The sequence below is a fragment of the Diceros bicornis genome, chromosome 15, assembly GCF_020826845.1.
Source record: "Diceros bicornis minor isolate mBicDic1 chromosome 15, mDicBic1.mat.cur, whole genome shotgun sequence".
Taxonomy (NCBI): domain Eukaryota; kingdom Metazoa; phylum Chordata; class Mammalia; order Perissodactyla; family Rhinocerotidae; genus Diceros; species Diceros bicornis.
Window position 1 is genome coordinate 65,648,481 of NC_080754.1, and position 286,038 is coordinate 65,934,518.

At 43.3% G+C, this 286,038-nt stretch overlaps 1 protein-coding gene across 8 annotated transcripts; it reads left to right on the top strand.

Annotated features, from left to right (window-relative positions):
* Window positions 1-50,454: 50,454 nt before the first annotated feature.
* Window positions 50,455-178,778, top strand: SCHIP1 (schwannomin interacting protein 1). 8 transcript variants are annotated; one of them, XM_058556470.1, is made up of 9 exons: window positions 51,161-51,301; window positions 51,559-52,260; window positions 150,258-150,376; window positions 169,004-169,121; window positions 170,104-170,301; window positions 171,232-171,355; window positions 173,739-173,832; window positions 174,297-174,387; window positions 178,140-178,778. In XM_058556470.1, exons 1-8 carry the CDS (start codon window positions 51,293-51,295, stop codon window positions 174,343-174,345), a joined length of 1,413 nt encoding a protein of 470 aa, XP_058412453.1. In that variant the 5' UTR covers window positions 51,161-51,292; the 3' UTR covers window positions 174,346-174,387; window positions 178,140-178,778. The 8 variants fall into 8 exon arrangements, with proteins under 8 accessions (XP_058412456.1, XP_058412455.1, XP_058412453.1 ...); XM_058556471.1 differs by lacking the exon at window positions 178,140-178,778 and adding an exon at window positions 175,046-178,133; XM_058556473.1 differs by lacking the exons at window positions 51,161-51,301; window positions 174,297-174,387 and adding an exon at window positions 50,455-50,494.
* The last annotated feature ends 107,260 nt before the right edge of the window (window positions 178,779-286,038 follow it).

A 286,038-nucleotide genomic window follows, 5' to 3' on the forward strand; every position in this document is an offset into this window, starting at 1 on the left:
CTTATCTGCCTGGCTGCCGTAGGAGCGGAAGCCTGTGACGCTTGTCCTGTACCAAATAATCACAAATGAGGTGGTTTTCTGAGAAACCAATGACTTTCACAGCACTTACAAGCTGTCTTGATACTTCTTTGTATCTAAGGACAAGATTCTAAATAAAATGATTTTAATAAATACAAAAACCCACGCAGCATCGTTAATAAGGCTGCAGGAGACTCTAGGGCAGCAAGGAATGATCTTGAGGTTTCTTTGTTTAAGATTAAAACGTACTAAACATAAACAACCCACAGTCGATTGGACCAGCTTACTCGACAGAAGAGCAATTCCTGAGTTGGTGTTTGCTCACAAGCGCAACCAACACGTTTACACTGTTTTTGAAATCTTTTCAACAAATAACCTATAAGTGTTGTACATGGGTAAGGAAAAAAATATTTGCTGTTAAGCAGAGAACATCTGTAAAGTAATTGCCTATACAGTCATACCCTAACTTCAAATGCATGGTACAGAGCTCTCTATATCTGAAAAAGTCATCTACCAAGAGAAAGAAGCTAAGCTGAATTCTGGAAGGAGCAAAAGTGCACTCTGAAAATAAATTGTCCAGATTCCTCCTAGCAGGTGAATTTAGAACCCGATGTTAGTTTCTGATTGAAATTTTCAGAAAATAAGTACAGCATTTGAAACTGAAAATGCAGGGGCCAGCCTGGTGGCGTGGTGGTTGAGTTCGCACACTCCGCTTCAGCAGCCCGGGGTTTGTGAGTTCGGATCCCAGGTTCGGACCTACACACCGCTCATCAAGCCATGCTGTGGTGGGGTCCCGCATACAAAATAGAGGAAGATTGGCACAGATGTTAGCTCAGGGCCAATCTTCTTCACCAAAAAACAAAAAAAGAAAGACAGAAACTGAAAATGCAATTGCACTCCTGCACTTAATTTTCTAAAGTTTAACTACACACTTTATACATTTCAAAACTTTAAAAATATGTTTTCCAGTTCAATGAAAAGATTATTTGCAAAACAAAAGTATAGCAAGAGATTGTGATAACCTTTTGAAACAAGTACATATGATCTCTGACTTATGATGGTTCGACTTAATGATTTTTCCACTTTACCGCTAGCGATATGCAGTGCGATACTCTCTCATGACGCTGGGCGGCAGCAGCGAGACGCAGCTCCCAGTCAGACCCGCGATCACAGGGGTCCACAGCTGATATACTTCCAACAATTCTGCACCCACATAATCATTCTGTTTTCACTTTCAGTACAGTATTCAATCAGTTTCATGAGATAGTCAAAACTTTATTATAAAATAGGCTCTGTGTTAGATGACTCTGCCCACCTGTCGGCTAATGGAAATGTTCTGAGCATACGGTAGGCGAGGCTGAGCTGTGGTGTTTGGTAGGTTATGTGTATTAAATGCATTTTCGACTTATGATATTTTCAACTTACAATGGGTTTATTGGGATGTAACCCGTTGTAAGTCGAAGAAGATCTATAGGCTTATCTGTTAAAGACAATCGATAGAATTTTTCTCGCATTTCCCTTTATGGAAGTGGCAATTCTTCCTTCAACAGCTGCCAGTGTAACTGGCAGAGCACACGCATTCCTCGTATCTGCTTGCTGCTCTCTGAGTGCTGAAGTGCAGAGGAGGAGGCCGTTGTTTGGGACCCGGAGCTGAATTCACGGCTCTGATCTGATTTCAGCCAAGTGACTAGAATCTAGCGTAGTGCCTTTCTGCTTGGACTAGAACAGGGAAGGAGGGTCAGCCATAAAGAATCCAATGACTCAAGAACTTGAGCTACAGTAGCAAGTGGAGTTCCAGGATGCTTATAGGCTGAATGAATAAAACCTTTATTCCTTTAACCATTTGCATTGAAGAAAATTGGTTTTCAAAATTTTCTTCCATAAATGTTCTCTTTCCAAAATCATTCCCCACTTACTAACCTAAGAACACATAGCAGAGGGAAAAGTTAAAGCTTGACAGTAAGTGATATTTGCCAACAACCTGGGATGAATTACCCCCACGCGTTGTAGCTGGCCTACCATAGAGATATGGGTAAACTATGTCGCGAAAAACTGCAAGACTGAACTGGATGTCTCACAGCAGGACCTACCACAATATTTACAAAAATTGGATCCCCAAGCAACTTCACTACTAGAGCCAACCCCTGACACTTCTCTGCTTTCCAGCACCCTGAAACATTTCTGAGGCATCGGTGTCTCTCAGTATAATACAGTACATCCACACCAGCACGCGTCTGAATGGCATCCACTTACACAGGCAAGCTTCTGTTCTAGGGAAGAGAGGAACATGGGAATTCAGAGAACTTGAGTTCTTTCCTGTGTATTGAACTGTGTTTGGACAAAAGCCATTCTCTTTGGCCTAAATCCCTGCCATCTGTCATCCTCCAAACACACTCTGGCTGCTCTCGCCTCTGTGTTTTGCATGTTCTAGAGTCCATCCCACATTTCCTCACTTCTTAAGCTCCCACTCATTCCCACAGGCAAAGCCCAAGCCTTACCTTCTCTGGGAAGTCCTCCCTGACTCCCTCCCTCACGGCCCTCTTCGTCTGCATCAAATAACCTAAAATACACTTTAAAGTTACCATCGTCGCCTCTCTCTCTCTGTCCTCTACACTGTGAGTGCACGTGCCATGTCTTTCCCATGTTTGGTGCCAAAAGTTGAGCCTGGGCTCAGAAAACATGTCAAAGGAATAACAGAATGAATGAATATCTCCAGACTAAGATCCCGCTGGAGCATGGCTCATTACAATAGAGATTCTCTTGTTTATTACAAACCAGTGTGTTGATTCCTGGGATTCCAGGCGCCTCTTCTTTAAACGAGGAAACTGGAAAAGGAAACTTTCCGGCACTACCAGTAACTTCAGAAGTATTTCTTGAAAGGATTAACATTTTTTTAACAAAAGGCTACTTTTCATATTAGGCAATTTTATTGGAAATTAAAATGGTAATTTCCTTTACAGAAAATAAGCTCTTTCTTTAACACTTTTTAGTGTTAAGACTTCCATTTAAAAGTATTTGGATCCTGTTCTCGAGGCCGAAAGAATCAATGGCATGAGAACAGATGGGGCTTAGCAGCAATACAATTGTAGCAAGATAATATCTTTAAAAATTAATTTTGTGCTTCTCTTTTCCCAACTTCCTTTTATGTGACCCTATAGTCTCGAGGAGAGTAGGATGATTAGACTGAGAATAAAAGAGAAAAATGGTACACGTTCAGCTGTGTGACTCTGAAGCAGACTTCTGAGAATCAAAGGGACATCTTGAGGGAGCCCAGAGATCATGCCAGAAATAGAAAGAGACTAGACAAAGGGCCAAGCCAGCAGGCCCCACCCCTCCAAGGAGGACCAGCAGATGTGGAGAGGGAGCAGCACCTGGGGTCAGGGAAGGGAAGAAAAAGGACCTGACCTGAGGTACCTGTGGTGTACCACAAGGAAGAGGCATAATGGAGGTGAGGGTGGTCAACAGCAGAAGACTGCCAAGCACCACTGGAGTTCAGTGCCAGGGGAGCCGAGATCGCTAATCGACACTCAGAAGAGCATGTGAGAGGTTTAGGCAGAGAAGCTGCTCTGCTATTGCTTCTGTCAACAGGTGTCCTTGTGCCACCTTGGTTTGTCCAGCCCAAGAATATTCACTTGTCCCCCAGGACTTTTTTGAATTCTACCCCTACTGCCCATGTAAATAACCCCATTTCTCAATTATCCAGGATATCTGTTCCTTAAACAGAGTGAATGAGAACCTTGGTTTCCAATGAGGCAAGAGGATAGAGTGGCATGAAAGAGAGAGGCCAGCATAGGTCCTAGGGAGACAACGGATAGTGACCAAGTAATTACCTCCATTATATATATTCTAAATGGAAGTTGGGATTTTCTTCAAACTCTATATGAATCAGAAGTGAGATTAGGTTAGCATAATCTTAGCCTACGATCTAATAAATCTGGTCAGAACATATCTAAAGTTCAGATCTTTATCCTGAGTACCGAACATGAGGAGCATACATTCAGAAGAAAGTGTTTGTCAGATCAAAGAACTGTGTTAGATCAAGGAATTCAGTCTCAATTATTATTGGATTCTTTCACCCTCCTTAATCTTCAGGCCATCACAGTCATTACTGATTAATTCATTGTCCAAGATAGCTTCACCCCTTGAAAGCAGGCAACTCACTGGCCAAGGTCTCTGTCCATTTCCTTATCTGGAGCATTCTCTCCTCTCTGGTGATGGAGGTTCTCCTTCCTCTTCTTCTTCTTCTCCTTCCCCTTCTCCTTCTCCTTTTTCTCTTCTTCCTCCTCCTCTTCCTTTTCTTCCTCCCCCCACCATGAGGCATGGTGGAGGGGGTGCGCACATGGGGATAAATACTCTTACATCACTCTCCTCCCACCTCCTCCATCTTCTGCCAGTGCCTCCCATGGCTGACCTCACTTGGAAGCCAGAGAACAAGGGAGCCTGGGGATGCGGTCCTCAAAGGCCTGCCTTCTCAGGTACAAAGTGAGAAGAGGGCAGATAATGGATTCAAGTGGGGGGACGTGGTGGTAAATGCAGCGTAGTAGCCTGTAATGAACATTTATGCCGTCAGAAGATATTAGCTATTCTTGAAACAAAGAAAGAGTAGAAATGGAGAAAAGATGAGTGGTTGCCAGGGGTTAAAGTGGGGGTGGAGTTGGGAGGGAGGGAGTGTGGCTATAAAGGGGCAATAGGAGGGATTTTTGTGATGATGGAGATGTTCTGTATCTTGACTGTCTAAGTGTCAATATCCTAGATGTGATGTTGTACCAGAGTTTTATAAGATATTACCATTGAGGGAAACTGTGTAAAAGGTACAAAGCTCTCTCGTATTATTCTTACAACAGCGTGTGAATTATAATTATCTCAAAATAAAATGTTTAATTAAAAAAGAAAAACAGGTTAGCTTAAGATCAGATGCTGGATATTTCTTGCCCTATATCATCAAAAGAGGTGAAATTATTTGCTTTTCAAAAAGACTGAGTCCTCTATTTGGTTTACACAGAAATCTGTAGCTCCTGGAATTCTTAGTAATAATCCCTGAACAAATTGGTGTTTTGCTAAAAGTTCCTCATGCTTCAACTTGACCACATCTTTGGAATGTTTGTTAGACTGAAAAATCCCAAGCACATCTATGAACAGCTTAGGTCTGTTAAGACATTGGCAGAAACACATGAAGTAAGACAGAAGCACATGAAGTCAGATAGAACTGAGAAATAGGTGTCTATTAGGCATAAAAAAAAGGAATAGAGCAGGAGAAGTGAAAGCAGTTTATTTAAGTATTTATTTATTCTCCATCATATTACAAGAAGAATTTTAAATGGGTTTCAAACATAACAAGATAGGACTTTTTTTAATATGTGAAGAAATCTGGGTGAAGAGAAAACCAGACTTGTAACAATGGGACACCTTCAGGAGTTAGGTTAGTGCACAACGTACAAGCATGAGGTCACGTGCACTACGAGGGGTCAACCTCTCTGAGGCCTTCGGCCCTGCCTTTCTGACAGCCAATGCAAAAGCAAAATGTGATCTATTACATGATTATAAGATAAAATTTGACTTGAAAGAAATGTCTTTGCTGTGTCCTCATAGAGGTAACATAGTTACTCAACAACATCCTTAGGGTTAATAAAACAGTTAGTTTCATAGTTCAGTAAAAACAGTTCTATCAGGGACCTAAATAATGCAGCTTTCTGGTTTTGATTGGAGGTATTTTGGAGTATATTCAAAACGGAAGAAGTACATCCTTCAAAAAATTAAAAACTGGGGCCAGCCCCGTGGCCAAGTGGTTAAAAGTTCGGCGCACTCTGCTTCAGTAGCCCTGGTTTGCAGGTTTGGACCGTAGGCATGGACCTACACCACTCATCAGCCGTGCTGTGGCAGCGGCCCACATACAAACTAGAGGAAGATTGGCACAGATGTTAGCTCAGGGCAAACTTCCTCAGCAAAAACAAAATCAAAAAATGTTTTTCAACCAAGCTTTATGTAAGTGTTTGTGAGGTGGAAAACTCAAATCCCTACTGGGTCAAGGAAGGTAAAGTAACTAAGAAAAGTGGGATGTCTGTTAAAAACAAACATACAGGTTCTTCTCCAGTGCACATGGAACATTCTCAAAGATAGACCATACGTTGGGAAACATGGCAAGCCTCAATAAATTTAAGAAGATTGAAATCATATCAAGCATCTTTCCCAGCCATAATGCTATGAAACTAGAAATCAACTACAAGAAAAAAGCTGGGAAAGTGACAAACACATGGAGACTAAACAACATGCTACTGCACAACCAATGGATCATTGAGGAAATTAAAGAAGAAATCAAAAAATATCTAGAGACAAATGAAAATGAAAATACACCATACCAGCTCATATGGGATGCAGCAAAAGTGGTCCTGAGAGGGAAATTCATAGCAATACAGGCTCACATTAACAAACAAGAAAAGTCTCAAATAAGAAATCTTAAACTACACCTAACAAAACTAGAAAAAGAAGAACAAACAAAGCCCAAAGTCAGCAGAAGGAGGGAAATAATAAAAATTAGAGCAGAAATAAATGAAATTAAAACCAAAAAAACAATAGGAAAGATCAATGACACTAATTGCTGGTTCTTTGAGAAGATAAACAAAATTGACAAACCCTTAGCCAGACTCACTAAGAGAAAAAGATAGAAGGCTGAAATAAATAAAATTAGAAATGAAAGAGAAATTACAATCGATACCACAGAAATACAAAATATTATAAGTGAATACTATGAAAAACTATATGCCAACAAATCAAACAATCTAGAAGAAATGGATAAATTCTTAGACTCATACAACCTCTCAAAACTGAACCAAGAAGAAATAGAGAATCTGAATAGACCAATCACAAGTAAAGAGGTTGAAACAGTAATCAAAAACATCCAAAAAAATAAAAGTCCAGGACCAGATGGCTTCTCTGGAAAATTCTATCAAACATTCAAAGACTATTTAGTACCTATCCTTCTCAACTATTCCAAAATATTGAAGAAGATGGAACACTTCCTAACACATTTTACAAGGCCAACATCACCCTGATCCCAAAGCCAGACAAGGACAACACAAAGAAGGAAAATTACAGGCCAATATCACTGATGAACATAGATGCAAAAATCCTCAACAAAATATTCGCAAAGCAAATAGATCAAAAGGATCATACCCCATGATCAAGTGGGATTTATATCAGGGATGCAAGGAAGGTTCAATATTTGCAAATCAATCAGTGTGATACACCACATTAAGAAAATGAGGAATAAAAACCACATGATCATCTCAATAGATGCAGAGAAGGCATTTGACAAGATCCAACATCCGTTTATGCCAAAAACTCTCAATAAAACGAGTATAGAAGGAAAGTACCTCGATTTAATAAAGGCCATATAAGACAAATCCACAGCCAACATCATACTCAATGGGGAAAAATGGAAAGCTATCCCTCTGAGAACAGGTGCAAGACAAGGGTGCCCACTCTTGCCACTCTTATTCAACATAATACTGGAGGTTTTGACCAGAGCAATTAAGCAAGAAAAAGAAATAAAAGGGATCCAAATTGGCAAGGAAAAAGTGAAACTCTCGCTGTTTGCAGATGACGATTTTATATAGAGAAAACTCTAAAGAATCCATTGTAAAGCTATTAGGAATAATCAACAACTACAGCAAAGTTGCAGGGTACAAAATCAACTTACAAAAATCAGTTGCATGCCTATACTCTAACAACGAACTAACAGAAAGAGAACTCAAGAAGACAATCCCATTTACAATCACAACAAAAAGATAAAATATCTAGGAACAAGTTTAACCAAGGAGGTGAAAGACCTATATGATGAAAACTATAAGACATTATTGAACGAAATCGACAATGACATAAAGAAATAGAAATCCCTGCACATGGATTAAAAGAATAAAGATAGTTAAAATGTCCATACTACCTAAAGCAATCTACAGATTCAATGCAATCTCAATCAGAATCCCAAGGACATTCTTCACAGAAATAGAAAAAAGAGGTGAAGGGGCACATGTATATGATGATTGACAAGTAATAATATATAACTGAAATTTCACAATGTTATAAACTATTATGACCTCAATAAAATTAAGACACGCACACACACTATAAACACAATAAAACGTGGATCTGACAAATGGCCCCAACTGGGGAGCATGGTAAGCTGTGTTAGGTCCATGCAACCTAGAGCCAGCAGCCCTTCACCAGCCTCCTGTTACTGTACCTAAAATTGGGCCTGATGCTACCAGATCTCTTATTTTTCTGTGTATTAGTCAGAATTCCATTACAGAAAACAGAAACCACACTAACTATTTTAAGCACGAAGGGCAAAGGGCTTCCAACAGGGAATTAGGTGCGTACAGTGGGTTAAGGCTGGGTCTCAGGACTGACCACCAGAAGAACAATGAAGAAGCCCCCCACTCCCACTCCCCCACCACCCACAAAGGAAGCTGCCAACTCTGCCTCAGTCAGGACGACGGGAAATGAGGATGTTTCCTCTGAATTCTAGGAGCAATCTAGAGATTAGGAAGCTACTGATATGCTATTACTGTTGGCTCCAGAGCTATACTTCACCTGTTAGGTCCATACTGGCAACAAAAATAACAACAGCAGCTTAAAGATGCTGCTGACCTCACCTGTTGACCCCCACACAGTGCTGACAGGAATACTACTACAGAAAAACCCAGAGCATCCTTGACGGTGCCTGCCGCCAGGAGCAGCCGAGACCTCTGCCTTCAAATCTCATTGGAATGCTTCCAATTGGTCATTTCTGGATGCCCAGCTTAGAGAAGTCATTTTTAACTGCCCAGCCTCTGGGGGTGTGGGGGAAGGAGGGCGTGTGGAATGTACACAGACTAATAATCAATTTTACCCATCATATTGTATTTTTACGCCAAAATCACCCAAGCCTCTTAATGCTGGTAACTAAATCCATTTTTTTTTTTTTTAATTAATGGGCAGGCCAATAAGGTGGAGTCAATAAAATACAGTGTGAACAGATTCAGCTTCACGGCAAGTGACTGGAGAGGAGTTTTCGGTCCACCTCAGCACATAGAGGAAGAGCCGAGGGAACCCTGCCCCTCCCTCCAGCCTCCATATGAAGAACAATTTGTACAGTGCTGCGCCACATTCAAAGCACTTAAAATTGTATTAGTTATTATAAATGTAGTAAGTGCTTGATGAAACAATATTCCAGCAAGAGATGTGTCCATACAGTAAAAGTTCGTGTCCATACAGTAAAATAAATCAGACCTCACTGCCTTTAAAGTTGAATCTTCTGGAAGCACTCTTTGTTTCAGTGGGTCTACCAAGAGATAGCTAGAGTCGAAGTGTTTGACGGGATTGGCCTCCTGGGAGAACACTGGATACGATACCTGTCGTGGGGGTTAATTGGGCTGGTGAGCCTGTTGACGGAGGAGTAGGCTAACTATCAGAGGCAGAGAGGTCAAATTCAGCCCAGAACACATGTAATTTCCTATAACATATTTGACAGCCAAGCGAACAAATACAATTTCCTATAGCAGACACGTTTTACGACCTTTACGGTCATCTCAGACTTCGTGATTAACGGTCATATTTATTGCTAATATTTGACTGTCTTAGAAAATGTCTTCCTCTTCCTAGTAAACATTAAAAGAGAGGAGCTACAATTTATTATATTCTAAAACACTGTAGGCAAATATTTAAATTTAAATAAGACCTTTGTTCCCCTAGCTTGTCTTTCAACAATGTTCCTTATTTATTGTGCTCCTGTTTTCACCAGAAGGCAAATATTCTTTTTCTCATCTTATAGAGAAGAGTAATAATCAGCGCTTCTCAAAGGACTTGGGTCAACAAGACATTTTCTTCTCAAGGTATCTCATCAAATCCATAGATCCAGTGATCTATGATTTGTTTACATTTAGCCGAGGTCAAATCAGGGGTTTAGCCTCCTAATTTTTATTTCTATAACTGCCTGATGTATGCATTTGAAACATTTGTAATATATATATAGTGAGTGTGTGTGTATACATACACACATGTACATAAACATATACATAGAGAGAGGACCAGTGTGTATGTGCGTGTGTGTGCATGCATTTGTATGCACGTTGTTCTTTCAGGCACTTTCCCATAATGTATCTCAGGTAATTGTCACAGTCACCTTATGTGGAAAGTAGGTCACCTGTTGTTATCACCACAGAGGCTCAAAGAGGTTTAGTGGCTTCATTAAGATAGCTCAACTAGTGAACCATCAGACCAGATTTGGGTCCTCTATTTCTGAGTCCAATTCTCTCTTCCCTATACTATGTCTTCATATGGAAATCATAAAATATAAGTGAAGAGTTAGAGTTCATATTTGTTCTCCTGGAGGAAAGCGGGGAGCAGAAAGAGTAGATGACAGCCTGTCGATGTCCAGTCTCCGGGAACTGGGTAATATTCTGCGGCCACTTCTCTGAGTCGTTGACCTCAGTTCATCCAGAATTTAGGTTCTAATTTGTTTCTCTTCAGTTCTCTTAGAGATTGGAGAACTACCCCTGAAACTTAGTGCTGTTTTCTTATTAAAATACTTTTAGGAGGGGGCCGGCCAGCGGCGCAAGCGGTTAAGTGCGTGCGCTCCGCTGCGGCAGCCTGGGGTTCACAGGTTCAGATCCCTGGCGCGCACCAACGCACTGCTTGTCAGGCCATGCTGTGACGGCATCCCATATAAAGTGGAGGAAGATGGGCACGGATGTTAGCCCAGGGCCTGTCTTCCTCAGCAAAAAGAGGAGGATTGGCAGATGTTAGCACAGGGCCGATCTTCCTCAAAATAAATAAATAAATAAAATAAAATACTTTTATATGTTAACTAATTAATTTAGAAAAAATGGTTTCATAAAGATAAGAAATTAGAAATAATCAGTAGTCCCACCATCCAAATATTTCTACCACCAAAGTTGTGGTATATGTCCTAGGTGGCTTAAGCAGCAAACAATTATTTCTCACAGTTCTGGAGGCTGGGAAGTCCAAGATCAAGGTTCCAGTAGATTCAGTGTCTGGTGAGGGCCGTCTTCCTGGTTTACAAGTGTCTCCCTTCTTGCTGTCTCCTCACGGAGCGGAGAGAGAGAGACAGCTCTCTGGTTTCTTCCTCTTTTTATAAGGACACAAATGCCATCGTGGGGCTCCACCCTCAACGATCTCATCTAAACCTGATTACCTCCCACAGGCGTAGCCTCCGAATACCATCACATCAGGGCTTCAACATATGTATTGGGGGTGGGGGGTGAAGGGGACACAAACATTCAGGCCCTGTACCTGAATTCAGTCCATAGCACTTTCTTTCTTTATAAAGGCAAACATTTTTAAAATGAGATTATAGTGTTTATTCTCTTTTGCAATATGTTTTTTTCTCCTGAAATAGAAACATATCACAAGTATATTTCCAATATCATTAAATAGTCTTTTACAAGAACATTTTTAATGATTTTCTCACTGCATGGTGTCAGAGTTTACTTCACATTCTGGGTTGGGCTTTTAAGTTATTTCTATTCTTCATCATTCTAGATGTGCTACACTTATTTCATTTCCTGTCTTTATGCAGCATGGAGCACCTAACCCTAATGCCTGGTAGAGCCCTTGGAAGAAGTAACCCTGTGCATCCTACGACTCTTCTCTTCCCAAACAATAGTTTATTGGATGAAGCCCGTCAATCTATTGGCACTCAGCAAGCAATCAGCCTAAGCAATCAAGAATTTTATTTATTTATTAATTTTTATTTATTTTATTTTTTCCCCCAAAGCCCCAGTAGATAGTTGTATGTCATAGTTGCACAGCCTTCTAGTTGCTGTATGTGGGACGCGGCCTCATCGTGGCAGGAGAAGCGGTGTGTTGGTGCGCGCCTGGGATCCGAACCCAGGCCGCCAGCAGCGGAGTGCACGCACTTAACCGCTAAGCCGTGGGGCCGGCCCAGCAATCAAGAATTTTAACTGAGAGACCCAGAAAATGCAGCAGAAGGGAGGCATTTCAAACGAAAGGTGTCTTGCAACCTAATACTTGCAACCAAAAGAATCTTGACTAAAAAACTGTGGTAAAACTTGAGGTTGACTCTCTCTCTCTCTTTTTTTTAGTTAATCTATTCATGATTATTTCTCAGACTAATTCTTAGAAGTGGGATTGCTAGCTCAACTTTAGATGTTTTTTTTGAAGACTTTTGATGCATATTGTCAAATCGGTCTCTAGAAATGTTGAACCAGTTTACTCTCTTCCCATCCACCACTAAAGGTTAATTTATTTTTCCAATTTCATTTCCAAAATGGCATCTCACTGTTCAAGTTGCACATCTATGATTTCCAAGTGAGCTTTACCATTTTCTGTGGGTATTGGCCATTTGTATTTCTTCTTTTGTGAATTGCCTGTTCATATCATTTGCCCATCTTTGTTGAAATAATCATATTTTTCTTATTGATTTAAAATAACTCTTCATTTGTTACAGATTTTAATCTTGATCAGGATATTTTTTATTGTAGGCTAGTGGGAGTTAGAAGGAAAGGCAGGGAGAGATGGGCAAAGGGTTTGGGTGAAAGTCTGCAGCCAAAAGAGGATCAGGTCAGGGGACGTTCCACCTCTTGAGTCTCCATCCTCTTCCCAAACGTGTCTTTAGTGTGGGGTACCAGTGCTGCTGGGCATTCAGAGAGACTGTCAAAGGAGTATATAGCCATAAATATTTTTAAGGAAATTAATTTCCAGATCTTCAAATTTTATATAACTTGTTCCTAAAATTGACAGCCTGAGAAATCCTTTCCTACCTCCCTTTTCCAACAGTGTTTCTCTCGTTTTACAAAATATCGCTCTGGTGATTTGCACTGGGGGGTGCATATATCTCAGTGGGAATTGAGTGACGTTGCTATAACAGCCTTCACTCGCATCCCTATGAACAAGATTTCTCAGTGTTTATATTAAGAGATGCATTTTCAAGAATTAAAAATTGTTTTTAATTGTTTTAACGATCTATCAAAAGTTGTAATTTATCCATGTTGTTTTGATTAGTTATGCCATATATTAATCAGGATAGTGTAAGCTGCCTTACAGTAACCAGTAAACCTAAAACTCAATGGCTTAACACAACGCAAGTTTATTGTTCACTCACATCACCGTCTGGTGCAGACAAGGAGGCTCTCCTTGGGGACTCTCCACCAAGGGGGACCTAGATAACTCTGCTTCCCTCTTGCATTTCTGCCATCTCAGAGTTCGCAGCTTCCAAGTGGGGAGATAAGGGAGAGAAAAAAAAGAGAGAGAGAGGCATGGGGAAGGGGAGGGGATAGAACTCAACCCACTCTTAACTAGGACAGGAAATAATACATCATTTCTGCTCACACTGCCAATGGGAAACTGAGAAATGTAAACTTCCCATACCTCCAGGAAGAGAAAAGGGTGTGGTGAATACAGCATTGTCTCTGCCACAGGTACTCCCAGTAACAATTGTAATGATGACTCAATACAGATGGATTTTTTTCTAACAGCTAGAGTCTTATGGCTACAGATTAAAAAAAAAAAAAATTCAGGAACCAGCGGGGTGGCATAGAGGTTAAGTTCGAGTGCTCTGCTTTGGCACCAGCCCGGGGTTCCCCTGGCCCAGATCTTGAGCATGGACCTACAGACCACTCATCAAGTCACGCTGTGGCAGTGTCCCATATACAAAATAGAGGAAGACTGGCACAGCTGTTAGCTCAGGGACAATCATCCTCACCAAAAAAAAAAAAAAAAAAAAAAAAAATTTTCATATAGAGATGTATAATAAGGTAAATAATTAAATAGTCTTAAGCACAAAAATATGTCTTATTAGGATAAAATTCTGTAAAGGAATGGAAATAAGAATACAAGGGGAAAACGAAAAGATATAAAATTTGCAACTCTTACCTAGTGGATGACGGCAGGTATGAAATGGCTATAGTCTTTACATTCCATTGGATATATTATAACAAGCTGGGTAACAGTATCACTTTAAAAAGCCAATATTTACAACAGACTATAAAGTACATCCTTTGCTACTGTTCAAGCTTTCGATGAAATTTTCTTACTTTACAACATAAAACTGAAGGAGGGTGCGTGGTTTTTCAAAACTCCTTCACAGGAGATAGTGAACAAAAATGTTGAAGCCTAGGTCCTACAACATCTTTAGAGAAACATCCACCCAATTTGATTTCATTGTTAAAAAACTAACAGGAAAGAAAGAAAAATAAATTGTTAGTGGGACTGCCTCTGCTGAACTTAATTTGCAGCTGCCATGGGCTGCAAACCACGGTTGCTAGGACACCAACTTCCCAGGAAGTCCGGGGATAGAGGGTTCTGTGTCCGCAAACATATTTCTTGGCAGAGTTTACACGTCAGGATAACAACCAGAGCCTCAGTCGGCACGCCCTGCTTAGCTTTGCAGTCAAGCTACCTTAGGATTTAAGTCTTTTGCCCTGAAGTCGGTGAATTCTTATTGTCTTGCTCATCAGCTGGTCATATTGAACCACTCTCCCAGCTAAATAAACATCCTACCACTTTCCAGAAGAATCTAAAGCAGACTGGCTTTTTGACTGCTGAAGATGGCAGTTTTAGACAGGGGTCTAGCTCTCCTTCCTGAAAAGGCCCATTGACCTTTATTGCAAGTGAAACAGCTTATGGGAACAGTAAATGGCCCACCTTACCATACAATAAAATAGAGCTCCCTACAGCCTCTTCTGCCTCAGCTCTGGTGAGGCCTGTAATAGCATTCCTCATAAAAGCCTCCACACCATTTCCCAAGTGCAAACCTTCCCAGAAGAACAGCTAGGAGGTTTCCGAAGTTGCTTGAAGAAAAGGTTGTCTAAGGATAATGCCCACTGTTTAGCAGATGTTTCTTGATCGTAATTGAGATCCCTTTATTTTTGCATCTGCCCCTTTGTGACTGGTGTAAGTGACACTGGCAGTATGCTGGACACATAGAAGAGGAGGCTTACATCAAAGGCCATTGAGGATGCTGTCTGGTTTGGAGATTAAAAATGAATTCTACTCTCTCTGAACCAATGAGGTTAAAAGCCATGAAAAAGAAACATTTGTCAGGTTTCAAAAAATAACTAACCTAACAATTCTATAATACTTATTGAGCACCAGCCATTGGTAAGGTGGAGTGCTGCAAGAGCTAGGAAGAAAGATGTGATCAGCTTCAAAGCCAAGAATTCAGGAAGTCCTTTCCTGAGCAGCACCCAGTCAGCCCCTCACATATCCTATTTGAACTTCATCATGGAACTTACCACTACCTGACATTCTTTCCTTTATTGTTCTGTCTCTGCAAAGAACGGAAGCTCCATGAATGCTGAGATTCTGCCCATTCCGTCCACTCCTGTTTTGAACAGAACCCAGCATGTTATAGACTTTCAACAACTTTTGTCAAAGAACGTGTAAATTTCCACCTTCAGAAGGAGCATGGACTCACAAAGGCAGAAAACAAAACCCCAAATATCAATAATATTCACGTATTTATTCAGCAAAAAGAGCTCAAACAGGGCCGGCCCCGTGGCTTCGTGGTTGGGTGCACGTGCTCCCCTGCTGGTGACCCGGGTTCGGGTCCCGGGTGCGCACCGACACGCCGCTTCTCTGGCCATGCTGGGGCCGCGTCCCACACACTGCGACTGGAGGGATGTGCAACTGTGGCATGCAGCTGTCTGCTGGGGCTTTGGGGAAAAAAAAAAAGGAGGAGGATTGGCATGGATGTTAGCTCAGGGCTGATCTTCCTCACAAAAAAAAAAAGAGCTCAAACAAAGGAAAAAGTGGCTTGAGGAACTGAAGAATCTTGTATTATAGAAAGAATCAAGTTTCCTAGAGGAAGTCATTAGATTGGGCTTCGATTTCCTGGGCTAGTACGGGGCTGGTGGACGTGGCAAACTGTGCAGTACACACAGGAAATATTGGGTCCGTGCTTATAACTTTATATGAAACAAAGGGCTGCTAGCAAAGCTTTCATGATAGTCAACAAATGAAGAAGCCTTGGTTCAGTACCTCTCCTATACTTTGCCTGTACCATGCACCAGTCAGTTCTTCCTCCAAACAGGTGCCCAGGTAATTCTCAGCTCTGCCCTCTCAGCCCAGGTCACACCCAAGACATCACCAAATTTAAGAATCCAGTATTGAAAAGGAAGGCAATCTATAACCTAAGAGTAATTTAAAGAGGCCTCTGCCTGGTGTTAGCTCCCAAGGGCACATTTAAAATATGTGATCGAGACAGAGTTGGACTGTGCTGAGATTGTCTCGCCATCACCTCAGGAACAGACCACATGCTTGTGGGTGGATGGATGAGCACTTCCTAGAAGGGAATGGATCTCTCCACTATCATCTAGAAGTTATCAAGGACTCTGGAAGTGGGCTTTACACTTAGGTCCGAGATTATCTTTCTTCTCTGTCTGGGAGGGTGTCAGTATTGTCCACACTCCCAAAGGCAGAGGTTCTCTTGACACCTGGAGGCAGATGGGTATTGGGGAAGGTAGCCATCCCCACAGAGGACCCTAAAGCCAGTTGGGGATGTGCTGCACTGTCTCTCTTCCATTCACTTCCAACTTCCACTAATGTCTTGTGTTTTATCTTGGCATCAGCTATCTTGTGAGATGAAAGGGAGAATCTGTCTCACATTGGCTGAGAGTTCCCTCTCCCTCTCATTCCAGCTCATCCCCCTGAGGCCAGCCTGGGGTTAGCAGCAGTGGTCACCAGCAGACAGCTGGGCTCAGAAGCATCTTGTAAAGTTGCTTACAGTGGTGACGGCAGGGAAAAGAACACAGGAGCCCTGCTGCCTACGTGTGCTTGAGACGGCCTCTGAGAGCACCTGGAAGCCTGGAGAGACATCTGAGGGACAGTTAGAGGGAGAATTACCCCTGGCAATCGGGCCAGGGGGGTGTTCGAACTACCAAGTTTAGTCATTGAAAATGAACTTGTTCCAGGGCCGGCCCCATGACTTAGCGGTTAAGTGCGCGTGCTCCGCTGCTGGCGGCCCGGGTTCAGATCCCGGGCGCGCACCAACACACCGCTTCTCCGGCCATGCTGAGGCCGCGTGCCACATACAGCAACTAGAAGGATGTGCATCTATGACATACAACTATCTACTGGGGCTTTGGGGGAAAAAAAATAAATAAATAAAATTTTTTTTAAAAAAAGAAAATGAACTTGTTCCAGATAAACTCATCGTAAAACTGAAATTTTATATATAAATTATTTTTATAGTGCTAAGAAATTATCCATTTACTCCAATTTTTTCTAAGGTAACATCTTGATTAATAGTGAGGTTTCCCATTAAAGTGAGGAGAAGACAACATCGTTAACAAATTTAACTAATATTGTTTAAGTACTATTCAATTAGATAAGAGGAAAAACATTTATAAAAAATTGAAAAGGATGAGCCAAAATAACAATTTACAGATGATACAATCACATAGTTAAAAGAGAACCACATGATGGGGGCCAACCCGGTGGCGTAGCAATTAAGTATGTGCACTCCGCTGCTGCAGTCTGGTGTTCCCGGGTTCGGATCCCAGGCGTGCACCGACGCACCACTTGTCAAGCCATGCTGTGGTGACGTCCCATATAAAGTAGAGGAAGATGGGCGTGAATGTTAGCCCAGGGCCAGTCTTCCTCAGCAAAAAGAGGAGGATTGGCATCGGATGTTAGCTCAGGGCTAATCTTCCTCACACACAAAAAAAGAGAGAGCCACATGGAAAACTCTTGGAAATGACGAGATTATCAATCCAGTAGGAAAACTGGTTATAAAAGACAACCACCAATAACTTTTCTATATAAGAACAAGTTAGAAAATGTAATGAAAAAAATCCCATTTAAAGAGTACTCAGAATAGTAAATATCTTGCAATAAAAATAACAATAAGCATACAGGACATATTATGACAGAGTCTTGAAAGAATAAAATGGCATTCCCTATGTTTAGATTAAAAGTTAAATATTATAAAGATGTCAACTTTCTTTAAATTAAAGTATTAGTTGAATGTAACACCAATAAAAATGCAAACAAGATTTTTTTGGTTATTGTTGAAATCACATGGCAAATAAAGATATTTATTACACAATTATTATTTTTTTAATGTTTTATGACTCAACTATTACATTAGGTAGTACTTTTATTTTTTTTTTGCTGGGAAAGATTCATCTTGAGCTAACATCTGTTGCCAATCTTCCTCTTTTTTTCTTCTCCTCCCCAAATCCCCAGTACATAGTTGTATATCCAAGTTGTAAGTCCTTCTAGTTCTTCTACGTGAGCTGCTGCCACAGCATGGCTACTGACAGACAAGTGGTGTGGCTCTGTGCCCAGGAACCAAACCAGGCTGCCGAAGCAGAGTGCCCCAAACTTTAACCACTAGGCCATCAGGGCTGGCTCTCATTACACAATTATTATAGTTGCAATAGCCTGCACACAATCTGGATGCAGGCAATCAGAGGGTGGGTAAATGATGGTCTGCCCCCAGAGGGCACCATTCTGATATCCTGCTATTTAAAAAAATAAGGGGGACCTGAAGGCCTGGATGTGCAATAATCTCTAAGACATATTGTGAAATGAAAACAATCAAGGTGCAGAAATAAATATGCACACATACATATGTATACACACACACAAATGACATTATATCTACATATGTGTGTGAGTACATATATTATGATGTCATTTGTGTAAATACACACACTTACACACACATCCCCCCAAGAAACTTTGCCACTGGCAATGAGGAATGAAGAATAGGGTAAAAAAGATTTATCTTTTTACCATATATCTTTTTTACACCATTTGGTGTTTTTATTATGTGTGTGTCTTAGCTTTTCAAGAGAAAAAAAATGGTTGTTTTCAAACAACAAAAAGGAATAAAAAGCATACACCTAAAAAAAAAGTACTTGTTCAATTTAACAGTATCTATTAAAATGTAAATAGGCATTTCCACCTGCACTAGCAGAAGTTGACTAGTAGAAGCTAGTCTAGTAGAAGGTTCCTCTACAGTACCTACTATTTAGAGTGTGAATAAATATTTATAATAACAAAAAATTGGAAACAAATATCCATCAGCAGGGAGATTAATAAATCTTGGTACAGCTAAATACTATGCCGTTAAAAGGAATGCAATAAGTCCGTATTTAACATGAAAAGATGTTCATTATAATGTTTTAAATGAAAAATCAAATTGTAGAACAATGTATGTAGCACTATTTCCTGTTTTTGTATAAGCCTAGAAAATGTGTAGAGGGTGACACGTCAACAGTGGATGCCCGAGCAAGATGTCGTTTTCTCCATCCTCTGAGCCAGGCCTGCTTCTCCCCCTGTGCTTCCAAGCTGCCTCCTGAGGGCGTTGGAGGTTTCTGATGTAGGCTGTGAACACTTGCAGGCTGGGTCCCTGGCTCCAACCTGGCCTTTAGCAACACTTCCTCGGGGTGCAGAGCTCTCTTACAGCCACTAGTAGCACTCTTCCTCTCTGCAGCCCCATCTATGCCTTGGCTCCCTGGGGAATCTCGCATAAGGCAGGAAGGAATGGACTGATGTGTTCCTGAGGCTCCACCACAGCCCCTAACACACCCTCCAGGGACCTCGAGGGGAACTTTCCCTTTTCACTTCGTATACTTTTAACAATCAGCATCTATGTGTTTTTTTTGAAAAACAATTCATAAAAGTATAAAATAAATGTCAATGTGCAAAAAAAAGAAACTATGACATACCTAAGAATAAACTTAACCTTCAACTTGAGCATAAAAACAACACGTGTAAATGATATATCTTTACTGATGCTTCCACCATGATGTGCCAGGGATTTTTGACCACAGAGGGATTACTAACCACTCCACTAAATCTGAGGTTTAGTTTATTTTGTTTGGTTGGTTTTTGTTATACTTATTTTTTGTTTTCCAAAGTGGGTAAATACTGTTACATGATATGTATTTAGTTAAAAAGAATATTAAATAAATTAGATCAATCTATATCTTTATTAGATAAGTTTTAGTTTACACTGTTAACATTTTATCAGAAAAAAACTATTACATTCTTTTAAATATTTTATTGTTTATTCAGATCTTAATATACTTATTCATTCATCTGAAATCATGTGTTCTCCTCTCCCTTCTCCCATGAGAGAAAATCTCTGAAATAATTTTAGAAAAGAAAATATGATTATTGGGTCAAAGGCTATAAAAATATTAATGCCTCCTCATGCAAGTTTTTAGTTTGCTTTTTATAGCTTAACTTCTTCCATTTTGCAATACCTAATAAGGTATAAATGCATTAATTTAATACAACCCTCAACAGCTTTCAGCATTACACACAATTTTTTAATTGCTAATTTACACCAAAGTTTTCCCTTTTATTCACAGAATAAGCTCATCTTGTGAGACATATCTGTCCATTGACTGATAAACATTTCAGATTTAGAATCCCCTGCTGGAAGTCTTCCCACATAAGGAAAAATTTTGTGAGACCCCTTTCCTCCACATCACTGTCACACAATGCTTTATTCTTACCAGACCCGCAAATCATAAGCTACTAGGTGAAAATGGACATTGTAAGATATCACTTTGATGTACAGTCATTCAGGGGCGAATGAATGGTAGTGCAGGTGTGCACTGTGTGACACATGCAGGCCCAGCCCCTTTACGCGAGTCACCCCACTGGCCAAGAGCCCCCTTGGGATAATGGCCCCATCGAGGGAACCTCTTGACACTCATCAATCCAGGCCTATGGCATCATTTAGGGGATTGCAGCAGGAGGGACAAGCTGAGAGCAATAAGAAGGCCAGGGTTGAAGCGTTTGCAGCAAGGATTAATTTTTTATTAATTTTTAAATAAAAACAGTAAATAACATTTAAGATGATTTTAGATGAAATCATACCATAGTCAGTCCAACACTATTATATAACTATTTTCAGTTTTGCATGTTGCTTTCCATTTCTTATAGATATACATAGATATTTAGCTAGTTGTGGTCATAGATATTTTATATTCTGCATCTCTCAGTCCGCTTTATATCATAAGCATGTTTCCATGTTTGTACATAGCTTTCATAATTATTATTATTTTGTGTGTGTGTGTGAGGAAGATCAGCCCTGAGCTAACATCCATGCTAATCCTCCTCTTTTTGCTGAGGAAGACCAGCTCTGAGCTAACATCTATTGCCAATCCTCCTCCTTTTTTTTTTTTTTTCCTCCCAAAGCCCCAGTAGATAGTTGTATGTCATAGTTGCACATCCTTCTAGTTGCTGTATGTGGGACGCGGCCTCAGCATGGCCGGAGAAGCGGTGCATTGGTGCGTGCCGGGATCCGAACCCGGGCTGCCAGTAGCAGAGCGCGTGCACTTAACCGCTAAGCCACGGGGCTGGCCCCATAATTATTATTGTTAATGGCTGCATGAAAGCCATTTCGTTAATCTGTCTATCCTCAGAGCCTATTATAACGCTCAGTAAGTCCTGATGAGAGCCTGGAATGATGCTAAGACTGTAAGTGCTGGTGCCAAAACACCTCAATTCAAATGCAAGTTTCTTAGCCTCTGTGCCTTAGTTTTCTATCCTATAAACTGGGGATGATGACAATTCCTACCACACAGGTTTGTTGTGATTAAATGAGTTAATTTGTGTGAAGTTCTTAGAACAGTGCCTGGAATGTGATGAGCAATCAGTGAGTGTGAGCTATTATTATTGATGTATAAATGCCTTTGGGCCTTTTAAGTCATTTCTTGGTTTTGCTATTAGAGAAAGCAGTGCAATGACCATCTCTATTTATACAATGTTTTGCTTCTGTTTAAATATTTCCTTAGATTAAATTCCTAGGAATCAGAGAGTTTATCACAATGATTACCTCTTAAAGAAATTCCTTTAACCTTTGCCCTTGAAGAAAATGTGATAGGATGGATAGTTGATATGAAAGAGATGATAAAGCAAAGAAATCATGAATTTATTTGACAACAACAATAATTTAGTAAAAACCCATTTTATTCATAAAACTATGTAGACATTATATAAAAACCCTGGGTTCCATTCAATTGATTTAATCCAACGAGTATTGCTGAGTCTACCATATGCTTGCTCCATTAAGCAGTGTATGGAAAAATATAAAGTGGTCTTTGTCCTTAAAGTGGTCTTTGTGAAAACCTATGTAAGAAGGTAAGATGTGAAGGTAGTATGAGATTATATAGTTGGGTGCCAAATTACATTGTTAAAAAGATCCCAAATCTATGGTACAGATACTAAGTATAAGGCATAGTCAGCTAGGCAATAAAGAGACAATATCCAGTCAGCAGTGAAGAAAAAAAGCGTGTGACCACCCAAGTGAAAACCAAATTAAGCTCTACTTTTTTCTTAGAATCTAACATTTTATAATTGCTTTTAATCCACCCCAAACCAACAGGCCAGACTTGTATTTGAATATCATCAGCAGAAAATGTTTCCTCTTGCTAAAACATGTTCTCATATCTGCCAGTTGAGAGACAAAAGCAGCCCTCTATCTTTGTTCTTTTTCTCAGGATTGCTTTGGCTATTCAGGATCTTTTGTTGTTCCGTATAAATTTCAGGATGCTTTGCTCTATTTCCCTGAAGAATGTCATTGGCATTTTGATTGGGATTGCATTGAATCAAAGCTGGAGGCACCACAATCCCTGACTTCAAAATATACTACAAAGCTATAGTAATCAAAACAGCATGGTACTGGCACAAAAACAGACACACAGATCAATGCAATAGAATTGAAAGCCCAGAAATAAACCCATACATCCATGGGCAGTTAGTTTTCGACAAAGGAGCTAAGAACATACAGTGGAGAAAGGAAAGTCTCTTCAATAAATGGTGTTGGGAAAACTGGACAGCCACATGCAAAAGAATGAAAGTAGGGGCCGGCCCGGTGGCGCAAGTGGTTGGGTGCGCGTGCTCCGCTGCGGCGGCCCGGGGTTCGCTGGTTCGGATCCCGGGCACACACCGACGCACTGCTTTGGCAAGCCATGCTGTGGCGGCGTCCCATATAAAGTGGAGGAGGATGGGCACGGATGTTAGCGCAGGGCCGTCTTCCTCGGCAAAAAAAGAGGAGGATTGGCGGATGTTAGCACAGGGCTGATCTCCTCACAAAAAAAAAAAAAAAAAAAGAATGAAAGTAGACCATTATCTTATACCATACACAAAAATTAACTCAAAATGAATCAAAGCCCTAAAAGTGAGACCTGAAACCATAAAACTCCCAGAAGAAAATATAGGCAGTATGCTCTTTGACATCACTCTTAGCAGTGTCTTTTCAAATATCATGTCTACTCAGGTAAGTGAAAGACATGAAAAAATAAACCAATGGTAATACTTCAGACTAAAAACCTTCTCCAAGGCAAAGGAAACCATGAACAAAATGAAAAGACAACTCACCAACTGGGAGAAAATACTTGCATATCACATATCTGACAAAGGGTTAACTTCCAAAATATATAAAGAACTCATATAACTCAACAACAAAGAAACAAAGAAGCCGATCAAAAAATGGGCAGAGGATATGAACAGACATTTTTCCAAAGAAGATATACAGATGGCCAACAGGCACATGAAAAGATGTTGAACATCACTAATTATTAAGGAAATGCAAGTCAAAACTACAATGACATATCTATCACCTTACACCCATCAGAATGGCTATAATTAACAAGACATAAATAACAAATATTGGAGAGGATGTGGAGAAAAGGGAACCCTCATATACTGCTGGTGGGAATGCAAACTGGTGGAGCCACTATGGAAAACAGTATGGAGATTTCTCAAAAAATTAAAAATAGAAATACCATATGGTCCAGCTTTCCCACTACTGGGTATTTAGCCAAAGAACATGAAATCAACAATACAAAGAGATTTATGCACCCCTATGTTCATTGCAGTATTATTCACAATAGCCAAGACGTGGAAGTAACCCAAGTGCCCATGAACTGATGAATGGATAAAGAAGATGTGGTGTATATATTATGCAATGGAATACTATTCAGCCATAAAAAAGACAATCGTGCCATTTGTGACAACATGGATGGACCTTGAGGGTATTATGTTAAGCAAAATAAGCTAGACAGAGAAAGACAAACACTGTATGATTTCACTAGTATGTGGAAGATAAACACATGGACAAAGAGAACAGATTAGTGGTTACCAGAGGGGAAGGGGGTGGGGGGATGGCGTAAGAGATAAAGGGGCACACATGTATGGTGACAAATAAAAGCTAGACTATTGGGGGTGAGCAAGATGCAGCCTATACAGAAACTGATAAATAACAATGTACACCTGAAATTACACAATGTTATAAACGAATATGACCTCAATAAAATACTTAAAAAGAAAAAAAGCAGCCCTGTAACTTCCGCAGTGGGCTTCAGCAGAAGGAGCCCAAGAGGGGCGCTCAGGAGTAGAAAGGGACTTGGTAGAGAATTGTGTGTGTTTATCTGTTTAGGAAGGGTCTCTGCCAGCCAAAATAACATCCTCTCCATGTCACTCGTTTTCAGGGTGCGCTGTTAATGTGTCTTAATCAGAATCTCACACCATGAGTGTCACCACCCTTCAGTCTGCTCCCTTTTGCCTCTCTGTCGGGAGGAAGGGGTCACAGTGCCAGGAGAAAGGGGTCACAGTGCCAGGAGGATGGGGTCACAGGGTTGGGAGGAAGGGTTACAGTGCCCAGAGGAAGGGGTCACAGGGTTGGGAGGAAGGGGTTACAGTGCTGGGAGGATGGGGTCGCAGGGTTGGGAGGAAGGGGTTACAGTGTCCAGAGGAAGGGGTCACAGGGTTGGGAGGAAGGGGTCACGGTTCTGGGAGGAAGGGGTTACTGGGTTGGGAGGAAGGGGTCACAGCGCCCAGAGGAAGGGGTCAGAGTGCCCAGAGGAAGGGGTCAGAGTGCCCAGAGGAAGGGGTCACAGTGCCGAGAGGAAGGGGTCACGGGGTTGGGAGGAAAGGGTCACAGTACTGGGAGGATGGGGTCACAGTGCCACTCCTTTGAGATAAGCAGGATCACCGGCTTCCAGGACACCAAACCTGACCTAGAAGCAGAGCCCTTTCATGTAATTGAGGAAGACGACCCAGTCACCATAAATCCTTTCTGTACGGGGACAAGCCCATATAAAGTGTTTTATGGCCTTTGAAAATGGCCTGGCAAACACAATTCTTGTGCCTTATCCAGTAGTTATTAAGCTGCCTACTGTGCACAGATCCTCGCAAACTGATAGGCTCCAGGTTCCCGCAGAGGGCTTAAGCCTCTGCAACGTCAAGAGAAGGAGCTGCTTTGCCCAAACAGGTCCCAAGCAGACAAGTGAAGTCGTCTTCCTTATATGGTGAAAAGCGCCCTGTCCCTTTAAGGCAAGAGACTGGGCTGCAGACAGTAGCTGGGAAGTTTGCAGGCAGCCCCATCCTGTGTCTGATCCTTGCAGCTGTGCAGGTGAGTTCCCGAACCTTCTCTCCCAGTTTGCCCTCTACCGTTGCTCTGGTGGCCTGGTGGGTTGGAAATGCCCGTATAGACGGCTGCAGAATTTCAAGGTCAGTGGAGACGGTGTTGTTTGGACAAGTTTGAGTGACGGAAAAAACAAGGTTATTAGGGAGATGTACAGTAATACAGCCAGTGAGGATGCTTCTAACTTCCAGGCAGGAAGGGCATACAGAAGGCCCTGAGGCATTCCAGGACTGGGCGGGCGAAGAGGGACAGGCCCTAGGGAAGAACTCCAGTAAGTTGAGACTCCCAAGCTGTAGAACCTGGTGAACTGCAAGTTGAAACCAAACGTAGCTGGGAGGAAATAAGGCTTCTGCAAGTGCTCAGGGCTTTGCAGGAGCTGGAGCTACAGGGCTGACTGCAGAGGAGAGTACACGGAACGTCTGCACGTTTGCAACGTCCCCTGGCTTGCAGCCTTAACCCTTGGCGCAGCCCGGCTGGTTAGCAGGTGGGGTTTGACTGCACAGAGCAGGGGACCGGGGTGGGGGGGGTGGCGGGGGTGGGGGCTGCGTGGAGACGAAGTAAATGAAGAAGACTATGATTGTGGAAACACATCTCTGGTATCCCCACAGTACCACTGCAGAGAAGACAGATTTTCTAAGCTCGGAGATTCTGTGTCATCCACAAGCAAAAGGCTGGAAGAAGTCTCATTTTAGCTGATTATTGCTCTGTCATTTGCTAATTCAGTTTCATGATTTCTTTTCCCCTGTGGCTGGAGCCTCCTAAGATATTAATTTGAAATTAACTAATAGCACTTTTTAACAGCTAAAGATGTGCTAGCGGAAGTGTGTGCCTATGAAAGGCTGAGATGTGCACAGTTGGGGTTGGGATTTTACTGATAGGATAGAAAGAGGTGGGCATGGCGTAGGAGGGGGAACACTTGATGGCCATTTTACAATGTATCCAAAGCCCGTTAACTGAGCCCATTCATCAGCTACAGCCAAAAAGGAAGTCCACTCAGTAACTTATAAAGAGAGGCCAGGGCCGTGGCTTAGCAGTTAAGTGCGCGCGCTCCTCTACTGGCGGCCCCGGTTCGGACCCCCGGCGCGCACCGATGCACTGCTTCTCGGGCCATACTGAGGCCACGTCCCACATACAGCAACTAGAAGGATGGGCAACTATGACATACAACTATCTGCTGGGGCTTTGGGGAAAAAAAGGAGGAGGATTGGCAATAGATGTTAGCTCAGAGCTAGTCTTCCTCAGCAAAAAGAGGGGGATTAGCATGGATGTTAGCTCAGGGTTGATCTCCCTCACAAAAAAAAAGAGAGGCCAAATTACAGGCTTGAGGTTGTCTTCCCCCTGGTTGAGTCTGGGGCTATCCATCATTCAGAGGCCAGTGGTTTCTGTCCGGTTGTTGTGGCGAGGAGGGAACACAGAGGCTGGATTAAAATTCCTTACATACTTCATGCCTTCAAAAAATATTCATTCATCTGAGTAGTCACTGAAGAATTCTTTTTATTATTAACTAACAAGTGCTCTGTCCACTTGTTTTCTCAAGAGAGAATGTTCACGAGGAAAGGTTTTGTTTTATCAACAGGGATCTGTGAGTGCAAGTGTCCTGTCTTCTCACTTCTGATGGGTGAGCAAAGTGGTGACTACTGCTTGCTGAAAAGAAAGACCTGTTCTTGACTCTAACAGTCACAGAGGATCCCACTGGGCTTTTCCCATTCAGAAATGCTGACATCCTGAGTAAAATGTTCACTTTTGAGTTCACAGTTTGGAATGGAGCAGAGTGCATGGGTCTAAGTTTGCTCCGTTTTGTTTCCAGCTAAATCCAGAACGCAGTGTCAAATATACCGATGGCCACTGTGAGCAATGCCGAGAAAAACAAAATCCCACCCCACTGTGGGAACTCTCTAAAAGTGACCTATTGTGATCTTTTATAAGCTAAATCAAGGGATTTAAAAGGAAAGATGAACATTTCCCACAGTGACCCTCAGTCGCATGTTGACTGCACAACTTTTCTCAAGCTGTTTTTCTGTGTCTCAGTTTCCTCACCATTAAAATTGTGCATTGTTGGGAAGGACTTTCCAATGAAGTGGAAGGATCAGCTGGACCAAGAATTAAGCAGATCTGGGTTAAATTTCCAGTTCATTTATTCCATAACCTTAGGCAAGTTACACAGCTGGTCTGAACCTTGGTTTCCTCGTTGTAAAGAGAGTGAATAACTAACAATGTCATTAGAATTAGAGGAACCCAGGAGAGCCTCCATAAATGTTATTTTTCATTTCTTTCTTTTTCTGTGACTCAGGAAACTATATTGTTCCTTGGGGGAGAGAAATGGTTTTGATAACGGAAACCAGTTCTGAAGCACAACTTTAGAACCACCGTTAGTTTACCCCCTTCGCCCCACCCTCCTTCAAAAAAAGGATGCCCCTGGGGCCGGCACAGTGGCATAGCGGTAAAGTTGACGCAGTTCCGCTTTGTGGGCCCAGGGTTCTCGGGTTCGGATCCTGGGTGCGGACCCACTCACTGCTCATCAAGCCATGCTGAGGCAGCGTCTCACATAGAAGAGCTACAACTCCACAACTATGATACACAACTGTGCACTGGGGCTTTGGGGAGAAAAAAGTAAAAGAGGAAGATTGGCAATGGATGTTAGTGCAGGGTCAATCTTCCTAAAAAAAAAAAAAAAAAAAAGGATACCCTACTCCCTGGGAAGCCCATTCTCCATAATTAACCAGGTTCATTGTACTGAAGTTCTTCTTAAAGCAAACCCACTTCCACTTATTTTGTGATCAGAGACATGAAGAATAGTTGGTTGTTTTCCTTTCATGTAAAAATATTCCATATGCTTGAAGAATAATAGTAAGCCCTTAGAATCTCAATGAAGGTGGTCTATTCCATAAGTAAGTTTGAAAAGCGTTTTTAAAGAACATTTTTTTGTTATTATAAGGCACCTCTTACAAGTGCTTCAGTAATAACCAAGTGCTACTTTTCTGTAAAATCTGCTCACATTCTCACAGCTGTCTTTAAGACACGATTAGTGTTACTTCCCGAGTTTTCATCATTCACTTCAGGTCGTTTTAAGAGCAGATTTGCCTTACTTGCAACAGGGCTGTGTATGACACTTTCAAAGTGAAAACGTTCTTTCCATCAGCTTAGAAAGGTGTTGATCAATTTCAGCAGCAGAAACGTTCCACTGAGGCACAAATCACAGCACACACAGCAGCCGGGAATGGAGAGCCACCGTTTGTAACTGCAGTGAGGGCGGATCCGCCCACAGCCCGTCTTCCAGTGGTGGACTGACACCGCTGTGTCAGCAGCCCGGTGTTGAGCATCCACACTTGGCCATTCAGAGTGGCCTTGGGACTGCGGGCTAGTTCCCTGATGTGTCCGAGCCGCAGTTCTGTGGTTTGCATCCTGGGAATGATAACTATACCTGCGCTCCAGGCTGTGGGAAAAGCAGGGCAGTTGGCCGAGTACGCACTCAGTAATTGTGTTGGATCTGAATGCCTGATGGTCTCTAACAAGATCCTTGTACTTTAATAATAAGATACTGGCCTTAGATCTTGTCTACACCCTTTAGAACAACCTCAAGTTGGAGTATGTGTCTGAGGATGTGTAAATTAAATGTTTAATAGAAACTTAAGTTTCTAATTAGGTGGAACCAAAGAGCAGCACGTGCTAGAGCAGAGATCTGCTGTGGGGTCAACTTCGGAAACAGGCTTAAAATCTGCTGGGTCGCAGAGGGCTGCAGAGCGACTGTGTTCTTTAAAAATGTTTTTTAACTTTTGACCCCACGGAAAGTACTTCAGCGTCCGGTACACTAGCAGAAAGAGCTGGAAGGGCAGAAAGCAAGGGGTCTAGACTGAACAGGTGGAATAGAGAAATCATGGTGGAGTCGAACCTCCTGACTCCCCCACCTCCCTGCCCACCGCTGTTTACCTGGAGCTTGTCAAATGCAATTCATTCGTGAGTCAGCAAGCTGAAGAAGCTTGAGGAGCGTCCAGAGCAGCTTCTCGCCTTCAGTCAAAGCTGCACTTGAAAGAATCAAGAGCAATGGCCACCTGCCTCTGCACAGGGAAGTGCCTGTGAAGTTCCGTCTGTGGTCCATCCACACTGGGGCGCGTTTGGGAAGTCACCCCTCCACCTAACCTTTGATACCAGCCCGTTTTCTTTTAGTGTGCTCTGGTGCTGTCCTCCACATCGTAGCCAACTGCTGTCCTGCCTGTATGGCCACAGTCTCCATGAGGGCAGCGCTCCTTGTTCCTCTCTGACTAACCACCAGGGAAGCAGACACCTTCCCCCTCCCCACCACTTTCTAGTGCAGTGGTTCCCAGACCAGAGCGAGTGTGCATCAGGATTCCTTGGAAGTTTTGCGAACACACGCAATGCTGGGACCTATCTCCAGAATTTCTGATCTGTAGGTCTGGACTGGGGCCTGAATAGCTGCAGTTTGTAACAAGTTCACAAGGTGGCCTGGGAACCACACTTTGGGAACCACTCCTCCAGCCCAATACTAAATCTACTCTAGTGTTTCCAGTAACCTGCACCCCCTCCCGCCTTCCACGATAACACCGCCTCCATTCTCGGGGTGAAACAGGGCCTTCTCCTCGCCAGTTATACGCTACTGTTTATTGAATTCTGATCATAATACACACTGTGCTAACCAGTCTCCATGCATTATCGGTAATTTCCCCAACAACCTGACAAGTTTGGTACCATGAAACAAACAGAAAGAGGGTGAGTCACCAGGATCTCAGAGGTTACAAGGGGCAGATATGGTGTCCAACTCAAATTCACCTGCAAAAACCTGCTCTTTCCACTATGCCAGGGCTGACAAGTAGGTTTTAACTTATATGTCAACTCCGATTCCTTGGTAGCAGCTGCCTGGAGCCCAGGAGGAAGGGGCTCCGCAGGGGATTTCTGGAATTGGTGAGATGCACCTGCCCGCAGTGTGCGTGTGGAGAGCAGCCCCGTGGCTGCCCTGTAGTTGCCATCCCCACACTATGCCCTGTTCGTGGATCAATTTTGTTATCTACTAGAAGCACGTGAGGGATGGGTATTCAAATTTGTTCCATAGAGAACAATAAAACTTATTTCCTTTTCCCTCTCCTTCCCTGCAGGATGAATCTATGTGTTTGAGCCTAGATTTGAGAAGGTATAATAACTGTAAAGTAAAATGAAATGCACCTGCCATATAGATAGTAGTACCCGCCGTGGACATTTGGCCTTAAAGTGGTGGGGACAAGAGAATTGTGTTAATTATAGTTTTCATGTGTTATACATCTTTCAGTGTGACCCAGCTGACGGATCGCCTTATACTAAATAATCCACTGTGACTTAATAAGGAGGTAATGATATTTCTAGTGTTGTTCCTCTCCCTGTCACTAATATTTGGTGTGGGATTTATTTTTAATGTTTCAGTGCTTTATCTGAAAAATGAGTTTGATAATGCTTTTCTGCTTCCTAACGTTTATTATATATATGATTAAATAACATATAACTTTATGGCATCTATTATTTGATCAACAAATGTTTATAAATGTATCCCAGGCGCTGGGGAGAAAGCAGCAAGAAAAACAGTCTGCTCTCCCAGAGCTTACATTCTCTAGAGGAGAGGAGACACAAACAGTAACCAGATCCAGAAGAAAGTTGTGTGTAGGGGTGTGTGCATAGTGACAGAGAGTGACCGTGTGTGTGTGTGTGTGTGTGTGTGTGTGTGTGTGTGTTGCTATTTTAGATGAGGTGGTCAGGGAAGGCCTCTCTGAAGAGGTGACATTTAAGCTAAGACTTGGATGTGGAAAAGGAGCCAAACATGGGTAGTCTGGATTTGGAGCAGTCCAGGCAGGGAAAACAGCCCGTGGGAAGATCCTGAGGTTGAAAGTGGGCAGGGACCAGGTCAAAGGGGCTAGTAGGGGTTTTCAGCTGGAGGTGAAGCGACAACCCCCCACCCCGTCCCCTGCCTAGAGGGTGTTTGAAGATGTGCAGGTGGTGATTTGGAGGCAAAACGCTGGGGTTAAGGACAGAGCACTGCTGGCCTTTAGTGGGCAGGACCAGGGGCGCCAAAGTCTTGCGTTGCCTTGGATGGACTCCAGAGCAGACGTGTTCTGCTCCTCGGACCCTGCAGATACTGTTTCTACTGAGAAATCCTAGGATCCCCTGGGCCAGGGTCAGAAGTTTGAATTTTATCTGAAGCAGTGAGAAGATCTTGGAGAGTTGTGAGCTCTAAAAGCTGATCTTGGAAAGATCACTTTGGCTCCTGAGTGGAGAGTGACTGGTCAAGGGACGAAGGTGGAAGCAGGGAATTCAGTGGACAGCTGTTTGGGAGTGCGGCATGGAGACGACGGTGGCCTGGCGGGGATAACAGTGACCGTCTGAGAAGTGTTGTCACCTTAGAGAAGAAGACTGCTAGATAAATGTAAAGTGCTGTTTCCCTTTACAGTCTCATGCTAGTTTTTGTTCTCGAGAGATTTTTCAGTTTCAGAACCCACTGGTTTCCTCTATCTTCATTTCAGAGCAGCTTTGCAGCGCCGAGTTACAGACGACCTTGTTCCTTCAAACGCAAGTCCTGGCCCTCTTGCTCTAGAACCTTGCAGATCGTGTGCATTTCAAGTTGTTCACAGCTCAGGAAGGCAATCTATTTGATTTGGGCTTATAAAAGAGATAAAATTACAGGTGCTCCTTGAATAACAATATGTGATTTCTCTCTCTGAAGGGTCAATAGGAATTAACTTACATACATCATTTTACAAAACCGGTGCCTAATCACGTGAACAACAGGGACCAAGTCTATGTTTCTTCTGCTGAAAGAGGAACATTAAGTGCACATTAGACCCCCTGACGAGATGGCAGCCCTCTCAGCTCGAATTTCCCGGAGCCTTAGAGTGCTGCAAATAGTTTTCAGGTGCACCAGCTCCTCCCCCACAAAGGCAATTAAGCTTTCAAAAACTTAGAGCATCCCCCTCACTGTTTTCTTCTCCCTCCTCATAGCTGTCTCTTCTTACTGTACCCCCACTGCAAGTGGCCCCCAGCCTGCCCTCGGAGTATCCCTGCAAATGCAGAGGTCTACAAAGTGACAACATGGGAAGCCATTAGTCTCTCTGCAGAATAACCCAGTTCTCACATATGGGGGCGAGGAGCATCCTGGCCCCCAGGCTAAGCTGAAGGGGGTGGAGGAGAAGAGAGAGGAGGCAGCTGGCCTCAGGCCATCCCCACAATGGAAGGGCTCCACTGAGTGTGGAAGTCGGGAGGTGGGTATTCCCACCAGCATCTTGCGTCCTGAGAGCAACACTGGGGACTGGACATGGGGCAGGCAGAACAGCCCACGTCAGCCTCCAGCTAGAGCTGGTGGAGCCAGGCACCCACCGACTCACAGCCTGCCTCCAATTTCAGGATGGAACTGAAGAAGAGAAATAGGAAATGGATAAGAACATCCCCCAAAACCAAATTAAATTCTTTAAACTCGTCACCCAATCTATATAAGTCAAGCTCCCAGGAATTAAAAAAGCGAGTGGTCTCACTCAACTGTAAAAACCAAGGAAGAGGAAGCTCTGCCTGCATCCTGGGCCCAGGTGTGATCCTGCAGGAAGCCAGCCCCTTCACTGCCTAGCTGCACGAGGGGCAACCAGAGTCTGCACTGGAAATGAAGGGCAAATGTTCTGCATTAACAAATCCTGTCCCAGCTTCCAATACCATGTGAATTTGGCCCAGGTCACCTCCTTGGGCTTCAGAAATAGAGCTGATCAAGAGTTCTCTCAGACTCGGATACGCTCCGAGGCTGTGACTCGTGATTCAGCTCAGGACCCTCGCTGCTCCCCTCGAGTCTCCCGCAAACCAGACCACGGCGATTCCTGATTTCCTCTTGCTCTCGCAGACCTGGAGCACTGCCGCTTTTCTCTCCCTTTGCTTCTCTTTCCCTGTACTAGCTCCTACGCTCTCCCCCAAGGTGAGTTTTCCTCCTCGAATCTCCAGTGTTGCGTGCTGAACTGACACTCACTAGATTCAGTGAGTTTGTGGGTGAATGAATGGACAGGGAGGATACAAAAGTAGAGAAGAGTGAGCCCAAGCCAATTCAAAGCTCAAGAGCCAGCTTTTGCTTAAAACCTTATGTTCTGCCCGTGAGATCCTGGACTTCTTAGAATTAAAAAGAGAGAGAGAGAGGAGGGGATTTTAGATATTATAGCAATAATTTTCAGACACCACAGCTTCTAATGTCCTATGTCTCCAGTGAGATGTACCAGTTTCACCGGATTTTAGAAATATGAGAATTTTACCTAGCCTTTATGGAGTGTCTTACATTTGTCGAGAGCTAGTATAAAATTGCTGAGTAGAAATTTCTAGATCCCTTACTCTATGACTTCATGCCTCTTTAAGCTGTTCCCAGAAAAAAACCCAAATCAGAAAATTTAAAACTGCATCTTGTCTTCATAAGCTTTGACCCTTTCACTTATTTAGAATTTGTGACCACCATGGCCTCATCATTAGAATTGGTCAAGGATGTCGGGAATATCATATGGGATGAAACCCCTGGCCTGTCTAGCCAAGTTGCCAAACTGGGAAAGCCTTGCTGGTGTGGTGCTGTGCAGAGGAGGGAGCTGGGACTCACAGCAGAGGTGGCCCGGAATGTGACAGACCCAAGCCTCATCCAGTTCCAGGAGTTTGGGTGTCAGGGGACTGACATAGGGTACATTGTCAAAACTATTGGGCAGTGGCCAGATGTGTGATGAGTTTCAGCCTAATCACGGAGGATCATGCACGAGTGATTCCAGCCTCAGGAAAGGAGTCAAAAGAAAAGGGATATGCTGTTGATGGTGCCTTTTCCTGGCACCAGGCCCTCTGCTGAGTGGATGCTACTGCTGGAGCCCCCTCAGGGCTAGGCAGGAAGACACTACCCCCAAGTGTGGAATTGCTAGTGGTGTCCCCAAGGGACACGGAGTGAGAGCTTCTTCCAAGATATTGTCCACAGGGCAGAGGAATGAATATCTCCAGCTTCCTCGTGGTGATGTGCTGTGTATGGTTCCTCCACCCATTTTTCTAAGCCCTGTTTGCAACTTGAGTAGCCAATGTCATGAACTCAATTATTTGTACTTTTCCTGTCCTCTGTGTAAAGAAGCAAGTCCCTTTGCCTCTTATTAGGGCTGTCCTGGGACCAGGGGAAGAGTCCACTGTGAGACCATGATACAATTATAGGTTTAACAACAGTAATAAACTTTATTCAAACCAAAGAGAGTACGGTTTGGGTGAGCTCCATGGGGTCTTACCTAAGGGTCACTCAAGGGGAAGGCCCTGGGAGGTGGGGGAGACTGTTGATCACAAGGGCTGTTGGGCAGGTCATGTCAGGAATTAGATTTGCTGTGACTCTGAGGGCTATTATCTAGGGCACACTTGCCTGAGGGGCTAGTGTCAGTTTAAAGCCCACAGGCTTCTAGGCCAGATAAAGTGGGTGCCAGGGCAGCAATACCATGGAGTAGCTGAGCTCAACTCTCAACAGCACCTTATGGAAAACTACAAGGAAAGGCAAGGGGTTGAGCTAAATTTTAGGATACGGGTGGGGGATGGGAGGGAGAGGCAGAGAGAACTGTGATCAGGGAGGGACACCCAAGGCTTCAAAGATACCAGAATAATCTGACTTAAAACGGAGAGGTGGGGAATGCTGGTACGCATTTTATCCTTCTTCTTTAATCTGTGCATATGTGCTTTTAGATCTAGCTTTGTATGTATGTGTTTGTAAATAAAAAGATAAATTTAACTCCCTCCGAAAAATAAAGACCCAGTATCTGAAAGAAACTAATCAAGAACTAAAAAAAGTTACCAAAATAAGGCCAGTAAGACCTAAAGTGAAAATTTAAAACAAAAACCGTAAAACCAATACAGACCCCCACCCCCAGCCCATCTGTCTGCCTTCACTGGTAAAAATTTTTGCTGACTGGAAAATACTTTGTGGAAGTGAGAGCATTAGAACTTATCTATGAATTACATTTGAGAGAAAATACGTTTTCCCCGCTTCCCACCCTGCTCACCAGGGCAAGACTGATTTAGGACACTTTCTTTTCCGAAGTTGAAAGGTTAGAAGTCGCACCCACTCTCTAGAAGCTGGTGCCCCCACACGTGGCGGCCGTGGAACGGGAGCTGCTGCCCATCTGAGTGTGTCCAGTGGGGCTGCCTCGTGGCGGCGAGTGCCTCGGCCTGCCCTCTGCCTGCCTCTCCCTATGTTGACCTGCATCCCAGGCTCTCCATTGTGCTCTGTGCGCCGGCTCAGTATTTCTTATTTTGCTGCAGTCTTTACATGCCTCAAATACCTTGTTTTTTCCTGAGCCCTTGCTTAGCCAAGTTCCCTGTATTTGGGTCCTTTGATCTTTCTGTTAAAATCAGTCTCTTTCGCTAATTATTTTCTGCTCCACTTCTTTGAAACCCTTCCAGTTGTCTCCATTTCTCAAGGAGCCAGGTGTTTAACAGAGAACCTGGACGAGGTTCAGGCAGTATCCGGTAGAGGCAGCTGCTTGCCCCCAGGTCACTTGTTGACTCCTCTTTAAGCAGCAAAGACAGTTGACTGAAGGCACGTGACAATCCAGGGCCCAAACGTGCCCTGCAGTGGGAGTGCTCAGTGAGTAGTTACGGAATGAGGGAATCAATCAGGATCTCTTTTAAACGGGCAAGACTATATTCCAACATACACGCTTTAAAAAAATATATATGTACATTTTTTGTGTGTGTGTGAGGAAGATCAGCCCTGAGCTAACATCCCTGCCAATCTTCCTCTTTTTGCTGAGGAAGACCGGCTCTGAGCTAACATCTATTGCCAATCCTCCTCTTTTTTTTTTTCCCCAAAGCCCCAGTAGATAGCTGCATGTCATAGTTGCACATCCTTCTAGTTGCTCTACATGGGACGCCGCCTTAGCGTGGCCGGAGAAGCCGTGTGTGGGTGCACAGCCGGGATCCGAACCCGGGCCACCAGTAGCGGAGCGCGCGCACTTAACCGCTAAGCCACGGGGCAGGCCCCTATATGCACATTTTTAATACTAAAACAAACACCCGTTTACACATCAACCAGGTTATAAATGAGAACATGGAGAGTCGATTAGGGTCTCCCTCTTCGTGTCTCCCCAATTCCATTCCTTTCTTTTCTCCCCAAACAATTCCCCTGAATTTTATGTCTATTATTCATTTTTTTCTTTATATTTTTCCATCTATATTTTTGCAATATGTATGCTTAAATAATATATTTTTTAATTTTGCCTGTTTTTGTATTTTCTATAAATGAAACCATAGTGTATATATACTTCTATGACTTGGTGTTTTTATGGAGGTAAAATTTGTATACAGCATTACATAAGTTTCAGGTAAAACATTATAGTTCAACATCTGTATACACTACAAAATAATCATCTCCAAAAGTCTAGTTACCATCCATTGCCCTACAATTGACCCCTTTCAGCCTTTTCACCCGCCCCTTCCCCTTTGGTAACCACCGATCTGTTCTCTGTATCTATGAGTTTGTTTTTGTTTTGTTTGTTCACGTTTTGTTTTTTTTAGATTCCACATATGAGTGAAATCAAACAGTATTTGACTTTCTCCATCTGACTTATTTCACTTAGCATAATACTCTCTGGGTCCATCCATGTTGTCACAAATGGCAAGATTTCATCCTTTCTTATAACTGAGTAATAGTCCACTGTGTGTATATACCACATCTTCTTGATCCATGCTTCCCTTGATGGGCACTTGGGTTGCTTCCAAGTCTTGGCTATTGTGAATAATGCTGAGATGAACATAGGGATGCATATATCTTTTTGAATTATTGATTTCATGTTCTTTGGATAAATACCCAGTAGTGGAATAGCTGGATCTAATGGTATTTCTATTTTTAATTTTTTGAGAAATCTCCATACTGTTTTCCATAGTGGCTGTACCAGTTTGCAGTCCCACCGGAAGTGTATGACGGTTCCCTTTTCTCCACATCCTCTCCAACAACTGTTAACTCTTGTCTTCTTGATGATAGCCATTCTAACAGGTGTGAGGTGATATCTCATTGTGGTTTTTATTTGCATTTCCCTAATAATTACTGATGTTGATACCTTTTCATGTGCCTATTGGCCGTCTGTATATCTTCTTTGGAAAAATGTCTATTAAGATCATCTACCCATTTTTTAATTGGGTTGTTTGTTTTTTTGTTGTTGAGTTATATTAGTTCTTTATATAATTTAGAGATTAACCCCGTGTCAGATATATGATTTACAAATAGCTTCTCCCATTCTATTCTAACTTACACTTAATTTGTTTCCCCAGCCCACCCTCAGCCCAGGTCTCTTTCTGCTTCAGGTTTTTCTTTCCAGTCTAATAGTTATTTCAAGGCTTATTTCTTTGATGTTGTAGTTTACACATTTTAAAATTACATTTCCTTTTGTTTCTTGATCATATATTTAACCTCATTAGTTTAATTCATGCCATACAATTTTGCTAGTAACCTTGTTTACCAGATTAGCCTTATTTATAAATTATTCTATTTTACTGCTTTCTCCAAATAACACCATTATTTCATGTGCTGCTAAGAACAACAGATATGTTGCCAATTATAATTGCAAGATGCCATTGATTCTAAGACACATCCCTATTTCAGAGGTGTTAAAATTATTTATAAAAGTTTGTCAAAATTGATGAAACACAGTATATGTTCACTTCACCTCTATTTTAGCAAATAGTACTTATATTCCATTTATCATAATGATATAAAGCTTCTTTTCTGAATGAATTTAATTTAAAAATGAGTGGATTTAAAGAAAAATATTACATAAATAGGAGTAGAGGTAGAATATATTGCAAAATCCTGGAGGTGGTCGCCAAGTGACTTGGCCTAACTGCCCCTTGGCCCCAACTGCCAGCTCAGGCCACCCCCACTGCCCTCCAGCCCTGTGTCCAGATCCCACCTGAGGTAGAGCCTGGCTCCTGCACTGAGCATGGGAGAGGAGTCTGGGCAATTATGCCCATGCTCAGGTTGAAGAATGCAGCTATCATTCTCGGAAGTCATCTTATGAGGGCGGAAAGAAATTCCTAGGAAACAGACTCATTATAGGTATTGGAATAATCTGGACTTGCTTCTATTTAAACAACAGCATACTCAGAGGTTTCTATTTTGTTTTGTTTTTAACCCATTACCCAAGAGGTAAGGAGGGAAAAAGAGCATCTCGGTCTCTGTTGCTGGGTAATTTATTTACTAATAATGGCTAACCAAACACTAAACACTTAGTTTCCGTGATTATCAAACCAAAGAATGGTCTGCTTTGTTTTTCATAATAGATTTACCGATTGAAAATAAATATGAATAGGGGCGGCCCCGTGGCTTAGCGGTTAAGTGCGCGCGCTCCGCTACTGGTGGCCCGGGTTTGGATCCTGGGCGCCCACCAATGCACCGCTTCTCCAGCCATGCTGAGCCCACATCCCACATACAGCAACTAGAATGATGTGCAACTATGACATACAACTATCTACTGGGGCTTTGGGGGAAAAAAAGGAGGAGGATTGGCAATAGATGTTAGCTCAGAGCCGGTCTTTGCCAGCAAAAAAAAAAAAGGAGGATTAGCAGGGATCTGAGCTCAGGGCTGATCTTCCTCACACACACACACAAAAACAAACAAACAAACAAAAAGAAAATAAATATGACTAACTTGAGGCACAATGTATTTCATTGAGAAAGTGCAGAAGTGGCTAAATTCCTCCTTCCAGAATAGGGAAAGTGAAGAGAGAATCATTTTAGATGGACTTGGGACAAACCATTGAGTTTCCTTTGGGAGAACGCTGACCTTTGCACACCATGTCCCTGGTGTTGCGGTGAATCTGGGTTCATCACTCTCTCTGCTCCCTCCCTGCGCTGCTCCCGTCCTTGGGCTGCATGGCGTGCTGGGCACAACATCCCCTGTGAGCCACGCAGAACCCTCTGATTTACTCGGTGCTTACTCTTGAAGGTTAGTGTGAATCACTAACCAGAATGCAATAAGAAGGGGGTCACAAGTCATATAGGCTCTACTGATTGCAAGGAGCCTGTTTTTGCAAACTTAATTTTGAAGATTTTAATGTAGGTATAATTGAGAAGATAAATTGAACACATATGCATATCCTAATAAAGGTATTTTTTGGAGTCAGCAAATATTCACATCATATTAAGCATCAATGAACCTATTACAGTATGATAAAATGGGAAGGTCTTAGATTATTTATAGGCTATTATTTATAGTTTATTAGTATAATTTTAAAAATATGATCAGTAACAATTAGCAAAATTGATAATATTGGAGATGCAGCTGTTTCCACTTGCTAGTACTAATAATACCAGCAATAATTCTATATAGTAATGTCAATTGAAAGATAAATCTCTTCCAAGTTCTTTGTTTATCCTTTTGGGTGTTTTGTTTATCAGATCATTGCTGCATATTTTATAAGAACTATTTCCTGGTATTCATAAAAGTTATTCACATCATACACTAAATTTTGAAATTTATTCACAGATTAGAATAAAACTAGAAGAGTAACCCAGTCCTAGAAGAGTACTAGAAGAGTACCCGTTCTCCAAGCAGATGTAGTGGTCAGAAAGCAAATGCATTTAGGAAGCAGACTCACTGGGACATGGTGTTTTGGGTCAGATTCCCTAAAAGCAGAGCCTGAGAGAGGGATTTGTGTGCAGGTGAGGCACTGAGGGCTGAACCTGTAGGGAAGAGAGACGAGCAGCGTAGGGAGGAGGAAATGCCACGTAGGATGTGGATCAGCTGGTGTTTGCTTGGCCTGAGGAGGGTGGAGGGAGAAACTGTGCCACAGAGGGCGGCTGAGAGCCTTCATAAGCAATACTCACAGCAGCTGAGGGTGGGTGCAGCGGCCGGGAACAGGGATCTGCTTGGAGCACTAACAGCACTAAGTCCATTTGGTGATGGGGGGCGGGGGGGGACACAGGGATGGCTCTCAGGTTTGTGGCATGAACAAGTGAACAGATTCTTGTATATAACAACGACACTCCCCTCATAATACCAAAAATCTAAGATTATAGAAGAAATACAAAAAAATTCTTCATTTTACAAATAAATAAATTTTCCTTTAGCTTCTATTCTCTAGGTAACAATACCAACTTCTTGATATATTTGCATAGGATCGATTTTCCAAAAAAGTATGAACTTAAAAAAAATTGTTGCTCTTTTAGACTTTTTCCATTTATTCTGCTTCCTGTTAAAAATAGATCCAAACTGGTTCTAGTACTCTAATAACTGAAGATTGGCCCAGCTACAGGCTCAACAGTAGTTGAGCTTTTAACGAGAAAGTGATTATCCACGACTCTTGTGCATTCGTCCTCTAGTCCAGGGCTCAGCAAACCATGGTCCACAGGCCAAATCTGGCCTGTGCCTGTTTTGTACCACCTGAGAGCTACGAGTTTTTACATTTTTAAAGGGTTGCTTAAAAAAAAAATGTGCAACAGAAACTATATGACCCACAAAGCCGAAAATATTTACTATGTAGCCCTTCACAGAAAAAGTTTGCTGTCCCTGCTTCAGTCCATTATGACTCCAAACTTGTTTTCAGAGGTGTCCTGACAATCTATATTTTGAAAGAAAATCTGATATTCAAAAACTTCAAATTAGTAAGTGATTTATGGAACCACAAAATTATTTGTTTCATACACAGCTTCATCAGAATTCATATAAATAAATTCTAGCTCATCTGAACAATTATTTTTAATGGAATTCTTCAGCAAATTCAGAATCATTCATCTTAAGTAAAATAAATATGCATAATTTATTCTCTGTTTCATAAAAACATTACCACCTATTTTGTGATTATTGTAAAGAAACTGAAAAAAAAAATAGATAGGACAAAGGTAAAAAAATCACCAGCAATCTTACTATCGATAGTTAACCACTGTTAACATTTATTCAGCTCCGTCTTTTTCTAGGCATACAACCATTTAATTTTCTAAGATGTGCATCACATAGTATACCCTCTTTTATTCATTTAATGTTATAATTTTCAAAAGCTTCTTATTTGACTGCATTTATGCCACAGAATGAATGTCACAATTTATTTAAACATCTTCCTATTTTTTGACATTTAAGTTGAAGCTAATTTTTCACTAATGTAAATGCCACAATGAGCATCTTTTTGCATAAATCTAGATCCTCATTTCTGTGACCTTAGGCTAGATTTGTTTTTCCTTTATTGTGAAATTCTTGTTGTACATCATTGTTTGTCAGTCACCATATAAGTGCCTCCCTCCACCCCTTGTCCTTAGGCTAGATTTTTAAAAGAATAACTATTGTCTCCTGGCCCCGTTCTGTTCCTTGTTTTCCTTACAAGCACATTCTTCTCCTAGATGTATAAATGATGGAGTTCCTCAGGCTAGAAACATGGCCTTCTCTTCTCTCTCTCTGTGTCTCCAGCTGATGTGACCTATACCCAAGATTTCAAATACCATCCCTGTGCTGTGGCTCCCATATTTACATCTCCAGCCCCAGATCTCTCTCCTAAGCTCCAGACTTGCATATCCAAACACCTACTTGTCATCTCCACTTTCATGTCTTATACTATCTCAAATAGAACATGTCTAAAAAGGATTCGTATCTTCCCTCCTTCTGCTCCCCTACCAGAACCCCCTCCTCCTTATTGCCCCTTTCAGTAAAGAGACATCACCTTTCCACTAAGTTGCTTATGATATGAGCCTGGAAACCATCAGTGACATCTCTGTCCCCGTTTTGACCCCCATCTATTCAGTCACCAGGTCTGGCTGATTCTGCCATCTAAATAGATCTTTAATATTGATATTTCTCTCCATCTCCCCAACCCCCACCTAAGGCATATCTGTGTCTTTCCTGGACAACTATATTTGCTTCCTTTTTTTTTTTTTTTGTGAGGAAGATCAGCCCTGTGCTAACATCTGCCAATCCTCCTCTTTTTTTTTTTTTTTTTCGCTGAGGAAGACTGGCCCTGGGCTAACATCCATGCCCATCTTCCTCTACTTTATATGGGATGCCACCACAGCATGGCTTGCCAAGCGGTGCATCGGTGCGCGCCCGGGATCCAAACCGGGGAACCCCAGGCCACTGCAGCAGAGCGCATGCACTTAACTGCTTGCGCCACTGGGCTGGCCCCCTATATTTGCTTCCTAATTTGTCTTTCTGCATCCATTCTTTCCCTGCTCTGTCCTGCTACCCCCTTTGCCATTTTCCACCACGGAGAAAGTTTCTAAAAATGTCAACCTGCTTTTATAACTTTTAAGTGGCTGTTAGGATAAAGACTGTGATGTTATCCCCTCCTCATCCTTCCACATTCATCTTGCCACTGTTGTGGAAGAGGGAGAATCCCCTTCCGCCCTTTCCTTTAAGGTTCTTATAGCTGGCCAAATAATTAAAAGACAGTTTAGCAGGAGAAAATAATACCAAGTTTAATAACATGTATACATGGGACAAACCAGGGAAACTGAGTTTCTCAACGACGTGGCAGAGATTTTCATCTTAAATACTATCTTCAGCTAAAGACAAAGGAGGATGTTGGGGGTGGGGGTAGTGGTTTGGGATTTTAGAGGGGAAGAAGAAAATTCACATGGAGAGGGAAATGTAAAGGTTTGTCAGACAATTCTTTGTAGGGCCACCTATAGAGAATGTGGCCGGAGAGACAGAAATCACAGTAATCAAGGGCATGTAGATTTAAATCCTCTCCTTCTGTACTGATAAGAGTTTCTACAGATAAGGCCATCCCCCCCTTCCTAGTACACAGAGGGAGATACCTTTACAAATGTAAATATTTGGTAAACAGAACTTTGAAAAGAATGGGCTTAGGGATGACCCTGCCAGTCTGTCCATACCCAGTGCTAAATTCCTTTAGGCAGTTAGTGGGGGAGGTCAAATGTCCATCAGAGAAAATAATCAAGGTAAAGAGACACATTTCAGGGTGGCCAATTTTGATCTCCCACACCACTTTTCGTCTTACTCTCTTGCTCCAACCTAGTGGTTTCCTTTCAGCTACTCAACTATGCTAAGCTTCTTCCAGCCTCAAAACCTTTGCTCAAGATGTTCCCTCAGCCTGTAACAGCCTTTCCTCCCTCTTGAGCTGACCATCCCTTTTCCTGACCTCTCCCCCAACACTCACACCACTTACATGCTCTCTCAGCATCATATAAGTCTACTTTTGGGGTACTTTTTACAAATTGGAATCTGAATTGTTGTGTATTTTTTTCCCTGAAATGTCTGTTTCTCCACAAGACTGAAGACCCATTTGGGGCACATCATGCTCTTTGCTTTCACCACTTGTCTCTTTCATATGTCTTCCAGGGCCTGGCATGGAGTGGGTGCTCAATGAATATTTGTTGAATTAGTAACAGCTCATGGAGTATAATCTTTGTAAAGACATTTAAAACATATTATCACATAATATTCCAGAAATTTCATATCAACCAATTTATAACCTCTAGCAGTGTATGAGTGTTCCTTTGCTCACACCCTTCCTGACACTGAGTTTAAAATAATTTTTAAATATTTTTACAGCCAAAATGTTACCTCATTATTATTGAAATACCATTTCTTTAATTACTAGTGAAGTTGGACATTTTTCACAAATTGATAGCCTCTGATGTATTGTCTGTAGTTTTTAAATTCATGACATACTGCTTTTATTGAACCATTGTTGTTGGGATATTTGGGGATTTTATTTAGATTGTCTTCCTACCTATAGAACAACGCCACCAAAACTACTTAATGTCATCTGAAGGTTTGGGCAGATCTAGGAAATACTATTTTGTCAACCTGAAACCAGGACACTTGGCTTGACAAATACTACAGAGCTTATAGAAACTAGGTGAGTGCATGTTTGCACAATACTCCCCCAGGTTTATACTTGCTCATTGATGATTGCTCCTTACCTTGGGCGACCACATATTTTATCGTGTAAACGGGGACATTTTTGAGAGCAAAGGAGGGCACCAGGACAACAGGTATAAAGCAGGACTGTCCTATACAGGCCAAGATGTATGGTCTCCCTAACTCATTTTCATGCAGACTTACAACTCTGGTTACCTAGAGCTGGGAGTAGAGGTCCACGTGGTAATCCAAGAATAAATCAGGAATAAACCTGCTTTTTGTTCTAAATTTTAATATGGATGCCTTTGCACTGGGCTGTTCAGTGACTTAGTGACCCACCCTGGAATTCCTTGTCACCCATGCTGCTTCCTTCACTCATCTACCTCACCTGACTGCCCCATGGAGGCATCTGACAATTTCATGCAACCTTTCTGCCATGATGAGGCCAGTGGCCCAAAGAGCTGCAGGGACCACCTTGCCCATAAAGGCAGAGCTAATCAGAGGCAGAGCCAAGGCTTTTGGAAGAGTCCACCCCATTCCACCAGGCCACCTCCGTCCTCACTCTCAGAGGCATTCCTCCTACCTGCATCGCGCTGACAATGCCAGCAGCTATTTTCTGATTTGATAATGCTTCCAAAGTTATGTCAAGATGTGACTAGAACAGCTTTCACTTCCCAGAGCATCCTGCGAGGGTGTTCCTTTTTGACAAGCGTTACACATCAAAGTACGAGGGCTTTTATGTAATTCATACCCTTCAATGAAGGTCAAAAAATAAATTCAGAGTTGTTTACAGACTTGCATTTTCAAGAATTGCTAGGAACTTAAGGAAAGTAGAACATGATGACAGAAAACTTCTGAAAAAGAAAGCCTGGGAGAGTTTAGATAAGCTGAATTTTTATTTGCCAGTGCCATCCAGTCTGAGGTGTGACTTTATTAGGAAAAGAGCAGCAGCCTTCCTCTTCCAGTCTCCTCAACAGAACAGATTTCCTCACAGTGGAATTCCCAGTAAGCCTCTGTGTACTGTTGTGCACTGCCCACCTCCAGGGGGCGCCACTGACATGGCCATCTAGGGGAACGGTGCCAAATGGCCCCTGCTGCAGGGACCTGGGGCGCAGTTCACGCCCTCTGGGCACTGCACAGGGCACAGTCTGTGCAGCCACATGCTAAGGCCCTGACTGATGCCCTCTATGTGACTTTTCTCTGAGAAAGATGCTGTCCCTTTGCTGCAGGTAGACGTGCTTTAGACACCAATGCCTACAGACTCTTCAGGGTAATCTTCAGGGCAAACATGCACTCACCTAGTTTCTGTAAGCTCTGTAGGATTTGTCAAGCCAAGTGTCCTGGTTTCAGGTTGAGAAACTAGGTCATTGGCACTATCTTTAAGGGCTGGCTGAGTTTTGCCTGGATTTTGCCATTTCATTTTTATTGAAGAAAACATAGGAAATAAATGCAATCTCATGGTTTTCTAGAGAATCAAAATATTTAAGATGTAAATGTTTTTTAAAGGGATTTTTTTCATTAAAGTATAGCTCTATAAATGAAAGAAAAAATTATTTTAGGTATATATAGGATCCAGCTGCAAAATATGTACACATGCAGATTAATAAGTAAAGGTCAACCCATTGGCTCTACAGAAATAAAGGAAAAATACCAGGCATTCAACCTGCCTAATGGTGATAGGCCTTGCTTTTGAATTAGTGGAAGAACCAACTTTCATCTCCCAATAAGGAAAGAGATAAAACCATTCAGAGACAATTTTATACTATATTTCCCATAGTTTCTAGGATGAAATCCAAAGAGTCTTTAAGCTAGAAGAAGCTTTTAGTTCATTCACTTATTTATTCATTCAATTCATTCTTACTATTTTCTTAACACCGTTATCATGCCGTCCAGCCCCTTCCTGGAGAAACTGAGGTCACAAAGTTGGTTAGAGACAGGGCTGGACACAAAGCCAGATGTTCTATATCCAGGACACTTTGCCCACAGTGCTGTTAAATATTCCCATGTAGTTACATTCAGGTGAAAGAGGAGATGAAATAGGAGAGCATCTGTGTACTACACGTGACCTGCATGTAATTCACGTAATAAAGATGAAAGACAAACCCCCTTTGCCAGCCATTTCTTTATTCCTCTAAACGTCACCACTTAGAGAAAGTTCAGCATTAGGGCTAATAATTTCAGAATTAATTTGGGAATTTTGCAAATAAATCTTTTCCCCACTTATTCATAGTCCTTATAATTTAAATATTTCAATCAGATCTTTTCTCAAATGTTGCCTTTTCAGATAAAAATCCTATAAATAGCCTTGACTTCTAAGAAACATGATCTCGTCTTACTTTTTGATTACTATTCCAGACAGTTTCCTATCCACGACAAGATGAACACTCCGGTCTCATGGTGGCTACCTTCCTAAAGGATGTGTTTTGGGGGGAATTCAAGGCATGTAGTCCATAACTAGGTAAACTTCATTTCCTGAGGTGACTCTACTCTTCCTTTGCACAATTAAACCTCCCAACTTGCTGAATATTGCTGAGCGTGGTGACGGCTGAGGTGAGCACATGTGAGCAGAGAAGCACAGCTGCTCTTGCCGGATGCTTTCCTTTCTGTGTGGACAGAAATACTGCCCGAGGAGCCTCTGCAGGCCAGGGGACTGAGAACCCACTTGAGGTTGCTGCCAGGAGACCCTTTCTGACATTTTTGTTTTGTAAAATCATCTATATGCATTAGGACCAAGGGGTATTGAGCTTTTAGCTGAGTGACCAAGAGCAAGGATTCTGAAGCCAAACTACCTGGGTTCAAATCCTGGCTCTGCCACCTAGCTTTCCAGCTTTCTGACACTAGGCAAGTTACTTAACTTCACTGTCTTCAGCTTCCTCACCTATAAATGGGGATACTAGTTTTTTCACAGGACTTTTGAGGATTAAATGAACTAAATATTATTATTAATAATTCTAGCAACAAATATCAATGAAACTCCTATTCCATTCCAGTTACCGTGAACCAGATAGAAATGGCTCCTCCCTTCATGAAATTTAGAGTATTTTTTCACACTAGGAGCCCTCACCCATTTAAGGGTTGTGAAGTCAATGGTGAAGTGTGATCAGATATTTTGTTTCATAATTTTATTTATTTATTTATTTTTTCCCCCAAAGCCCCAGTAGATAGTTGTTATGTCATAGCTGCACATCCTTCTGGTTGCTGTACGTGGGACGCGGCCTCAGCATGGCTGGAGAAGCGGTGCGTCGGTGCGCGCCCGGGATCCGAACCCGGGCTGCCAGCAGCGGAGTGCGCGCACTTAACCGCTAAGCCACGGGGCCAGCCCAGATATTTTGTTTCAAATAAATTAGGATAGGATTTGACAAAATAAGAGTTTTATGAAACTTTTTAATATTTTTATACGTGTGTGTGGCCTGGGTCTCGATATAAAATGAATTTCTTGAGTGTAGTAGAGAAGATGAGCAATTCTTTTTTTTTTTTTTTTTGTGAGGAAGATCAGCCCTGAGCTAACATCCATGCTAATCCTCCTCTTTTTGCTGAGGAAGACCGGCTCTGAGCTAACATCTATTGCCAATCCTCCTCCCTTTTTTTTTTTTTTTCCTCCCAAAGCCCCAGTAGATAGTTATATGTCATAGTTGCACATCCTTCTGGTTGCTGCATGTGGGACGTGGCCTCAGCATGGCTGGAGAAGCGGTGCGTCGGTGCGCGCCTGGGATCCCAACCCGGGCTGCCAGTAGCAGAGCGCCCACACTTTACTGCCAAGCCATGGGGCCGGCCCAAGATGAGCAATTCAACAGCAACCTCGATAAGGTGTGTGTGGCAAGTACAGTGAGTGTCATGGGAACATAAGAAAGTCACCTGATCCCCTTCTGGCAGGTATAGAGAATCTGGGAAGCCTTCCAGGAGGAAGTGACATTTAAGCTGAGAATTACAGGATGAGTAGAAATTTGCCAAAAGAAGCTGGGGGAGGCTGGGCAGGAAGCAGTTCCTTCAAGAGCAATGAGGAGCCCTGGGGGTTCTAATGAAGCCAGGAGAGACTTGCTCAGATTTGCATTTTAAAAAGGCACTCTGGATGGATGCAGAGAACAGGCAGAGACAGCAGGGAGACTGTTTAGTAATCTCAGGACACAGTGGTCTAGACTGAACAGTGGGCATTCCAGATTGACAGGGGAAGGTGTCGGTCTGGGATGACACCCATTCCCGTCACATCTCTGGTGTCTCATGGTGTCTCATTTACAAAGGTTGCAGGCACAAATCTGAGTCTGTAAGGCCCATGCCTCTAACCTGGAGCCACGGTCCTGTAGACAGGATGACAGGACCTTTCAATCATTTTGCAAATCATCTCTCCATCCTGCTGGACATATCTGCAGACTGTTGCCAGCCTAGGAGTTGGCAGGGCTTCCTGTTCTAAAGTGGGATGGTTCTTGGCAGGAGATGGAAGGCTGGAAACAGAATGGAAACCAGGCTAGCCGGGCACCTTGCATGGAGAGAAAAGAAAAAGGAAACCTGGTATTTTCCCATGTGATCCAGAATATCGGGTCAGAAAATAATTTAAAAGGATGGATAATTCAAAGATGTTTCTATTTGGCTTTGAAAGGCCATGTATTTTTGGCAGTGGATTTACCTTGCCAAATGTTTTTCTAAGGCTTTTGCGTTCCCTGAACACAGACCATCTGGGCAGCAGGGGGACGAGCCGGGTGGGTGGCTGAGGAAGGAGGTCCTTATGATTAAAAATGGGACTGAGACCACCATTCTCTCTCACCACCCCAGGTGACCAGTACTTACCTGTCTACCCGTTTCCTGCCACAGGGCAGGCCTTTTCTGACCTAAGCCTGGCCAAGTCACGCAGGAACTGGAAAGCTGCTGTCTAGCTCCCAGCACACAATGCTTCCTACCCACATGTCTGAACACTCACAGGCCACCACCACCTCACAGAGGGGCAGCCAGCTGACCCAGGACTTCTCAGCAACCTCAAAATCAAACCATATTTGGAACACAAGGCAGGCTGCAGATGTTACCGTAAAAGACATTTTAAGTTATAATCAGTCCTGTTTTACAGAAGAGCTGTCAAGAGGCCAGACCAGGCCCCTTTTCCTGCTATTCATAAGATTGCTGCTTCAGAGAAGTTAAAAGATTAGCTTATCTTCCCTGGCTCAGGCCACCGAGGAGAGGAAAGAGTTGTACTTCACTGAAATCACTTAAACAAAGGGTCTTTGCACCAAGTCCCAATCAGGACCCAGAAGAAATGTCAGCTTGGCAGCCACTCCCTACCAAAGAATCCCAAGCATTCCAAGGGTGCCAGGCCAGGCTGGCCTGCTCCAGGCTAGAATTCACAGGGAATAATTAGTAACAGGTCCAAATCTAGAAATTCAGAGAAACTGGTTTTCCCCAATCTGTTGTAAAATTAAGTGTTGTTTTTCTTTTTTTAATTTTTTCCAGCTTTATTGAGTTATAATTGACATATAAAATTGTAAGATATTTAAAATGTACAACGTGATGATGTGATATACATGTACATTGTGAGAGGATTACCCCATGGAGTTAGCACCTCCATCACCTCACAGATTTATCTTTTGTGTGAGAGCATTTAAGCTCTAAGTGCTGTTTTTTCGTAATCACAAGAGAAAAGGGCATTTCCTAGTTCCCCAGTTCCTACAGGTCAGCATGGTTCGTTCCCAGGAAATTCTTAATCCTGAAAAGGTGCTCTGTGACCCATCTACAGTTTTCAAGTGTTGGTTTCTTTAATTTCCTGGAACATTGTTCCTAATGAGATGAGCTGCCAAACTCAGATAGCGCGCGTGTTAGTGTGTTTTGAAAAACCCAGCATAGGTTTCTTCGACTCAGTTTCCTGAAACATTTAAGGAAGCAAAGCCAGCGACTGTGCCAGGGGCATGTCACCTGATATCCACCTCTTCCCTTCCTTTAATGTCTCCTTGATTGGAAACGGCCAAGGGGGACTTTAGAGGCTCGTCCAAATGTTTAGAACAGATTCTCCACCACCAGGCCAGGTATCAGTCCCACCTCACACTAACCCCTCATTCCCCATACGCCTCTCCGAGGTCATCCAGAGCGTGCAGCCGGGAGGGGGGAAGGGAACGTGAGCTAAAGCAACAGGTCCACCCACAGCCTGAACTTGGAGGGGGACGGCGAGGCCACTGGAGCCGGGCGGTGGAGGGCGAGGAAGCGGCGAAGCGGAAGGTGGAAGGGAAATGATGGTGCATGACCACTGAGCACACGTCCCGCAGCCTCCACATGGGCTTGTGTATGTGCGCGTGGCGGGCAGGGGCTCTTCCCGGGTCACTCCGGGACTTCCGCGCGGGTTAGGAGGCGCCGAGCCCGCGCTTGGGGGTGCCGGGAGGCTTAGGCGGGGGAACGAGACCCGCACAGAGGGCTGGAGGCGCGCCCAGGAAATACGAGTGTGGCTGGGCGGAGAATTCACCACCCTCCCAGGGCGCCGCCCCTGCTGATGGACCGGGTCTGCGCCCGGCGCCGCGCTCGCCCTTCCCTCAGGCCTTCTCCCGGCCCTCCGGCCCCCGCCCCGGCCCGCAGCGACGGAAAGCGGGCGAGCGGACTGCGCCGCGCCCGGCAGCCTCTGGGCATGCTCGGTGGCGGGACCAGCTCCGCCGCGGGGAGGGCGCGGCCTCCTCCCCCAGGGCGGCGGCGCCTGCAGAGACGCCGCCGCGCCCCCGCCCCGCGCTCCTCGGGGGGCGGCGGGCGCCCTGCCCGGCCGGAGCCGAGAGCCTTCCGGCGAGCCGAGGAGGGCGGGCTGGGGCGGCGCGGAGGGGCGGCGAGCGCTCGGAGCTGCCGGCGGTGCCTTAGAAAGTAAAGCTCGGCGCGCGAGGGTAGTCGGCTCCCCTCCGGTGGGGCGGGGGGTGGTCTCGGTGCCCGGAGCGAGGTGCGAAATTAGTAGCCGCCCACCCTCCTGTCGGTCCCCGCCCCCAGGGAATTATAATTCTCCGGAGAAGTGTCTGGTTCCCGGGGAATCGTTGGGGCGGGGTGCAGGGGCGCGCCCGGCGCAAAATGGTTACAACAAAGTCCACGCGCCTCCGGGGCCCCTCGTATGGAAAGTGTGCGTGCTGGTGCCTGCGCCCCCTCCCGCCCCCTTTGCTAATTTGAGGCTTAGTTACCGGGAGGAAGTCTGGTTGTGGTAGGGAGGGGGCGGGATAAGGGCTGCCTCGGGCTGGTGCCGGCTCCGCTCCCAGGCCTCCTTGCGGGGCGCATCCCAGGCCAGGCGGGCGCGGGCCACCCGGCCGGGGCATTCGCGGGGGGCGGGCGGGCGGCCGGACAGGTTCGGCCCGGCGGCTCACTCTCTGCTTCCTCCCCCAGGATTACCGAGAGGATGGGATGGATCTAGGCAGTGACGCCGGCAGCAGCAGCAGCAGCAGCCGCGCCAGTTCGCAGTCCAACTCCACCAAAGTGACCCCTTGCTCCGAGTGCAAATCCTCGTCGTCGCCGGGGGGCAGCCTGGACTTGGTGTCTGCCCTGGAGGACTATGAGGAGCCCTTCCCGGTCTACCAGAAGAAGGTGATTGATGAGTGGGCGCCGGAGGAGGACGAGGAGGAGGAGGAGGAGGAGGAGGACGAGCCTGATGAGCGAGGGTATCGGGATGACCGCTGTCCGGCCCGGGAGCTGGGGGACGTGAGCGCCAGGACCCGCAGCGGCGGCGGCAGGGGCAGGAGCGCCACTACCGCCATGCTGCCCCCGGTGCCCAACGGCAACCTCCACCCGCATGACCCCCAGGACCTCAGGCACAATGGCAACGTGGTGGTGGTGGCCGGCCGGCCGAGCAGTTCCCGGGGCCCCCGCCGGGCGATCCCGAAGCCCCAGCCGGCAGGGGGCCGGCGCGGCGGCCCGGGCCCGGCAGCGGGGGCCGTCTGCCTTCAGCCCACCGACGGCGGTACGTGCGTCCCGGAGGAGCCCCCGGTGCCCCCTATGGACTGGGAGGCGCTAGAGAAGCATCTGGCTGGACTGCAGTTCCGGGAGCAGGAGGTGCGCAACCAGGGCCAGGCAAGGACCAACTCCACCTCCGTAAGTTGGCTGGGGTGCGTGCCCACGCGCGCACAGACGCGTTCACACCCCGCGCGCCCGCCGCCTGCGGCCCCATTCATCGTCTCCCGAGGGTGGGGGCTGGGCCCGAGAGCCTGCCTCCTTCTACCCTGGGGGACGGTTGCTCAGTCTGTGAGCTGTCTGGGTTTGCAGGATGGGCGGAGAGGAGGGAGGGGCAGCCAGAGGGCAGTGGAAAGTCGGGTTAGTGAAACCGGCGACTCATTTTAATGGAATTACTTATGGAGACGAGGTCGTGAGTCACTTGCCTGAAAATAAATCCCAGGAGATTTTGGCACCGAAGCCACCGCCTGCAGATGATATTTCAAGTCGTAATAGTTGTGGCTTTGTCAACCGTGGTGGGTCTCCCTTCGTTGCCACTAATGTCTCGCCCATACATAGGCTGTGCCTGTGCACGCGCACACATCCGCCTGCCTGCACCTCCGGTATGGCAGCAGGGTTTGTTTCGTCTCGCGTTTTCGCGGATGCTCCTGGATTGGAATGAGTTGACCGCCCTCCTCTACGACTTACTTCCCCTCTGGAATCCGACCTGCTGTTGACCTGGAGGAACGGGGTGCACTGACGGGCTAGGCTGGGGGAGGGGTTCTTGCCTCTGTCGCCTGACTCACTCCCTCGGCGGTGAATCCCTCCGGGTTCTGATGAGGAGCCGCTTGCAGCTCCTTACCGGAGGCTGCTGCCTCAGCTCAGGAAATCCGAGAGGGAGGGTGCTGGAGTGGAAAAGAGAGAGGGAAGGAAGGAGGGCCTCAAAGTCTCTGATGTCTCAACATCTTTTCTGCTCCTGTGAGGAGAGCGGATAAATGACTTAAAAGAAAAGCATCGTGAATGTAGCTCCTCTGTTTATCACTGTTTTGAGATAAAGCAACAGTTGTAATTTGAAACATTAATGATATCCCTAAACGGGGCTGAAGGGCACAGTCTAAACGGGCTGGTCTCCGTGGGGCGGTGTGGGAAATGCTTGCTTGCAGGTGTAATTTTTTCGGCTCCAGGGTCCCGCGGCTACTGGAAATTGGGTGCATGCACTTCTGACTTAAGGGGTGAGAACGGTAACTGCGTTTCACAGAGAAATTGGCACGATTTCTATCAGAGAGAGCTCTTGGCTGACACAGCCCACTCGTTAGTGTCCTTTGAGAAACTACCTATTAAATTAACACACTTGTTTTAATCCCAGCTGTTTACCATGGCCACTAGCAGACGTGAAATCTTTCCATTACAGCCAATACTATCTCTTGTACCTTGCAGTAGAAAACATCCTTTACCCCTTAGTACTTGAGAAACATACCAGATTAAGTTCCCTGGACTTAAAGAATGACTTGAAGATAAACAAGTTTGCTATTGCATGACATTTATACATTCCAGGAAAATATAATAATTGGGTATACAAGCAAAGTTAGGATTTGATAGTGACAATGAGCTTCATTATTCAAAAGTTATTTAACACAATGTTGTTGAGCACCCGTGTGTTATGTGGGAAATGCAAGGTATGCTTCCCAGTGCTGTGATTACTTCCGTCCAGGTGGGACTGGAGTTATGGTGAGGGGAGGAGGGGTGCAGACCAAGTACCCTGAGGGATCTAAAATGTAATAGTATACTGGCAGCCCCACACACACACCTTCTCTTCTTGTCAGTGTGAAGACTCTGTGGACCTTTCCTTCTTGGGCAATCTTTGAAACCAAAGGTGTCTCCTCACCTAGTAAACAATTTCCATGTTTGGGTTCCTCTCCCCCTTGCCCCCAGCCCTCCTGGAAATGTCCCCTCTGGGCATTTCCTCCATAAGTCACACAGAAATTTGGGTCTCATTGCTTTAAAGCAAGGATGTGTACAGAAAAAAGGGAGAGGGGAAGGTGGCCTTTGAGGCTATTTAATATGGAACTTTTCCGTGTTTTGGTTCCTCTTTGAACAAAATTAGTAGCCAGTGTTGGTTTAGAATACTGTTTTTCAAACTATAAGTTACCCATGAAATCACTTTGGCATTAAAAAAAATGAAATAAAATAGAGTGTACTACAGTGCATTTCAGATAGTTACAGTAAACTTGGATTTTTAAAACTTTTGTTTCATTTTTATGTATGCACTAGGTCACAGTGTAAGATTTATTTCGCACTGTGGGTCACTGTCATAAAAGTTTGGAAAACACTGACTTCAGTCCTGCTTACTCCTGCCTGGAATAAGTGGGAGAGTTTATAACCATGAGGACAGAAATTTGAGAGTAACAAAGGAGTTGTGTAGAAGAGAAAGGCTGTCTTGAAGGAGTAGTTCAAATCAAATGATATTTTTGCTACTCTTGAAAAAAAAGTTGTGTGTAAATACATTTAAATGGAATGAATACATACTACTGCCAGGAGGGGTATAAAATGAAAAAGAGGACCTGTGGAGAGAACCCATCTTACTCCTCTCTCAGGGCTTTTGCCCCTGCTGTGACCAGGCTTGGAATCAAGTGGCTGGTTCCTTCTGGTCATTGCAGACTCTCCTCCACTCGCACCTCCTCAGAGAGGCCGCCCTGCCGTGCTCCCTAAGCAAGGTCAGGTGCCCCTCCTGTCCCCAGGCGCTCCATGTGTTTTTAGTGCTCATCACTGCCTGAGGGTCTCTTGTTCAGTTCTCCTCCACTTTTAGTCTCTCCGGAATCTAAGTGGAGTGCAGGGCTTGCTGTCGTCATTGCTGTGACCTGGAGCCTGCGACAGTGCCTGGGAGGGAGTGGTTTATGAGACCCACACGCCCCAGACCTAAGCCAGCCCTCTCATTTTACCGTTGAGGAAGCTGATGCCCAGAGAAGTTAAGTGATTTGCCTCAAGTTCCAGTGAGAAATCTATAAAAGGGGTTTTGTCCTTTCTTCTGACACCAGACTAGGTTTTTTTCCTCCTTTAAATGCTTAAAATACGTTGAAAAACAAAGAAGAGGAAGAACTCCCACCTCCCTGAGAAAACGTAAAGGGTTTCCTGATGACTGGTCCTCTCCTTACTTCCTTAGTATTAAGGACAGAAGTAAACTGAGAAATGATCAAAATCCCATTACTTACGAGTCTCTTCTCACAGACTGGGTTTGATTTGGTTTTAATGGAATAACGTGAGTTCTGCCGAGCAAAACAGTGATGGACTTAAGGCCTCCTGGCTCCCTGACCAGTGCGCCTCTTCCTCTGCAGTGATGCTGTCAAGGAAGGACTGAGGTCTCAAAAATGAGTTGACAGTCAGCCGTCCCTAATCCAGAGAAGATTTAGAGGCAAATTTAAAAACACACAACATTTAGATGGGATTTAAAACCTAAGGCTCTCCTTTTCTTTGTGAAGGGTTTAAGCAGCTAATGTGTCCCTTGGTGCCAGTGGAGGGGGATGAGTATGGATGCTGCCAGGAACCACTGTTGGTGTCAGCGCAAGGAGGTGCCTGGGGAGTCCTGAAGGTCACTATGGTGACCTGACTTCCCTGTGTCTTCTCAGAGCTGCTGCTCCACAGCAGACCTGCATCCTGGTCCACGCTGCACCTTGACGTGGAGCCTCAATGCGAGGCTCCTCTATGCCACTGCCTTATCCCCAGTGGCTCATTGCGCCTGCCACCAATCTCTGACACCTGCGGGGAGGGGGAGAGTTCAACCCAGCAGCCAAATCTGCTCCTAGAAGTGCCCCCTCCAGGTGGCCAGCCCCTCACTGGTCTGGTATCCAGGTGTTGCTCACAGTCCTGTTGCTCCAGGGCCACACCCAGCTAAGGAGTAAAGGACAGTCCTGGGCATTGGTGCCTTTGATGTCAGAGTCAGGACCAGGGTGGCATGTGGGGGCATTTGCTCCCATATGTCGTATTCCTCCTGAATTCTCATCCCCCTGTGTGATCTGACTGCTGCACCAGCTTGGACAGTCTTTTCAGCTCAGGCCCAAGCAGTCAGCTCTCTCTTCTCCAGCTTCTGCAGGACCTTCGTGCGTCACAGTGTCACTCTTTTGCCTACAAAAGGGGCTCCCTCGCACTCCCCTGGGGCTCACGCAGTGGTGTAGTAGTTGGGTTCACGCACTCCACTTCAGTGGCCCAGGGTTCGCAGGTTCGAATCCTGGGTGCAGACCTTCACACCACTCATCAAGCCATGCTGTTGCAGCATCTCACATATAAAATGGAGGACGATGGGCACAGATGTTAGCTCAGGGCCAATCTTCCTCAGCAAAAAGAGGAGGATTGGCAACAGATTTTAGCTCAGGGCTAATCTTCCTCACCAAAAAAAAAAGCGGGGGGCAGCGACTCCCCCACATGACCAAGTAGGTGGGGTGCCCACTGCCCTGATGTACTTCCCTGCCTAAATGGAGTATAGTTTCACCTCTTTTTCTCAATGTTGTTTTTTTTTTTTTTTTGGAGGAAGATTGGCCCTGAGCTAACATCTGTTGCCAATCTCCCTCTTTTTCTTTTTTCTCCCCAAAGCCTCAGTACATAGTAGTGTATCATAGTTGTAGGTCCTGCCAGTTCTTCTGTGTGGGACGTCTGCCTCAGCATGGCTTGATGAGTGGTGAGTAGGTCCCCGCCCAGGATCTGAACTGGCGAACCCCGGGCCCCGGAAGTGGAACTCTCAAACTTAACCGCTGCCCCACCAGGCAGCCCCTCGATGTTCTTTCCACGAGGTTTTCTCCCCTTCACGTCTGTGGTCCTCCCTGTTTAGCCTGTTCTGTCTCTGGAAACTCACTCCTTTTTTTTTTTCCCCACTTCTCCCTCCTTTTGATTCTTTTTTTAAAAAAATAGCTCTATTGAGGTAGAATTGACATGCAGTCAACTGCACATATTAAAGTGTACAGTCTGATGAGTTGTGACACACGTGTACACCTGTGAAACCATGGCCAAAATCAAGATAGTGAACATATTTATTGCCCTGAAAAGTATCCTCGTGCCCCTTTGAAATGCCCTCCATCTTGTCCCTTGGCAACCACTGGTCTGATTTCTGTCACTATAGGTTAGCTTGCATTTCCTAAAACTAATGTAAGTGGAATCATATATACTCAATTTTTGTCTGGCTTCTTTCACTAAGTATATAATTACTTTGTAATTCGTCCATGTTATTGTGTATATCAACAGCTCACTCCTTTTTATTGCTGGGAAGTGTTCTGTTTTATGGATATAACCTGTTCCCCTGTTGATGGACCTTTGGGTTGTTTCTAGTTTTTGTCTATTACAAATAAAAGTGCAGTGAACATTCATGTATAAGTCTTTGTGGGGACATATTCTTTCATTTCTCTCGGGTAAATACCTAGCGCTGGAATGGCTGGATCTTATTGTAGGTGTGTGTAACTGTTTTCCAAAGAAGTTACATCATTTTACGTTGCCATGGCCATGATTCTTAGTGCACTCATATAACCGTGGCTTCCTCTCCCACCGGTTGCTCTCTTCCGTCTGTGTCCTTGGGGACTTGCAGGATGTCTCTCTTCAGGTGACCGGGGTGACTGCTCCCCTCTTTCTTAAGAGAAAACAACGAGAAAGCATCGGGATCACATCTTACATCCAACCAAAGTCATTACACTCGTTGTTCAGAAAAGGAAAGGACGCATTTTTAAATCAGAGAGGAGCTCTAGTTGTAGACCTGATGTGTTTTAATTGCAGTTTTATTATTTTTTAGTGCCTGCGACAGGTGCATTTTCCTTTTTTAATGAGAAGATAAGAATAATTTTAATTGACATGTTAATTGAAAGCAGATTCTCCTGAATGAAGTTATTTCCAAAGTACTTGAAAATAATTTGTCTTTTTGTTTGTGCTATTAACTAGTAGCAAACTTTATATTACCTACGTTTCTTCCTAGAATGGTACTAATTATTTTCAGTGTATTTTTCTGTAAGAATTACAGCCCAGTCACTCCTGCTCTGTCAGTGACACTGCTCAAGTAGCTTGAATGCCTGAGTGGTTTGCTTCCTTAGTTGCTTGGGCTATGTTTAAATTGCATGAATTCCCATTTTTATAGACTGAATTAAAAGGTCTTTATTATTTCTACAAAATATAATAAAGTCTATAAGTTTAATAAGCTATGTGATCAGCAGCCCAGGACACAGAGGTGAACACATTCTGTGTGGTATGCAGTTATTGCTTATTCCTGTTAGTTAGAGAGCTCTACATGACAGTGTTAAAATCTTTTTTTTTTTTTTTATGCCATATCCAGAAACAACCAGGGCTAGATGTATTCTGGCTTCAACCTTTTACCTTGAAATGTTTGGTGCCACCATTGCCTGCTTTTCTAGTTTATGCTGATTTTTGTTTAAGAGCTGCAAACGCTGCTCTGTCCATTAGCATGTACACAAGACTTTAAAGAAATATGGTTGGGTTTAAAAAAAAAATTAGATTGCAGGTAAACCACAAGCTCTGAGGTTGTGTGTGCATTTAAACTACCATCAGATCGTTTATCCTATTGCTGAACAGCCTTTTGAAAATGTTGTAGCTGGATTAAAGGAAATTTTTCCCTAGCAATTGGTGTGCACATCGTGGTCTTTTAAAACATCCTGAGGGAAATCTTCAGAGTGCGTATCTGGAAAACAGGTGCGATATTCTCATCACACATTCCTTGGGCTCTTGGCACATGACATAATCGCCATCATGTCGCCTTCCCCCATCCCTCTCTGGCTCTCCCCGCACTTTCAGCTCCAGATCCTTCACCTGGCCAGATTCCGAATTACTTCTCTCTCGGGAAGGGCCAGTGTGAGCGCTTTGCTCAGCAGCGGGTCCAGATGCTGTGTCCGCCGACCCGCCCAACACCTGCTTCTCTGGGCCCGCTCTGATATAGGCCCCTGCAGAAGCCGCGCGCATCTCAGCGCCGTGCAGCCTCCCTCCTGAACTTCTTACTCCACTGTGCTCAGGTTTAAAGGCTTTGAAGTTTTGAGTGTTTTCATGTTCGTTACCACATTTGGTCCTCATGACACGTGAAAATTGGGCAAGGCAGTTATTATTCTCAGTTTAGAGATGAGAAGACTGAGGCCCAGCAAGGGTCAGGGATCTGCCCAATGTCTCACCCAAAAGAACTCAGACAGACCTGTCGGGTTCTGACTCTGGCTCCAGGCTCTCTCAGTGACATTTTCTTGTATTCTTGGTTATGTTTTTGTGGGTATGTCTCTTTTCTACCCAATTATTTTAGATCCCTTCTCCCCCTCAAACATATTCATAACACAGGCTCAGGCATTTCCTGAGAAATAGACATTTGATGAGTGCTTGTTATCTGGTTGGTTAATGTGTTTTGTACGCCCTTTCTGTTTAGTTTTTAAATTTACTCAAAGCTGCTACACTGTGAACTTTCTTGTTAGTGCTGATAATAGTAATTCCAGGTCCTTTCTTGAAAGCTTATCTAAACTCTGTGACATTATATTTGCATTTTAAAGTAGAAATTTTTTACTGCTGTCCTTTGCCCCTGAAGACATGGATGGTTTTATTTTCTTTTAAAATTCAGTCCTAAGTATTTTATTATTTATTTATTTTTTAAATAATTTTATTTATTTATTTTTCCCCCAAAGCCCCAGTAGATAGTTGTATGTCATAGATGCACATCCTTCTAGTTGCTGTATGTGGGATGCGGCCTCAGCATGGCCGGAGAAGCGGTGCATCGGTGTGCGCCTGGGATCTGAACCCGGGCCAGCAGCAGCGGAGCGCGCGCACTTAACGGCTAAGCCAGGGGGCCAGCCTAGTCCTAAGTATTTTAACAAAAAGGGCTTTTGTAAATACTTTTCTTTAGCTGCTTTGTGCTCCTTGAGCTGTTAGGACAGATGACGCTTTATACTGTCAGTGACTGAGAGGTTATTTTGCACACAACTTCTGTAGAAATTCAAGTGTCAGTTATGAAATTGAGCATTTTTAATAGAAAAGTAATAGGATTTTAAAGATAGAAAGGATCTGAGAGGTCATCTCATCAAATCCTTACCATTTTCAAAGGAGGAAATAGGTCTATGGAGATTAAACATCTTCACCCAACTTTCTCAGCCCAGGCCTGAGCCAGCCTCAAGTCACCTGCCTCCCAATTCCCACTTGTAATGAATGCTGCCCCCCTTCAGCTCATGCTACCTTTTTATAATTTTATTTATTTTTTCCCCCAAAGCCCCAGTAGATAGTTGTATGTCATAGCTGTACTTCCTTCTAGTTGCTGTATGTGGGACGCGGCCTCAGCATGGCCGGAGAAGCAGGGCGTTGGTGCGCGCCCGGGATCCGAACCCGGGCCGCCAGCAGCAGAGCGCGCGCACTTAACCGCTAAGCCACAGGGCAGGCCCTCATGCTACCTTTTTTTAAAGAGTGTTTTCAAAACTTGAGTTGGAGGACAGATCCAGTCTCATCATTTAAGATCTTGAAGACTGGAAGGAGAGTCTAATTTTTATCACTTGATAGAAAAGATTCATTTTATTGTTTGTTTCTCTTTTTCTTTTTTTAAACTCATGGTGTCTGACAGTTAATAAAATTGCTTTCAGGACCAGCCCCGTGGTGCTTCAGCGGCCCCAGGTTCCCAGGCTTGGATCACAGGCCCAGATACCGGGTGTGGACCTGCACACTGCTCATCAAGCCATGCTGTGGCAGTGCCCCACATACAAAAAACAGAGGAAGATGGACACAGATGTTAGTCTAGGGCCACTCTTCCTCAGCAAAAAGAGGAAAGATTGGCAACAGATGTTAGTGCTGGGCCAATCTTCCTCACCAAAAAAATAAATAAATAAAAAAAATTGCTTTCTTCCATTCAGACTTCAGCTCATCACTGTGTGTATTTCTACCAGCAGAACAGTGCTCGCCTGGGTTGACAAAGCTTTTCTGTCATGGCTCCTTTCCCATGTGTAAACACCTTTTCCTGGCTGTCCGCCATCGTTTCCAGCACTGGGCAGCACCTGCACGGTCCTCTCCTCTTGTGGGGCCACGCAATGACTGCCACTGGAGAACTTTGCAAGGAGCCACCTGAGTTCTAGGAGGCAGATGAGCGAGCTTTCATTTACAAAGTGCATCATCCGTGGACGGTCAGGGCCATGAGGCGGTGCCTGGGTTCAGAAAGATGGAGGAGAGAGGATCTCTGTGTGGCTCACCCACAAGTGGAAACAAATTTAGTTCCATCTAGACAGAGTTTTTTTTTTTTTCTCCTGAGGAAGATCAGCACTGAGCTAACATCCGTTCTAATCCTCCTCTTTTTGCTGAGGAAGACTGGCTCTGAGCTAACATCTATTGCCAATCCTCCTCCTTCCCCCCCCCCGCCCCAAAGCCCCAGTAGATAGTTGTATGTCATAGTTGCACATCCTTCTAGTTGCTGTATGTGGGACGCAGCCTCAGCATGGCCGGAGAAGCGGTGTGTCGGTGCACACCCGGGATCCAAACCTGGGCCGCCAGCAACGGAGTGCGCGCACTTAACTGCTGAGCCACGGGGCCGGCCCTAGACAGAGTTTTAAGTGAATATTTTATTATAAATCCAAAAAAGGGGAAAATAACAAAACCAAGAAAAGACTAGAAAGAAAGGTAGCCCATAAAATAGTCTCCTTTAGGACATCTGGCTTTGTTAGGATGGATGAGAACAAGGAGTAGAAAAATGGGGAGAGGGAGATGTGTTTGGGTTTTTCTGTTCCCCGTGTGATGTTTCTGAGTTTCCAGTTAAATCTGTGGAGCTGAGCTGTCACTCATTCTTGTCAGGTCCAGGACACTTGTAGGGACCCCTCTCCTTCACTCACCAGGTCTCATCAGATGTGCGAGAGCCCTTCCTGTTTCAGAGGCTCTTGGTTGTGTTGTTTTGTTTTTGGCTACTACTTCACTTTTGTGAATAATTTTGTTATTTTCCTTTTATATTTGTTAAATAATTATGTCAAGCATGGTCTATCCCCAATCTTTATCTCTTGTCTTTCTCTATTTCCATTCATGTATATACTTAACCTATTTTATTCTCTCCACCTGGTCTGTTTTTTGATACTTGTGTCATTGTAGGTTATTCCCCTTTTTCCTACTTTCATGGCATTTTCTCCATATTCAAAAGATGATGGCGTAGACTAGTAAATGCCCAGGTGACAGGAATGAACTTGACCAATGTTTGATCAGTCCCACGTTGATGGTTTTTTAAAAGTACTTGTAAAATATTTTTTGGTTACATCTAACTGCCATGAGGTTGTATTAAAGCAAAGCTTACTGGAAGCAAAAGAGTTAGCAGTTTTCTTCAGTCTAGTTTTGTACATCAGATTTGCTAATAACTGCCACTTGTATCTGTACCTTTACTGATACCCCTGCAACTCTACCCAAATATTTTATATTTATTTGTAATTGAATAATGTTTTTTGGCATAGCCATCATCAGCACTATTTTGTTCATCTTTTTCTTATTTTTCCTTCCATTTCTCAAAGTTCTCCTTAGTATTTATGGTTCATGAAAGTGACTGTGACTCTTTCTTCCCTGGGTGTTAGCATAGTATACCAAAAAAAAAAAGCTTCAATTTTTCTGGATTACAAGAAGCCATGCATTAGTCAGCAGCTGATTTCTGCAAATTCATCAGTTCAAGAGGGTTTTATTGCCCATGTCCTAATAGAGATGGTTGATCCTTTAGAACTCTTCGTTGTAGGAATAAATGTCTTAGTTATTCATGGAGTTGTTTTTTTACAAAACACTACACAACACTTCTATCAGGAAAGTGTGTGGGTTGGGCTTTTCCAGGTGATGGTCCATTTGCCAGGTGGATGAGGCTTGTTTTCAGGGTGCTGGGGGAAGGGCAGAGAACAGAGCACGGTCTCCAGCCTCACGGCCAGGACTCCAGCCAGCGACTGTCTGTGAGCACCTCCCTGGGCACATACCAGCTGAGCCAGTCGTGGTGTTCCCTCAGCAGTGCACACCCATTCCTTCGTCCTCTAGGCTTCCCCTGCTGTGGGCCTCAGGCTGCCTCTGTTTCCCCTTTCGCTCCCGTGCAGGTTGCCTCTCTGTGTAGAGAACAAATTCAAAGGCCATAAGACAGTGGCTCACCTAGTACTGGGCACCTGTGGTGGCCGGGCCCCTAGCTAAGCCCCTCACGGACTGTTTGGCGATGGAGACGTGAGGACAGGCACTGTCGCTGCCAGCCAGCTGTGGCCAGGGTCCGCTTGCTCACAAATAGGTTGTAGGCATGCCCGGAACAAAACAACAGGTAAGTCACTGCAGCTACTAAACTGATATAACTTGATTCTACATCCTTCTTGGTTTGCCATGTATGGAAAGAATTTTGCTGTCTAAAAAAGTTTAAAGGGAATGAGATAATTTCCTCATAATTCCTAAGATCTCCAGCAGTGTTGTAAATTTAGATTTGAGGTTAGAGCATTAAAAAATAAAAACAGAACCACAGAAGCTGCTGTGTTATGAAATGCTGGGGCCTTTTTAATGTCAAGTCCAGTAACATCATAGCTTGTGCCCTCTCTTCCCCACCCAAAGAAACAGTAGTGTTAAACTTATTTCCCAAGTAGGAAGGGCTTGGACCTCTGGGAACCTGGCGCAGTGTCTTCTTAGAAAAGAGCTAAAGGCTAATCTCTGCTCCTATAAAAATAACATGTTTTCAAATAGTTTTAAAACTAACTCAGCTTTCTGTTTTTCTCCTCCTGGCACCAGTAGCTAAAAATTATGCCACTTATGAAAATTGCAGACGATTTTTTTTTCTTTGTGCAATCTTACATAATTTTTGGTTCATTTTGACCTGGTCTGATATTTTATCATGAGCAATGACATCTAAAGTGCTCTGTCCTTTTTCTTTCCACTGTAAAATTGGTTCTGTAAGGAGGAGTAAGAGAGAGGACCACTGGGATTTTATTTTTGAACTTAAATTATGTAACCAGTGATCTCCTGTTAGAGTTGTTGTCCAGCCTGCAATGGCCCCACAGTCTGACCCAAATAGCCCTTAAAGTAAAATCTCATTCTAGAAGAACAACTTTAGGCAACAGTAATTTTAAAACTTTCTGAATATCTGCTCTACTATGGTGTGGTGATTTAAATATTAGATTTATTTTTCCTGTGTTTCATACGGAAATGCTCAACAAAGCAAATATACAATTGTTGTCCTAACACTTGAGTAAGACCCCTACCGAAATTCTAGTGCACTGGAAGCCGTGTTAGAACTCTCTTCTACTAGTAAACAGTCGCACTGAGGATTAGCATGTCAGAGCTGGAAGGGACTCCACCGCGAGGGCAGCACACCAGACGCTTGTGGAGGGTGACTGGTGCGAAGTCAGCAGATTTCAGACAGACAGGTTTGGGGGTTCATTCACTTTTCTTTTGAAGAATAGGCAACATTGTTCACTTAGCTTTAAAAAAAAAAAAAATTTTCATTTTGGAATAACTAGATTTACAGAGAAGTTACAAAGATAGTCAAGAAAGTTCCCAGCATCCTTCACTAGCTTCCCCAATGTTAACATCGTCATGACTGTGGTACGTTTGTCAAAACTAGGAAATGAACATTGGTGCAATATTATCACCTAAACTACAGCCTTAACTTGAATTCACATTAGCTTTTAAAATTAAAAGGTTGCATTGAAACTATTCAACAAAGGCAATAAATAATATCTCTCTGTAGGCTGTGGCTTGAGGACAGAGCGGAGAGTTAGGTCCCTCCGTGCTCTCCCTTACCTCTCCACAAAATCATCCCAAGCGAACATGACACCTAAGCAAAAATTCCATTTGTAAATGCATTTTGAAGACCAGGTTGCCTTCCCTCATTCGCTCCCACCTGGAAACTCCGCAGCTGCCCCTTTGGGGAAGGCGTCTGTAGTGAAGGGGCAGAAGCCGGGCAGGCGGAGAGAGACACCCGCGCACCCAGGCCCGTGGAGGGCGCGGCTCGTCTAACCAGCAGGGCGCGGTGGGACTACGCAGTGAGCTCCTCGGTGGGAATCGCCCTGCGTGCTTGCCCAGCCTCTGCGTTCGCGTGCGCTGTGGACAGCCGCAAGTCGGCACCGTCCTCGGGAATGTTATCTGGCTCGCCATTGTCCAAATCTTTTGTTTATTTGTTAAGTAGAGAGCAGCTTTTTGCTTTGGGAGTTTACTTCTTTACTTGGTGGAATTGTGAAGGCTCTGTGAGTGTGTGGTATGAAAGTGCCGGCAGAAGGGAGTAAGTTACAGTTGACTAGAGGGAGGTGTAAGTGACAAGGGAACAAATGCCACTCAAGATGTAAAATGAGTGCTAAGTCCTGAGGAACACATTTGGGAGATTTCACAGATTAGAAATGGTGAGGAAAGAGATTGAGACTCTTGTAGAAATGGAAAAGGAAAGAAAATTGGCATATCACAATGTTCAATATTTGCTGACTGATTGATCTGAATTTTCAAAACTAAACTACTAAAGGGCACCAGGCATGGTTTTGTCAGCAATAGAAGGATGTCCTGGTGACTCAGTGAATTCTCTTAAGGAGGGCTTCCTGATCACTCATTCTCGGCCTTTGGATGGTCTGGTTTGGTTGACGAGATCAGTGATTTCCTCTGAAGTCTTGTTAAAGTTTCCCACAATTCTTTTACTAATTACATGTTCTATGTATTGTGGATTATGATACTACTATCTAGACGTTTCTTTCAGCTAAACCCATACAATCAGATGGAAAATAGTGTTCTCTAGACCAAAATATTTTGGATAGCTGCTTCAATTTATATATTCTCTTGAAATTCACTAGATGCTGTGCTCACCGTGGGACATGTGGGCATCACCGACCTCTATATTCTTAGGTTCTTCTTCCTCTGGTGGCTGTTCATGGGTTTGCGCCCAGCATGAGTTACGCTTCCTGATAGCCAGGTTCCTTTAGAGAATTGCCTCTTCCCTCTGGGTGTGACTTTGGTGGGAGGGTAATTGCAAGTGAATGACTCACGATCTGGGAACCTCAGACCTGGTTCTCCCTCCCCTGGCTCTGCGCGGACCCGGAAGAGCTCCTCAGGGACTGACCCTGGAGGGCTGGCTGCAGGGCTCCCAGGAGCAGTTGGAGGCTTATAGTGATGGCTGCACCAGAACCCTTCCCATGAAGGGACATGGCCTGGCTGCTGTTTCCCCACCCTTCCCGCCTCCCTTGGTTTCTCATGTTTCCAGTTGCTGCTTCAGTGTCCATCTCCTGTTGATTCTGTGAGTTTAAGCCCCGGTGTTGGCTTTATTGCTTTCAAATCAGAAACCCTAACTGATAACAGCAGGCAGTCTCTTCACATATGACTCAAGTTCACACATGACAGTTGTCTGCCCCGTATCACTAGATAGAAGTCTGTAGGGTTTTTGAGTCTTTCACAGAATCATTGAATATCAACAGTGGAATGGACCTCAGAGCTCATCTGGCCCAACCCCCTTCAGAGTATAGGTGAGGGAATAACCACACAAAGTAAAGGAGACTTTCAAGGTGTCACCCACGAAACATGCCATATTGATATCCTTCACGGAGACCTCACGGCTCATCTGCCCAGGACATCTTGTCCATACACCCTCACTCTACTCCCCTGCCGTGTGACCTCTGGTACCCATTTATGGGGTGACTGGCCAGAACTAAGGGTGGCATCGGTGGCCTTGGAAAGGATCAAAGTTAACTGGACCACACAGGGATTCAACCTATGGCTGATGGCATCACTAACAACATTCAAACACTGAGCTGCAATGTTAGCTTTTAGCTAGAGTCGTGGGTGTCACCCCAGTGCCCTCTGATGCCAGTCCAGACGTGTCCTCATGATGCAGCTCAGACTGTGTGTGAGGAAATGTTTATGGGCAGGCTCTGGAATCAGGCAGACCTGGCCCAGAAGTAGTAGCAGCCTCCTTATGATTGGGGGATAAAAACAACTAGTATTGTGGTATAAACCTGGTGTTTTTAATATGAATTAAAGATTGCCTTCTAAACATTGCTTATTTTGTAGAAACCACTTTTATGTAGTCTAAGTGTGGCAAGTCTCTCAGCTTTGAAAGGGTAAACTTTCTGAATTCATTTTGGAGCAAAAGCTATGTGTTAAAATTGCTTATATGAAGCTTTTCAGCAAAGCATAGTCCACAAAATGATGTCTGCCAAGAATTTCCTTAATACGTGTCATTATTTTTTCTTCATAGCTTTATTCAGTCAGTCAATATACGTTGAATGCCCACCACGTGTTATTTAGCACAGAGGAGAAGGATGAGCAGATGCTCACGTGGCGCTGTGCTGTCGGGGCCTCCTGCCCTCTCGGAGTTTGCGTTCGAGTCGGGGGGGGGGGGGGGGGGGGGGGGGGGGGCTGACGTAGGTTGTAGCACACAAATGAGGCGGGGCTGCTCGAGGGCTGCGGGTGCCTAGAGACTGGAGAGACAGGCGCTAAACCTGTTGTAATGATAATAAGAATAGCTGTCACTTATTGACTTCCGACGGAGCAGGCCCTTTGCTGGCCGCTTTTCATTTATTGTGCCCACTGCTCATGGTGGGCGAAGTGGCTGCTGTCACTCCTGTTTCACCGACAAGGACACTGAAGCTTACACTGAGACCACAGAGATAGTCTGGGTCTCTGGCTCCGAGGGCCGAGTGCCGTCACTCTCAGCTAGAAACTGCTACACAAAGTACGTGGAGTTAGCCTTTCTGACTTTCATCACACAATAACTGCTTATCTTTGCTAATGGCTACAGCCACATCTGAATATCTGTAATCTCTTGATATATAATATTTGCTTATACATAACCATGTGCTTCTTTTTGAGAATTTTTTGTAAATGGAAATTTTAATTAATGAGTTAATTAAAAATTCATCCAAACATAAATGTGTGGCTTTGTTTTTTTTTTTTTTTTTGTGAGGAGATCGGCCCTGTGCTAGCATCTGCCAATCCTCCTCTCTTTTTGCTGAGGAAGATGGGCCCTGGTCTAACATCCCTGTCCATCTTCCTCCACTTTATATGGGATGCCGGCACAGCATGGCTTGCCAAGCGGTGCGTGGGTGCGCCCCCGGGGATCCGAACAAGTGAACCCCAGCGAACCCCAGGCTGCCGCAGTGTGCACTTAACTGCTTGCGCCACCAGGCTGGCCCATGTGGCTTTGTTTCTTTTCTCTGCTTTGAAGGTCCCCCTTACCGCCCTTGTGCTTTTTTCTAATTATCAGATCTGTCCAGTCCATTAAGGCTCAAAAACTCACCCTACATATTCGCTTGACACAGTTGTCATGATCTTCTGGTTGAGTGGAGGCTCACGGGGTAAAACGGTACCTTCTTGCCTTCTATCACCCAATTCCGAGGAAGCTGCTCCTCGTCCGTTGTTTTCTGTATAGAATGGGCCTGTGGGACCCTGAGGTTCCGGGAGCCCTGAATGGACGGGGCATGCATCAAGAGCCCTTGAACTCTGGTGTGCAACACACCCGGAGAGCTTTCCCCCCAGAAGTCCATGGACCACATTCAGCAGTGGCTTCATCTGTGGCAGTATGTCTAGCAAAAGGGACTGTCACCCACAGGACCAAGAAGAGGGCAAGGTTGGGTAGGTGGAGCAGAGGGGCTCATGCTGCTGTCTGATTTTTTTGCCCATTCATGGACGTACTCACTTAACAGTCATTTTACTCAGCCCTGCGGTCTGCTGGACACTAAGGAGATGATGGCTGTGATCTCTGCTATAGTGGCGTATTGATTTTGGTGAAAGAGACGGACATTCAACAGCTTCCCCAGTCAGTTATTTAATATGCGAGGTCAGTGCTATGGAGGAGAGGTCCAGGAGGCTTGGAGCCTCTGACTCGGCTCCCTGCAGAGGCCGCTGCCTGTGGACTGCTGAGTGGAGACCTGGAGAGGAGGGAGCCCGGTGCAAGGGGGGATGGCAAGAGCTGCGGAAGGGCCATGGGGCAGGAAGGAGTTTGGACAGGTTTGTGGAAATCAGCCAGGAGAAGCCTGACCAAAAGTACTGTCTTTCCTAGCAAATACACCCCAGGTATCTGAGTCTGTACCTCATTTATGGTGCTTTCCACCGCCACTCCTAAAAGCCATCTTTTAACAAGGAAATCACCTTGCAATTTTCCTGTAGTAAATTTTTAAGAATTTTTTTATGCTGCAAAGAGTTTAATGATAGGCACAACACTTGAAATGCCATTTCCTTGTACCCAGAGAATTGGGGTGCTGTGGGGAATGGAGCCTTTTAGAGAATTAGTGAGAAGAAGCTATTTGGATTCAGTAGCGAATTAATGTTAGACTTCTCAGGCTCCAGGAACTTCTTGAGTATTTTGGTTTAAAGGAGTTGGCATATTCGTGGGGTTTTCTGATCAGGTTTACTGGATGCTGTGGGCTGGGAATATGTTAAAACATAGGTCTCAGCCTTTTTCCTAATGAGCTATTCTTGATTCACCTGAAGCTTTAGGCACACTAACCCAGGATGGGGCAGAGATGTTGAAATGCCAGATGCTGACAGGATTGGGGGCAGAAAGTCAGGCATTCTAAGGCCAGCCAGGTGAGCAGTCCATTCTGGGACCTCCTTTCAGAATCCCCCAGTGCCATGCTGGCTGGTCTGGGAGGTTAGAGAAGCCCTCCTCTCCCCATCCACCCGACTTGTGATGATGGCTTAGGAGCTGAAGGGTTCTTAGTGTGTCAGAGCAGGACCGATGAATTGTATGAGCTGAGGTAAAGCTTCATCCTCTCTTCTTCCCACCCACAGTGGAAAGCTTTTGAATGTCAAGTGTGGTTTGCAACTTTGAAGTGAAAATGTTTCCTGCCACATGTCGTCCAGTTGAGCGAATCCACGCTATTCATCTGGTCCTTGATTAGTGGAAGGAAAGAAAGAGAACTGTGTGCCTTTGCACTAAGCATTTTAAATACTTACTACTCTGACTCACTTTCCAGCGTCCCCCTCACCACAGCTTTCCCTTCATCTTGAGCCTGTAAGTGATACCTGAGCCCTCCCTATGGAGCACTGCAGGTCTCGTTCAAATGGCAAAAACGTCCCCAGCTCAGGCCCGGTCACTCCACAGGACACATGACATGTTTTTGTCAGGGTGGAGCCTAAGGCCATCCTGGAATGTGGGTGTCTGCCCTCAGTCTCCATCGCTCTGTGCCTTTAACTGACAGCTTCTGTTCTTTTAGGTATACTGTAGAATAAAGGGCAGTGAAAGGCTTCATAGCATCATGCTGGATCTGAGAAAATTACTTACACATCTCCATCAAAAATAAAACTGAAGGCTTTAATATTAAGTAGAAGTCAAAAACCCAATCTGAATTTTCTCCTTACTATGGCTGCTTTGCCTTGTAACCTAGAGACTGAATGAGGGCTAGAGGTTATGAACTAGACAGGTATTGTGTGATTTTTCTCTCAACACCCTTCTCCGTTAAAAAAAAAGGGGGGGTTTTAGGGTGAACCCAAAGGTCCATAAAATACTTAAAAAAAATCACAATTATGTATTATTAGGTTTATACACCTACCAACGGCAATATACTTAAAACGCCATATCAGAACAGTTGTGCAACTTCTCAATTTGATAGCTTCCCTAAAAAGTGTAACCAGGCTTCCATAAATGTAATGAAAGTTTTTTTCATATTAAAGGCATGTTATTGGGAGATGGAATGTTTCCTTCTCCCTAGGTAACCACACAGTGATTAATATTGACTAAGAGCCGGGAGTTGACAGCCAGTGGCTTCACCCTGGTAAATGCTGGTGTATGAGCCCCCACATCAATACAGAGCCATCCCGCAGAGCCCTGGGTTTCGTGGGGAAGTGGGGAGCGGGCAAGTTGAGAGTTATGCACGAGGTGTCAAATTTGAGTGCTATAATAGAAGGATGTATTTTGAGACAAGTAATTCCTTAAAAAGCAACCCAACTCTGTCAAAAGAAGAATATATTTTCCTAATCAATCTGAATAATAAAGAGGATGTTAGAGGTTTTATCAAAGCATCCACGGTAGCCACTGAATGCCGCTGCTTACAGAAACAAAGGAGCTGTCTGTCACTAGGACAGCTTATTCCTTCACAGACAATGGTTACTTGGTTTAGTATGAAACAAAGTGGTTGAAATCATCAGATTTATTTCTGTGATACTCATTTGATTGGGAAATTTCAGTACATCTTCTGTATTTTTGTTGTATGTGTATTTTCTTTTTTGCTGTTGTTTTAAACAGTCAACATTTAAAATACACAGTTTTTTCTCTCCCTCTATGGGGGAAAAATGACATGTTTTGCTTAGTTTCTGAAAGAAAATAGTTCTCATTCCATTTTTTCCTGTTATAAGGTTCATTATATATCCAATTATTTTTATTCTAAGACTTATAAACTGCAGCAAATACTTGGAATTTGTTTCCAAGTGGCTCCCGTCAGGGTCGAATGGAGGATTTGAGCCTCTGCCCAACCTTGAATCCTCTTTCTCGGGTTGGGTTGTCGCCTAAACACGAGAAGTTGCCGAGGCCCGTTTCGCTAGTTTGCAGCCCTCCACCCACACCCGTTCCGCACCGTTGGCTCGGGCCTGGGGGCCGCCTCCCTGCCGCGTCTGCCCCTCTGGGGCTCGTGGAGCTGAACGGACTCAGTGAGATAACGAATCCCTTTCCTCAAGTTCTGCTTTTTTAGGTGAAGGGAGAGCACTGATTCTTAGTGGTTTTCCCCGCCAAGAAAACGCCTGTGTGGTTTAACTCGGCTTTCAAAGATTCAACCTGAGGACCCAGCGCGTGTCGCAGGGCGGCTGTCAGCCCGACTCCTCTCTCTGTTGCTCGGACCCGCCCCCCCCACTCCTGCCCCCACTCCGCGCCCAGGCCGCCCTCCCCGACCACCCCACCCCGCCCCCCCCGTGCGCCCAGGCCCGCCCTCCGCGCCCGCCCACTCCGCGCCCGAGCCCGCCCTCCGCGCCCCCCCCACTCCGCGCCCGGGCCCGCCCTCCGCGACCACCCCACTCCGCCCCCCCACTCCGCCCCCCCCACTGCGCGCCCGGGCCCGTCCTCCGCGCCCCCCCCACTCCGTGCCCGGCCCGCCCTCCCCAGCCCCTACTCCGCGCCGGGCGCGCCCTCCCCGACCCCCCCACTCCGCGCCCGGGCCCGCCCTCCGCTTGGCCCGCGCAGAAACCTGGCGCGGGTGCAGTGGCACTGGCCCGGGGCTCCAGTGGGGGAATGGAGAAGGTTGGCGGAGGAATGAATGTTTACCTTTTCCCGTTTTCTTGTGGCAGATAGAATTAGCATCCCAGAGGTTTCAAACAGTCTAATCAAGGTGACTTTTGTTTTGTGAGGAAGATGGGCCCTGAGCTAACATCTTTCAATCCTCCTCTTGTTGTTGAAGAAGACCAGCCCTGGGCTAACATCGTGCCCATCTTCCTCCACTTTATATGGAAAGTCACCACAGCGTGGCTTGACAAGCAGTGTGTCAGAGCGCGCCTGGCATCGACCCCGCAAACCCCTGGTCGCCGCAGCGGAGTGCTCGCACTTAACCGCATGCGCCACCCGCTGGCCCCTCAAGGTGACTTCTGACCCGTGTTCAGAACAGTCCTGTTGGCCTGGAGACCGTGCCCTGGCTTTGTTCTTAGGCAGCTGCCCCAGCGAGTGTCCAGTGTGGGAGTGGAGGGCGTGGCCTTGGCCCTGAGTCCTGTTCCCGTCACTCCGGAAAGCACAGGCTTTAGTAATATATTGGGGCAGACACTAAAATAGTCAATATTTGAGACTAAGTCTTCAATTTCACTCTTTCCGGGAAAACAATGTACTGATAAGAATCTACTCTAAAAGCGTGCTCTGGGTACAAGGCGTGACAGAAATGGCGAGAGAAGTCGCTGTGCTCATGGCGCTTAAAAAAGTGGGTCCTGTGGAGAGAAAAGTCTTAGGATGGCCTGCTGAGTGCTGAGCATGCCTTCACTTGTAAGAAATTAAACTCAGACTGAACACAGTTCCCGGATGTGATTTCCTGATGGCTCATCTCTACTCTCTGGAAGGTTCCTGAGGAGAGGTTTATTGCTCACAGGAACTTAGTGGAGGTGTCCTTGGGGTTGACTGTTTTCAAGAGCCCCCTCTGAGGGCCAGATTATTTACTTCCCTTTTTCACGGAGTTTAGCACTGTTCATACATTCATCAAAAATATAGAGAGCGCCTACTGTGTGCTGGGCACTCAGCATACAGTAGGAAAAAACACAGAATCCTGGTCCTAATGTGGACACATGCATTAAACCTGTGAACCCCCTGTGTTAGGGTTTTCTGCAGAAACAAAACCAATAGCTTGGGTGTGTGTGGGGGGGGCGGAGAGAGAGACATTTATTTTAAGGGATTGGCTCTTGTCAGGGCTAACTAGTCTGAAATCCTCAGGGCAGGCTGGCAGGCTGAAAATTCTGGCAAATTGATGCTGCAGTCTTGAGTCCAAGGGCCCGAGGGAGGCAGAGGTGTTCCTCTTCAGAGGACCTCAGTCTTTTCTCTTAAAGCTTTGAATTGATTGGATGAAACTGACCTACAGTGTGGAGGGTCGTCTGCTTTACTCAAAGTCTGGGAATTTCAGTGTTAATCATATCTAAAGGAAATAGCTTCACAGCAACATCTAGACTGGCATTTGACCAAACAACTTGGCACCATGGCCTAGCCAAGTTGCCACATAAAATTAACCACCCATGCCCCACCCACTCCCAAATAATGATGTCATTTCACTTTCATGGCTCCTAAACTAGCAGGCATCAGAATCCCCTGGGGCCTCCACCTCCTCAAGTCAGGAGGTCTGGGGTTGGGCCCAAGAATTTGCAGTTCTGACAAGTCCCAGGTGATGCTGATGCTGCTGATCCAGGGACCAGACTCTGAGAACCGCTGGTGTATGTAATCCAGGGTCTGCTCTTAGCCTCATGCCTCAGAAACTGATTATGTGATCTTGAGAAAGGTAGTTTTATTTCTCAGGGATGGACCAAATAAACCAAGATTACCAAACTGATGTGTAAAATATCAATGTAAATTTATTGACTTATAGTAAGAACTAAAACCACCACCAAAGTGAGCAGAATGATCATATCAGCCCCTCCCAGGGTGGCCACATGGACTGCTGAGCAGTCATGGGAAGGAGCTGGGGAATGAGAGCTGAGGAGCGGGGACAATTGACTGAGCACCCACCCCCACCACAAAGATGGTTGTGTTCTCAGGGTCCACTGGCCAAAGCCTCTCTCCCTGGGTTTTGTACGTGGATTAAGACAGGGCCATTATTTGGGGAATGGATGATTTAGGTGGAAAGCTTCAGTTTTTACTGTTCTGAAAGAATACTTCTCCCTGCACTGCAGAGTTTACTCAGCAGTGGGGCTCAAAGTCCACAGAGGTTGGAAGTACGTGTAGTGAATCATTAAAATTTTAGTTTTTATAGTAACTTTTCATTAGAGGTAACATATACAGTTTTTATCAAAGAGGAACTTGAGCAGCGTTAGAATTTGTTAATGTGGGCCCTTTATATGTTGGGTTTCCTTTCTTGGTTGCAATTTGAGTGAAGTTACAATCTCCCCTTCAAAGATTATTTCCATCTTTCTTTGCACATTAAGGGGACTTGACTTTGAAAAAACATCTTTACATTTCATATTTTCAATGTGTTCCATGTCAGTTTAGAAGCCATTTTTCCATGAACTGTGGCTTTCTGCTTCCATCGTGCTATTTTTAGATTTACATTAAGAATGGGATTCCTTTCTTAACACAGACCTTTGCATCAAATTGTGTTGTAAAAAAGTTATGTTTATGTTATTTATTTTAGTGTTCTTTTTTTAGAATCCTGCAGTTGCATTCCTCAGCATGAAAAGTTTGGCCTTTTGAATAAAGATAGACCCTTAAAACTGGTTCTGAGAAATCAAAATGTGGGCTGAGTCTGCATAACCCCTCACACCTGGCTTGCCTCGAACTTCTTGTGAAAGACAATTGAATAAATAGCCATAGCAGGGGGAGAGGTGGCCCAGGACTGCCCCTGGGTTACTGTCCGTGGGCCTCGGTGCAGACAGGAAGTAGACCCACCCCAGTCTCAGCAATGCGGCACAAGGCAGGTCCATTCTCACGGTTGCCGTCCAGTCCCATTGTCAAGTCAGTCCAGGGTCCAGTCAGCAAACAGAACCCTCCTAGGAATTTCAGGGAGCAGATTTAATACAGGGAATCAATTACACAGTGAAGGAAGGCTGAAAGAGCAAAGTAGACACCAAGGTAACCCAGAGATGAGTAACTGCAAGAAGCAGCCACCACCCCTAGGCTTGAGGTAACAGAAGGGAAGAGATGATGCTACCGAAATCTTCCTAGGAGGTGCCTCATGTGGCTGGGGCATAGCCCGGGGAGGTGGGGAACATGGCCGAGCTTGGGGAGCATCCTTGGGGGGCATGTGGCAACCACAGTCAGATCACAGAGGGTTGCCCTAGGACTGGTGCTCTCTGCTGCTGCTGGAGGAATGCCCCATAGGAGCTAGTCCTCACAAAGCACATCCCTCCTCTCCTCCCACTGGCCAGTTTCCCGCTGGTGCCTCCCATGGGCAGGATCTAGCAGGGAGCCAGGTGGCACTGGAGGCTGAGAAATAGGGTTTGCAGAGTCGCTGCCTCAGCATCCCAGAGCAAAGGCCGTGGCATTCTTTGCTTCCTTTTCTTCCTGTGCTGGTCTTGACCTATCAGTTTTATTCACTTATTTGCATAAAAAACTTAGTATCTCAAGTGAGGGTAGTGTTAGTGATAAAGGGATCTCTTATTTGATCTATTTAGATTATCCTGCAGGTTGTTCCCTAGTTATTATTAGGAAATACTTTTATATTAATGAAGGAAACAAAACTGTCAGCTTATTTTTACTATTGCATGTAAATTTCCCCAAAAATAGAACGCTGTGTCGTATTCTCATCTCACATTTGAGATTTTATTTGAAGTTATGTTCACATTTGGGTATAAAAGAGCATCCTCATAATAACCATTCTTATCTTTGTGTCTATCTTGTGTCTAGAAAAAAATGACTTATCTTTTCCTAAAGATTAGAATTCCATGGGCATCTCTTTTTGCTACAGTTCCTTTGTTTGTTCATTTCTAGGATGATGGAGTTGGTGATTTTACTGTCCTCCTTGTATGTGGATTGTAGTCTGCTCAGTTCAACAAGGCTTTGTTAAGGGTCCGTCTAGTGCTGTGGCTCTGGGAATAGGACAGACTTGGCTTTGAGGTCCGGCTCGACCACTTAAGGTTCTCACCCGGCTAAGCTCAGTTTCTTCACCTGTGATATGAGGATCCCGGCTAAGCTCAGTTTCTTCACCTGTGATATGAGGATAAACACGGTGTCGCAGGGTTGTTAAAGGATCATATGTGTGAAGCACTTGACATTGCATCTGGGCCATAGTAAGTGCTCCATAAATGGTAACATATTGTTATTATTTTGATATTCATAGTTTTGGTCAGCCTTTTAGACATTATTAAATTTAATAGTAAAGTGTTCATTGCTTAGATATTTGTGTTTCATTTGCACAATTAATCAGCATTTTAGTTGTCATTGGCCTAGAAGGGGATTTATCTTTTGAAATTGTTTAGGATTTATACAATTCCTTTTCGTACCTCCAGAAAGGATGTGAGGTGGCTGGCTGTTCATTTATAGGTTGTTTGTTTTTTTCTGAGGCGGATTGGCCCTGACCTAACATCTGTGCCAGCCTTCCTCTATTTTGTCTGCGGGTCGCCGCCACAGCTTGGCTGCCAACAAGTGGTGTGGGTCTGCGCCCAGGAATCGAACCTGGGCCGCCAGAGTGGAGCATGCTGAACCTAACCACTAGACCACGGGGCTGGCCCCTATAAGGTTTTAATAAGAGAATTAAAAATAAATGTCTCAAGTGCTTTAACCATTTTTCAGGCCTTTGGTCTTCAGACTTACAGGTTGACAGTTCATTAATCAGGTAGAGACGTGTTCTGTTCCAGTGACTGGAGTACTGTGTGGAAATTTTAGAAGAAACTTGGATTCTACCTTTAACCGTGTCAGAGATTTGCCCCTAACCATAGGCAAACCATTTGATTCTCTTTGCTTATTTTCATTCCGTGTTTGCCATCTCCTTGATTCACAATAGCATTTATTTACGTTGGATGAAAAGGGTTGTACAAACTGTATGTTACCCTACTGTTGTTGGTGTGAGGCAGGGTTCTTAGCCTCTCTTTGTATCGTAAATCCCTGGCAGACTTGAACATGTTCAGATCCAAGGCATTACTCTTGCACCCTGAGATCCTAATTCAGGTGGGACCCTAGCAATAGCACACGTGTGTGTGTGTGTGTGTGTGGTGTATCTATATCTATCTATACCTGTCTGTCCCCCTATCTATCTATCTGTCTATCCATCCAAGCTCCTAACATGCAACCTGGGCTGAAAAACCCTGGCGTAAAGGATAAAGCCAACCTGTGTGCTTGGTTCTTTGTCTGACATTGTGTCTGTGGGCCATTTCATTGCTTGTTGATATGGGCAGAGGTACTAGTTTCCTATGGCTGTGTAACAAATTACCACAAACTTGGTGGCTTAAAACAATACATATTTATCATCTTTTTCAGACTTCTGGAGGCCAGAAGTCTGAAGTGGTCTCACTGGGCTAAAATCAAGTTGTTGGCAGAGCCGATTCCCTCTGGAGGCTCCAGAGGAGAATCTGTTTCCTGCCTTTTCCAGCGTCTAGAGGCTGCCTGCACTCCTTCAGTCGTGGCCCACATTCTTCCCTCTGCTTTTGTCGTTACATCTCCTTCTCTGACTCTACATGCCTCCCTCTTCCAAGGACTTTTATAATTACGTTGGGCCCAGCTGGATAATCCGGGATACTCTCCCCATCTCAAGATCCTTAACTTCATCACATCTGCAAAGCCCCTTTTGGCCTGTAGGGAAACATAATGACAGGTTCTGGGGATTAGGACATGGACATATTTGGGAGACGCTATTATTCTCCTACCACAGCAGGAAAAAATTCAGATCCCCCGTTTTTCTCGTTTGAGTGCAGAAACCTCTGAGTTAGCCACAGCTTCTCTTTTTACAGTTTCTGATGGGCAAGAGAGGAACATTTTGCAGAGGCTAGAATGAATGATACCATGTTCAGAAATTTGATTTTATTGACTTTTTAAAAGGCTACCAATTGTTAAATTTTCAGATGCCTTAGGAACTTGTTTCAGAAATAGATTGTATCACATTTGAATCTCATCAGCTCTGAAATGGTGCATTGCTCAAGTTTCCCTCAGGTGGGGTACTGTTCTGCTCCTAAAACAGTGATTCTCAACAGGGTGTGACTTATTCTTGAATTTACTCTTCCAACAAGCATTTACTGAGCACCAGGTGTGTGTGCGTCCCCTAGACGCAGGAAGGCTGGGTTCCTGACCTCAAGGTCAAGGTCAAAGAACTCACCCCCCCCCCCAGTGGTCCCCATTTGTATTTCAATATAATTTATTTCTTTGTAATCCTATTTTTTACTATAGGCATGTAAAAACATCATTCTGAGAAGCCGTCCACAGGCTTCACCAGAGTGCCAAAGGGGTGGGTCCTCATGGTATAAAAATGATTAAGAACTCCTATGAGAGGCCAGCAAACAGGATTCTAATAGAATGGTAGGTCTCACCAAAAAGAGGGTCACAACATGCAGGAAGCTGCTCCAGGGAGGAGGAAGCTCCTGGCAGTGGTTTCAACTCCAGCTGTTTTGTGGAATGATGGGCAGAAGGTGAGTGGTGCCCCTTAAAAATACCAGTGCCTACGACCCGCTGACAATTCTGATTTGGTTCTTCCTGGGAGAACTCTAACATCTATCTTAGAAGAATTGATGTTGAGTTCAGTCTTGTAGAAGTGAAGTAGAATAGGAAGACCTAAGAAAGGATGGCAGAGGTCAGGGCTCAGTAGAGGAGCTGTGAACAGTTCCATAAAGCTGGAACGTAGACGTGGCAATAAGTCCGTGAGCTCATCCCACTCCCGCCCCAGCTCTTCTGCCAGGCACTGTCTGCTGAAGACTCTGTGACCTTTGAGCAGGTTAGAACCAAACTTAAACACTTGGCAACTCAACAAACTTCTGCTCCTTCCTTCACCAGCTCATTTCCTAGTAGGGAAGATAGGTTTCCAGGAGTTAAGAATGTGGGCATGAGGCAGACTTCTTGGGGGCTGATCCCAGCCCCTCCCCTTACTAGCTGTGAATCCTTGGAGATTTACTTACTCTCTTTGCCTCAGTTTCCTCACTAACAATAGTACTTCCTAGGATAGTACCAACAGCTGAATGGGGTAGGCTTCATACTTTTATTGGTTCTATTTACAGATGAGACTTAGAGATATTGAGTAACTTGTCCAAGATATCACACCTGGTGTTATGGCCTGAATGTTTGTGTCCTCTCAAAATGCATATGTTGAAGCCTTAAGCTCTAATACAATGGTATTAGGAAGTGGGCCCTTTGGGAGGTAATTAGGTTTAGATGAGCTCATGAAGTTAGATCCCTAATGATGAGATTAGTGCCCTAAAACAAGAGGAAGAGAGACCAGAGGTCCTCTCTCCACCATGTGAGGATACAGTGAGAAGGCGGCAGTCTGCAAGCCAAGTAGAAGGCCCTTGCTCAGTACCAAATCTGCCGACACCTTGATCTTGGCCTTGCCAACCTCTAGATTGTGAGAAATAAGTGTCTGTTGTTTAAGTCACCCATTCCATGGTAGTTTGTTACAGTAGCCCAGATGGACTAAGACAGCTGGTAAGGAGACGGAGCTGAGATTGGAAACCATACCTTTGATTCCCAAACAGGGATGCCTAACGTGCAGACCATCTCAGTACTGAGTAATATATGTGATAAAAGTGTGCCCCGGGCACAATGGTGGTCCACTGGAAGGATTCACTTCATTTGAGTAGGTCAGAGGAAGAGAATCTCGAGCTGGGTCTTGAAAAATAATTAATCCTCCTGGATCTGCCAGGAGGATGTGGAAGAAGGCATTCTAGGCAGAGGGAACAGCACATGTAAAATTATGGAGACATGGGAGGGAGACCACAGTGGGGACCATATGGCCATGGAGTAGGATGTATGGAGGAAGCCAGCAGTAAGGGGAGGCTGTGGAGGAGTGTTCCTCCAGGGTTGTGCTGCATCAACATGTATATTAGAAGCATTGGATATGTAGATTCCCGGCCTCTCCCAGGCATGATGAATCAAAATCACTGAGGCTAGAGCCTGGCAATCTGCTTGTTAAATGAAAAAACCGTATGAATGTACGAGGACTCAAGTTTGGTGAGAGGACGTAGGCAAAAGATAGAGCATAGAGGGACCTGTGTGTCATCTGAGGTGTCTGGACTTGGGCAGAGCCCCTGCAGGTTACATGTGGGTTACAGAAAGACCGTTCTGGACCCAGCATAAAAGGCGGAAGAACGAGTGTGCAGGGGGCGGCATCTGGTGGTGGTGAGAGTGCATTCTAGCAGGGGGTCATGGTCCTGAGTGAAAGCACTCCAGAACTGAGAGAGGGTGGCAGTAGGAGAGAGGAGGGTGGAAATACAAGCCGTATAAAGCATGCTGAATCGTCAGAACCTGGTGAGAGGTAGTCTGGGGTTGCGGGGGAAGCGGGGGCATCAGAGAGGAGTCTGGGTTGTTGGTTGGCACGAAGTGCACCACTTCTTGCAGAGGAGACCTGCCAGGGTGGAGTGGTCGTGCACCAGCTCCTCCCAGGTTCCCCAGAGGAAAGCAGAGAGGTAAACATAGCAGGACTGGGTGACTACATCCAGAGGTGACAGGGAGAGAGCCATGTGGATAGTCACAGTCCCCCCCCTCCGTGACACTTGTTAGGTAATGATAGCAACAGTAAAAGGAGATTTGCAGTTTTGATTCGGGACATAAGTTGTGAGGCAAAGAGTTGAGAGTCTTTGTACTAACGCAAAGTACTGATCCTTGAAAACACTTTGGTGACAAAGAAGCCTTCCATTGACCATGGAGAAATGAAGTGATAACCACTCCGAGAGTGTACCAAAGCCATGAAATTGTGAAAGGGAGATAAAAACTAAAACCATGCACTCTGTGCCAGGGAGGGAAATGACTGGACCTTTCTGGACCAGCACCACAGTGTTTTTCTTCCAGATGATGTCATTTAGTTAGAACAAGGACTTAAATGGCCAGCTACTGAATTATGCATTTTTCCATGACTAATTGGCTTTTCCTGTTGTGTTTGGTCTTTGGCTTTCTGCTGCTCAGGAGATCCACATCTGTTTCTTCAACCTCAAACCCTTCAAAAATATTAACATGAAAGACAGTTTTAAAATTTCCTCTAAATTGGTGGAAGGCAATGGTACCACTCATTTCTGCAGCATGGTATTGATAAGCTGGTATGTATTGTATGCTTTTGAACCTGAATATCTATTTGCCTCTGTTCGTAATGGTATCAAGCAGGTCATTCTAAAATTTGATTTTATTAGGTGTCCTTAAATTTCTCTTGGTTAAAATGTGGAACTCCTACAGCCACTTATTTCCTGTCTTTCCTTTAGATTCTTCCTCTGAGGGATTTTTCTCTTTCTTCTCTTCTACTGTTACCTTGAAAGGAATTAAGCATTATATCAACTTTGTGAAGTTTCTTATTGTAGGCAACACATTTGTACGATACAAATTACTATTGAAATGTTGTTAGACTAATTCTGTACTGCATTTTTCTAACTATTAGAAAGTGTCATTTATATTAGTATTATGCAAACTAGAAAGTTGGTGTTGCATAGTGGGTAAGAGCAGGTTTTGGAGCCAGCTGGGCTGGATTCTAATCCCTTCTGTCCCTTCTAGCTGTCTGATCTTGAGCAAATTACTTGACCTCTCTGTGCCTTGACTACTACATCTGTAAAATGGGGTATTAATAGTACCTAACTTCACAGGTACTATTAATACTCTTGTATTTGTACAACTTCACAGGTACTATTAATATTCTTGTATTTGTAAACTTTTAACTACTTGTTAGAAGTTTAAATTGTGATGTGTATACCTGACATGTAGTTAAAGTTAGTTATTTTTCTTTATCATCATCATCACCCTACTTCATTTTCATAACAGCTAAGCAAGGCTTATTTTTCCAGAGGCCTAGTGCAGTTTTCTGTACCTGGTTGGCTCTTAACAAATTAATGAATCTGAACTATTGAATTAGAACGATCATCACAGAAAGTGATTTTAAAATCCTTTCCTTGATTTCTTAAGCCTTTGTTTTAATGATAGTTACAAAGCTCCTGGAATTTTCCATTTGGTCATCTTCCACATGTGGCCTCACACGTGCACAGAGAGGAGTTGGGTAACAGAGGGAGATGCTGGGCGGGGCAACGTATTTGACCTACGTTCCTTTCCTCTGGTGTTCAGGAGGCTTTGATCGTATTGTGTGCAGTCTCGAGAAACCACCCGGAGCCCGTGTCCTCAGGTGTTCTTTCTTCCCGAGGTGACAGGCGCAAGCTCCATCCGGCCACTTGGCACAGTGTGCAGCCGGGCTGCTCTCGTGGAAAGGGCCGGCTTAGTGCTCCGCACGGCACAGTGCAGAGAAGGCAGGCTCTGGGGTCCCCTGACTCGAATTTGGATCCTAACCCTAAGCAAATTATTTCACCTCTCTGAGCCTCAGCTTTCTCAGCTATGGGGTCGTGTAACAGAGAGTTACAGAGAGCATGGCGCAAAACATATTTATCCAGTAAGTCTCACGGCCTCCTTTGTACCAGGCCCTTCTTGAGCCAGGTGCCAGGGACACAGGTGACCAAGGTGGCAAGACAGACAAGCCTGACTGTTAACTGGCTAGCAGACAGTCCATCCGGTCGTTGCAGAGGAGCACAGGGATGAGGGAATAAAGGGCCAGGCTGGGACACATGGAGGACTGAAGCTGAAGCCTGGTAGATGACTTAGGAGGCTGCCCCTTGGCTGGTGGGAGACAGGGGGAGGGCTGTGCAGGAGAGTGTTGGCACACAGAGGAGTTCAATAAGACTGGTCAGGGCGGGAGGGATGGGTTGGGGCCTCATTTAAAAATTTGGGCTTTATCCTAAGCATGATGAGAAACCTATTGCAGGGTTTTAAGTGGAGAAGTGATACGATAGACTTGGATTCTAAAAAGAGAACTCAAGGTAGAGATTGGATTGGAGGGGGAGCTACACGAAGGCCTGGGCTCTGATTCAGCAGGGGGCAGTTGAAGTCTTCCAGGTGAGAGGTGATGGAGGCCTGGTTGTGGGCAGAGGAGGCTTCCAGAAAGATGCAGTGGTGCTCTCGTTCACTCACTTGGCCCACACACATTAACTGAGCATCTGTGATGTGCTGTGTGCTGTTCTAACTGCCGAGGGCATAGACGGGCACACACACACTGTCCACCTCATGGAGCTACGTTGTGCATGTAACACAAATGGATATCAGTGGAACACGGACAACACTGACTGGATGACCGAGTTGATGCTCTCCTCCCTGATGTCACTGTTAGGAGGAGAGGTCAAGTACCACTGAGCAGGTGTTTCTCAGGCCAACCTCCCGATGCACAGGGCTCTCTGGGCGTATCTCTGACCACGACAACGGCGTGCCTGAGTCAGCAGCCAGCTGTCTGATCTCCTCCAGGAGCCTTCTTGCCTCCTCCACTGACAGAGACAGGAAAGGGACAGACTCACAGCTACTGGCAGCCAGGGTCACAAGCTCAAACGCCTACAGGGGCAGAAGAGCATTGTGAGCTTTCTCTTACACAGATGGTATCTGGTGCAAGAGGGTGAACTTGGCAGTGAGACCGCTGGGTCTGAGGAACACCACCCTCCCTAGTAATTGCTGCTGTGTGGCTCTGTGGTAGTGATTTTCCACATGTGGTCTTCAACTCGGGGGCCTGAGGGTCCCAGTGACAGAAGGAGACTCATCCAGATCCTTCTTTTGTTGCTATAGGCCCATGACATGCAGCTGCAGGTCCTTCATTTTTACAGGGCAGAGGTGTGTGTGCAAACTCGGATACCTTAAATTCATATACGCAAATTCACATCCTTACATGCAGGCCAGGCAGGTTTCTAAGGAAGGGAAGCCCCTGACAAGCGTAGGGAGAGAGTGGACCTAATCTAAGGGGACCTAGACAGCGCTGTGCGTGACCAGCTGTCTGTGACTGCTGCAATGCAGGGCACGGGATTTTTATGTGAAAATCCTCATGTTTAAGTGTTAGCAGCTAAGTCCATTGTTTTAAAGGTGCAGTGTGTACTCGTGTGTGGGCTGTATTCTTCCTTCACCTTTGCCAGCACTGCCCTGCGGAGACCGCTCCTTGTAGCATTTGCTCTCCTTCCTTCACTCGCCACTCAGTCCTTTAGGCCTCACTGTGTCCAGTAGGGGTGACTCAAAATTGGCCAAAATGTTCTTGCATTTACAGAAAAGTTATATATAAAATAAGTGTGTATATATACAAGGACTTTATATGAGGAAGAATTTTCAGTCGGGGGCAGTAGCAGTTACTATAATTAAGATATGATTGTAAATGTTGTTTCTCTAAGGGAGAGAAATTTCTGAATTCCAGTCAACTTACAAACACATGTTATGGAACACAAACATTTATTTATAAATGAAAGAAAGAAAGTACATGCAGATGTATTAAGTGTATATTTACACACAATACATTGAGTATATACTTTTCTTAGGATTTGTCAGGTACTTTTTCATACATCAAATGATGGGACTATTTAAAGTGAAAAAGAAAGAAAATCAGTGTATTCTGCATGTATATTTTATTATCACTTTTTGTTGTTGTTTTTGTGAGGAAGATCAGCCCTGAGCTAACATCCATGCTAAGCCTCCTTTTTGTTTTTTTTTTTTTGCTGAGGAAGACCAGCTCTGAGCTAACATTTATTGCCAATCCTCCTCCTATTTTCTCCCCAAAGCCCCAGTAGATAGTTGTATGTCGTAGTTGCACATCCTTCTGGTTGCTGTACATGGGACGTGGCCTCAGCATGGCCGGAGAAGCGGTGCGTCGGTGCGCGCCCGGGATCCGAACCCGGGCTGCCAGTAGCGGAGCGCGTGCACTTAACCGCTAAGCCGCTGGGCTGGCCCTGTTATCACTTTTATGGTAAGCAGTTACATAAGCAGGTACCTCTAGTCTGGCATTATATAGCTTTAGATTACTTTTTAAATTAAATACAACTATTAGGAAGGAATATATTTTTTGTACCTCCTTTTATGATTGAAATCTTTTGCTTTCTAAGAATTAGGATATTTTCTTCTAAAAGAAGTAATCTATTTGATCAATACTACTACTACTATATTTGTATGTTCCTTATAATTTTGTAAATTTCTTTTATATATAGTAGCCTTATAATCACTTTCTCATTTTTATTTACATCCTTAAAAACATCTCTAGGATGTAGAAAAAAAACAAATTTTAATGAAATAATGGAAATAAAGAACTTGGTGTAGTGCCTGACGCTTGATAATTATGCAACATGCCAACAGTTGTTAATAATGTCACTGTTGCTGGCGTAAGCCTGGCTGATAGTTAAAGACACTGAGTCTTAGGTAACTGAAGCCCACTGTGGTTATAAAGCTAGTAAGTTTCAGAGACTAAAACTTATTAAGATACCATTCTATTGACCTAAACTCCATAGGCTTTCATTTATAACAATAAAAAACAAAAACACAGAAAAAAAAGAGCCTTTTGTTTATTAGAGCGCCTCTTTATGTGCTGGGTGCCATTGCACATATTAGTCACTGATTTTTTTGCAAGTACTATAAGAGGTTTCCTTTATAGATTAAGAAACTGGAACCAGTAAGGGGTTAAGTCACTTACCAAGGTCACACTGCAAGTAAGTGGCAAAGCCAAAAAGTGCTCCTAGCAAGTGGCAAAGCCAAGGCCTCTGATCTTCAAGACTACGCTGTTTCTTACTACATTGTATCTAATTGATGCTTGCAAGTAATAAATATTTTCTTTTTAACTGATAGTAAGCATTTGAGAGGTTTGTGTTACTAAGAAAATAGTCTTCATTTCATAAAACTGCCAGCTAAAATAGGAGAAAGCACTCATCCTGAATAGATAGGGTTTTCTGTAAAATCAACAAAAAGGTTTTGTTCTTGATTTTTAAAAAAAGTCTCTATTTCTTTCCATATCTGGGAGGTGACCTTTCTGATGTCACACCGTGGGTAGAATTCATTCTGCAGGATATGAGTGGGATTTGGGGAGTGTGATGGGAATGACTGATGAATCCATACCCCATTTGTTAGTGGCTTGTCACATTAAAAACAGTGCAGTTCTGATGTTGCAGATGAATGGAGAACACATAAACGATGGATGTAGGAAAGTAGCAGTTCGGATTAGGTTTAGCTGTGAGTGACCCAGAAACCCCAAATGCCAGTGCCTTAAACAAGGTAGAATTTTATTTCTCATGCATGTAAAAGAAGTGTGGAAGTCAGGAATCGAAGGCAGTTTCAAGACACTGAAGATTTTTTTCTGTTTTGCTGCTCCATCATCCTCAAGACATGGCTTTCTGCCTCATGCTCCAGGCTAGCTGCTTAAACACCTACTATCACATTGTAATCCAGCTGGTAGGAAGGAGGAAGGGCACATCTCTCTTTCTTTGAGGACGCTTTCCAGAAGTCACGTATGACACCTTTGCCTAGATCCGGTGAGCCAGCATGTGGCCACATTGTTGTGAGCACACACACCTGGTTGTAAGGTAGGGCCAGAAAATGTAGTGTTACCCCGGGATGTTGGGGGGCTAGGCATTCTATCAATAAGGAAGAGGGAGAGAACAGATATGGAGGGATTGGTAAAATCTGCCACAGAAAGAATGGAAAGGAGATAACTGTGTAACAGAGAAAGATTGCCTCCTGTCCAGCCTCTGTTCTAGGATTCCTTATGTATCCTTTGCCTAGGACAGGAATCCTGGAACAGATGTACAGATATGGGTCCTCAACTTTTACTCTGAGTATGTGCCTTTGAGTGAATGATGGAAATCTGTAGGAGCCTGTCTTAAAAAAAAGCAAAGATGACAAACCGTTATTTATTTATTTATTTTTATAATGGGGTCAGGGTGTCTTTATTCCTGTTTGTTTTTGCTTAGGAAGATTCAACTTGAGTTAACCAATCTGTTGCCAATCTTCCTCTTTTTGTATGTGAACCGTCACAGCATGGCCACTGACAGACGAGTGGTATAGGTCCACGCCCAGGGAACTGAACCTGGGCCACTAAAGCAGAGGGCACAGAACTTAACCACTAGGCCATCAGAGCTGGCCCTACAAACCTTTATTTTTTTCAGTAGCTCCTTTGCACACTGCTTCACTACAAATAAAACCTACCTGAGGAATTACATCATGAATGAATCACTACCTCCAAACCTGCGCTTGCTTTCAGAAGCTTGCGACTTCCATTTGAAGCTCTGAGCTCCCTGACATAGACACAGACTCTGCACAAGGGATATAGATTTCGAAGTTCTTGCGACACATCATCTTGTCATCACACATACATCCAGGGAATCTTGTCATGGGTGGGAAGTAAATATCTACTTCGGGAAGAAGGTTTAGGGAGCTGGCTTGCTTTTTTGCTTTTCTGTCGGAGTGCTCTTTTCTCTCAAGGAATCTTGAAATAAAAATCCTAACCACTATTTTTGGAATGCCAACCCCATTACATATGTTATTATGTTTAAACTTCAGAACAGCTCTGAAAGGTAGGCTTTATTCATTCTCATTTCACAGACGGAGAAGCTCAGAGACAAAGTCACGAAACTAGTAAGGGGAGTGGCTGAGATTTGAACTTGAGTTTGATGGACTCCAAAATCCATACCCTTTATCACCATAGCCTCTCATCTTTAAAAAATACAAGAAGGTATAAGGCCCTCTTCAATGCTTCTTTTTGTATAATAGCCTAAGGAAAGTAGAGAGGTGGAGTCAGCTTTTCCTGGTCCTGGATTGTATGAGGCTCCCTCGACTCGACTATTGCGTTGGTTCTTTTCTGAATCCGTGGACCACAGGTAAAACCTCATTACAGGAAACGATGGGAAGGCACTGTTTCGAGCTGTGAGGATGTGGACTGCTGAGGCCACGCCGTGAGGGAGGTCGCAGCACAGAGCTGGAGCCCTGTTCTCTCCTCAGCTTGTTGCTTTTCAAAGATCTGCTTTCACCACTCTGCTCTTTTTTTTGGTCACCTTCATCTTATTGCTGTCCCTCCACACCTGGTGGTTGCCAGATGACTGTCTGTGTCTCTAAGACTTTGTGTTTCTTTGTCCTCATCCAGGGACAGAGAGAGAGAGAGAGAGAAAGAGAGAGAGAGAGAGAGATGGATGGTCCCTCAAAGGTGCTCTCTCAGAAGAGCAAGGAAACCACTTTCCCGGTCATCCCCAGTGAATTTCTCTTCAGTCTCTGTTGGCCCTGAACCAATGTGTGGAGCCAGGGGTGGGATAATGCGAGTCAGCTTAGGCTGAGCCACAAATCCCCTCCCACGTCAACTTCCCCCAAGCACCTGGGCTTTGCAAGAGTGGCTGAGGTTCCCCAAAGAGAGGTTAGGGTTGTTCCTGAGAGACTGGGCGCAGGGCTGAGGAGAGCATCCACAGTATCTGTGAGACACTCCCTGTTGTGCGAGTCAGCCCCTCCCCGCTCCCAGCAGCGCCCCAAGGACTGGGCTCTTAGCTTCGCTCAGGCCTCCTGGGAGGCTGCTGACCCTAGTGTCTGGAGTAGAGCACTGGATGGATATTTGGGTTAACCATAGAGACAGGATCGCAATAGCTGTGCCACCCCTCACACACAATGAGGTTGTGAGCAAAACCAAACTTCTAGAAGTGCTTCAATGAGTAGTGAGTTTAATTAGAACCCTTCCACAGACCCTTCGAGACCAGTCTACCGTCCCTGCCTGACCTGGCAGGCAGCACCCTCAGAGCACCCTCTGTGACCCTTGTCACACCTGTATATAGTCCTCCAAAGTGGGCCTTCCTCCCTAGACAAGGCCGTGCTCTCTGAGGGTGGGGCCTGGTGCAAAGCCCCCAGTCCGAGCACCTCCACACGCAGTGAATCCTTCTGTGAGTGCATGAGGAACCCACATGCTGCTCAGCTCTCCTGTCCCCTTCCCTAGCCACCACCTTCATTTATAAATGTCAGATATGTCAGCCTAATTGTAATTACAATAAAAAAAAAAACCTAAGCAACCAATTGTGGTTGGAATATGTGCATATAAATATGCACATATTCCAACAACCCAAAATACACGTTTTGTGATGTGGAATGGCCACTACCTGGTAGGATGGTGGAGAAGGCACTCGTTGTGTGGGGCTTTTTATTAGAACCAAATCAGCAAGTACTGCTGCTGTGAGCTTGACTTGAAGCTATGTTAGAAGGGGTCCTCCTTTGGTCTGTACATTTAGGGTAACAGGACTTTTCCTGTGTTCCATGCTTTGGGGTAGGAGTGAAGAGGAAACGCAGAAACATATAATTAAAATATAGGATGACTCGCAAGAAAATAGACGATAAGGTTTTTGTTTTGTTTTGCTTTTAATTGACTTCTAATTCAAGTGTGAATGTGGCCGCTCTCAGGATAAGAGAAATTTTGCACAAACCCATGCGTAGAAGTGAATTACCATTCTCTGTAGAGGGCACTGAAGGACAGATAGGATTTCTCAATCTGAGGTCTGGGGGAGGGTTCTAGGAAGTGGTGGCAGCCACAGGTGTCAAGTCCCCACAGCTGTTAGTTTTGGCAGGCCAGACTGCTGCTCGCTGAGGAGAGCTGTGCTGCTCTGCCTGGCCCTCTCCTGACCCGAAGGCTGTGAGACCTTCTCCACGAGAGGGGCACACACCATCTTGCTCTTTCTCTTTTCACAGGGGAAAAAGAATGGGCAGGTAAGTAACATAGTGATCAGGTGGGTCATGGGATAGGAAGAAAGTTAAATCACTGATAAAAAGTGACTGGAAAGCCCAAATTGTATCATTTATGCCCTAAAGTATTATATCAGTTTTGCTAGCCTGCTCTTCTCTCTTAATTAAGTAAAGGAAATGCTGTTTATTGTCAAGACTATCATCATTAGTTCAATTTTGCTATTTTGTAGAGAATGAAGATAGATACTAAATATTCTAGCTTTCAGTTGACAAATTTCACAATTCTGCTTTGGATTCATTCTTCTTTGAGATGCGTTGTGTTCTTACGGAAATATAGATTTTATTCAATCAGTGTTTAACTGAGACTTTTAAAAAGCTACTAAAGTTGCAAACATGTCCCAATCAGCCCATCTGAACAGTCTCTTATATTCAGCTGTATTTGTGCTTCAGGTGGAGAGTGACGGAAGAGGCTCCGTGCTGGCCTCCCTGAGTGACGGGCAGGTGATGTGGCCCGGGGTGTGTGCCCGCACACCCGCCTGCACACCTGCCTCCACAAGCACTTGACACAGGCTCCTCAGTTATCACACGTCCCAAGTACGTAAATTTTGTTGGTGTGTTTTCCTCAGTGCTCTCTCTCATCCTATAAAAGACAACTATTATGAAGATTATAACACTTTGGGTACAAAAACAAAAGCATTTTTAATATTATGTTCTCCACAGGTTAACTTTTCTCTTCAGTATGTCTTTGTTGTTTTTTTTGCTCCTCCCCCACCCCCGTTATAATTTGTGTACGTGTGTGTGTGTGTGTGTGTTGAACAGACGATATATAGTTAGGAATTCTCTTGAGAAAAATTCTCAGCTTGAGAAATGTGGGAAACCATGGCTGGAGGACTCTGAGGCAGCTGTTTCATTTTGGCAAGGAAAACAATAGGACCTCTTTGTTGGGTGTGCGAGGCCGCACTGTGCCCCTCCACAGTGAGGCTGGTGGAGGGAAGCTCACGCACAGGCATGCGCTTCACACCTGCTGTCTCGTTAAGGCCCCTAACAACTCCCTAAAGCAAGTATTGTTATTCTCCTTGCACAGGGGAGGAAACTGAGGCTTAGATAAGTTATGAGATTCGCCCAAGGCACAGTTAACAAAGGGCGTGGCCAAGTTTCGAATTCAGACATTTCTAAACTCAGGGCCCCTGTTCTTTCTACTATACCAAACAGCTCAGCACTCGTTTTTGTCTTAGAAATAAAAATACAAACAACAATGAACATTTGTTCTGCTTACTGTTTCTCAACAGAGTCACAGACAGTTTCTCTGGAGCCCTTATGTTTTCACTGGGCATTTGTTTTTGTTCTCATTTTGATAAGAAACCATTACTAATAAGCACACCCTGCTTCATCTGGATTGTCACTTTATAACTGAGGACGACTCTGTTAAGTAAGCAGTGCTGTTTCTATTTGTGTTCGCATTGACACCAAGAAGTATTTCTCCAACCCGGAGATTGCTAGCTGCTCTACCCAATATCCGCTCTTCTTCTCTTCTGACGGGACCCAGATCTGACTGGAGGTGGCAATATTCCTACATTTCCCAGACCCCCTTCAAGTTAAGAAGGGTCATGTGACATGGTTGTAGCCAATGATATGTGAGAGAGTTATTGGGTGGGGCTCCCCAGAAAGATCCTTAAAGGCGGCTGATTTGCAGGCTAATAGCTTTTGCACTCTGTTCTTTTTCCTTTTCTAGCCTGGAAGGAAGTTGAGTTATGACCATGAGGGCAAGAACACATGCTAGGGACCGCTGAAGACGGAAAGAGTCTGGGTCTCTAATGACTACAAAAAAAATCCTGGACTCAGCTATCTATAGACAGATACCTCATTACATGGGAATAATATGCTCCCTAATTTTTTAAATAACTTTATTGAGATATAATTTACATACCATAAAATTCACGTTTGTTTTTTTTTTTTTAAATCCCCTTGACTTGACTACACCCCAGAACAATTAAATCATGATCTTTTTTTTTTTTTTTCAGGGAAGGAGTCACCCTGAGCTAACATCTGTTGCCAATCTTCCTCTTTTTATTTTTTCTTCTCCCCAAAGCCCCAGTGCATGGTTGTATATCCTAGTTCTAAGTCCTAGTTCTTCTATGTGAGCTGCCACCACAGCACAGCTACTGACAGACAGGTAGTGTGGTTCTGCAACTGGGAAACAAACCCAGGCCGCTGAAGCAGTGAGAGCTCCGAACTTTAACCACTAGGACATCAGGGCTGGCTCAGAATTCACCTGTTTTAAGCATACAATTCATTGGTTTTTGATAAACTTATAGAGTTGTGCTAACATCACCACAATCCCAATTTAGAAAATTCCATCACCGTCAAAAGATCCTGCCTGCCCAATGACCATCAATTCCCAGTCCCGCTCCCAATTCTGTCCCTTTAAATGTGCCTTTTCTGGACATCTCATATAAATGGGATCACACAATACATAATCTGTTGCATCTGGCTTCTTTCACTTAGCTTATTGTTTTGGAGGTTCATCCACATTGTAGCATATTTCAATAGTTCCTTCCTATTGTTGAATAGTATTCTACCTTACAGCTATCCCACGTTTGTTTTTCCATTCACCAGTTGATGGACATGAATTCTACCCTGTCGATATTATGAATGATGCTGCTATGAACACACACATGTCTTTGTGAGACACATGTTTTCATTTCTCTTGGATAGGTACTTAGGAATGGAATAGCAGGGTCATATGGTAAATTTATGTTTAATTTTTTTTTTTTTATTGATGTTTTAATGGTTTCTAACATTGTGAAATTTTGGGTTGTACATTTTTGTTTGTCCATCACCCCATATATGACTCCCTTCACCCCTTGTGCCCACCCCCCACCCCCACTGCCCGGGTAACCACAGTCCAGTTTTCTCTGTCCATGTGTTGGTTTATATTCCACATGAGTGAGATCATACAGTGTTTGTCTTTCTCTTTCTGGCTTATTTCACTTAACATAATACGCTCCAGGCCCATCCATGTTGTTGCAAATGGGACGATTTTGTCTTTTTTTATGGCTGAGTAGTATTCCATTGTATATATATACCACATTTTCTTAATCCAATCGTCAGTCGAGGGACACTTAGGTTGCTTCCACTTCTTGGCTATGGTGAATAATGCTGCAATGAACATAGGGGTGCATAAGCCTCTTTGGATTGTTGATTTCAGGTGCGTTGGATAGATTCCCAGTAGTGGGATGGCTGGATCATAGGGCATCTCTATTTTTAATTCTTTGAGGAATCTCCATACCGCCCTCCATAGAGGCTGCACCAACTTGCACTCCCACCAGCTGTGTATGAGGGTTCCTGTTTCTCCACATCCTCTCCAACATTTGTTGTTTTCTGTCTTGGTGATTACAGCCATTCTAACGGGCGTGAGGTGGTGTCTCAGTGTTGCTTTGATTTGCATTTCCCTGATGATCAGTGATGTTGAGCATCTTTTCATGTGCCTATTGGCCATCTGTATATCTTCCTTGGAGAAGTGTCTGTTCATTTCCTCTGCCCATTTTTTGATCGGGTTGTTTGTTTTTTTGTTGTTCAATTGTGTGAGTTCTTTATATATTATGGAGATCAACCCCTTGTCAGATGTATGTTTTGCAAATATTCTCTCCCAGCTGGTTGGTTGTTTGTTCATCTTGATTCTGATTTCATTTGTCTTATAAAAGCTCTTTAATCTGATAAAGTCCCACTTGTTTATTTTTTCTTTAGTTTCCCTAGTCTGGTTAGGCATGTCATCCGAAAAGATTCCTTTAAACCCAATGTCAAATAGTGTGTTGCCTATATTTTCTTCTATGAGTTTTATAGTTTCAGGTCTCACCTTCAGGTCTTTGATCCATTTTGAGTTAATTTTTGTGAATGGCGATAGCACATGGTCCACTTTCATTCTTTTGCATGTGGCTGTCCAGTTTTCCCAACACCATTTATTGAAGAGACTTTCCTTTCTCCATTGCATGTCCTTAGCACCTTTGTCGAAAATTAGCTGTCCGTATATGTGTGGTTTTATTTCTGGGCTTTCAATTCTGTTCCATTGATCTGTGTGTCTGTTTTTGTACCAGTACCATGCTGTTTTGATTACTATTGCTTTGTAGTATGTTTTGAAGTCAGGAATTGTGATGCCTCCTGCTTTGTTCTTTTTCTTTAGGATTTCTTTAGCTATTCGGGGTCTTTTGTTGCCCCATATAAATTTTAGTATTCTTTTTTCTATTTCTGTGAAGAATGTCATTGGGATTCTGATTGGGATTGCATTGAATCTGTAGATTGCTTTAGGTAATATAGACATTTTAACTATGTTTATTCTTCCAATCCATGTGCATGGGATAGCTTTCCATTTCTTTATGTCATCGTGGATTTCCCTCAGTAATGTCTTGTAGTTCTCATTGTATAGGTCCTTCACCTCCTTGGTAAGATTTATTCCTAGGTATTTTATTCTTTTTGATGCAATTGTAAATGGTATTATCTTTTTGAGCTCTCTTTCTGTTAGTTCATTATTAGCATATAGAAATGCAACTGATTTTTGTAGATTGATTTTGTACCCTGCAACTTTGCTGTAGTTGTTGATTGTTTCTAACAGTTTTCCAACAGATTCTTTAGGGTTTTCTATATATACAATCATGTCATCTGCAAATAGTGAGAGTTTCACTTCTTCGTTACCTATTTGGATTCCTTTTATTCCTTTTTCTTGCCTAATTGCTCTGGCCAAAACCTCCAGTACTATGTTGAACAGGAGTAGTGAGAGTGGGCAGCCCTGCCTCGTTCCTGTTCTCAGAGGAATGGCTTTCAGTCTTTCCCCGTTGAGTATGATGTTAGCTGTGGGTTTGTCATATATGGCCTTTATTATGTTGAGGTACTTTCCTTCTATTCCCATTTTACTGAGAGTTTTTTTTTTTTTTTTTTTTTTTTTTGTGAGGAGATCAGCCCTGAGCTAACATCCGCCAATCCTCCTCTTTTTTTGCTGAGGAAGACGGCCCTGGGCCAACATCGGCGCCCATCTTCCTCCACTTTATATGGGACGCCGCCACAGCATGGCTTACCAAGCAGTACTTCGGTGCGCGCCCGGGATCCGAACCAGCGAACCCCGGGCCGCCGCAGCGGAGCGCGCGCACCCAACCGCTTGCGCCACCGGGCCGGCCCCTTTACTGAGAGTTTTTATCGTAAATGGATGTTGTATCTTGTCAAATGCCTTCTCTGCGTCTATTGAGACGATCATGTGGTTTTTATTCTTTGTTTTGTTGATGTGATGTATCACGTTGATTGATTTGCGGATGTTGAACCATCCCTGCGTCTCTGGTATAAATCCCACTTGATCATGGTGTATGATCTTTTTAATATATTGTTGTATTCGGTTTGCCAATATTTTGTTGAGGATTTTTGCATCAATGTTCATCAGCGATATTGGCCTGTAATTTTCTTTCTTTGTATTGTCTTTGTCTGGTTTTGGTATCAGGGTGATGTTGGCCTCATAGAATGATTCAGGAAGTGTTCCATCTTTCTCTATTTTTTGGAATAGTTTGAGGAGGATGGGTATTAAATCTTCTTTGAATGTTTGGTAAAATTCACTGGAGAAGCCATCTGGTCCTGGACTTTTATTTTTTGGGAGGTTTTTGATTACTATTTCAATCTCTTTACTTGTTATTGGTCTATTCAGATTCTCCATTTCTTCTTGGTTCAATTTTGGGAGGTTGTATAAGTCTAAGAATTTATCCATTTCTTCTAGATTGTCCAATTTGTTGGCATATAATTTCTCATAGTATTCTCTTATAATCCTCTGTATTTCCATGGTATCCGTTGTAATTTCTCCTCTTTCATTTCTAATTTTATTTACTTGAGCCTTTTCTCTTTTTTTCTTAGTAAGCCTGGCTAAGGGTTTGTCTATTTTGTTTATCTTCTCGAAGAACCAACTCTTTGTTTCATTAATCCTTTCTACTGTTTTTTTGGTCTCAATATCATTTATTTCTGCTCTGATTTTTATTATTTCCCTTCTTCTACTGATTTTGGGCTTGGTTTGTTCTTCTTTTTCCAGTTCCTTTAGGTGCATTGTTAGATTGTTTATTTGAGATTTTTCTTGTTTGTTGAGATAGGCCAGTATTGCTATAAACTTCCCTCTTAGAACCGCTTTTGCTGTATCCCATAAATTCTGGCATGTCGTATTTTCATTTTCATTTGTCTCCAGGTATTTTTTGATTTCTTCTTTGATTTCTTCATTGACCCAGTCGTTGTTCAGTAGGATTTTGTTTAATCTCCACGTATTTGTGGCTTTTCTGATTTTCTTCCTATAGTTGATTTCTAGTTTCATACCGTCGTGGTCAGAAAAGATGCTTGGTATTATTTCAATCTTCTTAACTTTATGGAGACTTGTTTTGTGGCCTAATATGTGGTCAATCCTGGAGAATGTTCCATGTGCATTTGAAAAGAACGTGTATTCTTCGGTTTTTGGATGGAATGCTCTGTATATATCTACTAGGTCCATGTGTTCTAGTGTGTCATTTAAGGCCAATGTTTCCTTATTGATCTTCTGTTTGGATGATCTATCCGTGGGTGTAAGTGGAGTGTTAAAGTCCCCTACTATTATAGTGTTACTGTCTATTTCTCTTTTTATGTCTGTTAATAATTGCTTTACGTATTTAGGTGCACCTACATTGGGTGGGTAGATATTTACAAGTGTTATATCCTCTTGTTGGATTGTTCCCTTGATCATTATGTAATGCCCTTCTTTGTCTCTTTTTACAGTTTTTGTTTTAAAGTCTATTTTGTCTGATATGAGTACTGCTACCCCAGCTTTCTTTTCCTTGCCATTTGCGTGGAGTATCTTTTTCCATCCCTTCACTTTCAGTTTGTGAGTGTCTTTAGGTCTGAAGTGTGTCTCTTGTGTGCAGCATATATATGGGTCTTGTTTTTTTATCCAATCAGCCACCCTATGCCTTTTAATTGGAGCATTTAGTCCATTGACGTTTAAAGTGGCTATTGATAAGTATGTACTTGCTGCCATTTTTTAACTTTTTTTTTTCCTCACTGTTCCTTTCTTCTTCTATACAGAATTGATGGTCTCTTTAGTTTGACCTCTGTCTGAAAGCTCTACTCTTTAACTCCCCTCCTCCCTCCTTTTATGTTTTTGATATCATATCTAAGCTCTTTTTTGTGCATTTGTATCCATTACCCTCTTATCATGGAAATAGATAATTTTTCCTATTTGTGGTCTTCTCTTTTCCCCTTAAATCAGTCCCTTTAACATTTCTTGTAGCACTGGTTTCTTGGTGACAAACTCCTTTAATTTTTGCTTGTCTAGGAAATTTTTGATCTCTCCTTCCATTTTGAATGATAACCTTGCTGGGTAGAGTATTCTTGGCTCTAAGTTTTTTCCTTTTAGCACTTTAAATATATCGTGCCACTCTCTTCTAGCCTGTAAGTTTTCTGCTGAGAAGTCAGCTGATAGCCTTATGGGGTTTCCTTTGTATGTAACTTGACTTTCTCTTGTGGCTTTTAGGATTCTCTCTTTATCTTTAATTCTGGACATTTTGATTATGATGTGTCTTGGTGTGGGCCTCTGTGGGTTTATCTTGTTTGGGGCTCTCTGTGCTTCCTGTACATGGATGTCTGTTTCCTTCCTTAGGTTAGGGAAGTTTTCATCTATTACTTCTTGAAATAGATTCCCTGCCCCTTTGTCTCGCTCTTCTCCTTCCGGGACACCTATAACACGGATGTTAGTGTGCTTGATGTTGTCCCAGAGGTGCCTTAGACTGTCCTCACTCTTTTTAATTCTTTTCTCTTTTACCTGTTCACCTTGGGTAATTTCCTCTAGTCTTTCGTCCAGCTCGCAGATCCGTTCTTCTGTATTCTCTACGCTGCTTTTGAGTCCTTCTAGTGAATTTTTCATTTCCAATATTGTATTCTTCATTTCTGATTGGTTCTTTTTTATATCTTCCATTTCTTTGTTGACACTCTCACTGAGTTCATCTATTCTTCTCCCCAGATCAGTGAGCATCCTTAACACTCTTGGTTTGAACTCTCTATCGGGTAGGTTGCTCATTTCTGTCTCACTTAGTTCCTTTTCTGGGGTTTTGTCCTGTTCCCTTACTTGGAATGTATTCCTTTGCCTCCTCATTTTGCCTCTTTCCCTGTGCTCGTGTCTATGTATTAGGTAGGTCAGCTACGTCTCCTGCTCTTGGATAGGTGACCTTATGTAAGTGATGCCTTAGGGGGCCTGCAGTGTGCTTCCCTCAGTTCTCAATGTTCCAGGGGTGACCCCTATGTGGGCTACATGTGTCCTGTTGTGGCCTGTTTGCTCTCCCTGTAGGCGCCCAGGGAGGCCGAGTTATGCTCCTGGCCAGCTGTTGTAATGCTCAGCTGCTTGTAGTTGTTGTGGGCCCTTCAGTCTCTTTATCAGGTGTGGGGAGCCCCAGCACAGTTGGCTGCAAGTTCTAATACCACATTTGTGTTGCAGTATTTCTTTTAAGTGAGTAGGCCCCCAGCGTGGCAGGTTGTTAGGCTCAGGGCCTTACAATTGCTATAAGCCTCCAGCCTTTAGGTCTCTTGTCAGCTCTCTGAGGATTGTAGCTGTGTGGGGCTGGCCTCAGGCACGAGAGCACCCAATTGTTTCAGGCTTTGGAAGGTGGGGCAAACCCTCTATGTGGGTCTTTGAGAAGCACAAGTCTTCTTTAGCTGACAAGCCCCGCCGCCCACAGGTCCACACACAGTCAACACAGTCCTGCCCCATGTGCATGCCCCGACCCCCCAAAGCGGACCCAGTCTCTCCACGGCAGGAGCCCCACACACTCCACCACCGCCCCACACTATCCACCCCCTCCTTGTGCACGCCCCGCCCCACCGAAGTCGCCTCAGTTGCCAGGCTGCAGAGAACCCAGTCACCAATCTATGCAGGCCCACAAGTTGCCCGAGGGCCTGCTGTTGGGTGGGGCCAATCTCCAGGGTGGGCTGCCTGCCCTGGCCGAGCTGGACCAAATCGGTGCTCTAGTGGGTGGGGCAGACCCCGGGCCAGTAGGCCCCAGGGAGAACTCCAACGTCATCTGTGTCAGCAAGCCCACATCAGGCCACAACAATGGCCGCCGCCAATGTCCCAGTCCCTGGAGAGGTCTCACCTCTCACCGAGATGCACTCAGGGCCTATTAGATGAGTCTCTTTTCACCAAAGCACTGTGCACCTTTCTTTCTGCTGATTTTAGGTTGCTTTCTGAAATGGGTGAGTTTGTGTGTGGGCCCTTTAAGAGCCAGTTTTAATTTCTTTGTGAACCAGCTTGTCTGGGGGTACTCCCCAATGTTTTAATAGCAGGCAAAGTCAGATATTATGCCACTCGTCTCGATTGTGCTGGGTTCACAAAATGCCCACAGTGGGGGTGCTCCCCCGCTCGGGGCCTCCTCCTCCAGGGAGGGCTGCGGACCTTTGGGCTGCTCCCGGGCGGCCGTGAAGCTGGCGGCTTGTGAAGGTGGCCTTTTTCCTCTCCAGAAGGGAGTTGCTGCCTCTTCTACCTCAATTAGGATTGTGCTTTGTTGCAGGAGTTCCTCTTATCCAGTTTTCAGTTCTGTCTCAGGGGTAAGTTTTCCACGCCTAGTTTTAAATTGGCTGTGTCCGCGGGAGGAGGTGAGTCTAGAGTCTGCCTATGCCGCCATCTTGACTTCGTCTCCACACTGTCTTGATTAATGTAACTTTTATAGTAAGTTTTGAAATTGGGTAGTGCAAGTTCTCCAGCTTTGCTCTTTTTCTAGATTGTTTTGGTTTTTTGGGGTCTTTTACGTTTCCATATATATTTTAGGATCAGATTGTCAATTTCTGGTAAAAGCCTATTGGAATTTTGGTAGGAATTATGTTGAATCTATAGATCAGTTTGAGGAGAGTTGCCATCTTGGTAATGTTGAGTCTTCCAACCCATGAATATAGACTATCTCTCCATTTATTTAGGTCTTCTTTAATTTCTCTCAGCAATATTTTGTAGTTTTCAGTGTATAAGTCTCATACTTTTTTTGTTCCTTAATTTTTAAGATCACTGTTTTATAGACTTCTGCTAAATTGAAATCCTGATGTTCTAATTAGCAAATAAAATAGAAAATTAAAGGAATAGAAGTGGACTTAACATACATAAATGATATTTTTATGTGAAGGCCAGATAATGTCACGGTGCATTATAGAAAGGATCAGTGTGGAAAGTGGAGGCAAGTGTTGAGACAATGAAATTATTGCACAGCACGCCAAAACAGGCATGTCTGGCCCAAATGACTCTGTCGTACGGTTAGTACCATACGTACAAAAGCCAGTAAAGCAGCAGCGTCTACCACAATAACTCAGTATTGGTACATTGCAATTAATTGTATATCATTTTTGTTTATATTTATTTGTAAATTTGTTTATATTTAATAAGTGTTATAGCATGAAGAATTTATACCTAGTTTTACATTTATTGGCCCAATATTTTTTCCCTTTAATGAGTGTCTGGTACTCAACATGGGAGATCACTGGTTTTAGTTTGTTTACAAAGCATTTTCAGTTCACCATATTATTGTTCTCACAGCAACCCTGGCGCTTGGATAAAATAAGGATTTTTATTATTCCAGCATTATAAATGATGAAACTAAGATTCACAAAAATTAAGTGAAGTGTGTAATTTTATATATATGTCAGTGGCAATTCTGGGATTTAAAATTAAGATTGCAGGCTCCAAATTCCTTACCCTTTTTGCTACATATATTATTGATTACTGATCACTTCTTAATCCTTGCTAAGGATGCAAGAGAAATATAAAACTTTTGAGGGGCTTTGCAATCTAGGTAGGGAGATAAAAGCCATGAAACATGCTGAAAGTAACGTCAGTATAATAGAACCCACAGCCCAGACTCTCAGTTCTCTTGGCATCTACAGAAAGCAGACTATATGAACCTGAGTAACTGAGTAGGAAGCATGACCTGAACGATGCAGAGGACACTGTCAGGCAGCCCAGATCCAAGACACCCCCCACCCCCTTCAGAAGTGAAGCACCCGTCCCCCAGCTGCTGGGAATGTTGGCAGCTGACAGTTCTCATCTGAGACGTTCTTTGGGGCTTGCCCCTGGCCGAGGAGAGCTGCCTTACCCGAGGTCGTGCCCCTTCCTAGGGCAGCCCCTATTCAGTGTTAGTTGGTGCTAGGACATATAGGCGTGGCCTCTTTCTCCCAGCTTGGGTCAACTCAGAAGGGCCAGCCCAGCTCCGGACAATCAGTGAGGCCTTGGCTGCAGCTGCATCACGATTCAGCTTCTCTCTCTGCCCCATCTTCCTTCCTGTATTCCCTCCCTGTATTCCCTCCCGGGGTTGGTCCCCAGAGCACTCCTCAGCAAAGCTCCTGCAGGTGATCTCCACCTGAGTCTGCTTCCTGGGGGACCAAACTGCAGCGAATGGTCTCTCAGGGATAGGCAGCAGAATCAGCATGCGCAAAGGCCTAGAGGCCGGAATTCCTCTCAGGGGGCGGCAGAGAGTAAACGGAATACAGTACTCCCCCTTACCACGGTGTTCAAGTCAGCCTTATTGTGCTTCATGATGGCCCCGAAGCTCAAGAGTAGTGGCGCTGGCGTTTCGGATGTGCCAAAGAGAAGCCGTAAAGTGCTTCCTTTAAGTGAAAAGGTGCAAGTTCTCCACTTAATAAGGAAAGAAAAAAATCGTATGCTGAAGTTATTGTTAGTTATCGTTGTTAGTTTCTTACTGTGTCTAATTTATAAGTTAAACTTTATCATAGGTATGTATGTATAGGGAAAACAAAGTATACTTACATAGTGTTCGGTACCATCCTTGGCTTCAGGCCACCACTGGGGATCTTGGAACATATCCCGTGCAAATAAGGGGGGATGACTGTAGAGTGTTTAAAGAGCCTAGAAGAAAGGGGCTGATGGTGGAGGACTTGGAAAGACAGAATGAGACGTCAATCTCAACAGAGAACACCCCAGGAAGCCTTAGCTGACCCTCCTGCTGTGCATGTTGCCCAGTGAGAATATTGGAGCTGACCGTGACATTTCCCTTTGTAAGGTGAGTGTGTAACCTAGACATCAGCCCTGACCTCTGACACTGATGGCCCATTCATCCCTGACCCTGTGCATCAGGCCCTGAAGCCTGAAAGGAGAGATGGGAATTGAAGATCTCCCTGCCAATTTTCTACCTGGGTGATTCTAGAGCTTCTGTTCCTCATTTGGAAAGTGGGTATGTTTTGAGGATTGAAATGTTCCTAATTTCAGGGGCATTGGTGTCATGTGACAGGAGGCTTCCATGGCCAAAATAACTCTGGATGATACTAGGCTAAACTTGGTTAAATGAATTTCTTTTTTTTTTAATCGCGAAATTTTTGTTGTACATTATTGTTTATCAGTCACCATGTAAGTGCATCCCTCCACCCCTTGTGCCCACCCACCACCACCCTAGCCCCTGGTAACCACCAAACAGTTCTATCTGTCCGTGTGCCGGTTTATCTTCCACATATGAGTGAAGTCATGTGGTGTTTGTCTTTCTCTTTCTGGCTTATTTGACTTAACATAATACCCTTTGGGTCCGTAAATGGATTTCCTTTTTTTTTTTTGTGAGGAAGATCGGCCCTGAGCTAACATCTGCCAATCCTCCTCTTTTTGCTGAGGAAGACTGGCTCTGGGCTAACATCCATGCTCATCTTCCTCTACTTTATATGGGACGCCGCCACAGCATGGCTTGACAAGCAGTGCGTTGGTGCGCGCCCGGGATCCGAACCGGCGAACCCCAGGCCGCTGCAGCGGAGCGCGCGCACTTAACTGCTTGCGCCACAGGGCTGGCCCCAATAAATGGATTTCTTTACTGTGGGATTTCTCAGTCTTTAATATACTGCTATGCCTTGTCATCTCAAGGAAGGGATGTAATCCAGATTGTCTTACCTTAACTCATCAGGAAGACCTTTGCCCACTCCCAGCACCTTCCAGGGAGCATCTCATAGGCTTGTGTCCTGCTGAAGTCATATTGGGAAACCCTGGCCCATCGCATAGTAGGCAGTTAGTAAATGTTAGCCTGGATTCTATTGATCACCATGGCCTGCCCTGCCTTGACCTTAAACCAAGTTAGGAATTTCCCAGAAATATGTTAAGACTTCTCAGTGACTGGTACTCAAGATCACTGTAGTCTTGCTTATGTAAATTTGGATGGTATAATTCACTTCAGGGATACCTCCAAATCATGACGTGTATCTTTTAAAGAATGATATTGTCCCAGGCCTTTAGACTGGGAGGAACATGGGTTCCCACTGCATGCACTTTCCATTGGACTGGTAGCAGCCACCATGTTGTGCTGAAGCATGTGGTGGCTGCCTTGTGGAGAGAGAGCAGTGTGTTGAGAAGGATGCTGAAGGTGTGTCTGGGCTGTGTGAGCAACGGTGCTCTGATGGGTTAGTGATGTCGTCCATTAACACAGCATTTCCTTTATTTTAGACCATAGTTAAATTTAACTATATATTGCTTTAATTTTTTTTTTGTTTTTTTTTGTTTGTTTGTTTTTTGGAGAAGATTGGCCCTGCACTAACATCTGTTGCCAATCTCTCTGTTTTTTTTTCTTTTTTTTATCCCCAAAGCCCCAGTACATAGTTGTGTATCATAGTTGTAGAGCTGTAGCTCCGCTACATGGGACATTGCCCCAGCATGGCCGGATGAGCCGTGAGCAGGTCTGCACCCAGGATCTGAACCAGCGAACCTGGGCCGTCAAAGAGGAATGTGTGCACTTAACCGGTCCACCACCGGGCCGGCCCTGCTTTACTTTTTGAAGACAGTGGGAGAATAAGTAAATTATATAAACCATCTCAAGTGCAATGTGTTCAAAACTAACTCAGCATCATCTTCTCCTCTAACTTGAGTCTCTGCCAGTACCCTTCATCTCAGATAATGGCAGTGGCCTCCACCAACGCACATGTGATTCCTCCCTTGTCTTCATTTCGTATAACCAATCAGCCACCAAATCTTGTCACTTTTACCTTCTAAATGTCTCAAATCATTCCCTTCCCCATGGCATCAAACACTTCAGTTCTATAAATGCTATTAACTCGCACCCCAACCACTACAGCTCTCCTACCAGGTCTCCCTGCCTCCAGCCCTGCACCCTTTAAACCCCTCCCCCATCTACCTGCCTGCCTATTCGGGTGAGTCTCCTTCTCAAATCCTGTGATGACTTCCTCAGAGTCAAGCTAACCTCCTGCATTTTCAGTAGAGGCCTCCCATCTCTGGCTCTTGTTGGTCTCTGGTCTCATTTCTTGCTGCTCTCTGAGGCTCCAGCAGAGCTCATCTGCTGAACCACCTGAGTCACGCGATTTCTGGCTCCCACATCTTGGCTTGTGCTGTGCCATCGCCTGAAATGTGTTCTCCACCCTGTTCACGCTGTCCCATTCCTGCCCAGTTAACCCTGCTCCTCTCTGAAACTCCGCTCAGCCACCACCTACTCCAGAAACTCCTTCCTGACCATGCCCCCCATACTGGGCAGGTGCCCTCGCCAAGGGTATGTGTGATGTAGACTTAGTATAAATCTGCCATGTGTGTCTGTCTGCACCTGGAGAACGGGGGTCTGTCTTATTTCATCTCCATGCCTTGCACCTATTAACATGCCTACTTTATCTTCAGCACTCAGTAAGTAGGTGAAGCAATTAAATCTCTATAATAAATACAGCTAAGCTAACACCAGCCCGTGGACATCAAGAATATAACTCATACTCAGGGAAGACATTTTCTTTGTGGATTGAGACCCATTGGCCCACATGGCTCGTGAGGTCTGACAGGGAAGCCGGCGGGGGTAGGGGGGCAGGTCACCAGTGAGAGCAGCCCTGAGCCCGTATAAGAACCTTTACTGTCGCTACAGCGCCGTGGACGCTGGCATGCGTCTGCTGTCCAGGGAAAGGAAGTCACTCTGAGAAGTGCCTAGCCGAGTTTATTTGTTCCTACTTTTGTGTGTGGCCATTCTGAGTGTTTGCCCTTATCTGTACCTCTGGTCTGATTTTTTAAAAACGCCTACAATTTGGCTTGTTTTCCTCATGGATGACTATAAAAAGAACACCTTCTTACTGCTGATTAGATCAGAGTTAAGTTAACCCATGTGACCCTAAGGTGAATTACCAAGTGGGTTATTACTTCTTTCCAACTGAAGCTTTTTTATGACAATAGAGGAGGAATTGAGTGTGCCTGTCACCTTATGGTTAAGTTCCTCATTGTACTTCTGTCCCTGGGTTTTTACTGTGTGCAGGACTTCTGCCAGTAACAGCCCTGAAGCCTTGGTTTGAATGGCCTCGGGAGTACGGTGTCCTGGACTCTCTCTAGTGCCGTTGTTGTTTTGATTGTCCTTTCACACACATTCACCCTCACACTGTGCTGCAGTCCAGGAACCCTAACTTAAAATAAACGTGTCCTCCCCTTTCACTCATTTGGATGGTGAGACCTTCAGCAGCTAGTCAACTGAGGCCTAGACACACACCTGAAAGTCAGAGAACCCCTTAATCGTAATCAGCCAAAGAGTGTTTACCAAGTCCATGCATAGACAGTCAGTGGGAAAGGAGTGTGTGTAAAGGAGTGCGCTGCAGTCGAGTGGAAACTTGACTCATCCTCAAATGGCGCTACGTAAAGAAAGCACATTACACCAAGGGCACCTTCCGTGCGCTCATCACACGGCCCCCAGTCGGATTGCTGTGTCTACTGCTGAAGTTCTAGGGGTAAAAAGCAGTTGAAAAGCTGTAAACAATAGCTGGGAATACTTTTAAGTGGGGACGATAACACTCTGAGATTCAAAACCAAAGTGGAAAAGAGGGTGCAAATAGTGTAGCATGTCTGATCACTTATAAGCCTCCTGAACGTGCTGTCATCAGCTCCCATCCCTTCTCCCCTCTGGTTTCCTAGTCCCCTCAGGTTCATCTCCTCTTCCCCAGGAAGGGGCAGTGTGGAGCTGTGGGCAGAGCACCTCTGGAGTCTGCAGGGCCTTTGTGTGTCTGCAGGGCAGCCTGGGGCAGGGGAATCACTGCCCTCAGCCTCCTCGGTGCCAGGAGCTCTGCCACACACTTTGCGCTCGTGATCTGGCGCAGCCCTCCTGCACACGCTGTGAGGAGGTACTGAGGCTCAGAGGGGCCAGTGGCCTGCCCAGGGTCACAGAGCACGGGTCAGGGTGGCCCGCCTAGAGGCCCTGCCGCAGTCTGTGGAAACAGCACAGGTCCTTTTTCTTTCTGGCAACTTAGGACTTTTTTATGTTAACAAAATTGTATGTTCCAGGTTCTTAATTTAAAAATGAAAAAAGTTTAGCTGTGTGGTCCTTACATTCTGTCTTAGTTATCTATTGCTTTGTAACAATTTACTATAAAACTTAGTTTACAACGACAAACATCTATTATCTTTCAGTTTCTGACGGCAGGGATCGGGAAGCTGCTGGGCGGACAGAGCTGGCTCAGGGCCGCTTGTGAGGCTGCAGTCAGAATGTCCACCCGTATTTCCAGGTTTGCATGCAGGCTGCACTGCTTACCAGGGCCACACACCTGGCAACGTGGAGAACTCTGCTGCTGGCCGTTCCGGCTCTGGCCAGACTCCAGGTGGACATTCTATAACAAGGCTTCTGTGGCCCCAGGAGGGCAACCCTAAGGTTAATTCTACATTGAAAGCGATTTTCTCCGAGTGAGAGAGCAGACCAGTTTTAGAATCAAGGTTTTTCACCTTTCCTCCCTGCACCTACCTTAAACAGATACAGAACTTCTGCTACTTACTGACTTCTGCCACATCAAGACTAAACACTTGATGCTTTCTTCCTGTGAGAGGAAATGACTAAAATTACTAAAAGTTACAGACAAGTTATTCTTAAAGAAAAATATATATGCATATATATTTTCAAATGAGCTTATCAGTACAGAATATTTTTAAATCTTTAGCCTTCATTCTGTCTGAAATTAAATGAATTTTACCCTAAAGGGGTGGAGGTGGTTACTGGAGCAGAGTAATTGAAGCCTGAGGAAAAGAAGGGGAAGGTGTGCCTCTGTCTGACAGTTCACTCAGGAGGTGTTTACTGGGGTGACTGCTGCGTGTTGGGCACTTTCTGGATCTAGAGACAGCTGTAAACACAATGAAGTTCCGCTGTTGTAGCGCTGATCTGGTCCCGGAGGTAAACAGTAAGCAAACAAGAACATCTGTGGCGTGTAGATGTGGTGAGTGCCATGGAGGAAACTAAAGCAGAGGTGGGGGCAGGAGAGGCGTCAGGTGGGGATCACAGCTGTGGACAGGGCGTCAGGGAAGGCCTCACTGCTGAGGCAGCGTTTGAAGAGAGATCTGGAGAAAGTCTGGGAGCAACTCACCGGCTCTCTGGGGCCAGAGTTCCAAGCAGAGCAGAGAGCACAAAGGCCCTGAGGTGAGAGAGTGCTTAGCCCCATCAAGAACTGATGAGGAGGGCTTTGTGGCAGGGACTGAGTGAGAAAGGGAAGAACAGGTCGGTTGGTGCTGAGAGGCAGATGATAGAGGTCTCTGCGGGTTCATAGCAGGGCTTTAGCTTCTTCTCTGAGTGGGATGGAAGCTATGGGAGGGTTTTGAGCAGAGTTAACTGAGCAGTTGATGTCATCAGATTATCTTTTGTAAGAATTACTCTGGCTGTTTTGTTGAGGATAGACCAAGGTGGGGGAGGTTGGAAGGACAGAAGCAGGCTGGGTAGAAGACCTTTGTAATAATCCAGGTGAGAGATGATGGTGGTTCAGAGTGGAATGGGAGCAGTGGAGGTGGTAAGAAGTGGGCAGACTCTGGATATGTTTGAAGGTTCAGCCAAAGAGGATTTGCTGGCAGTTGTGGGACGTGAGAAGCTGGAAAGACTCAAGGATGGCCCCCAGATTTTAGGCTTGATCACCTAGAAGTATGGAGCTATCATTTACTGAAGGGGGAAGAGTGTGAGTGGCAGAGTTTGCAGGAGTTGTATTGGGAGAGATCAGGAGTTCATTTTAGGCCTGATGAATTTAAGACACTTATTAAACATGCAAGTAGAAATGGTAAGTAGGCTGTCAGATAAAGGAGTCTGGAGTCCAGGTGAGAGATATAAGTTTTGGAGTCACCAGCCAAGAGACTGGATGACATGTCCAAGAGAGTGAGTTCAAATAGAGAAGAAACTGAAGGACTGGGCCTTGGGTATTCTAGTGCAGCGCCGTCTGACAGAACTTTCTGCAGTGATGGAAATATTCTCTGTCTGCACTGTCCAGTATGATTGCCACTAGACACGTGTGGCTATGGAGCACTTAAAACATGACTAGTGCAACTGAGAAACTGAATTTTTTCTTATATTTACTTTCAATTTAAATAGCCACATGTAGCTAGTGGCTACCATATTGGACAGCACAACTCCAGTGGGTAAAAGTGGGAGAAATGAGGAGGGATCAGCAGAGGACAGGCCTTTAATGCAAGGAAGAGCACAGGAGAGAATGTCGTCTGCGAAGCCGACTGTGTTGAATATTGCTCGTAGATCTAGTATGAGGAAGACTGGGAACTGATGTTGGGATTTAGGAAGGTTGGCTGTTTCAGTGGCATGGTGGAGACAAACGCCTGACTGGAGGGTGTTCAAAAGAGAATAAAGGGGAGAGAGAAAGTGTAGACAGTAAGTCTGAACAGCTCTTTCAGGGATTGTGGTGGTTATCTAGAGAGTGTGGGAGTGGATGAACTGGGGAAGTACGGAGGAGACCAGGCAACACCAGCACCAGGGCGCACCTGGGGTGAGTGGTCACGATTTAAAGTGAGAGCAGTTAGTATGTGTGTGTGTGTTCTCTGAGCCTGGGAACAGGCACAGTGTAGCAAAGAGCTGAATTTATCCACAGTTGGGATTTAACCAAGCAAGGAAGACGTGAGAGGAGCAAGTGAGGCGGAGGAGGGAGTTGGTGGTTGTCATGAGGGGCCATGGAATCTAAGATGCAGAACCAGGAGGACATAATGGGGGTAAGGGACAGTAGAAAGGTGGACAGTACGTGGGATGTGGGGCCTAGTGCAGTGGAAGAATTCTTGAAATCAGGGTACTGGAGAGAGTTAGCTGGAATGACAAGGTGAGGTTGTTGGAGAATGGGAGGCTTGAAAATGAAATTTTGGAAGGCGTGAAGTTATTGGTGATGGCAAGGTCAGGATATGACCGTGGGAGGGTGTATAACTGAGATAGAATGGAAGAAGAATGAAGTTAAGGAATTTACAGGCCAAGATATTGGAGGAATCGTCCAGCAGACCTGGAAATTTCCAGGCATTATAACAGAACTCACCATGGAGAGTGACTCTCGAAGGTATGACGCATAGTAACCTGGGGAGGAATAGGTGACTGCAACCAGGAGGGCTAACTAGGGGGTGCTAACTAGGGGTGGTGTCAGGAGTCTGATGGTAGGAGAGTCAGAGCAGAGTGTTAGGGAGGAGGAACAATTGTCTGGAAACAAGAGAGTAGCAAGGAAGACACCTACCCATCCAATAGGCCCTTTGGCAAGAGAGAGGTGGGAGAGAAAACAGCCATCACTTGAAAGAGCTGTAGGGGAGTCTGTGCCTACAGGTTCCTGTTGGAGCAGGAGGAGGAAGGGACTATTCCAAGGAGAGGGCCCTCTGGAAGGGCAGTGGGGGACGGGGGAGGAGGAGGAGATGGCGCCTGTGAGGGGTTGTTCAGAGCCATCTAGGAAGGCCTGCAGGTGGATGAGGGATGACCTGGGAGTTGAGGGGGCAGCAAGAGGGGTGAAGAGCCTCTGGACGTAAGGCTGGATGGTCTCCAAGACCAATAGTGGAGGGGAGGCTGCTAGTGTTGGAGGCAGGGGAAGAGTTCTCGCCCAGAGCACACGGATCTCTGGGTTCTGTGGGCTGATAGCAGTGGGGGGTAGGTGGTCTTAAGTGGAGGATGTGGATCAGGAAAGAAATCTCATCTAGAATTACAGAATGCCTCCAGGTGTCCTGTAGTGTCTGCATCGCTTAACCTGTGCTTTCTAAGCCTGAAGCAGCGAAGCTTCGCCTCATCTCTGACCCAGTTAGATTCTGCTTCTGTGCTGTAGAGTCAGGCCTGCGCTGGAGCGAAGAACAGCGACAGCGCCAGGCCAGCTCGGGGCCCGGCAGTGGTGCGTGGTAGGCAGTGGTGTGTGGTAGGCGGTTGGTGAAGGTCCTTTTCCTCCTCTCCTCCTCAGCAACCTCTTAAATTTCGTTTCCTCTCATACTGAGGGGAGTTATGTCTTTCATTGGTATTCGCATGCCAAAAGTCAAAGATACTTTTTTTTTTTTCAAAACTGAAACTAATTCTCAAACTAAATGACTGTATCTCTGGTTCCTTTCTCCTCCCCCATCTGCCACCCAGGACCGGCTTTATCGATGTGTATCCTCGCTCAGGGCCCCGGGCTTCAAAGGGCCCAGCTCTTGGCTTAATGCTCTGCTTTTGCCATCCTGAAATTCTTGATTTTTGAACAAAAGGTCCCCATTTTCATTTTCACAAGGCCCTGCAAAGCATGTAGCTGGACCTGTGCCTACTCCAACCCCTAAAAAAACAAATCATGAGTAGAACGTGACCTTGGCAGAGTCAGGTCATTTGATTCATCCTCCCATCCACGTGTCAACAGTTCAGCAATGGAGGATATTCTGAAAATAATGAAAAACACCTTAACTGTATCATTTGTAAATAAGAAAATAATTGAGTGACTCTAAAACTTGATGAACTCCCAATTTTCAGTCATTTTTTTGTCAACATGAAGAACTAGCATCACTTTCAGGAGGATTCTTCATTTATTGTCATTACCCCCATGTCTTAATAAGTTGAAAATCTGAAAGTTATTCTTAACTCCAAGTGAAGCATGACTGAATTCTTATCGTTCATGGAAACAGAGCATTGAGTCCTTCCATAAGAGCATTTCTTACCTGGATGTGGGAGCACACTCGTTGTCTTCACAGGAGATGTCCATTTACTGTAGTGCCTATATCCAAGAGCAGTAGCCTTGGGCTGAGGAAAGAGAGAGAAAGAGAACACGGGCAGGGCAGGGATGCATTCTAGACTGAACTGTCATTCATCCGGGGCTAGTCAGCATACCTGCCTCATTCCACTCACTGCCTGGGAGAGCAGAGGCCCTGCACAGATGTGGCCCTCACACCCTGATCACAGTGCCTGGTGCTCAAGGAAGAGTCCACCTGGGCCTTCTGGATTCAGCAGTGCCAGACCTGTACTCTATGCACTGGACCCGGATTCAGGGTTAATTTATCACAAACACAAGGCAAGCAAGTACCTGGAATACTGAAACTTCTGTAGTTCTTTTGTTGTGGAAATCACATCGATAATGATGCTCTCATATGGAATAGCAAATAGTTTCTGCAGAAAGAGAGCATTTGGATGAGAGAGACTCAGGCCACATCCAGCATTTCTTCAAACGTTAGAATACTTTCTGGAAAGCCACAACCTAAATTTTAGGTTATTGCTGGTTTTTAGCTGTTGGTTTGTTTGTTTGTTTGTTTGTTTATTTATTTATTTTGCTGAGGAAGATTGGCCCTGGGCTAACATCCATGCCCATCTTCCTCTACTTTATACGGGACACTGCCACAGCATGGCTTGATAAGCGTACTTAGGTCTGTGCCTGGGATCCAAACCTGTGAACCCTAGGCCACTGAAGCAGAGCTCTCAAACTTAACTGCTATGCCACTGGGCTGGCCCCTTTTTAGTTGTTATTTTTGTTTGTTTTCCTCTAAGAAAGCAAACACGCTAATTTTTTCTTTTTTTGCCTTTTTTTCCTCCAGCCTGCACCTCCGTGGTAGGCAGGCAAATATAGAAGTACAGTCTCTCACAAACCCCGTTCACCTTCCTACTGGTCATTTTGCATCCCATTGTTTTGAATAGAAAACTAGTTGGGGCACTTTATCATTCCTTAAATATAAGACTTCTGACCATCTACACTATTACATTTTTCGGTGCACAAGTGGAGAATATCAAATTATTTGCTCATTTTGCCAGGCTGTCCCCTGGAACCAAAAATATATCATACAAGATGGCAAATAGAGAAGTGAAAAAAACACAAGGCTGGTTTTTTTCCTTCTTACTAATTTTGAATTATGTTGGGGCAGTAGTCTACTGGATGCAGGTTAGTGGGAACCTACATGGGGAGCTGTGGAGGATGGTTTTATCCTCAGGCCCAGCTGGCACACTCAGTCCTGCCCTGAGGCAAATCTGCAGGTGAGGGCTCCTTTGAGACTGCCAAAGCCACAGTTCACAGCAGGGAGGGAAATGCAGCCAAAAGGCCTCCCCGGGCTCAGCTCATAGGGTGGCAGTCAGCCACTTAGCTGTCCAGGTGAGGCCTTACCCACTGTCTCGAGATGGGAACGCGGCCACTTGAGCAGCTCTGCCACAGTGGGGAGCTAGACTAACGGCAGCTGGCTGCAGGCAGGCCCTGATGGGAGGGGATATTTATTCATTCAAATATGTGAACACCTACTGTGTGCCCGGCAATGTGTGCTAGATGTAGAATGTACAATGGTAGGCGTGATGGACACAGCCCCTGCCCTCTCATGGAGCGTACAGTCTAGTGGAGCAAGGCAACAGTACAAGCCCCACGACTTAATAGCTACAAATTGTGGTAAATGCTAAGAAAGAAAACGTGGTGTGTTAAGTGAATTTGAGGCAGGGCCTTATTTAGACTGGGGGTTAAGGAAAGGCCTCCAACTTTAAGCAAGAGAAGTTACTGGAGTGGAAGGGGAGGGGTGTGCAGGGTGAAACATAGCTCGTGCAAAGGCCCTGAGGCAGGGACAAGCTGGCTTTTCCAGGAAACTGAAACACCAGTGTGCCCAGAGCTAAGTGAGCAAGATTGTGAGAGGTGCAAAGGAAATCTGGAGGGTAGATCAGCGCCCATAGCAGCCTCAGGGATTTAGGATTTCATCCTAAACGTTGTGGGAAATCACCAAAGAGTTTTAAGCCAAGATGTGACATAATCTGACTTACGTTTTTAGAACATGTTTACCCTTTAATTCACAAAAGGTAAGGCTGCAAGCACTTAATTTTTTATAACACTATGGGAACTAAATCAAGAAGCATGAAACTATCAAATTAGGGCAGCCGGGTGAGTGAATGGATCTAACTTTCTTTTAAAATGATGTTTTATAGGGGCCGGCCTGGTGGTGTACTGGTTGGGTTCGTGCACTCTGCTTTGGTGGCCCGGGGTTCGTGGGTTCGGATCCTGGGCGCAGACCTTACACACTGCTCATCAGCCATGTTGTGGTGGCGTCCCACATACAAAAAGAGGAAGCTTGGCAGCAGATGTTAGCTCAGGGCCAAGCTTCTTCACCAAAAAAAAAAAAAAAAAAAGAATGATGTTTTATAAACTTACAGCGTCTAAAATTAGAGTTAAAGGTCTGATCGCCTCAGTTGTAGTGACAGCTCTGCTGAAGAAATCACTTCTGTCCTTTGGAAAATGCATTTGAATTTAAAAACCTCAAAACAAAACACAAGTAGCTTAAACCATCAGTGTGAATTTCCACTGCTGTCTGCAAAGCAGCTGTGTGCCTCTCCAGTGGGCCCTGCCGCAGTTACGTGGAAGTCAGGCAGTGAGAGAAAGACGAAGCACTGGTGTCTGGGCATAATGGATCGTGTTTATTTTCCTAGTTTTGTGTTTTAGTTCTGCTTTGATTGAATGTCAGGAAAGAAAACAAGCCAACTCTTCCGTCCCATAGGGTCAGCTCAGATGAGGGAGAGGAGAGGTTGGGAGTGAGGTAGACAGGAGTTCTGCAAGGCACTGGTCCTGGAAAGGACTGCTGATTTCTCTCTCGGCTTTCTTAGTACATAATGAAAAAGCCCAAGCATGTACAATAAGTGAACATTTTGTTGGCCCAGCTTATGTGTCTGAAAGAGGCTCTGTTTGCTATTCACAAAGGAGAACTGGGTTAAGTTAGAGAGTTTCAGGCGAGTCGGGGTTGGTGTGAGGATTAACTTGACTGCTGTGAGTAATCCATGATGGATTTTAAGCCTCCTCTCTGAGAACAAGCTCACCCACTGTCCACTGTTCAGAGTAGCATGATTTCTTAACCAGTACCTTAATATTCTGAAAAAATTTATTTCTAAAAGATGAGAAACTTTCCTAATTCAACAGCTAAGATAAAGTAAGTTAATGAAATCATTAAATGATATTCTGGCATTTTTATTATACCACAGAAAACTTTTTAGACCAGTGTTTGTTCTGCCACCATTTAGCAACTAACATCATTTGAACACCTCTTTTGCGGGGTGAGAATGGGAAAGATTATAAAACCATTCCATGTTGCTGCTAACCGGCCCTGGAGAGCTGGTCAGAGAACGCACCTGAGGAAGCTCTTCAGTAGTACTACTCGCTATCTAATAGCATTTCAACACTACTTTTGTATTGGGGGGGAAAAAAAGAGTTAAGGACCACTAAAAAATTTTAATAGTTCTTTAGAGATTATGTTAATAGAGTTTAATCATAAATTATGCCTCTGTCCTGTGTTCAGCGATGAACTAGGAAAATACATCAGTTGATGAACAGGTAGTTTTCAGAAAAGATATGCTACATAAATTGTTTCCCTTTTTTATCATTATTTTGCTTTACTCTGTGAAATAAATCTTTTGAAAATAGCAGCTCTCTCATAATAAACTAAAATTTCATAATAAACTAATGATCTAGTGTGGCTACTTTCTGAAATATTTTTTCCACAGTCAATATAAAAAGAAAAAAAAAAAAATCAGTGCCTTGACCTTCATTACATTTATATAAGATCTTGAATTGAAATCTGATAGTTTTTTGCTCATATATATGCCAATATATAATGTGATATTAATTTTGTTTTGTTGTTGATGTGGGTGATTTGGAAACCTCATCATATAAAATAAACTTGATTTTAAAAGACAGTCATCTGGCAGCCCAAAGGGGGGGCAGGGAGATGATAGTTTATGAGTTACCCCATTTTATGGATTAGAGAATAGAGGCTCTTAGGTGGAAAGTAGCCCAAGAGAGAAGACACCAGTAGGAGGCCAGGTGGAGCCAGAACCACCAAAGAGGCCTAGATGGTGACCTAGGAGGTATAAGCACTGGTGTAACCCTTATACTCTTATTAATGTAACTGAAGACTATGTATTTATATTATAATTGGTATTAAAATATCATTAAAATGGCAATAAGACAATGGATCCCACTTTTAACAGTATCTTTGTTTTCTAATCCTATTCATAGTTTGAAATGGTTGAAAAACACAGTTGTCCACTAGAGGTCACCTGTCTTCAAGATGAGGGTCAATCCCTTCCCTAATACTCTGTTAACCTGGCATTAAATCAGCCACCACCACCTCGGAGGAATGAACAAGCTTTTTTATCGCTGGGGATTCCATGTATTACTCTAGCTAAATACACTTATATCGGTAGGTAAGGCTGTCTGGGCTACTGAAAACCTGGAAGGATGAAAGGGTAGTGTGCCCCCTTCTTAGTTCTGACATAGTTCTGACATGGCCCTTCTTGACACGCCAACTTATTTTTATTTGGAAAATCTTGTGATAGCTCTGGCAGGTTTATACTACCTTTCACTTTTTCTGCCACTGCTTTCTCTGACTCCAAAGGCTGGGAAATGGAGACTAAAAGAAATGGTCCTTACACATTGACATAAATTTGGGATGAAACCACGGTAGACTTCACCCAAATTTATCTATGAGTCCGTTATTATTTTTCTACAGTGTGCGAATTTCAGTCAGGGTTGGCCAGAAAATACTCTGGGGAAGGGCTAGTGCCAATAAACAAGCACTTTGGCAGATCCTATTGAAATATAAACCATCTCATTATTCTAGAGGGAGAGGGGGGCTGCCGCTACGGCACTGCCTGATGCATTAGGTTTCAAATTGTGTCTGTGGAAACCCAGGGTTGCAGGAGGTATTTTTAGAGGCTCATCTGCATCTGTTATGTGAACTACTAAACACCTCATCCCCAGTCCCCCAAAAAATCAAATTGGGAATTAAAGAGTTCTGAGATGTGAAAATAATTCAGAATATAGATACAAATGGGATTGTCTGTGAGACTTGGGGCTTTTGGAGAACGTTGTCCTATAAAGCTGTGGTGAGAAGAGGATAACATTTCAGCCCAAACTGTAGTGATTCATTCGCTCATATCTATGCTCATCTCTCTCCACCCCTTTTTTTGACATCAGCATATTAATTTATCCTGCCAAGTTAAGAAGTCTTTTACAGTGCTCAAACTTGAACTTGTAAATGTGTCATTGACCACAAAGGCCGTAGCTTTGTGCTGGTCTTGCTGAAATTCCTGCCTGTGCGTGTCCAGGTGGGAGACACGGTCTGAGTTGCCCAGGGGCCCAGCGAGGTTCAATGCCGGGCTCGGGTCAGGTACACCTGTTTGGCACATTCTCTCATCCAGCCTAAGAGGTGGAGTGTGCAGTGACAAGTGAGTGCCCAATACGGCAGACAAGAAGGGCTAGGTCTAGGTTGATGGCCTGGCATAAGTTTGGGTACTCTGTCTTTTCTTGTTTATAATAAGAAATGTGAGCAATGGCTATATATTGTTAGTAAATCAATTTTGAAATAAATTTCTTATTGCTTTGCTTTCAAGCTTCTAGATACGTTTAATGAAGACTATCTGGAGATTGCAGCATAAGCTCTTAAAAAGCACTGTTACCATTTCTACCTACTTCTCTGGGTGAGACAGGATTCTCCTGATGTGGCACAACCAAACAAAATAAATGAAAAGACAGATGTCAGACTGTAACTGACATCAATCCTATTTTCAAATGTTGGCATGTAACAAAACTGCCTCATGTTCTCACTGAAGGATATGATATTGTATTTAGTTCAAATATTGTAAATTTGAACTAAAAATAATTTTATGTTGATTAAAAACACTTTTGATCGTTTTGCATATTGGTTTTCATTTTAAAAGCAAGTTCTAATACTTAAAAAAAAAAAGAAAAAGTGATAACCATTGATTCACACTAATAATTTGCTCAGGAAACTATTTTTTAATACCTGAAATAATAAACAGAAGCGTAACCAGGCTCAGAATCGTCAAAACTTGTGAGTAAATTAATTTACATAGTTTGTAAGACTCTCAGCTAAGTTTCTTACTTATAGTTATAAGGATGAAAAATTATACCCTATCTCATTTTTATCCTTCTCTCCCTTCCCATTTCTGGGCCTCAGAGCATGTGGAAAGAAGTTGTGGGAATATCCTGATACCAAGCATCGTCTCTGTCACTCGGGAAATGACCTTGATGCAATGGGAGCCTCCAAGTCCCCTCCCCAGCACCCTGTCCCCAGAAGTCACAGGACAAATTAAGATCCTCAAACCACAGTTCATTGAATCAATTTAAAACACATGTCAAGAAGCAAGAGAAAGAGAAGGAATGAGCTGACATACTTAGGATATGGTGTAGGTCTGCACCACCTGAATCTTAGCTGATGCAGTATTGTTATGTGCAGCCTTGCTGCCACACCTACCTTCCCTGTTGCTGATATGGTTACGCACCAGAGTTGGGGTTGGAGAAAGAAGGCCCAATTAGACAGAAGGTGTCTGCCAATGACTCGCAGCTTGCTTTATCAGAGACACAGTGGCATGTCCCTACGCTTCCTCTGTGTCTTGCCCCCGGCCTGATGAGCAGCTATGGGTTGTATTTGCATTTCTGGAGCACCAGAATGGGTGTCACCAATGGGCAGTGTATAATCTAACAAATATTGAGAGCCTCAAGTTATTTAGTGTGGCATGAATATTAGGTGCTTCCCTAGTCTTTCTGTTTCTTTCTATATTCCACACACATGCGTGATTCAGGTCTAACACGTCTAGGTTACTAACTTATTTATCGATACTTACATCTCATGAATTCTGCCTCTGTCTACTTGCTTACTCATTGTCTAAATCTGACACATCCTACACATCTCACATATTCATTATCTGTACTTAACACATCTTAAAGTTTCATCCATCCCATTTGTTTTTCTTGTTCTTCTATAGCATTAATGGAATATTCTCAAGTAATACAGTAACACTCCCTACAAAATCCCTTGGAAAAGCTTTCCCTCATATTGGTCCAGCCTCTTTGATCCCACTCTAGCCAGCCTCCTTGTCTTTGGGGTCTTAACCACCTGCTGCTCCTTCAAGGATCCAGTTGAGGATACCCGCCCCACTGTGCTCCTGCATCTCTCCCCTTCTCCACCACGACCTCCTCCTTACTCGGCGGTGCTTCATAAATGACTCACCATAGCTTCAGTGCCACGGCAAGTGAACACCCATTGAGTGCTCCTGATCTGACTCTTCCCGGACCTGGTCCTTCAGTGATTGTCCACCCAGCGTTGTCGGTCTCTCCCTTCCTGCCGGCTCCTTCCCTGCTGCCCACAGACATGTATGGATCTCCCCTATCTTAAACATCAGCCACAACCACAGCCTCTCTAATTCTATTTTGCACCCAAGCTACCACCCTAATGCTGGAATTGATCCACAAACGTCTTGACAGATTGCTCCCTACTCAGTCCCTCAACTTCTTAACCACTTACAACCTGGCTTCCACCCCTAACACACTACTACTGAAATTATTCTCTCAAGGGAAACTGACGACTTCATAATAGTCAAAACGAATGGCTTTTGGTTGTGTCTCCCTTTCAGCCTGTTAGTCTTTTCTGCTTCCCTGCAGCGTTTGGAGCCACTGAGCTCCCCCAGCCTCCCCTCTCTCCGTGACCCCTTGCCACCTTGGTTTTCAGCTTCCTCTCACCTTGTCGACCCTGTGCCCTTTGCCTCCTCTTGCCCTCTAAAGGCAGGCTTTCACCTAAGGTGATGGTATTAGTTTTCTATTGCTGTTATTAAAAATTACCCCAAACGTTGTGACTTAAGTCAATACAAATTTATTATCTTAGAATTCTGGAGGTCAGAAGTCCAAAGCGAGTCTCCCTGGGCTGAAATCAAGGTGTCAGCAAGCTCTAGGGGAGAATCCATTTCTTGCCTTTTCCATCCTCTAGAGGCGCCCACGTTCCTTGGCTTGTGCTCCCTTTCTCTGTCTTCAAAGCCAACAGCATTGGGCCGAGTCTTTCTTACCCTGCCTTCTCTCTGGTTCTTCCTTTTCTGCCTCCTCCTTTTACCTTATAAGGACCCTGGTGATTACACTGGGCCCACCTGGATAACCACCGAACCTCCAGGTCATCTGATTAGCAACCTCAATTTCCTTTTCTTGGGTGGGGATTAGGATGTACATATTTTGGGGACTCATCATTGTGTTTCCCACAGGGATGTCTTTGTTTCTCATTAGTTCTTGCTCTACAGTCTCTCCCTTAATCTAATCCATTTCTACAGCTTCAACTGTGCTCTCTCTGCCAAAGACCCCAAAGTCCTTCTGTTGGCCTGACTTCTCTCTTGAGCCCCAGTTGCCTCCTGCAGAACTTTATGGTGAAAATTAAAAGACCTTATTACTGCAGCCCCATCCCTCAGAGTCAGCTCTTGCTGCTGCCGTCCCTGTTTCTGTCCACAGCACCAGTTTTACTCTAGCAGTGGTCTCAGAGCCTCACGTTGCCCTGTCTTGTTCACTCCCTATGTTGATCACTGGCCAGGTGCCTTCAGTTCATTTTGCAGTGTTTCATGGAACACATCCCTCATTCACTATAACCTCCATCCTTCAGGGCTCTTTAATTCCCTGGACTGTTGTTATAGCCTTTAATTAGGAGATGGGAAAAAAATCCATTCCTTTCCTGAGCACTTAAGAGCTGTTTTACACATTATTCTCATTTCATCCTATCATCAACCCAGTAAACAAAGAATTAACATCCTTAGTTTATAGATGAGGAAACTGAGGCTAAGAGCAATGAGGTAACTTCCTGAAGGTCATAATCATTTATTCAAAAATAATTATTGAGGGGCTGACCCTGTGGCCGAATGGTTAAAGTTCTGCGTGCTCTGCTAAGGCAACCTGGGTTCTCGGGTTCAGATCCCGGGCTCGGACCTACACAAGGCTCATCAAACCATGCTGTGGTGGCATCCCACGTACAAAATAGAGGAAGATTGGCACAGGTGTTAGCTCAAGCGTAATCTTCCTCAAGCCAAAAAAGAGGAGGATTGGCATTGGATGTTAGCTCCAAGCAAACCTTCCTCAGCAAAAAAAAAAAAAAAATTATTGAAAGCTTATTAGATGCCAGGTACTATTTCAGATGCTGGGGATAAAAGCACTGGATACACCAACCAAGATCGAAGTTCTAAGGAAACTTACATTAATCTAGAAGTAGAACAGACAGACATTCAAGTCGTGAACAACCACATGAACAAGATGATCGCAGCCTCGGCTCACCTAGCTGTGAGTTCTCTTCTCTCCTGAATTCCTAGTGAGTGAACAACAGTCTCTCTGGAGGCACTTCACTCATTCGTCCTCGTAGACAGTCATTTGTGTCTTGCCCTGTTTCTCTTACCAGGCTCCTGGAGGGCAGAAACACTTCTTGTGGAGCATCACAGGGATCTGTCTCAACTACAAGGTGTGAGACTCATGGTAGAGGGTGGGGAACGCACTCTGTAAGCTATGAAGACCTTGTCTAAAGTTTGTTGTCTCAGGTCATGCCCGTCATGCTCTTCTTTGGGCGGGTCATTTCAAGGACCTGGTTTTCCCTGCTGTGAACAGGATTAATTTTCGTCACAATTTCTTTTCTTCCTTTTACATGCCCTGTAAAGAAGCACAACTTAAAGCTACATAAAATGTCTACCTGCTTTCCCCAAATTCCTAAGGAAAAGCTTAAAAGGTATTCCTGAGGATGATGATTCCCTTGCTCATCTTCCCCACCACCAATAACTTCGTTTTTTCCTAACATTTCATCATGGACATTTTCAGACTGAAAAGTTGTTAGGTAAACCCATTTGTGCACCACCCAGACCCGACGATTAATGCTTTACTAAACTCGCTCTGTCACAGCTTCCCATCCACTCGTCCCTCTATCCATCCATCAGTTCATCTCATTCATTTGACGCATTTCAAAGGGGCAGACATCAGTCAGCCTCCCCCTAAATACTTCACCCTGCATTGCATTAACTAGAGCTTGAAATTTGTTAACCAGATCTTTTTTATTCTTTTGAGGTAAATTTTACACACAATGAAATGCATGAATTTTAAATATTATTCAGTGAGTTTCGACAAATGTGTACCTGCGTAAGCCAAACCCATATCAAGTCATACAGCTTGTGCCAGAAAGTTCCCTACGCCCCTTCCAGGTCAGTCCCTGACCCCAGTCATTCATTTTTGAAGCTGTGCTCAGATGACCTGTGGATGTGACTTTTTACCTCCATATTTATTGTCCAAAAACCCCCTCATTCTGTTGCTATTAATTGCTACAATTGAAAAAATGCTTTTCTGGATTTAAAGATACAGTAGTTTGCTTGGTGCCAGAAATAGGAACAATAGCTTAATCAGGAAACACTCTAATTTTTCTTCCTTTAAAACATACCTTGGATCGGGTTTAGGTAGAACCAGACTGCAGCCTCACTCTTACTTTATGATAGATTTTGATTTCAAAGATGTCCTACATTGGCTCAAAGGGGGTTTATTTCTCCAAGAATTTCTCCAAGGGGGCCCTCACTGCGCATTGTTTTATATGAACACACTTGCAGGGTCTGAATCTAGAAAATCATGCAGGTTTTTTTTTTTCTTTTTGTTGTTGTTGGAGGATTTATGTTCTTTGGCATGTCATAACTCTTAGGCCTTGGTTTCCATATCTGGAAAATAACAGGGTATCTCTTGAGGTCTCACCTAAATCTGAAACCCAATAATTTTTATGGGAAGGGAAGTTGTGAAGACCTATGAAGAAAAAATCTCTGCTACACATACCATACTTAAACAGTTCATCAATATTTTTTAGTCCAAAAATAACAAATGTTACTGTAGTTTGGTAAATTATTCTAGCTTAAATGTTCTTGGAACAGCTGGTTTCTGTTTAAACTTTTTTGGACTAGCAAATCATAATTGTAACACAAAGTCCTCTCCAATGAATGATTATAAAGGGAACCTTGCTTGATATATTCCTTTTCTTTTAATGTTGTTTATACCACTTGAGAGGGTTTTTTGACAGGGTTTGGGATACAACTGTCAGAAATCTGTTCTCCCCAGAGCCACTTCTGAGTCACTTCCACTATTTATGGAACAGCAACTGTGAAGACTGGGATCATGTTTAGGCTTTTTTTTTTTTCTTTTAACAACACATGATAAATGTCTTTAGGAGTTTATGTAATACCCCAGAGCCTTCAGCTTTCAGAAGAGAACAGAGCCAAGAAAGCAGCTTTTTAGGCCTTGTACAGCTTGAAAGCATGTTCCTGAGTCTTAAGGTCATAGATTGTCAAAGGACTAACTTGAGAGAAGTTTTGATGGCCTTGGAAGTTAAAGCTGCTCTGTTTTCAAGTTGATGTGCCTTCTGTATCAGGCATAGGATTCCCATGTCATCGTATTTGCTGCCTTGCTGGAGGAACTTTACTTTGGCTTGCTTTTCCTTGCACATACTTAGGATTCTAGAGCCTTCACCTGGGTGATTGTATGGCGAGGCGCTCCACACAGAAGTCTCTGCCTCCGTCCTGAGTGGACTACTCAGCAGGGCGGCGTGGAGTTTGGGGTGGGGGTGTGTTGCGTACTGTTGCCTTTCCCCGGAAAGCTTCTCTTCCTTCTTCTTCTTCCCGTGAGAAGACTCACGCTCCAGCTCGGGCTTCTGCTTCATTCATCAGGCTTTCCTCGTGCCGCCTGCAGTGCGCAGGCCTGAAAAGCCCTGCGCATGCCCCGTGGCCCGACACTCGCCTCTCGTCCAGGGAGCAGGGCCGGGGGCTCCTGCAGGGGCGTCGCCGCCGGAGTGCTTTTCCTGCGCGCCGCGTGACCCCGGTGCCGGCAGGGAGCCCGTGCGCTCATCAGTTGGGCCTTCTTGCCACCTCTCATCCCCCCCCCCCCGGTTAGGAAGGCTGAGGCCGTGCATGGAAGTATGTCACTGGGGTAGAACTGAGGTCGCCAACTTCTCTCCTGTTTGAATCTCTAATAGCGAAAATTAAGAATATTTGTAAAAACAGGTTTTTCTCTTTTCAAGCAACGGAGACATTGTTATAAAATTAAAAATATATCACCAACTATTCCTAACACACTCTCTCCGTTCCTTGAGATAGAGCTTGATATGAAAACTTGTCAAACATGTTGATTTCATTCCTCAGGCAAAAAGTACTTGTTTTTCTCTATCAGCAGCATAATGAAGACTGGACAGTTAGTTATTACTAAGAGTTTTTGAGAAGATAAGATAGATTGATTAAAATAGCTTAAAAATAATATCCCTATTGAATTTTTTTTAATTTGATGGTTTAAATTCAGTCAAGATTTTACTGAGTACCATTTATGTGCTCAGGGTGATTTATTAAGAAACAGCAAAACGAATTGCCTGTGGCAACTGAGGAAACAGATAAGGAAATTTTATTTATTGTGTTTATTTTCTTAAATTTTCTGTCATTAAATTAGCTTCAAGAATTTACAGACCTAGTTTTTCCTTTTTATATATCCTAAAATCCTACAATGGCCCAGAAGCATTTCAGAAATTGGCTCCTTTTTTTCCCGGAAACATGTATGGTCCAACTTGTGTTTCCTTTGATTACTATCTGCAAGTTCAGAATTCTTTCCATTACTGTCTTTTAGGTAGAATGGTCTGTTTCTAGGATCATATGTGTTATATTGGGGGTGTCTATATATTTAAGTCACAGCATTGGATAATTATATATATTAAGGAATTATGTATATATTTTATATATAACGATTATTATATATGTAAGGATTTATATATAAGGATTTATATATGAGGCTTATATAAAGCCTTTCTTTCAAAAAAACTTGCGATTTAATTTCATTTTCATGAAATGAATGAATTATACTGCCTTTACTACTTTAATAAGCTTTCTCACTAAAAAAATATAGGAATAATTATTTCATCTTATTGCTATTTGACTTACAAGCAGCAGAGCCAAAAATAAGTGGGGAATCAAAGGATTTTTAAAGAACGAAGACCCTCATTTTAGTTACAAAGTTGACAAACACTTCAGAAACAACACAGAAAGCATCCTTTCAGTGTCAATATTCAGAATGGATTGTTTTCCCTTTCGCATGTTCAAAGTTCGCAATGATGCTTCAGGCGCCTTTTGATAAGTACCAAGCCAGGAGCATCTGTGGGCGGGAAGGATGATGCCGGAGGTTAGCAGTGTTCCGCTGCAACGTTGATTTGTGTCTGTGTCTCTCTCCCTCTCCCTCGCTGGCCTGTTTCCCTTTAATGAGGACTAGAATGTTTCCACATCAGTTAACTGCCCTCATAAAGCACCAGAAGGTCACACCAGCCCCAGCCTGATCCTTTTCTTTGTGCCTATAATATAATTGGCGGATTGTGCCAGTGATGCGCGCGCCCCCTCCCCCAGCCTGGCCCTAGCTCCATGTTTGCGGCCTCGCCGCTGGTTTCCGAGGGGAGCAGCCGGCGCTGCGCGCTTCCCGGCACAGGCAGCGCCACTGCGCAGGGTGAGCAGCCGAACAGCATCCATTTTCGTCAGCAGGGAGCCCCTGCCTTCCCAGGGCGTTCTCTCTGCCAGTGCACTCCCCCTCCGCAGCCTCGCTGAGCAGTCCTGCTTTGGGGTGTGCGCCCTAGGATGCACTGAGATGGTACATCAGGAGAACTGTTCGTATCAGGTAAGATGTAAAGCCTGATTGTGCGGCCGGCACCCGTTGGGCGGGGAGGCCTTCCTCTTCAGAGCAGCAGGTTGCCTCTTTCCGGATTGTCAAGGGATTTTGCCATCCTCCACTCCGGGCCTTCATCGCATACAGTATCTGAATTGTAATTGGGTTTTCTGGGGAGTAATGGGGCAGAAAACACTGCTCCCTTGGCCTGTGAAGCATATGTGAAATCCACGGAGGTGATCTGTGCTGTGCACGTTCTGTATGTCTGTGCACGTAAGAGGAACTGCTTTGAACTGTAATTGAATTTAAGGGGCTTCAGAGAGGGAAAATCTAGTCGGAATTTCACATAGGCAACATTGAAAAATATGATTTCTGCTTCTTGCAGAGGATGTGAGTTGCTTCACCTGTAGTTTTTAGGATTTTCTTTAACGAAATTATGTAACTAGGAAGTAATCATTGATCTGAGAAATTTTCAGAAATCAGCCAGCATGCACTTGGTGTGTAAAGTTGCACTTGTTTGCCTTTCTGAACTTATTTTTGCTCGTGTGTTGTTTTAAATAAGAATTAAGGCACCAACATGCATAAAAAACAACAAATAGAAAAATTTTTAGTAATACATATGTATCTGTGTGCTAACGTGCTGCCTGGAGTTTTGAATTAGACGCTTAGACGATTCAAAAGACCAGTTCTAGAGTATTAATAACTCCTTCCTGCGACTTGGACTGCGGAGGCAGCATTGAGAGTATCCTTGTAAATAGACAGCGAGAGTGTTCTCAGAGGAATTGCTCTTTGCAACAGCAAGCATGGCTAGTCCAAGTCCTGGATAGTTAATGTTGGGGTGTTAGTCAGTTGATCGAGTTGAGAAGCTCGGAAACCAATTCTCGAACTTAACAATGCCCCTTCCTTGTGTGAGGTAGGTTACCTGAGACCAGCAGGTGTTTCTCATAAGGTCAGATTTCACAGTGGTTAATGTATGCAGGCAAAATAATACATTTCACAAGACTCAAGGCAGTGGTTTCTCAACTAAATAAACTGTGCCTGTATCGTATATTTTTGCACTTTTTTCTCTGCTTAATAATTGGAATTTTGTATCGTAGACTTGTTTTGTGGTATTTTCATTTTATAGTACACTTAGGTCCATACATCCTAAATATCGAGATTTGTGCTTCACGGGAATTCTTCCCATGAGAAAGGGGTCAGGATACTGAGGAAACAACCAAAACCTCACTGCCACCTAATACAGAGTTTGGGAGTGGAGAGTGTGTGACAGCCACGGAGAGCCCGACCACTTATCGCTCCAGGGGTCACATGACTGCGATAATTAAAATCATGTTTCTGCTCTCTTTTCAGAGAAACTATGTGATTTAATTTTTTTTTTTATTGATGTTTTAATGGTTTCTAACATTGTGAAATTTTGGGTTGTACATTTTTGTTTGTCCATGTGATTTAATTTTTGAAAGCCATGCTCCTATAAAATTATTCCCTGTGTCCTTTCATTAAGTGGAACATAAAGTCACTGTTTTTATGGGTCAAACCTTGGCCAACTGTCAGCAGTTTCATCTGGAGAGGATTTTGTTAGCCTACTGCTTCTTCCAAAGGAAAACAAATTGATTGTATTTTATATGAACTGCAAGATATAACACTGTCATTGTGTGTTTAATAGTTTTGAAGTAGTTGTTGCTTATTTTCATAATAAAATTTAGAGTATTAGGCATATAATAGTAGTCAGTCGATTCTGCGTTTCCATGGGGTTTTGTAGTACAACTACCTTCAGGTATGTGTTCTTTTGAAACGCTTCCTCTTGATTCATAACTCAGCCAGAAAAAAACATTGAGCTTGAAGCCAAGTCGCAATCCTACTTAGCAACCTCAGTGTTAGACCCCACCTGGCACCACGTGTGCCTGCACTCAGAGCGGCTTCTCCAAGTCTTTGGCTTGGTGTCACAGTCACTGGTGGTGCCTACACTCTGATGTTCTTTAGAAACCTCCCATTTTTCAGATGAGGACTCATCTATTTATTTAGTTTTAAGGATGGTTATGCAGTGGTTAAAGCAAATTCCTCAGTTAGCATTTTTAGTGAGTTGATACAACTTATTTGTAGGACTGATTCCTTTCTTCCCATAAATGTATCTCAAGGTTTCTTAATGGAGAACCCATGAGTGGGGGCTTCAGGGGCCTTTCCCCCCCAAATTAGATGCACATTTCGGTGCCTGTGTTTGGAGGTATATTATTATTACTACTGTTATCATCATCATCATCATCATCATCATCATCATCATCATCACAGCAGTAATGGCCTCCTAGCTGGTCTCCTAGCTCCTGGCTGTGCCCCCGCTTCTGTAGTCTATTTTCAACACAGTATCCAGAATGATCTTTTAAAATCTAAGCCAGAGCAAGTCACCCTGTGACTCTCCTCCTCAGTGAAAGCCCACGTGCTCCCAGGCCCGCTGGGCCCCACACCGTCCTGCCTCTGCCTCTGCCTCTTGCGCTCCTCTCCTCCATCCCCCTTCCCTTTACTGCCCACCCACGGGCTGGCCTGGCCTGCCCTTGCTGTGCCTTCTGCCTGGCCTGTGCTTCCTCCAGAACCCCTGGTCGGGTTGCCAGATTTAGCAAATAATCTGCAGTATTTAGGACATGCTTATACTAAACAACTGTTCACTGTTTACCTGAAATTCCGATTCAGCTGGGCGTCTGTGTTCTGTCGGTAGCCCCATGGCCTACTCCCTCACTTTCTTTAGGTCTTTGTTCGAGTGTGACCTTCTTAGGGAGGCCTTCTCTGGACTTACTGTGTCCACCTCCAAGTCTGTAATTCTACCCCAGTGTTTCTATTATACTTCTCCAGTTTATTTTTGTACCTGGCATTGGTCACTGTCTCAGAGTACATATTTTACTTATTTGTTTATTTGCTGTCTCTCTCACTCCCTGTGAGCTCCATGAGGGCAGGGATTTTTATATTTGTATCCATGTTTTCCCAGTGCTTAGAACAAGCCCTCAAGAAATATGGATGAATATGCCCACTCTGGGTAAAATTGACTAAGAGAAAAGGAATCGTAAACATACCCCAGCATCATGGTTTCCTATGTTTTGATAGCCACTGTGGTGACTTTTATTCTTACCCTCCCAGCCAGTAACCTGCACTGTTCTCATTGTCTGTGGGTCAGATTATCACTTGTTTCTTGTTATAACTTTTCTCATCTGTGAAATGGGATTTTTCCTAGTTAACATCCTGGCATGAGAGTTGGCAGGTCCCTGCCAGAGGCCATCTGTCTACATAAACCAGTCAGTTACCGTGAACTAAGAGCCACCTCCTGACACACATCAGGGACTCCGTGAGACGGTAGAGCAGCCCAGGGAAGCCATGCGTCACTTCATTTCCCAAGTGTTTGTTGCTAACGTATAGAAGTATAATTGATTCCTGTATATTGCTTTTCCAAATAGAGAACTGTTTTGAAAAAGAGAGTTTCACCGCTACTGAGAGCTTGAAAACCTGCTTGAGGTGTTGGGATGCTCTGTGCTTTGAACAGCTTAATCCAAGGAGGGAGGGTCAGAGAGAAACTGGCAGGCAGAGTTGTTTGTGGTGGTTTTGTTTTTAAAGCTTCTGTTGTCATCCTCCTTGTGTGCTTTTCTCTTTACATTCGTTATTGAGGCAGCGTCGTCTTGCTCAGTCGCAGCCGTGTTAGAAGGCAGAATTATCGACCTGCATTTTCCAGTCTTGGGAGGAAGCCAATCTCTTCAGGAAAGAACCTTGCCCACAGCTTCAGGTCTGGCAGTCTTCAAGAGGCCAAATTCTTCTAAATGGTCTCTGATAGAAAGCTTTGAAATATTGTTAACTTGAAAGCATAGTTTAGGTCAAAGGGTCCATTTTGCTTAAAAGCTCCCGAATATTTTCTCCTCTTTCCCTTCAGTTGGTTTTGGGGATTAGTGTGTGTATAAAAACAATGACATGCTTTCATCCCTTTCTTTCCATCGCCTGAATTCCCTTATGACCACCTCAGATATTGATCACACCCTCACATTCTTAGCTACTGTGGGAATGGAGACTTGAAAGAAAAAAAGTAAAATGGAGTGTGAATGACTCGCATCTGTTTCCTCCCTCAGGAGCGTAAAGAGACTCTTCTTCAACACACACCTGGTCTTGAGGAAACACGGTAGAAGTCTGTAATGCTTCCCCTTCTTACTCAGCCTAAATTCCAAACCCTCTGCTTGGCATTCAAGGCCTAGCCATGATCTGAACCCTGGGCAGAAACACTCCTCCCTCCAAACCCCCTGCTCCTGCCCCACGTTGCCGTCAGTGCTCTCTCTGCGGTGGGGCCTCAGCCTGGACAGGCCTCCTCGCACACTGCCTGCTTCGACCTGTTGCAGGCTGGTGCTGCTTTCAAGGCCCAAATGCCCCCTCCTTCAGGAAACTTGCCCCTCTCATCCCCCAGTCAGAATTTCTCCTTCTCAGTGTACTGTGTTTTTACTTCTGTTAGAGCCCATTTATAGTTAGTGACTTGTAACTCTGTCTCCCCATTAGACAACAGGCTTCTTGAAGACAAAGGCCTTCTCTTCATTTCCTGCCCTACTCATGGAGTATGTGCTCGATAAATGTTTGTTGGAATAAATTGTATTTTCTGTAATTGGTGCTGTTCTGAGGCCCCAGGATTAGAATTTCCCATCATAGCCCTAGAGAGAAGCTCAGATCTGTGCACTGCAGCCGGGAGTGCTGAAGCAGACCCGGGACTCCCGGCACCGGGCTTGCGAGCCTCTTCAAATATCCTATGTGCCAAAATGGAGGATGTGCTGCCAGGAACAAAATGAATGAGGTGGACGTTCCCGCCTTCCCAGAACGTGCCTTTGTCCTGCTTCTTCACCCAGAGACTGTCCCAAGTGGGCCTCATGGTCTGTCCCCAAGCACAATACCTGTGGTCCGTTGAGGCAAGTACTCATCCCCAAGTTGCCTTTCTTTTTTTTTTCTGAGGAAGATCAGCCCTGAGCTAACATCCGTGCTAATCCTTCTCTTTTTGCTGAGGAAGACCGGCTCTGAGCTAACATCTATTGCCAATCCCCCTCCCCTTTTTTTCCCCCAAAGCCCCAGTAGATAGTTGTCTGTCATAGTTGCACATCCCTCTAGTTGCTGTATGTGGGACGCGGCCTCAGCATGGCTGGAGAAGTGGTGCGTCGGTGCGCGCCCGGGATCCGAACCCGGGCCACCAGTGGCGGAGCGCGTGCACTTAACTGCTAACCCACTGGCCGGTGCCCCAAGCTGCCTTTCTTAATATATTGAATTTTGCAAAGTTTTAATAAATCTTTTTACCATATAAAGGGATAATTTTGCTGTCTCCTGAAACAGCAAATTTTTCTTGGGTAGAATGTTTCAGCCCAATTGAAGTGTCCTATACAGCACATAAAATAAAAGATGCCCTATATTGGTCCCAAATGATAAAACCAGGAAGTATGGCAATTGAAGTAGTACCTCAAGATGTTTTAAAAATTGTTGCTGGAGAAAGTAAACGCCTTCATGCCCAGATTCTAGTGGGATATTTAATGGTTAACAAAAGGAAGGAAATATATTCTATCCCTGTTGACACCAGGCCAAGTGAGGGCTCCTTTCCCAATCCCTTCTTCCTGTGAATGAGAAAACAAGGTATCAAATTTGAGTTCATTTAAGATTCTGCCCAATTTAAGCCTGGTTTCATCTATAGCAGGGAAAAATATGTTGACCTAATGGAAAAGGGAATTTTGAAGCATTTTAGTGCACTGTTTGATACAGGCATTTAAATATAAGTTCAGTGAAACAATTGTCTATCTTATTCTATAGACGTTTTTGATTGGGAAATTTTTTTCCCGTAGTTAATAGAGTTGAAGAATTCTTTGTCTTCCTACTTTTGAAGTTCAAGTATAGCTGTGTTTTGCCTTTGAAATACAGTGTGTTTTTCTGAGGAGGTGTTAACATATCTACCACCTTAAAAATTAAGAAATAATTCTAGATGTAAATTCATCTGTACTTGTTTTTACCGAAGATATCTGAAAATCTAATTTATATGTTTTACCACAAAAGGAGCACAGTGATAAGTGCCCAAATGGAAAAAAAAAAATCATTTCAATGAGGCTTCATTATGGATAGACCTGATCTGAAATGGCAATTCAGTACAAGCACATCACTCCTATTTAAAGTAGCACTTGGGGTCCCAGACATCATGATTTAGATGTCAAGTGCTTTTAAGAAATAAATGTGTAGCACACATTTTAAGCCACACATCTAGTATTTTCTCTTGGAGAGGGGTTGATGGGGAAGGGAAGGAAGTGGAAACATCTCTGTCATGCACATCAGTGCATCCATGATTTTTGGAGAGTAGAGACCCCACATTCACACACACAGTCTGGGAAACTGATCACAATTTCACATGCAGAAGCTCAACATTAATAGAGCCCTATCCCAGTAAAGCCATAGCCTGTTATTTATTTATATCCTCCATACCCAGGGAAAATTGACATCTTGGAGTATTCCCCTGTGCACTGTATAGAAGCATCAGAAACTACCAAGCTTCCTGAAACAGAAAGTACTTTGACAAAACTGCTTGAAGTCAGAAGAGAACAACCACCAGAAAGGCCTAGTGACAGCGTGTTGACGGTCATTAACGGGGAGAGAATGCTGAGAACACAGATGCGTCATGAGGGCACTAACACGGGCCCCACTGGGATGCTGGGCCAGGCGGTCAGCGTGACTGCGGTTGAGTTTCTTATACTGGGGTTTTCAGTTGGGCAGAAGGATCCAGCCTCTGGTCCTCAGTCTGTTTGACGTGGGTACATGTTTGCACTCTCCCGACACTGCCGTCTCCCCCACCCCACACTCCCAATGCCATTATTTTAATTTTTTTAACCTACACTGAAAAAAGTCCATTTAAAAATCACCTGCATATTTTCATGGTTTATGTAGCTAACAGAATACCTTAATTGAAAAGCAAACCAAATTTAGATGAACTTTGCACAGAAGAAAAAAAAGCTTATTTGAAAAGAGATGATAAAATCAGGTGTCAGTTTGTAAAGCCCACGGAATTTGGATGTCAAGGCTGAAGGGAACGCAGTGGGAGGCTGAAGGGTTAATCAGGACGAAATGGTGTTTCCATCCGTGAACAGGAAGATCTTCTGACAATGCATAAGTGATTTCCTAGTAATGTGGGCAGTGTTGTCAGAGTCAATAATTTCCACCAGTGCCCGAGAATGATCATTTAAAAGCATTGACTCACGTGACCCCTGTGCCTTGCAGTTCAGATCATGACTTAACAAGAAACTGAAGCTCTCTGTTCTAGTCCTTGAATTTCAGGACGGGGGTAAGAAGAGGCCCTTTGAACCTCGGGGACTGTAAGTGGCTCTGTGCACATTTTCTGAGGGAAAGCATTAATATCTGGGCCCATGTTATGCTAGCACTGCTCATTTCAGAGAGGGCAGCAGTAGAGTAGGGAAGCAGAGAGAATTCTCCGTAGGAAGGAATGAGTGGCTGTTATCCCCTTGTTTGCATAGCTGCTGCAAAACCACCAAACATGTTCAGCTCACATCTTCTGAGGTTGCGTTTTGTTTTGTTTTTTCCCTTCCTGTATTCATTTAGACTTCTTGGAAGTGAAATTAATTACAGTGTTGGTCCCAAGTATCTAAAGTCAGGGTCTTGCCACCAAATAGAAGGATAATGGTTTATAATGAATTATTTTTAAGATCTAGAGCTGTGCTTCTAAAATTTGAGGTGCATTAAAAAAAGTCCTAGAGCTCTTTTTAAAATTTCTGATTCAGTAGGTCTGTAGCGGGAGCGGAGAGTTTGCGTTTCCAGTAAACTCCACATGATGTGGATGCTCTGATCAGAGGACACCCTTTGAGTAGCAAAGCTCTAGAAAACATTCAGTCTACATGTTAGGAAAATATTGGATATTTTAAGCTGGTACAAGCTATCCAGATAGCAGTGATACAGCTCCTCTGGACAGGGTCTGGGCTATGAGCTTGCTAAGCACTTCTTTAGGGACGGTGCAGAGTAGATTCACCACCGCTGGGGACCACTCTACAAGCTCTCGCATCTGTGTTTCAGGAGGAGATGTTCTATCACTTGTTTCTATATTGTGCTTATTAGAGAATCACTAATGACAAGAAATGGCGTAGGCGGTAGAGGAGGAGAATGGCCGTTAGTACTCTGAGTACTAATCCTTGTTGCTGTTGTTTGGCTGGGAAATTTCCATCTTGGATTTTGAGGTGCCCTTATCCAAAAGATAATATGTTATTAATGTATGTGCACGTGTGTGCATTCTATGAATACACTCAATATACTCTTTATGTATGTTAATTTGAATATGCATATACATATACATAGTTAATCAGAAAAGTTCAGTCATTTTAACTTTATGTTTAAGCCCACCCTGTTAAAATTAAAGGATGTTAGTAATTAGGCTTATAGTTTTATGTGTCTTTCTGAGTCTTGTAATCACTAAATTTTTATAATTTCATCCATGTTAGCTCTTGATTATAGATAGCTAAGTGGACTGGGGTGCTCAGCTAGGTAAGAGACTGGAATTTGTGGTAGCCCCTCCTCCTTCAACCCTAGTAGACCCCTTTTTATCTTTTGAACATATGTGGTTTCCACAGAAGATTTCGGTTGAAAAGCACTAGTTAATGTTTCCTTCTGTGGACAGTATTTGGAGGAAACATTTTAGACAACACATACATTTCCCCTCTGTTCGTGTTTTTATTCAGCAGCTCTGCATTGCCCACTCACCGTGTGTAAGGCAGTGTCTAGCTGCCGTGGGGAAAACAGGATGTGTAAACACAATCCCTGCCCCCCAGAGATGCTTGAAACCATAACGGCTGTTGGAAAGAAGCCACAGTGGTGCTAAAAACACCATGGTAAACTAGAAAGGAAAATTCTCTGTACAGTGTGGTAGGTCATGGCCGTCAGGGAAGGAGCTTTATCTCCCGTCGTGAGGTCTGATTGTCAGGGGATGGCTGCGATGGTGCTGGGTGTTCCAGATGTGATTCATAATGCGTGTCACTGTGTGGTACTGTTACATGATGCTGCCAGAATTCTCTGTGCAGTAAACCTTAATTTGTAAAAGCTATGCTTGATTATCTTATTGTGTGCAATTGTTTCTTACAGAGGCAGCCAGGGGGAGGTGGTCTAGCATGCCTGTTTAGAATATGGGCCACAGAAGTAGAGGGCCCAGGTTCAAATTCTGGCCTGACCGATGACAAGCTGCCACGCCATGGACAAGTTACTTAACCTCATTGAGCTCTCACTCAGCTGTAAGATGCAGTTGATCATAGATAGTATGTACTCCAGAGGGTCAGTGTGAGGATTAAAGACATGTGTCAGAGGCACACGTGAAGTGCCTGGCACATAGCAACCCCTCAGTAAAGGGTAGCTATTGGTACCGTGTATGACATGTATGTTCATACATGTCACGTAATAAGATGCGTGCTTCCTTCATTTTAACTAACCTCCTTTGGCAGGATTTAATACATGCTTCACACCTTCACGGTAGAGCCTACTTCATCTTTTTTTTTTTTTAATTTATTTATTTCCCTCAAAGCCCCAGTAGATAGTTGTATGTCGCAGCTGCACATCCTTCCAGTTGCTGCACGTGGGACACGGCCTCAGCATAGCCAGAGAAGCGGGGCGTCGGTGCGCGCCCGGGATCTGAAGCCCGGGATCTGAAGCCGGGGCCGCCAGCAGCGGAGCGCGTGCACTTAACCGCTAAGTCACGGGCCGGCCCCAGCCTACTTCATCTTAACCCCAAAGCCTTAGCCTGGGAGAATTCTCAGGTGTTGGGAACACCCACCCTGGGGGCAGCACAGGTGGCCAGCATTGCCTCACAGCCCTGGGAGGTGTTCAGGGCTCCTTGCATGCAGATCATGGTACCCTCGTCTAGAGTGGGGGTCCTGGGGTCTGCAGGAGAGTAAGACAAGGAAGATCTCTACTGGGGAGAAGCCCTGCCTCCGAGGCTCACGAGGTACACCTTGTCAGCGGACCGTCTGGCACATGTGCAGGTCATTTTCCTGGGAACCGAGGTGGGTGAGGGTTTGGGGTGGATTCGGATTTGGGGCAGGAGCTGCAGAGGAAAGTGTTTGCTTTATAGAAGTAGGGCTACAACAAACTACGTTGAGAGACGTTTATGCCACCAGTCTTTCACAAATTGAATTTTTAAAAAAATTTGTGGACAGGAATAGTTAGACAACCGAAGGTGAGCATGTCAGCAGAGGTTCTGATGCCAAACAGCTGTCTTGAATGGCATTTTTTTTTCAGAGTTCTCGGGTAGTTGGTTTCTGTATTTTGTTCAGAGACTTTAGTTATAATCAGTGAGAGAAATGGACTATAGTGAGCTTGTACTATTTTGCTGGCACTGGAACCTCCTTTTTAAATATTTTTTGTAGGGTTGTTTGTCTTTTTATTGTTATGTAGTAAGAGCTTTTATATATGCTGATACAAGTCCTTTGGTCAGAAATGTGTATTGTGACTATTTTCTACCGAACTGTGCCTTGCCTTTTCATTTTCTTTTCTTTCTTTTTTTTTGAATTGTACAGAATTATTTATTGTCTCAAATGCCTCACGGTAGCCAGATCCCAGAATCCTCAGGTTTGATAGATGTGGAAATAACTTTGATATATGTGGTGGTGTTTTTTTTTTTCTTTTATGCTGGTTATATTTAGAGAGTATGGCATTTTTTGTTTTATTTTATTGAAATCATATTGGCTTATAACATTCTGTAGTTTCAGGTGTACATTATTATATATCAGTTTCTGTATAAGACTGCATTGTGCTCACCACCAATAGTCTAGTTTTTATCCATCACCATACAAATGTGCCCCTTTACTCCTTTTGCCCTCCCTCCACCCCCTTCCCCTCTGGTAACCACTAATCTGTTCTCCTTATCTATGTGTTTGTTTATCCTCCACATATGAGTGAAATCATACCGTGTTTGTCTTTCTCTGGTCTGGCTTATTTCACTCAACATAATACCCTCAAGGTCCATCCATGTTGTTGCAAATGGCACGGTTCTTGTCTTTTTTACGGCTGAGTAGTATTCCATTGTATATAGATACACCACATCTTCTTTATCCATTCATCAGTTGATGGGCACTTGGGTTGCTTCCAGGTCTTGGCTATTGTGAATAATCCTGCAGTGAACATAGGGGTGCATAAATCTCTTTGAATTGTTGATTTCATGTTCTTTGGATAAATACCCAGGAGTGGAATAGCTGGATCATATGGTGTTTCTATTTTTGATTTTTTGAGAAATCTGCATACTGTTTTCCATAGTGGCTGCACGAGTTTGCTTTCCCACCAGCAGTGTATGAGGGTTCACTTTTCTCCACATCCTCTCCAACACTTGTTATTTCCTGTCTTGCATTCTGACAGGTGTGAGGTGATATCTCATTGTAGTTTTGATTTGCATTTCCCTAATAATTAGTGATGTTAAACATCTTTTCATGTGTGTGTTGGCCACTTGTATATCTTCTTTGGAAAAATGTCTGTTCATACTCTTTGCCTATGTTTTGATTGGGTTGTTCATTTTTTTGTTGTTAAATTGTTTGAGTTCTTTATATATTTTGGAAATTAAACCTTTGTTGAATATGTGATTTGCAAACATTTTCTGTCAGTTGGTGGGTTATCTTTTCGTTTTGTTAATGGTTTCCTTTGCTCTGCAGAAGCTTTTTAATTGAATGGCATTTTTGCTTTAGAACTCTGTTCTTGATAGCGTTGAGATTGGTCGAGGATTCATATTGGAAAATGTACTGACTAGTACCTATGCTGCCTTCTGTCTCAGCATAGCAGAGTGTAAGATGGTGTTGCCAAATGGAGGCTTGGCCTTGGAATTCTTCTTTGGCCCATTTCTCCTGCAAACAGTAACTATTGTTTTTTAAGTAAATAGTAGGTGTATTTTTTAGTTTATGGCTGTAGTAATTCAGTAATGACAAGTATGTGTTTGTATGTGCTCTTCTGTTTGCTTCTTGCACCAAACATCCTCCAGCTGTGGGCCTTTTCCTTCTCTGTATGTAAAGCCAGTAAACAAAACCAAAGCCATGGGAAAAGGGTAAAAAGAGCAGCAGAAAGGAACACTCTCTTTTGTGAACAAGCCTGCCACTGGCTGAATTTTAAAGAAAAGTTGATGGATCTTTTTCTCTTGCCTATATTAATGGAACAAAGCACTGATCCTGGGGCAGAAAGGGGTCCTTCTCTATCTTGGAAATAAATTGCATCCTCGTGCTCAGGCTTCTACCAGAAGATGAGACCTCTACGTCTGATTCTAAGAAACGATAGGTTATAGGAAAAAGAGGAAAGAAAAGCAAACGTCTGTCTCACAGGTTTGCCTTTAAATTGTCCTGTTTTCATTTCATCGTGGGATACCAACTTGTAACTTACTGGTGAAGTCTGCTAGGCTGGGTGTCTGCATCTATTTTTATCCCACACGATACCCTGGTTCAGAACAAGGCTGCTAGTCGCCTCGCAGAGCTCCTGTGCACACTTAGGCCTGAAGCGGGGAGTTGGGGAGTTGAAGCAGCTTTTCCTTGAGAGGAATCCAGGCGGGATCATTCAGGGGAAGGTGACAGCAGACGGGAAAGGCTGGACTCTCAACAAGCCGACTGTCAGGGCAGAGTGAGCCTCGGAGAATAGCAACTGCCCTGTGCCGGAATGCAGAACTGACCAGGGAGGCTGGGCAGGGCGGTGTCTCTGGGACAGAGCGGGGCAAGGACACGCACAGCCGGGCACAGCCTCTCAGCTGACTCTCCATGTCAGCATGAGCAGTTACCACTGGGCAGTTGGCACATCAGCCTATCAGAATTCATGGGAGGTGATTTCTTAGGTGAAATTCTAAAGAGTTAAAGGATGAATTTGGACAGCGGTGGAATGGATGACATCATGAGTCAAGAATCCCCACTGGATGTGGAGGGGAATTCTAAAAAGGTAAGAGGGAGAGCTCTTTTGTTTGTAAACAATCGGACCATTTTTCTAAGTGGAGAAAGATCACCCTTGAGGAGTGGCCAAATTCCACACTCAGTGGCCATTGCCGTCAATATATTCAGGAAAGCTAGAAGCGCAGAATTAAATGCATTAGCTAGGAGAGCTCTTCTTTCTGCTTTTCCCAGCTTGTGTTCATTAATATATTATAGCAGTAACTGGAATACACATGTTGATATTCAAAGTTGAAAAAGTTTTATTGTGCATTTAGTTGCTAGGCAGGCTTTTTATATAAAGGAATAATTTCTTAAATTATTGACATTGTTGACACTTCACCTGCAATAAATAATTACTAGGATGTTTAACCTAAGTTTGACTTTTTTAACAATGAAAAATATAAAATTTTACTAAGAGAAGTGTGGGGTTTTAAAAAATTGATAATTCTTTGCTTGCCTTTTCTTTTGAAAGTCAGTAAATATATTTTTAGCATGTTTTCTATGGTAATTGTCTGGTAATAACAGGCCCAGGTAAAAATAGCTTTAGTTATATGAGTCAGGTCATGAAACTAAACTACAAGTATATGCTTTTCTGTCCACAGAAGGCTAAACACACACTGTGTCCTCCCCTTATTATCCTCCCTGAGTCAAGTGTAGGTCACAACACAGCACGGTATGAAGAACAGGCCCTTCCGTCACGGACCTGGAGAGCAAGACCTCTTTCCCCTCAGAGGCAAATATCAGTTAACACGGTCTCCTGAAAAAGTAAAACTTGCTGCTAAAATGGGGCTGGCCCCGTGGTGTAGAGGTTAAGTTCAGCACGTTGCACTTCAGCGGCCTGGGTTCATGGGTTCAGATCCTGGGCACGGACCTACACTGCTCGTCAGCCATGCTGTGGCAGGCATCTCATGTACAAAATAGAGGAAGACTGGCACAGATGTTAGCTCAGGGCTAATCTTCCTCACCGAAAAAAAGAAACACAAAAAAAACTCGCTGCTAAATTTTTAATTTGATCAAATATGTCACTAACTTTTTTTTTTCCCCAGAGTGAGATATAGAAAGAAGCTTCTATCTTGATAGATCCTTAAGTATAATGATATACTATATGGCCCTTTATATCTTATATACATTACTGTATGTATGGGTCTGTTTTCAGTATGTACTTTATTTCTTAGAGCGTTCACTGTAGTTGATGTTCTTTCTCCGGAAGCTGAAACTTAAATATGTAAAAGAGGTTTAAATGACTGGTCATGTGGCCCTGTGTGGTTTTTGTCCCTCGTGATCCCCGAGAAGGGAACAAGTGCCCAAGGTGCTAAGTGCACAGAATCCTGAAACCCTGACACTCCTCAGCTGTCCCCTCCGCCAGAAGCCGGTGTGCAGACCAGGCTGGGCACACCCAGCTGTCAGAGTCTCTTACCCAGCCCAGCAGGACTAGTGCACGGTTCTCCTGCCACCTCCACTTTCAGGGCCAAAAGACTGTCATGGTTTTCTTTGTGAGACGCAGAAGTGTAGGTCAGTCTGCACTTAGGGAAAATGAAAGACATACTGTTGCTAATGCGATAACAATAGTGTTAAGGACCACTGTAGTTTTATCCCGCGCGGAAACTGAGAGAGACCCAACGCCTGGAGGGAGTGAGTGCTGATGCGCTGCGCTGTGGAATCTGTGCTCTCACTAAGGCAGGAGAAGGCCACACGTGGTCTCGAGAAATCGTATCCGAGAGGTTGCTACAAAAGACCACCAGATGAAACTTCTGGATATGCGGGATGGCCAGAGATCAGTCTGTATCGCTCTGGACCCTGAACATGAGCATTGTTCTCTGGTTATTTCAGCTTGTAACTTCCTTTCTCAGGCAGAGTGCTTTCAAATTTATGCATGTCATGTTTATGAAGGTGTTGATTAATAGTGTACTATGAAGGTACAACATTGATAATTGTATCACGAACTTCTAGTGAACCTGGGCAACATATGCTTTCTTTAAAATATAAACAATAGGAAAACAGTTAACTAGTATAAAAATCACTTTTCCCAATTAGAATCTTCCTTTTCTAAGTTTTTTTCTCTAATAATTTTGCTGTGTGATTAAGTAGAAAATTAGATGCCATTAAGCAGTGGTCTGCAGGGTTTTTTGACCTGGTATCCATCAGTAAAATGTCTTTGAGCCTGTGTCTCTAACATACATATATTTTCTTCATAAATTATACAATAAACCACTGTAAAAATGTATAATGCATGTATAAAACATATACACAAATAGATATTTTAAAAAACAACTTGTTTAAGTATAAATAAAAATAAAAATTTTAATAATTTCTTCTCTCACCTCCTGTCACTTTGAGGTTAGTTGTCAAACATAATTGGAAAATTGGTATACCCCTGGTTAGGTACAATAGAGTTTCCTATACCGATTGCACTTATAAGTACCACATGCGTATAGGGATGATTTTGCAAGGTTGTTTTCGCGTCAGACAAACAGCCTTCAGGAGAAAGGTCACTTGCTGATGACTAAAATTAGATTCCATCGAGGCAAAGGAAGGAAAGGAGTAAGCATCTGTTTCTTTTCCTTGGGGAAGGCCCTGATGGTAAGAAAGATATTCTATTAAGGACCTCTGGTTAATTCAGTAGTAGTAGTAAAACTATCAACAGAAAGCAGATCTTAATATTTAGGAAGGAAAGCCTGCACCCTGGCAGAATCCGAGGTGTGTATGTTGAGGCCATTATTGCCCTGCCTTTCTGAGCAACCTCTGACCTCTGGTAAAGACCCCACAGCTGAGGTGCTTCGGGATCACCGTGGCCGGCGACATGCGGGTCAGGGTCCTAATTCCTTCGGCCATCACTCACCAAGAGCCCTCCTGTGTGCCTGGCATTGTGCTTGGGGCCAGGATCACAGAAGGGAGACTGGGCTTTCCTGCAGGGAGCTTACAGTCCAAAGCAGGAGGCACAGCAATCAGCTGACGTGGAATTGCTGCTGCCTGGAAGAACGTTCACATTGCCTGTGCGCACCTAGGAAGTGTAGAGCCTGTACTGTCTCAGGGCCAGGGAAAGATCCAGATTACACCAATGGAGAGAGAGAAAGGAAAGCAAGAAAATGGAACAGAGAAGACAGCAGAAGACTGGCTCCCACTTTGTCCCAGAGCAGAGCAAACACAGGGAAGCAGGTCTTGCCTTCTTTTCCCAGGCTGCTCTTTGCAGAATAAGGAGCTGGGGACAGGCTGTGTGTGGTTGGAGGGCAGGAGGGCCGGCTCGCCGAGCTTTGTTGCTCCGAGGTGCTGTCTTTAGCACTCTGCATCCAATTAGGGTGAAAGATTAGGGAGGAGCCCGTGAAAAAACTAAAAACCTGGACGGAACAATATTTAAAGTGAAGCCACAGCTGCGCCTCATGTTTCTTTTAAAAGGTGAATGGAAACGACTGCTTGAGATAAACTGCAGTAAACAGGAAGACAGAATGCCAGCTGCCGTTCCAGACAAGAGCCCTGCCCTCCCCACACAATTACTGAGGAAGAGTGGCGGTGACCTCCATTAACCCTCCGTCTTCCTATCTGTGCGGGCTGAATACAGCTGAAGAACTATTCAGTTCCTGAGCCCTGGAGCCTAGCCCCATCTCCTCATCCGGGGACAGTCTCTTCTGCTTTCTGGGCCGGGGGCTCCTTTTCTTTCAAGGGAGGAGTTGGCCTGGTTGGTCTTAGACATTATAAATCTGAAGGCTCGTGGTGCCTAGTTCCAGGTTCTCTCCATCGTTTCACCCTGTGGCACACCTCGGTGAGCCAGCGTGCTCAGGAATGGCTCGTTTCAGGTAACCACAGTCTCCAGTTGTGTGGTTTGTGAATCATATCTCAATTTAAAAAAATAATCCAACCATGTGTGATTATTTTTTTAAATTGAGATATGATTCACACCATAAAATTCACCATTTTAAAGTGTACACTTTGATGGTTTTTAGTGTATTCATAAGATTGCGCAAACCAGTACTATATAACTCCAGAACATTTTCATCACCCCCAAAAGAAACCCTGCGGCCATTAGCAATTACTCCCCATTCCCCTCTTCCCCCTCAGCCATTAATCTACTTTTTATCTTTATGGATTTGCCTGTTCTGGACATTTCTGGTCTCTTTTATCCTTTTCTACACTCTTCTCACCAGCTTACTCCACCCCTCCCTTGAGCATTAGCAATAGCTGCCATTTAATAAGTTCCTCTCAGGGTTGGGCACTGTGCCAAGTACTTTCTCTGTAGTATTTCATTTAATCCTTAAAAGAACCTAAAAGATAAGTAGTAGTATCTTTTTTCAAAAAAATAAACTGAGGCTTAAAGAGTTTCAATAACCTACAGTAGGAAGTGTCAGAATCAGGATGTTAACTTGGGTCTTCTTGACCCCAGACCTCCTGCACTCCTGCCTCCTTTCTGGTCACGTGCCCATGTCTGGCTCTCTCGGTTCCTGAGTCCACCCTGACTCGGGAGACTGAGTCCACCAGCCTCCTGGTGGTGGCTTGGGGTTTGGCTGTTTCATAACATGCAGGAGGTGTTTTGGGCTGTTGTGTTCTGGCACTGATACTGAATGACTGTGATGGTTTTACAGACTTCTAAAATGGTACCTGTTAAAAATAGAGTCCCCAGATAACATTGCCCTGTGTTAAAAGGTACACTAGTCCTCCTCATCCAAGGTTTCAGCTACTGCGGTCAACCCCAGTCTGAAAATATAGTAGAATAAGATATTTTGAGAGAGAGGGAGACCACATTCACATAACTTTTGTTACAGTATATTGTTATTTGTTCTGTTTTACTAGTTTTTGTTGTTAATCTCTTCCCGTGCCTAATTTATAAATTAAACTTTATCATAGGTATGTACGTGTAGGAAAAAACGTAGTATATATAGAGTTCAGTACTACTTCCCCGAGGATAAGGGGGGACTAACTATGGTCTCTCTAGGCGACCATTTGAGAACCAGAGAGAGCTCAGGATGCTCCTCCCAGCAGTTTGTGTTTTGGATACACTGCTCACAGGGGAGGAAAACTTGAGTTTTGAACTGTATCCCTTTAGGATTTAATGTTGGAACGCTTCCACTGCAGCAGGCGTCTTTGTGGACTGCCTCTTGGGCTCCTGCTCCTTCATCAAAGGCCCCATTCCGCCAGTAAGTGGCTACTGCATTTCAGCACCTAACAAAGGTGTTGGTTAAATACCTTTGCTCCCGTCCTTAAAGATTAGCATATTCAAGTGTTAGGGACTCTGCACAACAGCCCTTCTGCCTGCCTACTTCTGTTCATATCGCCTCCCTGTAGCATGAGGAGAAGGAATGCAGACGATAGGCAAAACCATCCTCAGGGCTAACTAATTGTAAACAAACATCTCCATCCTCTGAGCTGGCATCCCAACGCTTTTGATGTTGGCCAGTTCTCAAAACAGGTGTCAGAAGGCCCTGGACCCTAGAGTCCTTCCCCTTGGCTGCCCATCCTGGACTGTAGGTTTCCAAGGCCGGCTCTCCCATGAGTACTGATGCTGAGCAAGCTGAACACAGGTCTCAACATTGCCTAACAGCCCAGCTGACACCTCGTCCAGAGGACTTGTTTAGGCAGATCGATGCAAGGATGCAAAAATAAGAGATTTCAATAGCATTTCAGGAAACCTTTCTGGACAGTTTAGTGTAAGTGTCTGAAATGGCGAATGTCGAAAATACAAACTGAAAAGAAAATGTCCAGACTTTGTATCCATTCAGTGATAACAGTGGAAAGATACCAGGTTATTTAACTTATATTTCTACTAATAATTGAAAGGCTCTTCCCAGGGGATAAAATAAGATGCAAGAACTTGAAATAACTTCCATGGTGCCAGTATTTATGCACTGGCATTGAAAAGCATACCATTTATTTTCTTATAGAATATTGTTTTCATATTTTGATCTTGTAGTTGTTTCAGTGACAAAATAATTAGAAAGTAACGTCAGTACATTTGGGTTTTCTATTTGATTTTTGTTGTTTTAAAGAACATTAATAAAATTTGCCTAATGAACAAACAAGTTCTGTGCTTCTGGTTCCTGGTATTTGAGAGCCTCAGCCTCCCCACACTGGCCTGTTGCCCCCAGATGTTGGAGTAAAGCTGTGTTTCTTCCAAGCTGAGGAGAGAAGTGAGAGTGACTCCCATCTTGCTAAAGGAAGAGTGCTTCTCTGTAGGGTGCTCCCGGATCCCAGCTGCACTCCCTGGTGGATGCGGCTAACGGCCGTCATGCCGGATATCACTAGGCAGTAGATTGCATTGAAGCAAGGGGATCATTAATTGCTTCAAAACAGGCATCCTGGCAAGGCCTTGGCAGAAGCCAGATGGCTACAAATGAAATCCACCTGGATCCAGGGCCTGGCCATTCCACATGGAACAGATTTGTGCTCAGTTAAAGAGGAACCAACTCTGGGTTTCATCTAGCTACTTGATCTGTTAAATTGTTTAAAGCCATGGCTCCCAGAGTGTCTGAGCCAGCCGCATCAGCATCATCTGGGTGCATTGTTCAAAATGCACTTTCTCACCCCCACCCCAGACCTTCTGAATCAAAAAAATAGTCTGTTTAAAAGCCCTCCAGGTGATTCTCAAGCATACTCAAGTTTGAGAACCCCTGGTTTAAAGAAACTTGTGACGAAGAGAGGGCCACTTCATGTGTGGGTGTCCACCTATGCAGTTCTCCACTTTGCACACTGGTGTCACAGCAACCTCCTGGCATCCTGAGTCCCTTTATGGGCCTTGGGGGACCAGTGTTTTCATCAGCTTCTGGAATAATGCAGCCCCAGTCCTCAGGAAGATTTTCCTCAGCAACACCTTTCTTTTCTCTTTCCCATTGGTGGAAAGTGTTTACTTCATTGCTGTCACAGGCATCTCCTGCTGCCTGTGTATATAGCACCAATGTAGAAGAGGGAGAAAGAGTGTTCAAGCCCTTGAGGCTTCTTAAACTTAGAGAGGACCTTGTGTGAGGCATCTAACCCCTCACAGCTCCTGGGGCTTGTTAGAAATGCAGAATCTCAGGCCCTGCCCCTGAAGGAGAGTCTGGGTCTTAGCAAGATCCCCAGGTGATTCATATGCGCCCTGAAGTGTGAGCAGCACTGACCAGGGAACAATTCAGCAGTGCAGACAGGAGGCTGCTGGAAGTGGTACCTTCCAGGGTTCGTAGTGAATTGAGTACTGAGACAGCATTCTGAAACAAGCACGTCCACTCGTCGCAGGTTCTGTCAGTACCATGTGAACAGGTGAAGTAAGAAGCAAACGGAGCTGGAGAGGCCAGAAGGTCAACCCAGGGAAGAGACAGAGGACAGGAAATCGGAGGGTCCGGTGTGCTTTCCCCACTCGCCTTTCCCACAGCTGAACCGTGTCCAGGCCTGCTTGTTGCTGCTCCCAGCCTACACTTGCGTGTATCCCCACGGCCCCATTGGGCCACTCCCAGCAGTAGGGTCCTCTGAGTCTCTAGGCCGAGCGTCTTTCAGTATCTTCCTCCTTTGGGGAGCTGAAGGAACCCCTTCCTCTTGGCCAGACAGGCCCTTTCCGGCTCCGTGGGTTTCGTTGTCTGTGCAGGAGTCAGAAGGAAGCAGCTGTTTGCAGTGCCCTGAGCACCAGCTGGCTCTAGGTTTAGTTTTACGATGTTATTTCCCAAAGTGTTCCTGAGAACCCTAGTGGCCCCACAGCTGCCCCCACAAAAATACAGTTTGTTAATTAAATAAATTTTAGAAATGCAGAAGATACCCAATCTTCAGCTTATAAATTTATGTGCAAATTGCTATGTGAAAGACTAGAGGGCTCCTGCTTCAGACACCAGAGGTACCGAGATGCTACTAGCAAGCAGAACTGGGCAGAGGGACGAAGGCAGGACCTGAGGGGTCTCAGGAAGGTAATTGATGTGCAGGATGGAGACCCGTCACAGCCTGAAGAAAGTGTGGAAAGGACTTTGGGAGGTACTGGGTTTGGAGATGGACAGTATCTCCCCAAACAAAATATTCTGCTTTTTATGTCATTTACCCACTACCCCTGTTTGATCTTGTCAAGTTTCGGGCCTTGCAGCAGAGCAGTGGCGCCGTGCGGAGGCTGAGCCTTGGTGTGTGGTGTCTGAGCGTGCCCTGTGGGCTGTGTCCTGAGGTGGCAGCTCGCATCGCCCTCGGAAGCCACTGTGAGCCTTGTCTGCCCGGGCGCCGGGTGGCCATAGGGAATTCAGCGGCAGGAGAGGACAGTGGGGAGTTTCTAAGTGCAGGTTGACTTGCATCCTGGTCCTGCCTCCTTTTCTGTCTCACAGTGGTGAGCACTGCTCCTCAGTTGTCCTTCTGCTTTTTGCTAGCATTGTCAATTTTAGATGTTTTACAAGGGTCTTTCCCAAGACCGTTTTAGGAGTGGACGAGGCTCCCCTTACCTTAAACGCAGCCAAACAGTGTAGCTTTGAGTCAGCCTATCTCTTTTCCTATTCCTCACCCTGGGGCATCTTTGGCCTTTGGGGAGTTGGAAGACATAATTGCCCTGCAGGTATAATTCCTTAGAGAACAAAAGAACTTTGAAACCACACACACACACACACACACTCTTACACATGTGGGCCACCAAAAGGAAATTAGTTTCCAATTGTTGAATTTTAAGAGAAAAACTGTTTTACTAGTTAGTTGAATCATAGTTACTTGAAACATTAGAAATCGCATTTGTTCCAAAATGAAGATTGAGCAGTGGTGTCGAGGAAAGCGGCTCTGAGGAGAAGGTATTTGCATTGCAAATATTTGTGGTTATGATTGGGCCTTGGAATGTGTGCTTTGCAGTCAAGAGTTTTCTCCTTTTCTGAGAAAGCATCACATCTGTATCAGGGAAGACAATCCATCAGTCTTTAAGTCTCACCCTGTGTTCCCAACATGGCGTCCACCATTATTCCCCTAGGCACCTCACTGGTCAGTGTGGAGGAGCAGAAAGACGGACTTGAATCCTGGCTAACAGTAGAGTAACCTTCCTTCACCCTCTGCTTCCTCACCTTCAAAGCAGTAATTGTTGGAGGATTAACCATAATAGATACCATTTATGGCAGATTTACGTTACCATGGGCCAGGTACTGCTGCTAAGGAATTTACGTAAATCTCTCATTTAATCCTCCAGTATCAAGTGAGATCCATTACCTTTGGACTGGGAAGGGCTTCCCAAGCACAAAGCCATCAAGGACAGGACAGAAGAAGCAGGCTATTGACTTAAGTACATAACACTTAGGTTTAAAACTCAAAAGGACTAAATACCTTTAATATAAAACTTTCAAAACTCTCAGACCTTTATAGAAAAGTAAGCAAAGCTAGGAGTAATTCAGAGAAAAGCAAGTACAGTAACTAAAAAACATTTAAATATTTAATCTTACTGGTAATCAAAGAAATTAAAAAGAATACCACTTTTTGCATATCAAATTGTTACCAGATACATACCCAGGTTTTTTAACCTCTTCATGCTCAGTTTCAAAATTAAAAACAACAGCATTTTTTTTTTTTTCAGTGAAAATCCTCAGTTTTAGCCAGGATATAGTGAGAGCTGTGCTCTGACGTGGCTGGTGGGCATGTAAATTGGAAAAGCTTTTCCCTGGAGCAATGTGACAAAATGTGTCAAGAGCCTCCACAAATGTTCACCCACAGCTGATTTGGTGATTCTGCTTCCAGGAATGTTCACACTCAGCTGATCTGGTGATTCCACTTCCAGGAATGTTCACACTCAGCTGATCTGGTGATTCCACTTCCAGGAATGTTCACACTCAGCTGATCTGGTGATTCCACTTCCAGGAATGTTCACACTCAGCTGATCTGGTGATTCTGCTTCCAGGAATATTCACACTCAGCTCCACAAATGTTCACACTCAGCTGATCTGGTGATTCCACTTCCAGGAATGTTCACACTCAGCTGATCTGGTGATTCCGCTTCCAGGAATGTTCACACTCAGCTGATCTGGTGATTCCGCTTCCAGGAATGTTCACACTCAGCTCCACAAATGTTCACACTCAGCTGATCTGGTGATTCCACTTCCAGGAATGTTCACACTCAGCTGATCTGGTGATTCCGCTTCCAGGAATGTTCACACTCAGCTCCACAACTGTTCACACTCAGCTCCACAAATGTTCACACTCAGCTGATCTGGTGATTCCACTTCCTGAGGAAATCGTCAGACAAGGTGGGCATGGGTTATGTCAAAATGCTAATCTCTAGGTTATTTTTAATTGGATACAACCCAAATGGCTAACAATAGAAGGTAACTCCATAGGATAGAATAATATGCAGCCATTAAAAATTGTGTTTTTAAGGAATATTAAATATGATGGAAATTGTCAAAATAAATAATATCTCAATTTTATAAAGAGGAAAAATATACATAAGATAAAAAAACTAGAAAGAAATACACCAAAAGTACCAAAATGTTACAATGATCTGTGTCTAAGTGGTGGGATTATGGGTGCTGTTTATATTTTTTATACTTGATTTGTTCAATGGGATCCAGAAAGAGAGAGAGAAGGGGAGAAGATTGTGTGTTATAAAACAGCTCTCTTTAAGCTCTTAATAAAGTATTCGGGTATAAAGATTGTAATTAATGTAAATAGAGATATTTTTCAGGCCTTCCCCCATATCTGTCGCTCTAGCAGACCCAGTAAATCAAGAGAGAGAGATGTGGAATCAAGGGTGTGTTCACACCTCACATTCAGGGTAGGTGTTTTCTTTAAATAAAGCCTCTTCCAGACCCAGGCTAATGTGGAACACCAGCATGTTGTTGAACACTGGTTATTAACATTCACGTTATTACCTGCTGATTGTATGTTTGGATATTCAGTTCCACTCGACAGTTTTCTGACTACAGAGGAGATTGGGTGAGAATCTCTTTTGTCTATTACATGGATTGAGAAATAGCTTCACTGACTACACTAAATCTGCACAGCAGATTTTGGGATTTTGCAATGAGTTTGTTATAAAGATGTCAAGTGATGGCCTTCTGTTTTGGCAGGACAATCGCCAAGTACCGGCCCTGCATATTTGGAAGGGTGGGTTGCTTTAATTAAGGCCCCCAGCAGCACAGTTGCAAGTGGTTAGTGAAATTAAAAGCATTCTTGCTCCCTTTACAACCTTATGGGCACCCTCTCAGGGCTCAGTGCTGTGCTAGCCCAGGAAACAATAGGAAATCAGCATGTGTCTGGATAAAACCAGTCTTTCACTTTGTGGCTGTGTTGCACAGACACCCACACACACTGTAGCTCCTCGTATGACACAGTTCCATCAGTATATGCCAAAATGGAAGGATATCTGTGTAGACAGATATAATTGCTAAGTGTGGAAGTTGAAGGATGCTTATGGTGTCCAAGGATTAAAAAATGTTAGAGAAAAGAAGAGAGATGAGCTTTCCTTGAACTAGAAGTTCTCAATCCTACTGAAACTAAACATCTGGTGCTAGAGCCTGGGGATGTGTACTTTACATTTGATCTTAGCCAAAAGACTGAGAAGCAGTGGGAATGTGTATTTCATAGACTCTCCAGGAAATTCTGATGCAGCCTGTTGAAGCTGGCAATTGGGAACCACTGTCTTAGCAGAACTGTGCTGTCATATATTTTAATCTGCACTGTCCAGTATGGTATCCACTAGCCACCTGTGGCTGTGGAGCTCTTGAAATGCAGCTAGTGTGACCGAGGAACTGAAGTTTTAATTTAAATTAGTTAATTGTTAATTCAAATGTAATTAGCCACATGTGGCTTATACCACCATGTGAGACAGAGCAGCCTTAACCTGCAGTCTGCTGCCCTTCACTTGAGGGGAAATGAAGCCATGTTTCAGCCCGCTCTTCCCACAGGTTGTACATTTTACCACACTGACACAGTGATGCTCAGATGATGGCTCAGAGATTTCACATGTAACTTCTGGGGACTGGTGATGTGCTCCAGAACCTTCTACCGGGAGAATCAAGGGGCCATCATGGCTTCCATAGCCACATCCAGTCATGTGAGCTGGGTTTTGTAATATAATTTGCTCAGCATAGTCTTCTACCCCCTGCTCAGAATGTAAAATGGTGCTTCTCACAGCCTTCATCATCCCACAAAACAGAACACCGAAACCTCATTCTCACCCCAGGATTTCTCACCCATTATGTTTGTTTTTTGTAGTTGTTTTATTTTTAACTAAGGAAATCATTTGTAATCTTCTCTCCTGTTGTTTAAAGGCTTTAAAAGTTCAGCATGGTGAGTTTTTATGGGACTTTTATGAAAAGCCAAGTGTTGTAAACATATCCAAATTATCACAGTAGTGTAGTTTACCAAGTTCTTTTCCTGTGCACACCGACCTGACTGCCCTTCAGAATATGAAACAGATGGGCCAATTCGAGTTCTCCAGCTACTCCAGACACGATGTGAAGGTTTCTCACATTCTCAGCCTGGTAAGACCAGGATAACTCTTGAACAGAAGCAATAGTCCCCATCAAGACCACAGGCTAGGTACAGGCAGGGGCTGGGTCTGTCCGTCCTTGGCTGTGCTCCGGCACGCTAGTGCGACACCTGCCATCTCACAGAGGCTTGGTGCCTGTTGGTTGAATGAATTAATGTTCTTGCCGTAGAGAAAGTGGGCTGAAGGGACAATGTAAGGAAGAGACGATAAGATCCAGGGAAGGGCCACATGTGAGTTAAAAGCGATTTGATTTAGGACAAAGTGCTTGCCTCCACAGCTTGACTCGGTCATATCTGGCAGGTAAGAAGAAGAAAGATGACAGCGCCACATAATCTGGATCTGTCTTGGTGAAGACTGCTGGGTACCATGATGGTGATTTCCTAGACCAGTGATCACAAAAGGCTCTGAAGAGTTGAAAGTGCCCGCAGAGGCGGAACCAGGAGAGACCAGTTTAATTTCAGCTTTTAATAATTCAAGTGGTCTTGTGCTGTGGCTATTTACTTTTCATCTAATGTTACAACTCTAAGAAACTTAGCAGTTAGACTGCTTATGGTTGCGATGTATCTGCCCACTTATCGGCATTTTTTTTTTTTTCCTGAAATTTTAGGCACAGAAAAATGAGCGAGAATCTATCCGACAGAAGTTGGCACTTGGAAGCTTCTTTGATGATGGCCCAGGAATTTATACCAGCTGTAGCAAAAGTGGGAAGCCAAGCCTTTCCTCTCGGTGAGTGTTCTTTTAGTTGATTTTCTGATATGTGCCTAATGGTTTTTGTCATCTGACTATATGTCTAATAAAAGATATCCTTTAAATTCTCGGGTATTTTTTTTTCCCCATAATACTACCACCTTTATTTGAGTTCTAGACAGACCGCTCCCCACCTGTTTGTTGGGTTTGTTTTTCAGTTTTTGTCCAAAAAACCAAAAACTTTTAGTTTTTGGCCCATTTGCCCAGCCACTTAAGGTCAGATTTCTGTATTTCATTTTTTTTTTGGACACAATTCTGATTTTGCACTGTAATGGAGGAATCAAGCCACACTCTTAAGCCAGCAGATGCTTAGAGAAGTGTGGCAGACCACCAGATTTCCCATTAAGCAGTCCCAAAGTATCCAGCATCACCCCTGACACATGGGACTGCGGTGAATCCCAGTAACTGAGAAATACAAGCCCCGCTTTGATCTTTCAGTGTTGATTACAGTGCTTAACCTGACCTCCAGGTGTTTTTTCTTTATCTTAATTTATTTCAGGATTTCATTGGTCATTTGTATAGCTTCTAATTCCAATTAAAATTATAATTTACCTAGAAAACAAGGCTGTAGACCAGAGCTTCTCAAATGTTAATGTGCATATGAGTCACCTGGGGATTTTGTTAAAATGCTGATTCTGATTCAGTAGGTCTAGGTGGGACTCAAGATTCTGCATCGAACAAGCTCCCAGCTGATGTCCATGCTGCCAGTCCACAAGTCACACTTTGATTAGTGAGGGTATAGACAATCTGCAAAGTTAACTCCTCATAGTACAGGTATTCTGAGTGATTAAAGCACGTAGAACGTTGTTTTAATAAAGGTGTAGTAACTGGAGACTTGGCAGTGCTCTCCTGATGCCTCCCCAAATGTCTGTTTCTTCTTAGAATGTCTGTGTCTTCCTTTGGGCTCTCTAAGAGCAAATATTCCCTGTATAAATATTAGATATTTTGACCATGTTGAGCCAGGTGTGGGAGACACATGATAGCATTCGTGCATTCATTCAACCAACAGATTTCCACTCTCTCCTTCATGGGAGCCTGGAATTAGACACTTTACCATCTGTTTAAATCTATTCTATCCAGCTTTCAGTAAGCCTTGTACTTTAGTCTGATCCTTCGAGATTCATCTAAATCAGCAAAAATCAGAAAGTGCACACACGCTCATGTATATGCATATTTAGGAGTCACTGCAGGTGGGTTAGTCCATCAAGGCAGCAGCTGTAGTTTGGCTGTACATGTTACAGCATCTCTGCCCCAGCCGGGTGCCAGCCCAGTCTCTTAGGTCCCCTTGCTCTTCTCCTGTGTCTGTCCAGAGCCGGAAGGTCAACCTTGCCCTTAGCTGTGGAAGCAGCTCTTTGCCCTCCCAGTGGGATGTGGCAGAAGAGCTCTGGCCCAGGGACGTGGAGACCTGAAGATGAGTCCTAGTCAGCTTCTGATTTTGAGACTTTGAACAGTTTACTTAGTTTTACCATGCCTCAGTTTCCTCATTTCTGTAAAATGAGGAGATTGGACCATATAGTCTTACAAATCTCTGCTACTTCTCTTGAATATTCCCCAAAGGGCCAAAAAGTTTTCTTCTAGAAACCCCATCTCTGTGCTCAGCAGTGTCATATCTATCTGGTCCGAATGGGAGGTTTTTGTTTTAAAATCAAAGTTTTATTTATATATATGTATGTCTGTCTGTATGTATGGCTTTGAAAGTAAAATAGAATTAATAATAACTACAAGGTGTATAATGACAACACAAAATAAAAGTAACAGTCCCCTGTCCCATCACACTCTATCCTTGTCCCACTCTCCAGGAACAATAACTTTTAACTCCTTGGCTATTTCTTCTAGTATTTACCTACATATCTCTAAGTAAAATGCTTATCTTCTTAGCTTTTACTTTTAAATAACTATCTATTGATAACCAACTATAGAGAATTGGGATTTAACTCTCTTATAGCCTTCCCAGACATATGTATTTAATCCTCCCCATTCTCCCTTTATAATTATTTCACAATTTGGGGTCAAATACCTGTTCAATCTTTGCAGTATTAAGATCTTATATTATTCACACTGAATCATGTAGTCAACTATGATTACTTGGGAAGTGTCATTGTTTCTCCTGAAATTAAAATGGCCCCATTTTCCCTTTTGCCAGTCTATGGTTTTGACTGCTGTACTCTGTTCCACTGTGTGAATACATCACAGTTCATTCAGCCACTCTTCTGATGATAGGCATTGGGTTGTTCCAAAGCTTCTGCTCTGGTAAACAATGCTGCTTATAATTATAAACATTCTCGTACATGCCTTCTGCTGTCCATGTGCACGGGTTTCTCTTTGGTGTACATCTAGGAGTGGAATTATTAGGAAAAACATAAATGTTCACATTTAGAACATAATGCCAAACTGTTTTCCAAAATGATTCCAACAAGTTACCAGAGTTTCAGAGATCCTTGTGGATCCATAGCCTTTCTAACACTTGATATTGCCGATTTCTTTTACATTTTTGTTAATTGAATGGGTATTAAATGGTATTTCATTGTGTTTATTAGACATCTTTGTTTTCCCTTCTATGAAACGTCTATTTGGGTCTTATGTCTAGATTTTTAGTGGATTCTTTGTTGGTTTGTGTGTGTGTGTGTGTGTGTGTGTGTGTGTGAGGAAGATTGGCCCTGAACTAATATCTGTTGCCAATCTTCCTCTTTTTTGCTTGAGGAAGATTGGCCCTGAGCTAACATTTGTGCCCATCCTCCTCTATTTTGTATATGGGACGCCGCCACAGCATGGCTGGATGAGCAGTGCGCAGGTCTGCGCCCGGGATCCGAACCTGCGAACTCTGGGCCGCCGAAGCAGAGGGCATGAACTTAACCACTACGCGACCGGGCCAGCCCCCCTTTTTGCTTTTTTTATTGATTTATTCAAGTTCTTTAGTCATGATGCTAATCCTTAATATGTTGGATGTATTGCAAATACCTTCTCCCAGGTTGTAACTTGCCTTTTCACTTCCTCGATGTATCTTTTATGACCAGAGGTTCTTAATTTTAATATAGTGATTTTTATCTAACTTTTCTTTTATAGTCAGTGCTTTCTGTGTCTTGTATACAAAAAATCTTCTTCTAAGCCAAGTTCCAAAAGACAGTAACCTAGATTTCCTACCAAGAATTGAAAGTGCTGGCTTTTTTTAAAAGTCTATAATCAATCAGGATTTGGTTTCTTGATTAGAGTATGGAGGAGAAGTCCAATTTCATCTTTTTCCATACACCTGACCATTTCTCCATCATATTTATTAAACAATCCTTCTTTTAGTCAGTGATCTGGCAGACCACTTCTGTATATACTGTACACTAATGGGAATACATTCTTTTCATTGGTTAGTGTTTCTATCCCTGAACTAATACTATTCAGTCTTAATTACTATAGCTTCAAAGTAAGCCCTGCTATGGTCAGGCAAGTCCCTCTCTTTACTCTTTTTTTACAGAAGTGCACTGCCTTTTCTTGCTTTTTTATTCTTCCATATAAATTTTAAATCATCTAATCATGTTCAGCAAAATACTCTCTTGGGATTTTGACTGGAATTTCATTGAATCTATAGATCCATTTAGGGGAGAATTACATTTTCACAATATTAAATCTTTCTATCAATGAACATGGCCTGTCTCTCTTTTATTTAGATCTTATTGAATATTTCTTAATAGGGTTTTATAATTTTCCATTTAAAGATACTATATATCTTCTGTTATATTTATTTCTAGATATTTGATATTCTGATATTATCTTAAATTCTCTTTGATAATGCTTTCTCATTGTTTGCTGCTGGTGAACAGAATTGCGACTTACTTTGTATACTTTTCTTATATCTAGCCACTTTGTTATTATTGCACCTATTATTTCTCTACTCTTCTATTATTTCTAATAAAGTTTTCTATAGATTCTTGGGGATTTTTAAACAATATTATCTAAAAAATAGCGGCTTTAATTATTGCTTTCCAGTCCTCATGTCTCTGGTTTCTTTCTTTCCTTTATTGCACTGGGTAGGCACCCTAATATATTGAGGATTAAAAACAGTAGTAGTTGGAATCCTTAGCTCATTTCTCATATTAAATGGAATGCTTCTTATGTTTCCCCGTATAAGATGATGTTAATTTTATGTTTTCTTTATGAGATTAGTGCTATTCCCTCATACTCATAATTTTTACTCATAAAAAAAAGAATTTTTATCATGAATGGGCATTTAACTATATCACATGCTTTTTCTGCTTCTGTTGAGATGATTATATGATTTACTTTATTAATCTATTAATTAAAGAATTACATTTACAGATTTTTGAAATATTGAACAATTCTTGCCTACCTAGTATAAACCCAAATTGGTTTGGGGTATTATTTTTTTCAGACACTATGGGATTTTATTTATAATATATTGTTTAGGATTGTTACATTTATATTCATGATTGACATGGGTCTGTTGTATTCTTTTCTTGTAACATTTTTCTCTGGTTTTAGTATCAAGGTTATGCTGGCTTAAAAATGAGTTGGCTACTATTCTCTGTTTCATATTGTCTGAGAAAAGTCTCCATAATATTGGAATAATTATCTGAGCCTGGTGTTTACTTTGTGAGTTTGCTTTAACTGCTTCCATTTCTTAAATGGCCGTAAGATTGTACACACTTTTTGTTTCTTCTTGAGTGAATTCTGATGAGTTATATTTTTCTAAGAATTTGTCCATTTTGTTTGTTTTCCAAATTTTTGGCATGATACTTTCTGATTTCACCAAGAGTATTAAGTTGGTTAAAATGTTTTCTTCTGATTTCTACATTGTCTGTTATCTTTTTCTGAGTTTATTTTTTTCTTTGTTTTGACCTCTGTCCGTTAATAATTAAGTGTAAAACACTAAAAGCTATTTGTAAACTCTCAGATTGGGGCTTGGTGATGTCTCCTAGAGAGAATTTCCCTGACCACCCACTTAAAAAGTCAGCACCCAATGTACCTGTCACCCTCCCTCCTCTTACCCTGATTTGTTTTTCTTTGTGGTCCTTATCACTACCTGACATTGTGTTATATATGTTTGAGTCCATTCTTTGTCTTTCTTTAGCACTAAAATATAAACTCCAGGAGAGCAGGTCTTTGTCTATTCTGTTCACCACCATAACTGTTGATTAAAATAGTGCCTAATACGTAGTCAGTCACCAAATATTTGTTGAGTTGATGAATGGTGAACTTCATTTTAGAATAGTCAGATAAAAACACAACTATTTCATTAGGGTACATCCAGTTAAAAGTATCTAAAGCTCTTTTCTCTTGGACTGTAAGTTGCTGTGGAGAAGAACTCCCAGTTTCATCCTGAGGCGTTTTAAGCCTGGCTGCCAGTGTTTTAGACTCGAGCAGGGGGATGGTTGAAGCTCAGCGTGTAGGATTTCACTTAATTCCCTTGATTGCATTAAGGCGCTTCATTGGCACCTCAGCTGTGCCTGAGTGTGCCCCAGTCTGGAGCGCCTCTGAGTCAGCCCCTCATAGTAAACTTCCTCGTTCTGCCAGGCCACAAGTGGACAGGGCAAGTTAGAGGGTCTAGGTAGTCCTTTCAGTTGTTCAGCCTTTCTTTGTATGCAGTCCTACCCCACTCCCTGCCTTCAGATGTACCTGAGCTCTTCCAGGATTCTGCAGTGAAAATGTGTGTGCTTCCTCCAGCAGCCTCCTCCTGTAGTCACCTAGCAGATTGAAGTAGTTAAGCAAATGCCTCTCATCCGTCTGCATTTTATCTTCCAAAATTATTCCACACTTTTTTTTTGTGCCATTGTCTCCCTTGCCATTTTCTTTATCCATGTAGATTTATATTTTCTTTCTTCCTTTAATATTATTTTAGTAGGATTTCAGAAGAGAGAGTAGATAAAAATACCTGTGTTCAATATGCCATGTTTAACTAGAAGTCTCATGAAAGTTTTCATTATTTTTAGCAGCAGAAATATCTTCTCAAATAAAATCCTGTGCAGAAACCCTGTATGTCAAACAAAGCAGTCCTCCTCTGGTTCAGGAAGACTGAAGGAGAGGGAGAGACTGGGGTACGCCTGTCCAGAAAATGCCGCCTCCATAGTTTCCCTTCAGTGCCACTCTATATCCTCCATCTTCCTTCCCCTGCAAGCCCCCGAAGCCCACTTGAAACTCTTCTGGCAGAGCAGAATTTGAAAATCACTGAATCATCTACCCCCTTGGAGACATAGTGATCTAAACACATAGGTATTTCACAATAGCTCTTAACAAGCTACACTTGTTGACTCCCCATAAGGAAGATGATTTATACCCTGTTCTTTCAGATGTTTCTGTCTCCACATTCTGGGATGAGATCATCCTCTGTGAGAATACCATGACTTTTTGGATCTCTCATAGGATGATAATGAGACTTAATGTTTCTAAGAAATATCACTTCATCTCTGTAAACTTGAATTTATCCCTTCAAAGACTGACTGTTCTTCCCCTCATCAGTAATAGTAAGGAGAGCAGCCTTAGGAAATGTTCAGTCGAAATTGTGTGACCCATATTACCCATGCCTATGAGAATTAATTTTTTTCTAATATATTACAATCCCTGAAATTCTTCATTGAGCTAGAAATACCTTCCCTCTTACTTACAAAAGTACTGGAGGGACGTTAGAACTTTGAGGTCGCCAATATGGTGTTCCAAAATGCATCTGAGCACGTGTGTTGAATTAGTGAAATAATCAGAACCAAGTGAATCTCACATGCATGTACTACTCTAAAGAGCTCAGTGCTCAATTTTAAATGGGGCTGAGGACTAATTTTAAGTGGCCAAGCAATGGATTCTGAAGTGCCGAGCTTGCTTTTAAGGCAGGGCCTACCCAGGTGAGTGGGATCTTTGGCAAAATAATGGAGTTCTATTTACGTATTTTAAAGGATGTGCATTTGCCTGCAAAAACGAACTTCACACGCCTTGTGTAAGAAGAGATGAAGTAGACGAGGGTCTTCCGAGAAGACGTGTCTAGGCTGCTCCTGCGAGTGTCAGTCCTTCTCAGTTGTCTGGGTTTCAGCCCCATTTTTCTGATTGGTGCTGTCTCCTAATGCACTTTTAAGAGTGACAGGCTGTGAAATGTGAGCTGGACTTACAGTAATCCCATAAAAACATTTCCTGCCTGATACTGCAGCAAAAGAATTCTTGATATTGCTTCATAACTCAGCTAATTAAATTTGACTTATACTGAAATGTGGCAAATATAGGAAGTGCCTTTCTTTTTTCAAAATTTGCTAATTCACACATAATCAGCCTTTTCAAACTGAGACTGTATGAACTTTGTGATTTTTTTCTATTAAAAATGCTTTGGCAAAAAGCTTTTAAAAGCCTAAAAGGAAAAGAGAAAAATGAATTACCTATTTTTGAAATAAGATTTCTAAGAAATATTAGGTTTACTCATATTCTTGAAAAAATAAATATTCCTTTTCTTTTATTAGTATAATACTTTCATATAAAATATTTTTATGACGAAATTAATCTTAAATCAGCATTATATTTCAGATTCTGAGTTTATATAGTTTAGTGCTATTAAAGGAATGGCTTGTCTGCTATGAGAACACAAGACAGAGTGGTTGTTAGTGATGGACATCTACGAAATCTTTCATTTGTCAAACATTGCAACCTGAGCTGACGTTGTGGAGGAAACTTTCTCTGCTTTCTCCGTTCTCCTTTTCTCTGAGTAATCACAAAATAAATTTGACTGTCACCTCCCTTCTTACCTTACCCCAAGATAGATTTTATTTACTTACGTGTAAATACAGTCTAATACAGTCTTTTTCATAAAGTATGCAATGGGGATGGTGTAAGCTAGAATAGACTATACCCTTCTCTCCAAACATTGTGAATATTGTGAAAAACAGAAATTCCCCAGAGAGCTTTTGAGCAGCTGGTTTGAATAATTATCACTGTTGACTTACCTCAACCACTCCAACATCCCCAAATCAAAATTCATTTCTTCTTGTTCTTATAGTTTTATTGGTGAATGGCTGAGACGAGACCAATAGTAGATACCACCCCCTCCTTTTGTGTTTGGGCTGGGGGTGGGGGGAGGCACCAGGGAGCTGGATCAGCTGGACAGATGACAGGGATCTAGACAGCCTTTGTAGAGACTGGATTCACAGGAGCTTTGATTGTGAGGAACTGAGACTCTGTGTATATAATCTGCCACGGAATCACAGGTCAGACCAGCAACATTCTGCCAGGAAAGTGAATCATCCTTTTGTCTCTAACAGTAATAATTTTTGCATAATTTCCTGGAAGAAGTAGCAGAGTGGTCATATATACCCAGCATGGGTGAGTAAAGAAGTTATCCTGTTTCAATGCAATGAATTTGCTTTCTGTGGCATGTTTCTTGAAGTAATAGGTGCATACCATGGCAACCTATTTATAACACACAACATTTTTTAAACTTCCTGTTAATCTCATACATGTGTGCTAATAATTTGCTTAGAAACCCCTTCATATAAGTAATTCCAAGGTATGTATCATTGCAAATGATGGTTTACAAATTTTTTTTAATGTTATTTGAAAAGTCATTGGGTAATCTACAGAAAACCTATCATTTTTTATGCTCTCCTCCAAGGATTATCTCTAGTATTCTAAAATATTACACAATTTTAAAAGTGAAGCAAGGTTTGTAGTAGATCTTTTGAGGAGTAATAAGCTTAAAATGGCAAAACAAATTTAATTATGTAAGCAATTCTTCTCTTTCACAAACCTGAAAGAAAAGCAAATTGGTATTTGTGAAATTTTCTTTGTCTAATAAATAGCCTCACTTTACAATAATGCCAATGACCCCAGTTTAATTAGGTGCAATTAATTTTGTGGAAGCAAAATTTGACATCTTGCTAGAGGCATAACCAGCTGTACCCTGTCTTATGAAATTTTTTTATCACCAATGAGAATTCAATTGTTAGAGCTATTACAAAAGGGTGGGAGGCAGAGAAGAAAAGGCCACAGAGCTACATTTTATATTTAAAAATGCCTCCAATGGACAGCTGAATGTTTAATTAAAAGCTTCTAGGAGTGATTTTTCGTTGGTGCATCATCTCTGACAAATTATCATGACTTTATTACTGCAATTTGCCCTCCGTCTGGACAGTGGTCCCACACATGTGTCTGGACACACAATAGTTTATATGAAGACTGGGCTCCTTTGAGAGTTTACAAAAGCATTTGCTGCTGCTAGAAAACGCTCTCACTGACTGTGGGTGAGCTGTGTCATCTGGTGGTTTAACATAATCCTTTTGTTCAATCTTCTAAAATTTTCTGTGCCCCTCAGATTATTCTCATTCAGATTATCACATGCGTTAAAAACCCACGGAAGATGTTTTGAAAAATCACTGCCAATTAAATGGTGACACATGTTTTCTTAACCCTTAGAATTTTTATTTTAGTTATTGAAAGAATTCTTTTAGACTTATTTGATTATACTCTTATCACGTGTCTTTTGTGCATACAACAAGAGAAGAAAAAGTGAAATACACTGGTTAAGATAGTGCTCAACTCTTCACATTCAGCATCCACCTTTCCTTTACCCACTCTCCATCGGAGCTGTCAATCTTTGCTTTTCCCCACAGTGTCTCCCTTTGTGCCATCAGGAGGTTCATCACCTTCCAAGCCACTGTCCCCTGTTCTGCAACTTTTGATGTTGGAGCTTTGTTGTTCTTATCAGAAGGCATGAACGGTGGACTACCAGAGGCCACCTCTTCCTCAGTGTCCTTACCTGGTTTGTTGGCTGATAAGGTTACAGCTCAGTAGAGCAGTCACGCCAGCAGCTGCCTGGATGGCTGAGATTGAGAGACATCTGACTTTAAAGATGGCAAAATGTGAACAACACGCTTCATAGAATCAATGCAATTCAGCAGATCTACTGCATTCTTTTTAATGACTGCTTTGAATTCAAATGACCACAAATTAAATGATGAAAAAGAATGTCTTTGAGATAAAGCTTCCTATGGAACCAAGCCTAAATGGCAGGCCCAACATTTTTTTAAACATGAAGATAAAAAGTGGTGAAAGCGGTGATTCAGTGTTCAAGAGAGGAAAAGAGTTTACAATTAAGATTTTCACCAAACCCAGTCATACCCCTCAAAAACATACACAGGCACTGACTCCAACTGCCGTGTCTTTACCCCAGCCACATGAACATTATCACAGGTCTGGAAGGGGACAAGCATTTCTTCAGCTCCAGTGGCTGAAACTCCTCAGCAGGTCAGGCAAATACAAGTTTAAACTCTGTCTGGGCTGAGCAGAATAAATAGGCAGGCTGACTTTAAATACAAAGGGGGCTGGGGGGGGGGGGGCGGCCCAGTGGCGCAATTGGTTAAGTGCTCGCGCTCCGCTGCGGTGGCCCGGGGTTCGCTGGTTCGGATCCCAGCGCACACTGACGCACTGCTTGTCAGGCCATGCTGTGGCGGCGTACCATATAAAGTACAGGAAGATGGGCATGGATGTTAGCCCAGGGCCCGTCTTCCTCAGCAAAATAAGAGGAGGATTGGCAGATGTTAGCTCAGGGCCGATCTCCTCACCAAAAAAAAAAAATACAAACAGGGGGCCTGCCAGTGGTGTAGTGGTTAAGTTCACAGTGCTCCGCTTTGGTGGCCCGGGGTTCTTGGGTTTGGATCCCGGGTGCGGACCTGCGCACCGATTATCAAGCCATGCTGTGGCGGCATCCCATATAAAATAGAGGAAGATGCGCACAGATGTTAGCCCATGGCCAGTCTTCCTCAGCAAAAAGAAGAGGATTTGGCCTCGGATGTTAGCTCAGGGCTGATGTTCCTCACAAAATAAAGAAGAAAAAAATACAGTTAAATGTATATCAGTTACTTTCAGAGTCTCTAATCAAACGTAGATCCAAGGAGGGATTGAGACTGGGCCAGAAAGGGATGTCAACAGTTGACAGAGTCCATGCACAGAAATGTTCACGTATAAGAAAACGTGTTTCTTGCTGCCCCCCAAGAGGATATCCTGCTCCCAGCACCCTGCCAAAAACGAAAGCCTGGCCTGACTCATGTGAGTCATGGTCCCTGCATAGACATCATCTGAGTCAGACCCACAGCATCCTCTTCCAGCTGTCAAACATTTAATCCTACTCACCTTTTCTCCAACACGCAAGAGCTAATCAACTCACCCATTGTCTCGCCTCTTCTTTTTTTAATTCCTGCTAAATGCCCACACATGGCAACTCAGAAGCAGTCAAGAGAGAAAAACTCAGTCAACTGAATTTCTTCCACCAAAAAATATCTAGGTATATTTCCTGCCATTTTTTCTATGCATATATCTCCACATTTTTGTTTACAAAGTTGGAATCATACTATACCTACTGTTTTATAGCCTGTCTTTTTTCACTCAACCATACCTCAGGAACATTTGCCCATATTCATAACTGTTCTTCTATCGTATGTATTTTTACTACTGCATAATGGCCCACCGTATATTTCACCATGATATACTTAATCAATCTCTCCTTGTTAGATGTTGGAATTGTTTCCAGTTTTTGTTTTCTTTTTATTTTGCTTTCTTTTTTCATCTTCTCTTTTTTTCTTCCATTCATGAATTTATTCTATCCTTCGTAAAGTGCCCTGGCCTCTCAAGACAGACTCTCCTAGAGTAGAATACCAGTGTTGTGACCTTGTATAACTGAACCTCTGAGCCCTAGTTTTCTCACATGTAAAATAGGGGTGACAATACTTACTTTATGTGTATCTGAGAATTAGAGGTAATTTATATAAAGTGTCTAGCACATGGTAGATGCTCCAAAATGGTAACTCTTTTTATTTCTAGATTGCTTAGAAATCATTTGGCTTTAGTTAAGATGAAAGTAGACCACATTAGGTGCCTAGGAGAGATGGCTATTTTATTCCATCATTATTCCAGTATCAAAAGAGGCCTCATTCTGGTCTTCAGTTCACGCTAGAAAATATTGCTGGTGAAAATACATTTTTCCAACATTAAGATCCCATAATTCCAAATTTAATTACACGTAAGTGGTCATTAGTGAAGGAGCTGCACACTGACGTGGAATGAGAACCAGCAGCTGTCTGAGGAATGCGAGTATTTATAGCTCTCTGGAGAATCGGGTGAGGATACAGGGGCTGATGCTTCAAAAAGAACTCTGGTGAACGCTAGTTCCCCTTTTCTGTTGTTTGGTCAGTGAGAAGATTCTGTGATCTTGAGGTGCCGGCTGCCTACCAGCCATCAGGTGAACATGTACAGATGGAAGGTACAGAACTAGCCTTAGAAGAGGGAGCAGAAAGACAGTATGTGCAGGATTAGGAGAAGGAAACCCAGAGAGGGCCACGCACATCCCAGCCTGCTTTAGGGCTGCCTTCCTCTGCTTCAGCAGAGGAAGCCAAATGCCTGAGTCCTGTAAGATGTGGGGTCAGGACAGGACATAAAGAGACATGAAGTCACCCTTTCCCCCAGTCCTCTTTGGCACAGAGTTTGAAACTACCCTTAACTTCTCTGGGCATGGAGCTGCTGGAGGGCTCGCTTTCCCATCCCTCTCCTGCATTTATGTCCCCCACCCCAATTCACCAAGACCTCCTTTCTTCTACAGTTCCCTGCTCAGTGACTCTTCTTTGTTAGCACCTTACTTACTAATTAACGTTCAGGTAGTAAGAGCATTTCTTTTCTTGTATATAAGATAGGGAGCGTCTACTAAGTGTTTTTTGAGTTCTCTTCCAATGCTCTATATATTCCACATTTCTATTTGTACATTGTGATATAACGATCCAAGCATGTGGTACCTATTAGAAGACCTGGATTCTGTTCCTGGTTCAGTTACTGATACCGAACCAAGTGGGCTCGCCTCCTGGTGAGTTAAATAAGACTACTCTACACCAGTGGAAGTTGTCCCACAAAGTAAAGTGTATGTGCAGCAAATAGGAGGCCATGAGGAGTCATTTCCAAAGTCATGGTGTCCGCCCAACAAACGGAAGCAGGAACTTTTATTTCAGTTGGGGAATGAATGTTCAAAAGGGAGAGGCGGGTATTCGCTTGCACAGGCTCAGTTGGAGAACATGCTTCCCCATAATGAGGTCTAAGCTCCTCCTGGAGAGATCTTTGCATTAAAAATAAGGCAAAGGTTCTGGGCATAGCTCTTGTGGTGAGGCTTGGTCAGTTTCAGGATGGCTGGAGGTTACATCTCCTTAACGTACAAAAGGAAAAGAAACAACTTGGAAAAACAGTTAATTGCTTCCAAACCCACCCTGGAGTTTCTCGAGCCACCTAGTCGGTGACATTACCACTCTGCATCCATTTAACATAGCGTCATGAACTATAAATGCCTTTAGGGGCCAGCAAGAAACAGAACTGAGTCAAGTAGCCCAGCTAAAAGGCATAGGTGGGACTAGCAGCAAACTAGAAAGGGTGTGCCCACAGGGGACAGAGCTCCTCAGCACTAGCCCACTGGGACCAAGAGGTGTGCAGAGATGCTATTGCCTGAGCACTAAATGAATGGATGAATGAGCAGTTCAACTTCCCTTTTGTCTCTAATAGAGTTATAAAAATCATTTATCATACTTTGTGTGTGATGATAAATGTTGGACCAGCAATATTCGCACCCTGTTATATGAATACCACTGTTTTTTAAAAAGTCAAATTACCTTCCCATGCATTACACACACCCCTTAGCAAAAGAAAGTTAGCACAGTCCCCTAAAGGAAAATAAATAGTGTATTTTCACAGTGACGAATATTAGGACTCAGAAACTTTGCCTTTCCTTTTTTTTTAAATACATGTATTTCGGTAACTCTCGGGGTAATGTCAGTGTGGACCCAGCGCCGGGGCAGGGTCTGGGGGATGGGAAGGGCATCTTACAGTTTATCTGGAGGAGTAGCACCTCGTTCTAACCCTCCTTCGCACACTCTCTAGAGACACTGCACACATGTGGTTCAACTAGAACTCAACCTAACCTCAACTGTTTCTGACATTCTTTCTTCACAACAAATCCTTAGAAAAATGAATGTGTTTACAGCTACCCTTGGGTAATTACAACCCACATTTTATATTCCATCCCCTTCGAAATTCTTATGAAACAGAAAAAGATATGGTATAAGAATATGGGTGATTACTCATTATATATAAAGCCTTTGAATAATGCATCAAAGATCCATTAAAATAAGTGGAAATAATATATTTTAACAGCCCAGCCACAGACTAGTTGGGGATATTTAGTCACGAGTGGCACAGCTGGGCCAGTGCCTCTCACAGCCACACTGGTTGTGGACAGGTCCCGAGCAACGCATGTTTGAAATCCATAGGCATATGCAAGTTCCTTCTCACTCTGTTTCTTAAGCAAACCATACAATTGCCTTGAAATTGTAAGCAACTACAGGAGGTATATGCCCTTTAAAATTATATTGCCATCACAGGCAGGACCTAATAAATACAAACCTGAGGTTAAGTGTAGTATGGGGGAAGGACCACTGGATTCCAGAACCAGAAGTCCAGCCTGTGGTCTCTTGCTTTGTGACCTTGTAGCAGTTATGTGTTGCCACAGTGAAGATGTGCAATAAAAAACCACCCACATCAGTGGCATACAACTGTTGAGGAGCCTGAGGTCAGCTGAGCACGTCTGCTCGTCAGAGCTGGGCTCAGGTGGGCTTACTGGTGTCTGCAGTCGGCTTCAGGTTGGTGAGGCACCTCTGCTAATCTTGGCTGAGCTCTGTCCTATGTCTGCAGCTTCATTGGGAACAACTGCTGATTGAGCTCTGCTAGGAAGTCACTCGTCTGCCAGCAGGCTAGCCTGGACTTATTCTGAGGGCAGTGGCAGGGTTCCCTCCGGGGAGACTCCGAACTGGAACACGTCACTCCTCTGCATTCTATTGGCCAAGACAGGAGGCCAGCCCAGGGGTGACCGTGATGGAAGAATCTACAAGGTCATATTACAGAGGGGGCAGATATAGGGAGGGGAAGAGCTGGGACCATTTTTACAATCAGGCTGTCACAGGGCTGGTGCAGGTTATTGGACTCCTCGGAGTTACCATCACCTTGCCCATAATCCACAGGTGGTGGTGCAGCCCAAGGAGAGAATGTAAGTGAACGTAGTTTTAACTACAATTCAGTGCAGTAGTTAAGTGAAGTTAACTAAGGGGTGGTGCAGGGGGTAAAACCAAAGAATCTTAAACCTGTATATGTAGATGCTGGTGATCCGAGCTGGTGCTGGGAGGTTCCCATTTAGAAAATCAGAAAACACCAAATAGTTCTGGGGTTCAGCGCTGTGCTCAGACCAGCCCAGTCCCAGGGAGCGCAACTCCAGGCCGAGGACAAAGGCCCAATTCACAATGGCTACTGCCCCACTGGAAGTCCCAGCGAACTTCAGAACCATGGCGTTGTTTATCTCAGGGAATAAACTGGTCTTGTCCTGGTATTTTGAAAAGAGGGTTATCTTTATACCGAATCATATTACCACTGGGCTAGGTTTTCGAGATGCGGTCTTAGTGGTTAAGGACTTCGCACCCCGGCCACCCTCTCAGCCCCGTGCCTGCGGTAGTGCCCCGGGGCCGGCGGCTGGCGGTCCGCACGAGCGTTTTCCCGGGCGCGGTCGCCCGAAAGCACCTCCGCCCCTGCGGACGCCCGGGAGGCACACGAGGCCGTCCCGTCCTCGCTTCCGAGCGCGCTCCCTCCAGGACGCCGTCTGTGCAGGCCCCGGGCCCCTGAGGCAGCCGGGGGCCGCGGGCTGAGGGCAGGAGGCTTCCGGGAGAAGCGGGGCGACCCTGCAGAACCGGGACCGACGGGCAGGCGGCGGCCCGCCGCCTCTGTGCTCGGCCACGTGCGCTCGAGACGCCGGAGACCTGGCGTCCGATACCTTCAAGCCTGTCGCTCATTAACGAGACGAGGGTCGTGCTTTGTTTTCCCCTCAGACTGCTGGAGCGACCCGGCAGGCGGGTGCCGACACCCTTGGGAGCGCGCCCGCCGCCCGCCGCGGGAGGCCGGAGGGCGCCCCGACCCCGGGCGGGGGCCCCGGCACCAGGTGGCCCACCCCGCCGGGCGCTGCCTGCGAGCTGCGGTTGAGTCTCCCCAGAGCCGCCTGCTTCTTAAACCCCGCTTACAGGCTAAAGGCAACAAATCCTGCTTGAAGCCGGAGTCCGTTTTAAGACGTCTTGACTGAAATCCCCTCTGAGCCGTTGGCGGTTGGGCACATCGTTCCCTTCCCGGCAGTGGCGTTCCTGTGATCGCTCGCTCAGCTTCCCACGGGGAGAGTGGGGTGCTAAGGCGATTTTCTGAATTTCTACCTGAGCTGTTTTTTCATTTCACTCCGACTACTAAATCCTTCTTTTCTTTTTTTTCCTTTTTCTTTGCCTTTCCTGAGTTAGAAACGCTGTATGGGATGGTTGAGCCTTAGCACAAAGATCAGTTAGGGGCAGAAAACAAAATTGACCATCCGACTTTCTTCAGAATGAAAATATATTATCTTTGGACGTTTTAAACCTTATTTTGTAATGGTATCATGGGTTAGTTTATATTTTTATAATGTGTATATCTAGTGACCACTTTTCAAGGCTTTAGCTATTCAATGTGTAGAAAATGCTACACAGTCCTACATTTGAATTAGGTTTAATTTAAAATAGTTTTTACTTTAAAATATGTTTTTAATTTGCAGTTTAATTTCCCACTATCTTCCAATCTATAGAGCTTGAATTTTATTATTAAAAATGGGTTGATTTGCGTTTTTTTCTTTTTACCAACTACAGGTAATAAATTTTAAAACTTAGGGTTTTAAAGGGTAACCTGAACATGTTAGATTTCTGCAGGAAAAAAGTCCAATGGAAGAAAGTTAAAAGGAGACTGATTCTGGCTCACAGACGTCCAGGCTCCTGACAGTTAAAGACAGCTGGAGGACGCGCTCAGAGAGCTGCCTGTGCATCAGGGCTCTGCTGGGACCAGAGGAGGCACTGATGTCGGGGCTTTAGAGGTCCCTTTATGAAGTCACCTCCACCTTTGAAATTCTGCATTCCTTTGTCTTGGGCCCTCTGAAAGTAGAGAGAGGAGGATAATGAACACATGCAAAGCACCTGCCCTGTGCCCAGCTCTGAGCTAACTCTTTTCTTCTTTCCTACAAAACACTGAATTATTCAGCCCATTTTACAGTTGAGGAAATGAGGGTCACAGAGGTTAGGTAATGTGCCTTGGGAAAGAAGTGAGGATTCAGAACCTAAGTCCGACTGGCTCCAAGCACCTGAGCTGATCTGGCAGAACCTGCTGCCTTCTGTGTCCAGCTCTGGGCCTGGCTCCCCCGCCTGCGTGTGAGGGCAGTGTGGGGGCAGAACTGGGCCTCTGAGTGGGGGAAGGCTGCGTCTCCTGACCGGGAAATAAGCTGGGGCTTTCCGTAATTTTGGAAGTTAACAATAGGTGGCAGTACATACACGTAACAGTGCCGGTGTCTGCGTTATGTTAGTAGATTTTTTTTCTGGGCTCTGTATCATTTTCAAAGAAGCGCTTTATATGAGTCATCTGAGCAGTTTGTACAAAGCTTCTCTACCCACTGGAACAAACGAAAATCAAGTACAACCGTCAGCTATCAGCTGAGTTGCTCTCTGCATTTCTCCCTGTGCCGGCGGTAATGCGTGAGCCGTTCTGCCCCTGCTGTCCTCAACCTGGCTTAGCCCCGCCTCCTGTGATTGCTTGCTGCTTCTCGGCTTCCTTTGCCCTTTCTTTCTCTGAGCTCACACACAGACTGGGGCTGCTAGGGATGCCAAGAAAAGTACTTCTTTAAAAGCTCTGTCACCAAGTAGTGCTGAAATGTGTTCACCCTCAAAAGAAGTTTAGGACAAAGAGTGGGATCCGCTGTGTTGCCTCGTGTAGAGCAGATACACAGCCGGGTGGCCGTTTGTGACCATGTTTCCAGCAGCATCACCCGTGGAGCTCCAAGATGCACCACAAACACAGTGAGCCCCCAAGAAGTCTCCACCTGTGCGCAAGGCCGCTGTAGGACCTCACTCTGTCCTAAGGTTTTGCCTTTCTGACTGGGTTTGGGGGTTTCCTTAAGTTTCTTTAGGGTGAGCCTGTGGTATATTTTTTTCTTAATGACATAAATGAGCTCCTTTGGTTGGCTTTTGGCAACTGCCTTAAATAAAGTATTCGTGCAGACAACCGTATTCTATCTGTTTCTTCAGAGAGCTGTGGCCTTGGGAGGCTGGGTCTAGTGAGCGTCTTTGGATTTTCCCCATGGGACAGAACACTAGATGACACCAGACAGCTTTATTTGGCCGAAGCCCCATTCATCTTCATCGACAGGAATGTAAACTCAACGACTCAGCACATTTTTATTGTGCACTAACTTTGGTATTGTACTGGGTGCTATAATATGTGGCCTTAAATTATTTTTCACTAAACTTGAAATTGGTATGGAAAAATCTAGTACAATATTAGTAAAAGTAATCATTTTATCATCTATCAAGTTTTCAACTTATCAAGTTCTCATTATTATCCTGTAGTAAAAGTTATCATTTATGAGTTTGGAGTAATATTAGTCACTCATTTCTCTGGTTGAAGAACACATAAAACAACTTTCTGTTAGCCAAACCGGTCGGTTGTATTGGGTGTGGCCAGATAGTGTGCAGCTGAGTGAGCTGGTGTCCTGTCTGCTTCTCCCAGCCTGCAGAGTGGGATGAACCTGCAGATCTGCTTTGTCAATGACAGCGGCAGTGACAAGGACAGTGATGCTGATGACAGTAAGACCGAGACCAGCTTGGACACCCCCTTGTCTCCCATGGTGAGTCTAGAAGCTGCCACTGACGCTTAGCATGTGTATTTTCCTGGTCGTTTAGCTTCTTTTCTGTTGTTAGTCAGGAACAGACATTGCAGAAATTAAAAAAGAAATGTCTCTTGACATTCCTTGACATGGCATGCTCCTAAAATTTGACAGTGATTGAAAAATCAAAACTGTGATACAATTAGGAGACATAAGCTCTGTGAAAGTTAGCAACTACTTTCATATTAAACCGTAAGAAAAATCACATATGCCCTAAAAAATTGTAAAGGCAAATATGCTATACACCAATCCTTCCCCATTGGGCTTAGAGATATACGCACAGATTAGCAGTAGGACACATTTTAAAAGGCAGGGGATGGGGGTAGGGCAGAGGTTGGAAGACTAGCACATAGAGATGTTGCTCAGAGGAACCAGCAAGATCATGTGTGTAAAGCATTCCTTACTCGTTCCTTGCACATGTGTTACAAAGGATGGCTTAATGGTCATGGGTGCTTGTTGCTGGAATTCTTTCCTCTTTGTGAGGTCTGTCGAGCACCTTTCTTACCAAAGACCAACCAAGGGGAAGCCGTGCTGATAGGGAGTGCAGTGCGATGTGAGGGCACCATTGGATGCCTGAGACCCTGTCCACTTCAGGGAGCCAGTACTGCCTTAGCTCGGGGTTAAATATTTTGCTGTGTCTGATCACTTCAGGAAAGTTTTGAGACCAAGAATCAAAAAAATGTTTCAAGTTTGTCATAAATATATTCTTCCTGTTATTAATTATACTACTCTTTATGTTAAAATCAGAGTCTATTATTGACACTGAAGAAATAAACTACCTTTTTTAATATTACTTGAGATTTGTACAGATGAAATCAAGCCGCGAGTCGCATTGATGGGGACTCATGGCCACCGGGAGAGAGGGCTCGGGGAATGCTGTAGCCCATCTCCAAAGAGGGTGCCTGGCATGGAAAGCTCAGGGCTGCTCTTTTTCCTTTCGCAGAGCAAACAGAGTTCTTCCTATTCCGATAGAGACACTACTGAAGAGGAATCTGAATCCTTGGATGACATGGATTTCCTCACAAGGCAAAAGAAATTGCAAGCCGAAGCCAAAATGGCCCTCGCCATGGCCAAACCAATGGCCAGAATGCAAGTGGAAGTGGAGAAACAGAACAGGAAAAAGTCTCCCGTCGCTGATCTCGTAAGCAGCAGACGCTGAAATGCACACGAGTTTGGTGGCTGCAAATGGTTGACGCTGTCCAGTCCTTTCCCAGAATTATGCAAACTTGGGTTTCTACAAGGCAGTTTGTAAAAAGTACTGTCATTGAGAAATATTTGTTTGTTTCTTTTTCCTTCCTACCATATCGCTGAAAGATACATAAGCAACAGGTTTCACAAAAGTCAACTTTGCTCCTGATTCATATCTACTATGTTTCTTAGGGGCAATATTAGCCGTCATAGGAATATTTTAATTCCTTTAAAGCAGTCACATTTTAAGAACCTATTGGTTGTGACAAACCCACTATTGCTTTGCTCTCTTTCCCACCTTTTCAAAGAAGAAAATATAGCATGGTGAATAAGAGCCCTGGGCCTTGGAGTTTAGGTCTACCTGTGCCGTTGACCTGCTGCAGGGCTCTGGGCAAGTTACTTAAGTCCCACTCTTCTCATCTGTAGAATGGGAATGATAATAACACCTGTGTCAGAGCACAGCTATGAGAAGCCAGTGAACAAAGGCTTCAGAGCACAGGGCCCTGTGCTTGTAGTACGGTATGAATCAATAAATAGCTGATATTAGTAATTTAATCCATGTCATTGATATTACCTGAGCTCCCTGGGAATTCGTTTGTGGATATTATATTGACTCACGGTTGTCACAGCCTGCGTTAAAGACCTATCCTGAAAGCTTCTGATTTGAGTACTGTAGCATTTTGATGCCAGGAGCGTTTTAGACAATGTGGTGTGTGTACGTAGGGCCTCGCGTGGGGAACATCAGACTGGGAAAGCTTTTAAGCACAGAACCTGAGCTGAAGTGGGCGAGTGAGGGTAGGTCTGCTAGGAGAGCACGGGCTCTTCTGTTCAGTGTCCTCGCTGCTCCACTCAAACCTCCATTTCCTCTCTTGTGTATCTTCAGCTGCCACACATGCCTCACATAAGCGAATGCTTGATGAAAAGAAATTTGAAGCCCACTGACCTGCGAGACATGACTATTGGGCAGCTACAAGTGATAGTCAATGATCTCCATTCCCAGATAGAAAGTAAGTGCAAGATATGCTTCAGGATGGGATACTCCATGTAAACCAGGACGGGATAGCGCTGCTTCCTGGATTCAGTTCCTTTGTGCATCTCACTGGGTTCCTTCTGTGTGCTTGCAAGGAAAGGAAGGGAATCACAAGGCTCTTTTCTCGCTTTTGTTTTTTTACTGTAAAATGTTCAGTAAGAATTTTTCAAGGTTCACAGAGACTATAGGAGTTTTTTATTCCTCTTACATCCCCAGCTCCTAGCACAGTGCCTGGCATGTATTTGGATCACAACGTCTGTTTCTATAACACAATTTAGTAGTTACAAGTGATTTATTATATGATTATACCCTCAACTTGATTTGTATGTACGTTCATTTTAGGTCATCAAATCAAATTCGACTTATTTTGTGGAACTCCAGGTGGTGAAAGTATATATGACCACTGTGTGAAAATTACAGGGTGACAGAGTATGGGCCTTTTTTCCCCAGAATAAAGAAGAACCTCCAACAGAAGTGTGTGGGGCGGAGGGGGTGAGTGAGTGGCACTCATTCGAGGTGATTGGTTGTCAAGAAGGGCAGGTGCTTGGCCTGAGGAGAGAGAGCATGTGCCCGCTTGGGCAGTGTGGTCAGTCCAGATGAACCCACGAGCCTTCCAGCCTCTGGAACACATGACTGTATATAATCCTGCGGACCGAGAGATGAAAAGCCACCTCAGAGACACGCCAACCAAATGCACTCAGTCAAACCAACTGTGAAAAAGCATTTAGGAGCCAAGCAGGGAACTTTGAGTACTGACTGAATGTTTTATTCAAGATTTATTTATTTATTCAGGTACGATAAAGGTATCGCGGTTATGTTAATTTAAAAAAAAAAAGAGCCCTGGCTTTAGACCTACCTACTGAAGCATTTACAGATGAAATAATACGATATCTGGAATTTGCTTTAAAATAATCCAGTAGGGGAAGGGAGACAGGCAGGATTGGCCGTGAGTTGCTAATTGTTGAGGCTGGTTGGATGCATGGGGCACGGGGATTCATTAAGCGATTCTCTTTGCTTTTGTATCACTTTGAAAATTTCCATAATAAAAAGTTTAAAACTTGATATGGGAACAAAATTCCTATGCACTATACGGGCACTCTCCTGAGTGCTAGTACAGAAAACTACCCAAAGAACACGTGGGGAAACAGAATTGGATGTATTCTGTGTCAAGTTCATACATTCAATATTGTTTTAAAATCAAAAGAAAGGGTTTAACGTTTTAATTAGGAAACCAGAGATTCACAGGATTTTTTTTTTAATTCTACTACATTTTAATTTTAGTTGAGAATAAATTACTAGGAGTGTTATTTTTTCAAGAACTTCAAAGGCTTTCTGATATTTTACCACTGAAACATCTTAGACTTTTAAATAAAATTGCCATCTAGTCCTTTTCTGAAGTAGATGAAGTTTTAGACCTCTTTGTATGATTTTTTTTCTCCCTTTTTTAATTGGAAACTAGTCTGATCTAAAGGCAGATAAACACATCATTTGAAGTCGGGATCTCTAAAAGCATTTCCAAGGAGGACCTCTCTGAATACCTCCTTCCGTCCTTTGTTTCCCGGCCTGGAGCTCTTGCTAAATGAGTGCTCTCCCCCAGGTGTTCATGTGTTCGGCCCTGGAAGCTTTAATTCTCAGCTGATCTGAGGGGAAAAAAGCAAGAGAGCCCCCTGCTTGTCCATGTGTTTTGGGGGCAGAAGCCAAACCAACCCGATGCACTGGTGTCAGGAGGATTGGAAGTGTTTCCATCTGTCGTATTCCCGTCTGAATCCTGAGGAGTATTTCCTCGGCACCCGTTTTCCAGAGGTTTCAGAGGTTTCTTCAGGTGTTACACATCTGGCCTCCCAGTGTCTTCGGATATGACTTGTTCCTAGAACAGCCTGCACACGTGGGGTGCCCTGGGCCACAGGAAGCCTGTGACGTCTTCTTCTCCAGCGGGGCGTCTGATTTAGTGCTATCAGGTGCGAGGGCCCCCAACTCTCAGTGTGGCAGGAGCATCCTCTAGATGAACAGTGGAAAACTTAATATGCCCCAGACTTTTTTGTTCACATTTCCTCAAAACAAAATCCCGCTTTTTCTAACAAGCTATTTTCCCAGCAGCTAACAATTTCTTTTCCCACTGTACCGTGAATATAGTTGGAAATACCTTGTACTTTACTTTTTTCTTCCAAGACTTCTGTAATTTTGCAAACTATTCATATTCTGAAATTGATGTCTTCTCCTGGGCTTATGAGAAGCTCACATAAGCTGTTTATATATGTGTATGTATCTGTGGTACATGTATAATGGTCTATAAATAGTTACACTTCCTGACTTAAGTGCAATTTTACCTATTTTTAAATGCTCTCTTTTCTTTGTCCCAGGCTTGAATGAAGAGTTGGTCCAGCTGCTTCTCATTAGAGATGAGCTGCACACAGAGCAAGATGCCATGCTGGTGGACATCGAAGACTTGACCAGGTCAGTGATGCCTCACCCTTTCCAAAGAAAGAGAGGAGCCCGGGATGCCTGAAGTTTAAGAACTGAGGCAAGAGCAAGCCCTAGAGAACTTCTTCCCTTACTTCCACGAATAACTCACCTAATCTCTGCTGATGTCAGCTGTGTAGATGGAGGGGAAGTGGCCAAACCTGCTCCTTTCCAAATGCCTTCTTTTTCACAACCATCCTCCCCTTGTGATGGATTGTCAGTGCGTTAGAACTTCTTACACCCCCACCTAAGCAGGTCAGCAGTTATGGCCTAGAAGGACTTTATCCTGAAGGACTGTCCCCCAAGGAGTTGGCCCTGAGCCATTCCATGCTGGAGTGTTTCCAGCACATGAGCAGTCACGTGGTGGGTGCCACAAAGTGGCACTTGCTGTTATGTGACCCGACTCTTGATCGCATCTGCCATGCCCAGAAGGCAGAGACACTGGCATCTTTCCACAGCACCAGTGCCACCAGATTGTTCTCACCATGGGGACACTCCAGGACTTGAGTTTCTAGCTGGGCCCGGCTCCAAGCACCTCTCTGTAAAGAGGTAAAGAATGCTTTCTTCCCTGGGGGATGAGGAAACTGGGCTAATGCTGGTTGAGAACTTGCATTTCTTAGTAGTTTTCCTTGTAGAAAAGCCTATCACCCTAATATATAAAGCACATGACAAACTGTGAGCATTCCTGTGATCTCTTAATTACTGGGGCACCTTTCCTGAGACAGTTCATATGAAGTCTTTAAACCGGGAGGCAGCAATTACTATTCATCCCAGAAATGGTACTCAGAGAGTAGAAGGCTCCCCAAGGAAAGAAGGAACACTGCTTGTCACAATAACATGAGGAATTAACCAATGATCCAGAACGTCCGAGAGAAGCTGGAGAACATAGGTAGTGACAGTGCTCTCAGCACCCGCTGGAGAACTGCTCTCAATGTGTGGTGCTGCATAAAAGAGTTTTCTCAATGCCATGTTATAAAAATAGTTTGGGTAGCAAAATAAATGCTGCAGAACTCGGTTTAGGTTTTTTGTTTAAGACCTGTGGGCAGCACTCTGTTCCGTATGCTTTAGATATTATATTGCCTTGCCTCTAACACAAAACAAAAACAAGAAAACAAAAAACCAGAAGGCCTTCTAATACCTTCGTAGCATATTTGCCTGCATCTGAAATATCACAATGACACTGAAATAATATCATTGCCATCTACAGACGGATTCAGGCACTACACCAACACCTGTAAGACACGTCCTTTCTTGTTAGTCGAAGAAGTTTGCATATAAGTATTAAGATTATGGGAAATCAGTAGTGAAATATACAACTAGGACCTGCATCTTTTGAAAACTATATAGTCCTGTGTCACTTAACAACAGGGACGCATTCTGAGAAACACGTCATCAGGCGAGTTCGTGAGTGTGCTTACACAAACCTAGATGGCACAGCCTCCTGCGCAGCCAGGCTGTGTGGTGCTAACCTGTGGGAGCACCGTCGTGTACGCGGTCCGTCCTTCACCAGAATGTCGTTATGATGCCCAGGACTGTAAACTCATTTGTAAACCCTTGGCTGGCCTGTGATTGCAGAGACTTTCCTCTGCCCTTCAGGCAGCATTGGCATTCCTCGGTGCAAGGAGGACATTGAGAGGCTCCTCTCTAACTTTGAAGTGTTAAGCTGTTACTTAGGTTTGCAGTGTATTGTTTTATACCTTTCAGATGTGATCATGGGCAACAGGGTAGGCAGAACCATGGGGTTAAAAGGAGAGGAGTCACTAATTTAAAGGTGTTGGGGGAACCCTTTAAATTGTACGTGGTGGGGGGAAGTTTCTATGTGCATTCCTGGCTGCAGAAATGTAACTTTGCCCATGGTAGGATCCGAGGATACTTAAGCATCCCTAAAGGTAGCAGTCCCAGAGTTTGCAGCCAGATCCCAGAAGGCTGAGAGCATGGCTCTGGGCCTGCTGAAAGTCCTGTTCACCTATTCCCTTTATCTGTCCACCTTCTACCGTTCCAGGAGTGGGTTCAGATCAGTAGTTCTCAGTTTTGGCTGCACATTGGAACCACCTGGGGTTCCAACTATAGATGCCTGGGTCTCACCCCCAGAGATTCTGATTTCATTATTCTGTGGAGTGGCCTGGGCATAAAACTCTGCAGATGATTCCAATGCACAGCCAAATTTGAGGACCGATGGTCTAGACAAGGCCTCTTTGGAGACGTGCTCCCTGATGCCCAAGACTCGGGGAGGATCTCTTCTCTGTGTTCCTGGCAGCACGGCATTCTCACATGTGGAGCCTAGTCCTACTGTGCCATATGTGTCTACTGTTTCTCCCCACCTGACTGTACACCCCTAAACACAGAGGTGACACCATTCCCAGTCACTGCTATGTCCCCAGAGCGTACGACAGGGCCTGCCAGATACGTGGTAGGTCCTCACTAGTGATTGTCCATGAAAAGGAGTCCTGTGGGGCTTGAGTGAAACAAATCGTAATAAGGATTGTCGTATAAATACTTGATAAGAACTTTTTAGTATTATGGACTGAAACTCTTTCCCTCCTTTGTTTAAAATTGTAATGAAATTCGCCCTTTTATGTGTGTCTCAAAATAACACCCAACATTCAATATTTTCTGAAGCTAGTTCCTGTCTGTTCTTTTTTTCCCTCAGAAGAACCCCTTACTGTAGGTGTGCATGCACGTGCACACACACACACATACACACAGATACGTATTTAAACCCTGCTTTAAGAACTATAATTTAGCTACGGTGGAATCTTAGCTCACTGTGCGTCAAAATACTTCTTGAGCTGAATTTGTTAAATGAGGCCTGTGAGCTCCTTTATGAAAATGACCAAGGTTCGTTTATACACATAAAGAGGGCCATAAGATGGTCTGCATAATTTTTTTAAGAATAGAGGGCTGATGATATCTTTTCCCTGAGTTCCTTTATTGTTAAATGAATATCACCAATTATTTGTGGGCTGCTGAATGTGGCGAGGACACTGTTGTCACTTCCCTATTTCTAAAAGCGTTTGTGGTTTGTCTCCCCCATGCCGTGGATGTGAGACACTCTACACAGAGCTGGTGAGTTCCTCTTGACGTCACTGACTACCCTAGTCTGAGCAGCACACAAAAACTGCCCCTGAGCCTTTGATTACAGCTGGACATCCACCCCCGCCCTTAGATGCTTTTCTCTTGCCAAATTTATACTTTCCTAAACTCCTTCAAAACATCAGTCTTCTGCGGCCCTCAGACCTCACAGCCTTCAGGAGATGTTCCCTCAGTGCTGTTCAAGAGAGGTGGGCAGCTTGCCACTCCCCCCGCTCCATCTGGACCAGCCAGCAGCTGGGGTGGCTGAACTGTGGGCTCACGGGCCGTAATAGGGCTTGCTGAAGAAGGAGACTCACCCTGCTCTCACTGCCATGACCATGCCCTTAGGACTAATGGAGGGGGGAAAAGGTATGCAAACACGGGGAGCCGGCCTGGTGGCGTAGTGGTTAAGTTTGCACACTCTGCTTTGGCGGCTCGGGGTTCGCGGGTTCGGATCCCGGGCGCAGACCTGCACACCGCTCATCAAGCCACCACAGCACGGCTTGATGATATACAAAACAGAGGAAGACTGGCACAGATGTTAGCTCAGGGCGAATCTTCCTCACCAAAAAAAAAAAAAAAGTACGCAAACATGGAAAATCTTTACATCCACTAAGGCCTAGCATTTGTTAGGGAGACTGGATTGGATTACTGGCTTCAGATTCCTTGCAGGAGCCTTGTTAATACTTAGATTTGTGTCTGTGTGCCTGTGTTTGGATAAAGTCGTCATGCAGTTACTTTCTATCATAACACCTTGTTTTGACTTGTTGCTTAACACTTATTTTCTCTCTGCTATCCCCTTGGTTGCTCTTTGTTCCTTTCTTGCCTCTCTCCACTGAAATATATGCTCCATGAGAACAAAGACCTTATTGCACACCACAAAGTGCCCAGGACCAGGAGCAGTGCCTGGCACACAGAATGCACATAGTAAACATTTGTTGAGTAAACTATCCAGCCACTTCACTCTTTTCATTTTTAAACACAGCACTGTTCTTCTCAAAGGTAGTGACATCTACCAGCCGCAGGTTAACCCAGTGGCTTATTAAATACAAGGAATCATAGATAGAATATAAAATAGAAGAGGGCACATCCCTTTGAATTAAGTACTGTGTCTTCATTTCACTGTGAGTAACTCAGACCCTCAGTTTGGAGGAGGTTTTAGCTGTTGATTCGAAAGCAGTTTGGATCTTTCTTCTTAGCACTGAATAATTGTATTATTAATTTTACAGACATGCCGAAAGTCAGCAGAAGCACATGGCAGAGAAAATGCCTGCAAAGTGAACAGAAGCCATCCACCCAGAGGACAAGCTAGAATTTATTTTGCTTCTGTGGTTGTAAAAATGCTGTTGAAGGTGGCGCAGAAACAAACAAATATCAGTGTTAGTCATTGATCATGTCTCAAGCTTAATGTCCAGTGATCGGCCTTTGCTGCTTAATTTATTTTAATTTTTTTTACTGTGCCACTAAATATCAGGCATTTCAATAAAATATTGTTACAAAAAATGTACAGTACTTACACCATCACAAATCGTGGTTAATCAAAGAAGGTAGTTTTAACTTTATTTGTATTTGTTTAGAGATTTTAAGTTGGAACAGTATTTGACCATTGATTCCTTTCATTCTTCACTGTGGTTTTAAAGAACTGTAACTGACGGTGCTATCCAAGTCACACATACATGCCTGCCTTGTAGTGAAGTTGTAGCTCTCCGTAATATGTATATTTTAATCAGTTTTCAACATTTTGTGAATGTTGACTACCTGAAGTTCATTTTTAGATGTGCTGTTAACATTCTGTTGGATTCAGAAAGTTCCTTGAAAGTTTTATGTATAAATATGTAAAATAAAAATTAAAACTTTGTTTCATATGATATGTCTTTTTGCTCACTAGCAAGCCCTACACCAGCTATGTTTCTCCCCTCTTCACTCTTCCACAACTGAATTCCCCACCAGGAAGCTTCTGTCAGTGAAAACAGAAAATGCTCCAGAGGATAAGCAAGGCAGCGAATGCCAGGAAGGTAGTGAAGGGTGTGTGAGTGTGAATGAGGTTGTGTGAGTGAGGGTGTGAACAAGAGTATGTGAGGATGCGTGTGTGTGTGTGTGTGTGTGTGTGTGTGTGAGGGTGTGTGAAGGGTTATGTGAGGGAGTGTGTGAATGAGAGTGTGTATGAAGGGGTGTGAATGAGTGAGGGGGTGTGAATGAGGGTTGTGAGGGGGTGTGTGAATGAGTTGTGTGAGGGTGTGTGAATGAGTGTATGTGAGAGGCTGAATGAGAGTGTGTGAGGGAGTATGTGAATGAGGGGATAAGGGAATGTGAATGAAAGTGTGTAAGGGGGTGTGTGAATGAGTGTATGTGAGGGGGTGTGAATGAGGGTTGTGAGGGGGTGTATGAGGATTGTGTGAGGGTGTGTGAATGAGTGGGAGGGTGTGAGAGTGTGAGGCGGTGTGTGAATGAGGGTGCGGGAATGTAAATGAAAGTGTGTGAATGAGAGTGTGGGAGGGTGTGTGAATGGAGTGTGTGTGTGTGTGTGTGTGTGTGTGTGTCTGTGGGTGAGTGATCCCAAGACGACAACATCAGCAGCATCAGAGCTAGCACTTCTGTTATTGCTTAAAGGTATCAATCTGGAATTTTAGCACTTTACTATTTAATAGCAACCAGTCTTGTTAGCGCCTATTACTGTATCAAAACTCCATTGACCAAATTTGCCACATGAACAAATGATGCTTGCATTTATGCTTTTCCTAAGACCAGTTGTTGCCATTTTTCAAATTTTAACCACTTCTGTTGGGCTCATGAAGAAAAATGCCAAGTCTAAAGTGGATTACAGATTGCTCCCCAATAAGTACAGAGTTTCAGAAAATCGATTTAATTAGCTAATGCCCGTGCAGGTCTTAGAGAACCGTAAACTAAAGCTGAAATGAGTAATCAACATGCCAGAATCACCACAGACCACCTGGTTTCACTTTAAGGTCCATGATGTAATCTGAAGATAAAAGCTTAGACAACTGTTTACATTTTCCTTTCCTAAAAATTCCAGATAGAAATTTTAAGTAATTAAGAGTTGCCAGTTTTCATAGTCTTCTTGGCAAAATATATCATCTTAAATTGCAACACTAATCATTTTTATGGGCCTCAATCATTTTCATTTGGGATAGAAAAATAACGTAGCCATAAAGATATTTTGGTTTTTGTGAGTTGGCTATTGAGCAGGACAGGTTGCTCACCACTGAGCTAAAGGGTGGGGCCCACACTCCTCTCTGCACCTGAGCCCGGAAGTCCTGCGCCTGCCATCTGATCTCCTGGGTGACCGCCAGGCCTGAGAATCCAGGCACATCTGCTGGACCTTTGCTGCTGCAACTGGGGGAACGATTGGTCAGTAAGCCAGTGGTTCTCGTCTTTAGCTGCACAGTGGAATCACCTGGGAACTCTAGAAAACACTGGGGCTGGGTCCCACCCCCACAGAGAGAGATTTAATTGGCTGGGGTGTGGGGTGGGCATCGGGAGTTTTTAAAGGCCACTTGGTGATGCTCATGTTGAGAAACACTGCCTTAAACTTCGTGCTTCTTTAGCTTTTCTTTAACCATTTTTTTAGCATCTAGTTTTTTCTAATTAAAATATATTGCTATTAATTTGGAACTTTGGGAGAGAGCCGACCTAGGAAGAGTGCTAGGGAAAATGCCTGTGCCCAAGGAGGAGCAGTATGTGGACTAAACCTCCTCTGGGGACATCCGCCACCTGGAGTCCTGACGCCAAAACAGCCCACCAAGAAAGGCTACCTTAAGTTTTTAAATCCTTGCCAGAATTGCCAATTCCAATAAGAATTTAGAAATGAGTTTTCTCTTTGTCTTAAGCAATGCAATCTCTCTGGTTAGAAATGTGTTCTGAAGAAATCCATGGCCTCTGAACTCTTCAGTTGTTTGAAGCCCATGATCATAACTAAAGAACCCCTAACAGAAGAAGGAGGAACGTGAGATTACACCCATGAGATTACACCCACAAGGGCCCCTCAGAACACCTCTGGGGTCAAATCCGGCTAAAAGTAGAGCCGTTCTTCCCACCACCCGAGACCCTCAAAGGAGATGACACTCCGTGTACCGATCCCCCTCTCACACTTCTCTGCCCTGTGGACAGATCACCAAGTGACTCACCTCCAAGGGGATTCTTTCAAGACTCTTTCCAGTCCTTTTGCTTGGGTTTTTCAGCAAGGACTGGGATTATTCCCAACAGAGTTCTTATCTGCACTGGATCACCCATATATAGACTGGTGCCCTTACTAGTCAACCAGGCTTAGTTAGAATGCTAGACTACTTGACCAAAAGACCAGGGCCGCCTCTCTTGTCGATTGTAAGAGAGTATATCGACCCCTTCAGAGGGGTAAGGAAAGCGTGTGCTCTGGGCCAGAAGAGATGGCACAAATGCTGACCCCACCATCTTCCTCGTGCTTTGACCTTGAGCAAGTTTCTAAAGCTCCATTTTATCACCTGTAAATAAGATCTCCTGGGATTATTCTAAAGATTGAATAAAATAATCTCCATGAAAGCACCTGGCACCTTGTACATACTGAATAAATTACTGTTAAAAGGAGAAGTAAATGATCAGGGTTTGGGTGGAGGAGGCATTCTGTATTTTACCAGTTTCTGAGATTTAACATATCCTTGTGAGTTTTTTCTTGTTTATTAATCATTAATTTACAAAACAGTTGCCTAAGGGAAAAATTAACTTCAATCTTCAAGCCCCTCCTCCCTCTTCTAAATATCAATGTTAAAGCTTGGAATGTATTCTTACACACCTTTCTCCATGATTATACAAACAGACACACACATATAGGGTTTGTCACATAAAACACAGTGCTTTGCAACCTGCTTTGCCCCTGGACATCCTTCCAGGTCAGTACACACAGATCTGAGTCATTCCTTTGAACAGTTATATGGTAATCCCCAGTATGGTGGAACGTACTTTATTCAGCCATTCCCTTTCATGATAGACATTAAGGCTCTTTCCAGATTTGTGCCACTAAAAACAGACACAATAAACATGCTTGTACTCAGCTCGACTTGCACTTTTATTCTGTGATTACTTCATTTTTTTCTTTAACCATGACGGTGTTATGTTTAGATACTTCAGAGTACAGAGAGCTAATTAAGGTGGGGAAGACCAGGCATGGGGACTGCAGAGATGGTCCACTCCTTGCAACAAAATTGGACCAACCGCCCCGTGTCTGACAAACACCAACTCATTTTCATCTTTAGAGAGCATAGGTGTCACTTCCTTGACACGACTGTTTCTTTCTCTCTCTCCATCTCACACACAAACACACACACACCCTTAGCCTCCAAGGACTATCTGCCTCTGAATACAGATTTTTCTCTATTTCCTGTTTGAAGTTAGAGGCAAATCTCAGCCACCTTCGTAACTAGAGCCCTCAGCACAGAACGAGCAGAGAGTCTTCTGAGGAGAAACTCTGATCACTGGGACCTGCCCTTTTGACACTTCCATTAACTGGTGGTACTGTTCACTCTTAACTGATATCTGACGCCTCTCCTCTCAGCTGAGGGATGAGCCTCTTGGCCTGCTTTCACTCAGGTGTAATCTCACTTCTCAAGCTTGATTCCCCATGACTAGTTGACTCTTCCTTAAATTCGTCACCTAGCCAAATTTTTGATCTATGATCCAGGGAATTTCCTTTCACAGAATGTCATCTCTTCTGTCTCTAATAAACAGCCATATGGCAGATATAGCTAGCCATCTGCTAAAATTCATGCTCCCCACCATGTTCATAGTTATAGAGTTGTCCCTGGGACATGGCTAAACAGACAGGGACTGCTGCATTTCCCACCCACCACCGCCTTACATCTCCACATGACCCATGACTGATTTTCACCAATGGGGTGTGAGTGGGTGTGATGTGTCTTAATTCCAGCCAAAGCTTTGAAGAAGGGGTTTGTCTTCTGCATGCTTTCTCTTTCTCCTTGCACCAGCTGCAATCACAAGCACCTAGAGGATGGCAAAGCCACAATATGGAAGGAGCCTTGGTCCCTGAGTCCACTGCACAAGGAGAGCTGCCTGCTGTAACCTCAGACAGTGACAGGAGTGAGAAATAAACTATGATTATGTTTGAGCCATTATACTGCATTGAATCTCTTTGTTACAACAGCTAGCATTACTGTAAATAATGCAAGTCCTTAACAAGGACAGCCATAGTCCTTTAGTAAAGAGCCAGAACACAAACCCAGGTCTCTGAAGACAATCTCTGTGTTCTTTTTTTTTTTTTGTGAGGAAGATCAGCCCTGTGCTAACATCTGCCAATCCTCCTCTTTTTTTTTTTTTTTTTTTTGCTGAGGAAGACTGGCCCTGGGCTAACATCCTTGCCTTATCTTCCTCCACTTTATATGGGACACCGCCACAGCATGGCTTACCAAGCGGTGCATTGGTGCACGCCCGGGATCCAAACCAGCGAACTCTGGGCCGCCGCAGCGGAGCACACGCACTTAACCGCTTGTGCCACCCGGCCGGCCCCAAACTCTGTGTTCTTAACCACCCTGCCACACTGCTTCTAGAGGCCTCGCCTCTTTTCCTGTAGAAAATCTCGAGACCACTGACTCACCCTTTTTCAGTTCGTGGACCTCTTCAGTTTAGTTTAAATCTTGTCCCCCATTCTATCTTTTCCTTTAGCCATTGAGGCAGAAACCAGAGAGGGTCAAAATGAGATTTGTCATGAACAAAAAATTCATGCCAGAAACAAGAATATGAATTTTATGATGATGCCAGAAACATAATTATTTATCAAGTGACTACAGGAGACTTCTCTGTTGTCCATCTGGAAGAGCCTCGGGTTTCTACAATCCTCAAGACCACACTTTGGTTATTACCACCCCAGCTGAATTCTGATGCTTAGAAAACATAATTACCTTTTGCAATGACATTCATTTATTTTTTCTAAATAAGATATAACACATTCATTATGAGATAGGTTGATGGGTAACGAGTTTTTCAGGATATTTAATTGAGGCTTACAGTCAGTTGTCAGTATAAATTAATATTATATTAAACAATTTATGAATTAACGGTCTGGCTGTGCAAAATGAAAGTGTTCTCCTAATTTCTAAGTGAGAACCCAAAAGGCCTTTCGTTTAGTAGCTTTGGTAGAGAAAGATTCACCAGGACTAATTTCTTACACCAGGTTGTAAGAAATTCTTTCCCATAGCATCCTTCTCTTCATACATTTCTCTGTTCTAGAACAATGCTCCGTCTATGGTTGTAACGCGGCTCTTGTTTTAAAAACTGTTGAATCCACGTCTCTGCCCCGCTGTACAAGAGCATAGGGCAGAAAAGCGATACTCATGGGAAAGGCAATTTTATTTTCACCCTCCAGATGAGGCATTCAAACTTTCTTAGTGATTATTTACTACCAGAGTCTCTTTTCTTTTATATTCAATCAATACCTTGTTGTTTGCTTTTTGGCTTTGCAGGAAACAGTGGCGTGTATCCTGACTCTGGTAAAGCAAAGACAGGCTGGAAGTGAGTTCTTTAATTTTCTGCTTCATAAAGTTACTTCCTTCCAGACGTCTGTTAGTTCTCAGTAGGAATCGTAGTCTGTAATGATGCGTTGTCTCACCTTGTGAGGGGGCTTTTTGGGTCACAGAGCCTCCTCACATGTTAGAAAAGGCATGTGAGAGACAGCCTGGAGCCCATACTTCACCTCAGGAGCAGTTTAGATGGAGAGTTCAAGGTGAAAATGGTGTTGCCTGTTACAGGCAATGGGGAGCAAGGACTTCACAAATTTATCACAAGCGTCTGTTTCCTCTTTCCAGTGATGTGAAGGACTCTTGTCCTTGCTGCTTAAGAAGGTTGATTTTAAGATGTGTCATTGTCTCAGATGCAAATCAGATTGAGTTGCACCAGGCAACCCTGTCAGGCTAAGTACTTTTTAAGGGAAATAATAAGTGCCTTAGGAAGAAGAATTAGATGTGGGGGTGTTTTGCGTGGGAGTCATGAATCCGTCTCCCTGCAGTTCTGGCTAAACCAAGAGTAGGAGTGAAAGAGAGCACGGGCCTTGGTGGAGTTCCCGGCCCGTCTCACCACACTGCAGGTGGGGGTGCTGGGTCTCTCAGGAGACAGCAGCTTTCACTTCCCGGGCCGGAGGCCCAGAGCAGGAGAGGTGAAGGAACGTGAGGCCTGAGGAGGATGGAAGTGCTGTCCAACAGGAGGCCCAGGGAACCAGGACAGCATCTGTGGGCCCAGGCGCCTCCACTGCAGGCCTGGCAGTGGCCACACCCACCAATGCGTTTGGTGCCTAGAACCCATTTGCCAAGCAGTCGCCTGGTGGGTGTTGCCTCTATGAGAGTTCCGGCATGAGAACCACCCAGCGTGCCTTTCAGGACCTGCAGTTTCCTATGAGGACACTCTTCAGTCACCATGGTGGGACCAGTGAGGCTCAGAGCCAGGCCCACGTCCAGGAGTACTGAGGCCTAGAGGGCACTTGTCAAAGGCAGCCTTGAAGAAGCTGAATAATTGAAGTTTCATGAATTTTAAAGACAATATGTAAACAATTAAAAATCTCTTTTGAGTTTCCCCTACTTCCCAAGGTGATCTTGGGGTACCTCCCCCAAACACTTAGGCAAGAATCACTTAGGAAATATAAATTAATGGGGTTTGGAGGGAAGGGGCAAATCTAACAATGAAAAATAAAACATAAAAGTTTTGAACTGTACCCTTTTTGGCCACACTTGAAATTTATTGTCCATTTGCCTTGTACAAGAAAGTGTCCTAGATAAATCATCATGGTTTTGAAATCTAAATTGCATTACAAGCCTTCTTTTCTCTCCCTCTCTCTCATTTCTTTTATAATCAGCCCAATCCCCTGATTTGCATAGCTGGTGTGCCAACATAGTACTAAGAATGCCCTCCCCGATCTGCTGAAATGCCCACTTCCTCTTTTTAAAAGTACACACATGTGTATCACTTCCTAAATGACACTCCTTGTCAAGAATTTGGGGCCATAAAATCATCCGAGAGTTGGGTTTTAGCTGAGGCAGTTAGGTGCTCCTCTAAAGCATCACAGCTGCCCGGACTGCAGGTCTTAGGCCTCTCTGTCACCAGCTGGGGCCAAACACGCTCACTCAGCCTCAGAATTCTGAGTTTCAAAGAAAGCAGGAAGTTCACATACAAATGATTCTCATTTTAGGTGCTTGCATGGATTTTCCTTCACTACAATTAATTGGGCAAGCAGCATTGCTTTCACATCACACCAGAAAATGAAAGCTACTTAAAATTTCAGGGCTACTTAAAATTTCTGAGACTTCTAAGTACTTGTGGTCATTCCCAACTCAGAGTTACCCAGGCCTCTTGGCTCAAGATGAAAGCATGTTCACTGGGAATTCCTGTGGCTTCAGTTTCCAGGCCAGTCTCACGAACCATCCAAAACCATGGGCCAGTCTCACCACACTGCAAGTGGGGGTGCTGGGTCTTTAGGAAAACGGTAGCTTTCCCTTCCAGGCCCTGAAGCCAAAACCAAGAGAAGGGTGAATGTGAGGACTTGCCCAGAAGAAGACTGGAGGAGAAGGGAAAGAGGTATTTGATAAAACTAGTATCAGAGGCAGCCAGGAAGGAGAAAAGAAGACACTGAAGTATACTAATATGTAGGTTGAGACATGTAGGGGGAAGGAATTGGACCACTGGTTATGTACATCTCTTCCAGAGGTCACAGATGCAATGAAATTAGGGACCAGACTGGTAATACAAATGACTGGAACAAGTTGGGTGTAAGACGTCAAGGAAGGCTGGGAGCACTGCCCTGCCTGGAGTCCCAGCTAAGTAAATGCCAACTACTCATGGGTTCATTAGGTGAGTGTGCATGTGATCCCAGCAGAGCCAGTCAGAAGCTTCTCTGGAGTTGGTATATGGTTACTAGAATTGCTAACCTGAGAAAATAAGGGCCTGGAAACTGTCTCATCTACTCTGTGGAGAAAGAGTTTGTGTGAGAAGGGAGGTGGAACAGCAGAGCCAAGGTGGTGGGGAGAAGGAGGAAGCCCTGCTGTCATCGATGATACCTTGGATTTACTCTGAGGCCAGATCCTCCCCGGACATTCTGTCACAGCAACCAGTCTTATCCCATTTTGCTTATAGCAGCTTAAGTGGGGTTTCTGTCAGGACTGAAGGGGCCCTGATGACTCTTGTCGCTCATCCGTGGCCCCGTCCCTATCACCTCAGTCCACCCCCCAGAGCTAAGTGGTCTTGTAATGTTCCTAACAAACACCTGATCTGAACATGTCCCTGCTCAGTGTCCTAAAAGCCTGTCGCCCACACGATAAAATATAAACTCTCTGCGTGATGTTCGAGGCCTGCCAATGATCTGTCTCTTCCTTCTTGGGCAGTCTGTCTCCAGCCATGCTCAGATTTTGCGCCAGTGACATTTGACCTCCTTGTTGATCCTCAGTTCTCCCTGGCCTCCAAGCCTTTCTCCAATTCTTTATTCCCGAGATGCCCTCCCCCTGCTTTGAGCTCAAATGCCATCTCCTCTGGTAAGTTTCCTTTGCTTCCTTAGCCAGAATTTGCTGTTTATTCTCCTCTGCTCCCAGAGTGTCTTCATTTGGGTAATTGTATAGCATGTCATTGTTTTTGCCTTTCTGCAACCAGAGCATCAGCTCCCTGAGAACAGAAGAGGGCATCTATCTGGTTTCTTCATGCTCGGCCAGCAAATGCACTTAATGGGCACTGAATCAATATTTGTTGAATGAATGAATGATGGAAGGTTCAATACCGTCTCATAGAGAACCTGCTCCCAGCTTTTCTTTTCATACGCAGTTCTTTACCACCTAGTTTCCCCACAGGTTCTTAAACCTATGCAACAACTTAAAACTCCATGTCTTTTCAAGACCTCAGGTGTCTTGAAAGTCCTCATCTGTGATTTAATCTTCTCAGAAGGCTTCTGAGGCAAAAGCCAGTTCTGAAGCCCATTAGGCCTGCTGGACATCACAGCCAGATGCACGTTATGCACCGGGGTGAGAGGCTCAAGGCCTAACTTCCTTTCATTGTTTACAAAAGTACAAGCATCTTTCAGAGGAAAGGAATTGAATATAAGATATGTCAGGTGATCTACCCAGCTGGAGGGGCCCATGTGGTGTGGACTGACTGTCCTCAGTTACCTAAACAGGTGGTAACAGTGACAGTACTCAGAACCTCAGTCAGTATTCTCTGGGCTCCCACCGCCATTTGGGAAGGAAGTTTAGGCTTGTCGGCTTTCCTGGTGTGTAGTGTGTGGTTTCTCTTACTGACCATCAGAGTAGAGCCCTGAAAGAAAGTTGGGTCCCTTCTTGCTAACTCCATGATGCAGAGACGCAGACACTAGCCCCATGTCGTTAGATAGCTTTCGTGCCATTCCAATGGCTGAATCAATGCGGGGGAAATGGGAGGCCACGATAAAGTAATAAGAATACCTTTCGTTTACACTTTCTGGGGAACTAACCAGTATCCTGTTAGCCTGAAAAAGTTATTGAAACTTCCCAGAGGTGTCCAACTTACCCCCAGGAAATAATCTAGACCTTTTCACGTTACTTCATTATCTCATATGATCTCAGAACTTTACTAAGCATAAGAGAAAGCAAGCAGGTGTGCTTTTTATTTTGCAGAAAGAGAAATGGACACAGAGGGATTAAGAAGGGCATTTCCCATTGAAAGCCCAGAAATAAAACCACACATATACGGACAGCTAATTTTCGACAAAGGTGCTAAGGACATGCAATGGAGAAAGGAAAGTCTCTTCAATAAATGGTGTTGGGAAAACTGGACATCCACATGCAAAAGAATGAAAGTGGACCATGTGCTATCGCCATTCACAAAAATTAACTCAAAATGGATCAAAGACCTGAAGGTGAGACCTGAAACTATAAAACTCATAGAAGAAAATATAGGCAACACACTATTTGACATTGGGTTTAAAGGAATCTTTTCGGATGACATGCCTACCCAGACTAGGGAAACTAAAGAAAAAATAAACAAGTGGGACTTTATCAGACTAAAGAGCTTTTATAAGACAAATGAAATCAGAATCAAGATGAACAAACAACCAACCAGCTGGGAGAGAATATTTGCAAAACATACATCTGACAAGGGGTTGATCTCCATAATATATAAAGAACTCACACAATTGAACAACAAAAAAACAAACAACCCGATCAAAAAATGGGCAGAGGAAATGAACAGACACTTCTCCAAGGAAGATATACAGATGGCCAATAGGCACATGAAAAGATGCTCAACATCACTAATCATCAGGGAAATGCAAATCAAAACAACACTAAGATACCACCTCACGCCCGTTAGAATGGCTATAATCACCAAGACAAAAAACAACAAATGTTGGAGAGGATGTGGAGAAACAGGAACCCTCATACACAGCTGGTGGGAATGCAAATTGGTGCAGCCTCTATGGAAAACGGTATGGAGATTCCTCAAAGAATTAAAAATAGAGATGCCCTATGATCCAGCCATCCCACTACTGGGAATCTATCCAACGCACCTGAAATCAACAATCCAAAGAGGCTTATGCACCCCTATGTTCATTGCAGCATTATTCACCATAGCCAAGAAGTGGAAGCAACCTAAGTGTCCCTCGACTGACGATTGGATTAAGAAAATGTGGTATATATATACAATGGAATACTACTCAGCCATAAAAAAAGACAAAATCGTCCCATCTGCAACAACATGGATGGGCCTGGAGCGTATTATGTTAAGTGAAATAAGCCAGAAAGAGAAAGACAAACACTGTATGATCTCACTCATATGTGGAATATAAACCAACACATGGACAGAGAAAACTGGACTGTGGTTACCTGGGAAGGGGGGGTGGGGGGTGGGCACAAGGGGTGAAGGGAGTCATATATGGGGTGATGGACAAACAAAAATGTACAACCCAAAATTTCACAATGTTAGAAACCATTAAAATATCAATAAAAATCAAAAAAAAAAAGAAGGGCATTTCCCAAGGTTTGAGAGTGACCAGGCGGCCAAGGGGACAAGGCCACACCTGGGTTATTAGCCTGGGGGTCTTCAACCTATGCTGCTTGCATAGCCCCCAGAAAAATGTGTAAAACTAGGTACTCCTCATACATTTCTAAATTGACTTCAAAATTTGTCCATCATATGTTTAAAGATTTGCAAAGAATATCATTTCCAGAACTTTCTAAATGTAAACATTTAAAAATACATCTGATATATCCAAGAGAATGTATCCTCTAAATGTATCCAATGGATACATTTAAATGGAATTTAAATACAAAGCAATTTGACTATCGTATCCATTTAAACAAAAATAAATGAGCAAATGCTTCTTTAACTGTTAGAAATTTTATATGATTTATTTATTCTTGAACTTATACTTCCATTCCACTTCCCCTCAGAATTTAGAACTAATATAATTTTATCTTATTTTTAGAAATGTTTTATTGATCACCCTATCAAACTTCTTTACACAAAAATATGTGCATAGATATCAATTTAAATTTTTTAAAGTTTCCTGTGACCATAAGGTTCTAAGTAATAAAATTCTTCTATATTGTTACTGTTACAATTACTATTATTAATCAGTTGATTTAAACAACATAAATATATTATAAACTTTGATGAACAATTATAGAATAAAAAGGAAAATTGTATTGGAAATGCACCTTTTATTGAGAGGAGGGTTTTTTTTCCAATTCATTCATGTGTCTGTCGATGAGTGTCACTTATTCACAGAATGAGACAGTTTTCCATCATTTCTATTTCCATTAGTTGTATTTATAGATGTAAAACTTGAGAAAATTTGTTCATAGATAAGTAAATGGGAATGGCAGGAGTCTTATTACAGCAATGTCAATCAATTCTTTGAGTTCCCTTTGAGTTATATGCCAAAAACCACATTGTGATCTATTATCAAAAATTATTTTTAGTGATCTGTCAGATGACAACTCCATTAGGTTCTACTTGAATTTTGTTGACAGCAAAGAACTGGAAACTACTTGACTTGCAAAAATTTATTAGCCAGACATTAGAGCCATTTACTGTCTCAAGCCTCTCCCTATACCTCCAAGGTTTCTTCTCAGGTGCTTTTTACCTGGGAGAATGCATCTCAGTAATACTAGAGAAAAAAAGCCAGTCATTTGTTCAGTAAAAGAAGAGCATTGTAAGAGGAAGATGGGAAAGAAGCCAGCAAGACCCCTTTCTCAGTGTGCTCTCAGGCCGATCAACTTTGAGAAACGCTTTGAATGGAAGTTGAGGATCTTGAAATTGATTCCCCAAAACCTACCCACGCCCTCCATCCCTTGCAAAGTCTTTGTGAACTCTTTTGGGATGAGCATGCTACAGTTTGAAGACCATTGTATGAGCTCATTCACCACCGCTTCTAAATATATCCTTCAAACTGGCGCCCCATCATCACACCTTGTACATCAATCACCAACAATGTGTTGGGCATTATTCTGAGTACTGGAGATACGACAATGAATAAAAGAGACAAAACTTCTGCCCGCCACCCTAGTGGAGGAAATAGACAATAAATTATCGGAATTTGACTCTATTTTACACTGAGCCAACTGAGGACATGACAGAGTCAGAAATAGAGAGCTCGGGCCATTCTGACCCTGGAACATGGCTGTCTTGTCTCCCCTGCAGCTGCAAGGGCAGGGTGCTGTGGCCTTCGTCCTAAATGCCCCGGCACAAGCAAAGTGCCAGGCTCATAATGGGCTCTCCACACATATTGGTCTAATTAATTGGGTGAAGCTGCAAGTCAAAGAAATTTTATTCATCTTTCTAATGTGTCTGCTACAATTGTCGTTTAAATAAGGACTACTGTTGAAACTGGCAGAGTTAGCCATTGATGATTACATAGCTAGGAACTAAAGTTTTTTTCCTTTTTGCAATTACTGATTGTAGCTTTTAGCCGTTCCCCCGCCCACTGTTGACTGTGATGCTTAGGCAATATGCTATCTGACTCCCACTACGTTCCTATAAATAACATCTCCCTGGAAGCCTGGGTCACCATAGTAATGGGTGTTTGAGCTGTGTTTCAGGAATTAGAACCCCTTGTCCACTACAGGCCAGTTGAGACCACCAACCCATCAACTGGGCCCACGCAGATGTCCGATAAGCGACCTTTGGACGTCAAAAGGCTAAAAACTCCACCCTCGGGTGACGCCAACGCCGCCATTTTGTCAACATGCGTCCTATGAAGAGGCATGAAGTCTGACTACGCTTGCGCAGATCATCAATTACCTCACCTCTCCTCACCTCCAATCATCTATCTCCACACTTCAGACTGCCCTGCCCCCTACCCCATAAGTATCCCTGAGTCCCTATTTTCAGGGAGGCGGATTTGAGACTCATTCTCCAGTTTCCACACTTGGCTGTCTTGTGATTAAACCCTCTCTCTCTGCAATCTCATCATCTCAGTGTTTGGCTTTCTGGGCCGTGGGCAAAAACGAACCTGGTTCAGTAAGAGTAAAGTCATTCATAAAATCATAGCATTTTTAAGAACCAGAAGGAGACTTAGTGACCAACTGACCTCCTTTTTCCCTTTTCTTAAAGAAGAAAAATGAAGCCTTGAAAGGTGAAGTGACTTGTCAAGGTCACGAATCTAATCCGTGACAGATCTTGTGTTTGTGGTCTGTGAAAAATCTCTAGATACCTTCAATCCAGGCAAATTCTGCATCCATTGTCTTTATAGTAGTCTCGGTTTGATAGCTGTCACTGAGAAATGTCCCTGCCCCATACCCATGTAACCTCCCAACAAAGCCTCAGCATCTACATAAAAAGTGAAATAAAAAAATGTTTCTTTCTCCTTCTATGTATGAATTCCCTTGGAATTCACAGGAAATGTGTATCATGACGGAAACAACTGGTGGGTCATTTAGAGTGGCTACCTCTACAACCCAAAATGTGATTTCTTCTTTTCAGCTCGCAGAGTATGAATGGAATTTTTAATGAATGGGAGTCTTCCATGGTTTCATTTAATGTGAATTTAACATCTGTAATGGAGCCGAGGGGCCAAATTTCCCACAAAGCGTTAGCAGGACTATTGGTCAAGAAGATTCCTTAGGCAGAGAAGTAACAGTCAAGTGGAAATGCAGTTGCTTCTGTTCTGAGGTCTCTGGGGTAAATCCTTGGAGTGGCTGCTGCCCCTCCAGAGGGAAGTCCCTGGTGGCCAAATAAAGAGGTTCCAAGTAAAAGAAAGAAAGAGTTGTTTAATTACACTGGCACAGATGGGAACCAAACGAGTAAATAAAGAAAGAGCCTCTGAGAGGAGAATTTGTTGGTTTGGTTTCTGAGTCTGTCCCCAGTGGTTTCACTTTGCATTTCTGTGGCATTTGGTTGAGGTAATGTGCTGTGAGAAGTTTCTGCTCATATCTTTTGAATAAGAAACCCTGGAAACCACACGCAGGGGTAGGGACCAAAGGAACCCAGAAAGAAGAGCTCCCTTCACAGCTGTGCTTCAGTCTCCACGGATGACTCCCGATTGGGAGCTCTGTCCCTGAGCTCTCTTCTGCATTCTAAGCTGGATTTCTCACTCCATTCTGGAAGTCTTGATTCGAAAGTTCCAAAGACATCTCAAATCTATTCTCATTATCTTTATCCCGGAAACTGCTCCTTCTTCTGTTTTCTCTTGTTTAGCAAACAGTCCCACCATTTATCCAGGTACCCAAGTCTGAAACTTCTCCTATCATCTTGACTCCTTCTCCTACACCACTTCAAATTTAATCATCACCATTATCAAAATAAATTTCACACCTTTCTCCTCCTCAGCAGGCCTAGTGCCAATGCTTTAGTGGAATCATCGATCCTCACGAGGGCTAATATAAAAACCTCCTACTGAGAGTCCCAACCTCCACTCAGGTCCCCTCCAGTTCATCCTCCACACTGTTCCTCATGATCTTTCAAAACAGCAATTCCAATTACCTGCCTTTCCACTCCTTAAAGTCCTTCGTGGCTCCGGCAACAGAGGCGTATATGAAATATGATGAAACAAGGAGGAAAGCTCTGAGTCTGGACATATGAGTAGGAATTCTGGCACTGCTACTGATCTTGGCGAGGTCACCTGGCCTGTCTGAGCCTCCATTTACGTATCTATAAAATAAGATATCTGAACTAGGACAATGGCTTTAAAACTAGGACAATGGACTTTTAGTCCAGGACCAACAGTAAGAAATACATTTAAACCACAACACACAAACACACACACACACACATACACACACATGCAGAGGCACACAGCATATACAAAAATGCACACACAAAAAGCACATACGTGCACATGCAGACCACACACACGTACAGGCACACATATAAACACACACTAGACACAGATGCATATTTGTACACACAAATCATATTGAAAAACACAAAGTTTCCCAATATGATACATAGCCTTTCTATGTGTAATGTACTTTGCTACTTTCTATTTTAGTCTGTATTTTTAATTCTTAATTTTGTGTGTGTGTGTGAGGAAGATTAGCCCTGAGCTAACATCCGTTGCCAGTCCTCCTCTTTTTGCTGAGGAAGACTGGCCCTGGGCTAACATCTGTGCCCCTCTTCCTCCACTTTATATGGGACGCCTCTACAGCGTGGCTTGACAGGCAGTGCGTCGGTCCAGGCCTGGGATCCGGACCCTCGAACCCTGGGCCACTGAAGTGGAGTGCGTGCACTTAACCATTACATCACTGGGCCAGCCCCTAATTTTTAATTTTTTTTTTTGTGAATGATTGGCTCTGAGCTAACATCTGTTGCCAATCCTCTTCTTTTTTTTTTTTTTTTTTTTTTGCTGAGGAAGATTAGACCTGAGCTAACATCTATGCCCATCTTCCTCTATTTTGTATATGGGACACTGCCACACATGGCTTGATGAGCGGTGCACAGGTCCACGCCTGAGGTTCGAACCTGCGAACCCCGGGCCACCCAAGCAGAGCACATGAACTTAACCACTAGGCCACCAGGCTGGCCCCATACATTTCTGATGAATGAAATAATGCTAGATGTGAGCCACAAAATTGATTTCAGGGCTCACTGGGAGGCTGCGACCTGCTGTTGATAAATACTGAGCTACGTGATTTCTAAGTTTCCTTCTAACTCTGGAGATTTAGATAGGCCATGGTGGAAAAGAGAAGAGCTTCCAGAATATAGCAAGAATGGCCAGGAAGAATCCCATGTAACTAACAATATAGAAACACTCACTCACTTCTATATTATACGGCAGCCCCGTATCCTTGTCAACAGTGCACTACTCTGCTACTTGCAAATATGGAAACCAAAGACACCAGTTAAAAATTAACCACAGACCTCACTTAAAATTGTGCAACTGGGGCCAGCCCCGTGGCGTAGTGGTTAGGTGAGCGCCCTCCACTGCTGGCGGCCGGGGTTCGGATCCTGGGTGCGCACCGACGCACCGCTTGTCAGGCCATGCTGTGGTGAAGTCCCACATAAAGTGGAGGAAGATCGGCATGGATGTTAGCTCAGGGCCAGTCTTCCTCAGCAAAAAGAAGAGTATTGGCATGGATGTCAGCTCAGGGCTGATCTTCTTCACACACACACAAAAAATTGTGTAACTGGCTTCATTATAGTATCCACAATTCCATGTCTCTTTAGGCAGCCAGTCCCTTTTAAAACACAAAAAAAAGTGTGGGGAACAGCTTTTTTTTTCACTTAATAATATGTCTTGCTGATCATTCTATATCAGTATATTCAGATACACCTTCTTAATGGCTGCATAAAATTCCTTTTTACAGATAGAGCTTTATTTAACTAATTCCTTATTATTGGTCATTTCTATTGTATTACAAACATCCTAGAAGTGAAATTCCTGGGACTAAGAATACACGTGGTTTTCATTTAATAGACTTTGCCAAGTTACCTTCCACGGAAATGCTCCCCATCTACTGAGCATTTGTGAGTGCCTCTCATCGCAGACCCTCACCCACATTCGCTTGAGAATCAGTCACAAGGACTCGAACCACAGCTTTGGCATGAAGTGTGTGACTTTGAACAAGTGAGCTTCACTTTTCCTGACTTTTGGCAATACCCACATGGTTGTTATGAGGATTAAATGTGATAATAAATGCAGTAGATATTTTATAATTTAACACGTATGGTTGGCAGCATCTCATTTTTTACCAGCTCCAACGCAGCGCTGAGACTGTATATATAATACATAACATATACATTATATATGTGTAATTATTCACTCTTTAACTTGCTATCGTAATAGTGTAAGCCCCGTGAGGGCAGTCAGATTTAAATAGTACACCTCCTGGCCTCTGTCGGCACACGATGTCCTAGAGCACACAACTCTTTCTTTAAATATATAGTTTTCATATGAGTCTTGTTTATTGATGGTCTTAGAAATTTAAAGCCTTCTAAGCTGTTATGCAGGGCATAAAGGACTGAAGAAATCATTGTAGATGACCAATATCTATTACCAAAAATAATTATTGTTCTGACAGAAGCTGGTTTGGGAATGTCATAATATATCACAGAAAAAAATTCAAAACAACATATCTTACAGCCATTTATTAGAACTTGAATGTTTTCAACAGCTTTATTGATGTATAATTTACATACCCTAAACTCCACTTTTTGAATGTAAAATCAGTGCTTTTTGATAAACTTACAGAGTTGGGTAAACATCATCACAATCCAGTTTTAGAACATTCTGTCAATCCAGGAGGATTCCTGCATGCCTGTCAGTGTCTCCTCTGCAAGTACACCACATCAGTTAGCTAGGGATGTGTGGAGAATTTTTCAAGTCCCTCTGTGGTTGTCCATTTCTAGGATGTCCCTATTAAATTTCTGCCTTGTCAGCCATTATGTTGCTTTCCCCAACCTGGACTGCAGCCTCAGGTGAGTCAGCATTGGTCCTCCCTATTCACTTGCCGCCAAGATCATTGCTATGACTGACAATACGACTGGGGGTGGGTTTTCCACCTTCTGCTGACACTCAATTGCACTTCCTCCAGCAGAGAAGCTGCGGGTTTTCTCAGCTTGTCCCATCCTGCTAGAACCTTTGCAGTGACTGGGCTGGGACAGAGATGGGAGCAGTCCCAGGAAGCATGCCATAGACTCCCACTATTATTACTGAAATATAGCAGTTTTTCACAAAGAAAAATGCTTCTTAGTTTGTTGTTTGCCTTTGGTCAACTTCCAGAGTCCTGAAATGGAGATAGTTGACAATGTTGTCTAGTTTTATTATTATTTTTCAGGGAGATGACTTGCTGACTTGCTCATTCTGCCCTATTGGAAGTCGGGAACTTGGGTTTCAAGATGAGCAGCTCTCCTCTATTCAACTTCTCAGTGTTCCAGCAGCTTTGATCCTTGGCTGTCGGGGACATTCTCCTCCAAGTGATGATACCTTTGGAAGGAGAGCCAGGACCCAATGTCACCATGCCAGACTTGTCCATCAGGAGGTGGCCAGACATCACTCAGCATACACAGTTTGCCTTGGTTCTTCAGGGGCAACTTGATGGGCAAAATTGTAACCACACAAAATTGAGGTTCTCTGCCCAATGCCCATCAACAAGCCAATTAATTATGGCACCAGACTTTGGGGGAGGAATCAGCTTTTATTCTGTGAGATCAATCTGCAGGGAGACAGGGGGCATGTGCCCTCAATCTGTCTCCCCGATTCAGGATTTGGGGCGAAATTTAAGAGATTAAGGTGAACAGGCTGGTGTGCAGAAATGCTGGTGGGACAGATGTTGGTTGGTGGGTTTCAAGCATTTATGGTAAGGTTTTAAACATTTATGACAGGATTCTAGACATTTATGACGGGGTTCTAAACATTTTTGATGAGGTGGGGAAGGAACTTTAACACTAGATCTTCCTGAACGAGGGACCCTTCACTTCTGATAAGAGTCTGACTTGCAAGTTCCGGTCGTGCCCGGGTCCTTGGGTTCCGTGGGGAGGAGGCTCTTTGGTTTCAGGTCACAACTTCTTTTGCACATGCCCTGGCCACGAGACTTTGCAGTTTTTCTCTAAGATAAGAGATGGGGTCAGTTGAACTGGTCCTGGAGGGCCTGCAGTTACTAAATGAGCCCAATAGGGCAAGAGAAGCAGCAGTAAAAAATATGTGTTAAGTACTCACAGAGTAAATAAAACCTTCTCTTATGGCTTAAAAGCTGAGAACTGAACCCTTCCCCAGCCCAGGAAAATCCAGAGATAAGGACCATCGCACAAATGACAACCTTGTACAGGAGTGTGCACAATTAGAATTCTGGGAGAGAGCTGTGGGGCTGAAAGAAATTATTGTCTTGAGATGGACATATTTTGTTCTAAGCAGTGTAGCAAATTCAGTGCTCCTCTTATATCCGGAGAGAGGGACCCTTTACTGATACACCAAGAAGGCAGGACAGCACAACAGCTTGATGTGCAGGGTCTGGAGCCAAACCTCCTCTTTCCACTTGCCCATTTACATGCTCTGTGACCTTGGACAATTTTCCATAAGTTCCTTTTGCCTCACAGGCCACAACTGTAAAGTGAAGAAGAAGACGATATCAACAATACCAGCCTCAGAGGGTTGGTACATGTGGAAAGTCTTAGAATCATGCCTGACTCATCACATGAGCTCAAGAGATATTAGTTCTTATTAATAATAACATCCCTTTTTCTAGGGTTTCCCCGTGTACCCTTCAGGAGAGGCTGCTGGCCATGACATCCCCTTACCAGCCCCGGGATAGAGCAGGGGGGTGACAGCAGGAGCTTAAGAACCGCACTGCTCTCAGGTGCAGAACTGTGCCCAACAAAATTACCAAATCCACTCAGGATGACCCATTGGCTACCATGCTCCTCACACGTGTTTGGGAGCTCCTTGGGACCATCCCACCTCCATTCCTGAGCCATTATGCCCCCACTGTACCTGGGCCACACGCCTCCATTCCCCAAGCAGGGCATCCAAGAGTCAAAGGTCCTCCACCTGGACTCCCCCAACTCTTCCCTTCAGCTCCTGTAGCCAGTCCCAGGCAGCCAGTGCTGCCCAGGCCAGCCTGCCAGCTCAGCCTGGCTTCAGGCAGTGGCCAACAGTCCCTAAGGCGACACTTGGGAGCCCCATAACCCTGCCAAGACAGCAGATATCTGCCTTTCTGATCATCTGAAATAATCAGCTTGATAAAGACAAATTCAGTGAAAAATATATATGCCATATTCTTGGTTTTGTCAAAACTACAATTATTCCAAAATTTGACTTCAGTTCTTGCTTAGTGCTACATGAGACACGACAGAGTATTTTAAATGATTCTTATCTGTTGGAAATATAAGCCTACCCCATTTGGAGGGCTCAGTATTAAGCACACTAAAAGTCCTTATCACATTGAATTCCCGTTTTCATGCTATATAACATACACTCAGATCTATACCATACAGGTTTAAATGATACAGTCAAGGTTAAGACAACCAAACCAAACCAAACCAAAATAAAACGAAACAAAGCACTAAGAAGGCAGCGTGTGTGCGCTTCACAGTGTGGCCAGTGAGCACGGACCGCCTGAGTGGGAAAACTGGCTCCTCCCCAGGCAGCCGTGGGGGCTCCGGCAAGCTCAGGACCCCGCTGCGCCTGCTCCCTCACCTGCAGAACAGGGGCGATCACAGCACCTGCCTCACGGGGTCGAATGCTTGTTAAGACCTGCCTGTGGAGCATCCTGCGCCACTGTGAGAGGAAGAGGGGGACTTTATTCCCCTGCTACTTACTCAAGTTTTTAAATAGCTGTTGGTTTATTCAGTCTTCTATTTCTCTTCAAACTTATTTCCATATTTGTATTTTTCAAATTTATAATGTTGTTCTCTTAGAGTATTAAATTTTCCTACTGCATCTGCAGTTATGTCTCCCCCTCCTTCCTGATGCTGTCCTAATTCCTGGCTTCTCACTTTTTTCCTGGTTGGTATAACCAGGAGTTAGCTTATTGTCTTTTCAAAGAACTGGCTTTTAGTTTTATTGATCATCATTAATTTCTACTTTTGTATTTATGTTTTTCCTGCTTTCTTTGACTTTAATTGAGTCAAATGCTTCCTGAGTTAACTCATTTATTTTTCTTAACAAGTTTTAATATATGAGATATCCCAAATACTCAAAAAAGCACAAAAGAAAACAAAAAACACCAAAAACATATATATGTAATAAACACCTATGTAACTATCACCCCTCAAGGACGTAATGTGTGTAGCACACTTAGAACAGGGCCTGACACATTGTCGATGTTTATAAAGGTTAACTATTGTCCCATGTATTCTTATTCTTATTATATTATTTATGGGGCAGATAAATCAGCATTCCCTGATCGCTGTCTGTGAAACTCAAAGAGACCACAAAAACTTACCACTAAATGGACTTAGCTTTTAAGACAAAAGACTCACATTATTATTAATTTTTCCATCCATATATTTGTTTCCAGTTTTTTGGGTTTTTTTAATTGCGGTAACATTAGTTTATATCATTATATAAATTTCAGGTGTACATCATTATATTTCAATTTCTATGTAGATTACATCATGTTCACCACGCAAAGACTAATTACAATCCATCACCATACACACCACATTACTTTTTTTGGTTTTTTTTTGTGAGGAAGATTAGCCCTGAGCTAACATCCGATGCCAAGCCTCCTGTTTTTTTGTTGCTGAGGAAAACTGGCCCTGGGCTAACATCCGTACCCATCTTCCTCTACTTTATATGGGATGCCGCCACAGCATGGCTTGACAAGTGGTGCGTCGGTGCGCGCCCGGGATCCGAACCCCGGGCCACTGCAGTGGAGCGCGCGCACTTAACCGCTATGCCACTGGGCCAGCCCCACACACCACGTTACTTTTAATCAATAAAGTAAATTGTATGTTAAGTCAAGGTGTTCAATGCAATTAGTGTTTTCAGTGATAAAATAAATAAAGGAAAAATGATTATTCAAATGTTTTACTCTTTTTATTGGAAATTTTAGTAAGAATATAGTCTATGCTTTCATAATTTTAACAGTCAGTGGAGGAGAACGTTCATATTTTAACAATCCGTGGTAAGCCAGTGTTAGGAGGCGCTGCTAGGAGAATAAGCAGGTAGAAAGAGCCTGCTACACTCTTTAGTTCCCATGTGAAGTTATAGGGACAGTAGATTAGTGAATGTCCCAGGACACATTCAGCATCAATAACAGCATTAAAATAATTAGAAAATAGTTATTTAAAACAGCGTGCTAAATATATTTGTAACATATATAACAAAAGCATAATATTCAAAATATCTTAAAACATCTTACATATTAGGAACAGACCAGCAATGCAATTTATGAGTGATGAAAGACAATGAATAGGCGACTGATACAAGAAATATGAATGACTGTATAATATAAAAAGATGCTTAACCTAACTAACAATGAACAAAATGTAAACTAGATATGTTTAGTCCTAACACATTGGCAAAGATAAAAATAAATAATTGATAATACCCAGGATTAGCAGCCGTTTGGTGGCAGTGTGACCTGGTGCAGCCTATACCAGAAGGTACCAGACCTTTCTTCCTCTCAGGTTCAGTGCCAGCTGGAACCAGTGTCTGCCTCAAAGTGCCATCAAGTCCCATGGGCTTTCACTGAGTCTTATGCTCCTCCTGAAACCAGTCACTGTGGTTCCAGAATGCGGTACCACGGTTGGCTTATTCCAGCCAGTGTGGGAACCCCACCCAAAGGGAATAAAGATTTAGGACTCTTCAGCGTGAAGACAGCATTTAAAGCCACAAGAATGAATAAAATGGAGAAAATTCAGAGAAGAGCCGCAGCACCAAGCCTTGGGAAACTATCATGTGACCACAGACATTGTATGTATCTTTCCATTGTTTTTTTATACTTTTACACTTATATTTATGGTTTCTTCGTTTGGTAGTGTATAAGGGATTAGCTCACGTGTATTGTTCTACAACATGTCTATTTGTTTCACTTACTGATATGTCCCGGAGAAATTTCCATGTGTGGTGTCCCCAAGCTCAGAGCTTCCCTGGTGCATCTCTCTGAAGAATTAACTCTTGACTGGGACCCAGAAGGAAGTGGAGGTGGTCTGCTCCTTAGGCCCCAACTTGGTAGGACTTTTCTCTTCTTATGTTTTATTTTTTTGTTACCCTTTTCAGAGTTTATTTTCATGATTTGATCTCTTTGGCGGTACATCTGTGCTGTCATTTCAAGGAGATTTGAGGAGAGTAGGTGTGTAAGTCATACGGCCAGTATGCTGTAGCGAAGCCAAAGTCTCCATAATGTAGTTTTAAGGGGTAAAAGCAAGTTGCAGAAATATCTACATGTATATATAAATAACATATATATTTATATATAATACCATTTTTAAATTGATAAATGTATGCTCTGTATATTTAGAAGTCAAGCAAGAACTTTCTATAGTATACATTTCTATATTTTAAAAGTTTTGGAATGGGCATTGATTATTTTTACAACAAAGATTCTTAAAAATCAGTAAACTGATATTTAATTTTTTAAAAGAATACAAAGTTATTGAAGAAATTATTGAAAATTCAAGAAGCAAATGAATTTTTTTTTAAAAAAACCTCCATAATTTCCTTTCACTCTGGTGACAACTATTTGGCAGATGAATATTTCAGCCTGTATCTTCCTCACCTTCTCTTCCCGCAAGTGTGCACATGCTTTCCTCCCCAATGCAGTCGTTGTGAACATAATGATGTTTTCTCTCAACAATACGTCATGAGCATCTTTCCAGATCAATGAAAGAAGTATCAACTAATCTAAAAGAAGATTTAATATTCTCTGTCCATAGAAAAATAAAATTATAAATCAATATGAGAAGATAGGAGAAAATACATTTGGAATTTTAAAGACGTCATTCTAAATAATGTATGAGTTCGAGAAGAAATTACAATGGAAATTTCAAAATGTCGAGAACTAAAAGATAACCAAGGCCCTGCCCATCAAGACTTGTAAGATGAAACGAAGGCTGTAGGTATGTGGTGATTTGTAGTCTCACGCGCATTTATTAGGAAACAAGAAAGATTGAAAATAATCTGATTTTTAAAATCAGGGTGATAATTATGTGGGTGTTTATTACATATATGGTTTTTGGCTTTTTGTTTTGTTTTGTTTTCTTTTCTTTTCTGGGTGTTTGGGATATCTCACATATTAAAACTTTTTATGAAAAATAAATGAGTTAACTCAGGAAGCATTTGACTCAAAGTAAAGTCAAAGAAAGCAGGAAAAAAGAAATAAATACAAAGCACAAATTAATGACAGTCAACAAAACTAAAAGCCAGTTCTTTGAAAAGACAATAAACTCACTCCTGGTTATACCGACCAAGAAAAAAGTGAGAAGTCGGGAATTAGGACAGCATCAGGAAGGAGGGGGAAGACATAACTGCAGATGCAGTAGGAAAATTTAAAACTCTAAGAGAACAACATTATAAATCTGAAAAATTCAAATTATGGAAATAAGTTCAAAGAGAAATAGAAGACTGAATAAACCAACAGCTATTTAAAAACTTGAGTAAGTAGCAGGGGAATAAAGTCCCCTTCCTCCTCTCACAATGGCACAGGGTGGCTTCACAGGCAGATTTTAACAAACATTCAACAGATTCCTCCTATCCAATACAACTATCACAGCAAACAGAGAATTTCTTTAAAGAAAGAAAGCTACCAACTCATTTTCTGAGACAAAACTGTCCTAGCCTGGGTTTCCCTGAAAACAGAGCCTGAGACACAGGCTTGTACATAGGTAGTTTATTTGGAATGTGATCCTGGGAAGCAGAAGTGAGGGACAGAAGGTTGAAACAGGGAAGGAGGAAAGCTAATATAAGGAAGCATCATTGAGTTGGCTTCTGCTTAGGGAGACTGGCACCTTCTCAGAGGCCTTATTAATTTTTATCTCAGGACTGTCAGCCTGGGATAAGAAAGGAGGGTGCAGAGGCGCTCCTGAGTGCCTTGGTCAAGGTCCACCATTGGTCAAGGGTGGCCCCACACATGTTACCGCCTCACTCCCCAACACTTCCAGGTACACATGTGTGAGTGCAGAGCAGGCTTTGCAGGCATCTCGTGCCTGTGCATTGAGAAAGCCTAGGAAGGATGTGAGAGGAACGTGGCCTGGCCCTAGACAAGCTACAGTTAGGTTGTACCTGTCCAAAGCCAGAGACAAAGACAGAATGGAATGGGAGCAGCAATGGGAGTTAGAGGCAGAGCTGGAAAGATTTTAAAAGAATGCTCAAGAGATGTCCAATACAAAAACCAAAAACAGATGTTTTGGTTTTTGCCACCAAAACCAGATCAAAACTATATAAGTAAAGGAATCTATGGGCCAGTCTCACTTACATACATAGATACAGAAGTCCTAAATAAAATATAAGCAAGCCCAAGAGGTGTTTATCTCAAGAATGCAAGAATTCACCATTAGAAACATTCGTCAGTGTGACTTCACACACTAACAGATTAAAGAATAAAAACAAAATATGATCATGTCCTTAGATGCAGAGGAAGCATTTGAATTTCATTCACATTAAAAAACCTCTTAACAAACTAGGAATGCAAAGAAATGTCCTTTTATTAATAAAGGTTTTCTATCAAAAACTAACAGCAGCACCACAAAAAGGTGAAGGCCTAAACGTTTTCCCATTAAAATCAGGATCATGTCAAGATACTCACTATCTCCTCTATATGAAATAAAGAAAACTTCCAGAAATAACCCCTTACATTTATGATTTGCTGATTTTCAACAAAGGTACCAAGGCAATCCAATGGGGAAAAAATAGTCTTTTCAACAAACGGTGCTGGGACAACTGAATAGCTGCATGCAAAAGAATGAAGTTGCATCCCTAGTCCACATCATATAAAAAAATGAACTCAAAATGGATCAAACACCTAAAGGTAAGAGCTAAAATTATAAAACTCTTAAAAGAAAACAGAGGCATAAATGACCTTGGATTAGGCAATGATTTCTTAGATGTGACACCAAAATCACAAGCAACAAAAGAAAAAATACATAAATCATCAAAATTTGTAACTTCTCTGCTTCAAAGAACACCATCAAGAATGTGAAAATACATCTCACATAATGGGAGAAAATTTTTGCAAATCATGTATCTGGTAAGAGACTTGTATCTAAAAAATATAAAGAACTATTACAACTCAATAATAATAAAAATGGGCAAAGGATCTGAATAGACATTTCCCTAAAAAAGATATACAAATGGCCAATAAGTACATGAAAAGATGCACACCATCATTAGTCATTAAAGATGAAAATAAAAATGACAATGAGATACTACTTCAAACCCAATAGCATGATTATAATTGAAAAGTTAGATAATAACAACTGCTGGTGATAATGTAGAGAAATTGGAACCCTCATACGCTAATGGTGGGAATGTAAAATGGTGCAGCCAGTTTGGAAAACAGTCTGGCAGTTCCTCAAATAGTTACCCTATGACCTAGCAATTCTACTTTAGATTTATACCCAAAAGAAATAAAAACATACGTCCACATGAGAACACGAATTCATGAATATTCATAGCAGGATTATTCATAATAGCCAAAACATAGAAACAACCCATATGTTCATCAACTGATGAATAGATAAATAAAATGTGACATATCTATATAATGGACTATTATTTGGCAATAAAAAGGAAGGAAATGATTTGGCAATGACTTCATGGATATGACAACAAAAATGCAGACAACAAAAGTAAAAATAGATAACTTGGACTTCATCAAAGTTAAGAACTTTTGTGCATCAAAGGATACTATCAAGAAGAGAAAAAGACAACCTACTGAATGGGATAAAATGTTTACAAATAACATATCCAGTAAGAGATTAATATCCAAAATATGTAGAGAACTCCTAAATCTCAACAACAACAACAACAAAAAACCTCAATTCAAAAATGGCCAAATTACTCAAATAGACATTTCTCCAAAGAAGATATACAAATGGCCAATAGGTGCATGAAAAGATGTCCAACATCATTAGTCATTAGAGAAATGCAAGTCGAAACCACAATGAGATACCACTTCACACCTACTAGGATGGCTATAATAATGATAAAAAAATACAGAAAATAAGTATTGACAAGGATATGGAGAAATTAGAACCCTCATGCATTGCTAGTGGGAATATGAAATGGTGCAGCCACTGTGGAAAACATTTTGGTGGTTTCTCAAAAGGTTAAATATGGAAATATCATATAACTGAGCAATTCCACTCCTGGAGAATTGAAAAGAATTTAAAAAATAGAGACTCAGATATTTGCCCATTAATGTCCATAGCAGCATTATTCACAATAGCCAAAAGGTGGAAACAACCCAAGTGTCCATCAACAGATGAATGCATAAACAAAATGTAGTATACACACAAAATGGAATATTATTCAGCCATAAAAAGGAATGAAATTTTAATAGGTCATAACATGGATGGATCTTGAAAACATTATGCTTAGTGAAATAAGCCAGACACAGAAGGACAAATAGTTTAAGATTCCACTTACAAGAAATACCTAGAAGATGCAAATTCATAAACAAAGAAAGTAAAATACCAGGGGCTGGAGGAAGAAGGGAAGTTACTGTTTAATGGGTATAGACTTTTTTGGGGAATGTTCAAAAAGTTTTGAGTATAGATGGTGCTGATGGTTACACAACATTTTGAGTGTATTTAATGTCACTGAATTATGCACTTACAAATGGTTAAAATGATAAATATTATGTTACGTATATTTTACCACAATAAAAAAAAAGAAATGAAATATTGATACATTATGCTCCAACATGGATGAACCTTGAAAATGTTATGCTAAGTGAAAGAAGCCAGTCACAAAAGGTCATGTATGGTATGATTCCATTTATATGAAATTCCAGAATAGGCAAATTTATAGAGACAAAAAGCAGATTAGTGGTTGCTTAGGGCTAAGGAAAGAGGGGGAGTTGAGGGCTGATAGCTAAGGGGTATGCAGGGGTTTTTTGTGTGTGTGTGAGGAAGATTAGCCCTGGGCTAACATCCAATGCCAATCCTCCTCTTTTTGCTGAGGAAGATTGGCCCTGGGCTAACATCCGTGCCCATCTTCCTCTACTTTGTATGGGACACCACCACAGCATGGCTTGACAAACGGTGCGTCGGTCTGCACCCAGGATCTGAATCTGCGAACCCTGGGCCACCAAAGCGGAGCAGGTGCACTTAACCGCTACACCACCAGGTCAGCCCTATGTATGTAGTTTTTTAATGAGGTAATGAAATATTCTGAAACTGATTGTGGTGATAGTTACACAACTCTGTAAATATACTAAAAACCGTTGAATTTTACAATTTAAATGGGTAATTTGTCTTAGGTGTGTGAACTGTATCTCAATAAAGCTATTACAAATACCAAACTAAAAAAATTATTCAAATTATTTTAAAATAAGAAAATAAGACCAAAAATGTAAAAAGAAGAATGCAAAGAAGGAGGTGCACAGGAGGAGGGGCAGAGAATGAAAAAGTTCTTTGAAACAACATTCTTTTTTGTTTATGATATAACTGTCTATATAGAAAAGTTGACTCTTCAGACAAACTCTTTAAATGTTGCTGAATCCAAGGTTAACACACCAAAATCAATAGTAGTCTGTAGTAGGCTGAATAATGGCTCCTAATAGTATCAGGTCCTAATCCCTGGAATCTAATAAATGTTGCCTTATTTGGGAAAAGGATCTTTGCAGATGTGATTAAGTTAAGGATGCTGAGATGAGATCATCTTGAATTATTCAGGTAAACCTTAAATGCAATAACAGGTATCATAAGAGGGAGATTTCACACACACACACACACACACACACACACACACACACACACACAGAGGAGAAGGCAATATGAAGACAGAGCAGAGAGGGATTTGAAGGTTGACCTTGAAGACTGGAGTGATGTGGCCACAAACCGGCAGCCAGCAGAAGCTGGAAGAGGTGGGCAATGGATTCTCCCCTAGAACCTCTGGAGGGAGTGCAGCCCTCCCAACAGCTTGATTTTGGCCCAGTGATACTAATTTTGCACTTCTAGTCTCTGGAACCGTGAGAGAATAAATTTCTGTTGTTTTAAGCCATCAAGTTTTTTAGAAATTTCTTACTGCAGCCATGGGAAACTAATGCACAGTCCTATAGCACCCACCAGAAGAAATTAATTGAAAAACATAATGAATAAAAGTTCCTACTTGCAATAGCAATAAACACTTTAAGATTCTTAGGAACAAATCTAACACGATACAGCACTAATTGTGGACTTCCTGGTGTGTGTGCTCAGGTCTTGCTTCCCTATCAGACTAAAAAGCCCTTTGAGATTATAGAACACATCTTTATTTATGAATGATGTGTCAAGTGCCTCATATAAACTGATTAGTCCACCAGGTACTAGAGATTTAGAAGTAGACATAGATGCTGTCCTCAAAGCAGACAGACAGGTAATGATAGTAAAATGCAGTAGGTACCTCAACAGCAGCATGAACAGAGTTCTGTAGGGGTTTGGCAGGAAGGTGGGAGGGAATGGGAGCAACTAGCCTTACCTTGAAAATTAAAAAAGTTTCACAAAGGAGACAGATGCTGAAACGGCTCTTCAAACTTTAGGCCAAGAAGGAGTAGGGATGGACAATGCAGGTAAAGGAAGGGAGAGTGTAAAGATATCAAAGTATCAAGAAAGAACCCAGCATGTCTGGGGAATGGTAAAAAGTTCACTGTGTTTATTTACACCATGGGTACTATTCTTATACACTATGTACTTCATTAGAAAACAGCTACAGCAGTAGGAAGAGGCCAGATTTAAAAAAAAAAAAAGGTGCCTTAAGCCAAACAAAAGGGTTCCTTGGTGAAAAGGGAGCCAGAAAAAGTCTTTAGCTATGGAGCAGATTTTATTTTTTTCCAGTTAGCTCTGGTGGAGTCTGGGAGCCAACTGGTAACAGGGAGGCCAGTTAGGAGGCAATGAAGCAGTCCAGGTAAGAGGTGATACGATCTTAAGAAAAGCAGTGGTTGAATTCACCAATCAAAAGACACAGAATGACTCGATAGATTAAAAAACAAGACCCATGAGCCAGCCCTGATGGCCTAGTGGTTAAAGTTCAGTGCTCACTGCTTCAGTGGCCTGAGTTCCCTTCCTGGTCATGAAATCACACCACCTGTCTGTCAGTTACCATGCTGTGGTGGCAGCTCACATAGAAGAACTAGAATGACTTACAACTAGGATATACAACCACGTACTGGGGCTTTGGGGAGGGAAAAATAAAAGAGGAAGATTGGCAACAGATGTTAATTGGGGGTGAATCTTTCCCTGCAAAAAAAGAAGACCTGACAATATGCTGCCTCCAGGAAACACATCTCAGCTCTAAAGACAAACATATGCTCAGAGTGAAGGGATGGAAGATGATACTCCAAGCAAACGGCAATCAAAATAAAGCAGGTGTAGCCATACTTATATCAGACAAAATAGACTTCAAGCCAAAAAAGATAACAAGAGACAAAGATAGACATTATATAATGATAAAAGGGACATTCCACCAAGAAGATATAACAATATATATGCACTTAATACAGGAGCACCAAAGTATATAAAGCAACTATTAACAGACCTAAAGGGAGAAATTGACAGCAACACAATAATAGCAGGGGACTTCAACACCCCACTTACATCAATGGATAGATCATGCAGACAGAAAGTCAACAAGGAAACATTGGCCTTAAATGAAACACTAGACCAGATAGACTTAGTAGATGTATATAGAACATGCCATCCAAAAGCAGTGGAATACACATTCTTCTCAAGTGCACATGGAACATCCTCAAATATAGACCATATTTTGGGAAACAAGACAAGCCTCAATAAATTTAAGAAGATTGAAATCATATAAAGCAACTTTTCTGACCACAATGGTATGAAACCGGAAATAAACTACAAGAAGAAAGTTGGAAAAGTCACAAATACGTGGAGACTAAACAACACGCTACTGAACAACTACTGGATCAAATGAGAAGTCAAAAAATACCTGGAAACAAATGAAAATGAAAACACAACATACCAAAACTTATGGGATGGAGCAAAATTGGTACTAAGAGGGAATTTTATAGCAATACAGGCCTACCCCAAAAAACATTAAAAATCTCAAATAAACAATGTAATACTATACCTAAAAGAACTAGAAAACAAAGAACAAATAAAGCCTAAAGTCAGTAGAAGGAGAGAAATAACAAAAATCTGAGTGGAAATAAATGAAATAGAGACTAAAAAGACAACAGAAAGGATCAATGAAACTAAGAGCTGGTTATTTGAAAAGATACACAAAATTGACAAACTTTTAGCTGGACTCACCAAGAAAAAAAAAGAGAAGGCTCAAATAAATAAAATCAGAAATGAAAGAAGAGAAATTACAACAGATACCACAGAAATATGAAGGATTATAAGAGAATACTTTGAAAAGCTATACACCAACAAATTGGATAACCTAGAAGAAATGGACAAATTCCTAGAATCATACAACATTCCAAAACTGAATGAAGAAAAAATAGAGAATCTGAATAGACCAATCACAAGTAAAGAGATTGAAATGGTAATCAAAAACCTCCCAAAAAACAAAAATCCTGGACCAGACAGCTTCTCTGGTGAATTCCACTAAACATTCAAAGAAGAATTAATGTCTATCCTTCTCAAAGTCTTCCAAAAATTGAAGAAGATAAGATGCTTCCTAACTCATTCTATGAGGCCAACATTACCCTGATACCAAAAGCAGACAAGGACAACACAAAAAAGGAAATTACAGGCCAATATTGCTGATGAACATAGATGCAAAAATTCGCAACAAAATATTAGCAAATCAAATACAACAGCACATTAAAAAGATCATACACCATGATCCAGTGGGATTTATTTCAGGGATGCAGGGATGGTTCAACATCTGCAAATCAATCATTGTGATAGACCACATTAAAACAACAAGGAATAAAAATCACATGATCATCTCAATAGATGCAGAGAAAGCATTTGACAAGATACAGCATCCATTTATGATAAAAACTCTGAACAAAATAGGTATAGAAGGAAAGTACCTCAACATAATAAAGGCCATATATGACAAACCCACAGCTAATATCATCCTCAATAGTGAAAAGCTGAAAGCTATCCCTTTAAGAAGAGGAACTAGGCAAGGATGCACACTTTCACCACACTTACTTAACATAGTATTGGAAGTCATAGCCAAAGCAATCAGGCAAGAAAAAGAAACAAAAGGGATCCAAACTGGAAAGGAAGAAGTAAAACTGTCACTAATTGCAGATGACATGATTCTATGTGTAGAAAACCCTAAAGAATCCACCAGAAAACTATTGGAAATAATTAATGAATACAGTATAGTTGTAGGGTACAAAATCAACATACAAAAATCAGTTGCACTTATATACACTAATAACAAAGTAGCAGACAGAGAAATTAAGAATACAATCCCATTTACAATTACAACAAAAAGAATAACATACCTAGGAATAAATTTAACCAAGGAGGCGAAAGACCTATATACTGAAAACTATAAGACATTGTTGAAAGAAACTGAAGAAAACATAAAGAAATGAAAAGATATTCCATGCTCATGGATTGGAAGAATTAACATAGTTAAAACATCCATATTACTTAAAGCAATCTATAGATTCAATGCAATCCCAATTAGAATCCCAATGACATTTTTCACAGAAATAGAACAAAGAATCCTCAAATATATATGGAACAACAAAAGACCCTGAATAGCTAAAGCAATTCTGAGAAAAAAGAACAAAGCTGGAGGCATCACACTCCCTGATTTCAAAATATACTACAAAGCTATAGTAATCAAAACAGCATGGTGCTGGCAGAAAAACAGACACACAGATCAATGGAACAGAATTGAGAGCTCAGACATAAACCCTCATGTATGCCCAGCTAATTTTTGACAAAAGAGTCAAGAACATACGATGGAGAAAGGAAAGTCTCTTCAGTAAATGGTGTTGGCAAAACTGGACAGCCACATGCAAATGAAAGTAGACCATTACCTTACACATACACAAAAATTAACTCAAAATGGATTAAAGACTTGAATGTAAGCCCTGAAACCATAAACCTCCTAGAAGAAAATATAGGCAGTACACTCTTTAACATCTGTCTTAGCAGTGTCTTTTTGAATAGCATGTTTCCTCAGGCAAAGGAAACAAAAGAAAAAATAAACAAATGGGACTACATCAAACTAAAAACCTTCTGCATGTCAAAGGAAACTATCAACAAAACAAAAAGACAACCTAACAATTAGGAGAAGATATTTGCAAATCATGTATCCAATAAGTGGTTAATATCCAAAATATATAAAGAACTCACACAACTCAACAAACAAAGGACCAACTAGAACAAAAAATGGGCCAAGGATATGAACAGACATTTTTCCAAAGATGAATGCAGATGGCCAAGGCACATGAAAAGATGTTCAAATGACTAATTATTAGGGAAATGCAAATCAAAACTGCAATGAGATATCCCCTCCCTCCCATCAGAATGGCTATTATCAAGAAGACAAGAGATAACAAGTGTTGGAGGGGATGTGGAGAAAAGGGAACCCTCATACACTGCTGGTGGGAATGTAAATTTGTTCAGCCACTACGGAAAACAGTACGGAGATTAGATTCCTCAAAAAATTAAAAATAGAACTACCGTATGATCCAGCTATTCCACTTCTGGGTATTTATCCAAAGAAGAAGAAAAGACTAATTCAAAAAGATATATGCACCCCTATGTTCACTGCAGCATTATCCACAATAGCCAAGACATGGAAGCAACTCAAGTGCCCATCAATTGATGAATGGATAAAGAAGATGTGGTATATACATACAATGGAATAATACTCAGTCATAAAGAAAGACAAAATTGTCCCATTTGCAACAACATGGATGGACCTTGAGGGTATGGTGTTAAGTGAAATAAGCCAGACAGAGAAAGAAAAACACTGCATGATTTCACTCATATGTGGAAGATAAACAAACAAACACATAGATATGGAGAACAGATTGGTGGTTACCAGAGGGGAAGGAGAGGCGGGGAAGGGTGAAAGGGGTAAAGGGACACGTGTACGGTGATGGATGGCAGCTAGACTTTTGGTGGTGAGCATGATGCAGTGTACGTAGAAGTTGAAATATAATGATGTACACCTGAAATTTATACAATGTTATAAACCAATGTGACCTCATTAAAAAGCAATAGTAATTTTTTTTAAAAAAAGAAAGAAAAGCAGTGGAGGTGGAGAAAGGGGATGGATTGGAGAGGTTTAACCATCAAGGATATGGAGACCACCTGGACGCAGGGGTAAAGAGTTAGAAGCAGTCCTCAAGAATGGCAGCTCCTTGAGAACAGGGAATTTTTGTTTGTTTTGTGCACTGCTGTGTCCCTGGCATTTATACCAATTCCTGTCACACAGTAAGTGCTCAGAAAACAACTGTCTAATGAATAAATGAAGCATGACTCCTAGTTTCTAGTTTGGAAGATAGATTCAATGGTGACATGTAAAGGCAAAAACATGGGAGGAGGAATCAATTTATGAGTGGAAGTGCAGTCGTTTATTTGAGTCCTGTTGGTTTATGTGCCTGTACGTGGAGATGTGGTCTGAAGCTCAGGAAAGAGTTTGAAACCATTGGAAATAGATGAAATTTCCCAGGAAAAAGCATCAGAGCAAGAAGAGATAAGATCAAGGATGGACACTCCCCCTTACTTCAGCCTTCATCCCTCACACACACTGGATTTCCACCAGCTCTCAAGAAGTAGATACTGGAGACAGTCCACAAAAGAAACCCAGAAGCAGCTCCAGATGTAGGAGGAGAATGTTCCACTGATGCCAAGGAATGAGAGTCAAGCGATAGAGAGTATTTACCCTCTCATAAGCTGCAGAGAATCCAAGTAAGATGAGAACCACAGGATTTGGCAAGTAGGAGATTGTGTTAGTCGGCTAGGGCTGCCATAACAAAATACCATAGACTGGGTGACTTAAACAGCAGACATTTATTTTCTCACAATTCTGGAAGTTAGAAGTCTGAGATCAGGGGCTAGTACGGTTGGGTTCTGGTGAGGACTTGCTTCCTGGCTTGCAGAGGGCCGCCTTCTCCCTATATCCTCACACAGCCAAGAGAGAGTGTGTCAGCTCTCTACTGTCTCTTCTTATAAGCTCACTAACCCATCATGGAGGCCCACCTTCATGACTCATCTAAACCTGATTGTCTCCCAAAGGCTCCATCTCCAAATACCATCACATCGGGGTTAGGGCTTCAACATAGGAATTCTGGGGGGAGAGGGGACACCATATAGACTATAGTAGAGATTGTTAATGACCTTGAGAGAGCTACTTCAGAAGAGTGGGACGAGCAGAAGCAGATGGAAATGGTAGAAAGTGGATGGAAGTGTCCTACTATATTTTTATACTTTGTGCCTGGAATATCGTAGGACCTTAACAGATATTGATTGGTTAAATGAATGTTTGTGGGGGGGGGGGTTCTCTCAACTTTCACCTACTCCTTTCCTAACTTAAAATAGTTACACCTTATCTTGAGTTTCTCCTGCATCCTTCCTCTGAATCCTTCTGGACTAACTTTGCTTTAGATTTCACAACTGTTCTGGTGATAGCACCATGCCCCATTGGAGAGCAATGAGCCCTGGTCCCAGAAGCTGGGGTTCACACTGGAAAGACCAAGACTGGGAAGATCATGAATGTGACCATAGACTTTAGGTTCCAGAATGCTTTGGGAAGGATGTTTCACAGGTTACAAACTCAAAAAATTTCAGGAGCTGAGCAGGTAAATTAATTAAGTAAAGCCAGCTACATGTAAGACAACTGAGAGTGATGGTGACCGCGTGAAACTGGGGGTGTCCCCAGTCTGAATGGGGTAGCATCTCCTCAGTTCCAGCCAACTGTGATCATACAGGATTGTGGGCCCAGAGTTGCCAGATATTTCTATTTTCCAAGAGAAGCCATAATCTCAGATTATTATGTAAAACCACCCAATTTTTAATGTTGACAACTAATTCAAATTAGTTGTGGGGGTTCAACAAAGTGCCCCTGCAGGGCCATGAGACACACAAGCCACAGGAGACTCTCGAGTTGCCTGTGGTGGTCCCTACTTTAGATCTTGCAAGAAGTGAATTAAAGATAAATGAAGAAAAGTTCCACTACTACATAATAAGTCATAAAGTTAGGAACCTCATTAACCCCTAGGGCATGATTTGGGTTGAGAATAAAAATAAACTTCCCCTAAAGTCTCACTAAATTCATGAAAACATAACCAAAATTAGAGATGCAGAGGGCACTCAAAGATGTCGGGCACATTCCTACGTGCTCAAGAAGGACAAGCAGGCTGCTGACCACACAGTCCTTGGTGTCCCCATCAGAACAGACCTTGGTGAGGAATGGGCCACAGGGCCGTGAAGTGGCTCACATCCAGGATCTCACTAGGAGCAGGGTGGTGGTAACTGGGGAGAGTCAGGAAAAACAGGACCTCATTCTGCGAGGCTTCAGTTTCCTCATTTGCACAACAAAGGGCTGAGCCTGAGATGCCCTCTCCCGTCCTCCACTCTGCCATGTGCACTGAAGTCATGTCTGCCCCCTTGCTGTGAAGGTGTTGTTTTGTGACTTGCAGGAGCAGGAGCGAGCAGCACCTCTTGGACTTGATGGAAAGCTGTCGCCACAGGCCTCAACCAGTCAGCACTCAGAACAAGCATCTTAGGGAAAAAAACAGTGTCAGAAATTCATCTTCATACCCAGTAAGTGGAGTCTGGCAAAGGAGAAAGACAAGACTAAAGGTAACAACTCGGGTTTTTTTGTTTTTCCACTCAGCATCCCTTTCCTTATTAAAATGAGAAACAACTTAGAAAAACGACTTGCTCTAGAGAAGTAAATTGCACTCATTTACTCATTCACTCACTCACTCAAAGATTCATGGACTGCCTCCAGGCTCCAGCCCTGTGCTGGGCTTCGGGGCACCACAGCAAAGGGACAGGCACGCTCCTGCCCTCAAGAAGCTGACGTTCTCCCAGGACAGGACAGGCATCAAATAAGTAAGCAAAATAAACCAAGTTCAGATTATAAAGAGTATATATATATATATATATGTATACATGTATGTATTATATATATATATGTATATATGTATGTATTATATATATATATGTATATATAAATGAGCTATGATAAAGAATAACTTGAGGAGGTGTGCAGACGACCTCCCTAAAAATGACATTTAAGCTGGAAGGTAGACGAGGAACAGGTCATAGGAACTGCTCAGGGAAGGGTGCTCTAGGAATAGAAAACAGCAAGTCCAAAGGATTGAGTCAGAAAGAGCTTGGCAAGTCCTGGAAAATGTCAAAGGGCCAGCTGGCCAGAGCCTGCTGATGAGCAGGTAAGTAAACTATGTCTTAGGTTGCTGGAGAGGGAGCCAGGACTCCAATGGCCGTCACGGGGAGCTTGGATTTTATTCCAAGGGCAATGGGGAGCTGTTTTTAAGGGCATGTATGTAGGGGGTTGACATTATCTGATTTTTTTTAAGGATCTCTCAGGCTGCTGCATGGAGATTAGATTTTGGGAAGTCAGGAGAAACCTGATTACTAGGCAGACACAAGAATCCAGGCCAGAGACAATGGCTGTGGAGAGTAGAGAATGGACTCAGGATACATCTTACAGGCAGAACAGAGAGAACAGGCTGATGGGTTGGATCTAGGTGGTACAGGAAAGGGGGGAATCAAGGATGACCCCTAGATATTTGACCTGAGACACAGACATTTGTGGGCACCATTTATCGACGTGGGGAAGACTGGAGAAGGAGTGGGTTCAAAGATAAAAGATGGTTACATTAGTAAGTAAATGACTGGGCTTGGGAAACACTGTCCTAGAAGAACCCCCTGAACACAATGTCCCATGTCACAGTGCTGATCACATCATTGCCCTACCTCAAACATGTCAATCACTTCTCAATGCCATTGAGACAAAATACAAATTAGCACGGAGTTTAAAGTGCTTTATAGTTTGGGCCCAACTTTATTCTCCAGCCTCATCTCCTTCCACTTCCTACACACATTCTACTCTTCTTTCATTATTATTATTTTTTGTCATTACACATAACTTGCAGTTCCTTGAGTATACCTTTCTCTCCTCATACCTTTTAGCCTTTGAACATATTGTTTTCTTTCCCTAGAACATCCTTCCCTCTTCGTCCACTTGCTGAACTCAACTCAACTCAACTCCAGACTGATACCTCTTCATAGAAGCCTTCCTTGACTGTTCCAGGCTGAGTTACATGTGTTTCTAAGGCAACCCAGTATCAATTTAGAACACAAAACATGGAGTCAGACTGCCTGGGTTCAAATTCTGACCATCCCACTCAGCAGTGGGGCCTCCTCAGGGCAGGGACCACACATGGTCAACCCTGTACCCCCGCAGTGCCTGGGACAGTGCTTGGCACATAGTAGGCACTCAGAATGAATGGATGTTGCCTGGCAAAGATCTTGTGAAGGTCATTAAAGACTCTTTATTGTTCTCGTTAGGCTTCGAATCTCCAGACCAAGTATTCAAATCTTCCCCCTAGAGTGAGAGGACACTGTCCAGAGACGAACATCAGATGTTGCTGAGAGCCCCAAATGAGGGCATTTGCACTGATTTTCCTCCAGGGCTTTCCTTTCTTTAGAAGAATTTTCCTGCTGTGAGCCCGGCATCTACTTGTTCAGTAACCAAGTTATCCGTGTGCCTTCCTGGGCGCTCCCCTGGGTGCGCGCTGAACGCCCTCTCCTGTTCATAGCTGTGCCACGCCTGGGGGTCCTGCAGCCATGTCTCCACTTCCCAGTCATGGGAGCGCCAGCCTGAGAGTCTGAGCCGTCATCACGTGTGCCCCACACGTGTGTTCTCCAGATTTCCTCCTTATCCGACCATCCAGAAGATCTCATGGTAGTCTGAAGACTTGCACAGCATGCTGGGAAGCAGAGGAGGAAGAAAGACCACAAGATCTGCAGTGATCTTAGCAACCCTCTGGGTCGAGTCTGCAAAACGAGGGAGGCTCCTGTCCTGCACAAGTGTTCTGCATATGGGAAAGGATTTTATAAGCACTTTGAAAACTAAGAATTTCTGTGAAAAAGTAATGTAATTGGGCATCCTGAGAAAGGAAGAGAGAATAATGAATTTAGTGACACTCCTAGTCATCCATTCTGTCAATATTGTGAGAAGTGCTTTAAAATTCATTGCCTACTTTATTAAAATTGATTGTCTGACATAGTATGTGCTCTGCTCCAAGGCACACAATAGAACAAAGCAGGGCTGGATTTGAACTCAGGGCTCTGGATTCCGAGCCCACTAGTTTTTCCATTCTGCTGGACAGCCTGGTTCCAGGGCAGCTGGGAGCCCGTCTCCCTGTCCCGGGGGCCAGGCCACAGGGCATGATGGGTTTCCTCACATATTCCTCTATTCTGGGTCACCCAGATTCTGGTTGCCCCCTCTTTTCTTCATGGCTTCAGTGCTGCTCAGGACCACAAATGTATCTGTTAATACAGAGGAGGCCTCTCCTTCTTCTGAAGGCCTTGGTCCCTGGGCTGAGGTCTAGCTGTTAGCAACAGAGGGAAACCAGCACTCGTTGCTTCATAACAAGTCTTTATACCTCTTCACAGGATCCTCACCAAGCAATTCATGCATACATTCAAAATCTCCCAAGTATCTACTATGCGTCAGGCACCGTCCCAGGCCCTTTGGGGTTACAGAGTTGACCCGGGTACAGTCAACCCCTGACCTTGAGAATGTCCAGCTGGTCAGTGGTGGAGTCAGGATTTGAACCCAGGCAGCTTGTGAATTTTATATTGAAAGAGTTCTCAGAGTTCATGGGGTCCAATCCTCTCATTTTACAGATGAAAATGCTGCTTCAGTATTTATTAGGTGCCAGGCAGTACTCTAAGGATTTTAAAAATGTGAGACAGGTACAAAGCAAAGAACTTGTAAGGAACTTGCTGAAGATCACAAAGGCAGGCATTAACGGCAGAGCTGGGATTCAAATCCAGACACTGCAGCTTCAGCATCCAGACTCAACCTGTCTTATTGGCGAGGAGTGGGGTGCAGGCCACTGGGAGCTGCAGGCTCCAGCCCTTCCCCACAGACCTGTCAGGACGCCCCCTCCATCATATGGCAGGCCAGACCAGGCCTGGTCTTGAGCAGAGCAGACCTGCTGTCACTGACGACCAGAGAATCCACAAGAGAGGAGCTCATTTGCTGCTGTTCTTTTCCAGCCTTTAGCCAGCGGGGGAGAGGTGTTTCCCACATCTCCCAAGTCACAGAGAAAAGCCCCAGAGACACAATGGGGACCACCAAACAGCCCTGCATCCTTGCAGCTGAGCCTTCTCCACTCTTCTCTCTCAAATCCTGCAGGCTTCTTTGCCCTTTGCCTAACTTTGAGGGAACAAATCATCAGTCTCCAATTAGGTCTGACATTTGAGTCAAGGAACTTCAACAGGTGGATTGAGACAAATCTGCAGATTGGATCCAGGGGGCTCATGAAAAGTGGGGTCAAAAGCCCCCTTCAGGGGGCTCCCAGGCAACGCACTCCAGCCAGCCCTGGGCAAGGCAAGTGGGTAGAACCTGGACAGAGCCCTCAAGCCTGCCAGCCCCAGTCTTTGTGGCAGGCCCACTCTCTTCTCCCCATCAGTACATCTGTGCAGCTCCCTGCTGCCGCTAGAGAAAAGTAGATTCCAGTCTCCTTGGTGCTGATGTTTCCAGACCCCGGCTGGGTCAGCATCAGCCCCTTTCATACCCCTAAAACACAAGGAACCTGGTCTGAAAAGACTCTTGACTCTGCTGCTGCTTTCAGGGACTCACAGCCCCTTTCAGGGCATCATTTGTCCATATTTATTGAGCACCTACCGTGTGGCAGGCATTGTGCTCAATGCCAGAGATCAAGTGGTAAGTAAGGCAAATATGGTCCCTGCCCTTAAGGAACTTATGGTCCATTGGAGACACAGGCAATCTGACAAGGACTGACAAGTACAGGGCTAGGAAACCTAGCCTAGTGTGGGTGGTCAGGGAGGGCTTCCTGGAGGAAGAGATATGTCATCTGAGGTCTGAAGGATTAGTGGGGTTTAACCAAGAAAAAATAAAAGGAAGGACAACTGGGTGAAAAAGTATTTGAGGTAGAGAGAGAAGCATATGTAGAGGCTTTGGTGGGAAGAAACCCTTGGCTTTCTAGGAATGAATGTTGTGAAGAATGTGAGGGGCAGGATGGCGATGGAATGTGGAGAAAGGCTGGAGAGATTACAAACGCCTTATAGACCAAAGTAGAAGTTGGATTTATGAAGACAACAGAGGCCTTTATTGGGTTTTATGTAAGCAAGGCTGTGTCTGCCTGACCCCTCACCACACCACAGGCCATGAGTCAAGTCTGTAAGTGACCTGGCCCTTCAGCTCAGATGTTACCTCCTCAGAAAGGCATTCTCTGAGCACCTTAGCTCGCACGGGAAGGAGGAACAGAGCTTTGACTTGAATGAAGGTTGGAAATTTTGATTGACCTGGGCTGTGATTGATAAGTTATGGGATCTGGCTGGCCTGAATCCTAAAGGGTGATTCAACAGGTCTCAGTCAGTCACAGCTCTCAGAGAAAATGAAAGCCTTCCACCTGATACTCAATGGGTTGAAGGTCTTCACTCGAATCAGTTCCACAAGGTCAGGACCGTCTGGTCCTTTGTGGTAGTGAACACCGGAGGGAACCAAAGCCAGGCCTTTGAGGAAGAAGTTTGAGGAGCGTGTGGGCATTTCACATAAAAAGGTAAACAGGGACTTTCATTTTCTCTTGGCCTTGCAACAGGGTGAACAGCAACACCAAAACACTGAGCCTTTCACCAGAAACAGCATTGCTTGCACAAACCAACCACCCTGATGGAGTCTCATTACTCAACGCTAACAGTTTAAAAACCCCACGAGGCTTAGCAGAAACTGCGAGAGAAGTGAGAGACAGGGGACGGACGGAGCTCATCCTGGTGAGGGGTGGAGCTGCAGGGAGCCCAGCACTGCCCGTGTGAGAGCAGGGCTCCACACTCATTTTGGAAGCCCAAATAAAGTAGAGGCGCCGACACAGAGTTGGCTGGAAGAAAGTGTGTCACCTCACAAAGAGGGAAACTAAAAACCCCACAGAAGTGAATGGTGGCTCTGTGAGTGGAGCCAGGGTGAGCGGAATTTCCTCTTGCACTTCAGGAACGAGGGTTTCATGAGCAGGTCTCCAGACAAGACAGAAAGCAAGGAATGATTCATCACCTCAGCGCCTGTTTCTGCCTGTGCCCAGCTCCATCCCCCGAGGGCTCTCAGGAAGAAATGAGGCCCTAGGGCTCAAAAGTTCCCATTAGTCTTTACCCTTGAAAGGCCATTTTGAAAATCCCGATGAAAAATTGTAAATATTTGTACATTTGTAAAACAAATGTAAATAGCAACCATGTCTTGAATGATGAGACTTCTCAAGCAAGAAACTAGCAGTTATTTTACAGATGTGCATAAAATAAAAATCGTCCCATGGAAGCATGTCTTCCCATCTCTAACACCTCAACTCAGGTGCCCATGTTTGCAGTTCACTCAGGTTCTGGGCTCCAAGAGTAGAGCATTTGTTGATGCAGGCGAGACTCACACGGTCTAGCATGGACCAGCTGTGACTGTCTGGCTTCTAAAAATAAGTTCATAAACGAGGGACTTTTTTGGTGATCAACAAAAATGATAAATGGGCTGGGAAAGTGATCATTATGCAGGAAGGCTCAGAAATTGCGTTTGTTTTTTGGTCGGGAGAAACAGGTTGAAGAGGAAAAGCCTGGGGACGCTGGCTGGGCATTGGGGAGAAGAGCCCTTGATTACAGTCATCAGACACATAAAAAGTTACATGCAAGATGGTGAGCAAGGTCTTTTCAAACCCACAGAGGAAAAATGAGAAAATGCACTTGACTAGCCGCTCAGTCCTCTAATCCATTTTGCACACTCCCTTCCCCCAACTACTATCCTCTGCTCCAAAAGCTCTTTAGAGAACCTTGATGTCTGTTTGTGCTTCGAGACCATGTATACTCCGAACTCACTCCATGGCTTTATCTCTGTAGCTGTCATTTTTCAAAATGGCTGCCAAAGAACTATTGACCACTGTTGAACAGAATATGAGATCATTAGTAAAATATAAGATTTCACATGAGTAGACACACTATCTTAGCTATCACTTCTGTCCTTAAAAGTCCCCTTGCCACCCATGGCCAAGGTCTTGGTGTCATAAAAATGATGATAAGCAGGCCTCAAAGATTTCAAGAACTTTCTGGACTTCTCTCACCCCACCTCTCCCTCTAGTCTGATTTCCCAAGATGTAGTTGTGTTGCCGCAAGTTTGGAGTCTCCGCAGAGCCTCTGGGCAGGTGACTCAGTTGTCCTGAAGCTTGGGTTTTGTTTTTGTTTCAGTCCTAGTTCATCTGCTGTCTCATCTTCGGTTTTACTTTTTACAGCCTATCGGGCAAATCCACCAACTACCGATCAGCTCTGACACCACCGGTCAGCTCCCCGAAGAAGGCTCCTGCTCTCTGGGAGGAGACGTCCACAGGTTCCGCTGGCTGGAATGTAACGTAAGATCAGGAAGACCCAGCCAACATTTCACAAATAGTGCTCTTCAGAACAAGTCGTGTTAGGGGATTACACTAACATCAGGGTTCCATGGTCAGATAAAGTGGGAGAAGTGCTGGGTTTAAGTTTATGGCTCAATCCCAGTGCCTAGAATAGTGCCCAAAGCATAATAAATATACAATAAGTACTGTTGATTGAATACATGAATTAAATACATCTCTGCGGGACTTCTCAAAACCTTTAAAGTGCTGCTGTGCATTCTAAATCTCTAAGAGGGTGAGGATTTGCTCAAAACTTGCTCAACGGATCCCTCTCTTATTTCCCACTGAACGTCGATCAACACCTCGTAGAATACTGTTATACTGAGGAACTCAGCCCGGGAAACGCTGCCCTTGTTCCTTTTCCCCTCCAAGGAGATTTATCCACTATGTTTTAGTCAGTCATATCTTTTGAGTCTAAACTACCTAAAAATAAATAACTATTTTTTATAATGCATATTTTGTCCAAACTGTGAAAGCAAGTTTGCTACCAGTCCATGTTTTTTTTTGCGTGTGTGTGTGAGGAAGCTTAGCCCTGAGCTAACATCCATGCCAATCCTCCAGTTTAATGCTGAGGAAGACTGGCCCTGGGCTAACATCCGTGCCCATCTTCCTCTACTTTATATGGGACGCTGCCACAGCATGGCCTGACAAGCGGTGCATCGGTGCGCGCCTGGGATCTGAACCTGGGCCGACAGCAGCGGAGCGCGTGCACTTAACGGCTACACCATGGGGCCAGCCCCCCAGTCCATCATTTTTTAATGTAGTCCCCCAAAAAGCACTACAGTGGAGAATTATTGGCCCTTTAAAGGGGCCATAAGCATTAACGATCTTGACTGATTAGTTGGATCCAAAACAATAGAGCTATTTGGTAACTTGTTGTTATTTTTTGGCCAAAAATACCTGATTCAAATAAAATGAGGTACCCACAGTTTGTTTTTTTTGTGTGTGAGGAAGATCAGCCCTGGGCTAACATCTGTGCCCGTCTTCCTCTACTTTATTTGGGATGCTGACACAGCACGGCTTGATAAGTGGTGCGTAGGTCTGCGCCCAGGATCCAAACCTGTGAACCCCGGGCTGCTGAAGCAGAGTACATGAACTTAACCAATACGCCACTGGGCCAGCCCCAAGTACCCACAGTTTTTAATGTCACTATGGTTTTCATGCAGTAGCTTTACTTTAAGGGACATCTACCCTGGAAGCTTGAGTACCAGACTAGCATCTAACTTAGCTGTGCCTCAGTTTCCCATGCTTCACTACAGACATCTGCCTCCTCCTGCCTTCTGTGGATGCCAAGGAAAAACCTGAGTCACAGGTGTAAATGAATTTACAACTCCTCAAGCATCTGTGCCTTACGTGTCCTCACAGTTAGTCATAAAACTGTTGTAGCCACCAGAAACCACCCTGGGAAGCAGACAAGAAACGTGAGGTTGGAATGGTCTCAGAGTGGCCTTCTACCTAGTGTCTGTCTATTTCATGATTATGCCCTGGAGTTTATACACCTTCCTCATTGTTGTGACCCTCATACTTTCACTCAGAGCCAATTTATTTTTATCTCACACAAAATTCCAACAAGTTTAAGAACGTGTTTAAAAGTTTAAGAACAGGGGCCGGCCCGGTGGCACAAGCGGTTAAGTGCGCGCGCTCCGCTGCGGCGGCCCGGGGTTCGCTGGTTCGGATCCCGGGCGCGCACTGACGCACTGCTTGGCAAGCCGTGCTGTGGCGGCATCCCATATAAAGTGGAGGAAGATGGGCACAGATGTTAGCCCAGGGCCGTCTTCCTCAGCAAAAAAAGAGGAGGATTGGCGGGTGTTAGCACAGGGCTGATCTCCTCACAAAAAAAAAAAAAAAAAAGTTTAAGAACAAGTTTAAAATTCCAAGAATTTATTTATTTATTTATTTATTTTAAACAGCAGCCTCGGGCTCTTCAGCCTGATGGGCTAATGGCCCTATATCACTGATCTGCTTAACTCTGTGTCCTGGCATCTCGTTTATCTTTATGTCGACAGCTGTGGGCTCTACCTCTTCACACCTGTAAGTCTGGCTGATGTCTCAACTCCGGAAGCAACCCTCCTTGGGAAGAACAGGCAGAATGAGGAGCAGAGGGCCAATTCCTCAGTGACTCAGCATCACGCTGGTTTTAGAGTCCTCTGACAGTAACGGCCAGCAGTCCATCACTGAGTTCTGCCATATTCTGGAGACATATCCCTGCCTTGTACCAATCTGGGCCCCTATCAAGTCAGTTTGGGGCCAGTCTACTTTTAGGACGCTCTCATTTGAAAGCTGATATTTTTTTCCCTTGTGTGTGACAACTCCATTTTTCAAAACCGAAAATTAGGACATAAAGTCTGATAACAAATAATTTTCTGACGTGTATCACATTTGGTGGCACATTTAATAAATTATCTTTATTGAAGCTAAATCCATACAAAGCAATAAATTCAGCTATATATATTTATATATAATCAGCTATACAATTTTTAAACATTAGAAGTTGGAATTTTGGGGGCCGGCCCCGTGGCCTAGTGGATAAGTTCAGCACGCTCTGCTTCGGCAGCCCAGGGTTGGTTCCTGGGTGTGGACCTACACCACTTGGCGGCAGCCATGCTGTGGTGGTGACCTACATACAAAATAAAGGAAGACTGGCACAGATGTTAGCTCAGGGCGAATCTTCCTGAGCAAAAAAAAAAAAAAGAAGAAGAAGAAGTTGGAATTTTCCTTTAAAATCTGGGTTATGTGGCCACCTTTGTTCCATATACCTATAGGTAGATATTTTTGCTTCCTGAATTAACTTTATTTCTCTCTGCTATGGGGATATTTTTGCATATAAAAACACGCTCAAGTATTTTAGTTTCTATGACACTAGGAGAAAAGGAAGCCTGTTTTCTACATGAAAAAAGGAAACGGTGCCCATTTCTATGCGCGTAGGCGTGTGTGTCTCCCTTTGGGGAGAGGAACGCTGGCCTGCTGGCCAAGTCAAACAGGCTGGTTCAGCGCAAAGGCCGTTTATAGTTGGGATCTGGGCTGCATTTGTCTCATCTGTAAAAACAAAGCGAATGAGAGAAGGTGCATGCTAGTGCTTTGAGAGGGCCTGTAAGAATGGGTCATAATATTGACCAGCGGGGTGGGAGGCCCAGCTCAGCAGCACGGTCAGCGTGGTCAGGAGACTGGGGTGAAGACTCCTGGGAAGCCCCTCACGGCCAGGCCCGCCCAGGCCTTACAGCTACAGAAGGGCCCCCACGTCCACCCTGGCAGGATGTGAGAGGGACTCGACCTGTCCTTTTCTGCTTCTTGTGGCCCTAGAAGTCTGCTCCCCCGACCACCCCCTGAGGAGAGAAAGTAAAGTAAAACAGGCGGCAATAAAAGAAAGCAATGTACCCTCATTCTCACGAGCCTGCCACCTTAATGCTGATCCTTTCCTGGGACGGCTTTTGACACCTGTAAGTCTGGCTCAACGCCTGAACCGATCAGCCTTGGGAAGGACGGGGCAGGACAGGGATGGAGCTTTTATATGGCTCCATCTATTGCTCTTACGAAAAAAGTGTTCATACACGAGGTATACACGGAAAAGATAAAGATACAGATGTACCAAATCAGGGGTTTGTAGCGGTGTCGAGCCGGCCTCTCACCAGAATCGTGGACACCATGTACTTCTGCAGCTCCTTCGATGTCTCTTTCTTGATGGACCGACCAAAGCATCCAACTCACTAGCTCTCCACCAGGACAGCGCACACGGAAATGCAACAGTCCACCTGCAGCAGCTTCCGCAGCCACAGCGCATCTGAGGTCAAGACTAGCTTTCTCAGTGTTTCCTGTGTGCAAAATGTACTGCAAAGGATGGACTTCTTTAGACTGTGTATCTGCCCCTGCTAGGTCTGCACACTCCTCTAGGCCGATGTACATGTTCTTCAGTCACGCCTTCGTTCCTTCAGCAATGATCTCCTACATTGCATCATCGCCTACAACGAGTCAGATTCGCCTAAAATGCTGCTTTTTTTTTTTTTTTTTACAAAAACTCTTTGCCTTCTCCTCTCCTCCAGAGCCAGCCGACATGTCACCTCCTTGGGGCTGCCTTATTTGTGCATAATTGCTCATTGCATTTATCACACTATATTTTACCTACTCACACACCCAGGCTGTGAGTATCTTCAAGGCAGGACCCAGTCTTGAACTTTTTTTTATTCCTAGTTCTAAATACTGGCACACAGTTGACAGTCAATAAAAGTTTGTTACTTGGAATTCTGTGCGGCAGATCCTGGGTCAGACGTGGGGATAAAAAGAGGAGAAAGACAAGGGCCTTGCCTCAAGGAGCTCGCAGCTACCCCTGTCAGTCATCGTTCAGGAAGCCGGAAGCAGCCCCGCCCCTTTCTTCTCCTCCTGTTCCTTCCAGCCCTGGATTAAACATTCAGAAACTAAGCACGTGCTGAACTGTCCCAGGGCAAGGGGCCCCTGGGAGTCTTTCCCCAGCTCGCAGGCCTTAACTCTTTCACTGCCACTCTCGACTGCAGTGGAATTTTTTGTAATTGTCTTTATCTGCTTATGTTCAACTTTACTTAGCATTGTTAAAAAAAACATTCTCTTTGGTGCAGTCAGTGATTAAATTTTAAGTTTGGTTTGAAGGTGTCGGGGATCTCATTTGTTTCCATCTCACAGCGTGAGAGTTTCACTCTCGTCCTGTGTAAACACAGGGCCTGGGCCGGATGGCATTTAACCCCTCAGCTGATTTGTGTAGCAGATCCTTTATTTGAGGCGATGGAAGGGCCCGGGGCACGCCATTGCTGGACTGTGTCTGGGGCATCAGCCGACCTGAATCTAGCCCTGGTCTTTTCATTACTTGTCAGTGACTGGTAAATGGCTTGTTGCAGGAACCCGAAACACCTGGATCAAAAGAGGCATTTGGTGGGGCCGGCCCGTTGCTTAGCGGTTAAGTGCGTGCGCTCCACTGCTGGCCGCCCGGGTTCGGATCCTGGGCACGCACCGATGCACCGCTTCTCCAGGCATGCTGAGGCCATGTCCCACATGCAGCAACTAGAAGGATGTGCAGCTATGACATACAACTATCTACTGGGGCTTTGAGGGAAAAAAAAAATAAAGGCTAAGAATTGCAATTCTAAAAAAAAAAAAAAAAAAAGAGGCATTTGGTGATCAAGTACAGTGTGGCCCCAGTCCAATGGCTCATCTTTCTTCTTACGTGGACCCACCTCTGTGCTCTTCTCCACTTCCACTCGGACACTCACTTTCTCCCAAAAGCACTCCCTCCACAGTGTAGATTTCCTCACCATCCTGTTCACTTACCTAGAGTTCACCAGGGAGGACTCAGCTTCAGTCTGGCCTCCTCCAGAGGCCCTGTTTGGAAAACTCTAGAACTGATAACACACTGTGTCTTGTAACAGACGTGGAGCACCATCACCCAATGGCCCAGGAGTTTTCTTGGGTTATTTTTAGATGTTAACGAAGAAATATATTTTAACCCTCAATTAGATGCCAAGTTCCTGGAGGCCCGAGTCTGTGGTTTTTGGTACAGGATTATGTGAATAGTAGGCATACAATAAATGTGTTGTATTAAATGTTCTCCAGATTTCAGTTATTAATGGGACCCCATCTCTCCCCATTTTCTCCCCCTCCCTAAATCACAGATCATTACTGTCATTCTTTAATCCAAATTCAGCAGATTTAGGAGTCTTCTCTCAGTATCTCTCACTTAGGGGCAAGGCTCCTGCGTGGAGAACATCCCCACAAAAATTCAAATAAAGATGCTTTTGGGAAGTTTGAACCTGGCGCCCTCACTTACATGTCCTCCTAAAGAGCAGTGGAGAGTTTCACTTCCTTGTTATTGTCAAGTTCTCTCCTGTCTTTCAACAAGTGAAGCTGGTCCCCTGGGGAGGAACCAAGTAGGATCTAAACAAGGAAGCCTCAATATATCAAGTGTCTACAGTCAGCAGAACTGTATCCGGGAGCCATGGGCAGGAACTGCTGACCTGAGCGAGGTGGGTGAGGCAACGAGTGTGGTGGCATAGTGCAGGATGGTGACACCATGAAGCTCAGCTGCCACTGCACAGCTGCCATTAGCCAGGCACTCCGCAGAGGACGGTGCAGTCACACTATCATGTAATCCTCGCCACACTCCCACGAAAGCAGCACTCCTATTAGCCCCATGGAACAGAGGAGCAAACTGAGGCTCAGACTGTTTAATGGCATGCCTGACTTCCAAGCATAAACCCAACCACTACACCATGCTGAATGGGTTTTCCTAACAACTACTGAGGCTCAAGTTCAAGAAATGAAAATGTGTTAAAGGGGGGTGAGTATTCTTCATGGGCATGAACTGATTCTGATGTTGATTTTTCTAAAACGGCTCCAAATACAATTTGAAGTAATTTCTAACTGTTTAGTTTTATTGTGCCAAGAAAGCTCTGAGGATTATAGAATAAAGTCGTGTAGCGAGACCAACTGCCTGCTCTAGCCAATCTTGCAAGTTCCACCAACCACAGGCAGAAAAATAAATTCAACCAATTATGAAGAGCAGAAAGGTGTTCCAGGTGAGCTATCCTGACCCAACCAGGGATCCTACCTTGGCCGCTGGGCTCTAATTGCCTTTATTGTAGACATGATGGGCAGGTCTGAAGATGTGAAGACAACATTCGATTATAAGTCACTCCGCTGCTGGGAGGGGATGATTGGCAATTTAAGGCTTTTGGTTCAGTGTTCTAGAGCTGTGCTTTTAAAACTCATTAGCTATCTGTAAAATCAACTTAGTGGGTAGTAACTAGCAGGAAGGAAGGATGGAAGGAAGGAGGGAAGGAAGGAAGGAAGGAAGGAAGGAAGGAAGGAGGGAAGGAGAGAAGGAAGGGGAGGGGGGAGGAGGGGAGGAAGGGAGGAAGGGAGGAGGGAGGGAAGAAGGGAAGGAAGGGAGGAGGGAAGGAGGGAAGGAGGGAGGGAAGGGAGGAAGAGAGGAGGGAAGGAGGGAAGGAGGGAGGGAAGGAGGGGAGGAAGGGAGGAAGGGAGGAAGGGAGGAAGGGAAGGAAAGAAGGAAGGAAAGAGAAAGAGAGAGAGACGGAGGGAAGAAAGGAGGGAGAAAGGAAGGAGGGAGGGAAGGAAGGAAGGAAGAAAGGAGGGAAGGAGAGAAGGAAGGGGGAGGGGGAGGAGGGGAGGAAAGGAGGAGGGAGGGAAGGAGGGAAGGGAGGGAGGGAAGGAGGGGAGGAGGGAAGGAGAGAAGGAAGGGAGGGAGGGAGGGAAGGAGGGGAGGAGGGAAGGAGGGAAGGAAGGGAGGGAGGGAGGAGGGAAGGAGGGAAGGAAGGGAGGGAGGGAGGGAAGGAGGGGAGGAGGGAAGGAGGGAAGGAAGGGAGGGAGGGAGGAGGGAAGGAGGGAAGGAAGGGAGGGAGGGAGGGAAGGAGGGGAGGAGGGAAGGAGGGAAGGAAGGGAGGGAGGGAGGGAAGGAGGGGAGGAGGGAAGGAGGGAAGGAAGGGAGGGAGGGAGGGAAGGAGGGGAGGAGGGAAGGAGGGAAGGAAGGGAGGGAGGGAGGGAAGGAGGGGAGGAGGGAAGGAGGGAAGGAAGGGAGGGAGGGAGGGAAGGAGGGGAGGAGGGAAGGAGGGAAGGAAGGGAGGGAGGGAGGGAAGGAGGGGAGGAGGGAAGGAGGGAAGGAAGGGAGGGAGGGAGGGAAGGAGGGGAGGAGGGAAGGAAGGGAGGGAGGGAGGGAGGGAGGGGAGGAGGGAAGGAGGGGAGGAGGGAAGGAGGGAAGGAAGGGAGGGAGGGAGGGGGGGAGGGGAGGAGGGAAGGAGGGAAGGAAGGGAGGAAGGAAGGAAGGAAGGTAGGAAGGAAGGAAGGAGGGGAAAGAGAAAATAGAGTGCATTCCACACAGTATAAGTATTGTTTTGTGAAACAATTTTCAATCGGAAATCATTTTTTTAATATATATGTTTACTGGAACACGATGTAAAAATCATAGTCTAAAAACACTGGAGAAACACTGGCCTTGATCCTTGAAGTGTAAAGTTTCCTCAAAATACAGACTATTGAATTTGTATAATTACTGGGCTAAATGGGAACACTTCCAAAGTTTTCCTTCCTGCCAACCTAGCTTAGCTCACGGGAGAAGTTCGAGAACCTTTCAGGTTTGCTTACTGTGTCTCCAAGACTACCTCCCTATTCTCTATCCTCCGAGGCAGAGAAAACACGTGAGTGACCATTTCCTGAACCCTTCTTCCCAACCACCTAAGAAGGCTTCCAACTGTCTTAAATTTCTGATCATTTTTGGGCTGGGCACTGAGTTTTGGACGCAGACCCCCGAGCCCACGCTGAGAGCCGGACGGCACTCTGCCCGCACGCAGCCTGACCACGTGGAGCTGTCACAAACGCTTCGTTTGTCTCTCACCAAACTCTGAGCACCTTGTGCTTGGAACTATTTACCATCGCTGCACCCCGACAACCCAGTGTCTTGTATACAGTAGGCACTTCGTAAACGTTGGCGAATTAAAAAAACGAGTGAATCTGCTATCAGTTAAGATCAGCTAGGTGAAGAACCACGTTTAACTTTAAGGCCTTTTATTAACCAAGGAGTTAATGAGATTTGCTTGCATAGTAAATGTCTGGGTTTGAACCCAATTAAAATTGATCTTCCTCTGATTACCAGGGTTAAGTGAAGGAATCTAAATCATAGTAAAGGATCTATCAGACTAGTGTTCCCAGCTCATAAATGGTGGCCCCCAGCGAGAGTTGCCGGGAGGCCAGTTATTTGCCTGCGAAGGCGAAGAGTTACCTGGGAGGTGAAACCCGGTTCTGGGTTAGGGCTGGAGACTGCGGGACAACGCCCAAGAACGGAGGGAGGAGCCAAGGCGGGCGTGGCCTCTCGGAGAGAACCCGGGTGCAGCAAGAACTCACCAAGGTGGGGGGGAAGATGCTGGGGTGCCATACTGGAAACCAAGTGATCATGGTGAGGAGAGACATTTCTGGGTGCCCCCCACAGGACGCCTCTCAGCTGTCCCCCAACTTTGCCCCAAGGGAATTTAGTGCCAGTCCTTGAGAGAGAGGGCTATTAAAAATCAGACCACACAGCACCCTTTCTGTACAAATTCAGAAGTGTGACACTAGGGGGCGTGACTGTGCCCCCGCCCCGGCCCACACAGAGTGAGCTTCCTGACAATAATGGCAGCACAGAGATGGCCGTAGGTTAATCCCTGAGGTGGAGGAGACCATGGCTGCGGCAGGTCCTGTTCAGACTCCTCAGCATGAACAGTGTGGAGCCTACACCTGCAGCAGAAATACTCTAAAAGGCACTATGGAGTCGCTCAGAGACTGAGGAAGGGAGCATTCTGAGGAGTCTTCTGGCCCGGATTGTTGGGTAACTGCTCAAAGCTAAAGTTAGCTTGGGTTCCTGTCACCGTTATTAGCCAGCCCTTCATTTGACCTTTCCCAGCTGATGTGGCTTGACAGAAAATATAGCTACCCAGCATTGTGGAAAATCCTTTAGCATCAATCAGCCTTTTTCCAGAGAATTCAGATATCTGCCAGCCCAACCCTAGGGGGCTCATTTATGTCCAGGAAATGTGCTAGTGAGTCAGGCCCTGTGAGCGTAATTTCATTATTAAAGAAGGGTCCTATCTATGAGGAACTACAGATCTGGACTCGGTCTCTTTCGGCCTATGCTAATTTTAGGATATGGGGTTCCATGGTGCAAAGCACACTTCTCTATGAAGCCACAGAAATCCCTTCTGAAATTACAGCTGGGTAATACTCTTTTGTTTCTATTCTGTTATCACATCAATTCATGTACCAAAACATCTAGGAAATTTTCAAGCTTTGTACACCATGAAGAGACGTTTTACAGGGCAATACTGTCATTGACTCATGGTTTCCAATAAGGGGGAAAACAGATACCTTATTTCTTAAGAATAATCTATCCATTGACAGGTCATCTACTTGTTTTGTTAAAGACCTTCGATGCTCACATGGTCTATAAGCTCTTAGAAAGGTGGAGACAGGTGTCCTCACGTTCAAAGAAAGAGAAAACATTAGGGTTCTTGTGTTTTTAAGATTTTAATTTCTATACTACATGTTAGGATGGAAAAGTACCAAAAGGAGCTATAACAATAATAGCTGTTGTTTATTCTGTATTTACCACAGGCCAAGTGCTTTATATGCAGTGTCTTATCTAACCTCAAAACGGTCCTATGAGCAGAGCTGACATTCAGCAAGTAGGCAAGAGTAGATTGTTAGGCTACTGAAATGCTTCTTTACTGGTGGGTATATATTGACTGCCCTGAGACCACTGAGTGACAGCCCCCTCCCTCCTCATGCACACAACACCCTGTCCACGCTTTCCTCTCCCCTGGGGACTTCCAGGACTGTTCCATGATCCAGGACTAAAGCATTAATGCCAGTGACTTTTTGAGATTGGTCAGTGTCCATGTTGTGCTTGTGGTTAAATATTTCTAATGTCACCCCAGCCTGATGAAGTAGATATGTTGATCCTCATTTGTGGATGAAGAACAAGAGCTTGAGAGTATGGCAGACTCTCTCTTCCAAAACTGGCTACAACAATATCTCCAGTCATGCATGCCCTTCAAGAACCTTGTCACTTCCCCATCAAGAGTTGGCATCTTTCTCCCCCTCCCCTAGAACCTGAGTGGGCCTGTGTGGCTGTCTCAATGAACAGAATGTGGCAGAAGTGATGACATGGAATTCTGGGGCTAGGTTAGCAAAGGTGATCCAGTTTTTACTTGGTTCTCTTTCTTGGGATACTCACTGTTGGAATACAACCACCACATAGAAGAAGCCTATGCCACGTGAGGAGGCTCTGTGCAGGTGCTCTGGCTGACGGTCTCGGTTGAGGTCACAGCTGACAGCTAGACGTGTGTGTCAGATGATTTCAACCCCCAGCTGTCGAGTTACCCCTCAGCCTTGGAGTCTTCCAGCTAAGGCCCCAGACATTAGGGAATAGAGACAAACTGCCCTGCTGTGCCCTGTCTAAATTTCTGACCCTAAAATTTATGAGGATGCAAAATGGGGGGAATTTGTTACATGACAATACATGATTATAACAGGGAGGTTAAACAATTTGCCCAGGGTCAGACAGCTAATAAGTGGTGAAACCAGGATTTCAACCCCAAATCACCTGACTTTGAAAGCTAGCATTCTTAACCACCAGGTATGCGCTCTTGTGGCCATGACACCAACAGGCAACACGGTAGGGTGAAGATGCCAGCTGGACCACCTTTCAGCTGGATGTATGGGATTGATAGATAGGCCATGGCTGGCATCACTCTTCATGGCATTAATCCAGGCTCCTTTTATCCTGTGACTCTGCTGTATGTGATTTCCATGTCCAACATCATCTCCTGATCCAAGGTGGCTGCTCAAATTCTAGCTATCACATCTGCATTCCAGTCATTAGGAAGAAGGAAAGAAGAGAAAAGCATGCACCCCTCCTTTCAGGAAAACTTCCTGGAAGGTGCAGACACTATTTCTGCTTAATGTACCACTGTCCAGAACTTAGTCACATGGTGCAGTTCGCTGCAAGTGGTGTTGGGCCACCTTGTGTCCAGCTAAAAAATGGAGGCATATTTCTGTAGATTCTAGAGTGTAAAAGAAGAGGAGATCTGATATCGGGACAACTGGCAGTCTCTGCCGTAGATAAGGAAGGAGATTGGGTGAGAAATTCATGATTTCCAATTGGGAGCCACGCTAATCCCTCACTTCCTCTACTGTCCCAACCTTTTTTTTGTAAATTATTTATCATCTATTATTAAATATTTTCTAGGGGATTTAAACTGATTTTACTGTAAGAGTTTTGAATGCCCTGAGACAATAGGAATCCCCTGGCTGTGTTGCAAGGGGAGATTTGCCCTGAAGATGACCTGGGCTCTGTCAACTATGGCCCATCATGCTCCAAAAGAGTGGAAATGCTGGGCAGACCAAGAACCTAGAAAAAGTGTCACGTTCAGGCCTCACACCACAGGAAGCCACACACGATTAGCTGGTGGTTCTGGCCTGGTGGAGAAGTAAAAGTTACAATGAACTTTGTAGGAGCCCATTTCCAGTTTGCACGGTGTGTTTCTTCCCTCTTTAGTGTACATCTAGAGAGTATTTCAGATGGTGCCTGCTCAGATGGCTGCCCTGCTGAGACTGATTTCACTGATCACTCTCTAAAATTCGACTGCCTGCTCTTTTAAATTTCCAAGATCCTTCCCAACATGGAAAACATTTAGGTGAGTGGAGGTGGAAATCAGAGTCCTTGGAACAAACACGTTGTTTGAACTTCTCATTACAAGCCTCTAAGGTACACATTTGTCAGTGCTTGATAACTCAATCACAAGGAATTCTTTAAAGAAGGGACCTGAAATGCAGTAACCAACAGAAGTGAGTTTAAAGAAAGAATAATCTAGCATTCTCAATACACAAATCTGTCTTTACATCATTTTGATGAAACTTTGCCACCACGTAAGTAAATAAAACAGGAAATCAAGTGTGACCTACCATTAGGGAGAAAAGGCTGCACATAAATGTTCTATTGGCACAAAAGGCAGAATCTGCTTTCTGAGCTGGAGTCTGTCTGATCTGACGCAGAGGTGCCCTCAGCTTGTCTGCGGGGAACAGGACTGCAGCCTGTGTGGGGTGTCTCACCTGGGCCTCAGAGCCGCTAGGGAAAGGGTTTGTGACAAGAAGGCCCAGTCATCTGAATTCCTCCCTGGAATCAAAAAGCCCAATCCTGAGATAAAACTGGGAGGAACTCTGCCCCCTGCACCTCATGATGAGAAAGGGGCAGGGCCTGGGGTCTGCCCACAGGGGAGGAGGGAAGGCTTGTGTGAGCAGAACTGTTGCTGCGGAGGTTTCCCTCAGCCACACATCAAGCCAGCCCGAATATAAAAGCAGCAGAAGTCTGCATAGCATCTTGTGAGACACAGACAGGTTTTCACAAACATCACCCTCAGCCCTCTCTAAGGCTCTGTGCAGCTTGTAGGGAAGGCACATTGTCCATGTGATTCTGACCGTGGAAGCGAAGGCTCAGAGTGCTTGTGCTTTTCTAGGAGTCACCAGCTGGTGTGTGAAGAGCTGGCACTCAAGCCAGGTCTTCCAAGCCAAATAGATGATTCTTTCCACTACAGCACATTTCTCTCTCTCTTCATTTTTCAGGAGTCCAGACTGTGTAAATACATACAGTTTATAGAGCATAGGGATGGAGGTTTTAAAATATGCGCACAAATTCTTCAAAATTTCTTCTTTAAAAAAAAAAGTAGAGCCTACTAATTCCTCTTCCCTTCAGCATGGACTGGACTTAGTGACTCGCTTCTGACTGATAGAATATGGTAGAAATGATCATGCAGCAACTAGGTCATAAAAGGCATTGTGGCCTTCTCCTTGCTCTCTCTTGGAGCACTCACTCTGGGGAAGCCAGCAGCCATGTTGGAATAGCACTCAAGCAGCACTGTGGAGAGAACTAAGGCCCCGTTCCAACAGCTAGCAAAGAACTCAGGGCTCCTGCCAACAGCTTTGTGAGTGAGCCATCTTGGAAGGGGATCTAGCCTCACTTGGGTGTTCAGATGACTATAGCCTCAGCTAACATCTTGACTGCAACATCATGAGAGACTCTGAGTCAGAATCATCCAGCTAAGCTGCTCTCAAATTCCTGACACACAGAAATGGTGAGACAACAAATATTTATTGTTTCAAAACACTAAGTTTTGGGGGTAATTTTCTACACAGAAATAGATAACTAATATACTAAGGAACCATTCATTCTGTTCCTTGGCTCCCAAAAGTGTTTTCTTTCCACTACACCACGTGTTTTCCTATCTTTCTCTACTTTTCCAGGAGTCCAGACTGTGCAAGTACATACATCCCATGGAACCCCTCATTCTGTTCCTCAGCTCCCAGAAGCCTTACTTTTTGGGCACATTCCCCCAGATTCATGTTATCCTTTAGCTATTCTGCTCATCTAATTTGAATCAGCATGTTAATGTTTAATAATGAGTACCATCCCTTCCAGATACTATGTTCATATTTTAACAGGGAACTCCAACATCTTAACCTAAATGGCAGTCGCAACATGAGATGGAGTAGGAGGGAATTTCTGGCCCTCGGAGATCCCTAGAACTGCCTTTGTGCATTCCTGGTCTTTCTCTCTATGTGACACGCTGCTGGCTGTACTCACACGTGATTACCCAAGATATCCAGGGACCCAACCCTGGATTTGAAAATGGTCCAACAAAGGAAACAGTTGAAAGACGAAAAGTAGGAGGTTGAATCTGAAAAGGCTACATACTGTACGATTCCAAATCTGTGACATTCTGGAAAAGGCAAAACTATGGAGACAATAAAAAGATCAGTGTTTGCCAGGGGTTAGGAGCAAGGGAGGGATGAATAGGCAGAGCACAGAGGATTTTTAAGGCAGTGGAACTATTCTATATGATATGACAGATATATGACAGATACATGTCATTATGCATTGATCCAAACCCATAGAATGTACCACACCAAGAGAGAACCCTAATGTAAACTATGGACTCTGGGTGATAATGATGTGTTGAAGTATGTTCATTAATTGTAACAAATGTACTGCCCTGGTATGGGATGTTGATAGTGGGCGAAATAGGGCATGTGTGGGGACAGGGGATATGGGAACTCTCTGTACTTTCTACTCAATTTTGCTGTGAATCTAAAACTGCTCTAAAAAAGAGTCTATAAAAAACTAAAAAATAAAGCCTAAAAAAAAACGGTAGGAGGTCAGTCTCAATTCATAGATTGTACAGAAGAGAGGCATATAACAATGGAAGAGGCCACAGGTTTAAGGAGGCCCATATCCAACACCAGGATACTTGATGCCTGGGCAGTGAGGGGCCAAGATGGCACCTCCTCACCAGCAGAGTCTGTTTCTGAGCTATTTATTTTCTGCCCAGCCCTGGGCTAGACACTGGGAGTACAGAAGTTATAGGTGACTTCCTAGATCTACAATCTACTTAAGGAAACAACACAAAAAGGAGAATAAGCAAGAGCAACTCATCCAACCCAGGATGATATGGATTGCCGCCATGTGTGGCAGTGAGGTCAGGTGTGGATTGGCTAGTAACACAGGGGTGTGAAAAGCAAGTGGTTGAAGTGGTGGTTGAAGAATGCAAGGTGCAGATGATAACATAAGAGATAAAATGTGCAGAGTTGGGTGGGAGGAGTGGCTATCTTGGTGGGGACTCAAGTGAAGGTATCTTAGAAAAGCTGGATTCTCCTGAGAAAAAAGAACAAAGCTGGAGGTATCACACTGCCTGATTTCAAAATATACTACAAAGCTATAGCAATCAAAACAGCTTGGTACTGGCACAAAAACAGACACACAGATCAATGGAATAGAATCGAAAGCCCAGACATAAATCCACACATATACGGACAGCTAATCTTCGACAAAGGAGCCAAGAACATACAATGGAGAAAAAGTCTCTTCAACAAATGGTGTTGGGAAAACTGGACAGCCACATGCAAAAAAATGAAAGTAGACCCTTACCTTACACCATACACAAAAATTAACTCCAAATGGATTAAAGACTTGAATGTAAGACCTGAAACTATGAAACTTCTAGAAGAAAACATAGGCAGTACGCTCTTGGACATCGGTCTTAGCAACATATTTTCAAGTACCATGTCTGACCGGGCAAGAGAAACAATAGAAAAAATAAACAAATGGGACTACATCAAACTAAAAAGCTTCTGCACAGCAAAGGAAACCATCAACAAAACGAAAAGACAACCTAACTATTGGGAGGAGATATTTGCAAACCATACATCTGATAAGGGCTTAATCTCCAAAATATATAAAGAACTTATGCATCTCAACAACAAAAAAACTAACAACCCAATTAAAAAATGGGCAAAAGACCTGAACAGACATTTCTCCAAAGAAGATATACAGATGGCCAACAGACACACGAAAAGATGTTCAAAATCATTAACTATCAGGGAAATGCAAATCAAAACTACAATGAGATATCACCTCACGCCCGTCAGAATGGCTATAATTAACAAGACAGGAAACAACACGTGTTGGAGAGGATGTGGAGAGAAGAGGACTCTCATATACTGCTGGTGGGAGTGCAAACTGGTGCAGCCACTATGGAAAACAGTATGGAGAGTCCTCAAAAAATTAGGGATAGAACTACCATATGATTCAGCTATTCCACTGCTGGGTATTTATTCAAAGAACTTGAAAACACCAATGCGTAAAGATACATGCACCCCTGTGTTCATTGCAGCGTTATTCACAATAGCCAAGACTTGGAAGCAACCTAAGTACCCATCAAGAGACGAATGGAGAAAGAAGATGTGGTATATATACACAATGGAATACTACTCAGCCATAAGAAACGATGAAATCCAGCCATTTGTGACAACATGGATGGACATTGAGGGTATTATGCAAAGTGAAATAAGTCAGAGGGAGAAGGTCAAATACCATATGATCTCACTCATTAAGTAGTAGATAATAACAACAACAAACAAACACATAGCGACAGAGATTGGATTGGTGGTTACCAGAGGGGAAGGGAGGAGGGCTAAAGGGATAATTCGGTACACATGTGTGGTGATGGGTTGTAATTAGTATTTGGGTGGTGAACATGATGTAATCTATGCAGAAATAGAAGTATAATGATGTATACCTGAAATTTATACAATGTTATAAACTAATGTTACTGCAATAAACAAAAAATTTAAAAAAAAAAAGGAAAAACTGGATTCTTTTTTTTTTAATTTTTATTTATTTATTTTTTCCCCCCAAGCCCTAGTAGATAGTTGTATGTCATAGTTGCACAGCCTTCTAGTTGCTGTATGTGGGACGCCGCCTCAGCATGGCGGGAGAAGCGGTTCGTCGGTGCGCGCCCGGGATCCGAACCTGGGCTGCCAGCAGCGGAACGCGCTCACTTAACCACTAAGCCATGGGGCCGGCCCTGGAAAAACTGGATTCTGAGTGATGTTTTGGAGAGAGTACTGGAGATGAATTTCAAAGAAGAAACTCTAATACCTGTGGACTCGCTTTTACTCTCTAAAGGCTCAAAGCATGGTGGAGTGCTTCCTATGCCTACCTATGGAGACCTGCATGGTGCTAAGTATCTGCTTTTGCAAGAGGACCTGGTGTTTTCACCCAACCATACGCTCTACTCTCAGACCCGTGCAGTCTGTGGAACCACCCATCTGACCCCAGGTAGGGGTTCCAGGGGCTAGCTGGGTGCTGGGGTGAGGCAGGGCTGGTTTGTAGGCTGCAAGTACAGAGCCTGGGGCCCTCAGACAGACAGAGGTCAGAATCAACTGCCAGACACACAATGGAAATGAAGGGTGAGGGGGCCATGTTAGAGGGAAGCAAATCAGGACGCAGAGCCAGCAAGATAGAGACCCTCTGCAATAGAAAGCCGACAGCTGGGACCTTTTATAAAGCATCACTCTCAAATGGGAAAAGGGCTGCTTGCTGTGCCTTGTGGTACAGTTCTTGTCTGTAAAATGGGATGCAGACAGCCCCGCCTCATAGGGCTGCTGTGAGGAGTGGGTGACTTCACACATGTGTAATCACTTAGAACGAGGCTGAGCACAAAGTAAGTGCTTAATAAGGATTAGTTGTTGCTGCTGTTGCTACTAAACCTGGACAGAAGCAGCAACAGCTCCAGAAAGTTGCCAGAGGAACCCACACACCACTTGGTAACAAATATGCATCTTGACAGCATGCTAGAAATGCTTTCTCAGAACGCATTCTGCTGAGCTGATTATCCTCGACTTTAGGGGACGGTACATTCTGGCCAAGCCCCCGGGATCCTGCCAGCTGCAGTCCTGCCTCACTGTCTGGAAAGCCATGAGGGGCTGCCCAGGATGGGGGCCTGCTGTTCCACTGCAGTGTGCACTGTGGGGACTGTCCCTAGCAGCACAGTCACCACAAGCCTCAGCCCCCAGCATGTGGTCGACAAGGAAACGCTGCCTTCTCCTTTCAGGGCGAGATGTGACCTGAGAAAATCAAGCTGCCATTATCTCGGGCACAGCTGACCCTGAAGCCTGCATTAATCCCCTCAGTTTATTGAGGGAGCGGTTCCCAAGATAATCTTTAGAATTCACACTCCAAATGCTTTAGCAAGGAGAGAGTTTACTGGTTAGTGAGGAGTTGAGATGGTTTCGCTGAGTTGTCACAGTCACAGAGGGAGGGGCCTTGGCTTGTCAGTAGGACAGAGAAAGTAAGTGTTTAAAAAATGTCGATGGCAGCTCCAGAGAACTTTCACTTTCTCCCCACTGAGGCGGCGCTCCTTGTCACTGGCTGTGTTTTGTGGGGTGAAGGGCCAAAGATTTAGCAGTCTTAAGATCCTCTTCCCTTCCTCTCTAGAGGCCCTCTCCCCACAACTATTCCTGCGCCAGTGTCTGTGGCCTACTCCTCTGCTCAGCTGGCTCCTAGACTTGGAGCACGCAGCAAAGTCGCCCATTCATTCAGAAATATTTATTAAGGACCTATCATGCGCCAGGCACTGTGCTAGGCCCTGGGGGTGAAAAGATGGGTAAGATAAATTGTCTGCTCTCTAAGGTCCCTGTCCACCTAGTGGGGTCACAACTACACAAAAAAAGCAATGTGGTAAATTCTATAGTATAGGATTGTTAGATGATTCCAGGACTCCACAGAGTGACATGAGGATCTACATGCGTAATCTAGCACCTGACGAAGGTCTTAGAGTTTACCTCTGTCGGGGAGAGTTATGCTTTAATAAAAGTGCTGAAAGGCAGAAAGGCTTTCAAGACAAAAAGAAATTAATGCCTGGGGCAGAAACTCCTTACCAGTGAGAGAGATTCGGGGACAGGAATTTTCCCCGCACTTGTCAATCACCTAAATCCACCTTCCTTAGAAGGCAGTGCCAGGACACAAGATTGTAACTCAGATGCCCCACCCTCATGCCAAGTGTCTGATCAAAAGAATCACCTGACAGTAACAGGGTTCTCTATGGAGAGGGTAGCTTTGTCTGCTGTTAAGATAAGTAAGATTTTTACCATATCTTCACATTGAGTACATGATTTCTCCCAAGACTCAAACCTCTTTTCAGGGGAGGAAGGAGTTGGGGTCTGTTGCTAATGCATCATCATCTGTCTGGTAAAGAGACGCTAATGGGTTCCTGTCTATGAAGGGGGATTGTCACGGGTCTGCCCAGTAGCATCAGCTATAATTCAGCTTTATCCCTGCTGGAAGGCTCTGTCTCTCTCATGGAATGCTATTATGGGACGTAAAGTGATGTAGTTCTTGCCTTTTTACAACCCATTTCTGGCTAAGAATGACTTCACTGGATGATCTTAACCACAAGGAAAGGGGAAGTGCCCTACACAGGTGGGCATCCTGGAAAGAGCCCCCCTTTGAACTCTGCCCTGCCCACTGCCACTGACCATGGCCAAAATTAGGGCCAGACCGCCCCGGGGGCCCCATCCCTGCTAGAAGCAGACACCCATTTAAAAATAAACAAAACTGGAGAAAAAGCCACTGGAGTTGGGTCTGCAGGTCAACAGAACACCCATAGGACAAACACTGTGTGAAAGGGCCTGAGCAGAAGCCCAGGAGAAATAAAGGGACAAGATCCTCACCCTGCCTTCAAAGCGTTAACAACCTACCCACACAATCATCCCATAGAGCAGAGTGCCTAATAGCCACCTCTGCCCAAGGCCTGCCAAGCAACGGGAGTACTAAGTGCTATCAAAGGAGGAGAGCAATTCTGTGTGTGGGGGGGGGGGGTGCTGTCAAAGAAAACTCACAGAGGACACAGGACTTGTGTCGGGTCCTTGGAGCCGAGGGAAAGGTAAAGTAAGGCAGTCCCAGGACCAAGAATTGTAACTCAAACGCTGTGTTGAGGCACATGAGTCAGGGATTTGAATGGTGCTTGTGAGGGGTGTAGCACACTGACTTACTGAAGCTTGAGCTGGCTCACCTAGTAATTTTTATTAAACTATGAATTGGCTTTAACTGGGAAAGACTTGTTTTTATAAAATGACTCAATCATTTCAAATGGAAATAAACCAACACACTTTTCTAATATGACTGATCTGAATGAAAACAAAGGCATTTATTCATTCATTTGTTCATCAACAAACACCGAGTCTGCTTGTGTCAGTCAATGTTCTAGGCCCTAGAGACACAGTGTAGAACAAGACATATAAGGTTCCTGCCTTTGGTGCTTACAGTTTGGAGGGGGAGAGACAGACTAAAACAGATTGAATAAACAAGGAAATATCAGGAAGTAATAAGATGAAAATAAGGCCAAGTTATGTGCTAGAACTACTAATTCAGATTGGGTGGTCAGGGAAGGACCTCTGGGGAGAGTGACATTTAACAAGAAATGGAAATGACAAGAAGGAGCTGCAAAGGCAAAGAGAGGGTGGTGGGATCATTCTAGGAAAAGGAACAAGCATGAAGGGCCTAAGGTGGAAGCAAGCTTAATGTGTTCAAGAGACCAAAAGAAGGCAAGGCTGGAACGTGGTGGGCAAGGAGGAGGATGGTGCAGAACTAGTTAGGAAAGCGCGGCAGGGCCACGTCACGGAAGGCCTCCTAGGCCAGGCTCAGGGGCTTGGACTTTGTTCTAAGCGTGATGAGATGCCATAGGTGGTTTCAGCTGCTGTTTGGAAAATGGGCTATAGGGAGTGAGAGGGGAGGCAGGGAGACCTCATCGGGGCCACAGCAGTAGCCTGGTGAGAGATAGTGATGGTCCACCAGGCATGCACGCCCGCTGATGCAAATCTCGATTTTTCCACTGCCACCATGGGAAAGCATCAGCAAGCAGTTCTTAAATGATGTGTGGTTGAAAAACAAAAACGAATTCTCCCAAATAAGATTCAATCAAACCAGGTAGGGATGTTCTTTTTCAACAGGCCATGCTAGAGTTTAGTTAGAGTCTGAAACAGAAGGACAGACCAGACACCCCTTTGAGATGTCCTTGAATCTTTAAAAGCCTGAGAATTTGGTGAGAAGATGGGTTTGAACTAGCTGGACTGGGTCTTGGACAGCTGAATTTGAAAGAGAGTTTGGCTGCCATGGTGAAGAGCAGGGACACCCTGTATCTCCTTCTTCCTAAATTAGTAATGGTCTGTCCCTCTGGTGTAGGATTATTCCCAGGGAGACCCAGTTGTGTCTTCAAAGGCATCATAGAGAATAAAGTTGGAGAAGAGGAGATGGGATTTGATTATGAATCTCCTCTGGTACCTTCTGAGCTCTTCAGCAAATCACTCACCAGTCTAAAACTGGTTCTTCTTAGTTGGGTGGGAGAAGGGGTTAGAATTCATCAGTCACTGTGTGCACAGAAGATTATATAATGTTCTACAATGTATACGGAAATTTGAAAAGCCATATTATTATTATTTGTCAGATGCCAACTGTGTTTATAAAACTTGATTTTCTTGGTTAGGGGCCTTCATTTTTTAAATTTGTTCAAACCAATATATCAAACTCCATTTCATGCTATGAGATGGCTACAAACTAGGCCAGCAAACTCTGTGCGGGGATCTTTATAAAAGAATAAGAGAATCAAGTTTGTGTTCTTAATGTCTATTTTATATGCATGACTTGAGTCCCTTATGCATAATTCATGAGGTCATTTACATTCTTTTACATGACTCCTCCTTCAAGAGTTAACTAACAAAGGATGTTATCAGCCATGGCAACCTGGATATTATGCAAATCATTCCATCTCTGGGCCAACAGAAAAGGGGGTGGATTGATTGATTAAAAAGACAGAGGAGGAAAGGGGAGTACACATCCATCTTGATGTTACTCATCATTTATTAATGTATTTAACTGAAAGGAATTTTGAAGAGTAAATATGTGTTTGTGCATTTCCTCTGGGTGTGAGGGCACTGCTTAACCCTGTGAGCAACCATACGAATGAAGGGAAAATGTCTGGTTTCATTTACCCCATTTCCTCTCCTTCCAAGGAACAGCATCATAAGAAGGTGAACCAAGTCTTGGATTTGGGATCAGGTGACACCAGACTCTTGTCCCTTTAGCCCACTATACTAATCAAGTCACAACTTCTTTGAGTCTCAATTTCTTATGTACAATATAAATAAAAGTACTTCTCCTCATTTACTTTGGTAGAATGTGGGAGGGGACTACACAAAGGTATGAAGGGGAGAAGGCAGGAATTATTGGGGGTCATCTCGAAGGCAGCCTACCACACTCCCTGTCAGTATCAAGCCACCTTATCAACCCTGGATCATCTAATCAGATTTTGCCATAAGAAAGAAAGAAATATCAATCTTGTTGATGTCGCCATACTTGGGTCTTTTTCTTACAGCTGCCTGATTTCCTAATTCACTGCCACAGTAAATTAGAAAAGTCTAAAAAAAACATGAGAAGATAATTCCAGAGGCCATTCCCTGAACTAAAATGGTGCCAGGGAGAGTCAGGAGAAGGGCCAGATGTGAGAGACACCCAGAGAGAAGAATCCTCAGGACTTGAAGGGTGGCCAGAGATGTGAGGTAAGAGAAATGGAGGAATTAGGATGACCTCAAGGTTAGGTGTCAGGGTTGGCTCATCTTGGTAACACACTGGCATATTTTAACAGAACTCTTTAGAGCAAATAATGCTATTGTCTAAAGGGGTAGCTTGTAGTAGTGTCAGGCAATGGGGGACAAGCAGTGAGGGAGCGTTATCCAAGGCCAAGATAAACCTAGATGTTATCATGTGAGTGATAAAAGAAGCTGCCTCATAATGTGTCATGGTCATGCTGACCCCCTTCCTCCTCAGCTCTTCTGCGACATACCCCACTGTCACCCAGCTTTTGATTGCCTGCTTCCTCTTTGTCTCCTCCTCCAGTCTGCACGTCTCTGGGCTTAAGGAGTGGGTCGTTTTCATCTCTGAGTCCCCACAGTAAGCCCAGCGCCTGGAGCAGTATGCATTTAATACACACATGCTTAATGCCTTCAGAATCTGTAGCACACGTTTAAACACATCTCTGATCCTTTGAAGAGGACTTAATTTTGTGATCCTTCTTCCCTACCATGTGCCCAGCTCAGTGTTAAGCACTGGGAACACCAACACAGCCCTGGAGCCTGTCCAAAGGAGCGTGGACTCCAGCAGGGAAGCCAGACTAGTTGGAAAAACTCATCCTCCAGAACAGAGAGGCTGATGCAGAAACATTCTCAGGGAGATGAGAGAGCTCAGAGAAAGCAACACCTGGGGATCTGGTGATATTTGATTTACACCTTGAAGAAAGAGGAGGCAAATAATGTGTGGAAAGTTATTGTGGGCAGAGGAGCAAAGACACAAAGGCACATGGTGCATGTAGGGAAGAGCGAAGTTTCTGAAGCAGGAACTGAGGGTATCAGTAGCTGGATGTAAGAGATGGGGTGAAGTTGGGAAGTAGCAAGAGATGTGAGAGAGCTGCAGGCTGAGGTCAGATTTTAAGGGCTTTGTAGCATTCTAAGAAGTTTCCACTTGGTATACTGATGCAACCAAAATCCTGCGGAGATTCTGAAGCAGCCCAAAATTATAAGAACTCAAGCCTGGTGAATTAGGTTGGATGATCAAGCTGAGTAACCTGCTTTTGCTCTAAGTCCACAGAGATTCAACCAACGTATGACTGTGGAGTAGAGACTGATTTATCTCATGTGTGTTAAAAGCCAGTTCAGAAAGAGGTCTTCTCAAAATGATTTGAGCAGTTGTTAGATCTTGAAGATGAATGTATAGCCACCTAGGTGATCCCTTGGAAGGGCACAACTAACTAAGTTATGATTCTGGGCAGGATTTTAAAGAGCCGTGTTCATTATTTACTATTTTTAAAGTTAGTTTTGTTGCCTTATAGTCACCCAAGAGGATCCTTGCAATGATGCAAAAACAGTGACAATGGGCAGGGTACAGCTTGTGGTTGAAACAGAATGAAAATACAAAACCAAAATCTTTCTCTGGCTAATTTCATAGTAGAATCCAAAGCAGATCTTCTCCTTGTACACTAGCTCCTTGTTTCTAGGCTCAGTAAACAGAAATCAAAGACAGATGTCCCTGCCTTGGAGGCCATGGTGGTCAACAGGAACAGGCTTATACCTGACCGTTTAAGTGACCATGCGTTTGGTAACCACTGTAACAGGGAAAGAGTGAAGTGTCTGGGCAGAAGGAGGACAGAGCTCCTGAAGCAAATGTCAGAAGTGGAGACTGAGGGAGGTGACTTTCCCTGAGTCATTAGGGTGACACAGAGCCAAGCCAAACCAAGATCTAGCAAAGTCTTTCCGCAGCAAAGCTCTTGACGTAACTGCGTTCACTGAATTGCTGGAGGGAACCAAAGTGGGACCCTCTAACTTGCCAAATGAGACTTTGAAATTTTCATTTCCAAAAGCTGAACCAAAAGCAGTGATAGGGTTGGACCCATGAGTAGTTAAGATATTTACCCTTTATCTGAAGAACAGATGTTTCCGTCAAGTGCAGCTATAAAGCAAGACTGAGTAAAGAAGCAAGTCAGTCTCTCTCTCTCCCTCTCTCCCTCTCCCTCTTCCTCTCCCTCCCTCTCCCTCCCTTTCCTTCTCTCTCCTTCTCTCTCTCTCTCTGTCTCTCGTTACTGGTTGAGATGCGGTCAGGGCTCCTGTCCAGGAGAATCTTTCAGAGGGAGTGAGTAGAGCCATCAAAGATCTTTCTGGATTCCATAAATGGCCCCAGAGTAGCTTCAAATTAGTGAGTGACTACTCTTAGACTCACAGAATCCCTGTGGACAAGACAGCAGCCACAGTTCCCTGTGAGCTGCTGGCTTTGACCTTATTTCCTCTACCTGAGAACAGAAGACACCTTCTCCCATATCCCCTATACTTACTTTTTAGTATGTTCTATTTTTAAATTATGGTGTAACTGCATTCTAATCTCACATTACAGAGGATTTGTGGATTGTTCTGATTCAGGTCTGGAGTAGACAGCACCTTGTTTCTGTTCCAAAATAACCTCTATTATTTTTTGATTGTGCAAATAATATATGCTTACTATATAAATTTTAGAAAACAAAGAAAAATCTAAATAAAGAATTGAAAACTTCCTGTGAATATGTGATGTATTTTCTTAGGGATATTTTTTCTCTACATATGTGAATACATCTGTAATTACAACATTGAAAAGTATGGTCTATTTTCCCATAGGAAAAATGTTATCACTGGGATTGCATTTTGATCTGGATTTCAGCATCTTATACATCACAGGAGCCACAAATGATGTGTCATAAAATATAGCTGCAACTATGAATTTCTATAACCATTTAAAATTATAAAAATAATACTTAGTTTTTTCAAATGAGTAATGTTCACAATTCTTACAACAGACAGTATTCAGAATTACAATGAGGACACAGAGGCTTCCAAGCCACTGAGCACCACTGCTAATTTTTTCCAAAGGTGAGCATTTTTGGAACTAAAGAATTCCCTTCCCAACTTCCAAGGAGAGGAATCTCCAGAATCACCAGAATAATGGATTTTCAGGGCTTTGCTGTATTCTCAGCAAAGCTGAGCCCGTAGCCCCTGTCACCAACCAATTCTGGCCAGTTATTGGACTGATATCACTTGGAGTCTTTGCCTTTACTCTCTGAAAATTAGAGGCCACTTAATCCCATAATTCCTTATATCCCTAAACCATAGCACAAAAGTCAAGCCTCTCTGGGTTTCTAGTATCTCACACACTCTTAATTCTATATTCCTTAGAACTTCTTGGTCCATCTCCTTCTACTATGATTCTTTTTTCTAAGAAAAGTTCCTACCATTCCCTCTGGAGTCCTCACTCCATGTAAAGAAACTTCCAAACCCCCTATTTCTAGTAATATCATAGGTTATTTGGAATGACTTCCTGCTGGAAACAAGTAAAAACGAGCTGAATTCACTTTTAACTCTTCTTAAAAGCATCAAAGAGCTAAAAAGCTAGCAAGGAATTATAAAACTGAAGATAAAACGAGAACTCAGAGAGTTAAATAAATAACTCTTGGAGTTGAAGAAGATACTGAGGGCATCTGTCCATTCTGAAAAGTTTAAACTTTGGTTTTAATGGCCTTGAGGGGTGAAGGGAGCACTTACCAACCCCAGGATCTGCACAGGTAGAGGGTCTAACAGAAGACACAGACATGTTCCATAGTAAGCTAGGACCTAATAGGACTATAGTCTCAGGGTGAGGCTGAACTGGCTCATCCTGGGAACCTCAATCCTTAAATTTTGTAAAATAGTCCTAGATTATTAGTGACCTAAGATCCCAAGCAGAAGCAAAGAAAATTCTCTCTGGAGAATTCATCTTAAGCCTTCAATTGTTATCACAAATATTTTTTTCAAATACAATGGCTTGCACACAATCACAGCTAACAACTTCAGAGCAATAAGTAATAATAGTTTAAACAAAAAGTCACATGCACAACTTCAGACATTGAAACTATCAGATAAAGACTGTAAAATAATTATGTTTATGACATTTAAATTACGAAAGACAAGGTTGAAGATATCTGCAGCGAACATAAAAATCATAAAAAGCAACATAATGTATTTGAAAAAGAACCAAATAGAACTTCTGTGGAAGAAAAATGCAGTAACAAATAAAAATTCAGTGGATGGGTTTAGACTCAGCTGAAGAGAGAATTAGTGAGCTGAAATATGGGTCAAAAAAGTTATCCACAGTGCAGCACATAGAGACAAAAAAAAAAATGGAAATCACAGAAGAGAAGGTAAGAAACAAAGAGGATAGAGTGAGAAAGTCCAACATATTCTTAATTAGTATCAGAAGAAGCTAGATATGATGGGGCAGAGATAATATCTGAAGAGATAATGGCTGATTTAGTAAAAGATACCAATCCAAAGAGTCAAGAATCACTACAATGCCCAAGCAATATAGCTAAAAATGTTACACACATCATAGTGAGAGCACAGAAAACTAGAGACAGAGATAAATAAAACTTTAAGGTTATTAAGCATCCAGAGAAAAAAAGACAGATTAACTTCAAAGGAGCATCAACTAAGCTGAGAGATAATTTCCCAACACCAATAATGGAAACCAGAAGACAATGGAGTACGATCTCCAAAGTGCTGTAAGATTGCTGCCACTGGAATTTTATACCCAACAAATATATCCTACAAGAAACAAGGTGAAATAAAGATGTTCCAGACTAACAAACACTGCGAAATGTTACCACCATCACACTCATGTGAAAGAAAGTTCTAAAGGATACACTGCTTTGCATGGTAGCATATAAAAGGTCTGAGCTACAAGGAAAGAAGAACAAAGAAAGCAGTATGTGTGCAAAGCTCAATGCACCCTGACAACAAGAATGTCGTAATGCTTTTAAAATATATAGAATTAAAATATATTATAATAATAGCATACAGGTCAGGAAAACAGTAAATGGAAGTAAAGTATCCTACATTTTTTAATTGTCCCTGAGGAGAGTAACCCTAGACTTTGATACATTAAGGACGTAAGTTGTCATATCTAAAGTAATGTATAACATCCAAAGAAGTAGGAAGGAAAAGTGGAATGAAAAAAAATACTCAATAACCATAAAGAAAAGGAAGGAAGGAATTGTTCTAAAAGTCAGGAGAGCAGTTAACTCCATGGTGAGGGAAGGGGACTCAAAGAGGAGAAGACAGACACAGAGTGCTCCTGGAGTGCTGGCAATGATCTATTTCTTCAACAGATTGGTGGTTACATGGCTATATGCTTTATAATTACGTGTTCGACTGTATATTTAGGTTTTGATGTACTTTTTTTCTATGTGTGTTCTATTTCATAGTAAAGAGAAAAGAAAATGAAAAAAAAAACCTTCCCTATACCTTCAACCTCTTCACAAAATGGTCACTCCATCTCCTTGGCTTGTGAAGCTCTGGCCCCTGTTGGGTCCCTGCCCTCAGCACCTCGTTGCAGTGTCCAGAGCTGACTCCTGTTTCTCTCTCAAGTTCGTGCCGTCGAGCAAAGTCATCCATCATCCTTCTTGATCTCTCCAACCCGCCCCCCATCCGTTTATTGCAGGCACTGGCCCCTGACTCCCGGCTTTCTCCCTGACCCTCACACCAGCGTCACGAGTGACGTCAACACCGACGTGGCCAAGTCAGCTGGCAGCCCAGACTTACGTTTTTGACACCACCACCCCTCCAGTTTCAACACTCTTTCCTCTGATCCAACAACCCATTCCCCTGGTCATATCTTGGACCCTGAAATTCTTTTAAAAATATTTTATTGTATTTTTAAGCCGCAAAAGCAATATAGACTCACTATAGAAGAAATAATGTAAATACTGATAACTTTTTTTTTAAGGGACAAAAAGAAACAAATCACCCATGATCCCACCCTCCAGCAATAACAGAACAAGGCTGTGCTTGTCTGCCCCAGGAGTGGGGGTGCCTGTCTTTCACAAGACAGATGTGTCCTCTCAACTAAACCTTGTGCTTGTCTGCACCATGCGACAATGTCTCCTGTTGATGAGTTAACAGACGACAGGGTATTTTAGTAGGGAAGGCCTTGCAAAGCAGAGGAAAGAACTCTGGTGAGCTCAGAAGGCCTGAGTTCTGTTCTGGACCCTGAGATAAACCATTACTTTGCTCTTAGCAAGCTTCCTCCTCTCTTAGGGTAATATTCCCTCCTCTGTAGAACAAAAGCATTGGACTTGATGGTTTCTAAAGTCCCTTCCAGTATGGAATATCCATACTCCTTACTAAGACTGCCATAAAAGTGAAATTTGAAGGAGCATCCAGCCTCAAAAACCATCTACAGAGACGGCCGGTGCAGCTGGGCTGTTGGCACCATCAGAGCAAAAGGCCTCATCTGACCAACACTTTTATCATCCAGAAGACCCACTGCACAACGTCCCTGGCGGTATTATTGCACATTTTTAATTAGCAGCTATTATGATGAACAGCATTTGCCCATTTCTAGTTCCTATGCTCCTGTGATACCTCCATTTCCATTGCTAAAGGATGTGGAAACAGCTCGCTTCACTTCAGATGTCAGTGTTTATTAACACCAGGACAGGGAAGATGTGCATCTGAACTGGCTGAGAGTAAACAATTGAGACAGACATAAAAGCTTTTTTTTTTTTTTGTGAGGAGGACCAGCCCTGAGCTAACATTCAATGCCAATCCTCCTCTTTTTTGCTGAGGAAGACTGGCCCTGGGCTAACATCCATGCCCATCTGCCTCTATTTTATATGGGACGCCGCCACAGCATGGCTTAACAAGCGGTGCGTTGGTGCGCACCCGGGATCCGAACCGGTGAACCCCGGGCCACCGCAGTGGAACGTGCGCACTTAACCGCTTGCGCCACCGGGCCGGCCCCCAGACATAAAAGCTTTTAATGTTGATATTCTTACATATCATTTACTGACAATCTAATCCTCTTTAATGCTCTCCAATCCCGTTTCAGGGTTTGTCAGGAGCATGCTGGGTGGAACATTGTTCACAAGCCATTTTGTACCGATTCCTTGGCAAGCAAATGAAATATCTTTGGAGGGTGGCAGACCAGCAATGGCCGTATCGGGAGAATTCAGACTCTGTGGTTCTCTGGTGCCAAGAGGGCCTATGCTTCCCCATGCATTTGGTTCACGTGGCTCCCGGGCTCTGTTCCCAAGAGGGTCTGATCATCGCCTCCCCATTAGTGAGCCCCTCTTGCTCACTCATTTTTTTTACTTGCAAGTTTCATGAATGATTGGCAAAACCGAGGACTGTGATGGAACTCTGTAACAAGTGGGTCTATGAGAGTGTACAATCAAAACCACACGTCACAATATGGCCAATAAGTGGAAGACCTACAAACAGAGTATTAAAATCCCCAGTAAATAGGAAAGCTGTATTTCCACGGTACAATCAGTCCAGGGTCAAGTACATTTGCACATAAAGAGAAATCCAGAGCTGAGAGGAGTACCAGATGTGTGCACCTGCAGTCACAGAACACTGGGCCCACATTAACACACCACACTGAATATTTAATATAGAAATCTATTCCAAAATGGCTGAGGCATCATTCTCATATTTAATATTGGATTTCTTCATATTTAATGAAAGAGTGTATAGCACAGTAGTTAAGGACCCAGGGTCTGGAACCAAGCATGTCTGAGTTCAAATCCCACCTCCATGGACTATGCTTTTCTCAAGCCAAATGAGGGCAATAATAGTACCCCCTCCCTAGGATCATCACAAACATTACACGAAAAGATGCACATAAAGTTCTGAATATAGTGCCTAACAAAGCCAGGGCATTTAATAACGATAAGCTGCTGTCATCGTATATTAGTTACAGGTAAATTCCTTTTTGGCTGCTTGAGATAAACGGTTAGAGACTGAGTCAGTTTCCTTGAATCTCCACCGATACCAGCAAACATACTGATAAGATTAGCTCCAACACTTGTGATTATGTTTATTTTAAAGGTAAGTTTCACGATTTTTTTTAAAATTCCACCTATCTTTATCTTTATTTTTATTTATTTATTTTTTTTCTCTTGTGAAGTTAAGAACAAAATTCTTTTGGTAATTCTATGTATTTAAAAGTCCTTGTAGAAATGTATGTGGTCTTGCTCATTTCTTTAGTTTAGCATTTCTGAAGTAGCTAGCACCTAATAATGTGTTTCTTTAGAGTAGTAACTTGTCATGTGTTGAAATTATTCTTTAAAAGTGTAAACTTCTATACAAATATTAGGGGCTATTTTAAGTGAAGTCATTTTTTTCTTTCAATAATTTTGTGAATGCAAATATTTAAGACCACAGGCAGTAAAATTCATAGTCTGAAATGGCTATGAATCTTCAGGTAGCCTGAAGGACATGGTACTTTGTCAGTGCTTAATAGTAACGTATCTTATCATTGGCATTTACTTTTTCTTTGCTTTTAGAGTTATATAGAAAATCCTGTATAGAAGATGTGCCAAATTGTGGGGATAGTAGAATTGTGTAAGTACTTGGATGCGGAAGCCATAGATGTTCAGTGTCATCACTGAGATCCTTGTACATCTAGTAGATTGCAGTAGATTCCAGGATTGGTTAATTCAGTGCCAGATCACCAAGGACTCAGACTCTCTTTCCATTCTGCTCTCTGTCCTCGGTGTGTCACCTTCATCCTCAGGCTGTTTGCCTTTCTGATAACTCCCCATCCAGACACAAGAGTAGCCAAAGGGAGACGAGGTGTCTGGCTTACACGTTATTTTTTAACTTCCCTCTATGAAAGAAAAGGATTTAGCTTTCTTCTCCCACCATACACATGCCACTTCCTAGGCCCCCATCCTCCCGACAGAGTCACATCCCGACTTTGATTGGAGCAAGAGGCAGTGCGACATTCTGATGACCCAGTAGATGTCATTCAAACTGACTCAGAAGTTATACTATGACTTATACTCCCTTTCTTCTACAACTTTGTGTTTCGCTGGAGTTTCCCTTTGTGTATTACTTATTTTTATTTGCTTTTTTTTCAACATCTTACTACTGATTCAACTGCAAAGTCTCCGTTAATCACCTAAATACCTCTCAAGATGTTTGGAAACATCAGGTTATTTATCGAATCATATTCCTGAAGAATTTTCTCTTGGAGGTACTTCTGACCTGTTCTGGTCTGGGCTGGCTGCCTTTTTGAAATCTTCCTTTAACATCACCCTAGATGTTCTCTTTCCCTGTCTCTTCTTTCAGTAGTTCTCTTTATTGGTTTACTCCTTAGTTTTTGTGGTGTACACCCTCCAGTAGCCTCTGTAAAAAGGAATGAATCAGAGGTAAATTTATCAGATCTTGAAAGTATCTTTATCTTATTCTCATTTGATTGATAGTGTCGTGGGTATAAAATTACAGGTTGGAAATCATTTTGCTTCTGATATTTTTGAGGACATTTCTCCACTTTCCTTTAGTTTCCAGTTTTGAGGTTGAAAAATCCAGAGCAGTTCTGATTCATGATCCTTTTTTACACAAGCTGTTTTCTTTACTCTCCAGAAACTTGTGGGATCTTGTCTGTATTGTGAAATTTCGTGAGGCTTTGACGTGGGTCTGTGTCCGTCTGTGTCAGTGGCCCTCAGTGGGCTCTTCCGCCTCCTTTAGGGAATTTTGTTGAATCACTTCCTTCATGAGTTCTTTGCCTCCATTTTTTTTTTCAGTTCCATATTATAAATATTTTTTTAATTGCAATGTAATGAGCAAAAAGATAAATTTTAAAATGTTCAATTTTCATTTCTTTGGTTACTAGTGATGTTGACTATCTCTTCACTATTTTTATTTCTTATGTTAATTATCTCTTTGTATCCTTTGTCCATTGCACTCCCTTCCTTTCTAGAGGGACTATACTTAAACCAAAATTGAGGAAAAAACCTAGCCTATGTTTAAGAAAAAGATTCTTCAGCCATTATAAAAGTAAAACAAGAAGAAATAAAGAAAAGAGTTCGTGTAGTCCCCACCAAAAGACAGCCAGCCACAGTAGATGGTTTGGTGTTTTCTTCCATACTCCTTTTCTTCTTTTTCTATGCTTTTGATTTTGGACCGTATTGTTATCTGACAAAGCTGTGATCATTCGGTTTGTACAATTATGTGCGCTACAATTCTATGTTTATTTTTAAACATCTAAAGAAGGCACCTTTGAATACGTGAGTCACTCAATTCTTTTTTAAATTTTGTATCAAGGAGTTCTCGCCTACAAAATCCTAATTTTCACTATGCCTGCAGAGCGCTTGCTCTGAAATCCAGGCAGTGAAAAGGCTGCAGGTCTGGAGACATGCGTAACCGGGAAACTTAAAAACAGTTCTGTGAGGAGAGGGCGTGAGTTTAAGAGAAGAGCTGTGAATCTCTAAGATTCCAAGCTGAAGACTCCCCGCTCCTGGGACAGCTTCCTGATTCCTGTCTCCTTTTCTCTCATGAGCCGTACCTGGACCCCCTCTCTTCTCTCCATCTAAGACCCAGGTCCTCGCCCCACCTTTCTTCTCTCACTGCCCATTCTAGGTCCTTGTGGTCCAGATGCCCTTTGGGCCTTGACCTTCCTCCCCAGATATCCTTGTGACTCACATTCTCACCTCCTCTAAGTCTTTCCTGCCCAGTCCCATGATCCACACCCGCCCCTAGTCCTCACTCACAATTCCCTATACCTTGATTGATAGTTTCTTTTGTTCCTAATTACACAAATTTATTGCATTTATTATTTATTCTGTGTTCCCCCACTCCCACCTCCAAATTTAGAGATCTTTGTTATGTTCATTGACGTATCCCAAGAATGACTAGGACAGTGCCCGGCACACAGTACGTGTCAATAACTTTTGCTAAATGAATCAATGATTGCTCAGACAAGCACCCAGATGCCTCGGCCACCCTAGCTCTCTCCCACCTTCATTGTGTCCATTTCCCATCTTGAATTTCCCCCACACTCATTTTCTCAGCCTCTGATGCCGTGGCTTCTCCTGTTTTCAGGCTGCTGAGAGCTGCTGGAGAAGATCAGAGGCATCTGCCAAGTGGATCTACCACAAAATCACATTGCTGAGCCTCATCTGTACCTTTAACCATGCCTGACAGTCTCTGCATTTATCTCACTTTGGCTCCCTAGCAAATTCCACCCTGTGATGTTCTAAAACACATTTCCGTTTTGAGTTTGCAGGAGTCAGATCTGAGGCCCTCCCACAGCCAGTGCTCAGACTTGAGCAATTGTTTTCATTTTGGCAATAGGTTCTTCCCAGCTCTTATTGTGTCCCTACTCTTTCTGGCCTCCGTTTCCCACCGACTTCTAACTTAGGCAATTTTGCTGAATTTCAAATCTAGTCATAAGCTGCCTTAAATCATTTTGCTTTAAAAGGGAAGGTTACAAGGTTTTTTTGTTTTGTTTTGTTTTTAATGTTCTTAGGTGATTTTAAAAAGCTCTTTGTAGCCTAATTTTAATGGCTGCATAATATTCCATTATATAATAAGTTACTTAACCTTTACTAATGTTGGAGATATCCATTTATTCTGTTATGGTAAAAACCTAGGGACATAAATCCTTACTTTGCATTTCTGCAAACTCCTTATGGTAGATTCCTAGATTTATTGGAGTTTAAAGGTATAAGCATTTTAAGACTCATGATAAATTTTGCCAAATTTCTTTTCAGAAAAGTACTGATTTGTGTTCCTAACAGTCACGGTGATCATTTCCCTATATCCTCACAAAGACTGAGTATTCTCATTTTATCATTTTTTTCCGACTGGATAGACAAAGAATGGTGTTTCATTTTAACTGCATCCATTTGATCATTTGTGTATATGACATTTTTCACATATTCATTAGCTATTTGTACTTTTCTCTTTGTGGATTGCCTATTAACGTTTTTTTTTCGCATTCATCTATTGAGGTATTCATGGTCTTGATCGTTTTGTCCATGTACTTGATAAATTTAGTGTAATAATTATGTGCAACATTTACTAGAAATAACTTTCTAGTTTGATAATTGGCTTTTCATTCATTTTTGGGTTTTTGTATGTACACGTGGTTTATAATCTTTTTAGAGCTATGTATCTTTGTCTTTGGGATCTTTGCATTTACTTTTAACCTTGGAGAAAGCAAAGAATTTCCCTGGCCCAGAAATTCAATATTGTCTTCTAGTCTTTGTTTTTAATAGTGTGATATTTATAAAAATTATTCTTCAGGGCCGGCCCTGTGGCTTAGCGATTAAGTGCGCGCGCTCCGCAACTGGCAGCCCGGGTTCGGATCCCAGGTGCGCACCGACGCACCACTTCTCCGGCCATGCTGAGGCCATGTCCCACATACAGCAACTAGAAGGATGTGCAACTATGACATACAACTATCTACTGGGGCTTTGGGGGAAAAAAAAAAGGAGGAGGATTGGCAATAGATGTTAGCTCAGAGCCGGTCTTCCTCAGCAAAAAAAGAGGAAGATTAGCACGGATTTTAGCTCAGGGCTGATCTCCCTCACGGAAAAAAAAAAAAATTATTCTTCATATATTGGCATGTGTTATGATATAAATTTTTCCCCCAACTAGCCAACCACTTGTTTCAGTTTTGGAGTTTTAGCTGGACCAACAAATAACACCCTTTCCCTCTCAGGAGTTAGAAACCAATTAAGAAGAGATTGCTGGGAAGATGGCAGTGTAGGAGGACTCTGAACTCACCTCCTCCCTCGGACACAACAAATCTAAAACTACCTCTGAGAGAGAACCGGGAACTGGATAAAAAGAGTGCTTACAACAAAGGACAACACTGATTGAGGTGGAAGAGGCAGAAATACTCCTCTGCTGAGGAAAAAGCACATTCTAGCGGCGGTGCTTCATGTCCGGGAATAATCTGAAGGTACAAAGCTTTTCCTGCAGGAGGAGGGACTCTGAGCAGGCGAGCTTTACCACAATAAGCAGCCTTTGAACTCAGCACAACCAAGACGAGTGCCATGGTACCTGGCTTTGCTGGCTGTTAAAACCAACAAGGAATACTCCCAGAAAAGCTATCAAATGTAACAGAAAGAAAAGCCTTCTCTTAAAGGGCCCATGCACAGATTCGCCTGTTCTGAAAAGCAATACAAAATTACCAGAAAGAGAGGTGCGCAGTCCCTTGGTGAAAGAGACTCACTTGATAAGCTCTGAGTGCATCTCAGAGAGGCAGAAGGTGGCTGGGCCCACCTCCCCAGGGACTGAGAGACTGGCAGATGCCATTGGATTTCTTCCCCTGGCCTGTTAGTGCAGGGGTTTGCCCCAAACACCAGAGCACCAATTTAATCCAGCTCAGCCAGGGCAGGCAGCCTGCCCTAGCGACTGGCCCCACCCGCCAGCAAGCCCTCAGGGAACTTGTGGGCCCACGTAAGTGGGGTGTGTGGGACCTCTGCAGCGAGTGAGTGGGTCCGCCTCAGTGGGGAGGGACATGTGTGTGGGACAGGACTGTGTTGACAGGGTGTGTGGGTCCACGGGCGGTGGAGCTTGTCAGCTGCAGCAGACTTGTGCTTCTGGCTTTCTCCAACAGCCACACAAGGGATTGGCTCCCCACCAACACCTGAAACAACTGTGTGCTGCCATGCCTGGGGCCGGCCTCACCCAGCTGCACTCTTGAGAGAGCTGACAACAGCCTTGCAGGCCAGAGGCCTACAGCATTTGTGAGCCCCTGAGCCTAGCAACCAGCCAGGCTGGGGGCCTACTCACTTAACAGAAAAATTGCAGCACGACTGTGCTATTAGACCTTGCAGCCAGCTGTGCTGGGGCTCCCCTTGCCCAATAAAGAAACTAAAGAGACCATAGCAGCCACACACGACTGAGCCTTACAACTAGCCAGCCAGGGGACAGCCTAGGCTTCCTGTGCACCTGCAGGAAAAGCAACCCCACCACAACAGAAGGGCACATGTAGCCCTCACAGGGGACACTCCTGGAACGTTTGGAACTGGTGATGAGGGAGAAGCACATTGCTGGGGCATCTTACATAAGGTCACATCTCCAACATTGGCAGACATAGCTGATCTACGTAATACATAGATATAAGCAGAGAGAAATAGGCAAAATGAGGAGACAAAGGAGTATGTTCCAAATAAGAGAACAGGACAAATCTTCAAAAACAAAAAACTAAACAAAACAGAGATAAACAATCTATCTGATAAAGAGTACAAACTAGTCATAAGGGTTCTCACTGATCTTGGGAGAATAGATGAACACAGTGAGAACTTCAACAAAGACTTGGAAAATATAAAAAAGGACCAATCAGAACTGAAAAATACAATAATGGAAATGAAAAATTCACTAGAGGGACTCAAGAGCAGAGTAGATGACACAGAAGAACGGATCAGCGAACTGGACGAAAGACTAGAGGAAATCACCCAAGCTGAACAGAAAAAGAAAAGAGAATTAAAAAGAATGAGGATGGTCTAAGGGACCTCTGGGACAACATCAAGCATGCTGACATCCATATTATAGGTGTAAGGAAAGGAGAAGAGAGAGACAAAGGAGCAGAGAACCTCTTTGAAGAAATAACAGCTGAAAACTTTCCTAACCTGAGGAAGGAAACAGACATCCAGGTACAGAAAGCACAGAGAGCACTAAACAAGATAAACCCAAAGAGGCCCACACTGAGACACATTATAGTTGGAATGTCAAGAATTAAAGATAAAGAGAGAATCCTAAAAGCCGCAAGAGAAAGGCAACAAGTTACATACAAAGGAAACGCCATAAGGCTATCAGTCGACTGCTCAGCAGGGACCGCACAGGCTAGAAGGGAGTGGCACAATATATTTAAAGTGCTCAAAGGAAAAAACCTACAGCCAGGAATACTTGACCTGGCAAGGTTATCATTCAGAATGGAAGGAGAGGTAAAGTGTTTTCCAGACAAGCAAAAACTAAAAGAGTTTATCACCAATAAACCAGCCTTACAAGAAATGTTAAAGGCACTTATTTAAGTGGAAAAGAAAAGACCACAAATAGGAATGAGAAAATTATCAAAGAAAAAAAATCATTGGTAAAGGCAAATACACAGTAAAAGTCACAGATCAACCACCTATGAAGCTAATATGAAGGTCAAAAGACAAAAGTACTAAAATTATTTCCATGATAAGAGGTTAAGGGATACACACACACACACAAAGAGGTTAAATATGATATCAAAACCATAACATGTGGGGGGAGAAGAGTAAGACGGTAGGGCTTTTAGTAAGAGGTCAAACTTAAGAAACCATCAACTTAATATAGATTGCTATTTACATAAGTTATTATATATGAACCTCATGGTAATCACAAAACAGAAACCTATAATAAATACACAAAAAAATTAAGAGAAAGGAACCCAAATATAATACTAAAAAAAGCCATCAAATCGTAAGGGAAGAGAGCAAGAGAAGAAGAAGAAAGGAACAGAGAAGAACTACTAAAACACACAGAAAAAGAGTCACAAAATGGCAGTGAGCACACACTTACCGACAGCTACTTTAAACGTCACTGGACTAAATGCTCCAATCAAAACGTGTAGGGTGGCTGACTGGATAAAACAACAAGACCCGTATATGTGCTGCATACAAGAGACACACTTCTGACCTAAAGACACTCACAGACTGAAAGTGAAGGGGTGGAAAAAGATACTCCACGCAAATGCAATGAAAAGAAAGCTGGGGTAGCAATACTCATATCAGACAAAATAGACTTGAAAACAAAAACTGTAACAAGAGACAAAGAAGGGCATTACATAATGATAAAGGCAAAAATCTAGCAAGAGGATATAACACCTGTAAATATCTATGAACCTAACATAAGAGCACCTAAATATATAAAGCAGTTATTAACAAATATAAAAAGAGAAATAAAGAGTAACACAATAATAGTAGGGGACTTGAACATTCCACTTACATCAATGGATAGATCATCCAAACAGAAGATAAATAAGGAAACATTGGCTTTAAATGACAAATTAAACCAGAAGGACTTAGTAGATATACACAGAACACTCCATCCAAAAATCACAGAATACACATTCTGTTCAAATACACATGGAACATTCTCCAGGATAAATCACATATGAGGCCACAAGACAAGTCTCAATAAATTTAAGAAGATTGAAATCCTACCAAGCAACTTCTCTGACCACAACAGTATGAAACTAGAAATCATCTACAAGAAGAAAACTGGAAAAGCCACAAATATGTGGAGATTAAACAAAATGCTACTGAACAATGATTGGGTCAACAAAGAAATCAAAGGAGAAATAAAAAATACCTGAAGACAAATGAAAATGAATATACAACATGCCAAAATTTACTGGATACGTCAAAAGCAGTTCTAAGAGGGAAGTTTATAGCAATACAAGCCTACCTCAACAAACAAGAAAATCTCAAACAAACAGTCTAACAGTGCACCTAAAGGAACTGGAAAAAGAAGAACAAACAAAGCCCCAAATCAGTAGAAGGAAGGACATAATAAAAATCAGAGCAGAAATAAATGAAACAGAAACTAAAAAAAAAATCAATGAAACTAAGAGCTAGTTCTTTGAAAAGAGAAACAAAGTTGACAAACCTTTAGCTAGACTCACCAAGAAAAAAAGAGAGAAGGCTCAAATAAATAAAATCAGAAATGAAAGAGGAGAAATTACAATAGACACCTCAGAAATACAAAGGATTATAAGAGAATACTACGAAAAGCTATATGCCAACAAATTGGATAAACTAGGAAAAATGGATAAATTCCTAGAATCACACAACCTTCCGAAACTGAATCAAGAATAAATAGAGAATTTGAATAGACCAATCACCAGTAAGGAGAGCAAAACAGTAATAAAAAACCTCCCCAACAATAAAAGTCCAGGACCAGACGGCTTCCCTGGTGAATTCTACCAAACATTCAAAGAAGACTTAATGCCTACCCTTCTCAAACTCTTCCAAAAAAATTGAAGAGGAGGGGCAGCTTCCTAACTCATTCTACAAAGCCAACATTACCCTGATACCAAAACCAGACAAGGACAACACAAAAAAAAGAAAATTACAGGCCAATATCACTGATGAACATCAATGCAAAAATCCTCAACAAAACTAGCAAATCGCATACACCATTTTGCAACTAGCAAAAAGATCATACACCATCATCAACTAGGATTTATTCCAGGGATGCAGGGATGGTTCAACATCCGCAAACCCATCAACGTGATACACCACATTAACAAAGTGAAGAATAAAAATCACACGATCATCTCAATAGATGCAGAGAAAGCATTTGACAAGACATAGCATCCATTTATGATAAAAAAAAAAAACCTCTGAATTAAATGGGTATAGAAGGAAAGTACCTTAACGTAATAAAGGCCATATATGACAAACCCACAGCTAATATCATCCTCAATGGTGAAAAACTGAAAGCTATCCCTCTAAGAACAGGAACCAGACAAGGATGCCCACTTTTGCCACTCTTACTTAAGTTAGTATTAGAAGTCCTAGTCAGAGCAATCAGGCAAGAAAAAGAAAGAAAAGGATCCAAATTGGACAGGAAGAAGTAAAACTGTCATTAATTGCAGATGACATGATTTTATCTTTTTTTTTTTGAGGAAGATTGGCCCTGAGCTAACATCTAAGCCAATCTTCTTCTGCTTTGCATATGGGACACTGCCACAGCATGTCTTGATGGGCGGTGCATAGGTCCACACCCGGGATCTGAACTAGCGAACTCCGGGCCATGGAAGCAGAGTGTGCCAACTTAACCACTATGCCACCAGGCCTGCCCCATGACGTGATTTTATATATAGAACACCCTAGAGAATCCACCAAAAAACTATTAGAAATAATAAATGAATACAGTAAAGTTGCAGGATATGAAATCAACATACAAAAATTAGTTGTTTCTATACATTAACAATGAATCAGCAGAAAGTGAAATTAAGAATACAATACCATTTACAATCTCAAAAAAAAGAATAAAATACTTAGGAATAAATTTAAGCAAAGAGGTGAAAGAGTTGTACACTGAAAAGTATAAAACATCATTGAAAGAAATTGGAGAAGACACAAAGAAATGAAAAGATATTCCGCGCTCCTGAATTGGAAGAATTAACATAGTTAAAATGTCCATACTTTCTAAAGCAATTTACAGATTCAATGCAATCCCTATCAAAGTTCCAACAACATTTTTCACAGAAATAGAACAAAGAATCCTCAAATTTATATGGAACAACAAAAGACCCCGAATAGCCAAAGCAATCCTAAGAAAAAAGAACAAAGCTGGAGGTATCACAATCCCTGATTTCAAAATATACTACAAAGCTATAGTAACCAAAAAAGCATGGTACTGGCACAAACACACACACACAGATCAATGGAACAGAATCGAAAGCCCAGAAATAAACCCACACATCTATGGACAGCTAATCTTTGACAAAGGAGCCAAGAACATACAATGGAGAAAAGAAAGTCTCTTCAACAAATGGTGTTGGGAAAACTGGACAGCCATGTGAAAAAGACAGAAAGTAGACCATCTTCTTTCACCATACACAAAAATTAGCTCAAAATGGATCAAAGACTTGAATGTAAGACCTGAAACCATAAAACTTCTAGAAGAAAACATAGGCAGTAAGCTCTTTGACATGGGTCTTAGCAGCATCTTTTCGAATACTATGTCTCACCAGGCAAGGGAAATCAGAAAGAAACAAATGGGACAACATCAAACTACAAAGCTTCTGCACAGCAAAGGAAACCATCAACACAATGAAAAGACAACCTAACAGTTGCGAGGAGACATTTGCAAGCCATATATCTGATATGGGGTTAATATCTAAAATATATAAAGAACTCACATATCTCAACAACAAAGAAATAAACAACCCAATTAAAAAATGGGCAAAGGATCTGAAAATTTTTGCAAAGAAAATATACAGATGGCTAACAGGCACATGAAAAGATGTTCAACATCACTAATTATTAGGAAAATGCAAATCAGAACTACAATGAGATATCACTTCACACCCGTCAAAATGGCTATTATTAAAAAGACATGACACAACAAGTGTTGGAGAGGATGTGGAGAAAAGGGAACGCTCATATACCGCTGGTGGGAATGTAAACTGGTGCAGCCACTATGGAAAACAGTATGGAGGATCCTCAAAAAATTAAGAAGAGAAATACCATATGATCCAGCTATTCCACTGCTGGGTATTTATCCAAAGAACATGAAAACATGAATGCATAAAGATATATGCACCCTTATCTTCACTGCAGCACTATTCACAATAGCCAAGACTTGGAAACAACCTAAGCTCTCATCAAGAGATGAACGGATAAAGAAGATGCAGTGTATATATATATATATATATATATATATATATATATATATATATATACACACACACACATAATGGAATACCACTCAGGTAGGAAAAAAGATGAAATCTTGCCATTTGCAACAACATGGATTTACCATGGGTATTATGCTAAGTGAAGTAAGTCAGAGGGAGAAAGTCAAATACCGTATGATCTCACTCATAAGTAGAAGATAAAAACAACAACAAACACACAGATACAGAGATTAGATTGGTGGTTACCAGAGGGGAAGGCGGGAGGGGGAGGGTGAAGGGGTGACTGGGCACAACTGTATGGTGATGGATGGTAGTCTTTGGGTGGTGAACGTGGTGTAATCTACACAGAAATTGAAATATAATGATGTACACCTGAAATTTATATAATTTTTAAATCAATGTTACCTCAATAAAAAGAAAAAGAAAGAAACTAATTAAGAGATAAAGATGAGAATGCAGGTAGATGTCTTTATTTCTGAGTAAAGCTGATTAGAACATGTAATTTTAGATAGACAGTCAAAATTGTCTGCTAATACACCTCACCCCTGGGTTAAGCTGCCTCACCACCCAAACCCAGGCCTTGCCAGACCCCCAGCAAATCCCTGAAGGGCAGAAGCAGGAATTTCTTCATGAAGGGCCACAGAGCAGAGGGCAGGACAGCACCAGCTTCTCTGCAGGCCAGCAGGTCCAAAAGAGAGAGGCGGGCCCAAGCCACACGACTCTATTCCTCTTCTCAACACATCAGCCAGGTGGGATCTCCCTCCTCCTATCCTAGGGAGGAGGAAGTGAAGGCTTGAGAGAGAAGCAGGGAGTGTGACTCTAGCTGAAGACCCTGCAGATAGAGACACACACTCAGGAACACCGTTTCTCCCCATTCCTTCCTCCAGCCCCACCCCCAAGCCCACCAGTGTCTATCCCCCTTACTGGAGAGCCCTTCACTTCCACCTGCTTTCTGAGGCCATCTTGATCGTCATCGTATGTCGTCTGTGGGCTGTCTCTGGCCTATCTATTCTGTTTCACAAAACTATACTAGCAGTAGAAACAAATTGAGAACATCGTTGTTCTCTTCTGTTGTCTTTTCCTGTCTGGGAAAGCTAATCCTCCTCCACCAGCTCTTTTGTTCTCTCTCAAAATGTATCAGTTACTGCTGCTTGTTGTCCTCTAGACGCCCTTTAGAATGACTGTGTTATATCCAAAAATAACGCTATTGGGATTTGGACTGGAGTTATATTATAACTATAAATTAATTTGGTAGGAATTGACATCTTTATAATATTCAGTTTTCCAATCCCAGAACATGGTATGGTATTACTTATTGAAGTCTTCTTTTATATCTTGTAGTAAAATTTTGTCATTTATTCGTATAAATCTTTCATATTTCTTGCTAAGTTATTATTACTAGGTATTTCATCTCTTTTCTTGCTTTTGGGAATGCAATATTTTTTTCCATTATGTTTCCTCATTGGTTATAGCTAATATAGAGAAAATCCAGTAATTTTCAGATATTTATCTTTATACATGTGTATGTATCTTTCACATATTAAGTCATTCTTTTCTCTCTTTTATTAACGTCAATACTTTCTTCCTTGGGCTTTCTAGACAGGACCTTCTAGCTGGTAAGCTGTGTGCGGTCCACTGGTGCGCCGAGAATGGGACTTCTGGGGCTCTGTAAGGTGCGGACTTCCCCAGCAGTCAAGGAAGATCTGGTACCACTTGTAGCTGGTCACCTTCAATCCTGAAGCTCCCTGGAGGCTCGAGAGAGTGCCCTAAGCAAAGTGGCTCTGACTGTGTGCAGTCACTACTAGCAGTGGGCACAACTGGCCACGTTTGGCACGCCTTGCTTCATGGCAACAAGTTAAACTCAGCCAAAGAGGCCCCTTCCAGCCAGGATGCTCCTCCAGCGCCAGCCGCAGAGCACGGCTCTGCCTTGTAGTCATGAGCTGGAGGAGTCTGGGTTCCAGGTGCCCACAGTGCCCAGATCACAACCCAAGGTGCAGTTGGTTGGGGGATCAGGGCAGGCACTTCCCAGGTGGCAGCTTCGAATCTTGGTCCTGACACACAACAGATGCTGCCACTTATTTGTGGCTGATGGATTCTTTCAGTGATGACACTCCAGCTACTTGCAAGGTGACTGCTTCAATAGCACCTGCTCTTTCTTCACACCAGAGCCTCATCACTGCTCTGAGGGACCTGATATAAAAAAGTCCTATTGTTTTGAAAAACCTATTTGCATCGTCACCACAAATTTCAATATCACATGTGTCTATAAAACAATGAAAGATTTTCTTGGCAGCTTTTATACATTTTAAAGGTAAAAAAAAAATTAAATACTTTAAATCAGCAACTTATATGAACAAAGTTTCTCATTCGTGTTGACCAGCAAGAGATGGTCATTAAAAAGGCAATACTGAGGGGGCCAGCCTGGTGGTGTAGGGGTTAAGTTCGAGTGCTCTGCTTAGGCGGCCCGGGGTTCACTGGTTCATATTCCGGGTGCGCACCAATGCACTGCTTGTCAAGCCATGCTGTGGAGGTGTCCCACATATAACATGGAGGAAGATGGGCTCGGATGTTAGCCCAGGGCCTATCTTCCTCAGCAAAAAGAGGAGGATTGGCAACAGATGTTAGCTCAGGGCTGATCTTCCTCACCAAAAAAAAAAAAACAGGCAACACCGAGAAATGTTTAGAGCCCTTTCAGGCATATCATCTTCTATTGAGGCTCTGTCCACAGAAGTGAGCCTAAATTTCTAGGTAAATAATTTGAGAATATTTTACATGGAAGTTTTATATAAATTCAATATTTAATATCTTCCCTAATACTTTACATTTTATTCTGTCATCATTATATAACATGAAAACATACTAAATTTTTTCACTAAGCCACAGAACAATGCCTCCAAATCCCCTATGGTTTACTTCAATACATCTTCCAGACATCATCATCACCTTCCATGTGCCATAACGTGGAAAAGGGTTGAGACCACTGTTGTAGAAGAGTAAACACACTGTCTGCAAATCGTGATAATCATGTACCCTCTTTTGTGACAGACTTTCATTTCTGCTTTCAGCTACTGCATCAAGAACTTCCACACACAAACTCTAGGTTTGATCCAGGCACCTCCGGTCTTCCCCCAGGTCATGTGCCATCAGCCATCCCATTTCTCTCCTGAGTCATTAATCTCTTCCTCTCCCTGGCTCTTTCCCTTCAGTTTAACAAACAGGATCAAATTCTCCATCTGAAAAAAGAAAGGTCTCTTCCATCAGCTTTGCATTCTCAAGCGAGTATTTTCTCTCTCATCTTCCTTTCATCACCAAACTTTGTCAAGAAATGTTTGCGCTGACCTCCTCTCCTTTCTCTGCCCTTGTTTACTCCTCAGTTGACAACAGCCTGGCTTCTGCTCCGGCCATGCTACCAAAATCATTGCAGAGGATCATCTCCCTCTTGCAAAATCCTGTGGTCTCTTTTCAGTCTTCGTCATCTATGACATCTTTGCTGACCACTCTCCTTCTCTTTTTTTAAAAGGTATTATTTATTCAGCACTTCTTATGAGTCAGGAATTGTGCTGTTTCATTTAGATTAACGCGTTCAAGCCTCATGATAGCCTTATTTTGGATATGTTTTATTCTACCCATTTTACAGATGAGAAAACTGAGACTCAGAAAGATAAACAAAACCCCCCAAGGTCACACAATAAGTAAGGGGCTGTACTGGGCATTTATATGCCCAAAACCTTTTCAATTCTTGGTTGTCTTCTGTGACATTTTGTTTGTCTTGTTCTTTATTCTTATCCTGTATCTCTGCTGTTTTCAAAATTTGGGACATTTTCAGTCCTTATTCTTTCAAATATTTTTTCTGAAGTGTCCTCCTTATACTCTCTTTCTGGGCCTCTGATGACGCTAACATTAGCCCTTTTGGTATCCTCCCACCCCTGCCAAGTCTTCTTTCTCTCTCTTGTTCAGACTGGATAATTTCTATTGATTTGTCTTTAAATGTACTGACTCTTTCTCCCGTCCTCTGTGGTCTGCTATTCAGTCCATCTGGAGAGCTTTTTAGTTTAATTATTGTATTTTTAAGTTCTAAAATTTCCATTTGGTTCTTTTTATATCTTCTATTTCTTTGCTAAGACTTTATCTCTTTCCATTCATTCCAAGACTGCTTGCCTTCACTTCTTGGAGCATTTCTATAATAGCTACTTAAGAGTTATGATTCCAAAATTTGTGTCATCTTGGCATTGGTATCTGTCACTTATCTTTTCAGCTGTATGTTGACATTTTCCTGGTTCTTTGTATGATGAGTAATTTTGGATTGTACCTTTGACATTCTGAATGTTACATGGTGAGATTTGGGGTCTTGTTTAAATCCTAGGGAGAATTTTGATATTTTTGTTTTAGCAGAATTGACCTGATTGGGCTCAGGCCACGAGTTCCACACAGCCTTCTGTGGGTTGTAGTTCTGATGACAGTGCAGTTTTCAGAGTCTTTGCAGGGCTATTCAGATCTGGGCCCTGTGTGTGCCATCCAGTGACCAGTGTGGGGCCAGCATGGTGGTCTCTCCCATGGTTCAGCTCTCATAGTCTGGTGATCTGGTTAGGGTCAGATCTACACATATGTGGTCAAAGGTGAGCCCCAGGGTTCAGAAACAACTCGATGGGGTTGATTTCCTGAGCTCTTCTTTCTCCATGATCTCCTTGATCCTTCTCAGTTCCCTGGGGCTTCCTTTTCCAGTCTGGGTGTTTAGTCACCCCACTCTGCTGTGCACCTCCCACAACATGGATATGCATTCCCAAACATGAACTATGCACTCAATATGATATTATCGGGCCAGTTTAAGCGCCTCCTCCCTCCCCCGCCCCCCTATGCCGGACCAATAACAGTCAGTAGGGGGATGCCTTGAGCTGACTGGCTTACACTAATTAGGACCCTCCTCAGGGGCTGAGGATGGGTTGGACATTTGACAAAATCAGACCCTGTGAAGAACAAGGACATGGCTGTTGGGTAGACAACGAGTATTGTCTATACACTGCTTCTTTCCTCCTTTTCTTCCCTAAACCACTAAATGTCATCATCACCCTCCCAATCACTCAGGCTGAAAACCTCAGAGTTTTCTTCACCTCTGTGCTCCTCCTCCACACCTACACCCCTGTAAACATCCAGTCAGATGCTCAGCCTAAAGATGCCTCCTCAGCAAGGCCTCTCTCTTTGATCCTCTCTGTCTAGCCAATTTTTAAAGCTTTCTCTCTGGTTCTCTTGCCCTCAGATTCCCTCTCTCCATAGTTAGCTTCCAAACACAGACAGCTACTGGTCACCAAACTCCCTGCAGCCTACAAAAGAAAGTCCTTAGCATTGCAATCAAAGCCTCCCCATAATCTGGCCCCTGCCTTTCCAGAAGTCTCTATCATGCATCCGTTAGAGTCACCCCTCTGCCCCCACAGCCCATCAGCTACATTTAACTAAAAGTCAAATATGTCCTGCATTTTCTGCCTTCTGTTCCAGTTGTGTCCTCCTAAAGGACCCTTCTACCCTGTCACATTACTCAGGGCTCAGTTAACATGCCATGTTCTCCTTGAGGCTCAGAGACCTTACCAAGTTAGAATTCATCTTCCTTTTCCCTTAGGTTTTGTGGATGTAGGGGCACTAGCCTATGTGCCCTTTAACAGCCAGGTGTCCTTCTGGCCCCCTTCTGGGCAGGATGCCAACCTTCTGGGCAGGGCACCCAGCTGCTGGGATTTATAACGATCCAGGGCCTGGCCAGCCCAGATCTTACCTTATCTCACTCAAAGAACATCACGTCTTAAAGGAACACAGAGTCCCACTACGTGAACTCCTGGGAGTGCTGGCCGTATCAGGGACAGCCCCTCTTGGCAAGCATATACCTTTTGTGCCCTTGCCTATATAAGCAATCCCCTCCGCACTCACGGTAGCAGGTGCACACTTCTGTCCAGCTGGCAGCCACTGGACATTCCCTATAAGTAAGTCCCAATAAACCAAATGTCTCATTCGCTGTCTCCGGGTCTTTTCTTTGGTCCTTCTGCAACCTATCCCACACTCCTCACCCAAATGGGCGTGCGGCCAGACAGTGGACATCTCTACTGTAGCTCTTGATCACATATGCCCTGAGTTACACTGTTGTCTCCCTCACTAGAGCATAAGCTACTTAGATGCGAGACCATCTCTTTTCCTCTTTCGTAGCTCCCATGTTGCCTGGCCCAGTACCTCAGACACAGTAGATACTCAAGACATCGTTGTTTCATTGGATTCAATTAAATGATTTTGACTCATTAGCCTCTCGGGCAAGATTCTTGGGATCGGTGCAGTCCAGAAAAATAATTCTTCTAATAGGCATCTGTGTGTATCTTATTCAGAAAAGAATTTAATAAGAAAAATTATTCTCTCCCCAGCATTGCCTGGTGCTCACTTCTATGCTGCTATAATTCCCTGTACTCCTCATTTTATATCATGAAATACTTTTTCATTACTTCGTCAGTATCTGCTTCCCCACCCCACATTTTCATATCATTCTTTGAAGGCAGGGATTGATCTTTGTTTTTCTCCACTGTATGTCTGACACCTACCACAATCTCAGGTTTGCAAAAAACACAAATATTTATTCCTTGAATGGAGTTCAAGAATTAAGAGTGACTAAGAAGAGATAAACAGACGTTTAAGTCTGTTACATAGCATTGCAAATTGCGGTGATAAAAAATAAACTCAGAAGTCTAGACTCAACTGAACAGAAAATGAGAAAACACCTTAAAAATATAGTCTACCTTTATCAAGACAGTATTTGACTTCTCCTTCTCCCACTCTCTTTCTCCCTCTTTCTTAACTTCCCAAACTCTTTTATTCTCCTTTCTTTCCCTCCGTGTTTGTCATGGGGATGGGGCTGCCAGTTGTCCCCTCACTTCCATTCTCATCTTCTTACATGTGAATAGAGCCTTTAGCTTATCATACGGCCACCCAGGTAAAGTTGATATTTCTTAGCCCCCTTGCAGCTTGGTGCAGTCATGTGACTAAGTTCTGGCCAGTGGGAAGTAAGTAAATGATGTATGCAAGTTTGGGGGCATATCCTGGAGGGAACGAAGTATGCTCTCCCCTTTCATTTATCCCTTTCCCAACGGCTGAAATGCAGATATGACGCTGGAGCTGGAGTAGTCATGTTGGCCCACAAGGTGGAAGCCGCATGTTAGGGTGCAGCAAGAAGATGAAAGAAGCCTGGATCCCTAACCCCACGCAGCCACCAAACCCACTCTGGCTGCTTCTACCCACATTGTTAGGAGAGTGAGCTACAGAAATGTTTATTATATTTAAGCCACTGAGAGAGACCCTTGTCTGTAAAATAACACCAATATTTACATGCTTAATAATACAAGGCATGGCCATCTTTCTGGCCATTTTTCCCAATAGAAAAAAGGGAAAAAAAGGATGAAGGTACTTTTTGAAAAATCCCACACCCGTAGACCAAGCCTCTTGTCTATTTACCATGTGACAGTAGTCTTTTCATCTGGAACCACCTCCAGGAGAGAATGAGTGGGCTGTGGGTGCAAGATATCTCATTCCCAAAGGATAATGTATACTACCACAAAGGAATGAATAAAAGCATAAGACATTCTGCAAAATTTTTATATCTTGCTTTACATCTTGAAAAATTATGGATGCTTGCTACTTTGTGAGATTTCTATTAAAAATAGAGTACGCTGACCTTTCAGTATCTAAATGAGAAAGGAAAAGTTGTAACTGGATGTCTACTGAGAATCGTCTTGGTTATAAGTAAGGGGTTAGGAGACTGTCCTCCTCTGGACTTTTGAGACAAAAGAAAAAAAAATTAGCAATAACATTACTAATTATTTAATATTACCTTGAATAGATAGCAAAAAGGATTCTATTGAAAAAGGCTTTTGATATACGTTTGCCTCTCAGAGTTCTGAATCTTTCATTCACTTCTCAATAAAAAGAACCAAATGACAGGTTCTTGACCTGTCTAGGTCAAGACTAGGGATGTTCAGAATCTCACCTCCCAGTATTATGACTGTCCTCTCTCTTCAGCAGGAAGCTTGCCTGGTTCAGTAGACTTTCTTCATCAAGAAATCTGGAAAGGCTTCCTTCTACAGAGCCGAGGGTTTGCAGTGCCTGAAGGACCAAGAGAAGAGACCATTTCCTTTCAAAGCCTTTTTGTTAGTTCTTATTGATAATAGAGAGATCAAGTTAGTTACTGATGTCTCTTCCTTACAAATCATTCCCTTGCTGAAGGGACAGAGAAAATATTACTACAGATGTGCAGTTTGGAAGGAAGACTATTAATTAAGAGATCTCAAATGAGTAAGGCCCTTCACAGTGGCTTCCTGGACTAGAAGCTCCGGTATGTTCATTGCTCTATTCAGGAACCCAGCACAGGGTCAGGTGCACAGCAGGTGCTCAACAAACATTTGTTGAATGAATAAATAGATTCTGTGGATAATGCAAGGAAGTGTAAGAAATGTTCCTTGCCCTCAAAGAGTTTACCAGTCACACATACACAATACATAAATTAAAAGAAACCAATTTTCTAAGCAAAGAATTAGTACAGAGTGTAAGTACTGTAGCTTTTCTGGAAGGTAGTTCTCTAGGGCTCAGATGAAAAAGTCAAAAGTGAGATGGACCTTAAGAGAAGGGGAGGCAGAGAACAAGGAATTCCAGAGAAAAAGAAAGACAGGCATTAATGCGCACAGTACAGCCAACACTGGGCAGACGAAATGGCAGAGCAAGAAGGGAGTGGGTGAGGATGAGGTTAGAAAAAGAAGCCGGGGCTGTGTGTGGAAGGCCCGACACAGCCAGCTGAGAGCCTGGACTCTCCTATGGGTCACAGGGAACCATTGTGGTTTGCTCCATTGGATGAGAGAGACAGGAGGGGGCAGCAAGACCAGTTAGGAGGCAACTGCTATCTGGTCTGCAAGACCAGATAAGAGTCTAATTTAGGGCAGTGGCAGGGGCAATGGAGAAAAGGAATTACAACATCGAGAAGCACAGTCAACCACCCCCATGGGAGCTGTGAGGTAGACCTGCAAGATCTTTCGCTGGAATCACAGGAAGCCAGTCAGTGAACTGTGGACTACTTTGACATATGGTGGACTAGAATAAATTCTAAAGTTGAAAAAACTTTTTTCACTTATAAACAGCTCTATTAGCTTTGTTTAAAATTTTTTGAGAAATATACAAGTTCGTTTATTTTAAAAAATACACGACTATACAGAAACAAGGAAAAATTATCCCAAATCCCACTCCCACCCACCAAGATTACTGTTATTATTTTGATGAATACCTTTCCACATATTTTTGTATGCATAGATACAAAGTATAATAGAATCTTATTAAAATGCAATCATTTCATATATGCTGTTCCCAAATTAATTTTCCGCACCCCCCTAATATGTTGTAAACATTTTTCCACGTTGATAAGCATTGATCTACATATCATAATGTCACATTGCCTATTTCACAATGCTCTGTCAATGGATATTTAGATTCTCTCTCTGTGTTACCATAAACAATCCCATGATTAACCTTATTATGCATATCATTTCTCACCTGTATAATTATCTCCTTAATACAAATCTAAAAAGGTGAATCGGCTAGGTCAAGGTATGTATCATTTTATGTTTGGGAACATGATACATGTTCCCAAACTGCTCTCCAGAAGCAGTTTATTTACTCATTTATTTACTCAATAACTACTTCCTGAGCACCCACTATGTACCAGGCACTGTTCTAAACGCCGGAAATACAATAGTGAATAAATGGGCAGAGTCCCTGCCCTCATGGAGCATCACTCTAACGCAGGGCGGCAGACAAGAAGCCAACAACTAAGCACACACTGTGTGCTCCAGCAGTGGGGCACACTAGGAAAGCCAAGTAACACCAAGGAGGGGCTGGAAAGTCCAGGCTGGGGGGCCGTGTATTGTACACAAGGTGGTGGGGAGGCGGCTACGAGGAAGAGACATGTGATCAGACATGTGAGCCACCCGGGGGGACAGCGGTCCGGAGAGAAGGGTCAGGAAGTGCAAAAACTCTGCCATGGGAACGTGCCTGCACGTTTCATGGCCAGAAAGGCAGTGTCTCTGCAGAGACGGGAACAAGAGGGAGAGTTGCGGGACGCGCAGGTGGAGAGGCAGCCAGGTCAGACCGGACAGTGCACGTTCGGGGCGGGCATGCGGCGGAGGGGCTTGGCAGCCGTTTGTACAGCCGCTTGGGTTCATTACGATATTGGCCAAAGGCCTCTGAGAGTCTAGTCTGAGAATATTAAAAGAAGAAGGAGAAAGACGGAACCAGGTCTGCGTTCATTTGTGCTTTACCACCTCTCAGTCTTCTACTCATTAGACACTGCTTAACGGATGTCTGTTCCCACTGAGACCTGGGGTCTGGCCAGGATGGAACACAGGCGAGACTACCTGGAGACGATTTAAGCTCTCCTTACGTTGATCCTGCAGGTTTTTATTATGAGGTCTTACTGTACCTCCAAACTTCATTCAGATTTGAAAGCTCTTTCGCCAGCCTCTTAACTAAACTGAGAGATTCTCTGCTCCCCTGGTGGAGACCTCTGTCACCCTGATAAAACCTCAGGCAGCAGCATGGGCCCATCATGGCTGATTTATATTAACTTTCCCCAAGCCATCCAACACAGAATCTTTAACATAGAAAGTGGTCTACAAATATTTGCTGAATAAACAGAAGAACATCTTCACAGCTTTTCTCTAAAGGGACCTTTACTTTGCAGTGCTCTCTTCTATTATTTTGATTAGCGTTGATTTCAGAGGCTACAATCTGACTGTGATCTCCAACTCTGAGGCTCTTTGATTATAGCTCCCTGAGCCCTGCCTTTGGGTGACTACTTTACCATCTTCTGGGAAGGTCAAGGAATTTAAAGGTGCCTGGGGAGAGCACTTACAGACAGCATTTAGGGCACAGATTTGAATAAACACAAGGCTTCACTCTGCCCCAAAATACCTACCTGAGATGACGATTTCTTCTAAGTGATACTCTAGAAGCTGCACAGAAAAAACCAAAACTAAGCAAGAGCAAAAGAAATTTTTAAAAAAATTAACTTCAGAGGAAAAGGTGATTTGCTGACAATGGAAATTGTGATATTGGTTAATTTATTGTTCTTTAGTTTAAACAAAATTAAGAATAACATTTTCTTCTGGTTGTAAAAGTAATTCACACATTGTAGAAAAAATTTTAAATACGCGAAAGCATAAAGTAGGAAATAAAAATTACCCATAAGCCATTATCCAGAGAGAGTCACTCTTGACATTTTGCTGGATTTCCTTCTACTTTAAGCATAATTATGATCATACTGTACACACACAGTTTTATATCTTTCTTTTTCACCTGAGAACAAATTCTGAACATTTTCCCAATAATATGTTTTTTAATATTATTACTAAAAGATATATAATGTCCCAACTATGCCTTTGAAATAATTTCTATTATGAACAATTAGTATTTTCAACCTATACTATAAATGCTTGTGAATAGTGTGGCAGTGAACATTCCTGTATGTAATCATTGTCCAAACCTCTGATCAATGCCCTAAACTAGGGCTTCAGAAGTGTAATTATTTTGTCAAAATATAGGATATTTTTAAAGGCTTTTGATAAGTATTTCAAAACCACTTTCCAAAAAGGTTGTATTAATTTACACTCCCCTCCTATGACCCTCAACCATCCCCCTCACCTCATTATATTTTAAGAGAGTAGCAAAGACATGCTGGTTCAAATCCCAGCTCCACTATCTCAGGAAAGTTATTTAACCTCCCAAAGCTCAGTTTCCTCATCTGTAAATGGGGGTAGTAACGGTACCCAGCTCATAGGTTGTTACAAGGATTACATAACATGATAACATAAAGTTGCCATTACAGTCCCTGGCACACAATATGTAGTCAATGAATGTTGCCAACTGTTTGTTATCAGTAACCAGTAAAATCACTCTTCCTCAAATCACTCCTAGCCAGAGTAATATTTGGGTGCTAAATCCCCTAAACACAGTCGGAAAAAGTACCAAGCTTCCCTGTTTAATAAAACAGTTTAATAGCTGAAGTCACCCAATTATTGTGTGCACACACAAAGCCTCAGTATTCTAAAAATAGTCTCCTATTTGGTTACCACTTGGAACTAAGATCTTCTGAAAGGGGTCTTCTGCCCTTTATATATTGTTTTAACAATGGTATATATTTTCTTTATTATTTCAAGAGAAACAGATATATTTAAGGGGCAATGGCTCCAATTTGGAAAACATCTTTTTCCAGAAAGAGGAAATCAACATAAATAGCGTCATAATTTGTGTCATAAACCAGGATCCCAGGTATTGATCCACTACGTTTGGTCATAGCCTCTCAGAAGAGATCAATGTTTAAAAAAAAAGTCCCTGAGCAACTTAACTAAGAAAAAGTCATTTCAATTAATTTGGAAGTTCTGCTAGAACTCTGCATAGAATTCGATGAGTCTTTTGTTTGGTTGTCCCCAGAATTTTTGGTTGAGATGATCCCGAAATAAACGAAATCACTTGTAGAAAGCTGTTTATCAGATGGGGATCCTACCACTGCTGCATGAAGTCAGTTTAGCTCTATTTCAATCCAAAATAGATCATTTTCGATTGCTTCATGAGAATACATTTGCTTAATCTTGTTACAGAGGTAAGTGTTTATTGGGTGTGGGAACATTAGTTGAGCTTCTAGAGAGAAATCCCTCAAAACTGTTCTGTGTCCATCATCTAAAAGGATAGTACTAGCAGTGGGATAAATACACAGAACCTGTTCTAAATTCTTTGTAGTTCCTCGACATTGGGTAAATTCGTGTCATTATTTAGGAAAGGAACGCTGGGGCATTTTATGCTGTGAAAGTGTCAGAGGAAATGAAATTGTAGGACATCAGAAAAGGCCCAGCTGCTGCTCTTGCCTGCAGTTTCTTCTCAGGAAATCTACTAAATAAAAAGCTTTGGTCTGATGCCAAAGGTAGCATTTGGGAACAGAAAACTGATTCAAGTCTTCCCTTTCTGAAGTACAAATATGCCCAGTGTTTTCCTGTCCTATTTTCCTTCTCCTTACTCTGAGATCAGTTTTATCAGACCCTGTAAATTTCCCATGCAGTAGATCACCAAATAAACAGGAATATGTAATAACAAACAGTTGGATTTAGACATCATCCTGTCCCCACTGTTTTGGCCAGAAAAGATGGGTAATTCCTCCTGTGAGATGGATTAGGGAAAAATTCTAGCTTAGAGTTGCCCAGAACCTGAATAAGAAGAAGGCACCCCTTCTTCCAAGCTGCAGTAGGATCACAGCTTGAAAAGCAAAGCACAGGCTAGATTTTGCCCCAAACTGCCTCTTTGGTCTGCACAATCATACTGTGAAACCCTAACTTTCATTTTCACAAATGCTATATGTGTTGCTGAATCCCTAAGGTAATAGAAGAAAGGCAGCAGAGACAAATAATAAAATATAACTTCAGATCTCAGCTCTAATCTGGAAATCAAAATGTTTTTATTGTGAATCTGCATGTGTCCAACTCTGTGCAAGGTCTGCAGAAGATACAAATGGAGAAGAAGGATGCTGCGTGGTGTGGTATAAGGTCTGTTTGTAAATTTCTCATTGCTTGTTATAGATTTAGAGGAAGGGAGAGAGAATGATTGTCACATTATCTTCTCAATAATAAGAACTTATTTGAAGGTCTATTCTTCTGTTAAGAGTGACCTCAAGAGTCAGACCACCTGGATGCAAACCCCAGCACTGCTCCCTACCAGCTATCTGACTGGCAGTGATGGACTGAGACACCCTGTCCCTCGGTTTCCTTATCTGTAAAAACTGGGATAATAATGGTAATACCTTATAGCTTGTTATTAGTATTCTACGTCCATCACAGTTCTTCTGGTACCAAGGACAGTAAATTATTAAAAAAGGAGGACCTCATCAGTTGTCACAGTCACTCAGACATTCAGCTTCAACTTTGGAACTTTGAGTTGACACTGTATTTAAAATGGCTATTTGGTTTCTATTTCCAGCCATGTCAGGCTAGCTTGTAGCAGGAAAATCCTCCCATGAGAACAACTAGAAGAGCCAAATAAAATTCAAAAAAAAACTATCTGAAAATATTGAGGATCCACCAAGGCAGCCAGGGCTTCAAGGGTCAAGACCCTTGAAAGAAGGAAAACTCACTGAGAGGAGCCTGACGTTCTACACTCCCCACTGAGTCGTGTGCTGACTCATGAGCATAATGGACACAGGACGGAGAGGCTGAGCAGAAAGCAGCTGTCAACAAGCAGGAGAGGGAGCAGAGGTTTGGGCAGACGCATGGGAGAGACAAACACTGAAGCTCAGGGCCACCACGTTAACCAGGACTTGAGATGCCAAGATCTTGGAGGGAAAGAAAGTGCAGAGAAGTAATGCAAATAGAATGAGCTGCTTTATGTCTCTACAGATTTGCCAATTAGTAAGCAGAACAGGCTAAGAGTTAGAGAGGCAGAACAAAAACTGGTTAAGAGACTGAGAAACTAAACAGAGCTAATGACAGCACCACAGTGCTGGATAAAAAACATTAGCATTCAGAGCCTACCAGAGCAGAGTGGCCTTGGTAAACGCCTCCTGCTTTCAGCTGGAACTCTCGGGGCTACATCCTAAAAATAAGGGTAAATAGATACAGACGAGCCTTTGTAAGGATTAAAACCCAGCCTAAATCAGCTTATTGCCTGATTGGTTTAAGGTGTTCTGCTTTTTATCTGATTGCCTGCCAGAGTTAACATCACTGAGAGGCTCTATAACTTTTCATGTGCAATATACGGCATTCAATCAAAAATTACCAGGCATACAAAGAGACAGGGATAAGAGAAAATACATACAATAGAAACAGACACACAGATGATCCAGATAGTGGAATTATCAGACACAGAATATAAAATAACTGTGATTACTATGTTCAAGAAAATAGATGACCAGATGGAGAATTTCATCAGAGAACTGAAATCTATGTATTAAAAAAAAAGCCAAGTGGAAATTATAAAACTGCAAAATACAATGACTAAAATGAGAAATTCAGTAAATGACTTTAACAACAGTTTAGACACAGGTGAAGAAAGCATTAGTGACCTAGAAGATTGGTTGGCAGAAAATATCCAGACGGAAGCGCCTGGACAAAAAAAAAAAAAGATGGAAAACACAAAAAATAGAATAAAAAACATGTAGAACATTGTGAAAAGGTCTAACATAAGTGTAATTAGAGTTCAAGAAGGGTTCCAGAGCAAGATTGAGTTGAGAGGAACAGGAGCAATATTTGAAGAGGTAATGTCTGAGAATTTTCCAAAACTAATTTAAAGGGATCAAGTAATAGATTCAAGAAGTGATACAAACCTCAAGAAAGATAGATACAAAGAAAAACACACCTAGGAACATCATAACCAAATTTCTAGGGGGAAAAAACAAGAAAATCCTAAAAGCAGTCAGACCATCTTCCCAAACAAATTACCTTTGACGGAGCAACAATAATACAGCAACTTCTAAACAGAAACAACTGAAGCCAGAAAACATTGGAACGACATCTTTAAAGTGCTGAAAGAAAGTAACTGCCAAGCAAAAATATATTTCAAAAATAAGCCAAAGTAGACATTTAAGACAAGCAAAAGTTGAAAGATTTCATTGCCAGGAGATCTGTGCATTAAAAAAAAAGTCTAAAAGGAGTTCTTCAGGCAGAAGGAAGATTCTCTCTGATAGAAGAGCAGGTAAATGTGGAGAATGAAAAACACTGGAAACTACACATCAATGAATAATGCCATACAAACAATAAAAATACAAACAAAAAATAAAAATGGCTGTTTGGAGACTCTGAAAAGCTATTGCCAGCCAGCCTGATTTTCAAGTCTCTTATGTTGAGAAATTTCATTGTTTCTTAAAACGCAAAAAAAGGTGATCTTGACTAGGGATATTCTGCTTCCTTCCACATTAGCGGCCATACAGCACCATAATACTAACCCCAACCCTTCTACTCATTGAGGAATAGGGCATGTGATGGGCCCTTGAGAGATTATTTAAAGCCTCATCAGTCACTGGTTAGAAATCAATGCCACAATGCTGCTGTGTTACAGGGGTCTACCCTCTGTCTTCCTGTGTATACGTTATCCCAATAAATCATCCCAACAACCCTACCAGGTAGGTGTTTTTCTCTCTATTTTACAGGAGTTTGGAAAAGGTAAGGACATTGCCCAAGATCACACAGTTAGAAAGTGATGGGGGCTGGATTTTAACCTGGACTACAGAGCCCATGGTCTACCAGACCACAGGCTAGACAGGTTCCAGCCCGTGCAATGTTAGTGTACATAATAGTTAAAAGCGAAGATCTAAACATGCAGAGCGTACATGTAGAATATCCTTCAAAACAGTGAGAAGATGGATGAATGGAAGGAGTAAGACAAAAGCCTCCACCTCGGCAGTAGAAGGTTAATCCACTCACAGATTCCATGTTTGCATGGTAAGTCCAGCAAGAATGCTGTAATTTAGAGGAAATTATCTGTTCCAAAGCTGTCAGAATGGGCCCAGCAGCTGTCTTGTTCACTTCACCTGCCATTAGGTGATATTTTAAAATGCAAATAAAACAAAGCAAAACAAAAATAAATAAAGCTATAATATATTTAAATGTTGAATAATTCAGGGCAGGCCCCGTGACTTAGCGGTTAAGCGCCTGCGCTCCGCTACTGGCATCCCAGGCACACACCGATGCACCGCTTCTCCGGCCATGCTGAGGCCGCGTCCCACATACAGCAACTAGAAGGATGTGCAACTATGACATACAACTATCTAATGGGGCTTTGGGGGGAAAAAAAAGGAGGAGGATTGGCAATAGATGTTGGCTCAGAGCCGGTCTTCCTCAGCAAAAAGAGGAGGATTGGCATGGATGTTAGCTCAGGGCTGATCTTCCTCACAAAAATTAAATAAATAAATAAATAAATAAATGTTGAATAATTCAAACAGTAAAGAGGGTATTCAATACAAAGCAGGTTTTCCTCTTACTTCAAAGATCCAATCTCCTTCTCCAGAGGCAACAGTCATTGATTTTTTAAGCTCTTAGGAGTGTAGGTCTATATTCTTACTATACCTATATCTATGGGTGTATATGTGTGTATGTACATGTATGGACTTTTTCCTTGCACAAATGGAAGTATATTGTACACTGATCTGAACCTTGATTTTTCACACAACTTTTCACATAATAAAGATTGCTCCTATCACACATATAAATCTAATTCACTCTTTTTAAATAGGTACATAGTAGTTCATTGAAAAGATAAATCATGGGCCGGGCTGCTGGTGCAAGTGGTTGGGTGCGTGCGCTCCGCTGCGGTGGCCCGGGGTTTGCCGGTTCGGATCCCGGGCGCGCACCAACGCACTGCTTGGCAAGCCATGCTGTGGTGGCGTCCCACATAAAGTGGAGGAAGATGGGCACGGATGTTAGCCCAGGGCCAGTCTTCCTCAGCAAAAAAAGAGGAGGATTGGCAGATGTTAGCACAGGGCTGATCTCCTCACAAACAAAACAAAAACAATACTTTTAATGGAAATCATCTTTATGCAAATGGTTTATAAGATACATATGTATAAGATACATATAATGTATCTTATAAACCATGTGCAAATAGTTTATAGGATACATTCCTAGAAGTGAAATTGCTGAGAAAAGGTACACATGTATTTTTTATTCTGAGAGCTATTGCCAAGTAAGGCTCCAAACAGACAGTACTAGATTACACTCCCTCCATAGAACATGGCAACCTGTTTCCACATCCCCTCACACCTCTATAAATTATCAAACCTTTAATTTGCATTTCTTTAATTTTGAGTGTAGCTGAGTATTTTTCATATGTTTATAGGTAACTTGTATTTCTTTCTTTGAACTGTCTATTCATATCTTTTGACCATTTTTGCATTTGATTGTTGGCCTTTTTCTTATTGATTTACACACTAAGGACATTAGCCCTTAGTCTGTCATAAGCTGTTGCAAATATTTTTTTCTAAGTTTTCATTTGTCTCTAAATGTTATCTATGGTATCTTTTCCTTGAAGAAATGTTTAACTTTTATATAACAAAATTTATCCATCTTTTCCTTATAATGTCTAGGCATCACGTGATCTTATCATTCATGAGGTTGCAATGCCCAGGAGTTGTATCATATTCAGAGTCTGTTAAACTGTCTCAAAATGCAGAAAAGTTTGCAATAATATTAATAAAATCTTTATTCTGGAGCATCAATAAGCAATAACAGCACCTTTCTTGGAATTTTTTCTTGAAGCTCATTGTTAATATTTTTGATGTTCTTCAAGACAGCATGGATAACATACAGATGTTGCCTACAGAAGCTGTGCTGTAAATATTTAGGGCTCCCCTCTGCACCTCATTGGGAAGTGGCCACTTAACATTTCAGAGTGCGAAGAGGCATTTGTGGAAGAAAATGGTGTGTGTGCGCCTTAATCCAAAAATAATAACCACACCTCTCATTGTATAGTAATATCTCATAGTGATGACTCTTTACCACTTTACAATATTCTTACCTGTTCATTATACAATCCGATTTGCACAACAAAGCAAGACAACCAGGGATTACCGTCTCCATTTTGCAGACATGAAAATTATGAAAGGCAGTGGTTTGTCCAAGCTCACAAAGTTACCAAGTAGCAGAAAGGGGCTAGAACTTAGGTCTTTTGATGATAGGTCCAAAGTTACTTCAGCTCTACTATAGTCTTTCTGGCTCAGCTCACTATTTTTCTCCCTGCTGCTGAAACACTTCACCAGCAAGGAAAAAATTACTCCATGGAACCAGCCTCATCAGCATGTCATGCTTAGTGTATGCAACAAGGAACTTATGAACGTATTCTTCAATCCACGACATTATCGGCCCCTTCTCTTATATGTGTGTGTACATGTATTTATACATTTCCTTTATCCCCATTCCTCATTCTCATCCCCCTCACTCCTCAATGCAATCTATCCCAATATGTTTAACATATATTCTTATGTTCATAAGTGTCTTTGTGTAATGTATACTATTTTGAATACATTCTTCTCATTTAAGTAAATAGAGGTCCACAATCACTTATTCACAATTCTGAAACCTACGCAGCTCTGGATATGAAAAGTTTTTTCTTAAACTCACTTAGCAGCAAATCTGACTCAAGGTACAGGAGGTTGTTTGTATTCTTTATCCACTTAGTGTAACCATTCCTACATTTTGCTGCAGAAATATTGGGTTAAATCATGAGATGCTTGCCTTTTCCCTTTCTAAAATCCAAGTTTTTTGAATTCCAAAATAAATCTGACTCCAAGGGATTTAGTTGTCTACCTCTAGTATAATATACAGATCTTACTCCGTTTTTACCCAGTATTATTTTTTTAAGATCTATCCGTGTTGCTGCATGTACATCTCGTCCGTTACTTATAACTGCGGCAGAATACTCCCTGAAGTGGATCCCTCACATTTTACTACTCACTCCCCCAGTGGTGGGCAACTAGATTGCCTACAACTTCTCACCACTACAAACAATGACTGAATGAACATCCTCACACATGTCCCTTTATAAGCCTGTATATGAATCTCTTTGAGATTTACACCCAAGGGTAGAACACTGGGTTATCAGGTGTGCGTGTACTTACTCTGACCAAGCCAGCTGCCCGAATGCCTTCCACGGTAGCTGCATCAGTCTCCTTGCATTATAAGAAGGATCCCGGAATTCTACACTTCTGCCAACACTTGTCAATATCCAGTGTCCTCATTTTTGGCAGTCTAATAGATATATAGTGATATATCATTCTTGTCTTCATTTGTATTTTTCTGATTATAATATATCTGAGCATCTCTTGATACTTGTTAGCCTTTGGAGTATCCTCTCTGTAAATTTCCTGTTCATAAGCTTTGCCCATTTTCATTGGAGTTTCTGTCTTTTTCTTGCTGACTTGCAGAAGTTCCTTATATACTCTCCTTTGGTTTTAGACATTACAAAATATCTTCTCCCAATCTGTCAGCTGTTTTTTTTTTTATTTTATAATTTTATTTATTTATTTTTCCCCCAAAGTCCCAGCAGATAGTTGTATGTCATAGCTGCACATCCTTCTAGTTGCTGTATGTGGGACGTGGCCTCAGCATGGCCGGAGAAGCGGTGCATCGGTGCGCGCCTGGGATCCGAACCCGAGCCGCCAGCAGCGGAGCGCACGCACTTAACCGCTAAGCCACGGGGCCGGTCCTGTCAGCTGTCTGTTAACTTTGTCCATGGTTAGCAGGAAATCATACTACAGAAATTCCTGATTTTTATGTAATCAAATTTATCAGTATTTTTCCTTATGGCTTGATGTTTCTTAAGAGCTTTGATGTTTTTAAGAAATCCTTCTCACTCTTGAGTGACAAAGGTAGTCTCCTACATTTTCTTCTACTGCTATAACTTTACTTTTCACATTTAGTCTTTCATCCACTTCCAAGTGGCTTCACCTCTGTATATTGTTTTAGGTTGGAGTCCAGTTTTATTTTTCACTGTATAGTAAGCACTTTCTACTAAACAATCCATGCTTTCCTCATTGATCTGGGTGCCATCTGTATCTTAAGCCCAATACTCACAAAAACAATTCTTTCTCTAATTTCTCTATTTTGTTTTAATGGCCCATTTGGCTGTTCTTTGCCAAACACTGTTTTTGTTACCATTGCTTTGAACTATGTCTTTATATCTGGTAGACCTACTCCTCCACCTTTATTATTCCTTGACAAGTTTAGCTTAGATATTCACGGGCTTTTGCTCTTATGTATTTTAGAGTAGATTTGGTTGATCTTTGAAAGTTGGTATTTGTATTCAGTGAAGTTGTTGAATCCTCTTATTAGTTCCAGTATTTGGTCTATTGTTTTTGTTGCATTTTTTGTATATCAACTGTAAATAATGACAGTTTTGCCTTTTTCTGTCCAATTTTTAAATCTCTCATTTCTTTTTCTTTCCTTATAGCATTGGCCAAGACTTCCAGCACAATACTAGACACTATGTAGTAGTGATCATGGGCAAAGTATGTCTCTCATAGAAAAGGAATGTTATTCCAGAAGAAGGTTTTCATTTTATCTTGGCTACAGTATGTGCAGCACATCAAAGAACTGTTTCACAAAAGTATAGGTTAGAAACTGTGGTGGCCAAGAATCCACTCTGAGGAGAGGCCCTGTGCTCATTTATGCCACAAAAATTACTTTTTCATAAGAGACAGCCCTCTCAGGGGAGAAATAGCTCAGCTGTGATAAACTTGACTTCATTCTGACTTGAAGAACATTTAACTCCATCCTAAACCCCTATGGCAATAACACAGCTCTGCACCTGTCATTTGCTTCACACAATCCACTAGATGCAACTGTTTCTGACAACACATTGGTCTCTATCCCCATGGGGGAATTCACAGACAGCAGCATTGGAAGGAGCCTTAGAGATCAACGACTGCTCTCATTTTACACACATCTAAAAGTCCCTATGGTGGGCGCCTCATCACCCTTGAGCTGATGATCTGCCTGGGGGGCTGATGCCTACAACTGAGAGAGCTTGAATCAGACCAGGGGCTAACAGCTTTCTCCCAATGGGTTTCATCACTCCGTCTTCAGTAGAGGTTGGCCCTGCTTAGTGTTCATGGTGACATCAAGGCTCACAGTGACCTCATCCATCCCGACTTCAATTGGGACCCACAGGAGAGAAGGAGGAAGCACCCACTCTTCTCTCCTGTATCCCCAAAGGCTTTTCCCTCTCCAAGACTGGGGCATCTGCACAAAGCTGGGCACAGGCAGCTCCGTTGTGAAGTCCAGGGGCCTCAGTGCAGTCACACCCATCGGAAGCTCTGAGTGGGCGACAAAACACACT

What these genes read in the sequence shown, in the direction of transcription:
- SCHIP1 (XM_058556469.1), top strand. An exon ending in AAGCCAAGCCTTTCCTCTCG is followed by an intron (nt 150,377 to 169,003) that starts GTGAGTGTTCTT and finishes TGCTTCTCCCAG; the next exon opens with CCTGCAGAGTGGGATGAACC. An exon ending in ACACCCCCTTGTCTCCCATG is followed by an intron (nt 169,122 to 170,103) that starts GTGAGTCTAGAA and finishes TTCCTTTCGCAG; the next exon opens with AGCAAACAGAGTTCTTCCTA.